This window comes from Bubalus kerabau, chromosome 5 (assembly GCF_029407905.1).
Source record: "Bubalus kerabau isolate K-KA32 ecotype Philippines breed swamp buffalo chromosome 5, PCC_UOA_SB_1v2, whole genome shotgun sequence".
In the NCBI taxonomy this organism is placed as follows: domain Eukaryota; kingdom Metazoa; phylum Chordata; class Mammalia; order Artiodactyla; family Bovidae; genus Bubalus; species Bubalus kerabau.
In genome coordinates this window covers 54,217,730-54,506,087 of record NC_073628.1, presented here as the reverse complement: position 1 = coordinate 54,506,087, position 288,358 = coordinate 54,217,730, and the positions used below count along the sequence as shown (strand labels likewise).

Below are 288,358 nucleotides of genomic sequence, written 5' to 3'. Positions count from 1 at the left end.
CTTGTGCTTATTCACATGGCAGTTTTTCTAAGAGATTATGCAAATTCCAAGAGATTTTGAGAAAGCCACAGGGCCATCAGATGCTTGAAGATGGCACAATATCTCTTCAGCTACCTTTTATATCAGTCAAAGCTAGTCACAAAGTAGTCTACATTCAGAACATGGAGAGATTGATTCCACCGTTAATCAGAAGAGCAGAAAGGGGCGTGGATACCTGGATAACTGAAGAACTGGGATCATGTTGAAAACTACCATATTGGATAGCAAATCACCTTAAAAGATATAACTTCCAAAATTTTAGTCTTCAGCAAAATTAGAAGGCAATCTAACTTTAATGTATTACTTTCAAAAATTTGAGGAAAGATCATTGTGAGAAATTGGCTGAAATATTTATGTCATTCCTATTCCAGCACAAATTCTGACAGAGTCTATTTCCATTTCCATTTAATACTCTCATATATTACGAGTGTTTAGATCTTTTGACAGGTAGACATTGCAGAATTTATCTAGACATATTGAATAGAGACAACAGTGTACAAATTATTCAAGCAAAAGTGAGCTATTAATGTTAGGTGAAGTAAAAGTTGCTCAGTTGTGTCCAACTCTTTGCGACCCCATGGAATTCTCCAGACCAGAACACTGGAAGACTGGTATTTCTGTTTTTCAATATTTATTCATTTGACTACACCAGACCTTAGTTGCAGCACATAGTCTTTCAGTTGAAGCACGAGGAATCCAGTTCCCTGACCAGAGATCAAAGCCAGGATCCCTGAATTGGGAGTGTAGATTCTTAGCCCCTGGACCACCAGAAAAGGCCCAAGATCTTGTATTTCTAATTTGCCAGATTGAATAGGTCTCAAGTACTGTTTTTTAAAAGCTAGGAGTTTAGTTGAGAGGGTTTCCCTGGTGGCTCAACTGGTAAAAAAATCCGCATGCAATGTGGGATATCTGGGTTCGATCCCTGGGTTGGGAAGATTCCCTGGAGACAGGAAAGGCTACCCACTCCAGTATTCTGGCCTGGAGAATTCTATGGACTAGTCCATGGGGTCACAAAGAATTGGACACGACTGAGCAACTTTCACTTTCTTTAGTTGAGAAGGATACAGACATTTTATTCAGGAAAGAAAAAAAAAACCTGATAATGTTTTTGATGTCTTCATAGGCAGAATAATAGCTTGAAATGCATGTTAGGCAGGTACTCACCATGTTTCCTTTTTGTATGTAAAATTTTCTGAGATCTAGTCTACCATTTTTAAGTCTCTGGTGGACTCTATCACTGGAGAAGGAAATGGCAACCCACTCCAGTATTCTTTTTTTTTTTTTTTTTTTAATTTTATTTTATTTTTAAACTTTACATAACTGTATTAGATTTGCCAAATATCAAAATGAATCCGCCACAGGTTTACATGTGTTCCCCATCCTGAACCCTCCTCCCTCCTCCCTCTCCATTCCATCCCTCTGGGTCGTCCCAGTGCACCAGCCCCAAGCATCCAGTATCGTGCATCGAACCTGGACTGACAACTCATTTCATACATGATATTTTACATGTTTCAATGCCATTCTCCCAAATCTTCCCACCCTCTCCCTCTCCCACAGAGTCCATAAGACTGTTCTATACATCAGTGTCTCTTTTGCTGTCTCGTACACAGGGTTATTGTTACCATCTTTCTAAATTCCATATATATGCGTTAGTATACTGTATTGGTGTTTTTCTTTCTGGCTTACTTCACTCTGTATAATAGGCTCCAGTTTCATCCACCTCATTAGAACTGATTCAAATGTATTCTTTTTAATGGCTGAATAATACTCCATTGTGTATATGTACCACAGCTTTCTTATCCATTCATCTGCTGATGGACATCTAGGTTGCTTCCATGTCCTGGCTATTATAAACAGTGCTGCGATGAACATTGGGGTACTCGTGTCTCTTTCCCTTCTGGTTTTCTCAGTGTGTATGCCCAGCAGTGGGATTGCTGGATCATAAGGCATGTCTATTTCCAGTTTTTTAAGGAATCTCCACACTGTTCTCCATAGTGGCTGTACTAGTTTGCATTCCCACCAACAGTGTAAGAGGGTTCCCTTTTCTCCACACCCTCTCCAGCATTTATTACTTGTAGACTTTTGGATTGCAGCCATTCTGACTGGCGTGAAATGGTACCTCATAGTGGTTTTGATTTGCATTTCTCTGATAATGAGTGATGCTGAGCATCTTTTCATGTGTTTGTTAGCCATCTGTATGTCTTCTTTGGAGAAATGTCTATTTAGTTCTTTGGCCCATTTTTTGATTGGGTCATTTATTTTTCTGGAGTTGAGCTGTAGGAGTTGCTTGTATATTCTGGAGATTAGTTGTTTGTCAGTTGCTTCATTTGCTATTATCTTCTCCCATTCTGAAGGCTGTCTTTTCACCTTGCTAATAGTTTCCTTTGATGTGCAGAAGCTTTTAAGGTTAATTAGGTCCCATTTGTTTATTTTTGCTTTTATTTCCAATATTCTGGGAGGTGGGTCATAGAGGATCCTGCTGTGATGTATGTCAGAGAGTGTTTTGCCTATGTTCTCCTCTAGGAGTTTTATAGTTTCTGGTCTTACGTTTAGATCTTTAATCCATTTTGAGTTTATTTTTGTGTATGGTGTTAGAAAGTGTTCTAGTTTCATTCTTTTACAAGTGGTTGACCAGAGTTCCCAGCACCACTTGTTAAAGAGATTGTCTTTAATCCATTGTATATTTTTGCCTCCTTTGTCGAAGATAAGGTGTCCATATGTGCGTGGATTTATCTCTGGGCTTTCTATTTTGTTCCATTGATCTATATTTCTGTCTTTGTGCCAGTACCATACTGTCTTGATAACTGTGGCTTTGTAGTAGAGCCTGAAGTTAGGTAGGTTGATTCCTCCAGTTCCATTCTTCTTTCTCAAGATCGCTTTGGCTATTCGAGGTTTTTTGTTTTTCCATACAAATTGTGAAATTATTTGTTCTAGCTCTGTGAAGAATGCTGTTGGTAGCTTGATAGGGATTGCATTGAATCTATAGATTGCTTTGGGAAGTATACTCATTTTCACTATATTGATTCTTCCAATCCATGAACATGGTATATTTCTCCATCTGTTAGTGTCCTCTTTGATTTCTTTCACCAGTGTTTTATAGTTTTCTATATATAGGTCTTTAGTTTCTTTAGGTAGATATATTCCTAAGTATTTTATTCTTTCCGTTGCAATGGTGAATGGAATTGTTTCCTTAATTTCTCTTTCTGTTTTCTCATTATTAGTGTATAGGAATGCAAGGGATTTCTGTGTGTTGATTTTATATCCTGCAACTTTACTATAGTCATTGATTAGTTCTAGTAATTTTCTGGTGGAGTCTTTAGGGTTTTCTATGTAGAGGATCATGTCATCTGCAAACAGTGAGAGCTTTACTTCTTCTTTTCCAATTTGGATTCCTTTTATTTTTTTTTCTGCTCTGATTGCTGTGGCCAAAACTTCCAAAACTATGTTGAATAGTAATGGTGAAAGTGGGCACCCTTGTCTTGTTCCTGACTTTAGAGGAAATGCTTTCAATTTTTCACCATTGAGGATAATGTTTGCTGTGGGTTTGTCATATATAGCTTTGATTATGTTGAGGTATGTTCCTTCTATTCCTGCTTTCTGGCCACTCCAGTATTCTTGCCTGGCAAATCCCATGGATAGAGGATCCTGGTAGACTAGAGTTCATGGGGTTGCAAAAGAATTGGACACAACTGAGTGACTGAACAACAATCATAGCTGGTTATGTTGCCACACTGGAGCTCTTTTGAAAACACATTCGGAATATAGACCATGTCTTATCAAATTTCATTCATGCCAAGTAACCTGCATATACAATATGCAAAAATATCCAAATATGCAAACACAGTATTTATTCAATTAAAAAATTATTGTTGTATCATTGACTCAGTATTGCACTCTGACCTCCTTGTTTCTCAGGCTTTAGTCTCCTGGATAAGACTCCAATGTTGGAATATGTCTCCTAGAACTCTGTCTCTTCTGTTTTCCAAACCAGGGTACATAATATCTATTTTATAAAAGTATCTCTCTTAAGGAACTTAAGATTCCTCTGAAACCTTCTATTATACTTATTGTTTTCTATCTTATACAATTTCTACTTTGTAGAGTGCCCTACTATCATCACTGAATTTTCATCCCTTGAAGGATGAACACTATGTCTTAACTGCTATTTGTACTTTTTGTAAGAGGAAACCATGTTATTATTGAGAGCCTAGTCTACCATAGGTATTAAAAAAGGAGGATGAAATTAACAATTATTAAGGTTACACAAGTATGCCACATGATATTTATGTCCTTTAATCTTTGTAATCAGATTATTTTGTCTAAAATTTTACATGAAAAAGACTTGAAAGATTGCTAACTTTTTTTCCAGTAAGTAAGAGAGAAAGTCAAGTTTAGTATGGTTAAGCAAAACACATGTACTTTCTATTTTATGTATTAACACTTCATTAATAATAAATTTCTTTTTATCAACCAACCTTTGCAGACACAGTTTATTTACATATCAAGGGCAAAATCTTCCAGAATAATGTTTAGTATGAAAATATTTTAGAGTCCATGATGTTGGAGACTGTCTTTGACACCCTTATTTCTCAGACTGTAGATCGGGGGATTCAACATGGGGATGACCACTGTGTAAACACAGATGCCACTTTGATTGTGTGCCTGGAGAGTGTGGAGCTGGGCACAGAGTAGAGGAAGAGGATGGTGCCGGGGAAGATGCTGATGGCGGTCAGGTGGGAGGCGCAGGTGGAGAAGGCTTTGCGGCCACCACAGGCTGAAGGCATCTTGAGGATGGTGACGACAATAAACACATAAGACAGGAGAATGATGAGAATGTGCTGACCTCATTAAAGGTGGAGAAAATGAAAAGCAGCAACTGGTTGAGATAAGTATCAGATAAAGAGAGGGAAAGCAGGTAAGAGAACTCACAGAAGAAGTGAGTTGATTGTGTCAAAACCTCAAAATGATAATTTGATAACAGTACAGGTGAGTATCAAGGAGCAAGCTACTCCCCAAGCATAAGATTCAACCACTAACATGGCACAGAGTCTCGGGAACATGGCCACCATGTAGAGCAGAGGGTTGCAGATGGCCACGAAGTGGTCTTAGGCCATCACAGCTAATAAAAAGGACTCAGTCACCACAATGGTACAAACAAAAAAGAATTGTATTACACAACCTACAACTGAAATGGTTCTGTCTTCTACCATGAGGTTCACCATGGTCTTGGGAGCAACAAAGGAGGAATAAGAAAAGTCCATGAAGGGGAGGTGGCTGAGGAAAAAGTACATAGGGGTGTGCAGTTTGGGGTTAATTTTGATGGTTGGAATCATACCAAGATTCCCTGCCATAGTGACACTGTAGATGGTAAAGAATGTCAAGAAGAGGGGGACTTGCAACTCTGGGTAATCGGAGAAGCCCAGGAGAGTGAACACGGCCCCACTTTTATTTCTCTCTGATAGAAACATGGCTTCTGTTTGTCAGAATCTGAATCAGTCCTAGAAAGAAAAATATTAAGGGAAATAAGGATGTAAGACACTTGGTTAACTATTCCTTTCCAAAGCTGGAAGAGGAAGCAAAGTGTCTCTTTTAGAACCTCTCTCTGTGTTTCTTACTCACGATTGCTAAATCTCTAAAATTTAAAAAAGATAACCATTTAAACTTTTCTTTAAATAGCACAGTACCATTATTGAACTTTTTAGTTTGAATTATAATTTCAACATTTAGAGATAATATGAAATCAAAAGATTTGGGAGTTATTTTAAGTGAAATCCTTCTATAACACTTTTAGGTCCTCTTGAACATTATAAATTCATAAAAGATTAACCTAGCCTAGTACCATAACAGATTATTTCAGTCCTAAAACTAGCAGCAGAAATGAGAAAATTTTAAATTACACTTTGCATCACATGTTCACAATGTGACACTAAGAATGACCCCTCTAACAGTTTACATCTGTACCTTTATTGTTAATTCCACATGATACTTTAACATTTACTTTTGTTTCTGACTCAGTAAATCTATTGTCAAAATAAACCTTAGTTAATTTTTTTCAGATAGTGTTCTTCTCAACCCAGGGAGCCCTAATTATCCCACCTCATTGCTTGTGGAATAATAACACTGAACAAATAATAAGGATAATACAGTCTATGTCTTTATCAAAGACACGACAAAGCAGAAGACAGAGATCCTTGACTTTCCCTCTAAGAGGCAAATAAGGATCAATCTACATGTCTGTGACTGGAATCTTGATCCGGACTCCCGGAAATTTTCCATTTGTCTAAACGAAAATCTATGTTCAATGTCTTAGTACTAAGATACTCCATTTACTCATAATCATGTTCCAATTTGTGACAAACTAGTGATCTTAAACCTATGGGAAATTGTCCAATGAAAATGTACATATCAGAGAGCTATACTAGAAGGCAGCAGCAGGTGAGATGACAAAGGAAGTTGAGAAAAATGTAACTAACTCTACTAAAGATTCTAACTTAGAAATGCCCATAAATAAAGACATTTATTCTGTCCCTATATTACCTGTAAAAGAGAAAGATCAAACATTTAAGGTAGTACTTCAGTGTGATATTTCATGAGAAAATGCTAATAGAAAAGAATTGTATTTCTCTAATTGGTGACCAATGACTTCTCAAGGGATAGTGATAAAGAATCCACCTGCCAATGTAGGAGATGCAAGAGATGCAGGTTCAATCCCTGGGTTGGGAAGATCCTCTGGTGGAGGAAATGGCAACCCACTCCAGTATCCTTGAGTGGAAAATTATGTGGACAGAGTCGGGTTGGCTATATAGTCCATGAAGTCACAAAGAATAGGACACAACTGAGTGACTCAGCACACATGCATGCATAATTGGTGACCTACACCTCTTAGACCCTACCATACCAGGACTTTTCTCTATCATTTCCGATAAGGTTGTCTCTAGTCCCATAACTCAAGAAATAGATTTTATATGGCTCAGCAGTGATGTCATATCATAGGCAAAACTGAGACACTCAAGATCCCTATATCTTCCTATACTCATAAATTTGAGTATAAATTTTAAAAAGACAATCTATCACAAAGCTAGACATTCTAAATATAGCTGATTTGTCTAAGCCCCTTGAAAATTAATATTAAACTAATGTTTTATTTCATCCAATGGATTTTGTGACCCAAATGTTATTTTTAAATTGCTGGTGAGTTTCTTTGGATTTAGGAAATATGACAGCTAATATCTTTCCTATATCTTTCTTCTCTATTTTGTTTAATTTTTGCTCTCAAGGCTGGTTTACATACCTAATTAAAAATAGTGCCTTTTACTTTTCTTTCACTAGCATTTGTTTAATCTCTGCTTATTTTTTTATTAAATATTTGTCTTTATTTCAATTTGACTACTCCTTCAAAAGTTTGTAGACACCAGATAATGCACCTCTCACAGATTCTCAGAGCTCTTCTTACCCTCCATTCCAGGCACTTGTTTGTGTTCAGTCACTCCATTGCTTCAGACTCTTGTGAACCCATGGACTGCATGTAGCTCACCAGACTCCTTTGCCCGTGGAATTTTTTCCAGGCAAGAATACTGAAGTGGGTTACCATTTCCTACTCCAGGGATGTTCCTAAACCAGGGATTAAACCTGAGTCTCTTGCATCTCTTGCACTGGCAGCAGATTCTTTACCACTGTTCCACCGGGGAAGCCTTGTTGTTTTAAGGGCTCAGCTGAGCCAGTTCTCACACAAAGCTCTGTAGGCTGAGTCCACTTCCTCTTCCTTTACAGTTCAGATTGGTAACTTTCACAATGACTCAGTATTACTCAAGGACTCTCTATGTCTAAATGGTAAATTTTCCCTCACACTGTTTTTCTAATACCCTACTTAGAAAATAATATTAATTTTTGTTTAGAATCTTATTTTTGAATTTAATTTTGGTTGGAAGGGATATATACAGATATACCTGCTCCCTTCTGAGCCTCCCCCTCCCTCCCATGCCTTCTCCTAGGTCATCACAGAGTGCCAGGCTGAGCTCTTGTGTTTCACAGCAGCTTCCCATGATACCTGCTGATGGGTGAAAGTAGAATCTCTCCTGGTTGGGAGTGATGGATATAGCCTTATATCTAAAGTCACAACCTATGGGGCAGAAACCCTAGAGACTGTCTGTTTCCTCATTCTCTTAAAGCCTTGAAATGATTAAAATTAATCACAATTCTCTGATGTAATTCTTTTTTGTGTTCTATAAAACCTGGAGCAGCATTAGGGACATTTCACATGAACATTTGTAGGTTAAAATCACTTCTCTCAGACCCTTCCTCACACTGATACTTTTTTACAGTTATAAATTATGTAATTATAGATGAAATCATTATTAAATATTAATTTAAGGACTATAACATGCCAGGCATAACCTTGTTCCTCCATAATTTTACTCTAACATATGGAAGAAGTATGAAGGTCCAGCATTTAGATCATCATAATTCATTGAGAGTTAAAGCAGAGATATTTACTAAGTTAAATATTTAGTTTGGACAATGAACTGATCCCTTTAAAATAACTGTTCTGTTCGATTGCACCACCACATCCATTCCATTAATTACTTCTGTTTATTGAATTATTGAAATAACACATATTCATTGTAGAAACCAAGGACTATAGAATTTAAATAAGGAAAATTAACACAGTAGAAATAATTCAAGTCCATTTCAAATCTCACAGTCAAGTTTAGTAAATATGACCAACATTACCTGAAGTAAAAGATAAAGGTGAGCATCTCCAGTGGTGCAGTGTGGGCATCATTTATCCCCTGAAATGATGTGATGAGAAACTTCATCTCTGTGACATTCTTTCCACAGAATCTATTATCTCATCTTACTATAAGAAAATTATTAAGCAAACCCATATCTGCAAGCATTCTACAGGATACCTCATCCATACTCCTTAAAATTATTGAAGCCAAAGGGGAAAAAAAAAAAAAAAAGGAAAGAGTCAAAATTTGTCACGATCAGACATTAGGGAGACATGGTGACAGTACAGTGTGGTACCTGGATTGGGTCCAAGAAAACAAAGGGAATTAAAGGGAAAAGCTGATGGAATCCAAGTAAAATTTAGATTTTAGTGATCATATTGTACTAATATTTATTTTTATTTTATTGTGGTAAGAACATTTCACATAGGACCTACCAAATTAAGATATTTTAAATGTACAATACAGTATTGTTGACTACCAATATGATTTTTGTACAGTATATCTCTAGAACCCATTTAACTTGCTTAATTGATATTTTATGTCCATTGATTTGTAACTTCCTATTTCCTCTCCTCTTGCCTCTGACATCTATCACTCCACTTTTTGACTCCATGAACATATAAGTGGAGTTATACAGTATTTGTCTTTCTGTGACTGACATATTTCACTAAGCATACTGTCATCCATGTGGTAATTTACTGCATAATTTCTTTTTTTTTTAATGCCATTTTTATGTACATGCCACATTTTCTTGATCCACTTTTTGGTCCATAGACATTTAGGTTATTTCTAATCTTTGTTATTGTGAATAGCTCTGCAATGAACAAGGGAATGCTAATCTCTTTTAAATCATCATTTTAATTCTTTTGAATTAAATAAATATTTGAATTAAATAAATAAATATTCAGAAGCAGAGTTACTGGATTATCAGAGCATATATTTAATTTTTATACTATGAAAGGTCATCATACTATTTTCACAAGTATATTTAAGTAACAATCAGAAGGCATTTTTTCCATGCCAGTTCTCACTATCATAATTCTTTATCAGTGATTTTTTTTCAGAGATTTTCAATTCTGACTCTATTGATATTTTGGACTGGATTATTCTTTTTATGGGACCTATCCTGTGCAGCTTCTCTGGCCTCTGTCCACTAGATGATAGTACCTTCACCCCTGGCCCCTGCATTATGACACCAAAAATGCCTCCAGATATTGTCTATTGTCCCCCTGGGAGGTGAGGGGGAGTGAATAAACCACTGACCATCTTTTACTCGATTCTGGTAGATTTTCATGTCCTTCTAGTTAACTTATATGCAATTAAATATCTATTTCCTTATCTCCCAAATACTATTATATAAGCCACGTGTATTATCGTCAATCCTGGGAAGCGTGGTATCTAAAATGTTTATCCTTACAATTTCTTCCCATTGTTTTTGCTTGTGGTCTTGCGAGTCAGCACTTGTTTTTCCATGCCAGGCCAATTGGTGTAAAGAACAGTGCAGGAATGGTGAAGAGGAGCTACCCCACGTCCGAGGTCAGGGGCGGCAGCCGAGAGGAGCTACCCCACGCCTGAGGCCAGGGGCTGCGGCAGGGAGGAGCACCCCCACCTCCAAGGAGCGGTGGCTGCGCTGGTGCAGGAGGGCCTAGCTATTCCATGTTCAAGGTCAGAAGGGGCGGTGGTGAGAAGATACCCCGCGTCCAAGGTAAGGAGCAGCGGCTGGGCTTTGCTGGAGCAGACGTGAAGATATATCCCACGTCCAAGGTAAGAGAAACCCAAGTAAGACAGTAGGTGTTGCAAGAGGGCATCAGAGGGCAGACACACTGAAACCATATTCACAGAAAACTACTCAATCTAATCACACTAGGACCACAGCCTTGTCTAACTCAATGAAACTAAGCCATGCCCGTGGGGCCACCCAAGACGGGCGGGTCATTGTGGAGAGGTCTGACAGAATGTGGTCCACTGGAGAAGGGAATGGCAAACCACTTCAGTATTCTTGCCTTGAGAACCCCATGAACAGTATGAAAAGGGAAAATGATAGGATGCTGAAAGGGGAACTCCCCAGGTCAGTAGGTGCCCAATATGCTACTGGAGATCAGTGGAGAAATAACTCCAGAAAGAATGAAGGGATGGAGCCAAAGCAAAAACAATACCCAGTTGTGGATGTGACTGGTGATAGAAGCAAGGTCCGATGCTGTAAAGAGCAATATTGCATAGGAACCTGGAATGTCAGGTCCATGAATCAAGGCAAATTGGAAGTGGTCAAACAAGAGATGGCAGGAGTGAATGTTGACATTCTAGGAATCAGAGAACTAAAATGGACTGGAATAGGTGAATTTAACTCAGATGATCATTATATCTACTACTGCGGGTAGGAATCCCTCAGAAGAAATGAAGTAGCCATTATGGTCAACAAGAGTTCGAAATGCAGCACTTGGATGCTATCTCAAAAACGACAGAATGATCTCTGTTCGTTTCCAAGGCAAACCATTCAATATCACAGTAATCCAAGTCTATGCCCCAACCAGTAATGCTGAAGAAGCTGAAGTTGAACGGTTCTAGGAAGACCTACAAGACTTTTTAGAACTAACACCCCAAAAAGATATCCTTTTCATTATAGGAGACTTGAATGTAAAAGTAGGAAGTCAAGAAACACCTGGAGTAACAGGCAAATTTGGCCTTGGAATACGGAATGAAGCAGGGCAAAGACTAATAGAGTTTTGCCAAGAAAACGCACTGGTCATAGCAAACACCCTCTTCCAACAACACAAGGGAAGACTCTACACATGGACATCACCAGATGGTCAACACCAAAATCAGATTGATGATATTCTTTGCAGCCAAAGATGGAGAAGCTCTATACAGTCAACAAAAACAAGACTGGGAGTTGACTGTGGCTCAGATCATGAACTCCTTATTGCCAAATTCAGACTGAAATTGAATTGAAAGTAGGGAAAATCACTAGACCATTCAGGTATGACCTAAATCAAATCCCTTATGATTATATAGTGGAAGTGAAAAGTGGATTTAAGGGACTAGATCTGATAGATAGAGTGCCTGATGAACTATGGACTGAGGTTTGTGACATTGTACAGGAGACAGGGATCAAGACCATCCCCATGGAAAAGAAATGCAAACAAGCAAAATGGCTGTCTGGGGAGGCCTTACAAATAGCTGTGAAAAGAAGAGAAGTAAAAAGCAAAGGAGAAAATGAAAGATATAAGCATCTGAATGTAGAGTTCCAAAGAATAGCAAGAAGAGATAAGAAAGCCTTCCTCAGTGATCAATGCAAAGAAATAGACAAAAACAACAGAATGGGAAAGACTAGAGATCTCTTCAAGAAAATTAGAGGTACCAAGGGAACATTTCATGCAAAGATGGGCTTGATAAAAGACAGAAATGGTATGGGCCTAACAGAAGCAGAAGATATTAAGGAGAGGTGGCAAGAATACACAGAAGAACTGTACAAAAAAGATCTTCACGACCCAGATAATCACGATGGTGTGATCACTGACCTAGAGCCAGATATCCTGGAATGTGAAGTCAAGTGGGCCTTAGAAAGCATCACTATGAACAAAGCTAGTGGAGGTGATGGAATTCCAGTTGAGCTATTCCGAATCCTGAAAGATGATGCTGTGAAAGTGCTGAAATGAATATGCCAGAAAATTTGGAAAACTCAGCAGTGGCCACAGGACTGGAAAAGATCAGTTTTCATTCCAATCCCAAAGAAAGGCAATGCCAAAGAATGCTCAAACTACCGCACAATTGCACTCATCTCATATGCTAGTAAAGTAATGCTCAAAATTCTCCAAGCCAGGCTTCAGCAATATGTGAACCGTGAACTTCCAGATGTTCAAGCTGGTTTTAGAAAAGGCAGAGGAACCAGAGATCAAATTGCCAACATCTGCTGGATCATCAAAAAAGCAAGAGAGTTTCAGAAAAACATCTATTTCTGCTTTATTGACTATGCCAAAGCCTTTGATTGTGTGGATCACAACAAACTGTGGAAAATTCTGAAAGAGATGGGAATACCAGACCAGCTGACCTGCGTCTTGAGAAATCTGTATGCAGGTCAGGAAGCAACAGTTAGAACCGGACATGGAACAACAGACTGGTTCCAAATAGGAAAAGGAGTTTGTCAAGGCTGTATATTGTCACCCTGCTATTTAACTTCTATGCAGAGTACATCATGAGAAATGCTGGGCTGGAAGAAGCACAAGCTGGAATCAAGATTGCTGGGAGAAATATCAATAACCTCAGATATACAGATGACACCACCCTTATGGCAGAAAGTGAAGAGGAACTAAAAAGCCTCTTGATGAAAGTAAAACAGGAGAGTGAGACAGTTGGCTTAAAACTCAACATTCAGAAAACTAAGATCATGGCATCTGGTCCCATCACTTCATGGGAAGTAGATGGGGGAACAGTGGAAACAGTGTCAGACTTTATTTTTTGGGGCTCCAAAATCACTGCAGATTGTGACTGCAGCCATGAAATTAAAAGATGCTTACTCCTTGGAAGAATAGTTATGACCAACCTAGATAGCATATTCAAAAGCAGAGACATTACTTTGCCAACAAATGTCCATCTAGTCAAGGCTATGGTTTTTCCAGTGGTCATGTATGGATGTGAGAGTTGGACTGTGAAGAAAGCTGAGAGCTGAAGAATTGATGCTTTTGAACTGTGGTGTTGGAGAAGACTCTTGAGAATCCCTTGGACTGCAAGGAGATCCAACCAGTCCATTCTGAAGGAGATCATCCCTGGGATTTCTTTGGAGGGAATGATGCTAAAGCTGAAACTCCAGTACTTTGGCCACCTCATGCCAAGAGTTGACTCATTGGAAAAGACTCTGATGCTGGAAGGGATTGGGGGCAGGAGGAGAAGGGGATGACAGAGGATGAGATGGCTGGATGGCATCACTGACTCGATGGATGTGAGTCTGAGTGAACTCCGGGAGTTGGTGATGGACAGGGAGGCCTGGCATGCTGTGATTCATGGGGTCGCAAAGAGTCGGACACGACTGAGAGACTGAACTGAACTGAACTGAAGTGAAAATCTTATTTAGAGAAACCTTGTTGATTCTATTTCTCCAGAAGTTTCCTTTTAATTCTTTTAAATTCAATTTTGGTTAAATACCTGCCTATTCTACCTTGCACAGTTCTACCCCGAATTGGCAGAAGCAGAGAGACATGCACCAAAGAGTCTCAGGGCCCCTCTGTCCTCACTCCCAGGAAACACTTGTTCAGGACACTGCTATGAAGGAGTTCAGCTAAGCCAGGCCCTTCTAAATATCTTTCAGGAAAATATGCACTTCTTGTTCCTGATATGTAATGTTTGCGGTGACTCAAAATTTCCCCAAGTGATTTCCCTCATGAAGAAATAACTGAAGCTAAGGTATCTATTAGATACCCTACATGGGACTGTGGAAAAGGCAGCCCCACCCCCCTGCCCTCCAGAGGACTTGTTGATTTACCTGGAAGGCCGAGTCCCATATGTCTCCTCCACTCTCTGTGGCACAAGGCCCTAGAGAGAATCCCTTTCCTTCCTCTTCAGAGGCTCAAAACAAGCAATTAAAGCTAATTATTGTTTTCTGATGCAATTTATATTTCTTGAAAACATGAGGAAAAATCAATAGCAGACTTAGAAACATTGTATATGAAAGTAAATCAAAAGTTTAACTGTCACCTTCTCACTAAGCCCCATTATCATTCCCAGAGACTCCAAAACTGTTGCATAATGACATCACAGCAAAAGTACGGAGAAGGCAATGGCACCCCACTCCAGTACTCTTGCCTGGAAAATCCCATGGACGTTGTTTTTGTCTATTTCTTTCCATTGTTCACTGAGGAAGGCTTTCTTATCTCTCCTTGCTATTCTTTGGAACTCTGCATTCAGATGGGTATATCTTTGCTTTTCTCCTTTGCCTTTAGCTTAACTTCTTTTTCAGCTATTTGTAAGGCCTCCTTAGACAGCCATTTTGCCTTTTTGCATTTCTTTTTTTGGGGATGGTCTTGATCACTGCCTTCTATACAATGTCAGGAACCTATGTCCATAGTTCTTCAGGCACTCTCTCTATCAGATCTACTCCCTTGAATCTGTTTGTCACTTCTACTGTATAATCATTAGGGATTTGATTTAGGTCATACCTGAATGGTCTCCAACTGTTTGAGACCCCATGGATGGTCATCTGCCAGGATCCTCTGTCCATGGTATTCTCCAGGCAAGAATACTGCAGTGGGTTGCCATTCCCCTCTCCAGGGCATTTTCCTGACCCAGGAATTTAACCCAGGTCTCCTGATTTGTAGGCAGATTCAGTGGTTTTCCCTACTTTCTTCAATTTAAGTCTGAATTTTGCAATAAGGAATTCATGATCTGAGCCACAGTCAGCTCCTGGTCTTGTTTTTGCTGTCTGTATAGAGCTTCTCCATCTTTGACTGCAAATAATATAACCAATCTGATTCAATATTGAGCATCTGGTGATGTCCATGTATACAGACATCCCTTGTGTTGTTGGAAGAAGGTGTTTGCTATGACCAGTGCATTCTCCTGGCAAAACTCTGTTAGCCTTTGCCCTGGTTCATTTTGTACTCCAAGGCCTATTACTATTCTGTTTTCCATCTCTTTAATTTTGTCATTTTGAAAGTGTTATATAAATGGAATCATATAGTATGTAACCCATAGCCTTTTGATACTGGCTTATTTTCACTCAGTATAATTCTTTTGCAATACCACCAAGTGTTGAGTGTATTGAAAGCTCAATTCTTTCCATTGCTGAATAGTATTCCATGGAGTGAATGCTCCATGTCTAAGGGCAAATAAGAAGCCCCAAGAAGATGATAGGAGGGGCAAAATCATGTTTAGAATCAAACCCCATACCCACCAGAGATGCTCAGATGGCTGAAACAAAGCCTTGTGCACACCAGGACCCAGAGACCCCACAGAAACTGAGCCAGACCTGCCAGAGTGTTTGAGTATCTCCTGCAGAGGCATGGGTCAGCAGTGGCCAGCTACGGGGACATGGGCTCTGGCTGCAGTAGACCTGGGTCATGCAGGGTGTGGCATAAGCCCTCTTGGAGGATATCACTATTTGTGCCACTATAGAGCCGCCAAGCAGGTGACCCACAAACCACACAGAACAATAATACCAAAGAAAGTCTTGCACTGTTAAAAAAGTTCTAGGACCCACAATATATTTCCCAACCTGGGGATCTGGCAAAGGGACTGAGAACTCCCAAGATATTCTCTTTGGAGGCCAGTGAGATTTGATTACAGAACTTCCACAGGACTGGGGAAACAGATTTGGAGTACATGTTTGTTTGTACAAAGTACAAAACTTTGTGCACACAAGGAGCCAAGAGATAGGAGCAGTGTCCCCACAAGAGACTGAGCTGTACTTACCTGTGAGTGTCCAGGAGTCTCTGGTGGAGGCATGGGTCAACTGTGGCCTGCTGCAGAGTCCAGGCACTGAATACAACAGTGTGTGCACAAGTCCTTGTGAAGGTCAGCATTACCACAATTACCCCCACCACAGTTTGCCTAGGCCAAACAACAGGGAGAGAACACAGCCCTGCCCATCAACAGAGAGTTGGATTAAAGATTTACTGAGCATGGCTCTGCCCATCAGAATAAGACCTAGTTTCCCACAGTCAGTCTCTCCCATCAGGAAGCTTCCAAAAGCCTCTTATCCTTATCCATCAGAGGGCAGACAGAATGAAAAACACAATCACAGAGAACTAACCAAACTGATTACATGGATCACAGCCTTGTCTAACCAGTCTTGTCTGATTATTTGTGACCCCGTGGACTGTAGCCTACCAGGCTTCTCCGTCCATGGGATTCTCCAGGCAAGAATACTGGAGTGGGTTACCTTTTCCTTCTCCAGGGGATCTTCCCAATCCAGGGATAGAACCCAGGTTTCCTGCATTGGAGGCAGATTCTTTAACCTCTGAGTCACCAGGGAAGCCCTCAGTGAAACTATGAGTCATGCCATATAGGGCCACCCAAGACGGACGGGTCATGGAGGGTTCTGACAAAACGTAGTCCACTGGAGAAGGGAATGGCCAACCACTTCAGTATTCTTGCACTGAGAACCCCATAAACAGTATGAGAAAACTTATATCAGCACAGAAATTATGTGTATACCTATGGCTGATTCATATTGAGGTTTGACAAAAAACAGAAAAATTCTGTAAAGCAATTATTCTTCATTACAAAACAACAACAACAACTTAATGTATGTAAATAGTCACAGACCAAACTATGGTAGGGGTAATTGTGGTAATGGCAACCTCCTTCAAAAGGACTTGTGCACGCATTGTTGTATTCAGGGCCTCTGACCCCGCAGCAGGCCACTGTTGACCCATGCCTCCACCAGAGACTCCTGGACACTCACAGGTAAGTACAGCTCAGTCTCTTGTGGGGACACTGCTCCTATTTCCTGGCTTCTGATGCTCAAAAGGTTTTGTTTGTGCCCTTTAAGAGTCTGTTAGAGGAAGTCCTGTGGAAGTTCCATAATCAAATTACAGAATTGGGCAGTAAATAGTCCAAACCTGAAAGCAACCCAAATGTCCCTCAATGTATAAAGCAAATGTTAGAGCATTCACACCATGGAATATTATTCAGCAGTGGAAAGAAATGAGCTTTAGATACACTCAACACTTGACTAGATCACAATAGAATTAATACTGAGTGAAAATAGCCAGTATCAAAAGGCTATGGGTTACATACTATATGATTCCATTTATATAACACTTTCAAAATGACAAAATTAAGAGACGGAAAACAGAATAGTAACTGTCAGGGATTAGTAATGGGGAAAGGGATCTTTGTAGAGGTGGAACAATTGTGTATCTTTTTTTTTTTTTTTCCGGTTGGATTCATGACTTGCAGCATCTGTCTCTATCAGGGATTGAACCTGTGCCCTGGAAGTGAAAGCTCTGAGTCCTAACCACTGGACCACCAGGGAATTTCCAACTATTCTGTCTCTTGATTGTAGTGAGAGTTACACAAATCAGCACATGTGATAACACTGTATAGAACCACGCACACAAATATGCATGCACATCCACTCATTCACATACACACACAAGTGCATGTGAAACCGGCAAAACTGAAAAAAGGCCTCTAAAAAATGCCAATGCCAGTTTTCAGGTTTTAACATTGTACTATACTTCTGTAAGATGTTATCATTGGGGAAAACTGGGGAAAGGCTACACGGAACCTTTGTGTACTATGTATGATGTTTCTTGTGAATCTATAATTATTTCAAAATAAAAACTTAAAAGAAAAAAACAAATCAACAGGGCCCATTGGTCATCTGTTCCTTAATTTCCCCAAACAGGTACCTCCTTTGAATACCCAACATCGGCATATGGCCATCTGGTCCAGACACCCAGGAAAGAAGCTGACTTCAGTCTCTCCCCTCCCGCATCCAGTTAGGTACCACTTCCTAGCTCAGTCAGCCCTGATAAAAATCTCAGGAGCAGATTTCCCCCTCTCTTATCACTGCCACTCCAGAGCCATATGACCACATCCATCCCTGTCAGTCTCAGCCACACCCAAATCCAATTTCAACCCTCCTGTGGGTCAACTTCACCAACACAGAATTCCTCACCCCAAATATTGTAATGTTTTCCACATCTGTGCCTTTCAGCAAACTTTCTCTCACCTGCTGAGAAAGTCCTCATATCCTCTCTCAAGCTTATAAGAACTTTTACAAATGGCTTCAAATCTTGCCTCATGATGAAGATTACTCCAGGTCCCCCAAGACCAAGTAATTGTCACCTCTTTAGCAACTGCCCTGTTCTTCCCACAGAATTCTGTCCTAGTGCTTGTCACCTTAACCTGTAAATATTTAGTTGTATGTTTGAAACCCACCTCCTAATTTTGCAATCATCTATCTGGTGGTTAGTTTCTCTCATCTTATTTGAATAAAAAATATGCATGTTGGACTTCCTGATGGTCTAGGGGTTAAGAATCCATCTGCCAATGCAGAAGACACAGGTTGGATCCCTGGTCTGGGAAGACTGCATATGCCATGGGGCAACTAAATGCACGAGCCACAACTACTGAAGCCCACGCACCCTGGAGCCTGTACTCTGCAACAAGAGAAGCTACTGCAATGGAGCCTGAGCACTGAAACTGGAGAGTAGCCCCTGCCTGCTGCAATTAGAAAAAGTCCATGCAAAGCAATGAAGACTCAGCACAGCCAAAGATTTAAAAATAATTAAAAAATTGAAACTATGCATGTTAGGTACATTATGAATGGAACAGCATTTTCTGTGTTGGACTGAGGAATTCTCAGCAATTTCAAGAAAAAAATCTTTCTGTATTATTAAATGACTACTTAAATAGACCTTTAATACATCATACATTCCAGAGTTTATGGGTAGTCTCTATAGTACTTGTTGGCCTGTATTTCCTCTAAACTTGAAAACTAGCTTTTCAAGAGGTATATTCTTCATAGTCCACAGACTAAGATACCACAGTCCCACAAATCTTTCCTCCCCAGGTAAAATGAACAACTGGAATGTTGTTAAATGTCAAGGGCTAAGGGGAATTTGCAAAATGGTAGTCATGTACACACAGCAATGGTGAAAACAGACACACAGCAACGGAGACACAGACAATAGCTATGGTGAACATATACACACAGCAATAGCGGACAGGCCCATAGTGATGGTGGACACTGACATGCAGCAATCTCAAACTGAATGGCTATTCAGGGCCCCTGAAAATATCACAATCACGTATTGGCAAATCATTGTATATTGGTGAGTAAACAAAAAGTTCAGAACCAAATACAGATCTAGAAGCATTCAATTTCCTAAATAAGTTATCGACTGGGAAAAAAAAAAAAAAAAGCACAACCTAAAAGTTGAGAATTATGTTTCATTTGGGGACCTTACTGAGAACTATAGCCTGGGAGACAGCGTCTCAGAGAGCTATGAGGGAGAGAGCTCAAAGAGGTAAGGGATGAGCCAGGATGTATAGAAGTTTTTGCTGAAAAAACAAAACAAAAACATGTAGTCAAAGATTAAGATTACTGATAATCACAGATAAGCTGACATCTCAAGTTAATGATTATAGTTGCCTTTCTGTGTATGGGCAGATGCAAGAGTCTGGGCTCACTTGAAATCATTCCATTGATGTGCATATTAAAGGGGTCCTGTCTGGGGCCCTCATCCTGCTTCTCTCCACCCCAATCCCTTCAGGTACACCATCTGGGGCAGCTGCAGTGGCCAAGAGCCTAATGGCAAGCAACATTCTTTGTTTACTAAAATGGCAGGCAATATTTTTTGTCCAACATTCAGTGAAGGAAAAAATAGGAATTTTATATCCTTATAAAATTGACTATTCCTTTAATTGGCTAATTGCCCAGCTAAAAATTAGTTGTTGCAATCATGGGAGACAAGGAGGGGAGGGGTGGATGATGCATCCCTCAAGAAGAATGTTAAAACCATCAAATGCTATTCCTGTTCATGAATAATTACCTGTCAGGACTTTTCTTTGGTAGTAGCTAAAGCCCTTAGCAGGTACCTGCAACCATCAATACTTGATACCACTGAAATACCTCTGCCTTATTCACAAGAAAAAGCAGATGGTCTTCCACATAAACTATTACTTTCCTGTATCATCAGCAGAATGGTGGTGGTGGTGGTGTAGCCACTAAGTCATGTCTGACTCTTGCAACCCCATGAACTATAGCCCACCACGTTCCTCTGTCCATGGAACTTCTCAGGCAAGAATACTGGAGTGGGTTGCCATTTTCTTCTCCAGGGAATATTCCTAATCCAAGATTTAACCCGAGTCTCCTGTATTGCAGGTAGATTCCTTACAAACTGAGCCACCAGGAAAGCTTTAAAGGGATTTAAAGCAGGTACAGTGAACATTTGTGGCACAAGGTTGGAAGCATCCATCTCACCTGCTAGCACCATTCCTCTAATGTCTGCCTGCCACCATAGACAATTACTGGGGAAGGTTCAATACATGTATGTCAGGAGAGACTGTTTGCCCAGGAGAGCTGAATATAGTTATTACATAGGGGAAGGACAAAAAGTATTTCCTGTACTCTACCATTTGTTAATGCTCCCAAAGAGAGAATCTAGAGGTAGATCACAGAACAGAATTTATATAAAAACAGTCACTGGTAGAAACAGACAAGTATTCTAAACAAGTCAATACTACATATGAGGATGTGCAATTTGTGTTCTTCCAAGGTGAGACTTCCAGATGGACAGAAAGAAACTGCAAGAAAAGCAGAAGCAAACAAGTGCTCCCATCATCAAATACAGTTTAGGTTTAAAACTAAAACGTGAGAAAAAAGAACAGTGGGGATCAAAGCCAGTGTGAAACCAACATAAAAATCATTCCCAATTTTTTAAAAATTTATTAAGGATTCATTCTCCATGGACTTTTAAAAATTTATGATTATAGTGCTCATTTTATTTATTCTCTATTTTGAGAAAAGTAATTATAATATTCCCAAATCTTCCTTTATTGTAATTGAAGTATAGTTGACTTATAATGTTGTGTTAGTTTCAGGTGTACAGCAAAGTGATTTAGTTACACACATGTATATATACCTATTCTTTTTCAGATTCTTTTCCCATATAAGTTATTACAGAATATTGACAATAGTTCCCTGTGCTATACAGTAGTTCCTTGAAGATAATCTATTTTATATATAGTAGTGAAAAGAAACTGAAGTCGCTCAGTTGTGTCTGGCTCTTTGCGACCCCGTGGACTGTAACCTACCAGGTTCCTCTGTCCATGGGATTTTCCCATATATAGTACTGTGTACATGTTAATCCCAAACTCCTAATTTGCCTCTCCCCCTTTCCCCTTTGATAACCATAAGTTTGTAAGTCTATTTGTTTTGTAAATAAGTTAATTTGTATCACTTTTTAGATTCCACATATAAGTGAAGAATTTGAGGACAGCAGTATTAGCAGATCTTTTTTCTTCTCCCTTTTGAGAAACCTTAGGTATTTTGTTCCAGGTGAGTACATATTAAAACACAGCCCTGTGATTTATAAACAGGTCTGTGGCTGGAGCAGCATTTCTCAGGAAGTGTGAACACTGAAAAGGCACAACACAGCAACCCTCCCTCCATTCCAGCCTTTCAAGCAATGTCTGTGCTCCCAGCTCTATATGGGTGCCACACATCCCCTCCACAAACAGACTGCCTTCACCATCTACTCCTTGTTTTAAGGGGATGGGACTTAGAGTGCACTATGATACATTTTTTGTTAAATTATTATCTCATTGAATGCTATCTCATTAGAATGCTTTCATGATTATTAAAAATTTATACATATTTTAACCCCCTCCCCCCAAAGTATATCCTCTTTGCTGGGGCTGGAAGGCAGAAACAGGCATCCAGCATATTTCCTAGAAGCATTCTATAGACAAAGCATAAATTGGAAAAGAAAACATGTAAGCATAAATTATTTTTCAAAGCATTAATATTGTTGTTGTTCAGTCACCAAGTCATGTCCAACTCTTTGGGAGACCACGGACTGCAGCATGTCAGGCTTCCCTTTTCTTCACTATCTCTGAGTTTGCTCAAACTCACATCCATTGAGTTGGTGATGCCACCTGACCATCTCATCCTCTGCCACTCCCTTCTCTTCCTGCCCTCAATTTCTTCCAGCATCAGGGTCTTTTCCAATGAGTCGAGTGTTCACATCCAATGGTCAAAGTGTTGGAGCTTCAGCAACAGTCCTTCCAATGAATATTTAGGTTTGACTTCCTTTAGGATCAACTAGTTTGATCTCCTTGCTCTCCAAGGGACTCTCAAGAGTCTTCTCTAGCACCATAATTCAAAAGCATCAATGTTTCAGTGCTCAGCCTTCTTTATGGCCCTACTCTCACATCTGTACATGACTACTGGAAAAACCATAGCTTTGACTAGACAGAGCATTGTCAGCAAGTCATGTCTCTGCTTTTTAATATGCTGTCTAGGATTGTCATAGTATATACTTACTATTTCCATATATATTATTTTAAACATTTAATTAAATATCCAATACTATATTTTAACATGCACAATATACACAGCTTTCCAGAAATGGAATTACCAGTTACATCTAAGGAAAATCTTACTTGAACTTCACCAAGTGTTCACCATTTTAGAAAATTCTATTAGTGGTGATAAAGGTAATTTTTGTTGCTGTATTCAAAGGGGTTATAAATAAAAGGACAAATATTGATTACCTTCACCATACTTTCTGGTTCAATAATTTACATGCATTGATGAAATTAAATGCACCAGGTTACTGAGTTGTTTCTACTTTAGAGTATAGACATCAGAGCTTTAAAGTTATAAATGTAGGTTTTTGTCTATTAATTTCTTCTCAGAATGGTAAAGGAAAGGTGGACAAAGAATGCTGATGCCATTTCAGTAAACCAAGGATGTTGCTGCCTTCAGCCACTACAGCCGCCTCCTCTGTGAGCCCTGAGAGGATATGGGAGGGAGTAAAACAGGACACTGGCCCTAAGTAGTTAGGGTGCACATCAAAGGGATGCTTCAGTGAACCCAGACTGTTGCATCTTCCTATACACAGAGAAGCACTGAGGTCAACTTGAGATATCTATTTTTGTGATTAGCAGTCATCTTTTGATGTTCAACTACATGTTTTTCCCTTTTGTATATCCTTACCTCCTTGGGACAGTCACTCAGAGCTCTCTGAGAGGCTGTATCCCAGGCTTATATCCTCAGAATGTCTGCCAAATAAAACATAGTTCTCAACTTACAGGCTATAATATTTTTCAGTAGACAATAACATATGTGTTAGGAAAAGGAGGCACTGAATGGATAGGATTGAGAATTAGCAGTCTTGTCTAAGGATTATCCATCTGGGATGACCAATTCTTCTGCAGGAAGCTCACTCAATAAAGAGGCTCTAAAAGGAAAGGAAAATGGTAACACTGGAGCTTCAAAGACAAATGTTGCAACATGGAATGATGCAGTCAACGTCCAGGGATTAATTCCTGAGGGTGCCTGGTCATTTGAAATGAGAGAGGGCAGGAGAGGAAAAGGAGAAGGTCTGGAGCAGAAGGAAGCTCCATAGAGCCATAAGTACAGTCTCTATTCAGGGCCCTTGGGGATGAACAAGGAAGCCAGTGACTGTGATGCACTGGAGAAACACAGGACGTCAACCCAGGCAGCTCTCAGCTGTGCTTTATGTGGGAAACATAGTGCCAGAGACCTGACTTCCTGCCACAACTATGAGAAAGTGAGAGTCTTTATTTCATATGTCAAAGTAAAAACTGACCCTCAGATTACCTTTGTGGAACATCTGATCACAGTTCCTCTTTCTCCTTAAAATATATGTCATCACTTAAGTAACGATCAAAAGCGTGATGTTTTAAAAAATACTCTATTTAAGAGAACGTGTCAAAGCTAGTGTTATGTTTACTATAAATAAATGGATTTATCTGGTAAATATTTCTTTGGGATGCTTACTGGATTCCCAGTGGGAATATGCTACTAAGGAAAAGAAGCAGACATGGAACTTACATGGTTTTGGAGGAGATGACAGTAAATGCTGGGGCTGTGTCTGGAACATCCAGGCTAAGTGCTCTAAGGGTGAGGTTGCTCTGAGTTTATAATAGGAGGGTCTTTGACCTGGAAGAATGAATGAGGAGGAAGGAGGGGATGAGAAATGCTTCCTAGGAGGAGATGGTGAGCAGAAGCTTCCATCTGAGAGCAGCTTGTCAATGGAGTTCTAGGGGTGGACAAGAAGGTTCTGAGAAGCAGACACCAAGTGGCTGGAGGGTAGACAGATGGGAGAGCTGTTCTCCAACGTGCCTACCCTTGGATTTCACCAATCAAATTAGAATGTCAAGTTAAAATGAGGTAAAAATGCATGTGAATATTCCCATGTCATTCATTTCCAGTGAAGCCGAGTTATCATTCTAATTTTCATTTTCCAGGAATTCCCTGGAAGCCATTTATCTAAAAGGAGCATAGTTATCAAAACCTCAGTTGCCACCTTCATTGCGTGGCAGGCGATGTCATGTCTCAGATGGAGTAGAAAGAAACGTAATGTCTGGATTTTACTAAGTCCACAGCATCGATATGTTAAGTGATCCGAGATCAACAGGCTTTCTTTTTAAATTCTGACATCACCTTAATCACATTCATACTTGAAAATGAGGAACACAGATTCCAGGAACCAACCCAAAAAGCAAAGAAATGCAAGGGTAGTTTTCAAACAGCTATGTGGGGAACTTAATTTCCTTGGGCTCCAATATCACTGCAGGTGGTGACTGCAGTCATGAAATTAAAAAACGTTTGCTCCTTGGAAGGAAGGCTATGATGGACCTAGATGGCGTATAGGAAGCAGAGACTACTTTGTCAACAAAGATCTGTCTAGGCAAAGCTGTGGTTTCGTATGGATGTGAGAGTTGGACCATAAAGAGGCTGAGCACTGAAGAATTGAAACTTTTGAACTGTGGTGTTAGAGAAGACTCTTGAGAGTCCCTTGGACTGCAAGGAGATCAAACCAGTCAATCTTAAAGGAAATCAACCCTGAATATTCATTGGAAAGACTGATGCTGAAGCTCCAATACTTTGGCCACTTGATGCGAAGAGTTGACTCCTTAGATAAGACCCTGATGCTTGGAAAGATTGAAGGCAGGAGTAGAAGGGGATGACAGAGGATGGATGGCATCACCGACTAAATGCACATGAATTTGAGCAAGCTCTGGGAGATGGTGAAGGATAGGGAAGCCTGGTATGCTGTAGTTCATGGGGTCACAAAGAGTTGGATAGGACTGAGCGATTTAACAACAACTATGGAGAACATCCTCTGGAGAAGGAAATGGCAATCCACTCCAGTACTCTTGCCTGGAAAATCCCATGGACATAGGAGCCTGGTAGGCTATAGTCTATGGGGTTGCAAAGAGTCAGACACGACTGAGCGACTTCACTCACTTCACTCATGGAGAACATCAGTAATCCTATTACACTTATTTGAAGAAACTAGTGATTAAATGTTTCATAAAACACAAATCCAGTAAAGACCTCTAGAAAGTGATGGGAACAGATGGTCAATCTAGTTCATTTTTACTAAGGTACCGCAGTGCACACCTTTGAGGATGCTCTGTCCGCTGCTGTGTGCTGGATCCGTTTCCATACTGAGGTTTACAATCTGGCAACCAGGACACTAAGTAAAGATCACTCCAACTATGAAGCCTGCCTGTGAAATCCAATCTTGAAAAGTGTAAATTTAAACCTCTAATTCTTTCTACCTTGCCTGCTTTTTTCCCTCCTTCTAATTGGATTAGTTGTTTAATTACAAAGGGATGTGGATTTTTTCCCTTTTCTTTTTAATATCTTTTCTTGGACTAAAATTCTAATAGGACTTACTTCCAAGGTTTGCTTTTGTCTTACTATTTAAGATTATTTCTGTTTCTTGAATCTGAAATAAAGAAAACTGAACCAGTCTCTGAAAAAAAAAAAAAATACAAGGACATTTTTACAGGCACATTTCTGACTTTATGTTAAATGTTTGATTCAGTAAAAACAAACAAACAAACAAAAAAAGGATTCTACCTCAACTTCTCTTCCATCCTCCCAACCTCTGTCCACCACTTCTCACTGGACCATATGAAGAGTATGTATTAAGAATTGGAATCAATAGATATATTGAGCCATCCATAAATACTGCATAGTTTATGAAGAGATATTACTCTCAGAACTCAATGGCAGTCAATAACCCAAAGTTAACTGTAAAGATTTTTGCTTTTAAAAAAGTCAATAGGATATACTGTATTTAGAATCTCTGGATTTGCTAGGATTTAATTCCTCAGGAAATAGGTATTGGGCCCTCAAGGCTGTGGCTTTTGAAATTATATCATGTTTTTAGATCTGGAGAGAAAGCTCCTTGCCAAACATATGCCATCAGGGGAAAATAAAGATTACACTATCAACAAGGCTGCATAACAAGAGCATCTGTCTGTTCCACAGAGGTCACACACAGCTGCTTCAAAACATGCCAATGATCTGGAAGCATCTGCTGCTGCTGCTAAGTCACTTCAGTCGTGTCCGACTCTGTGCGACCCCATAGATGGCAGCCCACCAGGCTCCCCCATCCCTGGGATTCTCCAGGCAAGAACACTGGAGTGGGTTTCCATTTCCTTCTCCAATGCATGAAAGTGAAAAGTGAAAGTGAAGTCACTCAGTCGTGTCCAACTCCTTGAGACCCCATGGACTGCAGCCTACCAGGCTCCTCCATCCATGGGATTTTCCAGGCAAGAGTACTGGAGTGGGGTGCCATTGCCTTCTCCACTAGAAGCATCTGGCAAAATGCAAACATGGATTTACAGCAAAGGATTCAGACTGGCTATGGGTGCTACTCTCAAGGACAAGTAGTGGAAAGACAAGTAGGTGTTCCTTGTACCCCTGAAACAAATATAACAATGTATGTCAATTATATTTCAATAAAAAATGAAATGGAAAAAATAAATCACTAATTAAAAGATCATTTATCATATATTTACTAGGAAAAATTGAGTTTAAACATTAGTCTATTTTCTACTAGATAAAACTTAAATAGCACTTCAAAGTACTATTATCACCTAAGGGGAAGAACATGATCGTGAAGGAGGAGGTGGACGTGGAATACATGTCTCTGCATGGATACATCAGGAATACACCTTAAGACACAGAAGTGTACGCAGAACACTAGCTGAGAGAGGACAGGAATACATGACCGGTGGTAAAGAATATATAGAACCATGCAAAACTCAAGATCAAGCCCGAGGCTCTGCAGTGGGAACACTGAATCTAAGATCCTAGACTACCAGAGAACTAACCCTAGGGAGTATCAAATAGCAAGAACTTCCACAAAGGAAACTACTTGAATACAAGACCAACCAACACCCAACCACCAGTAGAACCCTGTGCACAATCCTTCATCCAAACAACAAACAAAACAAAAATACAAACCCAATCATCAGCAGAGAAGATTACCACCTCACTCAGCTTTGCCCATCAGAGGAAAAAAATAACTCAGCATTAATCTCACCCTATACAAAGCTTACACAAACCCCTGAATCAAACTTAGGAGGGCAGAAACCAAAAGGAAAAAATAATTCAACCTTGAAGTCTGGGAAAAGGAGACCTCAAACACAATAAGTTTAAAAAAAAAAGAAGACGAGAAATACTGCACAAATGAAGGAACAAACTAGAAACACAAGTGCAAATAAATGAAGAGGAAATAGGAAAACTACCTGAAAAAGAATTCAGAATAATGATAGTAAAGATGATCAAAAACCTTGAAAACAAAATGGAGAAAATGCAAGACTCAGTTAACAGAGACCTAGAAGAATTAAAGAATAAACCTACAGAGACAAACAACACAATTACTGAAATTAAAAATACTCTGCTGCTGCTGCTGCTGCTGTTGCTAAGTTGCTTCAGTCGTGTCCGACTCTGTGCAACCCCATGGACTGCAGCCTACCAGGCTTCTCCGTCCATGGGTCCAGGCAAGAACACTGGAGTGGGTTGCCATTTCCTTCTCCAAAATAGTCTAGAAAGAATCAGTAGCAGAATATCTGAAGCAGAAGAACAAATCAGTGAGCTGGAAGATAAAATGGTGGAAATAACTTCAGAAGAGCAGAATAAAGTAAACAGAATGAAAAGAACTGGGGATAGTCTCAGAGACCTCTGGGAAAATATCAAATGCACCAGAATTCGAATTATAGGGGTCTCCGAAGAATAGAAAAAGAAAGGGCATGAGAGATTTTTTTTGAAGAGAATATAGCTGAAAATTTCCCCAGCATGGAAAAGGAAATAGTCAATCCAGTCCAAGAGGTACAGAATACCATACAGGATAAACCCAAGGAGAAACATGCCAAGACACATACTAATCAAACTAACAAAGACTAAATACAAAGAAAGAATATTAAAAGCAGCAAGGGAGAAGCAACATGTAACATACAAGGGAAATCCCATACATTTAACAGCTAATCTTTCAGCAGAAACTGCAGGCCAGAAGGGAATGGCAGGATATATTTAAAGGGAAAAATCTACAACCAAGATTACTGTACCTGGAAAGTATCTCAATCAAAATTGATGGAGAAATCAAAAGCTTTTCAGACAAGCAAAAGTTAAGAGAATTCAGTACCACCAAACCAGCTTTACGACAAATGTTAAACAGACTTATATAGTCAAGAAATACAAGAGAAGAAACAGATATACTAAATCAAACCACAAACAATTAAGAAAATGGCAATAGGAACAAATATATCAATAATTACTTGAAATGTAAATGGATTAAATGCTCCAACCAAAAGTCACAGACTGGCTAAATGGACACAAAAACAAGACCCATATATATTCTGTCTACAAGAAACCCACTTCAGGCCTAAAGACACATATACATTGAAAGTGAGAGGATGAAAAAATATATTCCATGCAAATGGAAAGCAAAAGAAAGCTGGAATAGCAATCCTTATATCAGACAAAATAGACCCGAAAATAAAGAATATTACAAGAGATAAAGGACACTGCATAATGATCAAGGGATCAATCCATGAGGAAGACATGACAATTGTAAATATCTATGCACCCCACATAGGAGCACCTCAATACATAAGACAAACACTAACAGACATAAAAGGAGAAATTGACAGTAACACACTAATAGTAGGACACTTCAACACCCCACTCACACCAATGGACAGATCAACAAAACAGAAAATTAATAAGGAAACACAAGTCTTAAATGATACATTAGATGAGATGGATCTCATTGATATCTTTAGGACATTGCATCCAAATGCAGAAGAATACACTTTCTTCTCAAGTGCATACAATACATTCTCCAGGATAGACCACATCTTAGGTCACAAATCAAACTTCGGTAAATTTAAGAATATTGAAATTGTATAAAGCATCTTTTCTGACCACAACGCTATGAGACTAGATATCAATTACAAGAAAAATAACTGTAAAAAACAAAAACATGTGGAGATTAAACAACATGTTTCTATATAACCAACAGGTTACTGAAGAAATCAAAAGGGAAATCAAAACATTTATCAAAACAAATGATGATGAAAGCATGATAACTCAAAACCTATGGGATGCAGCAAAAGCAGTTCTAAGAGGGAAGTTTATAGCAATACAATCCTACCTCAAGAAACAAGAAAAGCATCGAATAGACAACCTAACTTTACACCTGAAACAACTGGAAAAGAAAAACAAAAATCCCAAAAATTAGCATCAGGAAAGAAATCATAAAGATCCAAGCAGAAATAAATGAAAAAGAAATGAAAGAAAAATAGTAAAGGTTAATAAAACTAAAAGCTGTTTTTTTTTTTTTTTGAGAAGATAAACAAAATTGACAAATCTTTAACCAGACTCATCCAGAAAAAAAGACTGAAAATCAAATCAACAAAATCAGAAATGATAAACGAGAGGCTACTACAGACAATGCAGAGATACAAAGGAATATAAGGGACTATTACAAACAACAGATGGTGATGGACAGGGAGGCCTGGCGTGCTGCGATTCATGGGGTCGCAAAGAGTCGGACACAACTGAGCGACTGAACTGAACTGAACTGAATTGATATGGCAATAAAATGGATAACCTGCAAGAAATGAATAGATGCTTAGAAAAGTTCAATCTTCCAAGACTGAACCAGGAAGAAATAGAAATTATGAACAACCCAATTACAATCACTGAAATTGAAGCTGTGATAAAAAATCTCCCAAAAGAACAAAAGCCCAGGACCAGATGGCTTCACAGGATAATTCTATCAAACATTTAGAGAAGAGCTAATGCCTATCTTTCTAAACTCTTTCAAAAAATTGCAGAGGAAGGAAAACTTCCAAACTCATTCTACGAGGCCACCATCACCCTGATACCAAAACCAGACAAAGGCAACACACAAAGAAGAAAACTACAGGCCAATATCACTGATGAATGTAGATACAAAAATCCTCAACAAAATTTTAGCAAACAGAATTCAGCAACACATCAAAAATTTCATACACCATGATCAAGTTGGGTTTATACCAGGGATGCAAGAATTCTTCAATAAATATGCAAATCAGTCAATGTGATACACCATGTCAACAAATTGAAAGATAAAAACCATATGATCATTTCAATAGATGCAGAAAAAGCCTTTGACAAAATTCAGCACCCATTTATGATTGAAATTCTTAAAAAATGTGCATAAGAAGGAACATACCTCAACCTAGCAAATGTCATATATGATAAGCCCACAGCAAACATTATTCTCAATTGTGAAAAACTGAAAGGATTCCCCTACAATCAGGAACAAGACAAGGGTGTCCACTTTTACTGCTATTATTCAACATAGTTCTGGAAGTCCTAGCTACAGCAATCAGAGAAGAAAATGAAATAAAAGGAATCCAGATTGGAAAAGAAGTTCTCACTCTTTTCAGGTGACATGATACTGTACATAGAAAACCCTAAAGATCCTATCAGAAAATTACGAGAGCTAATAAGTGAATTTAGCATTCGTAGGATAAACTATCAATACACAGAAATAACTTACATTTCTATATAGTAACAATGAAGAATCAGAAAGAGAGATTAAGGAATCAATCCCATTCACCGCTGCAACAAAAATAATTAAATATCTAGGAACAAACATATCTAAGGAGACAAAAGAACTACGCACAGAAAATTATAAGAAACTGATGAAAGAAATCAAAGATGACATAAACAGATGGATAGATAGTCCATGTTTCTGGGTAGAAGAATCAATATTGTAAAAATGATTATACTACCAAACACAGTCTACAGATTCAATGTGATCCCTATCAAATTACTAATGGCATTTTTCACAGAACTAGAACAAAAAATTTCACAATTCATATGGAAACACAAAAGACCCCAAATGCCCCAAGCAGTCTTGAGAAGGAAGAATGGAGCTGGAGGAATCAACCTTCCTGACTTCAGATTATACTACAGAGCTACAGTCATCAAGACAGTATGGTAGTGGCACAAAAACAGAAATATAGACCAATGGAACAAGATACAAAGGAGGCAAGAATATACAATGGGGCAAAGATAGCCTCTTTCATAAATGGTGCTGGGAAAACTGGATAGCTACATGTAAAAGAATGAAATTAGAACACTTCCTAACACCATACAGAAAGATAAACTCAAAATGGATTAAAGACCTAAATGTAAGGCCAGAAACTATGAAACTCTCAGAGGAAAACAGAGACAGAACACTCAATGACATAAATCAAAGTAAGATCCTCTATGACCCACCTCTTAGAGTAATGGAAATTCAAAATAAAAGTAAACAAGTGCGACCTGATTAAGCTTAGAAGCTTTTGCACAGCAAAGGAAACTATAAGCAAGTTGACATGACAACTCTCAGAATGGGAGAAAATAATAGCAAATGAAACAACTGACAAAGAATTAATTTCAAAAATATACAAGCAGCTCATACAACTCAATACCAGAAAAACAAACAACCCAATCAAAAAGTGGGGAAAAGACCTAAACAGATGTTTCTCCAAAGAAGACATACAGATGGCTAACAAACATATGAAAAGATGCTCAACATCGCTTATTATTAGAGAAATGCAAATCAAAACTACAATGAGATATCATTTCATACCAGTCAGAATGGCCATCATCAAAAAGTTTACAAACAATAAACGCTGGAGAGGGTGTGGAGAGAAGGGAACACTCTTACACTGTTGGTGGGAATGTAAATTGATACAGCCACTATGGGAGATGGTATGGAGATTTCTTAAAAAAAACTAGGATTAAAACCATGATATGACCCAGCAATCCCACTCCGAGGCATATATTCTGAGGAAACCAAAATTGAAAAAGACATGTGTGCCCCATTCATTGAAGCACTATTTACAATAACTAGAACATGGAAGCAACCTAAATGTACATTAACAGATGAATGGATAAAGAAGCTGTGATACATATACACAATGGAATATTACTCGGCCATAAAAAGGAACATATTTGAGTCAGTTCTAATGAAGTTGATGAGCCTAGAGACTATTATACAGAGTGAAGTAAGTCAGAAAGAGAAAGATAAATATCATATACTAATGCATATATACAGAATCTAGAAAAAATGGTACTAAATAATTTATTTGTAGGGTGGCAAAGGAGAAACAGACATAGAGAATAGACTTATGGACAGGGGGAGAGGGGAGGAGAGGGTGAGATGTATGGAGAGAATAACTTACATTACCATATGTAAAATGGATAGCCAGTGGGAAATTGCTGTATGGCTCAGGAAACTCAAACAGGGGCTCTGTATCAACCTAGAGGGGTGGGATGGGGAGGGAGTTGGGATGGAAGTTCAAAAGGGAGGGGATATATGTATACCTATGGCTGATTCATGTTGAGGTTTGACAGGAAACCACAAAATTCTGTAAAGCAATCATCCTTGAGTTAAAAAATAAATAAAATCTTTTAAAATACCATTATTAAACATTATGGCAAATTTAAGGCTCTATTCAGATATATTTCCAATACTGTTTCAGACCTGAAATGAATATTTACAGTTATATTGCACAATAAAGTTTGAAAGATTTCCAAGGAGACCCCAAGCCAGATTCAAGTGCACAAATAAATTTTTCCTTCCAGAGGCACCTTCATATGAGCAAGACTTGAGTCTTACAGAGTCACAAGTGACATGGGACTTATATGCAAAATAAGAACAAACCTCCCAAGCCTCAACCCTCCCTATTGTCCATGCCAATTATTGACTCTCAGCCCTCAGTTTACCCCACTGACCCCATTCTTCACATAGTGGACAGGCCTTTCAACATCTTGCCTTTTGGCCTGTGAACACAATGTTAAGCTCCGCCAGTACAGGGCACTGGAGGGACACAGCCAGTGGAAAAGTGCTCTTCCTGATTCTGGCACACAGGGGTTGATCTCTTCTTTCCCCGCTGCTCAAGTGATTCGCTCAGGGGAGCCATCTGCACAGGTGATCCAAAATGTGGTTGTGTGAGAAAATAGGGGTCCTCTGGCCTCAGCTGTAGCCACAAACCAGAGCACACAGAGTCCTTTCAAACTTTGCAGGCCTGACTGGTGTCCAGTGACCTCTTCAGCCCCATGTGGACACCAGGCACTTGGCACCTGTGCCAACCAGGGCTCACCTAATACTCCCTGGCATCTGCCTTGGCATCCTGTCTCATGACAATGGCCCCCAATGCTTCAGCATCTTCGAGGAGCTGGTACTTCACCCACATCTCTGATCACCTCCAGCTATATTCCCCTCCCTCACAGTTTCCTTTGAGCCTCCCTACTGGTCCTTGAAGAAGGCTGAGTGCTGAAGAATTGATGCTTTTCAACTGTGGTGTTGGAGAAGACTCTTGAGAGTCCCTTGGACTGCAAGGAGATCCAACCAGTCCATTCTGAAGGAGACCAGCCCTGGGATTTCTTTGGAAGGAATGATGCTAAAGCTGAAACTCCAGTACTTTGGCCACCTTGTGCAAAGAGTTGACTCATTGGAAAAGACTCTGATGCTGGGAGGGATTGGGGGCAGGAGGAGAAGGGGACGACAGAGGATGAGATGGCAGGATGGCATCACTGACTTGATAGAGTCTGAGTGAACTCCGGGAGTTGGTAATGGACAGGGAGGTCTGGCATGCTGCGATTCATGGGGTCGCAAAGAGTTGGACATGATTGAGTGACTGAACTGAACTGAACTGAACTGGTCCTTGAACCTTGAATCAGGCTTGCTGATACCTCAGGCAGGAAATCATCCCTGAAATATCCACGTGGCTTCTCTTTTCCCTCCCCTGAAATTCCTACCCAAAATGCCATCTTTCATATGGTATTTACAATTGTACACATTACCCTGGGCAATCTTCATTCTCCTGAAGTACAACTTTGCTGGAAAGAGTATTTCTGGCTGACATTTTTTATCATTCAGTATTTTAAGAATGTCATTCTGCTCTTGCCTGGCCTGCAGTTTCTGCTGAGAAATCTGATGATGGCCCAATGGGAGTTCCTTTGTAGGGTTCTTTTTTTTTTTGTTTGTTTTCTTGCTGCCTTTAAAATTCTTTGTCATTGACTTCTGACAGTTTTAACATAATGTGTATTGGAGAAGGTCTTTTTGTGTTGAGATAACTAGGAGTTCTCTTAGCCTCATGGACTTGCATATCCACTTCCTTCCCCTGTCTGGGAAGTTCTCAGCTGTTATTTCTTTAGATAATCGCTCTACTCCCTTCTCCCTCTCTTCTCTTTCTGGGTACCCATCACTCTGTTGCCCCTTATAAAAGAATCAGAGAATTCTTGTAGGATTTCCTTACTTTTTAAAGATCTTAATTCTCTATTATCTTCTATCTGAATCATTTCTAGATTTATATCTTCGAGTTCACTATTTCTTCCACACAGTCTGCTCTATTTCCAGTACTTGCTAATGAATTTTTCATCTTGTTAATTGAGTTCTTCAGCTCCAGAATTTTTGTTTGTTGGCTTTTTAGAGCTTCAGTCTCTTTGGTACAGAATTCCTTCTGTACAATAATATTATTACTGATCTCATGGTAATGCCTTTCTGAGTTTTCCTGTGCTTCTTCACAATGGCCATTTTGAATTGTCTTTCACTTGGATAATACTCCTTCCCCCCCCCCCCCCCCCCCCCGGAGGACTGTTGTTTCCTTTCTGAAACACAATGTTACCTTGGTTTTTCATGGTGCTGGATGAGCTGTTCTTCTGCAAGCACATGTGAAGTAGGCAACACCTTTCTTCTTTAGGTAAAGCTTTTTTTTTTAAACTTGATTCTAACATTTAAGGGAAGGGAAAGTTGCTCAGTCGTGTCTGATTCTTTGTGACCCCATGGGCTATACAGTCCATGGAATTCTCCAGGCCAGAATACTGGAATGGGTAGCCTTCCCCTTCTCCTGGGGATCTTCCCAACCCAGGGATTGAACCCAGGTCTGTCACATTGTGGGCGGTTTCTTTACCAGCTGAGCCACCAGGGAAGTCCAAGAATACTGGAGTGGATAGCCTATCCCTTCCTCAGGGGATCTTCCTGACCCAGGAATTGAACCGGGGTCTCCTGCATCACAGGCAGATTCTTCACCAGCTGAGCTACTAGGAGCTAACATTTTAAAAGGTCAGTAAAACTAATACAATTATGTAAAGTTTAAAAATAAAATAAAATTAAAAAAAATACAAAAAAAAAATTAAAAGGTCAGTGATTAGAGCGCTTTCTTCTATTTCCAGTAGGTGGAGCTGTGGCATACATTTGTGTGTCTCCACCTGCATGGCCTCTGCAAGTGTTGCAGGTGACCTGGGTACTGATGCTGGTGTTACTGGGACGTGGGTCACTTCCACTACGTTCCAGGGCCTCCTGCATGTTCAGGGTGTAGGGGTCCACAGGCACAGTCTTTGGAGGTGAGGAGGCAGGTGGCTGCAGTCCCTGATGCCCAGCTCCCATGGCCCAGGCGTTTCAGTGGTCAGGAAGCTGGAGTCCTATACAAGCTGCCTGACCAGTGCTGCCAGGCTCCCTGGGGACATGGGCTGAGCTCGCAGCCAGACTAGGATCACAGGTATCACCTTCACTGTCTCAGGCCCTGCTTTCTCTACGTGTCCTGCCCACCCGCCTTCAGATGCACAGATCCGAGGAACTCTCCAGAGACCTGATGTGCTGAGTAGAGGCATCTTTGTTGAGTTATGGATGTTTTATGATTATATATTGAAGGGGAAAGAAACAGATCATCTCATTCCACTCTGATGCTGGACATCGTTAAGATGCCATTTTCACATAATAATTCTTGGTAAAAAGAAACATAACTGGAAAAAGACACTTTAAAAGCTATATGTTCAATTATTTTGTAACAGGTAAAGACCAACAATATCAATTTATAATTATATAATAGACACTTTCCTTGACATTTTATAACAGATAAATTTCTGAAAGCCTGGGTTTATTTCAACTGTACCACAGTAGTATTTTCAAAAGTATATAATTTGTGTACTATCTGTTCTTTTTTATGGCTGACCCACTCCAGTGTTCTTGCCTGGAGAATCCCAGGGATGGGAGAGCCTGGTGGACTGCCATCTATGGTGTCGCACAGAGTCGGACACGACTGAAGTGACTTAGCAGCAGCAGCAACATAGGATTTTTTAGATAAAGAGGAAGTAGCGGTGATGCAGCTGCAATGGGCTGGGCATGCTCCAGGAAAGCCGGGGGTGGGGGGGCACACTGCAAAGGGCCAGGACGTGTCACTGAGCTGGCCTCGCTTAGCCTGTCCACTCGCTCTCCCCACACCTTCAATAGCGCAGAGGAGACATGCAATGTCCGCTGCAGTCCACTGGCTTGGGGTGCTGCCCCTTATAATACATGATGAATGAGAAGTGCAGCTGGAGCCCCATCCCCTGGGGACTGGCACACATACTGATTTCACGTGGCTGGAACCACACCCTCTGTTGTGCCTTTGTGTAAGGGCAGGAGAAGAGGGTTGGTTCAGGAAAGTAACCTCATCTCAGGAAGAAGCACAACTTCAGCCTATTTAATGCAGCTCTGCTCCAGCTGTAAAAGCTGGAGGGGGAGGGACACAGGAAGGGCCCCAGAGGTCCACACAGACACATGGTCATGTGGCTGCCACCTCATTTCTGTGAGTCATAGGTAAACACAGAGGCTTTAACAACTGAAAAACGGGGAGAACTGTGTTCTGCATTGCACACAAAATAAATAAACTACAACTGGGTCCAAGTCTTGGGTTCATCTTGGGATCAATGAACTGGGACGAGAAAGTTCGCATATCCAGTCAATCCACTGGGCATCCAAAGGTCAAGACAACCTGAGAAAAGGGAAAACTTCCTCTAGCAGCTTCAACAGCTTTTGAGGCAAAAGCCTCTGAAACTGCATTAACAAGAAGGAAACGAACATACTGACGCTGCCTAAGACAAAACGTCACTTACTAAATTTAAAACACTGTTTGAAAAAAGCACACAAAAATCTGATAAACTACTTCTGGGATAGTAATGATTAACTTCTATTCAGGTAGTTATCAGTTCTGAATATTTGAATACATATTTCTGAAATTATATTTAAGAAGGCAACATTACTTTTTACACTGATCTTTCAAAAAAGTACAGTATTTGAAATAGTGACATTCACCATTTTCATCTCTTTCATTGATAAAACCATACCAAGAGCAAAAAACAGTACAACTCTCAGATCGTTCTTTAATTAACTAGTAATTATTATATTATACATAAACCATTGTGCTAAGCATGGAATATGAAAATCCTATTAGTAAGGAATTTATGGGGAAACAGTGGAAACAGTGGCTGACTTAATTTTGGGGGGGCTCCAAAATCACTGCAGATGGTGACTGTAGCCATGAAATTAAAAGATGCTTGCTCCTTGGAAGGAAAGTTATGACCAACATATTAAAATATGTCATTTTAATTATTAAAATAATTAAAAAGCAGAGACATTACTTTGCCAACAAAGGTCCATCTAGTAAAGGCTATGGTTTTTCCAGTAGTCCGTATGGATGTGAGAGCTGGACTATAAAGAAAGCTGAGAGCCGAAGAACTGATGCTTTTGAACTATGGTGTTGGAGAAGACCCGAGAGTCCCTTGGACTGTAAGGAGATCCAACCAGTCCGTCCTAAAGGAGATCCGTCCTGAGTGTTCATTGGAAGGACTGATGTTGAAGCTGAAACTCCAATACTTTGGCAACCTGATGTGAAGAGCTGACTCATTGGAAAAGACCCTGGTGCTGGGAAAGATTGAAGGCAGAAGGGGAGGACAGAGGATGACATGGTTGGATAGCATCACCGACTTGATGGACATGAGTTTCAGCAAGCTCCAGGAATTGGTGATGGACAAGGAAGCCTACTGTGCTGCAGTCCATGGGGTTGCAGAGTCAGACATGACTGAGCAACTGAGCTGACTGACTGATCCATTTAACATTTACTGAATAGTTCCTATGTGCCCAGTACTACCTGAATCTAAGTGCTCGGGATGTTGCTGTGGATAAAAGAAATAGTTCTGCCATCTTTGGCCTTGTATATTAATGGACATGACTCAGGAATTAGTATGAGTTCTGTTTGTATACAAGGCATATTTTATTACACAAGGCATCTCTTATTTATAAGGGATGCTTTAAGTTCCTCTACTGAAGATAGTGATCAAAACAATCCAGAATATTCCCACCTAAACCAGTATCACTGTGAACCACTCCACAAAATGATTGTTTTCCTGACACAGTAAAAGTCTGAACCATCAGATTTAATGACATCAACAATATAAAGAAAACCACAAATGTAACCAGTTTCAGTTGGTGCTGGTTCTCCTTTCATGGAGTACGATGGTAAGAAATTCTGGGTAGCTATCTGGTTTTTCCACAGTCAGAAATTTCTATTTTGTGAAGTTACTTTACTTTAAAGGCAAAAATCTCCCAAAGAAAATATTCTAAATCACTGCAAAATAAACTCTCCTTATAAATACAGTTGTCCCCAATGTTCTGTTTTTTTTTTTTTCTGTATATGTTTCTGCACATGGATATACCAGCTTAAAATAAAACATTCATGCCTTCATATAATGTACAGACATATACCCTATGTATCTGCAGAAAGACATGTACATAAGTACATGGAATATGTGTATGAGATACAGTTACACATACATCAGTGAAATCTGACACGGTTACAACCTGTTGAAGACATTGTTCTCCCTGGTGTTTCCTTGTTTCTTCCACATGGTTCTTGGTTGAGAGCGGGTTGGCAGGAAGGATGAGGGAAATGAAAGCTCTGAACACCTCTAAACAGTTCCATTTTTTCCAAGTTTTCCATCATGTAGTGACCACCAGGTAACAAAACACTCATGCTTTCCTCTCCAGTTCATTAATGAGTCACACGCCTGTGCCCACAATGGGCACCAGATACCAGCACTGCGTTCACCACAGCTGTGTATTTCACCTGTGGACTGGGTGATGCTTCATGAGAAATACCTGCCCATGAAGGTCCTGGCCTCACAGAGACATCATGTGGGCATGTGCTTTAAAAGTACCGAATCTAAGAACAGACATACAGGTGGAACACCCTGTTCTCAAGGGAGAGGTTGAGGAAGAGGGTCAGAAAAGCCCAGGAGCAACCAAATCAGGTCCCATTTAAACACAGAGTCTTAAATACCAGGCAGACCACAGACAAGAACAGAAACCAAGGAAGAAAATGGCCACACTGAGACTTTCCTAGATTCAATCAAGCACATTGAAGAGAGAATCGCTTTCTTACTACATGAATCAATGTTACTTAATGCCAAGCCCCAGCAAAAGTCATTTCACACAGCCCCCCCAGACTGCACTTCCCCAGAGCACATGCCCTGGTCGGTTCTCCTCATGCCAGTTTCCTGCCACTTTTTTAAGAGAAAGTGGTACTAGGAAAAAGATACCATGTCCTGACGCTCAGTGAAGGAAACTGTGGCAGACAGAGAAACAGAGACAGAATGAAATCACATCCCACTTCACCACAACACAGCATGTGTGACTTGGGCAGGTGGTGTGGACTCTCTCTGCCAAGTTTCCTCATCTATAAAATAGAGCAATAATAGCAGCTACTGAGGGTTTTCACATCAAGAGTAAATGCATCAGCACATCACACAATGTTCCTCTCAAATTACCTTCTGCCTAAGCATTGATTATATTTCAAAAGAAGGAATCTGAAAGACGGCACATACAACATGTTTTGAATCACAATTTTTAAAACTATGAGACCATGCATTTATTCAATACATTTCTACAAAGTATAAATTTTAACAAATCCAGACTTATGTAAATTCAGTGCCCCTGTATCAAACTTCCTCAGAGGACATGGAGGCAATGAGCCGAGAAGTGGACATTGACAAGAACTGTGCGTGTGTCAGATTTTCACACAGAAAACCTCCTGTTACTCACATTCTTATACAGATCTTGAAAGGTCTTCAGGTCAACCACAGAATTGTCCAAGTTCACCACAGCTGTGTGAAAAAGACAAAAAGAAAGTATAAACTGCCATAAAACAGCTGTGAAAACTGTCTGACCACCTCAAACAATAGTGACCATCCACAGAGCAGATTTCATGTCCTGCAGGCAGCAGGGGCTCTCTGCCTTCACCGCAGCTGCTCCCCATCGACAGAGACTGAGCTGAGCTGGGAACGTCAATGCGGCAGGTGCCAGGTGTCACAGCTTTCACACTCCACAAACACAAATCCCAAGAACAGGCCCCCATGGCCAGAGAGAAACCCACAGTCTGTCTCTTTCATGACTCACCTGAATAAATTTGAAAAATCTGCTTAATACCAGAAAAATAGACAACTCACTCATGTTACTGCCACATCCTAGTTCTATGCCAATAAGTGCACATATCTGCCAATTTATCTAAAGACATTTGGCAAAGGCTATATCTAATCACTAAATTGATAGGCTTAATATGGAAACAGGTGCATTTCCTGTTACAACCCTTTAAATTGTAATAATCAAAGGATAATTCTCCACTTGAAATCAAAACTCCACCTGAAGCTTTCTGCACACTCATGCCAGTCTTCTGTTTCACAGTTTGCATGGATTGCCAGTGATCAAGGATGTTAAGAGCTCTGACAATAAAAAGTTCTTTAATTAAAAAAATCTTACAAGCCATGAGAAGAGTGAGTGTATCTTGATCGATTAACTCAGTTAGAGGAGTGTTGCAGTTTCAGAAGTGGTGAAAGCACCAGGTACTTAAAGTATTAAAGGCAGAGGGGACTGGGAGAAGCAGAGGCCATAGTCTCTTCCGCCAGAGTCGAGCTGTGAGCTTAGTCCTGCTGGGCCAAGAGGATGTGACTCCAGCAGGGCTTTCCCTCCCCCATACAGCCGGCTATGAGTAGTTAAAGCTCAGAAACAACAGGGAATGGATTAGAACAGAGGCAGTGCCATCTTATATTTGAAAAGCTTGTATCTTTTTTAGAAGCAACTTTTTATGCATTAAAGTCACATTAGAGAGACTTCCCTGTTGGTCCAGTGGTAAAGAATCCAGCTGCCAATGCAGGGGACATGGGTTTGATCCCTGATCCAGGAACTAAAGCCTCACATGCCACAGGGCAACTAAGCTGCAGCTACTGAGTCCATGCACCACAACTAGAGGGTCTGTGAGCTGCAATAAGAGATCCTGAATGATGCAGAGAAGATTCTGTGTGTCACACCTGAGACCTGAGGCAGTCAACTTAATTAGTTAAAAGAAATCACGTCAGAGAAATACTAATGTCCCCCATGATTATCGGTTATTTTATTCCTCTGGACAATGAGCCATCAAACTAACCCTTACATATGAATATATATATCAACAGAGAAAACAGAAAATCTTCATAACTGAACAAATGACCAAGCATGACTTAATACACACCTAAACCAGCCCACCACATTTTATACATATTAACAAGATGTTGAGTAGACCACAAAATTATTCCAAGTGGATCATGATAAATATGTGTGCTCTTTAGATTTTTGTACATTTAAATATTTTGGAAAAAGTTTTTGTGAGACCCAAGTTTTTAGTCAAAACCATCTGTAATACAATGAAAGGAACATGCCAAGTTTCAGTGTGTAAACTCTGATTTTCTCTGTCATAGGTTATAAGTCCACAACTGTTTTTTTTTTTTTAAATCCATTAATAGTTTAATGCATGAGATGAGGAAATAAGTTTGTGTTATGACATTGTTTGACATTTTTGTTGTGACTTAATAGTCATAAATAGTTCATGTACCTTGAGAAGACAGGATATAACTATACATTATACATTCTGTTCTGTTTATATATTCTAAATCCTTATTTGTATTTTTCTTCTTGATCTCTTTTGACCAAAGTAGTTTAAAGTTACTCTTATCAATGTGCTTGTCTCTCCTTGTAAGTATTATGTAGTTTCTTTCTTACATAGTTGCATCTGTATTTTGAGGGGCAAAATTCAAATCTATTATAATTTCATTGTGAATGGTGGCTGTTAGTATTAAGAATATGTTTTCATTGTTTTGTTGTTGTCCACATAATGTTCCTGGCCTGAATTTTAAGTTGTCACATGTCAAGATCATAACCCTTGCTTTTTTGATTTGCATGTGTTGGGCCTAATTTCACTTCTCTTCATACTTTAGCCTTTCTGAAATATTTTGTTATAGCTAAGTTTTATTTAGAAGCAGAAGATATTAAGAAGAGGTGGCAAGAATACACAGAAGAACTATACAAAAAAGATCTTCACGACCCAGATAATCATGATGGTATGATCACTCACCTAGAGCCAGACATCCTGGAATGAAAAAGTCAAGTGGGCCTTAGTAAGCACCAGTATGAACAAAGCTAGTGCCAGGTGATGGAACTGCAGTTGAACTAGTTCAAATCCTAAAAGATGATGCTGTGAAAGTGTTGCACTCAATAGGCCAGCAAATTTGGAAAACTTAGCAGTGGCCAAAGGACTGGAAAAGGTCAGTTTTCATTCCAATCCCAAAGAAAGGCAATGCCAAAGAATGCTCAAACTACTGCACAATTGCAGTTGTCTCACACCCTAGCAAAGTAATGCTCAAAATTCTGCAAGCCAGACTTCAACAGTACATGAACCATGAACTTCCAGATGTTCAAGCTGGATTTAGAAAAGACAGAGGAACCAGAGATCAAATTGCCAACATCTACTTGATAATCAAAAAAAACAAGAGAGTTCCAGAAAAGCATCTACTTCTGTATTACTGACTATGCCAAAGCCTTTGACTGTGTGGATCACAATACACTGTGGAAAATTCTTCAAGAGATGGGAACACCTGACCACCTGACCTGCCTTTTGAGAAATCTGTATGCAGGTCAGGAAGCAACAGTTAGAACTGGACATGGAACAACAGACTGATTCCAAAAAGGGAAATGAGTACATCAAGGATGTATACTGTCACCCTACTTATTTAACTTATACACAGAGTACATCATGAGAAATGCTCGGCTGGATGAAGCACAAGCTGGAATCAAGATTGTTGGAAGAAATAACAATAACCTCAGATATGCAGATGACACCACCCTTATGGCAGACAGTGAAGAAGAACTAAAGAGCCTCTTGATGAAAGTGAAAAAGGAGAGTGAAAAAGTTGGCTTAAAGCTCAACATTCAGAAAACTAAGATCATGGTATCAGGTTCCATCACTTCATGTCAAATAGATGGGGAAACAGTGGAAAGAGTGACAGACTATTTTGGGGGCTCCAAAGTTACTGCAGATGGTGACTGCAGCCAGGAAATTATATGATGATTGCTCCTTGGAAGAAAAGTTATGACCAACCTAGACAGCATATTAAAAAGCAGAGACATTACTTTGCCAACAAAGGCCCATCTAGTCAAAGCTATGGTTTCCAGTGGTCATGTATGGATGTGAGAGTTGGACGATACAGAAAGCTGAGCACTGAAGAATTGATGCTTTTGAACTGTGGTGTTGAGAGTTTCTTGGACTGAAAGGAGATCAAACCAGTTAATCTTAAAGGAAATCAGTTCTGAATATTCACTGGAAAGACTGATGCTGAAGCTGAAGCTCCAATACTGTGGCCACCTGATACAAAAAAACTGACTCATTGGAAAAGACCCCGATGGTAGGAGGAAAAGGGGAAGACAGAGGATGAGATGGTTGGATGGCAACACCAAATCAATGGACGTGAGTTTGAGTAAGTCAGGGGAGAAGTCCGCCTGGCTCTCCTGATCAGCAGGCAGGTCAGACCAAAATGGAGACGCAGTGCAGGGCTTTCAGGGCACCTGGCAGCAGCTGCCTCTGTCCACAACCATACCACTCTGAACAGGCCCGATCTCGTCTGATCTCGGAAGCTAAGCAGGGTCTGGCCTGGTTAGTACTTGGGTGTGAGACCGCTTGGGAATACTGGGTGCTGTCATCTTTTTGCCTCCCCTCTCCTTTTGCCCCCAGGCCCCAGGCACGTTTAGCGCCGCAAAACCCACCTGCCCCTGACCCCTGGCACCCCACCACGCTCAGAGCCGTCACCTGCCTTTAGGTTGGCCAGCCGGCCGGTCAGTCAGCCAGCCAGCCGGCAGGCCTGGAAGGCACCAGAGTCCCTACTGTTGGGTCCCTGAAGCCCCAGCCCCTCCCTGGGTGGGTGGCAGGGGCTTCGACTCCTGCAGGACACCTGGGTTGCCCTTGCGCGGCCCGGGAGCCCCTCCACATTCAGCTCCCAGGAACCCAGATGACCATCTGGTCTCTGTCTGAGGCTCCCTGGGCAAGCAGGGCAAAGACTAATAGAGTTTTGCCAAGAAGATGCACTGGTCATAACAAACACCCTTTTCCAACAACACAAGAGAAGACTCTACACATGGACATCACCAGATGGTCGACACCGAAATCAGATTGATTATATTCTTTGCAGCCGAAGATGGAGAAGCTCTATACAGTCAGCAAAAACAAGACCAGGAGCTGACTGTGGCTCAGATCATGAACTCCTTATTGCCAAATTCAGACTGAAATTGAAGAAAGTAGGGAAAACCACTAGACCATTCAGGTATGACCTAAATCAAATCCCTTATGATTATACAGTGGAAGTGAGAAATAGATTTAAGGACCTAGATCTGATAGATAGACTTCCTGATGAACTATGGAATGAGGTATGTGACATTGTACAGGAGACAGGGATCAAGACCATCCCCATGGAAAAGAAATGCAAAAAAGCAAAATGGCTGTCTGGGGAGGCCTTACAAATAGCTGTGAAAAGAAGAGAAGCGAAAAGCAAAGGAGAAAAGGAGAGATATAAGCATCTGAATGCAGAGTTCCAAAGAATAGCAAGAAGAGATAAGAAAGCCTTCTTCAGCGATCAATGCAAAGAAATAGAGGAAAACAACAGAATGGGAACGACTAGAGATCTCTTCAAGAAAATTAGAGAAACCAAGGGAACATGTCATGCAAAGATAGGCTTGATAAAGGACAGAAGTGGTATGGACCTAGCAGAAGCAGAAGATATTAAGAAGAGGTGACAAGAATACACAGAAGAACTGTACAAAAAAGATCCCCATGACCCAGATAATCACGATGATGTGATCACTGACCTAGAGCCAGACATCCTGGAATGTGAAGTCAAGTGGGCCTTAGAAAGCATCACTACGAACAAAGCTAGTGGAGGTGATAGAATTCCAATTGAGCTATTACAAATCCTGAAAGATGATGCTGTGAAAGTGTTGCACTCAATATGCCAGCAAATTTGGAAAACTCAGCAGTGGCCACAGGACTGGAAAAGATCAGTTTTCATTCCAATCCCAAAGAAAGGCAATGCCTAAGAATGCTCAAACTACCACATAACTGCACTCATCTCACACGCTAGTAAAGTAATGCTCAAAATTCTGCAAGCCAGACTTCAGCAATATGTGAACCATGAACTTCCTGATGTTCAAGCTGGTTTTAGAAAAGGCAGAGGAACCAGAAATCAAATTGCCAACATCCACTAGATCATGGAAAAAGCAAGAGAGTTCCAGAAAAACATCTATTTCTGCTTTATTGACTATGCCAAAGCCTTTGACTGTGTGGATCACAATAAACTGTGGAAAATTCTGAAAGAGATGCGAATACCAGACCACCTGATCTGCCTGTTGAGAAATCTGTATGCAGGTCAGGAAGCAACAGTTAGAACTGGACATGGAACAACAGACTGGTTCCAAATAGGAAAAGGAATTCGTCAAGGCTGTATATTGTCACCCTGCTTATTTAACTTCTATGCAGAGTACATCATGAGAAATGCTGGACTGGAAGAAGCACAAACTGGAATCAAGATTGCTGGGAGAAATATCGATAATCTCAGATATGCAGATGACACCACTCTTATGGCAGAAAATGAAGAGGAACTAAAAAACCTCTTGATGAAAGTGAAAGTGAAGAGTGGAAAAAGTTGGCTTAAAGCTCAACATTCAGGAAACACAGATCATGGCATCTGGTCCCATCACTTCATGGGAAATAGATGGGGAAACAGCAGAAACAGTGTCAGACTTTATTTTTTGGGGCTCCAAAATCACTGCAGATGGTGACTGCAGACATGAAATTAAGAGACGCTTACTCCTTGGAAGGAAAGTTATGACCAACCTAGATAGCATATTCAAAAGCAGATACATTACTTTGCCAAAAAAGGTTCGTCTAGTCAAGACTATGGTTTTTGCTGTGGTCATGTATGGATGTGAGAGTTGGACTGTGAAGAAGGCTGAGTGCCGAAGAATTGATGCTTTTGAACTGTGGTGTTGGAGAAGACTCTTGAGAGTTCCTTGGACTGCAAGGATATCCAACCAGTCCATTCTGAAGGAGATCATCCCTGGGATTTCTTTGGAGGGAATGATGCTGAAGCTGAAACTCCAGTACTTTGGCCACATCATGTGAAGTGTTGACTCGTTGGAAAAGACTCTGATGCTGGGAGGGATTGGGGGCAGGAGGAGAAGGGGATGACAAAGGATGAGATGGCTGGATGGCATCACTGACTCGATGGATGTGAGTCTGGGTGAACTCCGGGAGTTGGTGATGGTCAGGGAGGCCTGGCGTGCTGAGATTCATGGGGTCGCAGAGTCGAACACTACCGAGCGACTGAACTGAACTGAACTGGGCAAGCCTCAGTCAATCCTGGAGGCTGCCCCACCACCGGCCCCACCATCAACCCCAGCCCCATCCTCACAGGTGACCGCACGTGCTGCACGCATGCAAGCACACACCCACAGAGACACACAGACACAAATACACAAAGACACACCCAGCCTCTGAGATGGGTCAAGAGCCGGAAATCCCAGGTATCAGAGACAGAGAAAGAGAGAGAGAGAGGCATCAAGAGGACCACACAGCCTTCCCATCCCCTGACCTCCACACACTCCACCCTCCATTCTGAGTATCCACCCGGCCCCCCGTTGACCCGACTACACCCTCGCCCACCGACACACTCACACACACACTCTCACTCACTCACCCTCTGACCTGGGGACGGGGTCTGGGTCTTGCCTAAGGTAGCCAATCCGAAGGGGACCTTTGAGATCTCAGCTGCGAAGAAGAAGTCTTGGAGACCCTACTGGTGACTGCCAGCCCCAGGGCACCGTGTCCGGCCTGGGCTCGGCCCAAGGCTGACGCCCCTCCCTTGGGGAAGCTGCTACTTCCTCACAGTCTCTCTGAGGTATGTCATGGTGGGTGCCAGTGTGTCTGTCTCGGATCGGATGCCATTCTCTTTCCCGTGTCTGTCTCGCGTTTTCCGTCTGTCAGTGGCTCTGTGTCTCCCTCTCTCCTTCTGTGCCTCCGTGTGTGTGTGTCTGTGTGCGTTGTGTGTGCTCGCACACGTGTCTGTCTCCCCCTCGCCATCTTTGAGTCTGTCTCTGAACCTTTGTCTCTTTCTGACTCTGTGTTTGCTGATACCGGGCCTTCCATCCCTTCCTCCGCCCCCGGCTTCTCCCAGGTGCTATGACTTTGGCTCTTGCTGGCGAACTTGCGTCTGTCGTCTGTCTCACTTGGCCTGGCTGCGTGTGAGTGTCTGTGTGTCTGTCCGTGTGCTTGCCTGTCGCTCAACTGCTCTCTCAGGAAGGTCCTGAGCTTGGGGCGTGGCGTGGAGCAAGGGGGAGTCTCGGTAGGGCAAAGGGGCAGGGCTGACGCTCTCCAGTCGACCACGCTGGTGGCTCCCCGTGCGTTTGGGCACTGGGCAGGTGCGGGGCACGATGGGCGCTCCGGGCCCCGGCTGGACTGCACCTAGGCCCAAAGGAGGCTCAGAGGACCACGAGCCGCTGGCAGCTGCGGGCCGCCAAGCCAGACACCTCTGGGGCCACGTGGCCCTATGCAGCGAATGGGATGGGGCGGGCCTGGAGAGGCCCAGGGTGGGAGAGCGCTGAGACCTCCTAGCCCCTCACCCAATCTCCCAGCCCCCACACACACTCCCAGCCGCCTGCTCTGGGTCCCAGAAGCCTTCCGGACGCGGGTGCTGGCCAAGGGTGGCAGTGTGTGGGGGCCGGGTAGCTTTGGCCGGCCGCCTGGCTGCCCGCCTTGGCTGCCTGGAGTCTGGTGGCGGGTCCTGCGGCGCATGTACAGCACATGTCAGGGGAGAAGTGCGCCTGGCTCTCCCGACCAGCAGGCAGGTCAGAGCGAAATTGAGATGCAGCGCAGGGCTTTCAGGGCGCCAGGCAGCAGCCGCCTCTATCTACAAGCCTGAATAGGCCTGATCTCATCTGATCTCGGAAGCTAAGCAGGGTCGGGCCTGGTTAGTACTCGATGTGAGACCACTTGGGAATACCGGGTGCTGTCGTCTTTTTGCCTCCCCTCTCCTTTCGCCCCCCGGCTCCAGGTGCGGTTGGCGCTGCAAAACCCACCTGCCCCTGATGTTCCCATTTCTTTGCCCAGAAAATGAAACTAACTACAATATACCTGCAACCACAATAAGCACCCACACACCCAGGCTATTTTCCAGCTATACTTACATGCTATGAGGACATGATCCCTTTTCGGTACATGTAAAACACAAAATGACACGCTCATGTCATTAGGTATTTTTAAAATTAGATTAGCACTTTGCCCTTCTTTACACATCAGTCATGATTACTTATCTCAATAGCTAGTTTCTATTTTATGTCAGGAAGTATCTACTAAGACAGTCGCTGTTCATATTATTCTCTTAAGTCTGTACAGTGATGGAAGCCAACTCCCTAGCCTGGAAGGACGGGGTCCTGGGCACCGTATCTGACTTTTGACAGTTGACTTGCACTTTCAACAAGAGATAATGTGCCCTCGCTAAGAGGCACTGAGTGATTGTCATCTGAGACAGAATCTATGGGACTGCAGCTTCTTCACGCGGGGCGGATGCATGTTGATGTATGGCAAAACCAATACAATATTGTAAAGTAAAAATAATAATAATAATAATAATAATAAAGAAAACCTAAGGGATAGCCAAGGCTACATTTCCTTCTGTTTTTTAAGCTAGGGGATGCTTTCTGTGAAGCTTACATGGGAGTTACAAAAATAAAGACATAAAAGAGCCTCCAGGAACTACCAGCGATCGTAGATTGGAGTCAGAGAATGATTTCTCCTACCCATCCTTGCATCGCGGTGAGGAACTGAGGCCCAGACACAGCTGGTAGGGAGACAAAGACGAGTCTGTCTCCCCACTGTCCCACTTCTCCCCATCCCAGACTGGCACACAGACCAGATGCCTGACAACACGTAGCAGTTACTCTGGGGGATACCTCAGACTTTTCTAATTTAGCAGCATTTTAGTTCACATATGTGACAGTGCACAGAAAAAGTAAAAGGCATTCATGGTTTAAATCATACAACGTATTGTTAACCTTCATTGAAAATTCATTTCACCTGGATTAAAGCATGGTCTCCACCTGGGCCCCACAAGCCTCCTTTGGGCTTCTCCTCTCCCGCTGCCCCACCCGCTAAGCACACTCTGGTCACACTAGCCTTCCTGCTGCCCTGTGCACACAGTCCTGCTCCCTCCAGGGGATCTGGGTGTGTGGGGATCTCTGAACACATACCCTCTTTCTCCCTGCTCCATGGATCACCCCATTCCCTGTTGCTCTCTCCACAAAGTCGATCCTCAAACAAAATGCTATAGAATTCACTTGTTTGCTGACTTATTTCTCTATCTTACTTGACTAAATCAAACTCTATGAAGTCAGATACTTTGTAGATTCTTTTCCTTACTGACTCCCCAGCACCTAGAACAGTGCCTGACACACAGTAGATGTGTGAAATATTTGCTGAGTGTTGTGGGAGGGGATGAAAGGTGAGAGCAAAGAATGATGAAACCACGGAAACAAAGCGGGAGCCCCAGGAGAGTGGGTGCTGAGGCGGGCACAGGTCACCATGCCATTGCTAGGGCTGCACCTAAGTTCAGGGCACATCTTTCAGAACAAAATCACTGAGAACAGTATGGCATAATCACTCACCAACAGGTATCACTGTGGCAACAATACTAACAAGCAGCTTTAATACACAAGTGTTTTCCCAAATACTATATTTCACTAAGTTAATCAAAAGATGTTTCTCTTATACTGACAGATCTCTATTTTCAACTCAACACAAGAGCTGGCCATTTTTGAAGAAAGATCTTTAACATCAAAGTGAGGACAGTTAATATTAAAGCAAATCCAGGCTCTAGAACACTTCTGTTTTCTGCTGGTTTTAATCATCTTCAAATCCTCCAAAACAACAGACTTGAGACGAGACCCTGGGGCTTTGTAGAAACGAGGACATTTTCTCTTCGTTGTCTGTCTATGCAGGCGATGCAGGCAGAGCCCACAGGGTCTCCAGGGGGGTCACAAATAGCCTTTCCCTTAGAGACACATACAGTGTTTCCTGTCTTTTTTTTTTTTTTTTTAATAGTCCTAGGTCATGCAACCTGCTCCAAAAAGCAAACATCTGGATTCTGATGGTAAAAAGAATGTCATCACCTCACCAAAACAAAGAACTAGAGAGTGTTATCAATATTCCACTGTTTTGAACACCTACATCTAAACTTTGATCTGAATTGAGTTCATCCTCTCACCCTCACCTCTTTCACTACTTCCTTGAATCAGTGTGTTATGCCTATGAGAAATTTATACATCAAAATATTCTTTTCAAGATCATAAGCTGGAGCACAGGAGTTCTAGAGGGTTCAGATTTTAAGGTGAAAGAAATGTACAGAAAAACTACAAAGTAAGGGGGGAAAATGAGAATAATCAAGAGAAGAAAGAAAAACGTCGAGGAGAAGGGAAACAAGAAGAATAAGAAGGAAAAAGAAGGAAGGGGAAGCAAAAGAGTAAAGGGAAGCATGAAAACTCACAAAGGGCTGCCCACTGAGGGATACACAGGCTGGCCTCTGCCCAGTGCAGGGCCTCTGAGTACTGGGCCAGTCAGGAGCCGGTGGGAAGGTAGGGGAGAAACCCACTGTGTTCCAGTGTCCTCAGAGTGTGGACCCCTCATGCAAACTACCAGGGCACTGGCCTCCCACCCCTCCTCCCAGAACTGGGGAGCTTTTCAGAACTGCCTTCTGTCAGCCCTGCATCCGCAGACAGTCCCTCTTCATCATCAGGACAGGTGTTTTCAGAGTGACCCAGGGAGAGCTCTCAAGAGCACATCTCACACTGCCAACTCCTCCACCCACCCTTCCTAAGGATTAAGAAAGTCAGTTCAGTTCAGTTCAGCAACTCAGTCAGGTCTGACTCTTTGCCACCCCACAGACTGCAGCACACCAGGCTTCCCTGTCCACCACTAACTCTTGGAACTTACTCAAACTCACATCCTTCGAGTCGGTGAAGCCATCCAACTAGAAGTCCAAGAAACTAGACTGGTTTAAAAAAAAAAAATTATTGTCTGAAGTAGAGTGGGAGAAAGAACATTCCTGACAAAAATTTAAATGCTCCATTAAAAATAAAAAAAACAAAAACCTCACAAAAATTTCTGGGTGCTCCACAATTCCAAATATGCTTCAAAAATGATCTCTTTATCATCACAAATAAGCCAGTGACTTACAAAACAAAACACACCTGGATGAGGTTTACATCTGTAGAGAGGACAGGAAGAAAAAAGATAGGATATGCAACTCAATGGACATGGGCTTGGGTGGACTCCAGGAGTTGGTGATGGACAGGGAGGCTTGGTGTGCTGTGGTTCATGGGGTCACAAAGAGTCGGACACAAGTGAGTGACTGAACTGAACTGAACACGGGCTGATTTAACAAAAACTGAACATGGAAAATCATCTCCAGGAGACATGGTTGATCTGCTTGAGAGCATTTTATTCCTGTGTCAGGTGGCAGGTTGAGAGATAACACCCCCTGGCCCCTTACAGAATCTCTGCTTTTCCTCAAGTGAACATGGAGTCAAGCATCAGGACAAACCTGGAAATCAGTTGAGAATGTACTTCACACTATATTTCATCCCACAGAAGCTCCTTTATTTAGAAGCCATAGAAACACTTCTTTTGGATACTAGAGGACAGAAGAGTTGTCCTTCTGAGACTATTTCTTTTCATCTCACAGCCATGGGGCATGATCCAGCTGTGTTCCCACTTCCCTTTCTACCTTAAACCTGAGGGATAAATGTCAACCACCTTTAAAAACTGCAAGTCCTTCTGAAATTCATTTCAGCATTTTGGTTCACCTCAGTACTATACTCAATTTCTTTCAATTTGATCTATTTCCCTCTCTCATCTTTTTGTATACCTCACATATTCATAAGCTGCTCATATATTTTTTTGGAACCAAGGTGGATTACCATTCTTTTAGCCAGTGAGAAAACACAGGTCTTAGGATTCCTATACAAAAAGTTTGTCATGTTTCTACCAGCTATCCTTCTGTATTTTCCTCCAGGATTTTCTGTGCCCAAATTGCTTTTCTAAAATCAGTCGTCTGTTCAATGTCTTGACCATTCACATTTTTAAAGAAAGATAATGGACTTGGACTTCCCTGTTGGTTCAGTGGTTAAGAATCTACTTGCTAATACTGGGGACAGGAGTTTGATCCCTGATTCAGAAAGATCCCACATTCCAAGGGACAAGTAAGTCCACGAGTTGCAACGACTGAAGCTGGAGTGCCTAGAGCCCATGCTCCACAACAAGAGAAGCCACTGCAATGAGAAGCCCCAGCACCACAACCAGAGAAAGTCTGCAAATAGTGACAAAGACCCAGCCCAGCCAGAAATAAATAAATAAAATTAAAATTTTCGGAAAGCATTTATTCAAACAAAGAAAAAAGGGACTTTCCGCAGTCCAGTGGTTAAGACTCCATGTTCCCACTGCAGGGGGCCCAGGTTTGATCCCTGGTTGAGGAACTAAAAGTCCCACATGTAGCAATGAAGATCCTATGTGCTGCAACTAAGACCAGGAACAGCCAAATAAACATATATACTTTTAATTTTTTTTTTTTTTACAAAAAAGGAAGATAACGGCCTTGATTTTCCAAAGATGCACCAAGAATGATCAAGTCACTCTCACACCTTGACCCTGTTCTCCACGAATTCAAAACTAAAATTAAGTCTCTCTGCATAAATCTATCAAGTAACCTTTGGAGCTTGGTGATGAGCCCTTAAAATGGTCCTCAGTCTCTTTCAGCACACGCAGAATTCCATCAAATATAATACTTGCATTCATGTGCTAAGTAGATATTTTATTAATATTTGTATCTTTTTCAACAAAATATCTTCATTTATTCACTCAATATTTAAGTATATACTGTATCCAAAGGTCTTGAAATGTTAGTAGTCTACACAGAAGACAGATAGTAGATACAGATCAGATCTAAACCTAAGTAATGATAGAGATATGAATAAAATGCCAGGAGGCTCCAGAAAAACCACCGTGGTGGGGGTGGGTTGCATCAAATAAGTAAAGGGAAATGAAGAGAGAGAAGATAAGGAGAAAAGATAACTGGAAAGGATCCCTTCTTATTAACGTTTCTGCTACAAACTTCTGGAGCAAGCACATTACTCTCTAACTTCCTTTCCAGCCTGTCCTTCTAGGAGATTTCACTCTACGGACTTCAGATGGTCAGCCTCAGCACCTCAGGCTTCTCTGTGGAGGAAACACAAAGACACTGTAGGAACCGAAGATCCCCAAGAACCCATAACCCCTGAGGCCTCACTGCAGCCTCTGCACCTAGATTCACATAGAGGAAGGTCAGTTTCTTCACCAGTAGATGAAGGTGGAGAAAACCAGTTTCACAAAATGGATTGTGGAAAAACAGAAGTGCAGTCCCCGAGAAAGGCAGAAAAGGCAGCACCATAAATCTGAATTAGCCTGCCATGTGGATTAGTGGGGCTTCCCAGGTGGCACTAGGGGTAAAGAATCCACCTGCCAATGCAGGATACAAGGGGACCCCAGTTTAATCCTTGGGTTGGGAAGATGGCAATGGAAACCCACTCCAGTATTCTTGCCTGGAGAATCCCTTGGACAAGGAGACTGGGGGATACAGTCCATAAGTTTGCAAAGAGTCAGACACGACTGAAATGACTTAGCATGCACACATGGGGATTAGTAAAGAGTGTAAAGAGGAGCCAAAAGGCCAAAGAAAAGTCAAAGAAAACCAAGTTGTCAATTTTCTAAGATAGAACCACAAGTCTTTCTTCTTCAGAAAGAAAAATAATCAGTGAGTTGTTTTACTTTAAAACAAAGCTGCTGGGCATACACACTGAGGAAACCAGAAGGGAAAGAGACACGTGTACCCCAATGTTCATCGCAGCACTGTTTATAATAGCCAGGACATGGAAGCAACCTAGATGTCCATCAGCAGATGAATGGATAAGAAAGCTGTGGTACATATACACAATGGAGTATTACTCAGCCATTAAAAAGAATACATTTGAATCAGTTCTAATGAGGTGGATGAAACTGGAGCCTATTATACAGAGTGAAGTAAGCCAGAAAGAAAAACACCAATACAGTATACTAACGCATATATATGGAATTTAGAAAGATGGTAACAATAACCCTGTGTACGAGACAGCAAAAGAGACACTGATGTATAGAATAGTCTTCTGGACTCTGTGGGAGAGGGAGAGGGTGGGAAGATTTGGGAGAATGGCATTGAAACATGTATAATATCATGTATGAAACGAGTTGCCAGTCCAGGTTCGATGCACGATACTGGATGCTTGGGGCTGGTGCACTGGGACAACCCAGAGGGATGGAATGGGGAGGGAGGAGGGAGGAGGGTTCAGGATGGGGAACACATGTATACCTGTGGCAGATTCATTTTGATATTTGGCAAAACTAATACAATTATGTAAAGTTTAAAAATAAAATAAAATTAAAAAAAATAAAATCAGTTCAATAAAAAGGATTTTAAAATGTAAAAAACAAACAACAAACAAACAAACAAACAAAAAAACAAAGCTGAAAGGGACCACATGCTGCAAACAGTAATTTTAGCTGTGAAGTCACTACACACAGATCACAGTCAAGTGCACTGGAAATAGTTTATCACTATTAATAATCATATTATCAGTATTTGCAATTAATATGTATTTTTCAAAAAACGTAGGGTCTATGCATGGTTTTCAGTGTTACTGACATTGTCACTTGCCTGCTTATGACAGGGAGGGTGAATGGTCCCAGAATGAGAATGCCCTGCAGAATCCCACAGAATCACAATAGGAAAAGTTTAGCAAGGGCCATTAGACCATTTTGGACAAAACAGTTACTGGGCTCTTGGGTTTATTAACAGATCAGCTGGAGAAAAAATAAGTCACTACATTAAACTATTTTCTACTTATCTCCACCATCCTCTTTAAGAATACACATTTTAAAAGGAGACAAATTGTTATATTAAAAATTGCTACTCTGGCATTTTGCAAGTTATATCGAATAACAAAGAAAAAATTAGTTTGCAAATGTCTCAGCCTCAATTCCAACTATCATCTCTTACCAAATTAAAATTCATATTATCACTAAGTAACTTTCTGTCTAGCATTCCTCCAGTTTACAAAAAAAATCAGTAACATAAAATGTTTCATAACTTTTTTAAACTGCCCTAAAATTTTAGAGGATAATATAAATGTTTCAGTTAAAGTTGAGAAGTTCACCCTAGCAATGAAAACAATGAAAACATCACCCTAATCATTGGTGTAAAACACAAGATATGAACAACTGTTAAAATATCTCTCTATGAAATTGATTGATTCTACTGTAGCTACACCCAGCTATTTCCTAACCAGGAAGTAACTTCTAGAAAAACATCTACTTCTGCTTTATTGACTACTCCAAAGCCTTTGACTGTGTAGATCACAACAAACTGTAGAAAATTCTTAAAGAAATGGAATACCAGACTACCTTACTGCCTCCTGAGAAATTTGTATGCAGTTCAAGAAGCAACAGCTAGAACTGGACATGGAACAACAGACTGGTTTCAAATTGGGAAAGTAGTATGTCAAGGCTGTATATTGTCACCCTGCTTATTTAACTTAGATGTAGAGTACATCATGTGAAATGCCAGGCTGGATGAAGCACAAGCTGAAATCAAGATTGCTGGGAAAAATATGAGTAACCTCAGATATGCAGATGACACCATCCTTATGGAGGAACCCTGAGTTTCCCGCCTCAAGTCAAGATGAGGCCCTAGTCGCCTGCACCAACTCGAGAGGAATCCCAAGAGGCCCCTCACAACTCGAAAGGATTCTTGACTTCCCATAGACAACATGAGAGGCTCCCTCAGGTCCCCGTGGTAACTCGAGGGAACCCACACTTCCTGCCGCAACTCGAGAAACACCTTGAGATTCCCGCTTCAATGCGAATTGAGGCCTGATTCCCCAGCCGTGACTCCAGAGCACTCCTGCACTCGCCCTTGCAACTTGAATGGAGACTTGACTTCCCTGAGGCAACACAAGAGGCTCCCTGAGTTCCTCGTGGTACCTGGAGAGGAATCCCAAGCCTCCCGCCGCAACTCGAGACAAACCAAGAGATTCCCCCATCAATGCGAGATGAGGCCCTTTTCTCCTGCAGCACCTCTAGAGCAATCCCAAGTTCCCTCTCAAAACTCGAGAGAAGGTTTGACTCCCTTCATGCAACTCAAGGGGGCCCAGAGATCCCCGTCACAACTCGAGGTGAAAGACGAGTTTCCCGCCACTACTCAAAAAGAGCCCTGTGTGTCCCACCTCATCTGGAGATGAGGGCCCATTCCCTGCTTCAGCTCAAGAAGAATCCCAACTTCCCCTCGCACCACAAGAGGAGGCCTGTGTCACCAACTGAATCTTGAGTGGAACCCCGCAGATCCTGCTGCAAGGAAAAAGGATGCCAGATAAGTCCTGATTCCCCTGCACCGGCTGCAATGGAACAGAGAGTATCCCCTCACAACAGGACGGGAGGCCTATCGCCCAAGCCTATCCTCTTGAAAAAGCCCAAATTCCCCACCTGAACTCCACCAGAGGCCTGATATCTCTTTGAAAACTCGATAGGAATGCAGAGTTCCATGCCTCAACACCAGACGAAGCCTGACTCCCTAGTTGAACCTTGATATGAAGCCCGAGATCCCTGTTGCCGCCAGAGAGGAAAACTGAGTTTCCCGACTGAACTTTAGACACGGCCCTATTCACCGGCAGTGACTCTAGAGGAATTCCAACGTGTCCTTCACAACTCGAAAAGAAACCTTACCACTCTGAGGCAACACGAGTTGGTCCCTGAGGTCCCTGTGGCAACTCGAGAGGAACCCCAGGCTTCCCGCCACAACTCAAGAAAAACCACGAGATTCTCCCCTCAACGTGAGATGAGGCCCTTTCCCAGAGCAGTGTCTCCAGAGAAATCCCACATTCCCTCTTGAAACATGAAAGGGTACTTGACACCCTTGATGCAACTCAGGAAGGTCCCCGAAATACCCGTCCCCACTTGAGAGGAACACCGAGTTTCACGCCACAACTCAAGAAGAGCCCCGTTTTCCCCCTCCTCAACTCGAGATGAGGGTCGATTCCCCTGCTTCGTTGGGAAAGGAATCCGGACATTGCTGTCGCCCCTCAAGAGGAGGCCGGTCTCACCTTGAAACTCGAGCACATCCCAGGGAGTTGTGCCTCAGTTCGAAAAGACCCTGATTTCCCCATCCACTCCAGATAAGCCTGATTCCCTTGCACGGACTTGACTGGAACCCCGAGAACTGACACAAAACACGAAGGGAGGTGTGACAGCCCTGTGGCACCTTGAGAAAAAGCCCCAGACCCCTATGTCTATTCGAAAGGAAGACTGACACCCCTTTTACACCTTGAGAGGGAAGCGGACTTCCATGTCTCCACACGAGATGAGGCCTGACTCCCCTGTTTAAACTCCACAGGAACCCCGAGATCCATGTCAGAACTGGAGAGGAACCCTGAGGTTCCAGCCTCAACTCAAGATGAGGCCCTATGCCCCTGCACTGACTGGAGAGGAATCCTGAGAGGCCCCTCGCAACTCGAACGATGACTTGACTTTCCTGAGGCAACACAAGCGGGTCCATGAGGTCCACATTGCAACTCGAGAAGAACCCCCAAATTCCCTCCAAGCCTCGAGGAAAACCACGGGATTCTCCCCTCAACGCAAGATGAGGCCCTTTCCCACTGCAGCGTCTTGAGAGAAATCCCACGTTCCCTCCTGAAACTCGAAACGGTACTCGACACCCTTCATGAAACTCCAAAAGTTCCCCGACTTACCCGTCCTCACTCGAGAGGAACACTGAGTTTCCCGGCACACCTCAATCTGAGCCCATTTGCCCCTCCTCATCTCGAGATGAGGGTCGATTCCCCTGCTTTGCCTGGAAAGGAATCCCGACGTTCCTGTGGCACCTCAAGAAATGGCCAGTCTCACATTGAAACTTGACAGGAACCTTCGTGGGTTGTGCCACAATCCCAAAGACACTGATTTCCCCATTCACTCGAGATAAGGCCTGATGCCCCTGCACCGATTCGAATGGAACCCCAAGAATCAAGTCACAACACAAAGGGGCACTGACACCCCAGGTGCATCCTCCATAAAAAGCCGCACTTTCCAAATCCAACTCGAGAAGAGGCCTGACACCCCATTCACAACTCGAGAGGCAAGCCGAGTTCCATGTCTCAACACAAGATGAGGCCTGACTCCCCTGTTCAAACTCCACAGAAACCCCAAGATTGATGTCAGAAATGGAGAGGAACTCTGAGGTTCCTGCCTCAACTCGAGATGAGGCCCTACTCATCCCTGCAGTGAAGTGAGAAGAATCCCAAGGTTCCCCTCGTAACTCAAAAGCAGATCTGACTTCCTGAGGAAACACAAGCGGGTCTCCTAGGCCCCCACACAACTCGAGAGGAACCCTAAGCTTCCTGCCACAACTCCACAAAAACCATGAAATTCTTCCCTCCACACGAGATGAGGTCCTTTTACGCTGCAGTGTTTCCCAAGAAATCCCACGTTCCCTCTTGGATCTCGAAAGGGAACTTGACACCCTTTATGAAACCCCAGAAGCTTCCTAAGATACCCGTCCCCACTTGAGAGGAATGCTGAATTTCCCGCCACAACTCAAGAAGAGCCCCGTTTTCCCCTCCTCAACTCGAGATGAGGGTCGATTCCCCTGCTTCATCTGGAAAGGAATGCCGGGGTCCCCGTCACCTCTCAAGAGGAAGCTGGTCTCAAATTGAAACTGGAGAGGAACCTGGGGGTCTTGCCACAATTCAAAAGACACAGATTTCCCCATCCAATCGAGATAAGGCCTGATTCCCTTGCACTGATTCGAATGGAACCCCGAGAATCAACTCACAACACGAAGGGAGGACTGATACCCTGGTTGCAAATTCGAGAAAAGCCCCAGGTCCCCAATTCAACTCGACTGGAGGCCTGAAACCTCTTTTACAGCTTGAGAGGAAAGCAGAGTTCCATGCCTCAACACAAATCGAGACCTGACTCCCTGTTTGAAACTGCAGATACACCCCGAGATCCACATAAGAACAGGAGAGGAACCCTGAGGTTCCTGCCTCAACTGGAGATGAGGCCCTCTTACATTACACTGACCTCAGAGGAATTGCTAGAGGCCCCTCACAACTCGAAAGGATTCCTGACTTCCCATAGGCACCATGAGAAGCTCCCTGAGGTCACCATCGGAACTCGAGGGAACCCAAAGTTTCCTGCCACAACTCGAGAAAAACCTCGAGATTCCCCCTTCAATGCGAATTGAGGCCCGATTCCCCTGCCATGACTCGAGAGCAATCCCACGCTCCCCCTCGCAACTCGACTGCAGACTGGACTTCCCTGGGACAACACGAGAGGCTCCCTGAGTTCCCCATCATAACTCGAGAGATACGCCAAACTTCCGGCCGCAACTCGAGAAAACCACGGGATTCCCCCGTCATTGTCATCGTGAGATGAGGCCCTTCTTTTCCTGCAGAGCCTAGAGAGCAATCCCGAGTTCCCTCTCAAAACTCCATAGGAGGCTTGACTCCCTTTAGGCCACTAAAAGGGCTCCAGGAGCTACCCGTCGCAACTCCAGAGGAGAGCAGAGTTCTTTGCTTCAACTCGAGATGAGGCCTGACTCCCCAGGTGAACCTTGAACGCAACCCCGAGATCCCTGTCACCACTGGAGAGGAACACGGAGTTTCTGGACACAAGCCTAGATGAGGCCTATTTCCCCTGAAGTGACTTGCGAGGAATACCGAGGTGCCCGTCACGACTCGAAATGAGACTTGACTTCCCTGAGGCAATAAGAGACGTCGCAACTCAAGAGAAACTCCAAATTTCCTGCCAAGCCTCAAGGAAAACCATGGGATTCTCCCCTCAATGCGAGATGAGGCCCTTTCCCACTGCAGCGTCTTGAGAGAAATCCCATGTTCTGTCTTGAAACTCGAAACGGTACTCCACACCCTTTATGAAACTCCAGAAGTTCCCCGACATACCCGTCCCCACTCAAAAGGAACACCGATTTTCCCAGCACACCTCAATCTGAGCCCCTTTGCCCCTCCTCATCTCGAGATGAAGGTCGATTCCCCTGCTTTGTCTGGAAAGGAATCCCGACGTTACCGTTGCCCCTCAAGAGGAGGCCAGTCTCACATTGAAACTCAACAGGAACCCTCGTGGATCGTGCCACAATCCCAAAGGCACTGATTTCCCCATCCACTCGAGATAAGGCCTGATGCCCCTGCACCAATTCGAATGGAACCCCGAGTATCATGAAAAAACATTAAAACCATCTTTAGTGAAAAATATCCATATAGAAAAGGCCATGCCAATCCCATATTCACCATGTCTGCTTTAAATCCATCAAGTTTGTCCAAATCACTGAAAATCTCAGTAACACTCTTTTTTAAAAAAAAATTATTTTATTTTTTAACTTTACAATATTGTATTGGTTTTGCCATATATCAACATGAATCTGCCACAGGTATACATGTATCGCCCCCCCCCCCCAAAAAAAAAGGATGAGAAGAAAAGATATATTCATACAATTGAACAATTGCTGAAAGGGAAGTGGGGCTGTGGATTACATTATACTGTAGAAACCATATGATTTCCTGATTTTGGAGATTATGTGCAGGTTTTTTCAGGAGAACACACCCATTTTGGATAAAATATATAGAGTATTTTAGATGATGTGGCAAATGCGAGCCCTTTTCCCATTGCTAGGAGTTTTCTGTACATTTTAAATTCCCAGAAAGTAAATTATGTTTCAAAACAAACAAGTCAATACCATAAAAGTAAATCAGATTAGACAGGCATGAAACTTTCCTATAGAGGTCAAGACTTACCCAGACAAAGTTCAAGGGATGCTGTGATGCTCACTGCCCTTGAAGGAGTCCACATGGAATGAAGAAGTACTGTGGGAAGTCTATTAGTAACCACCATGCCTTGGGTCCTCTGGATGACCTATTGCAGGAGAAACAGATTTTACAAATAAAATTTTCCCAATAACTTTGAGAGAGTCATTTCTTAGGCAGGTTGATAAGTCTAGGGGTCCCCAAGGAGAGAGGGGTCTGGAATTCTCAAGGAGGAAGAAAGGACAAACTTTTTTTTTTCCTTCTCTACATTTCTTAGGATTATATAATAATAATGTATCTTGCCTGAGGACAGTCTCTGAATTAAACCTTCTGGCTAATTCTGTTATCTTAAAATGTAAATTATGGGAGTAGGTCTGGTGAGGTCTTTACAACCTCCTGACATTCTTTGGATTCATTGGAGAGTATGTAACTTCATTGCTAACACTAGCAAGGGGGTACTCTTTCTGCCCCCTTCTGATGCCTATGTCAGAAGCTTTCTCTATCTCCTTTATACTTTAATAAAACTTTATTACACAAAAGCTCTGAGCGATCAAGCCTCATCTCTGGCCCCAGATTGAATTCTTCTCCTCCGGGGGCCAAGAATCCCGGTGTCTTCATGTGATTCAACAACAACATTTCAACTTCACAAAAAGTTGTTAGACTACATTCAGTAAAGTTGAATAATTTCCAATCAATTTACAATCATATAAAATACAGCTTACAATCTCAATAAATATATAAAAATCATTTGCGTTTCTATACACTAATAACAATCAGAAACAAAAATTAAGAAAGTCCCACTTATAATTGCATCAAAAAGAATAAAACATCTAGCAACAAACTTAATCAAGGACATAAAAGACCAGAAGTCAGAAAACTAGAAAGCACTGATAAAGAAACCAAAGAAAACACAAATAAACAGAAAACTATTCCACGCTCACACACTGGAACAATGAGGAATTAAAATGTCCATTCCAACCAAAGCCATCAACAAATACACTGGCTGCAATCACAAAATAATATTCAGTGGCCTTTTTCACAGAAATAGAAGTATTCCTAATATTAGGCTGCTAATATTGAACAGGACCTTAAATGGCCAAGAAGACTCTGAGAAAGAAGAACACCGCTGGAGGCATCTTCCTCTCCGACTTCAAACTACATCACGGACCTGTAGTAACCACCACAGTGAGGAACTGGCAGGAACACAGACACATGGAATCCAGGAAAGAATATAGAGCCCAGGAATGAACCCACATGTACATGGTCAGTTCATGAAAATCAAACCAGGAACGAGTGAAGAGGAAAGGACAGTCTTCTTAAGAAACAGTGAGAGGAAAACTGGCCATCTACTCGGAAGAACATCAGTGAAGGTCATCCTCTGGAACGTCTAACAGAAATTGAACTGAAAACCCGCCATTTTGCACATGGAGCTCTTTCCCCCTCTGAGTCCTCTGAGATGGACCTCCGGTCAGCACTCAGCTGGACACAGGAAACGTCTACTTCATCCTCATTTTACCCTCTTGCAGTGCCTCCCTGCTGGTGGGCACTGAGGCAACCCTGCTCCTCTCAGCTGGGACGCAGCCCCGTTACCCAGGAGCCCGAGCCCTGAGGGCCCTGAGGAGACAAAGCTCCCGCCAGCTGGTCACCGAGCCCAGTCTGAAGGCAAAGCGTCCTGCGCCCGTGGGTCAGAAGGGGTTTTGGCGCCCCCTGCGGGCCGCCAGAGAAGAGCGGGCAGCCCTGCGCTCACAAACCTCAGAAGGCTCACCCAGAAGCAGCTCTGCTGTGAGCACTCAGACTGGAAGCCCAAACTGAAATGGAGCAGAATAGCTCCATGACTCTCCTCAAAACATGGCTAAGAAACAATCAGAGCCTGTATGGAATGCAGCCATAAAAAGGAACACAGTTGAGTCAGTTCTAATGGAGGGGATGAACCTAGAGTGTATTAAACAGGGAAGTCAGTCAGAAAGAGAAAAACATGGAATCGAGAAGGATGGGTCTGATTAATCTGTTCACATAGCAGCAACGGAGATGCAGACATAGAGAACAGACTTACGGGCAAGGGTGGGGAACAAGAGGGAGAGGGTGAGATGAATGGAGAGAGCAGCATGGATGCATGTACACCAACATTTGTAAATAGACAACCAGTGGGAATTTGCTGTTATGACTCAGGGAACTCAAACTGGGGCTCTGTAATAACCTAGAGAGGTGGGGATGGATGGGATGTGGGAGGGAGATTCAAGAGTGAGGGGACACACGTACACCTATGGTTAATTCATGTGGATGTATGACAAATCAAACCAATATTGTAAATCAATGATCAATCAACTAAAAATAAATAACTTAAAAAAAAAAAGATGAAATGAACAGAAACACAAACTTTGCAACTAACACCGTAATTCAATTTAAAAAACTATAAAATTTTAGAAAACAACAAAAGATTTACATGACCTTTGGTCTGGTGATGAGTTATAACACACAACAAAAAAGCCAACTTACCAAATTTGGAATATAAATTATTTAAAACATTGACTTTTACAATTTTATACATTTACTCTGTGAAGGACCTTATTCGAGAGAACCAAAAGACACACTATTAAATGAACCACTGACCACCCACCCTTGCCAGGCAACAGAGAAGAGAAAGCACTTGCAGGAGTCATCTTACAATGGGAGGTCCTGGTAAGGAACAAGGGACTAACAAGCTACCACCAACCAGGATTCTGGAGAGGTCAAAAAGAGATAGGAGACTGCAGTCCAGAGGTCCTAGCAACTTCCCAGGATCCTCCTCTCTGGAATCCATCTCGGCTGAGTGATGCGTGTGCCCCCAGGAAGGATCCCAATTCAGAATGACTGGCAAGAGACAAACCAGAAACTAACACAATGACCATAAACCCTGAGACGGTGAGCCACGTGGCAGAGCAGTTCTCTCCGTTTCCCTCATCCTCCTGCCCTCCGCCCCGGCAGCCCTTCCCAATGCAGTCTCTCGCTTTGACGGCACTCCTCACCACGGACAATTCATTCCCAAGTGTCAGACAAGAATCCATTCTCAAGCCCTGAAAGGGATCCTCCTTCCTTCATCAAAACCACAATCCAGGAGAAAATATCTTCCAAATGCTACCTTGTAGAGAAGGCAGTGGCACCCTTTCCAGTATTTTGACTTCAGAAATCCCAGGGACAGAGGAGCTTGGTGGGCTACAGTCCAACAGCAGGGCACTTCTGAGGGGAGGAAACAGTCCCAGGGAAGCTGAAGCACTCGCCGAAGGCCCCAGAGCTTTGGATGGCACAGCCAGAACTGTGGCTGAGGACTCCCAGTGGCCAGGCCTCTTGATCCTGGCCTCTCTCACTAGGTACATGTGTGGAAAACTAGAATTAAAAATATGCCTGAGGGCTTCCCTGGTGACTCCGTGGTAAAGAATCCACTTGCCAGTGCTGGAGATGCAGATGTGATCCCTGCTATGGGAAGATCCCACATGCTATGGCGCCCATGTGCCACAACTGCTGAGCCTGTGCTCTAGATCCTGGAAGACACAATGCCGAGCTCACATACTGCAACCACTGAAGCCCGTGAGCCTGTGCCCCACAAGAGGAGCCACTGCAGTGAGAAGCCCGCACACCACTAGTTATACACGATTGCTGAAAAAATATCCTGAATACATGTACAGATATCCCATAGCGATGCAAAGACTTAAGATGGCAATACCATGGAATGCATCTTCAATATGAAATGAAGATCAAATATGACTTGATCACTCAGAGCTTTTGTGTCATAAAGTTTTATTAAAGTATAAAAGAGATAGAGAAAGCTGCTGACATAGACTTCAGATGGGCACAGTAAGAGTACCCCCTGCTGGTCTTTAGCCAGATGTTATACAGCCACTAGCAGTCTGCTAAGGAAAGAAAGGCAATGTCTCAGAGAATGAATGGCACCAGGCCTGTCACCCACAACATGCATTGAGATAACATTGGCAGCAGGTGAGTCATCCTGGACCATAAAATGATTGACATGAATCTTGAAGAAAGGCAGATTTCCAGGCAAATATATCGTTTCATTAACATAGATTAGGAGAACAAGGTATGAGTAAGACATACTGGTTTGTCAAGTCAGTTCTGAGCCTTTAGGGGAAAACAACCTGAAGACAGAGTCTAGCGGAAATACATAGTATATTAACATAGCTTAAGACAAGCATTTCCTTAGGAAAAAATGCATTGCTTAGCTCAAGGTTTGAGAAAAGTTAAGTTCAGGTGGAGCCAGAAGTCATCATTGCAACACAGAATTTTCAGAGAAACCTCCTTTTAAATTTGTATCGAGAAGGGAAAAAATGTAACACTACTTTGTTTCCTCCGGCTGCTTGAGAGAGAGAGAAATAAACATCTGACACTTGCAGCCTATTCCCTCTGTCTGGAGACCCTCGGCCTTCCTGCCTGTTACCCTCTCAGGGCCTTTAGGAAGCAATACACAAGCTGACCCTAACACACACGTGGAATGACAAGGGACTCCAAAGAGCCAGAACAATCACGTGAGTCTGCAGTTTTAAGGTCCTCTGGTATGCTGTGCTAAGTCGCTTCAGTCACGTCTGACTGTCAGAGCCCGCCAGGCTCCCCTGTCCATGAGAATTTTCCAGGCAAGAATACTGGAGTAGGTTGCCCTGCCCTCCTCCAGGGAATCTTCCCAACCCAGGGATCAGATTCCTGCATTGGCAGGGAGGTTCTTTACCACTAGCACCACCGGGGGCAAAAGTGCCTAAACGGAGATCAGGGAAACCCAGTTAGGAGAAGGGACTCAGAGGAAAGGAAGTGAGGCAAGGAGACTCTTAGTCACACTCAGAGAAGCCCGGCAGGTAGTTCTGCAGGTGGAAGAGGGGAGGAAGCAGGCTGGAGCTGTGTAAAAGATGAAAGAGGGAACTAAAGCAGGGGCCCCCAACCTCTAGGATCTAACGCCTGATGATCTGAGGTGGAGCTGATGAAATCATACTAGAAATAAGTGTTTGTTCACTCAGCTGTGTCCAACCCTTTGTAGCCCACCAGGCTCCTCAGTCCATTGAATTCTTCAGGCAAGAATACTGGAGTGGGCTGTCATTTCCTTCTCCAGGAGATCTTCCCCACCCACTGATTGAACCCGGGTCTCCCACACTGCAGGCAGACTCTTTACCAACGGAGCCACCAGGGGAAAAAAAAAAAAGAAATAGAGTGCACAATAAATGGACTGCACTTGAAACATCCCAAAAGCTTCCCCCACCCCTGTCTGTCAAAAAATTGTCTTCCAAAAAAACTCCCGAGGTCAAGGAAGGAACTTCAAGTGTACTCGACTGTCCCAGGTTGCTGGCTTAGGGAGATGCTGAAGCAGGGGTGTCCTAAGAGGTAGAACCTCCCTTGCGTGGGGTCCTCAACAGACCTCCAATAGCCTTGGTGATGAAGGGAGAGATTTGTTTCATTTTTTAAAATATCCTTGTGGGATAAACTGAAAACTTAGCAATTCTTTTACAGTCTTCCTAATAAAATGTTTTCTTTCTTTACTGATCTGTGAAGTACCAACTGTGACAATCACTGTTCTAATATACCTCACAGTGTTGCCGACATTATGGATATAATTATGTGAAATTGAACTTATTCAATAAAAATGATGAAGCATCTACCCTGTGCCCAGCACTTTCCAAGGGTTGGGGAGTACAGTGAAAATACTCCATAAGATGCACAGCTGGTAGGAACATTCTTTAAAAAAGCCTTTTACATTTCCACCAATAGTTTATTCTCAATGTCAACACTTGCCAATTAATGACCATGCTGGGTGGGAAGCTCATTAAAAACCCAGGAGCCAGAGTTCCTGGAAGGATATCCCATTCTCCCTTGGACACTCCTCCATCCGCTCTGGCTCTCAGTTTCCTCATCTGCAAAATCATGGACAACTGACTATAATTCATCCCTGGAACCCAAGTCTATTGAGGGGGAGGGGAAATATTACTCCAAGGCCTGGATGAGAGACCAGATTGAAAGAAAAATATGTCATTGCTGGTTTTCAGTCAAACAGACAGATACAATGAAGGAAGGAGCCCCTGGCCCTGCAGGATCTGCCTAGGGCTCTAGTCTGGGAAATTCTTACACATCAGGAGATGGCTCCGAGCTGGATTTCCACCAAGAACATCCATGCAAAGGACAAGACTGCAGAGCTCTGTGCCCATTAGCCACAGGAAGAGACTGCCTCCCAACAGCCAGCAGCATTTACAAGTGACCTTCTAAGGCCTTCACCAAACTACAGGGGCAACTCTGGGTTTTCTGTTTCCCTCACTTTTCTGACTCTTTTCTTAAAAAAAAAACCCCACACATTTCTTCATAGAACGCCACTGTGGAAGGAAAATAGGCCTTCAAATTTTTAGACCTCAATTTGCAAAAAACTTGGAGCTTGATTTTTTTTTTTTTAAATTAAAGCACCACATAATTTAAATTTTTTACACGTTTTAATTATTCAGTTCCAAAATACCAAACTTATTGCACAGGGTTCCCATGGAAAGGACCCCTCTCAGCAGGACAGCCACAGATTCCACCATGAAAGGGCAGCAAGTTGCCCTCCTCCCTTCTTTTCTGCCTGGGTGGCCACCAGGTGTTTAAATCCATGCACCCTACTAAATATCTAGGGTGAAACTGGTGGACCCTTCCCTTTCCCATCCCAGCAGGTGGTCAAGGGCCCACTGGGCTGCAAAGTGGCAGAAGCAGGGCTGGGCCAGCTGGCCAGAGTAAGGGTTATGAAGTCCCCACAGGTGAAAACACCAGGCAGGATAAATCCCTTGGACTTCCAGCAGGCACTAGGCTGCTTGGGAAAACCCGCACAGGTCTGAGCTTTATGCGACAGGTTAAAGAGGTAAAGGCCTTGACCCCAAAGGCGAGGCCTTTCCGTGACTGCCAGGTTAGGGGGCTCTGAGACTGTGCCAACAGAGAGGGCAGAATACGTGGTTCCCTGCTCCACCGAGTCTCAGTTCCCTTACCTGTGGTTCACACCCCTCCACTCCACTCACTGGATGCCAATCGCTGGGAACCCAGGAGCTCAAGAAATGGGCATTCCCAGACACAGTGGAGACCCCTGAGAGCACAACTGGGACCCCCTGCCCTGGACGCGCTCCTGGTGTGCCACGCCCCCATGCCCACTTCCAGGAGAGGCCCGTGGGCCTCACTACTGCCTCAGATGAAACACAAGGACAAGCAAATCCACCCCACAGAGACAAGCCAAGCTTTTTATCAGCTGATCTGTCTATAATTCAGGGATAAAACTATGACTACAGAAAGGAAAGATGACCTGTCCTAGGACGGCCATGATATTCTACAGAACCAGACAAAATTGGTTACAAGGAAACTTCTTTTTTTCTTGGAAACTGTAAAGCTGGTTCTTTTGCATATGCAATTAAAAACAATTAGCTTGTTACAAAGGCCTGCCTAGGGCAAGGCTTGAAGTTAATCCTTGCCACAGAATTCAACAACTTCCCTAGTGTCTGCCTACAATGTGGGAGACCTGGGTCCAATCCCTGGGTTGGGAAGATCTCCTGGAGAAGGGAATGGCAACCCAATCCAGTATTCATGCCACCACCCCCCTTCCCCCACCGCCAACCCCCCCCCCCCCAAAAAAAAAAGCGGTTCAAATAAATATTTTAAATCTCAGGTGGAAAACTAGAAGATCCCTTGTTCGTCTGTCTGGATTTATGTATGTCTCAGTGTGAGTCTTCTGTTTTTTGATAATATTGCTCAAGTTCTGAGTTCTTATTTAAATGGTCTGAAGAAAAGGAAGCCCTTGCAAACCAAATAGTTGTAAATACAAGAAAACATTGACCTAAATGAATTTCAGATTCACGTGAACTGGGAAATAGTCAATATTAAATATCTAGTATTTTTTTTTTTTTTTGCTACTCTACTATAGACATGTCTAAGAGTCACTAACATTAAGCACAAAATTTTCATAGTGCCTAGGTTTATTATAAGTTAAAAATTGCTATATTGTTATATCTGTCACAAGCTTGTCAACAAGAAAGTACCTCTAAACAATAACAAAAAAAACTAAAAAATGTAACTATGATATGAGCTTTTAGATAAACTATTAACAATAATTATACTCTAAAATTTATATTTTTATAAATATATTATTATTATATTCTAAATTTTTTCTCAACATTGAAACTCTGTTATCTAACACAAAAGCTGCCTCATGGCAGTCACTCAACAGTCACTTGCTAAAGACTGGACTCAACAATTCCACAAAATGAGGTGTGTACTGATATAATGTCATACATGTCCACATCCCATGTAATATCCATGGACTGGAAACAGTGTAAATACCTATCAACAGGGAACTTGATTAAATACACAGTAAGGCATTAATACAATGGAATACGACACAGCTGTTTAAACCAACGTACATGTCTAGATATAGCAACTTACATGTCTACTTACACGTACCCACTTGTGAACAAAGCAGGGCACAACCACGTGTGCACATTGCAGTGCCACTGGTACCAAAAGTGTGTGTTAGTCACACAGTCATGTCCGACTCTGCTGGGGTCCAGCCCCAGTAGGATCCAGGGAATCCCTCAGGATGACAGCATTGGCGATAAGGAAAGTAAAAGGGGAGAGAAAGAGGCTTGATCTTCCTTGGTTTACACAGAAAGCCAATAAAGCTCCTGACATGGAACTTGCTCTGTTCACGGAGGCTGCAGATGCCCTCTCGGTGGGTTGAGGACGCAGGACACCGCCTCCCCGGTGAAGATGCAGGGCACCTTCCCAATCGGGTCTTAGAAGCCCAGGCAAAAAAGTGAAGTCAGAGAGCCCCTGTGCCCCCAAGGAGTCATCCTGAAAGAAGAACAGAGAGAGAAAGAAAGAAAAGGAAAGAAAGAATGACATGGGGAGACCAAGCTTCGGTGAAGGAGGCCCATAACTTTATTTTCAAAAGGAATTTTTATACCTTGACTTGTACATAGAGAGATATGAAAGATGCAAAGTCATATAGCGTCAGCCCAAACATTACATCTGTTTTGTCTTTATCGAAACCAGGATTTTTCTCTGCATACCTTTCCCATAAACAATGTTGTGTACGTTATCTTCTGGCCTTGAAGGCCTGTGGAGATTTTATGACCCTTTTTCGATAAAGGCTACTCAACCAGAAAACTTAATTTCCCTTGAAGTGTTTTTTCTTTATATTTCTAATCTATGTCAGCCTCAGAAAGTGCTAAACAGAATTACATTCTCACGGAGCAAAGGTGCAGTGAGTTACAACAAAGAAAGAACCAATTAGCTCAAAGGTCTGATGTAGTTAATTCTAAGGCTACTACTTGTTTTTCTTACATTCCAACTATGTTAACTGATGCACTCCCAGGTGCACAATGGATAAGGGATATGGGCACTTGGCAGCAAGCATTGGCTCAACAATGAAACCTTATACCAGCACTACTCTAATAGTTTTTAACTCTTTGAAAGGCTCTATATTTTTATAATGTTTTAGGCTTCCCGTGTCTCTCACGGTTGGGAGGCTGTGAACAATAACGTGCGTAGCTGCAAGAGTCTGGATAAACCTGTCAGGTAAGCTAGAAAGCCATCAGAGGGGTTTGAATTGAAACACTCCTATCATGCCCAGGAGACTTATTAACTAAAGCCCTAAGTTGACCTTTTCCAGAGAAAGGTGGTCAGGGATAGCCCCCTGTTAATGTCAGAAGAGTTGGTGAAAGGCACAAAATAGTAAGACAGACAGATTCTGGTTTTGGGGTAGATGCTCAAGCAGATCCAGGGGGTCCCTTGAGTCCTGATCCACCTTGCTCATCAGATCTCTTCCACATAAACTTGTCATGGGTGGGATCACCCATGCTGGCTCCCCGCACGACTCTTTGTGACTTCATGGACTCAAGGCAGTCAGGCTCCTCTGTCCATGGGATTCTCCAGGCAGGAATATAGGAGTGGGCTGCCACGCCCTTAAAGAAGACAGTGAATCTTGACTGAATTGTTTGTTGGGGGAGAGTACTCATTGGAAGCTTACAAGAAACTATTAACAGTGGTTATTCGTTTGGAGGGTAGGTGGGAACTGGGTGGATGGGTGTCAGAGGTGGGAGAAAAAAACTCTACTGACTACCATTTTATACTTTCAGATTTGGGAACCCACATGAACATGGTTTATAACTCAGTACATGAATTTTTAAGTGCTCAAGGACAAGAACCCAGTAAATTCTGTTGAATGAATTACAACACACATGAGAGCTTCCCCATCATCTGTTCCCCTCTCCACCACCTACCCTGTCACCATTGCTCCCACTGCCACTGCCCTGGGAAGACACAGGATGCTTTTTAAAAGTTCCATCATCTTAAACTTTTAAAGCCATACTTTCTAACTATCCATTTATAGTCATAAACCCCTCCATCACTCTTTACAACTGACAAAGTGCTTTCAAACCTATGATCTAATTGGGTCCTTAGGACAACCTGAGACAGTTTATGTTTTGAAAGTGAAAGTCACTCAGTGGTGTCCGACTCTTTGTGACATCATGGACTACAGAGTTCATGGAATTCTCCAGGCCAGGATACTGGAGAGGATAGCTTTTCTCTTCTCCAGGGGATTTGCCAACCCAAAGATAGAACCCAGGTCTACTGCACTGCAGGGGGATTCTTTACTAGTTGAGCCACAAGGGAAGCCCAAGAATACTGGAGTGGGTAGCCTATCCCTACTCCAGCAGATCTTCCTGACCCAGGAATCAAACTGGGGTCTCCTGCATTGCAGGCAGCTTTTTTTTTTTTTTTTTTTTTTTTTACCAACTGAGCTATCAGGGAAGGAGAAAATTGAAGTTTTGGGAAATTAAGGGTTCTGTCTGAGATCACGCCTCTGAAAATGACACAGCCAATCCTGATTGCCTGATGAGGATGGCACCTCCGTCAACATCCTTCCCAACTCTAAAAAGGCATAAAAGAAAGATGACAGGAAGTCTTTCACAGATTTTGTGTCAGTCCCATGACACTCTAGGTCAGATTGATGTATGTGTGGGTCAGTCTAGGTTGCGGTCCTGGGGGACAGGACTTGCTGAGAGAGGAAAACAGCCAACTTTTGTTTTGATTGTTACACTCACCCAACAGGGAAGAAAAAAGGAAAGGAAAATGTTCTTGGCTGGCGTGGAGAGAACGCTGCCAGAAAATGGGATGGATGCTCTAACTTGCTGAAGACATCCCCGGAGGCCCCATTAACACCATGATACTGAACCAGAGAGATGCTGAACAGTTAGGAGTGCTGCTGATTCCCTGGCAACTTTTGAAAGCAAACATATGTTTCCACTGACTGAAGCAAGGGACGGGTGGGTGGGGGGAGGGGGAGTGGTGGGATGTCTAAAGATGGAATTAGAGAATGGGAGGATTTGACTGCTGAGGACGGAGTTGCAGGTTGTCCTTGGTATGTATAACAACAAGTTTCCCTACATCAGATTTTCCTCTGGTTCCATTTCTTAACCTCTGGACTGACCCTAGAGTCCCAGATTCGTGTGATGCTGCAAAAGAATGAGAAGGAGGAGATGCACCCTTCACGACCACGATCTAAACACACTGCTCGAGCTGACTGGGGACTTAAGAGAAGAGCAGCAGCAACAGTGGAAATGATGAGATTTCATTAGTGTGCCCCCTGAATTCATCGTCATCTAAGACACAGCATGTGATATAGGGAAATTGTGTAATGTGCACCGTCCAGGGCCATTCATAATGGTCTCAGAACAAATGAAGGATTCACATGTTCCCATTAGCAAGAGTCTAACTGGAATAAAAAGGTGACCCAAACAAGCTCCTCTGACCCTGTCTAAGATGGAAGACCCATCACCTTAGGAAAAACAGACTGTTTGTGTCATAACATGATTTATTTACCCTGCATAGGAGAGAAAGCAGGATACTCACCTTCACAAAGAAAAAGCAGAGAGGACTTCCCTGGTGGCACAGGGGATATGAATCTATCTGCCAGAGCAGGGACATTTGTTCGATCCCTGGCCCAGGAAGATTCCACAAGCTGCAGATCAACTAGGCCCATGTGCCGAAACTAGTGAGCCCACAACCTACAACTACTGAAGCCCGTGTGCTCAGAGCCTGTGCTCTGCGACGAGGGAAGCTACTGCAATAAGAAGCCTGTGCGCTGCAACGAAGAGTAGCCCTCGCTTGCCATGACTAGAGAAAAGCCCTCACGGCAACAAAGATCCAGTGCAACTGAATATAAGTTTTTGATTTTTTTTTTTTTAAGGCAGATAATTTTTAGTTTTAGTTTTGTTTTTTCAAGGAAGGAATAAGTAACTGTCCATAACTCTTCATCTAATTCTGACACCTTCAATTCACACCTATTTTAATCACTGCAGAGAAAGTAAAATTTTCTCAAGGAATATCATAAAATATAAATGCTAGCACCTTAGTTTTATTTTAAACCTAAATTCTCAAATGAACTAGCTAATTTAACTCAGCTCTGATGTGGTACCTTTCAAAGTGGGCAGAAGGAGCCAAGATGTGATACATACAAAGTCCATCAACACCTCAATTTGGCTCTGCCAGCAGCTCAGCAACCTGGAACAATTAATTCTCTTTCCCCAAAAGCTTCTGACTCAGTGCAAACATACATACCCACCCTCTGTTATCTAAGAGATCAGGATGATGAAAGGGAAAAGGAATTCTCCCCAAGATCAATATTTGACCACCCAAAATAGGACTGCCTTCACATTAAAACAATTCTCCACAGTCCCATTGTTCTGTTTGTCTTGAATGATGGAAAATCTAATTGCAGTAAAATGTTAATAGCTTCATTGTGTGACCACAGGGCTAATCAGTTATATATCTAAAGAGTTTGGGGCTCAGCTGTGAGGTATTTTTGGATCAATATCAAATCTCTTGACCTCAATGTACTATTACCAAGGATTTAGTACATGAAGCAAAAATCCCACAAAATGGAGAACCACAGGACCAAGACTAAAAAGATTTAATATGAACATGCTATGGTCTGATCTAGGCTGGGGATACTCAGGCTTATACTTGGTGAGTCCAGTTCAATGTGGAGTGGGTGCTGGCACAGATTAAGAGTCAGGTAGGAAAGAAAAAAAAAAAAGAGTGGGGCAGGGGGAAAGAAAGGTGCTTAGATCCATGTGGGGAGTGAAATATATGACAAGCACTCAGAAAATTTTGGCAAATCTTGAAGAGGGGTCAGGGAGTTGAGAACTGTCAGTAGGGCAGGCCTAAGGAAGGAACCCTGGGTAATGTATGGAAAGGAAGAATCAACACTTTTCCTCAGTCAGATGTACTTGCCCACTATGAGAACAGTTTCTGTGCAAAGAACATGAAGAAAGCCTCCAGGTGCCATGGAGCCCTGGGCAGGAGGTTTGGAAGAACAAGGCCACTCCCCTAGGCCCAGCCACCAGACAAGAGAAAGACAGCGCCCCCACCCAGGGCACCACAAATGGGGAAAGAAGGAAACCACCTAATACATGCACATTGCTTCATTAACCCACATCAGAACTGTCTCCTGTGGTCTGTCACATGGTCCTATAAACACCTTGGTGGGGGACTGGGAGCGATGGGCCACGGCCTCCCTGCTCCCCTGGCTCAGTTGCAACAATGCCACTGCACAGAGAAAGCAATAGTCCTTGAAATATCCCCACAACTCAGGCATCTGCCTCGGACTGAAAGATGCCTTTTCTATCTTCATGCCCAGAGTGATTTGGATCCTTCTGTTCCATGGGAACTAGATCCTGCCACTAAGGGTTTGCATGCTGCAACTGAAGATCCTGCATGCTGCAAGGAAGACTGAAGATCCCACATGCCACAACCAAGACCCAGCAGGGCCAAGTGAAAACATACATAAGTATTTGAAATCAACAACAGAAGTAGTCATAACAGCTCAGTGTATTGAGTGCTTACTCTCAAACACCTCACTAAAGGCTTTTCCTATTGACATTCCCTACATAGTTAAATCAGGTCACATCCGCCCTAAGATACAGATGTTACAATGGCTTCCAATTTACAGAAGAGGAAACTGAGGCACAGCATGCCAACCTTCAGATCATCTTGTCCCCTCACTTTGTGAGGAACCTCATGTCACACAGTACAGCCTGAGGACTCCCAGAGTTTATGAGCAGTGCTTGTTAACTTCTGGGAGGGCTGTGGAGAGGGTGAAAAATACTTCTTGATCTGGACTTTGGAGGAGGACTCTTGACTCCCTTGCTCACAACATTCATATGAGTCTGCAGCACAGGGTATAGCCAATTCTTACCCTAGTGTCTTCTTGAACCTCCCAGTCATGAGAAAGTTGCCAGCTGCTGCCCTTGTGAACAGTTTGAAAACTGGAAAAGGCTAGAAAACATCCTTCTGTTCTCTTGAGTGTCTGGAAAGATGGCATCTTGGAAATTGACTCCATGAGGCAAGAGATTATAGTTCTCATCCATCCTAATGGAAAAAAAAGGAGGCAAGAGCTGTAGACTGGACACCCATGGGGTGTACCATCTTGAATCGAGAGTCAACAGAAGACTGTGACAAGTGTTGCCAGTTATATAACGTCTTTTTTAAAGTAGAGTTTAATTACAATGTTGTGCTAATTTCTGCTGTAAAGTGACTCAGTTATACATATACATACATTTTTAAATATCTTTTCCATTATGGTTTATCCCAGGAGATTGGATATGGTTCCCTGTGCTAAGGTAGGACCTTGTTGTTTATTCCAAATGTAACAGTTTGCATCTGCTAACCCCAAACACCCAGTCCGTCCGTCTCCCTCCCTCCATTCCCCTTGGCAACCACAAGTTTATTCTCTGTATCCATGAGTCTGTTTCTGTTTTGTAAATAGGTTCATTCATGCCATATTTTACATTCCACATATAAGTGATATAGTATTTATTCTTCTCTTTGTGACTTACTCTGCTTAGTATAATTATCCCTAGTTCCATCCATGTTGCTGCAAATGGCATTCTTTCTTTCTTGTTATGGCTGAGTAATATTCATATATACGTACCACATTTTCTTTAATCATTCAACTATCAAGGGACATTTAGGCTGTTTCCATATCTTGGCTGTTGGGAATAGTGCTGCTATGAACATGGGGGTGCATGTATGTTCCTGAATTAGAGTTTTGTCTGGGGATATGCCCACGAGGGGGACTGCTGGATCATATGGTGGTCCTATGAATTTTCTGAGCATCCCCCATACTGTTAGCCATAGTGGCTACCCCAACTTACATTCCCAACAACAGTGTAGGAGGGTTCCCTTTTCTCCACACTCTCTCCAACATTTGCTATTTGTTCTGTTTTTGATGGTTGCCATTCTGCCTGATAGGGGATGGTACCTGGTTGCAGCTTTGATTTGCATTTCTCTAAGATTTAGTGATGCTGAGTATATTTTTATGTGTCTACTGGCCACCTGCATGTCCCATCAGCATGTCTTCTTTGGAGAAATGTCTATTAACGTTTTCTGCCCATTTTTTGATTGGGTTTTTTTTGTTTTTGTTGTTGTTGTTGTTGAATTGTACGGTCTGTATATTTGAAATTAAGCCCTGGTCTATTGCATCATTTGCATATATTTTCTCCCATTCTTTAGGTTGTCTCTCTTTTTTTTTTTTTTTTTTTTTACAGTTTTCTTTGCTGTGCAGAAGCTTGTAAGTTTGATCAGGTCCCCTTTGTTCATATTTAGTTTTATTTCTACTATCTTGGGAGACTGACCTAAGAAAATAAAGGTCCAATTTATGTCAGAGAACATTTTCCCCATGCTCTCTTCTAGGAGTTTTATGGCGTCATGTCTTATGTTTAAGTCTTTAAACCATTGTGAGATATTTTTCTGCAGTGTGAGGGCATATTCTAACTTCACTGATTTACATGCAGCTTCCAATTACACATCTACATGGCTCACATTAGAGGAGTCACTCTCTCTGATTGTTTCTCTACCTCACACTGCACGTGTCTCTCCTTCAGTTTTTCAAAGCACGTGAATTGGGGGATGGGTGTGGGTGAACATTTGTGTATCTCCCATGCCGCCTTCTTTCTCCTAGTGGAGTGCTCCTTGTTTCCTGGGCAAAGGAAAGCCAATTGCAATGACCCAGGATTCAAGTCCTATGACTGCTACTTATCTCCTGTTTGACACACAACGAATTTCTTAAATTCTCTAAGCTTAAATGTACAATCTATAAAACAAGGAGTTCTTTGTTTAATGGTGGTGTAAGGAGTGTATTTTTAAAAAAAAATATGTAAAGTATTTAGCACAGAGTAAGCACAGTATAAAACTTAACATTTTTACAGAACCCTGCATAAAGTACCTGTTGGCAAGATAGAGAAGTCAAGAGAAGGAAAAGGAGAGATGGAAGCGGCACTCCAGCCCAAAGTAGGCATTTGGGGGCTCACCAGGGAGTCTCCACTGCCACTTTCTCCTGTGACACTGACCAGAATCTGTTCTTCTCTCCGAGGGGCCCAGAATAACAGAGGAATGATTTGTATGTGGTTGTTAACACACATCAGGGCAACACAGCCCTGTGAAATAGAAATCTTGTCAGACTACCATTTGACTCTGTATCTCTGCTCTAACGTTTTATAAATATGTCAGAGAAAAAGAGAAAAGAGCTGGCTGACCACCAGAGAGCCAGTGGACAAAACTGTATTTCATTATAAAATTGGAAAAGAAAATAATATCTTCTTAAGTACTGTGGCTCTTTTTACTTTGGAAAATAAAGTTTTATTGTTGAATAGTTTTAGAGCTGGTTTCCCTATATAAAGACATGTAAAAATCTAAGTTTCTCCATATCAAGAAGGTACTATCTCATTCCTTGCCAGTTTTATTTAGAAACTGTACTTCTCCAGCATTTTTTTTTAATTCAACTTAATCTGGCTAAACCACTCAAGCCAACACAAAGCACACCATGTATTCTAAACTTAGATATTCTGGCTTTAATATGGAAAACGTGTTACCGTGAGCTTACGGACACCCCTCTGTGGAACCTTCTGTCTTCTTTCTCAGTGATGTAAAATCTCAAGAGCTAAAAGTTAGTCTGCAGACCAAGGTCATGGGCATTCCAAATATCCTTAATGCTATGACACATACTGGGAAGATGGGACTTATTGTCCAATCACTATCTGTTAGATTCCATTTTGAGGTGCCTCCCAGTTCCTCTGTATCAGCCTCTTCCTCCAACTGGAGAGAACCAATGCATTAGGGTTCCACCTGCTGTTTTCTATTGCAAACTTCAGTTGAGCCCATAACCTGAACCCTTATCTACATGCATTTCGTCATGACCACACGACAAACTTTCATGGAACTTCACAAGATTCCAGGAGTCTCCCAACAGACAAGGCCTGGTCTAATTCACTTCTCTGTTCTTCAAAGCCCTGTGAGCACCTTCCCAATCCCTTAATGCCCCCGACCCCAGGCCCTTCCTCTATAAACTTTTGCTATTTGGAAGAGCCTGGCATTGAGGTCCGCTGGCAGCTGATATGAGCGAATCTGAGTGAAACAAGAGGACAGCTGGGCTGCATTCCACACCAGTCCCATCTTGGCATTTAAGCAGGTGTGCAGGATTGAGTAACTACACATTTCTCATCTAACCTGCACCAGGTGTTCTGCATCAGTTACTAGGATTTAATCTCAACCAACCTTGTTTGGCACATTATGAAGGTGAGGCTCTTGAGGTTCTCGACAAGGTCAGTAACTTGCTCAAAATGACAGGAAGAATGGAGCCAGAATTCCAACAACCATCTGATTCCAAAGGTGTTTGGATTGGTTTTGACCACTGTCCATCCCAAACAACTTCCACGGCATCCACTGTAAAATATAGCTTTCCTCCTCTATAAGGATTCTACCTCAATTAGGGTTCCACTTTCTTATTTCAAACTCCAGGAGACACCATCCTCTGAACTCTTATCCACAGGCATCTAATCTGCACCACAGACCAACTTGCATGGAACTCAACCAGAGAGGGCTCCTGTCCGATTGCCCTTCATACTCCTCAGAGCACTGTGACCAGGGCCTTCTTCCCCCATTACCCCCCGCATAAACCTCTGCTATTGGGAATAGGCTGTTTGTTGCTGGAAACCACCTTGAGCTTTGGCCTGAAACACTCTTCCCTGGTCAAGCACGGGAGCCATCCCTGTTTTTCCAACAGTGTTAGCCAGTGACACCCAAAATCTCTGTAGACTCAACATGAGGGGCACCAAAGAGCAGAAAATGGGAAGGAGACCAGGGGAAACATCACTTAACATCACCCAGACAGGATTCTGGAGGAGTTCCAGAGCCTGCTGGGGATAAAGGTACCTCTGCTGGCCAGGCCAAGTGGCCAAAGGGATGGTATGGGCGAGAGTTGGCAGGCTCACCTGAGGAAGACGAAATAGGGGTAATTCTGGACCACGGTGTGGGAGTGATAGGAGAAGTAGCCCAGGCCGGTGAGGTTGAGCCTGGAGCCCCCGGGCACCTCGAGCATGCTGCCCCATGCCTGGTCGCACAGCATCTGGATCTCAGCGGAGTAGAAGAGCCCCGCGTCGCTGGCCTCATACTGCCAGGGCAGGTAGCCGTGCATCTCCTCGTGCAGAGCCAGCACCTTGGCGTACACGATGATCTCGGCCAGCTCCGCTCGGCAGCCCTCGCTCAGGGGTCTCCACTCGGAGGGCAGCTGGCAGCCGCAGGCGACCTCTAGCCCGCCAGCCAGGCAGAGCGCTGCGAGCAGCAGCGGGTGCAGCATACCGGCGGCGAGGGCGAGCGGCGGGCGCTACCCGGGGCGCATGGCCGGGGGAAGCGGGGAGCCCCAAGGCAGCAGGGAGAGCGTCTGGGAACCCGAAGTGCCGGGCCCCACCAGTGGGAGGGGCAACCCGGGGCGCTCGGCTCCGCGCACTGCTGCGGAAGCTCAGCGTGCTGCTCCCTCCTCCGCCGGGATCCCCCTGCGGGGCCTCGCTTGGGAGGCTTTTAAAAGGGCACGGGTAGGGCCGGCCACCGCCGCCTCCTGCCCCCCGTGGCTGGGGCGTGGGCTGCAGCGGGAGGGGCGGAGGCGGGAAGCCGTGCAAGATCGCGAGGTGCTGGGGAGATAGCGCAGTCGGCGCTGGACCGGGAGTTCAGGGCCGAATTCGGTGTTTGCGCCAGCGCGGAAGTCCGCGGCCGAAAAGTCAGTGTGGGGAGAGGTGGCCCAGCCCTCTTCCGGATCCCTGCGCACCGACCAGGTGGAAGCTTTGCAGGCACAAAGCGCGCTCCAGTCATGACCTTCTTAGAATGATTGCCATCAATTGCCATGAGTACTCAGCCTACGTTTTTGCATTTTCTGAGTAGTTCATTTACACTCAATGGCACAGAAATCGAGCTTTACTGTCGCAGAGTTTACCTTGGAAATTCTGTGTGATCTAATAAACTTTTCTGCTCTCCCTTTCCATCTCTTATGTTTTAACGATGCTCTTAGGAAAGCCTTCAACATCGGAAAAGCCAAAGCCACATTGCTTGGATTTTCCTACAGCTACATGGTCTCATGATTAACCTCATTCCTACTTTCAGATTCTGAACACCCTACACCTGAGAAATAGATTCAGAAGTTCCAAAGAGCTTTTCACAAGTCAATGAGTGACTCTGAAGAGACCTAAACTCCACAGTTAAATCTTTATTTCTAAATTAGGCAGTTCCTTTTATCTCCCAATTGCCTTAATTATTCTTCATGTAGTAAGAAAAAAAAGATTATTTATAAGTATAAATATTTTGTATAGTCAAAACATCATATATATGTAATAGCATGGATATAATACACATATCATCGTACATATGTCATACATATTATATTTACAATAAGTTGATAAGCAAAACTGCTGTAAAATGGAAGGCTCTTTGTTCTGCAAGCATCTTATTAACCAGGCTTTCTGCAAGTTTAAGTCTTAGAACTCAGCCAAAGTCTTCTCTGACTGAAAGGAAGAGTTCTTAGGGAATTCAGAAAGGAAAGGTAAGGAGAAAAGTGGGGAGAGGGGAAGAGAGAAAATTCCAAGGCCTCACATCCCGTGACAACAAAATCTTCCTGTGATCCCCAAGTCTTCAGTTAGGACAATTAAATTCATGCATGCTTCTTGTGGCAGGGTAGAAATCCAGCTGGCGTGAGGCAGGGACTCAGGAGGAAGAGGCCATGAGCAGCATGGTCTCAGGGAACCAGAAGACCCTGGGAAGGCTTTGGGCGTGCCTTGAAGTGAAATGGCCAGGACTTCAGCCAGTGTGGCGGCCCAGCTTCTGAGGGAATGAAGGCTAAAGATCCATAAGGTCTTAAAGATCCATAAGACACCAATACAGAATCCAACTGGTGACTCAGTGGACAGATGTGTGCTTAATCGCTCAGTCATGTCCTACTCTTTGCAATGCCAGGGACTGTAGCCTCCCAGGCACCTCTGTTCATGGGTTTCTCTGGGCAAGAGTACTGGAGTGGGTTGCCATGCCCTCCTCCAGGGGATCTTCCCAACCCAGAGATCAAACCCAGATCTCCCACATTGCAGGCAGATTCTTTACCGTCTGAGCCACCAGGGAAGCAGTGACTCAATGGACCAGATTCTTAGTCCTACAAGATCATCTGTGTTGGAAGAGGAAAGAAGTAAGAGTAAGAGCTCCTCACGGACAATAACTAACCTCTACATAGCTGGAAGTCAGACTGGAGCCTCAATTAATTCTGTAGAAAACAGTTATATTGAGGGAAGCAATGGACAGTAGTCCCAATGGTATATGACTCCTCCTGACTACCCCACCACCACCATGGGAGATGGTAGAGTTAAGCTTTTCCCACAGCAGAAATGGCATTTGAGGATGGCATCAGACATCCTACATTAGGACTGCCCATTTGTCTCTCCTTCAATATACGAGTTAAAACATTTCATAACGTCTTAGTCTGTTCAGGGTGCCATGGCAAAATACCACAGCCTGAGGGGCTTAAACAACAGACATTTATTTCCCACAGTGCTGGGGGCTGGAAGACCAAGATCAGGGTGTCAATGGGATTGGTTCCAGGCTAGTAAACGGCCACCTTTCCTCTGTGTCCCCACATGGCCCGTCTTCTTTGTACATGTAGAGAGACAGAAATGTCTGGCCCTTCTAAGGACACCAGGCCTCTCAGATTAGACCACACTCTTGTGACCTCATTTAACCTTAATCACTTCCATAAAGGTGCTATCTCCAAATACAGTCTCACTGGGGGTTAAAACTTGAACAGAAAAATTCAGGGCAGAGAGGAGGGGATGTGAACAAGGGACAGAATTCAATCCATAACAGTCATTTAGCAGGTGTTCTGCAGGTTTGTAGAGAAAGAGGGGATATAAAATGGTTTATATTTCTGGCACGCTAACTTAGAGCAAGCATTGCCAAATTATAATATTAACAATAACAACTGCTAACATTTATTCACTGCTTACTATGTGCCAAGCACTATTGTAACATATCGCCTATGTTATCGTAATGAATGCTCCAAACACTCAAAATGGGCACTGCTATCATCCTCAGGTTAGAGACAGGGGACTTAGGTACGGAAAGGTTAATTGACTTACCCAGGATCACATAGCCAGAAAGGAACTGAGCCAGGATTCAAACACCAGCATCAGATTTCAGAGTTCATGTTCTTAACTACAGCATTAAAATATGGATAAAACAAGCAATGTTTTAAAGGCACAGGTGGGCCCTTTATCAAGAAACAAGTAGAGGGGACTTCCCTGGTGGTCTGTGGATAAGACTTCATGCTCCAAATTCAGGGAACCCAGGTTCAATCCCTGATCCAGGAACTAGATCCCACATGTTACAACTAAAACTCGGTGCAGCCAAATAAATAAATGAATATTTAAAAAGAAGCTGAGTTTATAAATAGTAATAACCTTTGCAGAATCACCAGTGATGGCTAAATGGGGGAGTAACCGGACTAACATTAATTTTGTTTTCACCAGCAGCCCTGCTCAATTTAAATTAAGTTTATTTTAAGTTAGTGCTGTAACTTATGCAGACAAGAGAATAAGGATTTTTTTTTAAATTGTATCTAGTGCTTCAGAGGGCTGGAAAAAGTTTTTCTCTTTCTACAGACCTGAAGACCCTGATTATTCTTTCCATTTAGATGAACAAAGAAGTGAAAATCAGTATGTACAGCTGATGTCTCTCTTGTTGTATAAACTGGACAGAATCAAAACTCTTCCAGTACTACCCAGAATGCATTTTCCAGATGCAGGGGCCTATGAGGGTTGTCCTTCTCCTGGATTCTTCACAGACACATCAGTCATGTTTTTGCTTCTCTAGAAGGTCTGGCAAAGTGCCTCCCTGATTGGGATTGTTCACCTGGAGCCCTGGACATATGTGAGCATCCCCTGGTGAGCAGCTCCCATTTGGGGACCAAGATCTCTAAAGAAGCAGAGCTCAAGGAAGCCAGGATGGGAAGCAAAAATTCTACAGCTGGGTTGTAGGTTCAGTAGTGAAACAAGTGGCTTCCACCCCTTGATTACAAGACCCATATGTTCTGGCTGTTGGGGGAAGATAGCACCATTATGCTTCAAATATACACTATATCCTTCACAGCATGTACAACACCCTTTAACATTGCACCCCATCCTTTCAGGATGTTGATTCCCATCTGACACACTTGAGTCTTCATTAGCTATCACACTGTCTCAGTAAGCTTTCAAAATTTGCCCAGTTATTTCTAGGTGATGCCGTCCTCGGTAAAACCAGTTAATTCCACGGCCAAGGGCACATTGCTGTATTCCCTTTGCCATCAAAGAAGAGATGCTATGAAAACCACTGATCAGAAGCAATGCTACAGGAAGTACCACGATGCTCAAAAATGGGTTCTGTGGACAGAGTTCCTGGAAGAAGCACTGTGGGGCAGGAAAAGCAGATCGACACCTAGAATGTATCTACTCCAGTGAGGACAAGTCTCCGCTCCCTGCAAGATGGAAGAGGTTCAGTGTAGTCACTTCAGTCATTTCAGTCACTCGGTTGTGACTGACTCTTTGCAACCTCATGGACTGCAGCACGCCAGGCTTCCCTGTTCATCACCAACTCCCAGAGCTTGCTCAAACTCATGTCCATTGAGTCAGTGATGCCATCCAAACATCTCATCCTCTGTCATCCCCTTTTCCTCCTGCCTTCAATCCTTCGCAGCATCAGGGTCTTTTCAAATGAGTCAGTTCTTCACATCAGGTGGCCAGAGTATTGGAGCTTCAGGATCATTTCTTCCAATGAATATTCAGGACTGATTTCCTTTAGGATTGACTGGTTTGATCTCTTTGCAATCCAAGGGACTCTCAAGGGTATTTTGCAACACCACAGTTCAGAAGCATCAATTCTTTGGTTGTTAGCCTTCTTTATGGTCCAACTCTCACATCCATACATGACTACTGGAAAAACCAAAGCTGTGACTAGACGGGCCTTTGTCAGCCAAGTAATGTATCTGCTTTTTAATATGCTGTCTAGGTTGGTTATAGCTTTTCTTCCAAGGAGGAAGCATCTTTTAATTTCATGGCTGCAGTCACCATCTGCAGTGATTTTGGAGCCCCCAAAAATAAAGTCTCTCACTGTTTCTATTGTTTCCACTTCTATTTGCCATAGAAATGATGGGACCGAATGCCATGATCTTCATTTTTTGAATGTTGAGTTTTAAGCCTTTTCAGCTTTTTTTGCTCTCCTCTTTCACTTTCATCAAGAGTCTATTTAGTTCCTCTTCTCCTTCTACCTTAAGGGTGGTGTCATCTGCATATCTGAGGTTATTGATATTTCCCCTGGCAATCTTGATTCCAGCTTGTGCTTCATCCGGTCCATCATTTCGCATGATGTGCTCTGCATATAAGCTCAATAAGCAGGGTGACAGTATATAGCCTTGACATACTCCATTCCCAATTGGGAACCAGTCAGTTGTTCCATGTCCGGTTCCAACTATTGCATCTTGTCTGCATACAGATTTCTCAGGAGACAGGTTAGGTGGTCCGCTATTCCCATCTCTTTAAGATTTTTCCACAGTTTGTTGTGATCCACAAAGTCAAAGGCTTTAGTGGAGTCAGTGACGGGTGCAGCCCCTGCCCAGCACCCCAGCACTCACTCATTCTCATCCACCGTCTCTTCCATGTCCAACATGGCCACCTCTTCCCTCTACAGAGATAGAGAGACAGTCCAGGTGGGCAGAGGGCCAGCCACCCATTTCTGTGGGAAGCGCTGAGCCTGCCATTCCCCAGCCCTGGACCAGCTGCACCAGGCCTGTGCCCCTGTCATGCAGAGATGCCGTCCCAGCAGGGCCAGGCTGCAGGCTCTGGAGTCTCCTGCAGCCAGGCCTCTGCCCAGGGAGTGGCTCAGCGATAGGGAGGAACCCGAAGGGTCAGCCGACGCCTGGGGCCAAACTCAGGACCCATGGTCACGGGGAGGGGCTGCTGCATGTGGTTCTGTCTGTAAAGCTCTCAGGGCCACCACGGGGCAAACACAGAGGATGGAGCAGGGCTTCAGGGCCTATGGAGGCCGGAGGGAAACGCAGGGGACACGCAGCTCCAGAGCCACCCAGGGCCACTGTGTTGGTGGCTGCACAGACACACACAGGTAAACAGCTGGGGGTTCACCCTCACATACGGTCACACACACATAGCACACACCAGACACACACCAACACACACCAGATACCAGATCCACAAAGGCTAAACGGAAGGGAGCTCACCCTCACACATGGCACACACACACAGCAGACACACACCAGACACACCACACATGGGGAGTGCAAGCTGAGCAGGGAATCCATGGAGAATCACAGATGAGGGAATGCCCACATCCCAGCCTGTGTGGTGGTTCCCTGGGGACCCTGGGTGGGTGTGGGGTCTGTTCATCTCTCACAGCCACCGTCTCTATGAAAAGCCCAGCTCCATGGAGCTTCTCCAGGGTGTCCCCCATGCGGCACTGGGAACAGAAGCTGGGGCTGAAGCCCCCCCTCCCAAGGCCTGTGTGGAGGCAGCCCAGGGTCCCGCATGGGGAAGCGTCTTACTGTCCTGTCACTGTGAGCACAGGGACAGGCCAGAGGGGTGGCTGGGAGGCGGGCATGGCTCAGGACACGGGCTCCAGGCCCCATGTGTGTGACCGTGGGAAGGTCATTGGCCCCCTGTGCCTCAGTTTCCTCTTCTCCAAGGGGAGGAAGGCTGGGGTGAAGGGAGGCTGCACCCAGTGCTGTGGCCACCAACCTGTGACTCAGGCCGCGGTGACAGCACCCTGGATGGGGTGCTGATGCCCACTCACCTGTCCCCCAGACCCTGCCCTCATGACTGAGACACACCCAGGCACCTGTCTGCAGACGTGCCATGAGCGTCAGCTCTGGCAGGTGGCATGGTGCCCACCACAAGGCAGCCCCTTTGTGGCTAAGAGGTGCTGAAGGAGCCCTGCCCGCAGCCCCCAGGGGAGACTGCCTCAGGCGGCAGCCTCAGGCTGGTGACTCTTCTGAGCCTGCTCCCAGTCATCCAGCCCTGCTGGGTCAGAGCAAACAGACCTACAGTGGGGCAGGCAGGGTGGGGCTGGCAACAGGGTGCTTTGGACTGAAGCTGGCTCCCCTGGGTGGGGGTACTCATCCCAAAGAGTCTCCAAATGGGGCCTGGGGGAAGAGCTGCAGGGGGACAGCCGAGGGTGGGTGAGGACTGGGAGGTCAGCACTGCTCGGAGCCCCAAGGGAGCAGTCAGGCCAGGGGCCTGAGCCCCGGGAGGAGTCTGTCACCCTGGGGTGCAGGGAGGCCTCTAGGGAGGGGTTTGGCCAGCCTGGCGTGCGGCTATCACGCTCTCTCCTCTGTGGCCTGCCCTCCTGCCGGCTCTGAGCCACCACATGGCCCTGCGAGCCCCTCTACTCCTGCAAGCACAGCTCCTAAAAATAGAGCTGCTCAAGAGGCAGGTTGGGGTAAGGGAGGGATTCTAGCCCATAGCATGCATCTGAGATCGTGTCTAGGCACTGTTGCCAGGAAGGCGGGGGCCAGGGGGACCTCCAGTTAGGAGAGGGGCCAGAAGGCCCATGCCAAGCCCCCACCCATCCTTTCTAGCAGGTCGCTATCACAGCCAAAAGGCCAGGGTCACCTTTCTTGGGGAATAAAGCAGAAACCATAGAAGGCAGAAAGAACACTGGCCATGCTGTCAAAGGCCCAGGTTTAATACCCAGCTTTGTTGTATGACCTTAGCTGAGTCACTTAACCTCTCTGTGCCTTCGTTAACCTATCCATGAAACAGAAAGGCGGAGGCCCCACTCTCAGCCCTGTGCCCGGCAGGCAGCTGGACCTGACCGCAGCTGTTGACCCACCCTCAGAGCTGGACCAGGGCAACGTGATCCTCCCAGATTCCTCTCCTGCCTGAAGTCCCAGGGTAAAGAGGAGGAATTCGGGAGGTCAGGCCTCCCAGCTGCACCAGGACAAGAATGAGCCTCAAACGCCCATCTCCAGGTGCCCGCCCCCCCTGTGTTCCTTTAGGAGGGAGTGGTTCTCCCTGCAGAGCTCCAGCAGGCACTCTCCCCAGGAGAGTGGGACGGGGGCACTGGACTCCGGGTTAACACCCTCACCCAGGGAGTCGGAATCCCCTCCCCAGGAAGCGGGTCTCTCCACGCCACTCATCCCGCGCCCTGTCCAGGGTGGGACCCATCCCTGCATCTGCCTGGAAGGGCCTCTGGGGTCCCTGGTCCCCTGGCTGCCTTTGGTGGGCGGCCTTTCTCAGAAGTTCTGACAGCTTCTGAACCCCAGGGAGGAGAATGTGGCCACGAGGACTGTTCTGACTAGTGTGGGCACCCATGGCCTGGCTCTGCTCCCCAGGGAGGAGGTGCCAGGATGGGGGCAGGGGCTCCCCGCCTGGAGGGAGGAGGTGCCAGGATGGGGGTCCCCGAGGGTCGGAACATCATTTCATTTAAAGGCCTGGTAATTATCTCTCCATCTTACAAACGAGGAAACAGACCCAGGGAGGGACAGGTATTCACTCAAGACCTTCCACCCACCCCAGGCCTTCAGTGGGAGGTCTGTGATCAGACCCAAGTCCTCAGGCTGAGGATCAGTTAAACTAGGCTCAGTGATTTATCTCTGAGATAAAGCTCCGGAGGGAAGGGGGCCTCTCCCAGCTCCGACACCCAGTCAGAGTGGACACTGAGACTTGGGACAGAGGGCCCAGACTACAGGGCACCCCTCTGCTCTTAAAGCCTGCCCCAGTCTTACCCAGAACAGGAGCTGCCAACGGACCCGTTGTGCTGTCTGCTCTGCCTCATGGGGTCTGGGAGAGGGCAGGGGCTGGACAGGCTTTAAGCAGGCCCACGGCCCGGGGGTGGGAGAAATGTGTGCAGGAATCACGCTGGAGGTGGCGGGGGCAGAGGGAGAGGGAGTGTTGGCTGCTAGTTTGGCAGGTGCCAGGGACAGGGCTAAGGGAACATGTACTCCAGGCCATATAAGCACAGAGTCGGACACGACTGAAGCGACCTAGCAGCAGCAGCAAACCCACTTACAATGTCCAAGTGGCCAGCAACAGGGGCCTTGCATTTGCTTGCACGCCTGTGTCTGCGGCCTCCAGCACAGTGCCTGGGTCATGGAAGGGCCCGGGACAGGACAAAGAAGAAGAAGCAAACCTGGGGGAGGCCTGCTCTCTGAATTCTCAGGGCCCCCGTCCTGCCCAACTCCTCCTGGGCCCTGAGCCCTGGCCCTGCCAAGGGCAGCCTGTGGGTGATGCACACTCCTCTCCATGGGCAAGGATAACCTCTCCCTGCTTCCCCCCTCGCCTGACCCATGTCCCGCCCGCCCCTCAACATCACTGCCTGGGGAGCCCCAGGCCCTGTCTGTCACACACTCCTCACCTGCTCTGCTATCGATCTGGCCCCGTTTCAGCTGAGGCTGTCATTCCACGGTCCCCGGGGGCCTCTGAGCCCAGTGGCCTGAGTTGCCTTCTCCAGGCTCAGTGGCCCTTCCCACACCAGTAGATCTGGGGTGGGACCGGCTGAAGCCAGGAGCCAGCAGCCGGCACCGGGGGAGAGTGAGCAGCCAGGCCGCCACCCCCTCTCCTGGTCTGGCTCCCGGGGGCCCAGCTGGGCTTTTGTCCTGGCCCAAAATCTCCTGCAATTTAGGAACCACTTTTCCTACACCTTCCCTTAACTCGACCTACTTCAGTGGGTACCTTGTAAGCTCAAAAGTCCTTCAAATGGGACAGAATTTGCTTCCGTGGATGCCTGGGAAAGGGCTCTGGCACCCAAGGCCCCACAGGAAAAGCCTGGCTGTTTCTAGGCATCCATGGCGTGACTGTGTGTGTGGCCTCCAGGGACCGTCCTAAGGCAGGATGGACTGACTCAGAGCACGGGCGGCCGTCCCGGCAGCCGCCACAGCTGGCCTGCCCTGGATGCCCTGCCCTTGCACACGAGGTGAAGTCACCTCCCTGAGCTTACATCAGAGGAGGGACGAGAACAGAGATGGTGCCCACAGCCCTGAGGACCCACAGGAGACCTGGCATGGGAGGCAGGTGCAGTCAGGTGGGCGCCCAGGCTGTGTGCTGTCCTCACACGTCACCCTGAGGTCGCCCTGGGTGTGTGACCCCCGCCCCCAGAAGGGTGAGTGCAGGGCCTTCGTGTGTAGATGAGTGAGTTCAAGAGGGTGGGTGATGTGGTGCTGCCCTCTGCACCCTGCCCAGGCAGCCCCGATGGGCACTGAGGGCTCCCCCCGGGGGCAGCAGCACCAGACGCCCAGACCCCAGGGCCAGGTGGGCCAAACCCCTCGGCCACTCTCAGACCCCCATGCTGGAGGGATGGCTCTGCTGTGCTGGGCAAACCCACCCACCAGGACCTTCCTGAGTGTAGCAAGCAAGCGCTCAGCACCTCTCGTCCGCTTGCTGACAGTTTCTGGTGGGGCAGCACAGAGCGTGGCCTGCCTCTCTGGGGGTGCCCAGCCCAGCCCTCCTGGCTCCTCCCGGGAACTCCGAGGTTACACAGGTGGTGGTGGGTGGGGATGGTTGGCTAGGGCCTCCGGGTCCCGCTGCCCCCAGCTCCGGGCCGGCATGGGGCCGGCCATGCAAGACCCCCTGCTGGAGGCAGGTGAGTCTGGGCTCACAGGTGGGGCCCCAAGGCCCTTCCATCCCTGGCTGCTGTACGTGGGACAGGAGCCTCCCGCAGGACCAGGCCCACAGCAGGGCTGGGGCAAAGGAGGTATGGGGTGTCACTGACTCCAGAGAAACCCAAGCAGGCACCTGAGAGCAGGGTTCTAACATAAGTCTAGTGATGAGAAAACGTGTGGACCACACACACAATTGTGTGCACACACACGTACGCCCCCGCCCCCCCCACACACACCCCTCAGCCACACACAGCATGCAGGGCTGATGGCACCAGGCTGGCTCTGGCTCCTTGGTCTACACACAGCTTAGCGTCCCCTCTGGTCCAGGAGGGCAGGGGAGCAGAGAACTGCATTTGGGGGCAAGTGTGTTGGGCTGTGGCCACAGAGGATGCTGGCAGACAAATGCTTGCCCCCCTAGGGCCCCCACAGCCAAAACATCATCCCCACGCTGTTTAGTCTCCACTGAAAAGCAAAGCTTCCGAAAAGAGTGATTTTAAAGCTATTATTGGTCACACCTGAGAGTGAATGAGTTTATCTGCTCTTTCTTGAGTGTGGGGAGGGGGCACAGGATGGCTTGGCCAGGGCAGCAGGTGGGGCGTGAAGGGGAGCAAGGCAGGGCCCGGGAGGGGTCAGCATGGCTCCTCCAACCTGGCAGGTGGCACAAGGATGGTGGGGGCCAGCCTGGGAGAGGTACACAGAGACACTGGTGCCACTGGATGGAGGAGGAGGAGGAAGAGCAGGAATCCGCGTGGACAGGGTGGTGAGGCTCTGTGCAGATGTGCAGTGCCCGCATCTGAACAAGGCACAGGGCATGCCTGCCCCAACAGGGGTGTGGGAAAGATGCCAGCCAAGCCACGGGGCATGCCTGCCCCAGAGGGGTGGGGAGGATGCTGGCCAGCGTCCTCCCATATCCAGTGTGGAAAGCGAGTGGGAGAGGCGACCAGCATGGCTGCTGGCCTGGGACTGGCTCCTCACACCTGTGGGACAAAGGGCGGTTAGGACAAGGGGGTTCCCGGGGCAGGGCAGGGATGCCCCCATTTCCCCAGTACCCCCATGCTGGGCAGAGCCCAGGCCTGCAGGGAGGACTGGGCACTGGCTGGCCCGATTCTCCAGGGACAGCGGCCCCAGCCCCTGGGCCCCCTCTCACCTCGGGACCCAGCAGGGGCTCTGGCTTCTTCCTCCACTGGGGCCTCCTGCCAGCTGCCGACTCCCTCTGCATCTCCTGGTTCTGGGCATCGGGACAGAGACCGGGCTCAGGCTGCTGTAGAGCCCCCTGGCCCACCCCTTCCTGGGGAAGGACCCCAGGCCTTCCTCCTTCTGCCCTCTGACCCACAGGATTCCCCATGGCCATCCCACGTGCAGAGCATCTCCACTGTGCTTGGGGCTGTCCCTTCCCTGATGGGTCATCCTATGAAGAGAGGCCTGCAAGGAGACCAGGGCCAGAGGGGCACGCACGGTACCTGTGGGCCCTGCTGTGTTGACTCCTGGGTCCTGCTGATCCACAGGTTGAGCCGCGACTTCACCACCCCTGAGAGCTGCAAGTTCTCCTGAGAAGAGAGCTCCCACCATGGGGCTGGGCTGGCATCTCCAGAGGGGCCCCCTCACCACATTTACATGGCCCAGGCCACCGGACCCTCCCCAAGAGCTGTGTGCACAGCTGGGCTGGGGGCTCAGAGACAGGCATGTCCGGGCCCTCCAGTCTGCCAGATGGACGCAGAAAAGCATGGAGCTGTCCTGCAGTGCCCAGGCTCCAGCTCTGCACACCCTAGCCTCAGCGGCCTGCAGACGCCTGGCAAGCCAGAGCCACTCACCTTGCAGCTGGCAGCTGGACCCTCTCGGCTCTGGCCCACCAGCTCCTTCTCGAAGAGGTGGTGCATGCTGGTGACATCCACAGGAGCCCGGAGGAAGTCAGTGCGGAATGGGTTTGCACACTTGACAGACTCTGATCTCTGGGAGCAGAGAGCACAGGCTGCTGAACCTGGAGGGTGAGGCCCCTGGCAGGCCCAGAACACTCCAGGGACTGGCCTGCTCACCTGTATGGCCAAGAGGTATTGCTCCAGCTTTGGGCCTAATTTGACCGAGCTGGCTGGGAGCCTCCTGCTGGTGCTGCAGGGCAGGAAGACAGGGCAAGGCAAAGCAGGTGAGGCCCTGCCCACCCACGGGACACTGGGCCTGCCCCTGTGTCCCACCTCACTCTGGCAAAGAGAATGCGGCCTCTGTATACAGACGATGGGGGCTCCCTGTCTTCCTGAGACATGGTCCATTTGGCAGAACTCCCCAGGCCAGGATCAGCTGCTGTCCGTGCCCGTGGAGTCAGTCCCGCCTCAGACACTGCTCCCCTCCCTCCACCTTCCACCCCCGGCCCCCAGGCTCCCTAGTCCAGATCAACCCCATCCTGCCCTCAGGCACAGGCAGCATGAAAGGCTCGTGACTTGGGTCTGATGCCTCCTGAACCTGGTGCCCCCACCCTGGTCCCCATGCTGCCACGCTTGGTGGCTGGCCTCCATGTGGACTCCGCTCCAAACCCCTCTGCTCGCCGACCCTCTGTCCAGAGCTGCCTGCAGAGCTCTCCCCACCTCACGTCCCCTGATGCCCTCCTCCCCCTGCCGTCGCCCTGCTGTCTCACAGAACTCTCCCCACCTCATACCCCCTGACGCTAGCCATCTTTTGCCTTCACCCCACTCTCACAGGCTGAGCTCCCCTGACTGCAAGGGGCTCCAGCCCTCGGCTCCCATCCTGAACCCCTGGATCCTCCATGCCCTGTGGTTCCTGCACGTCTCACTCTGAAGTGAGGGCAGCAACTCCCTCATCCACTGTGTACCCCACGTCCCCCAGCCTCGCCCACGACCGCTGACCTCAGGGACAGTCTCAGGGCAGACGGTGCAGCCTGCGTGCATGAATCCCAGTGCTTGACTCAAAGGACCCCAGCGCACCCACTCGCCCCCCCGGCACCCCGTGGCTCAGGACTGCCCTTCCCACCCCCCCCGCCCCCCCCAGGCAGCTGGACCCTCCCCTTGCTGCACCTCAGGCCTCAGCCCCACATCAGATGAGCCCTGGGGCCCCCAGGCCCTGACCTGTGAGTTAAGGCCACCTCTGAGCTGTCTTTAGGGGGGCTCATCTGGAAAGAGAAGGAAGGTGCCAGTGAGCGGGGTCCATGGCAGCCATGGCCTTCACAAGGGAGGACTTGGCTCTCAGAACACAGCCCACCCTAGGTTCTCCCCAGCACTCCCCTCTACACAGACCCCAGCCACACCCCCATGAAAGGCCCACCTCAGGCCTGGGGCACGGCCCCTCCCATCAAGCCAGGTCAACAGTCCCCCTTGACACCCCCAGATCTTCCCAGGGTGCCTCCTGCCTGCCTCTCCACTGCCCCGAGCCCTGCAGGGAGGGGCCCACAACAGCCAGGCTCACCCTGGGGATGGTGCGGGGGCTGGAGCATTGCAGGGTGCTGCTGAAGGTGGGCAAGGCCCGTGTCGGCGAGGGGGCCTTGGCCTCAGCCTCCGTGCTGCGAGTCCTCACCTGGACCGAGCAGGGGGCAAGTTATGCAGGAGGACGGGCAGCCTGGAGCCCCGCAGGCCTGGCTCACCCTAGCAGCTGCGGGGCAGTGGCAGCAGGCCAGTCCTCTGCCCCTGCCTGCTGCCTCGGCTGTGGGGGTGCAGCCACAGGCCTAGGGCCAGGCCAGTGGATAGGGCTTCCAGGGGCGGGGAGGGGAGGGCCTTCCAGAAGCATCTGAGGTGTTCCTGGAGTCTGGGCCTGGGATGAGAGTGTGGTGTGGGTACCAGGTGAGATCCCAGCCCAGTCCCCCGTCCTGCGGGCAGCAGAGCAGGCAGGGAGGGGAGACACAGCTGGGGCTGGCCTGGAAGGGGGAGGACAGGAACAAGGCAGGCAGCCAGAGATGCCAGGAGGACAGCAGATGCGAGGACAGGAGACAGGGAGGCCACCAGAGATGCCAGGAGGATGGGGAGGCCACCAGAAATGCTGGGAAGACAGGGAGGCGTGGGGCACTGCGCACCTGCAGAGTGACAGGCGGGAGGCCGCCATCCCGGGGCAGAGGCCCCGCCGAAGACTCAGGCTCCTTCTCAGGCCCAGTGCCCCGCTGCTCCCTGGGGCTGGATGGGCACTCTGCTGAGGCTGAATGCTCCCAGTCCTGGGGCCTCAATGGGGCCATGGCCCTGCCTGGGGCTGGCAGTATCTCGGGGACTGGGGTCTTCTCGAAGACGGTGGCTTTCTCAGACACCAGTCTCTTCTCCGAGTCGCTGGCTTTGTCTGGAACTTCCCTCTTTCCTGAGACAGCTCTCTCCTCCAGCACAGAGATCTTCTGGGACATGGAGCATTTACTGGGGCTGGGGGTCTCAGGGTCCAGGCTTGCTTCTGGCTCAAGTGTCTTCCCCGCAGCAGTCGGCTTCTAGGAGCCCGCATGTGCCCTGCCCGCCAGGCCCCCTCTGCCAGGCCTGCAGTGGAGGAGTGGGTGCCTGCCAGCCCACGTTCTCCAGGGACAGCTGCCCTGACCCCTGGGCCCCCGCTCACCTCGGCACCCAGTGGGGCCTCTGGCTTCTTCCTCCACTGGGGCTTTCTGCCAGCTGCCAATTCCCTATGTGTCTCCTGGTTCTGGGTATCAGGACAGAGACCAGGCTCAGGCTGCTGCAGAGCCCCCGGCCCACCCCTTCCCGGGGGAGGACCCCAGGCCCTCCTCCTTCCACTCTCTGACCCTCAGGCTTCCACACGGCCATCCCACGTGCAGAGCATCTCCACTGCACTCAGGGCTGTCCCTCCCCTGACGGGTCATCCCACTATGAGAGGCCTGCAGGGAGACTGGGGCCAGAGGGGTACACAAGGTACCTGTGGGCCCTGCTGTGTTGACTCCTGGATCCTGCTGATCCACAGGTTGAGCCGCGACTTCACCACCCCTGAGAGCTGCAAGTTCTCCTGAGAAGAGAGCTCCCACCTTGGGGCCGGGCTGGCATCTCCAGAGGGCCTCCCTCACCACATCTACACGACCAGGCCACGGGACCCTTCCCCAGAGCTGTGTGCACAGCTGAGCTGGGGGCCCAGCGACAGGTATGGCTGGGCCCTCTTGTCTGCCAGATGCACGCAGGAAAGCACGGAGCTGTCCTGCAGTGCCCAGGCTCCAGCTTTGCAGACCCCAGCCTCAGCGGCCTGTAGACTCCTGGCGGGCCAGAGCCACTCACCTTGCAGCTGGCAGCTGGACCCTCTCGGTTCTGGCCCACCAGCTCTTTCTCAAAGAGGTGGCGCTTGCTGGCAACATCCACGGGAGCCTCAAGGAACTCAGTGTGGGATGGGTTTGCACCCTTGACGGACTCTGATCTCTGGGAGCAGGGAGCACAGGCCGCTGACCCTGGAGGGTGAGTCCCCTGGCACGTCTAGCACACTCCAGGGACCGGCCCGCTCACCTGTATGGCTGAGAGATATTGCTCCAGCTTTGGGCCTAATTTGACTGAGCTGGCTGGGAGCCTTACGCTGGTGCTGCAGGGCAGGAAGACAGGGTGAGAGAAAGCAGGTGAGGCCCTGCCCACCCACGGGATACTGCGCCTGCCCCTGTGCTCCACCTCTCTTGCAAAGAGAATGTGGCCTCCGTATACAGACTGTGGGGGCTCCCTATCCTCCCGAGACACAGTTCATTTGGCAGGACCCCCCAGTCCAGAATCAGTTGCTGTCCCTGCCTCATGGAGTCAGTCCCACCTCAGACACTGCTCCCCTCTCTCCACCTTCCACCCCCCGGCCCCCAGGACCCCCATCGCAGGTCAACCCCATCCTGCCCTCAGGCACAGACAGCATGAAAGGTTCATGACCTGGGTCTGATGCCCTCCTGAACCTGTCGGCCCCACCCTGGTCCCCTGCTGCTGTGCTGGCTAGCTGGCCTCCATGTGGACTCCGCTCCAAGCCCCTCCACTTGCGACCCTCCGTCCAGACCAGCCTGCATAGCTCTCCCCACCTCATGCCTGTAAGGTGCAACCACTCCATGTTCAACAAACACCTCTCCTGTGTCAGGCCCTGCCACTTACAGATGAGGAGCAAAGACAGGCAGGGAGCTGGCCCAAGTCACACGGCAATGGGCAGGGGAGCTGGGAGTGGTGCCCAGGCCTTCATGCCTTTGTGGCCACGTGGGTGCGGTGCAGGCTGAATGCCCCATGGACCCCTCTCCAGGAGCTGGGGAGCTGCACACAAGGCTGCCCCAAATGGCCTGCAGCAGAGGGGCCCCTCCTGTGCCTCCACCCTCCCGCCCGTGGCTCCGGTGAGTTCACTTGCTGGCTGAGTCTCCTGCCAGATCTGCGAACTGGGCTTGTTTGGAGGTGAGAGGAGATGCATCCCCCGAGTGGACCCCATCCTCGTGGATAGGCATGTAGGGGTGCTCAGCCTCGGGGCTGGTGGTCAGACCAGCAGCACCTCCTTCCCATCAGAGACCACAGGGGTCCACTAGCAGAAGGGGGCTGGGCTGAAGGGGCATGGTAAGCCCAGGGCCTGACGACCCCCAGGCATTGCCCCTGGTGCACGAGCCATGCACCCACCCGAGAGGTGGGTTGGCACCCTCTCAGGAGCATGGAAGGATGAACTATGCTTATAAAATGCCCAGGAAGAGTGGCCCAGCTCACCCACGCTGGTCCTGACTGCTGTCCTGACCAGGGTGGGGACCGCAGAAGGTCATCCCACTCCCCAGGCAGGGGCAGCTAGTCCATCCTCACTGGGGTCCCGCCTCCCACCCACACCTCTTGGGGTCCGGTGGGTCCTTGTCGTCTGTGGTGAAGCTCAGGTTCTGGTGTTGCCACTGGTGTTCTCGCTCCTGTTCCTCCTCATCCTCCAGGGTCGACTGCTGGGTGAGGCTGGGGGGTACAGAGGGTCAGCGGAGCCTCAGGGTGACGTCCAGAGCGTCCCCATGGCCGACATCAGGGGGAGGGGAGCGGCAGGCTGGACTTCACCCTGCACCCACACTGGAATGGGGGTCTACTTGCCTGGGTGTCCTGCAACCCCACTGCAATGGGAGTCCACCTGCCTGGGCACCCCCGCACCCCCACTGGAATGGGGATCCACCTACCCGGGTGCCCCCACACCCGCACTGGAATGGGGGTCCACCCTGCCTGGGCAACCCTGAACTCCCACTGGAATGGGGGTCCACCCTGCCTGGGCACCCAGGGACGTGGCAGGATGGTCACTGCTCGGCCTGAAGGCGGCAGGTGAACCTGGCAGAGCCCGGCTTTGATCTGAAGCTCTAAGATGAACAGTTACTGAGAAACATCCCAGCTCCCCAGCTCCCCCAGGATGTCCCAGCCCCCAGACAGAGATCCCAGATGAACCAGCCATCCCCAAAGGGGAACCCAGCATTGCTTCGCTCACTGCCTAGGCACTCCGTCAGCCTCCTTCACCTCTGAAAACCAGCCTTCCCATGGGTTGGAGTGAGGGGCACAGCCTGCCTCTGGCCCCTGGTCACTCTCCCAGGCATAGTCACTCACAGTCATTCATAGTCACTCTCAGAACCATAGTCACTCTCATACCAGTCCCCCTCATAGCCACCCCCTGGACCCCACCTTCCACCATCCCGCCTCCAGCCCCATGTCCCTACAGCCTGCCCCAGCCTCCCACAAGTCATCCTCACCCACCTGCCCGCGCACCTACCTCCCCCCAGTGGCCCACCCCCATTCTAGCCAAAGAACAAAGAATGTCTGAGGAACCGAGCTGGGCCAGCCTCCCACTGGGAACTGTGGGGTCACAGATCCACCGGCAAAATACTGAGAAAGGGAAGTGAGCCCTGCTCTGCACCGGGGGGGAAAGGGCTGGACTTCAGAGGGAGGACAGGACAGCCTGGAGGCCAGAGGCTGGGCCCACGGGGAGGGAGGCTGAGTTTCCCCAGAGGCTGCAGGGGAAGCTCCAGGCCATGTGGGTCAGAGGTACCATCCAGCACTGTCTGGCCCCGATCAGAAGGGTCCGGGGAAGGCAGTCCTCTCGCCTCCCAGCATCACTGCAGGGTAGTAAGGCTCCCACCTGGTGAGCACCCAAACCTGTTCCCCAGCCTCTCCACTGCCCTGTTCCTACCATGGCCTCCCCTGCCTCTACAGAGCTTCACATGCAACCACGGAAGAAGTATCACGGGAGGAGCAGACACATTACCTGGGGGAAACCCACAAATTTTATCAACTGAATGACATATAAACCTAAGAAGCTTCCTAAAGGAAAGAGCCCCCGGACCCTGGGGAGACTTCTGCAGGGCCAGGTCAGACAGCCTGCTTGATCCTCCCACCTAAGAGGGGTCACTTCTCTGTACCTCCCCAGACCTCCTCCCTAAAAGGGGCAGGAGCCACACCATCACCCTGACCTCTTTGTTCAGGCCCAGCATCATGTTCGCTGACCTGGTGTTTAGTAAACTCATGTTTTTTGAGCAGGGTCTGCACACAAGTGGGTTCCAGGGCTCCCCGCTCACGAACAAATGGACAGGAAGGACCAAAGACAAGGGGCGGCAGTGCTGGAAGGGACAGAGCTTCGAGGAGCCGGGTGTGCTGGCAGAGCTGGGATGTGCGGCAGTGGGCAGGGGGATGCTGAACTTAGCAGAAGGGGCCCCAGAGCGGGTGCTTGGAGACCAAGGGAGACGTGGGTTCACTCTGTGTGTGGGGAGTCACTAGGAGACTTAAGTGATGGATTCGGGACACAATTTGAAGGCCGAGTCCACTGGGTTTGCTGGGGGGCTGGATGGGGATGGGGGGCCAGTGAGGCAATGATAAAAATGATGGCAAGTGGGCTTGAGCAGCTCCTGGTGGTGCTTTTAGAAGGCTGGGGGCCATCAGGGAGGGAGGGGTTCAGTGAGATGTCTGCAGCAGTGGTGGGGGGGGACGTGAAGGGTGAGGAGACACTCGCTTGATGGAGGAGGGGGGAGCCAGCCTGGTGGACCGCAGGAAGGGGATGTGCTGGGACTGCAGGAAGGGGCCCACCAGGGCAGTGCTGGACAAAGAGGCTCCCAGACCCTTAGAAAGAGCCCGACTGGACAAGAGACAACTAGGGGTCTCCAGTAGGAGGAGCTGGTGATGCCCAGCATCTGAGAAGGGTTAACAAGAAGCAGTATCAGAAATTTGCAAACAAAGTGTGGAGAGCTTGTCCCATGGGGAGAGAAAAGGCCATGGGACAGAGCACATCCACCATGGTGCCCAGAACATGTGTGCCACCAAACGTGGCACCAGGTACGGGGGGCAGGGCGCTTCTCCTCGTGGGGTCACCAGATCTCTGCCTGACATGTGGGAGCACAAAGGGTCGGCAAACCCTAGGCCCCACACTGGCATCTGCCCACACCTGGCTGTCAGGCTCGCTGATGGTGCAGACCTCAGTGCCCCTGCCTGTCAGGGCTCGACTCCCCCCAAGTGGGTGGGAAGGGCTCAAGCCCAGGCACCACAGCCTTGATCATGGGGTGGAAATTGGACCACTCCAGGCCTCTGCCGTCACTCACTCCACAGGAACCCACGGCCCCTCCAACCAGGCCCTGATGCCCTCATCCAGGTGAGAAAGACCCCCTGCACGTGGCTTCCCCTGGGTCCAGATGGTCAGCCTTCCCCCTGTGGACCCTCCCTCAAGTCCACTGTTTGGGGTCAGCCATGTGCTGCAGAGATGAGAGACCACCCCCCGCAGGGAGACTGGCCCACAGACCCGGGACTCCCCTGCACACCTGCGGCCAGGTAGGGATGGAACACCCAGGATTCCTTGGGCCTGAGCAAGCCTGTTCCCATGCAGGCCACTCAGCCTTCAGGGGAGCTGCTGGTTTGTCGGTGCAACCTGGGTCAGACAGCGTGTGATCTGTTGGAGCCTAGTCTCGGGGAAGTGACTCACCCCAGGCAGCTTTTTGCCCAGAGGGTGTCAGCCCAGGCATTCTGGAGTGACCCCTAGCTGTACACCAAGACCCCACTGCTCACCTCGGTGATGTGCTAACCCCCAACCACACCCCCCAGCCCAACAGAAACGTTATCTCCACCAAACAAAGAGCTACCCCTCTTAAGAGAAGGAAAGGAGAGAAGGACAAGAGGGGTGGAGGTCAGGCTCCCAGGGGGGCGGGTGAAGCCCCAGGAATATGGTACCCAAAGGCCCAGGGCAGTGCCAAAGAATGTTCAAGCTTCTGGACAATTGCATTCATTCCACATGCTGCTAAGGTTATGCTCAAAATCCTTCAAGTTAGGCTTCAACAGGATGTGAACTGTGAACTTCCAGATTGCAAAACTGGGTTTAGAAAAGTCGGAGGAATGAGAGATCAAATTGCCAACATCTGCTGGATCATAGAGAAAGAAAGGGAATTCCAGAAAAACATCTACTTCTGCTTCATTGACTATGCTAAAGCCTTTGACTGTGTGGATCACAACAAACTGTGGAAAATTCTTTAAGAGATGGGAATACCAGACCACGTTACCTGCCTCCTGAGAAATCTGGATGCAGGTCAGGAAGCAACAGTTAGAACTGGACATTGAACAATGGACTGGTTCAAAATTGGGAAAGGAGTACAACAAGGCTGTATATCATCACCCTTATAACTTATATGCAGACTATAATAACTTATATGCAGACTACATCATGCAAAATTCAGCTGGATGAATCCCAAGCTGGAATCAAGATTGCCAGGAGAAATATCAACAACCTCAGATATGCAGATGATACCATCCTTATGGCAGAAAGTGAAGAGGAACTAAAGAGCCTCTTGATGAGGATGAAAGAGGAGAGTGAAAAACTGGCTTAAAACTCAACATTCAAAAAACTAAAATCACGGCATACAGTCCCATCACTTCATGGCAAATAGATGGGGAAAAGGTGGAAGGAGTGACAGATTTTATTTTCTTGGGCTCCAAAATTACTGTGGATGGTGACTGCAGCCAAGAAATTAAAAGATGCTTGCTCCTTAGAAGGAAAGCTATAACAAACCTAGATAGTGCATTGAAAAACAAAGACACTACTTTGCTAATGAAGGTCCATATAGTCAAAGTTATGACTTTTCCAGTAGTCATGTATGGATGTGAGAGTTGGACCATAAAGAAGGCTGAGCATCAAAAAACTGCTGTCTTTGAAATATGGTGCTGGAGAAGACTCTTGAGAGTCTCTTGGACAGCAAGGAAATCAAACCAGTCCATCCTGAAGGGAATCAACCCTGAATATTCATTGGAAGGGGCAATGTTGAAGCTGAAGCTCTAATACTTTGTCCACCTGATGGGAAGAGCCAATTTAATGAAAAATATCCTGAGGCTGGGAAAGATTGAAGGCAGGAGGAGAAGGGAATGACAGAGGATGAGATGGTTGGATGGCATTACTGACTCAATGGACATGAGATTGAGTAAGCTCCGGGAGTTGGTGATGGACAGGGAAGCTTGGCCTGCTGTGGTCCATGGGGTCTCAAAGACATGACTGAGGGACTGAACAACAAAGGGCCCAGAGCAGTGCTCAGCACTCAGAAGCACATGTGTTTGGTAAATACAGTGACCAGTAAACCAATAAACAAAGGAATCAGTGAGTGCTCTGACATGTGCCTAGACAGCACCGGATGCTCACAAGTGCCACTGACAAGAGGCCCCCACAACCTTGAGGAATGCGGGGGTGGGGGCACCTCCATTCTGCAGATGAGGCTTCCAAGGCTCACAGGATCAACAAGGTACATAAGGCAGGATGGCCAGTAAAAGAAGGAGCTGAAGTTCCCAGCCAGGGCAGCCTGTAAACCACAAGCCCCAGTGCCAGGAAGGACACCCAGGGAGGCTCCACCTTCTCAGAAGCCCAGGAGCTGAGCGTTCAGAGGGAGTGGGGTGCCTGGGACTCCCCAGGCTGGCTTGAGCTCCAGTGAAGACTGGGGAAGCAGGTTTGGGGAGACCCAGCGGCCAACAGCTTGTCCTTTAGAGCACCAGGGTCACTGCATGCCAACACCCGGGGGTTCCCAGCCATGGCCACCAGCTGAAGCCCCAGCAGCCGCCCCTGCTGCCCTCACTACCTAGCCAGAACTTGGACATGCAGCCCTCTTTGCTCCAGGCAGGCCTTCCAGCACCCATGCTCCATCCTTAGAGAAAGGGATCTCCTGTTCTCTTCTATGGTTCAGGAAACTCCCTGCCCACTGTGCAGGGGAGAGCCAGTTTAGCTCCCTCCCCCAGGCCCTTCTTTCTGAGTCTGCCCTGCCCATGGTCAGCAGCTGAGGGCAGGGGTATCCCTGTGGGCAGGTTGACCAGCAGAACCCTTCCTTCCTAAGGGAATTGCACACAGAAATCTGCTGTGTGTCAGGTCAGGGCTCAGCTGCCTGGGAAGGGTTAGCAGGGGAGGGCAGAGGCTGCCCCAGGGCATTCTGTGGAGGCCCAGGCTCAAAGGGCAGGACGTGCAGACCTTGGGAGGGGAAGAGCGGGTGCAGGCCTGACACCAGGCCCTGTGACCCAGGGCCAGTGTGTTGCCCGAGGGGAGCTGGCCTCCCCATGTGAGGGGCCACTGTCAGTGGTCAGTGAGGTCCCCTCCAGCCCTGACAGTCTAGGGAGAGGTGCCAGGGAGAACCAGGAGGCTTGGGAGGTGGCAGGGCTGCAGGAGGCCAGGCAGGGAAATGACTAACCCCTCACCGCTCTGTCCTGGGCACCCGACCCACCATCCAGGGCTGGGCATTTTAAACTGGCGCCAAGGATGGGCGGCCCACTGGCTCTCTGCTGCCCACCTGGGCCCTGCCTGGAGCCACACTCCTTACACCCTCCTCAATGCCTCCAACCCTCTCCTGGGAAGCTCGGTTGACAGTGACTCACAGCCCTTCCCTCTGCCAGCTGGGGCTTGTTCCCGGGAGGTGGAGGGTCCTGGCTCCAGCTGCCTCCTGGGCGAGCATTGGCAACAGCTGCGGCAGCTCAGGACCCTGGGGAGGCAGGGCAGCTTCCCCAGAGCACTCAAGCCCACCCCTGCACCCACAGGAGCCCAGGGCCTCTGAGCAGAGGGCCAGCGAAGACCAGACCCTGCACCGTCATCCTCAGTGGACATCTGAGCAGACGCAAACACCAAAGGCAATGTCAGAACCTCCCACCCCCCCAGACTTCTCTGCACTACACAAGGCCCACACGTGCGTGTGCACATACACCCAAACACAGACAGGGCCCGCCTGGAAACACAGACACTCCCACATCAGAGTCCAAGACCTTGACAGCCAGCCCCACCCTCTGCACAGACCCTCCCTGGGTGCGACTGGCCTCTGAGATGCTGGGCCCCCCGTCCAGAGCACCAAGCACCTCCTTTCTTGGGGCGTATCCTCCCCTCTCCAGACCTCACAGGCCTCTGCTGCAGAGAAGTGAGGACAGAGTCTAGGGGGACCCCAGCCCTGGTGGGGGAGGTACTGCCATGGGGGGGGTCCCTGGAGCTTGGGATCCTTGGATGGTGGGGGGGGAGGGTAGGGTCAAAGTCCAGATGGGAGGGTCTGCCCACACCTGCAGAGGCAGCCTGGCCTCACCACACAAACGCCCACCTGGGGCCAATTTCTACCAGCTAGAGCCTTCAGGTCAAGGAGTAGGGACCCACCCAGCACCTGCCCATCCACTACATGGGCCTCAGTCTTCTGAGGGTGGCATGAGGGGGGTCAGGAGATGCTCTTGGGAGCATCTGAACTCCAAGAGGAGTTCAGGTGTCACCAATCACATGAGGGTGCTGCCTCCTGGACGCCCCCCCCCCTCCCCCACCACCCAGGCTTCTCTGACCCTGCCTAGATGTCTAGCAGACAAAGACTAGACACCCAGTCCCTGGACCCCTTGAAGGCCCTATTCGTGAGTGAAGACTGAAGCACAGAGAGGGAGAGTGCCAAGAGAGGTTTCTCAGCCCTGACAGCACACCAAAACGCTGCGCCCAGAGCCTGAGCCTTATCCCTGGGAGGTCACTTACCCGCTCGGCCTACTCACTGACCCTGCGAGGCAGTGTGGCAGCCTCCTCCCGGGAGGGGCCTCTCAGACTCTTCAGAGAAAGACAAGCAGTCAGGGGCGGCTCAGAAGCTGAGACTTGGCCGTTTACCTCCTGAACGTCTCCTCAGCCCCCAGAGCGGCCTCTCCGGCCTGGACAGCCCTCCGCAGACAGCCTGCTCGGGCCTGCGTCCGCAAAGAGTAAGGAGGGCCAGAACCCCGGCGGCTGCACGGTGTGGCCCCGACCCTGTGGCCCCCGGAGCAGTCAGGACTCAGGCTCACCTGGACAGAGCGGCCCAGCTCTTCCTGCTAACTGACATGCCGCCAGACCTCCGCGCGTCCCGTCCGCTCCGCGCCGCCCCGCGCCCCTCCTGCGGCGCGGGTAGGCTCACCTGGCCGCTTATCTTGGGCTGCGCGCTCACAGCTGCGCCGCCTGCAGCCTCAGATTGGCCTGCGGGTGGGGTCGTCGCGGACAGAGCCTCCCCGGTCCCGACCCTGGCCTCCCGGGTTGCCGCACCAGGGGACAGACAGACGGATGGACGGGCGGACAGGCGCCCAGGCCGCGCGCGGTGAGGCGTCCGCCCAGGGTGGGGACCAAGACTTCCTGCTTGGATCCTGTCTAATCAGCCCGCCGGGCCGCCCCCTCCCGCGGGTGCCCGACAGGGAGTGGGGTGCACCACCGGGAGTGGGGTGCCCCGGGTCAAGCCCGCTCTCCGCCCGCCGACCGGTTCGACCTTGGGAAACCCAGCTGGGAAGCGGGCGGGCAGGCGCGCATCTTGGGTCCGGAGCCAGAGCTCTCCCCAGTAGCTCGCGGGGAACTGCGGGCACGCCCCGTGCAAAGCCCGCCCCTCCAGAAAGAAGAGCCGGGATCCCTTCTGCACACTCAGCGCTCAGGGCTCCGAAGAAGCCAAGGCTTCGGAGGCGCGCTCGGACTTTGGGCTGGTGGGGCAGGGGGTTGAACCCGGCTGGCTTCCTCCCGGGGAACAGCGAACAGGGGAGTAGCGCTCGAGTTCTGGAGCGACTGAGGTACCACCTGGCTCCCTTTAGGTGCACGTCTGGCTGCGCGTGCCTCCCATCCAGCAGGACTTCAGGGGACCAGGGAGGGTCAGTGCCTAGCAGAGGAATCTTGTCTTCCCTGCGCATCAGAACTGTTGCGGCTCCCAGAGGAAGGAGGTGTAACCCTCGACACCAGTAGGAGAAGACAGGTGTAGGAGGGCTGGAAATGACGCGGCCTCTTGGGTCTCACTGGCCAGCCTGGCCCCCTTGAGGCGCTGATCCGGGGCTAGTGGTCTGTACAGTGCCTCCCAGCTCTGAGATACCCAGTGAAGGGCTAGCCTGCTGCTGAACAAAAGGCCTGGGCACACAAGGCAGCCCCTTCCCCAAACACCCCCTCCTCCAGGGAGTCCTCCTTCTTGGCTAGAGGAGCTGAACGACTTTCAAGGAATAAGAGCTGGAGACCAGGCTTTGGGCGCTGGCATGGATGGGCCATGTGACCTGGGGCCAGTCACCTGTTTCCTCTTCTGGGTAGTAGAAATGACACTATCCAGCTTCCTTCCAGGTTGTGGGGTCAAATGAGTCTGCCGCTGAATGCGGGAGAACCTGGGGTGAGCACTGAGAGCTACCCAAGGCCATGCCAGGCCACTGGCTCCTCCAGGGAGAGAGGAAATGGGGGTGGCAACAACCTGGCCCCTGCATGCTGGGACTCAGGGCCACCCCTTCTGGGGTGCCTGCTGTCCCCAGGGACCCAGAAAATGTCCTTCCCTTGGTTTGTCAACTGAAAAAGAAAAGTAACCCTTGTCATTGGAAGCCCAGCCCTTCCAGGGGCACTCCATGAAGCCAACAGTTGGGAGTGTCTCTAGACGTTCAAACTCCAACACCAGCACTATGGACACAAAACCGAAAGACACAGAAGGCTGGTGTGCAGACCCCTCCAGAGGTGCAGGAAACTGAGCTTTGTGCATGTGTGTACAGGTCTATTCCAAATTCCCTAACTATTCCTTCTCCTGACACATCCCCTGTGATAACCTTACGTTCATTCTCTAAGTCTGTGAGTCTGTTTCTATTTCGTGAATAAGTTAATTTGTTTCATTTCTTTTTAACTTTAGCATATAAGTGATATTTCCCTTTCTCTCTCTGACTTATTTCACACAGAATGACAATCTCTAGCTCGATCTATATTGCTGCAAATGGGATTAGTATCTTAATGTGAGGACTCAGGCAGAAGGCACCAACCAATACCCAGGAAGAAGAGGGCTCTCAACAGATAAGGAGCCCATGCTGGCACCTTGATCTTGGACTTTTAGTCTCCAGAACTGAAAAAAAGTCTGCATTTCTAAGACATATTTTGTAAGAACACTAAGATAACTACTGATTTCCTCTTCTAATTTATTAATTTTTTATTGAGATATAATTGACATATAATATTATATACATTTAAAGTGTACAACATAGTGGTGTACAGTTTTTAAAGGTTATATTCCATTTATAGTTATTATAAAGTATTGGCTATATGCCTTGTGTTGAACATTATATCCTTTTAGCTTACTTATTTTATGCATGGATCCTCTTCATTTAGGTCAGGGTCTTGATATATAACTAGGACTTCCATTTGTTTTTTCAGCTTCTCCTTTTTCTCTTACCCCACCCCTAATTGGTAGAAAGCCTCTATTCTCAACTGACTTGAACAGACTTAAGTAAAACATAGAAACAAATTATTAGATCTTAGTGGTTGAAGTGGCTGCTAATCAGACTGTCCTAGATTTAAGCCCTGAATTTTCCAGTTAACTATGTAGACTTTACTGTGTAAATGGCTTACTTTCTCACAGTTTGTTCCTTCTGTAAAATGAAGAGTAATATAGTATTCTGAGTAAGAAGAAAGCATGAAAACAAAATATTTTGCACAATATGTAAATATTTGATATATGCCATTGTTGTATATGGGGTCCCCAATGAGGCATGCACAGTAAGGGGAGCAAGAGGGAGAGTTGACTGAGTCTCCTTGTAGCTTAGGAGATAGTACTCGGGGCAGGACCTGAGGGTCCCCAAGGAGTTGATCGCAGGGACTGGCTGTAAAAGGAGAAGTGTGCAGATGCTCTGCATGGAGTTTCAGGTTGACCATGCATCCAGAACAGGTGGTTCTGGACTGTAGCTGGGGCGGGGGACTGATGGGTAGAAAGGAGTCCAGATGTGTAAACAAGGACATTTGTATCATCCTGGTGATGCTTTTAAATAATTTTGAGTAGTTAAGTCATAAACAGATTGGCATTTATTAAAAAAAATATTCTGATGGCAGAATGGAGAATAGATTGAAGAAATTTAAAATCAGTGCCTGTCCAGGTTCGATGCATGATACAGGATGCTTGGGGCTGGTGCATTGGGATGACCCAGAGGGATGGTACAGGGAGGGATGTGGGAGGGGGGTTCAGGATGGGGAACATGTGTACACCCATGGCAGATTCATTTTGATGTATGGCAAAACCAATACAATATTGTAAAGTAAAGAAAATAAATCCTAAAAATAAATAAATAATTCAAAAAATAAATAAATAAAATCATTGCCTGGGTGGTGAGTAACAGTCCTGAACTGAAAGAGGGGCAGTGGGGAAGAAAGAGATAGATGTGGGGAATTTTCAGGGTTCACAGTTCTCAGAACTTGAAGTTTGGTTGGATGATTTCCTTGGCTTCTGACTCACATCTGTGAGTGGGTGGTGATTCTCTATGAAGTGTCAGAATAAGAAAGCAAGAACAGGTTTCCCGCAGGATGACTTTTTTTTTTTTGACACCTGATATTTGTGATTCTTTGGGACATGGTAGAATTGGGCAGTTCCTGGAGGACAGAGGAACTGGGGTTACTAGCTTAGGCAATGGGTTATATGCTGAAAAGGTGGGCATATCCATCTCAATCCCAAAGGAAATCAACCCTGAATATTCACTGGAAGGACTGATGCTGAAGCTGAAGCTCCAATACTTTGGTCACCTGATGTGAAGAGCTGACTCTTCAGAAAAGACCCTGATGCTGAGAAAGATTGAGGGCAGGAGGAGAAGTAGGGGGACAGGGGATGAGATGGTTGGATAGGCTCAATGGACATGAGTTTGAGCAAACTCCAGAGGATAGTAAAGGACAGGGAAGCCTGGCATGCAGCAGTCCATGGGATTAAAAATTGTCAGACACAACTGAGCAACTGAACAACAACAATCCATCTCATAAGACAAAGTGGAGAGTATAGTGAGGAGCAGGTGTAGAGGGAGTTGAGGGAATGGTTCCTTGGAGGCTTGGCTGGAGGATATTGTTTAAGATCTGAGGGGTAGAGCTGGCCTCTTGATTCTGAAGTCCAGTCCATGCAGTGATTAGAATTGAGGGTCTCAGGTGTCAGCTGAGATTGAATGCCCCTAGGATGGAGAAGTACATACAGAGAAGCAGACACAGGGCTGGGGGGCTGAGAACAGAAGTATCTGCTGAGGAAGTCAGCAGGGGTCCACAAGGAGGTGGGTCCATGATGACACTGGCGGGTGATACAGGCTTCAGAGGTAGAGAGGAGTTTGCACAAGGTGCGCTTGGAGCATTCTCTGTGTAACTGGGTGCCTAGGTTGTGCAGCCACATTACATGAGAGGAATCAGGAAAAATCACCTTTCAGCTCAGCTGTCACTCGCTTACTTATCAAATCCACCTTGTTGATTTGTCTTGGGTCCTCAGTCCTGGCTCCCCACTGCAGTCCTGTGGTTCTCCATTCAGTGTATGATTGACAGTATCTGAGGACATTTGGTCACCACAGTGTGGGGAGGGGTGCATCTGGCATCTAGTGAGTGGAGACAGTCAAGCACTTCACAGGGCTCCTCCCCCAACAGAGTATCCAGTACCAGTGCCAGCAGTTGAGAGACCTGTGATGTGCATTTGACTGTATCATTTTCCTACATAAAACTTCTCAGTTATTTTTCTGTCAGAATAAAAACCAGATTCCTTGGACCTCCATGACCTGCCTCCTGTTTCAACACGCTCATGCTTCTCCAGCTTGTGACCTTCTCCCTTTCTGTTCCTCCATATCTCATTCTTCACATGCAGAAGTGCTTCTCCATTTCTCTGATGGTCCCTGGGGCTGAGTGAGTGCTCCTGCTTCTGCTCCTGAACTGTTACTTCCTAGTTCATTTTACTTTTTTCAGAGTAAGATGTGTCATTCCTCACCATCAGTGTCTTCCTTTACCATCAGTGTCTGCATTTTCTCTCAGAGGACCTAACCTGTGTCATAATAGGCTGCTCACTTTGCATGCCCCTAATGCACATTACAGAGAAGGCAATGGCACCCCACTCCAGTACTCTTGCCTGGAAAATCCCATGGGCGGAGGAACCTGGTGGGCTGCGGTCCATGGGGTCGCGGGGAGTCAGACACGACTGAGCGACTTCACTTTCACGCATTGGAGAAGGAAATGGCAACCCACTCCAGTGTTCTTGCCTGGAGAATCCCAGGGATGGAGGAGCCTGGTGGGCTGCCATCTATGGGGTCACACAGAGTCAGACACGACTGAAGTGACTTAGCAGCAGCAGCAGCAGCAGCAATGCACATTAAATCTTCCATGGATGTGCCCTCCTGATGTTGCAGTGCTGTGTGCCTGTGTTTATGATGAATGTAGGAATCCTGTCTCCGTGAGTGGTCAGAGCAGACTCTAGTCCTAGACTGTGGATTCCAGTCCATCTCCTCCACTAACTGAAAAGGTTGGGACTGTTACCCAGGCTCACAGGTTAAGATTTCTCATGTAGGATAATAGTATCTATCTTTGATGGTTATGGGCATTGGCTCATGAAGGTGAGTCCATCATGCCCACTTGCTGTTGGGTTCACGGCCACTTCATAGCGACCACATACGTCCCTAGGAAAGTATGCAGATATTGGCACATCACTTACTTATTTGTAGTATCAACCTAATAAAGGAAGTAAACTGAGGCAAGCTCAAATGACCAGAAATTGAATTTATTGGGGAATAGCAGAATACTTGCAATTCAGGAAGTCAGTTGAGGATTTGGGGAGGTTCTGTTTATGGACAGAGAGTAAGAAGAAGGGGTACGTAGTCAGCTTCCAGGCAGTGAGTTCATTGACTATCCTGTAAAGCAGGCATTTAGGGAAGCCAGCCTCTTGGCACCTCAGTTTACTTCCTGGGGGCACATGTGCAACAGTCTCCATTCCCTCCCCCAGTTCCATTTCAGGTTGAAACTTCTGTGGTCACTTTCCCATGCTCTGTTGTGTTTGTGTTCAGCTCACTTTGTAGGTAATATGGCCTGAATGAATGAAAGTGCTGCTATCTATTAGGACCTCTGCTTTACTCAGAATTCCTGAGGCAGAGGAACCCAAGGGCTGGAGTCTGTTTTTACTCTTCTCTTTCAAGGGCAGCACCACGTGGATATGCCTAGTTTTCCTGGCTGGATAATTCTTATAGGGTAAAATTTTTGAAGGGAACAGTCAATAAATATTAACATAAAGAAATATGCTTACTATTCTTAGTTTTCTTCAAGGGCCTTTTTGGGGGTCCAATTTCAGTTTTAGTTAAAAAATAGGTATTTCCTAAAAGATGTAATAAGTGGAAATGTGTCAAGAGGTTTTAACTTAGTTTCTTTCCTTGCTGGCTGTACTCTTGCATATTTTCTTTATTTTATACTCCTTTTTTATTTTTTTTAATTGTGAAAATATAATACATTTACAGGAGGCTTGGAAAATACAGAACAAAGTTATCTATAGTTCCACTGTGTATTACAGTTATTCTTTTTAAGGGGACTTCCCTGTAGCTCAGATGGTAAGGAATCTGCCTGCAATGCAGGCAGACCCGGCTTTGATCCTGGGTCCAGAAGACCCTCTGGAAAAGGAATTTCTTTTAAAGTAGATCAATTAAGATTTTTAGTTGAGTTTCAATATCATGCTCTCAGAAATTAATAGAATGAGTATATAGACAAGTAGAAAGATACAGTAGACCTGAAAAGCACTGTGAACCAATTCAACATAATTAACTTAAGATTTATACAATTTTAAAACAACAGTAGGATACAAATTCTATTCAAGTCCCCATAAACTATAAAGTAGGAGACACTGGAATATGTCCAGGGAGATAGGACTAGGTCCAGAAACTTCCTGGTCTAAAGGTACTGAAATCACACTGAGTCTTTGCTCTTATCATTGTGGAATTATGTTAGGGATCAATATCAAAAGATATTTGAAAATAACACACATTATTTTCAAGTGCACTGTGACATTTACCAAGAAAGACCTTTGACTTAGCCATTGAAAGCCTCGATAAAGTTAGAAAACTGAAAAAGCACAGAGGGTGATTGCAGAGAAGAGAGCATTTAAATGAGAAATTAATATAAATGAAAGATTAGTATCAAAGATGCTTTAAAAATCCCATGTATTTGGAAATTAAATGTGCACTTTTAAATGATAGGTGTATCTAAGAAGCCATAACAAGGAAATAGAAAATATTTGTAATAGAATAAAAGTGAGGAGTTTATCAGAATTTCTTACATGCACCTGAAACTTCTTTATGCAATTAAATACTATGTAGAGGCAAATAAGTTATTAAAAAATATTGAACATAGCATAACACTTTGTAAATTTGAACAAAATCTGCACCTTAATTAATAATATTGTATCACATGTTAATACTTTTTTTTTTTTTTTACAGTATGGTATTTCTTTATATTCTCAGAATTGGATTAGAAGTTTCAAACCTCATTCAATTTTTTTAATCACTAAGATAATAAACTTTCTAGATTTTAGCCATAATACTAGATGGCAACATACATGGAAATATATCAAAGTTTTGACTGAATATAAATTAGAAATCTAGCATCCTATTCATACTAAGTCAAAGAAGTGGAATCAAAACATCATAATGTTTTTAGCTAGGCAAAAATTTATATATCTTATAAAATATATATATATATTATACATTCTATATATAAATGTATACAAAAGCTTTTCTGCTATGCCTGATAGTCTTAAGAAAGAACAACAACAAGAGAGATGGAGAAATTGGAAAACATAAACTAAATGAAATGAGAGAACTGAATATGAAATAGAAAAAGTGAAACTAACTAGGTAAAGGTAAAAGATCATCATATAGTCTAGTTGTTTTTAAACATGGCTGCTCATTAGAAACATATCCGGAGCTTTGGAGAAAAAAAGCAATTCCTGGGCATTTGTGTTTTTCAAAAAATTCCAAGATAATTGTGATATGCATCTGGATATTAAGAAGTGATTACAAATTTTCCTATTAAATGGTAGTTTTCAGTTCAGTTCAGTTCAGTTACTCAGTCGTGTCTGACTCTTTGTGACCCCATGGACTACAGCACACCAGGCCTCCCTGTCCATCACCAACTCTGGGAGTTTACTCAAACGCATGGCCATTGAGTCAATGATGCCATCCAACCATCTCATCCTCTGTCTTCCCCTTCTCCTCCTGCCTTCAAATCTTTCCCAGCATCAGGGTCTTTACAAATGAGTTCTTTACATAAAGTGGCCAAAGTATTGGAGTTTCAGCTTCAACATCAGTCCTTCCAATGAACACCCAGGACTGATCTCCTTTAGGATGGACAGGTTGGATCTCCTTGCAGTCCAATGGACTCTCAAGAGTCTTCTCCAACACCACAGTTCAAAAGCATCAATTCTTCAGTGCTCAGTTTTCTTTATAGTCCAACTCTCACATCCATACATGACTACTGGAAAAACCATAGCCTTGACTAGACGGACCTTTGTTGGTAAAGTAATGTCTCTGCCTCTTAATATGCTGTCTAGGTTTGTCATAGCTTTTCTTCCAAGGAGCAAGCATCTTTTAATTCATGGATACAGTCACCATCTGCAGTGATTTTGGAGCCCAAAAATATAAAGTCTGTCACTGTTTCTACTGTTTCCCCATCTATTTCCCATGAAGTGATGGGACCAGATGCCATGATCTTAGTTTTCTGAATGTTGAGTTTAAGCCAACTTTTTCACTCTCCTCTTTCACTGTCATCAAGAGGCTCTTCAGTTCTTTTTCACTTTCTGCCATCAGGGTGGTGTCATTTGCACATCTGAGGTTATTGATATTTCTCCTGGCAATCTTGATTCTAGCTTGTGCTTCATCCAGCCCAGCGTTTCTCATGCTGTACTCTGCATATAAGTTAAATAAGCAGGGTGAAAATACACAGGCTTGATGTACTCCTTTTCCTATTTGGAACCAGTCTGTGGTTCCATGTCCAGCTCTAACTGTTATTTCCTGACCTGCATACAGATTTCTCAAGAGGTAGGTAAGCTGGTTTGGTATTTCCATATCTTTAAGAATTTTCCAGAGTTTGTTGTGTTCTACTCAGACAGAGGCTTTGGCATAGTCAATAAAACAGAAGTAGATGTTTTTCTGGAACTCTCTTGCTTTTTCGATAATCCAGTGGATCATCCATTGGAACATCTGTTGGATCGTCGAAATGGTAGTTTTAGTGATACAGAATTCGTTTATTTTTTGTTGACCAATCATGATACAATGGTATTAAGCAAATAGTAGCTACATAATCACAATAGTAAAAGATGTTTATCAGTTTTCACCATCAACAGCCAGACCCCCCCCCCCAAAAGATAATTACAATTGCAAGTCATGATGGAAACATGATTAATCTAACAATATAAAATAATTACATACAGTTTAGGTGGTTAAGTAGAGTGATGTGTTAAGTTGAAGTACATACAGGCACATGTTTCCATCTGCCCAGCCAGTCTATGTCTTTTGGTTAATCCATTTACATTTGAGGTAATTATCAATATGTATGACCTTATTCCCATTTTGTTAATTGTTTTGGGCTTATTTTGTGTAGGTCTTTTCCTTCTCTTTGTTTCCTGACTGGAGAAGTTATTTTAGCATTTGTTGTAAAACTGGTTTGGTGGTGCCACATTCTCTTAACTTTTGCTTGTCTCAAAAGCTTTTGATTTGTCTGTCAAATCTGAATGAGAGTCGTACTGGGTAGAGTATTCTTGGTTGTAGGTTCCTCCCTTTTATCACTTTGAATTTATCATGCCATTCCCTTCTGCCTTGCAGAGTTTATTGATATATCAGCTGATAACCTTATGGGAGTTCCTTGTATGTTATTGTTTTTCCATTGTTGCTTTTAAGATTTTATCTTTGTCTTTAATTTTTGTCAGTTTGATTACTATGTGTCTCTGTGTGTTCCTCCTTAGGTTTATCCTGCCTGGGATTCTTTGCACTTCCTGAACTTGACTATTTCCTTTCCCATGCTGGGGAAGTTTTCAACTATCATCTCTTCAAATAATTTTCTTAGGTCCTTTCTCTCCCTCTTTTCCTTTTAGGATCCCTAGAATGCGAATGTTGGTGTGTTTAACGTTGTCCTAGAGGTCTGTCAGGCTGTCTTCATTTTTTTCTATATTCTGTTCTGAGGCAGTGATTTCCACCATTCTGTTCTCCAGGTCACTTATCCATTCTTCTGCCTCAGTTATTCTGCTATTGATTCCTTCTAATGTATTGTTCATCTGTTTGTTTGTTCTTTAATTATTCTAGGTCTTTGGTAAACATTTCTTGCTTCTCCTCCATTCATCTTCCCAGATCTTGGGTCATCTTTACTATCATTATTCTGAATTCTTTTTCTGGAAATTTACCTATCTCCACTTCATTTAGTTATTTTTCTGGGGTTTTGTCTTGTCCCTTCATCTGAAACATAACTTTCTGCTTTTTCGTCCTGACTAATTTTCTAGAATGTGATTTTCATTCTAGGTGCTGTGTGATTGTGTTTCTTCTTACTTCTTCTATCTGCCCTCTGGTAGATGAGGCTAGAGGCTCAGGTGTAGGTTTCCTGTTGGGAAGGACTGGCTGTGGGGAAAACTGGGTCTTTCTCTGATGGGCAGGGCTGTGCTCAGTAAAGCTTTAATCCAGTTGCCTGCTAATGGGAGGGGTTTCCCTCCAACCTGTTGGCCTGAGGTGATGCAGCCATGGAGTCTACTGGCTCTATGGTAGGGATAAAGGTGACCTCCAAGAGGACTTACACCAAAGGACACCTTCCAGGACTCCTGCCGCCAGTGCCTTCATCCCTGTGGCAACCACTGCTGACCCACACCTCCACAGGAGACCCTCCAACATTAGCAGGTTGGTCTGAGAAAAGCAGAAGATATTAAGAAGAGGTGGCAAGAATACACAGAAGAACTGTACAAAAAAGATCTTCATGACCCAGATAATCACGATGGTGTGATCACTGATCTAGAGCCAGACATCCTGGAATGTGAAGTAAAGTGGGCCTTAGAAAGCATCACTATGAACAAAGCTAGTGGAGGTGATGGAATTCCAGTTGAGCTATATCAAATCCTGAAAGATGATGCTGTGAAAGTGCTGCACTCAATTTGCCAGCAATTTGGAAACTCAGCAGTGGCCACAGGACTGGAAAAGGTCAGTTTTCATTCCAATCCCAAAGAAAGGCAAAGCCTAAGAATGCTCAAACTACCACACAATCGCACTCATCTCACACGCTAGTAAAGTAATGCTCAAAATTCTCCAAGCCAGGCTTCAGCAATACATGAACCATGAACTTCCAGATGTTCAAGCTGGTTTTAGAAAAGGCAGAGGAACTAGAGACCAAATTGCCAACATCCACTGGATCATGGAAAAAGCAAGAGAGTTCCAGAAAAACATATATTTCTGCTTTATTGACTATGCCAAAGCCCTTGACTGTGTGGATCACAATAAACTGTGGAAAATTCTGAAAGAGATGGGAATACCAGCTGACCTGCCTCTTGAGAAATTTGTATGCGGGTCAGGAAGCAACAGTTAGAACTGGACATGGAACAACAGACTGATTCCAAATAGGAAAAGGAGTACATCAAGGCTGTATATTGTCACCCTACTTATTTAACTTATATGCAGAGTATATCATGAGAAATGTTGGGCTGGAAGAAGCACAAGCTGGAATCAAGATTGCCGGGAGAAATATCAATAACCTCAGATATGCAGATGACACAACCCTTATGGCAGAAAGTGAAGAGGAACTAAAGAGCCTCTTGATAAAGGTGAAAGTGGAGAGTGAAAAAGTTGGCTTAAAACTCAACATTCAGAAAACTAAGATCATGGCATCTGGTCCCATCACTTCATGGGAAATCAATGGAGAAACAATGGAAACAGTGTCAGACTTTATTTTTTTGGGCTCCAAAATCACTGCAGATGGTGACTGCAGCCATGAAATTAAAAGACGGTTACTCCTTGGAAGAAAAGTTATGACCAACCTAGATAGCATATTGAAAAGCAGAGACATTACTTTGCCAACAAAGTTCCGTCTAGTCAAGGCTATGGTTTTTCCAGTGGTCGTGTATGGATGTGAAAGTTGGACTGTGAAGAAGGCTGAGCGCCGAAGAATTGATGCTTTTGAACTGTGGTGTTGGAGAAGACTCTTGAGATTCCCTTGGACTGCAAGGAGATCCAACCAGTCCATTCTGAAGGAGATCAGCCCTGGGATTTCTTTGGAAGGAATGATGCTAAAGCTGAAACTCCAGTACTTTGGCCACCTCATGCGAAGAGTTGACTCATTGGACAAGACTCTGATGCTGGGAGGGATTGGGGTCAGGAGGAGAAGGGTATGACAAAGGATGAGATGGCTGGATGACATCACTGACTCGATGGATATGAGTCTGAGTGAACTCCTGGAGTTAGTGATGGACAGGGAGGCCTGGCGTGCTGTGATTCATGGGGTCGCCAAGAGTCAGACACGACTGAGTAACTGAACTGAACTGACTGGTTCAGTCTGCAGTGGGGGCACTGCTCCTTTCTGCTGAGTCTTGGTGCACACAAGTTTTGTTTGTGCCTTGGAGAGTGGAGTCTCTGTTTCCCTCAGTCTTGTGGAAGTCCTGTCATCAAATCCTGCTGGCCTTCAGGGTCAGGTTTCCTGGGGATTCCCAGTACTTTTCCTGGATCCTCAGGCTGGGAAGCCTGATGTGGGGCTCAGAATCTTCACAGCAGTGGGAGAACTTCGTTGGTATCATTGTTCTCCAGTTTGTGAGTCACCCACACCCATGGGTATGGAATTTGATTTTATCATGATTGCACCTCTACAATGATTGCCATATCATTGCAGTTTCTTTTTCTTTGGATGTGTTGTATCTTTTCTTGGTGAGTTCCAGTGTCCTTCTGTTGATGGTTGTTCAACAGCTAATTATGATTTTGGTGCTCTTGCAGGTGGAGATGAGCACACATCCTTCTATTCTGCTATATTGAATCAGAAGCCCACAAAGTTTTTATTTTTATTTTATTTTTAAAATTATTTTTGCTACTTGCTTTTTTATTTGCTTAAAAATTGTTTCAAGTTAGTAACAATTTTATTACTTGCCCAGATTTTTATTTTTTAAATTTATTTTTAAAATTAACTTATTAATTTTAATTGGAGGCTAATTACTTTACAATATTGTAGTGGTTTTTGCCATACACTGACATGAATCAGCCATGGGTGTACATGTGGCCCCCATCCTGAACCCCTCTGCCACCTCCCTCCCTATCCCATCCCTCAGGGTTGTCCCAGTGCACTGGCTTTGAGTGCCATGTTTTGCCGGGAGCCGGCATATTGCATATTGAGTGCATATTGCATATTGAGTGCAGCACTTTCCACAGCATCATCTTTCAGGATCTGGAATAGCTCAACTGGAAGTCTATCACTGCCAGGAGCCAGCGTGAGGAGCTCCGCCCATGGCAAAGGTCATGAGGAAGGAGGCTCGGCATACGCAAAGGTGGGATCGAGCCTCAGGAGTCCCCCTGGAAATTCTCAAGCATCTACCCCCAAAACCAGAGTCTGCCTACTTTCTGCTTTGTGCTTTCACCTACACCTCTGACTTTATGGGGGGCTGTCCCCCACTACCTCTCTCTGAAAAAAGAGTTAGCTTACAGCTCCAGTTAATAATTCCTGGGTGTGACAGTGTTTCAACCTACAAACTCCTTTGGAAATCCTCTAGCCTGAATAGGTTTTTCCGGCCAAATGTGATTGTTCAGAGCCTCCCAACCTTGAGAGGCAGGAGATGTTCTAAACTGTCTAAACACAGATTCCTTTGAGTAGTTAAAGGATTGATTAGAAATTGTATTGGTGAAGGGTTTTTCACTTATTGGGCCAATGTTTGCTGCTAAGTCTCCATACTCTTTACCTACTGTGTCCTTGGCAGTGTATTGGTTGATATAATGGGTGTATAGAAATGTAAGTAGTAGCCTCAATGTTTGTAACCTTGGACCCTTGAGTTAATTCTTTTCTTGATTGAGCCCACCTCACCTTTGCCCTATAGGAATGCAGCTTTGTCCAATGCTTTTTTGTGGGCTAGTGCCTGACTTTGGAATAATCACCTTTAGAGAAAATAAGTTTCTTAAAATGTTAACAGGCCTCCTGGCCCGAAGATGATGTAAATCACCTCAACTTTTGCATATGATAAGTTTGAAAGCCTGGCTTTGATTAGGACCAGGAACTGCTGTCCTTGCATGACTCCACCCCTTCTCCCATTATCCTCTATGCACAACTTAAGGTATAAAAACTACTTTGAAAAATAAAGTGCAGGCCTTGTTCACCGAAACTTGGTCTCCCCATGTTGCTCTCTCTCTCAAATTCTGGCTGAGTCTCCATCTGGAGCGCGGAACCCGCCATGCTTGCTAATTATGCCTGGGCTTCTAAGATCCAACCGGGGAGGCCTCAGTGTCTTCTCTCCTTCAGGAGAACGGAAGGACGCCTGCGGCCTACATAAGTGGTGCAAACTTCTTGTCTTGAAGTTTTATTGATCTCCCGCGTAAACCAAGCTACTCAGCCTCTTTTCTCCACTGAATTTTCCTACTGAGCTATCCTCATTCTATTACTCTTTACATCTCTAATTAATATCTAATTGAAGCTATTGTATCCTGATCCTCGCTGATGCCATCCCTGCTTCGAATACCCTGGATCAGCCGGGGCTGGACCCCGACAATGTTTCATGCATCAAACTTGGATTGGTCATCTATTTCATGTATTATGGTATTATACATGTTTCAATGCTATTCTTTCAAACCATCCCACCCTTACCTTCTCCCACATAGTCCAAAAGTCTGTCCTTTACATCTGTGTCTCTTTTGCTGTCTCTCATATAGGGTATGATTACCATCTTTCTAAATTCCATATATATGCATTAATATACTGTATTGGTGTTTTTCTTTCTGACTTACTTCACTCTGTATAATGGGCTTGAGTTTCATCCACCTCATTAGAACTGATTCAAATGTGTTCTTTTTAATAGCTGAGTAATATATCATCGTGTATAGGTACCATAACTTTCTTATCCATTTGTCTGCTGATGGACATCTAGGTTGTTTCCATGCCCTTGTTATTGTAAACAGTACTGGGATGCACATTAGGGTACACATGTCTCTTTCAATTCTGGTTTCCTCAGTGTGTATCCCCAGCAGTGGGATTGCTGGGTCATATGGCAGATCCATTTTCAGTTTTTTAAGGAATCTCCACACTGTTCTCCATAGTGGCTGTACTAGTTTGCATTCCCACCAACAGTGTAAGAGTGATCCCTTTTCTCCACACCCTCTCCAGCATTTATTGTTTGTAGACTTTTGGATAGCAGCCATTCTGATTGGCATGAGATGGTACCTCATTGTGGTTTTGATTTGCATTTATCTGATAATGAGTGATGTTGAGCATATTTTCATGTGTTTGTTAGCTATCTGTATGTCTTATTTGGAGAAATGTCTTTCTAGTTCTTTGGCCCATTTTTTTATTTGGTCATTTAATTTCTGGTATTGACTTGCATGAACTGCTTGTATATTTTTGAGACTAATTCTTTGTCAGTTGCTTCATTTGCTATTATTGTCTCCCATTCTGAAGGCTGTCTTTTCACCTTGCTTATACTTTCCTTTGTTGTGCAAAAACTTTTAAGTTTAATTAGGTCCAATTTGTTTATTTTTGCTTTTATTTCCATTACTCTTGGAGGTGGGTCATAGAGGATCCTGGTATGATTTTTATCAGAGAGTGTTTTGTCTATGTTTTCCTCAGGAGTTTTATAGTTTCTGGTCTTACATTTAGATCTTTAATCATTTTGAGTGTATTTTTGGGTATGGTGTTAGAAAGTGTTCTAGTTTCATTCTTTTACAGTTGGTTGACAAGTTTTCCCAGCATCACTTGTTAAATAGATTGTCTTTTCTCCATTGTATAGTCTTGCCTTCTTTGTCAAAGATAAGGTGTCCATAGGTGCGTGGATTTATCTCGGCTTTCTATTTTGTTCCATTGATCTATATTTCTGTCTTTGTTCTGGTACCATGCTGTCTTGATGACTGTAGCTTTGTAGTATAGTCTGAAGTCAGGCAGGTCGATTCCTCCAGTTCCATTCTTCTTTCTCAAGATTGCTTTGGCTATTTAAGGTTTTTTGTATTTCCATACAAATTGTGAAATTATTTTTTCTAGTTCTGTGAAAAATACCATTGATAGCTTGATAGGTATTGCATTGCATCTATAGATTGCTTTGGGCAGTAGGCTCATCTTAAGTATATTGATTCTTCTGATTCATAAACATGGTGTATTTCTCCATCTATTAGTGTCCTCTTTGATTTCTTTCATCAGTGTTTTATAGTTTTCTATATATAGGTCTTTTGTTTCTTCAGGTGGATTTATTCCTAAGTATTTTATTCTTTTCATCACAATGGTGAATGGAATTGTTTCCTTAATTTCTCTTTCTGTTTTCTCATTGTTAGTGTATAGGAATGCAAGGGATTTCTCTGTGTTAAATCATGCAACTTTACTATATTCATTGATTAGCTCTAGTAATTTTCTGGTAGTGTCTTTAGGGTTTTTAATGCAGAGGATCATGTCATCTGCAGTGAGAGTTTTACTTCTTTTCCAATCTGGATTCCTCTTATTTCTCTTCTCTGATTGCTGTGGCTAAAATTTGAAAACTATGTTGAATAGTAGTGGTGAGAGTGGGCACCCTTATTTTGTTCCTGAATTTAGGGGAAATGGTTTCAATTTTTTGCCATTGAGGATAATGTTTGCTGTGGGTTTATCATATATGACTTTTATTATGTTGAGGTATGTTCCTTCTACGCCTGCTTTCTGAAGGTTTTTTTTTTTTTTTCATAAATGAATGTTGAATTTTGTCAAAGGTTTTCTCTGCATCTATTGAGATAATCATATGGTTTTTATCTTTCAATTGGTTAATGTGGTATGTCACATTGTTTGATTTGTGGATATGCAAGAATCCTTGCATTCCTGGGATAAAGCCCACTTGGTCATGATGCATGATCTTTTTAATATGTTGTTGGATTCTGTTCCCAGAATTTTGCTGAGGATTTTTATATGTATGTTCATTAGTGATAATGGCCTGTAGTTTTCTTTTTCTGTGGCATCTTTGTCTGGTTTTGGTATTAGGGTAATTATGGCCTCATAGAATGAGTTTGGCAGTTTACCTTCCTCTGCAATTTTCTGGAAGAGTTTGGGTATGATAGGTGTTAGCTCTTCTCTAAAATTTTGGTAAAATTCACCCGTGAAGCCATCTTGTCCTGGGCTTTTGTTTGTTGGAAGATTTTTGGTTACAGTTTTGATTTCTAAGCTTTTAACGGGTCTGTGAAGATTTTCTATTTCTTCCTGGTTCAGTTTTGGAAGGTTATACTCTCCTAAGAATTTGTTCCTTTCTTCCAAGTTGTCTATTTTATTGGCATATAGTTGCTGATAGTAGTCTCTTATGATCCTTTGTATTTCTGTGTTGTCTGTTGTGATTTCTCCATTTTCATTTCTCATTTTGTTGATTTGATTCTTCTCCTTTTTTTCTTGATGAGTCTGGCTAATGGTTTGTCTATTTTATTTATCTTCTCAAAGAACCAGCTGTTAGTTTTGTTGATTTTTGCTATAGCCTCCTTTGCTTCTTTTTCATTTATTTCTGCCCTAATTTTTATGATTTATTTCCTTCTACTAACCCTAGGGTTCTTCATTTCTTCTTTTTTCTAGTTGCTTTAGATTTCAAGTTAGGTTATTTATTTATTTTTTCTCTTGTTTCTTGAGGTAAGCTTATATTGCCATGAACCTTTCCCTTAGCAATGCTTTTACTGAATCCCATAAGTTTTGGGTTGTCGTGTTTTCATTTTCATTTGTTTCTATGCATATTTTGATTTCTTTTTTTATTTCTTCTGTGATTTGTTGGTTATTCAGAAGCATGTTGTTTAGCCTCCGCATGTTTGCATTTTTAATTTTTTTTCCAGTACTGACATCTAATCTTACTGCATTGTGATCAGAAAAGATGCTTGAAATGATTTCAATTTTTTTTTTTTAATGTACCAAGGCTAGATTTATGGCCCAGGATGTGATCTGTCCTGGAGAATGTTCCATGTGCACTTGAGAAAAAGGTGAAATTCATTGTTTTGGGGTGAAATGTCCTATAGATATCAATTAGGTCTAACTGGCCCATTGTATCATTTAAAGTTTGTGTTTCCTTGCTGATTTTCTGTTTGGTTTATCTATCCATAGGTGTGAGTGGGGTATTAAAGTCTCCCACTATTATCGTGTTACTGTTAATTTCCCCTTTCATACTTGTTAGCATTGGCCTTACATATTGCAGTGCTCCTATGTTGGGTGCATATATATTTATAATTGTTATATCTTCTTGGATTGATCCTTTTATCATTATATAGTGTTCTTCTTTGTCAGTTTTCACAGCCTTTATTTCAAAGTCTATTTTATCTGCTATGAGTATTGCTAGTCCTGCTTTCTTTTGGTCTCCATTTGTATAACATATCTTTTTCCAGCCTTTCACTTTCAGTCTGAATATGTCCCTTGGCTTGAGATGGTCTCTTGTAGACAGCATATACAGGGGTCTTGTTTTTGTATTCATTCAGCCAGTCATTGTCTTTTGGTTGGGGTATTCAACCCATTTACTTTTAAGGTAATTATTGATAAGTGTGATCCCATTGCCATTTACTTTGTTGTTTTGGGTTCGAGTTTATAAACCTTTCCTGTGTTTCCTGTCTAGAGAAGATCCTTTAGCATTTGTTGAGCTGGTTTGGTGCTGCTGAATTCTCTCATCTTTTGCTTGTCTGTGAAGCTTTTGATTTCTCCTTCATATTTGAATGAGATCCTTGCTGGGTACAATAATCTGGGTTGTAAGTTTTTCTCTTTCATCACTTTATGTATGTCCTGCCATTCCCTTCTGGCTTGAAGAGTCTCTATTGAACGATCAGCTGTTATCCTTATGGGGATTCCCTTGTGAGTTATTTGTTGCTTTTCTCTTGCTGGTTTTAACATTTGTTCTTTGTGTTTGGTCTTCATTAATTTGATTAATGTATGTCTTAGGATGTTTTCATCTTGGGTTTATCCTGTTTGGGAATATCTGGGTTTCTTGGGCTTTGGTGGCTATTTCCTTCCCCATTTTAGAGAAAATTTCAACTATTATCTTCTCAGGTATTTTCTCATGCCCTTTCTTTTTGTCATCTTCTGCTGAGACTCCTATGATTCAAATGTTGGGGCATTTAACATTGTTGCAGAGGTCTCTGAGGTTGTCCTCATTTGTTTTAATTCTTTCTTCTTTTTCCCTCTCTGCTTAATTTATTTCCATCTTTCTTTCACCTCACTTATCCTGTCTTCTGCCTCAGCTATTCTACTGTTGTTTCCCTCCAGAGTGCTTTTGATCTCAGTTATTGCATTATTCATTATTGATCGAATCTTCTGTATTTCTTCTAGGTCCTTGTTAAACCCTTCTTGCATCTTCTCAGTCCTTGTCTCTAGACTATTTATCTGTGACTCCATTTTGTTTTCAAGATTTTGGATCATCTATATTATCATTATTCTGAATTCTTTTCCAGATAGATTCCCTATCTCTTCCTCTTTTGATTGGCTTGGTGGTCATTTATCATGTTCCTTTACCTGATGAATATTTCTCTGCCTTTGCATTTTGTTTAGATTGCTGTATTTGGGGTTACCTTAATGTAGGCTGGAAATCTGTGGTTCTTTTTTATTGTGAAGTTTGCTCCCTGCGGGTGGGGTTGTACTAGTGGCTTGTCAAGCTTTCCTAGATAGGGAAACTTGCATCTGTGTTCTGGTCGGTGGAACTGGATCTCTTCTCTTTGGAGTGCAATGAAGTGTCCAGGAGTGAGTTTTGGGGCGTCTATGGGTTTGACATGACTTTGGGCAGCCTGTATTTTAATGTTCAGGGCTATGTTCCTATGTTGTTGGAGAATTAGCATGGTATGTCTTGATCTGGAACTTGTTGGCTCTTGGATGGAGCTTGGTTTCCGTGTAGGTATGGAGGCTTTTGGATGAGCTCTTGTCGATTAATGTTCCTGGAGTCAGGAGTTTCCTGGTGTTCTCAAGTTTTGGATTTAATCCTCCTGTCTCTAACTTTCAGTCTTATTCTACAGTAGCCTTAAGACTTCTCCATCCATACAGCACAGATGATAAAACATCTAGGTTAATGGTGAAACAATTCTCCACAGTAAGGGAGACCCAGAGAGGTTCACAGAGTTACATGGAGAAGAGAAGAAGGATGAAGGAGATAGAGGTGACCAGGAGGAGAAGAGGAGCAGTCAAAAGGGTAGACAGCAGTCTAGCCAGTAATCACTTCCCTATGTGCTCACCACAGTCTGGAACACCCAGAGAGGTTCACAGCGTTACTACACAGAGAAGAGAAGAGGGAGGAGGGAGATAGAGGTGACCAGGAGGAGAAGAAGGGCAGTCAAAAGCGGAGAGACTGATCTAGCCAGTAATCAGTTCCCTAAGTGTTCTCCACAGCCCAGAACACCTAGAGATTCACAGAGTGAAGTAGAGAAGAGAAGGGGGAGGGAGGAGAAAGAGCTGACGTGGGAGAGAAAAGGGAGAGTCAAAAGGGGAGAGAGCAATAAAGCCAGTAATCACACCCCTAAGAGAAAATGGATACTGCAGATTAGATTCTTAAAGGTACAAAATTGATAACAAATATCAAAAAGCAAAGATTAAAAATCTAGAGTAGAGGTTACACTCTCAAAAATACAATATTAAAAATACAAAATAAAATCAATCATAAAAATTATGAAAAATATATATATATATGAAATTTGCTTTAAAAATAGGGTCTTTTTTGCAAGGTAATAGTAGGTTATAAAAATGAAAATTAAAGGGCCAATAAATAACTTAAAATGAAAACATTAAAAAGTGATAATAGTAAAAATATATCTAGGAATTTCTCTGGAGCTGTTGTGGGCAGTGTGGGGTCAGTTCAGTTTCAGATAGTTCCTTGTTCCACCTTGAGAAGACACAAGGTCTATAGGCCCCTTCCAATACTTAGTCCATTTTAACTACAGGGTTTTAATCTGTTGCATCTGTCACTTCCAGAGTGGTTTCCTCTTCTTTGTTTATTTTGGCTTCCTCTCTTTCCAAGTCTCTTCAGTGTCTAATTTCCGCCCTGAAACAAGGGGGCAAAGACGGTCAATTAGTTAGGTTAGGTCACTTAGTTAGAACTTGCCTGGTGGCTCAGACAGTAAAGCGTCTGTCTACAGTGTGGGAGACCCGGGTTCAAGCCCTAGGTTGGGAAGACCCCCTGGAGAAGGAAATGGCAATCTACTCCAGTACTATTGCCTGGAAAATCCCATGGACAGAGGAGCCTGGTAGGCTACAGTCTATGCGGTGGCAAAGAGTTAGACACAACTGAGCGACTTCACTTTCACTTTCACTTAGTTAGGTTTACTAGTTCAGTTGTGTTGTGGGGAGGGAGGAACACAGCAAAAAAAAAAAAAAAATATCGCTGGCATGTGTGGGGTATACTTGCAGAGCATGGACCACACTGGGTCTGCCCCAGCTCATGGCTGCATGTGCTTTCTTGATCTACACTGCTCAGGTTTCAGGTTGCTCAGCAGGGTCACTGTCCAAAGTGGACGCTGTATTTTGTGCACTTCCCAGGTCTGAGCTGCTCAGGTTCAGGTTCTCGGGTATTCCACAGGAGCACAGACTTGGTTGTGTATGTGTTTGTGCCCTTCCCAGGCCCGAGCAGCTCAGGCAACCAGCTGCTTGGTGAGCACACTGTCCCAGGTGGGCCATGCATCTTAATCACCTTCCCGGTCCCAGGCACTTGGTTTCCCGGGTGCATTGTGAGAGCACTGTCTCAGGTGTGCCATGTGTTTCCTCTGGGGAGCTGATCTCAGGCTGTGACCCTCCTGGCAGATGTCAACCATTCAGGATCCCAGGAAGACTTGGTTAGCAACTGGGAGCCTGCTCACAGTTTGGTAGAGGATGCTGGTCTCTGGGGCTGAGAATGGAGTAGCCCATTGCCTTCCAGCTCTGGCTGTCACCTGCCTGCCTCTCTGCCTCCTGCGGTGGGAGAGGGGCCTGTATGCATCCGGCTAGCTCTCCTTTGGTATTCTCTCAATCCTTTGTTCTGTGAGAAGGCCAGGCTGTGCCTTAGGTTAGAGCCTTTTGCGGGAAAGTTCTTTTTTTCTTTTTCTTTTTCTTTTTCTTCTCTTCCTGGCTATCCCACAGTTTGGGTTGCTATCTCAGGTTAGCTCCCTCAGATTGTCCTCAAGTCATTCAGGCCTGGTCCTAACCCTAAGTGTGCAACCCGCGCCTCCCTGTCCAGCCCCCGCTCACTGGTGGCCAACACGAGCATCTGGGCTACTTCTCTGCTGGGAGTTGCAGTTCAGTGCCTATTCTGTGTGTGTGTGTGTGTGTGTGTGTGTGTGTGTGTGTTTCCCTGCTGGTTATGTTGCCCTCTGAGATTCCAAAGCTCCCCACAGACCTGCCAGTGAGAGGGTTTCCTGCTGTTTTGTCTCTCTTTTTTGTCTTTTATATTTTGTCCTACCACCTTTCAAAGTGAATGGGCTGCCTTTCTGGGTGCCTGGTGTCCTCCACCAGTGTTCAGAAGTTGTTTTGTGGAAGTTGCTCAGCATTCAAATGATCTTTTGATGAATTTGTAGGGGAGAAAGTGGTCTCCTAGTCCTATTCCTCTAATGTCTTGGTTTTTAAACATTTGTATTTACCACAGGATTGACTGTGTGGTGGTTTATGTTATAACCTCCATGTTTGTAGTCATATGGTTCAGTATGAAGGAGAAGGGTTTTAATACATGTTTTGTTAAATACATTTTTTTGAAAATTATTTCTCTGGACTCCATCATTTTAAAGAACACTCTGTCACTTTTATTTTCATTCTTACTTTTCTTTCTTTATTGTAATTTGTTCCTGGTTACTTTAGTGAGTGGTTGAACTATGACTAGCTCTTATAGGAATCAGTATCTTAACTTCCATACATCTGAACTGAAGCACATATGTTTTGAGGTTATTTTATTTTGTCAACCTGGTGTTCAGTAAATTTCTAATATGTGCTACTTTTCATGTATTCTATTTTAGAAGGCAAAACAGCTGATTCCCCCACCCCCTCAACCCTCCAACTATGCTTAATTCGAGAGTGTTGTGAAAGTAGCAATGACACCATGTTACTACCCCATCACAGCATTCTGAGTTTAGAAGAGATGCTGCCAGGACGTCTATAGATTTCACAATAATCCCCAGACATGAAGCTCATTGAGGTTTAGAAAAATCAACTTTTCAAAGCTCATTTGTGCCACTCACACTTTTGAAGTCAATGACATACTTTCTTCTCTGGAGTTTGTTTTTGCTCATTTAAGGATCTTGCTGTATCAGGGCCTGTTTTACTTTGACAACTAGTTCTTCTTCTAACCCCTTTGGCAAACAGTGTGGGTGATGCAGAATTGGTTGGGAATGTTTGTGATGGACTTTAATTAAAATGGGTGACTTAGCAGAGCCTTTTTGTTATGGTTTTCTTCTCTTTCTTGTGGATTTGCCCTGAGTAGTAATCAGTTCTGTGGACATGACTTGCATTTCTGTGGCCTCCCTTTTGAATCTTGAGAGCCAGGAGGAGTGTAGAACCTGAGGATCCAGAGGACAACAGCCAACCAGGGCCTGAGAGGGATTTTCCTCCAGATCTGTAGTGCACAAAGTTGTTTCATTCTGACTCTTTGTGACCCCATGGACTGTAGCCCACCAGGCTCCTCTGTCCTTGGGATTTTCCAGGCAAGAATACTGGAGTGGGTTGCCATGTACACCTCCAGGGGATCTTCCTGACCCAGGGATTGAACCAATGCTTTTTATGTCCACCTGCATTGACAGGAGGGTTCTTTACCACTAGCACCTCCTGGGAAACCCCCAGATTTTTACTAGCCTTTGGAAATCTGAAAGGTGATTTATTTCCTTTATATTATCTTTATTGTCTAGCTGAGGGGTTGGCCAGATAGAAGGCCTTAGTAAGTGCTTTACAGCCTCTGTCACTGAACCCAGCTATGCTGTTGTCATGTGAGTACCGCAGACAATATGCACGGAATAGATTTGGCTGTTATTTCTTAACAAGACTTCATTTACAAACACTGGCTGCAGTTAGCTGGCCCCAGGTCTATACTTAGGTAATACATAACAGGCAAATTTATTGTGTCAGTTTGACTTTTCTTTCCATCTCTAACCGTGTGTGGTCATCAGCCAGTCATATAATAAAGTACTGTTTATAATAAAAACTGAATTACTTTCATGAAAAATACAGATCCTCTCCCTCTGCTGTGTTGCTCACTGTCCAAGGGGCTTCCAGGTGGGTGGGTACAGAGGCACAGTGTTTTACGGGGGACAGAGAATTGAGTGGCCAGTGTGACTGGAGCATAGTGTCCAATGTGAGGGGCAGGGATGGGACAGGCATCTGTAGAGTGTGGTTGGTACCCTAGAGCAGTTGATGGAGTCTACTGGTAGATGGATTTAGGAATTGGAACTCCATCCCAAGAGCAGTGGGAAACCGCTGGAGCATTTTAGGCAGAGGAGAGAGCATTCCAGGTGCTTGTGGAGTCTTCACCTAGGGTTGTTCTGTGGGTCTGACTTGGAGACTGGAAGATTCCGAGGCAGATGGTGTGGGAATCCAAGAGTGTGGAGGTGCTGTCCTTAGCTATGGGAGCAGTGCTGGGGATGATGAAGGGGCAGATGATACTGGTAGACTGCTGCTGCTGCTGCTGTTAAGTCGCTTTAGTCGTGTCCGACTCTGTGTGACCCCATAGATGGCAGCCCACCAAGCTCTGCCATCCCTGGGATTCTCCAAGAAAGAATACTGGAGTGGGTTGCCATTTCCTTCTCCAATGCATGAAAGTGAAAACTGAAAGTGAAGTCGCTCAGTTGTGTCCGACTCTTCGCAATCCCCTGGACTGCAGCCTATCAGGCTCCTCCGTCCATGGGATTTTCCAGGCAAGAGTACTGGAGTGGGGTGCCATTGCCTTCTCCGACTGGTAGACTAGTGGTGCTCAAATGTGAGCAGGCATTAGAATCACCTGGAGGACTTGTGAGCATAATTGTTGTTCAGTTTAGGTCTTATGGAATTTGAGGATAATGTACTGAAAGATACACAAAAATAATCGATTATTTGTGCCTAGAGGTCAGGAGACAGAGCCTAGGGGGAGAGAGATGGAGTCTTTGATTGCACAGATGATCCCTGAAGCTGTTAGGCATTGAAGAGTGCCCACAGGATGAGAATCAAGCAGGGCCTGACATGCAGATGAATGTTTATGCAATGAGCAGGGGAAAGCTGCGTGGGACAGGTGAAGAGCAGTTAGAGAGGTGGGGCAGAGAGAGAGATAAAAGACAGATGGAGGAGTAAGTGATACCAAACAATGCTAAGAGGTCAAGGAAGAGTGAGATTGAAAAGTAGTCATTGAATTTGCCAAAGTTATTGTTAGTAACCTTGTAGAGAGCAGTCTGAGTTGGATGTATGTGTGTTTTTTGATGGGGACACTGGCCAGGTCTCTGCATGCTGAAGCTGGATGAAGGGTCAGGGCGAGCTGGGGAGACAGGAAGGGGTCAGCACAGGAGTGTGATGAGCATCAGAGGCCTTGTGTCAGGGTTGTTATGAGAGGAGAAGGAGAAATACCTTTTTAAATAAAAGCTTGGGCATGTTTAGAGCATATGTAGATGCTGACAGGAGGGACCCTATAGAGAAGGAGAATTGATGGATAGTGTGTGGTCCTGAGAGTGTCAGAGGAATAGGATGTGTAGCTCAGCTCAGGGTTGACCTGGGACACGAGTAGCAACACCTTTGTGTGAAAAGAGACTGGGAAGGGGGGATGCAGTGCAGGTGGGCTTTCTTTATTGGTGGCTCATGGAAAGGTGACAGAGTGCTGGCACCATCTGTGTTTGCTGTGTGTTAGGAGACTTTGACCTCTGCACTGAGTGAGTAGGGGTGTGTAAGGGCAAATGTTTGAAAATAGTGTGGAAATGTTTCATGTGGATGCAGAGAACCGTCACTGAGGACTGGCGGGAGGAAAAGGGGTGCTTCTGGGGGCTGGTGGAGGTACAGGGTGGGGATAATGTTGACTCTGCCCCAGCACTGGGTGCAGCAAAGGCGAAGCAGTGCACACCTTTCTGGCTGGTGATTTACTGGATGGGTGATACATCTGAAGGTCAGTGATGATGGGAGTTGGGAGTGGAGTTGACAGGTGAGGTTACTCGAGCTCAGAAAGGAGGAGTGACGTACCTGCGGCTGAAGTACTTTGGACAGCCAGAAATCTGTCTCCTGACAGTCAGGTCAGTTGCTTTTCTCCACACCACCCTGCCTTTGTGAGAACAAGAACTTCTGACTGAAACAGATTCTCAATTTCCCTGTATTCTTGGTGGTTAATAGTCCCAGCACATTCATTAATGAGGTTGAGTATGAGTGTTTTCTTTAACAAAGTAATCCTGTGACTTCTGTGAATGTTCTGTAAAGAATCTTGGACATTTTTAAAGCTGTTTGAGAAAGATGTTGGGGTTCTTTGTAGTAAATACTAGGGATTCAAAGATCGAAGACAGCCTAGGAAGAGTGGAGCAAGTATTAGTAGCCTAGAAATCTGTGTGAACAATAAGGACCCCAAGATGTACTTTAAATACTGCCCTCAGAGGAGGACTTTAAAAATGAGAATTTTTCCATGATGTTTCATATAAAATTGTTGGTGTCACCAGTTCACTTGGAACAATCGTCTCGAAGAAGGTCAGTTTTGATCAGAGACTGAAGAGATGGGCTAAGGGTGCTGCTCAGAAATGTGTTGGCATGTCCGGATATCCATGAGTTTAGAGAGACCACACTTGAGCCTGCAGGTAGGAGTAAGGTGCTTGGTTGTCATTGTTTTCAAAGGCCAAACTTCTTGATGCACCAGATGGTCTGTATTGAAAGTTTTACTGATCCTGTAAGGGGCATGAGAATAGGCTAGCCTTGAAAGCAAAGTCAAAATATAACTGAAATTAGGGATTGGCATGAATGAAATCTGAAAATCGTCTCATTTTGTAGTAAATATTGGTTGTATGTTGTCTGTATATCTATTGAAGGTGGATGGGGAAGAGGACAGTTAGAAACATGGGTCACAGGACACAGTGCAGAAAACCTTTCTTTCTAGTTTTCTATTACAAATGCAGCCAATATTTACTAAAATGGGAGGGGAGCTTCAGATTCCAAATAGATGGCAGTGGAAGCAAAGGCAAGATCCGAGGAGAAATCCTGCATGACTTAACTTAGATGCCAATCTTGAGTTGCTGCTGCTGCTGCTGCATTGCTTCAGTCGTGTCCGACTCTGTGCAACCCCATAGACGGCAGCCAACCAGGCTTCCCCTCCCTGGGATTCTCCAGGCAAGAACACTGGAGTGGGTTGCCATTTCCTTCTCCAGTGCATGAAAGTGAAAAGTGAAAGTGAAGTCACTCAGTCGTATCCGACTCTAGCGACCCCATGAACTGCAGCCTACCAGGCTCCTCCGTCCATGGGATTTTCTAGGCAAAACTACTGGAGTGGGGTGCCATTGCCTTCTCCGAATCTTGAGTTAATGCTTTGCAAACAGGAGCTGTTCAGGAGACAGGCTCTGTGATTCCTGCACCTAGTGGCAGAGGGTCTTTGAGGGGCCCTGTTGGTGCATCCACCACCCTTCTGCCCAGGTGTCAGTTACAAAACTGAAATACAGTGGTCTTCGTATGCTGACTGATTTCACAGTATTTGGGAAAAGTATGTGCTGAAGTTTGTTATCTAATAAGACAAAAGTTACACTCACAGAGGATATATTGACTTGATTTAAAAATCTGCCAATTTATTGGGTGCTCATTTGATAGTGTAATTTCAGTTGACAACTGCAATGGGCACATCCTTTAAAGCAGTATCATGGGACTTCCCTGGTGGTCCAGTGGCTAGGACTCTGTGCTTCCACTGCAGGGGGCCTGGTTTTGATCCCTCATTAGGGAACTAAGATCCACATGCAGTGCAGCATGGCCAAAGAAAGAATTGTATCCTGACAAAGCAGAAGTTTGAGACTCGCTGTGGGTATCAGCAGTGAGGGCCCACAGGTGGGTGATACTTTCCTCAGTGTGAGCAGGAAAGCATGGGAGGGATGATTAGGTCCACAGCAAATGCAGGTTGAGTGAGTTCACATGGTCTCGTTGGTTGCCCCTGTCCAGGTGTTAGGATTGAGGAGATTCAGGGAACTGGGACTTATTTCTTGTTCTTGATGCCATGAGACACCTCCTGTAGATGATCTGTAGCTTTGAGGCTTGTGGTAACAAAACTAAGTTGTTTCCATACTTGAGCACTTCTGTGTTTTGCAGAATAAGTAAATAAGTACGCCAGTAGCAGTTAAGGGGGAAACTGAAAGTGGTCTCAGGTCCCCTATCTTTGTCATCAGGGAGCTTTTTTTCCATTTTTTTAAAAAGTGTTTATTTTCACAGTGCCTCCCCCAAAGTAGACCTTGCCCAAAAAGGGAAAGTGGAAGCATTAGTCACTCAGTCGTGCTGATTCTTTGTGACCCATGGACTGTAGCCTGCCAGAGTCCTCTGTCCATGGTATTCTCCAGGCAAAAATACTGGAGTGGGTTGTTACTTCCTTCTCCAGGGTATCTTCCCCAGGGATCAAACCCGTGTTTCCTGGGTTGCAGGCAGGTTTTTTAGGATCTGAGCCACCAAGTAGGCCTCAATGAATTACGTTTTTACAGCAACATCATTAACAGCAAAAACCTATGAAAAGCAGCCAGCATGTTGAAGGGCCAAGCACTCTACTCAGTGTTTAACAGGGATCTCTTCAGTTCAGTCGGAGAAGGCAATGGCACCCCACTCCAGTACTCTTGCCTGGAAAACCGCATGGACCGAGGAGCCTGGTGGGCTGCAGTCCATGGGGGCGCTAAGTCAGACACGACTGAGCAACTTCACTTTCACTTTTCACTTTCATGCACTGGAGAAGGAAATGGCAACCCACTTCAGTGTTCTTGCCTGGAGAATCCCAGGGACGGGGGAGCCTGGGGGGCTGCAGTCCATGGGGTTGCACAGAGTCGGACATGACTGAAGCGACTTAGCAGCAGCAGCAGCTTCAGTTCAGTTCAGTTCAGTTGCTAAGTCATGTCCGACTCTTTGCAACCACATGAATCACAGCACGCCAGGCCTCCCTGTCCATCATCAACTCCCGGAGTTCACTCAGACTCACGTCCATCGAGTCAGTGATGCCATCCGGCCATCTCATCCTCTGTCGTCCCCTTCTCCTCCTGCCCCCAATCCATCTCAGCATCAGAGTCTTTTCCAGTGAGTCAACTCTTTGCATGAGGTGGCCAAAGTACTGGAGTTTCAGCTGTAGCATCATTCCTTCAAAGAAATCCTAGGGCTGATCTTCAGAATGGACTGGTTGGATCTCCTTGCAGTCCAAGGGACTCTCAAGAGTCTTCTCCAACACCACACTTCAAAAGCATCAATTCTTCAGTGCTCAGTTTTCTTCACAGTCCAACTCTCACATCCATACATGACTACTGGAAAAACCATAGCCTTGTCTAGATGGACCTTTGTTGGCAAAGTAATGTCTCTGCTTTTGAATATGCTGTCTAGGTTGGTCATAACATTCCTTCCAAGGAGTAAGCGTTTTTAATTTCATGGCTGCAGTCACCATCTGCAGTGATTTTGGAGCCCCAAAAATAAAGTCTGACACTGTTTCCACTCTTTCCCATCTATTTCCCATGAAGTGATGGGACCGGATGCCATGATCTTCATTTTCTGAATGTTGAGCTTTAAGCCAACTTTTTCACTCTCCACTTTCACTTTCATCAAGAGGCTTTTTAATTCCTCTTCACTTTCTGCCATAAGGGTGGTGTCATCTGCATATCTGAGGTTATTGATATTTCTCCCTGCAATCTTGATTCCAGCTTGTGCTTCTTCCAGCCCATCGTTTCTCATGATGTACTCTGCATAGAAGTTAAATAAACAGGGTGACAATATATAGCCTTGACGTACTCCTTTTCCTATTTGGAACCAGTCTGTTGTTCCATGTCCAGTTCTAACTGTTGCTATCTGACCTGCATATAGGTTTCTCAAGAGGCAGGTCATGTGGTCTTAAATTGATTAATTTAAATTTAAACCATTTGTTTATTTAATCCTACTTCCATTTTATGATGTGAAAACTGAAACTTAGTGCCACTTGGCAAGTCACATAGTTTTATGAGCAGCAGGTGGAATCCAAACCCAGGAAAGCTGACTCCACATCTTGTGCCTCGTCTTCACCTCCTACAGCTGACCTGTTGCCAAAGCTGTTGATTCAGAGACACTGCTGCCCCTCACACAGGTGGGGGCAAAGGCCTCCAACCACTACCCCTCCTTAGTAGAGCATCCTCCTGTAAGTTATGGGTATCCATCAGCCTGAAGCCATGGTTCTATGTGGAGCATGTTGTTCTGCAGTGTTTACTACTGAACAAAATCCATGTGTAAGTGGACCTGCACCATTCTGACCTGAGTTGTTCAAGGGTCAGCTTTCTCTTTAGAAACTTGGTCCTCATTTCTCTTTCTTGTCATCACTCTGGTGCAGCTCATTTAAGCCTCTTACTTGGCTTCCATGGTCCCCTTCTGCCCCTCAGCTCCTTCCCCACAGATGAGCGATCCTGTCACACCTGCTGAAGCTGCTCACCCTCACCTGGGGTGACACCAGAGCCCTTACTCACACCTGCACGGTCCCTTCAGTGACTTCCTGGTTGGGGCTGTAGTCTCATCTGTTACTCCTCTATGACACATTATTATGTTGCCTAGAGAGCTTCCTAAGATTCTAACCTGGCCCCTGCTCTTGGAAAGTTCAATTGGCTGGGCCTGAGGTTGACTTGTGGAAATAGGGGTTTTGATCAGCCAGCTTTGGGAAGGCTTGCTCTACAAAATCTGTTCTGTGAAAATTAGTTGCTGCTTCTCTATAGAAGGTGCTTTGCTTTTTTTTCTTAACTCCAAGGAGTTCCTACCTTTGAATTCTCATGAGGTTGAGCTCAGCTGATGAGGGCTGCTGCTGCTGCTGCTGCTAAGTCGCTTCAGTCTTGTCTGACTCTGTGCAACCCCATAGATGGCAGCCCACTAGGCTTCCCCATCCCTGGGATTCTCCAGGCAAGAACACTGGAGTGGGTTGCCATTTCCTTCTCCAATGCATGCAAGTGAAAAGTGAAAGTGAAGTCGCTCAGTCGTGTCCGACTCTTCACGACTCCATGGGCCGCAGCCCACCAGGCTCATCCATCTATGGGATTTTCCAGGCAAGAGTACTGGAGTGGGCTGCCATCGCCTTCTCCAATGAGGGCTGCTGGGCTAACACAAACTTAATGACCCAGGCTCTTTCCCAGATGGCTCATTAAGGCTTTGGTTCACTTTCTGTGACATTGAGAAACTGCTTATCTGAGAGAGATGAAGCTGGTCTCCAGGTGGTTGATGGAATCTTCAGTGTAGCTAATGCCATCTCTTAATTCCTTACAGGAACTTTCTCTGTTCAATTCTTTCATTGCTCTTATTTGAAAAAAGTTGAGAAGTAAAATGCAGATATTCAGACCTGGAAGTATAACTCTGAATAAATCCCTATCTTAAAAAAAAAAATAATTAAATTTAATCTAATTTAGTATTTATTGCAGTCCATGGGGTCACTAGAAGTCAGACACGACTGAGTGACTTCACTTTCACTTTTCACCTTCATGCATTGGAGAAGGAAATGGCAACCCACTCCAGTGTTCTTGCCTGGAGAATCTCAGGGATGGTGGAGCCTGGTGGGCTGCCGTCTCTGGGGTCGCACAACGTTGGACATGATTGAAGTGACTTAGCAGCAGCAGCAAAGCCTAATTCTGATTTTCCTTCCTTTATATATTTATATGCATGTTCTTTTGAATTTTACTTTGAAGTATAAGGGATCGTGGAACATTGAAGTTACAGAATATGAAGATTGAGAATAAAATAATTATTTGTGAGTTTGTCAAAATTTCAAACAATCTTAGAGAGAAAAATTTTAAACCTTTTCAGTAATCTTGTCTACAGGGTATGTATTCTAGATTAAGAAGTTATGTAATTCATGCACAGATATAAAGTTGTTTTTTACAGATTAATTTTTATAGATGTTTTTATCTACTATTATCACATACTCAGTATTTCTGGGGGCTTCCCAGGTAGCACAATGGTACACAATCCACCTGCCAGTGTAGGAAATGCGAGAGATGTGGGTTTAATCCCTGGGTCAGGAAGATCCCCTGGAGTAGGAAATGGCAACCTGCTCCAGTATTCTTGCCTGGAAAATTCCATGGATGGAGGAGCCTTGTGGGCTACAGTTCATGGGGTTGCAAAGAGACACGACTGAGTGACTGAGCATGCGTGTACACACACACAAAATATTGCTGGTTTGATTTATAAGCGATTTAATTGTTCCACATAAATATGTATGCATAGAATTCAGCAAGGTATAAGGTATTATAAATGTTAGAGTCTTCCATATCTTTGTTCTGTTAAGGCCAAGCATTTTACCGCATTTATTCTATTGTGGTGATGATTTTTATTCTCCTATTTGTGTGGAAGAGAAACAAGGTTGCAGGTCTTCTTGGCAAGTCTCTATGCTGGGTAAATATAGCAACTGAGGTGCTAAATTCCAGTCAAAAATAGAACACAGCTTCATTTTGAAAGTGCCTTCCCATTCATGCCCAGCCATCCTAGTGTCACATGTATAGCTTTGCCCTCTTCTGGTGATTTTAAACTATGGAAGGAAATTGCCAGAACAGAATTGCAGTAGGAAATGGCAGCTCACTCCAGCACTCTTGCTTGGAAAATCCCATGGACGGAGGAGCCTGGTAGGCTACAATCCATGGGGTCACAGAGAGTTGGACATGACTGAGAGACTTCACTTTCACTTTCATTTCAAAAACATAAGGGTGAGGGCTACCCTATGAGCAGTTAACAAGCTGCCTATAATTTATAGTGAACTCAGTGTCTGCAGTTCAACCAGCTGGTCAAGCTGCAGTACTGACTGTTGAGAAAAATCCCTGTGTAAGTGCACCCCTGCAGTTCAAACTCTTGTTGTTTCAAGGGTCAGCAGTGGCTACACATTTTAAAATTTTGGCACCGCAAAATACATTGACTAAAAAATTAATTGTAGTCATTTTAATTTTTTTAATTTAAAATAAAAGAGAGAAAATAATTTAAATTAGAAAGAAATGAAAGCTGCTTTCTACATTGCTCAAAAAAAGTGTCATTGTAGTTTTCTTTCTCCAAGTACTGATGAAAACAAATACAGAATAGTTCAAGTTGCAGTCATATTAGGGAAAATAATCCAGTATTTTGAATGATGATATTGATGAAGATAAAGGATTTTTTTGTACTCTTCTGACTGAGCACTTTCTCGGTTCAAGCTCAGGACCACTCCCTTCAGTTGAATTTTCAGTTAAAAGACACCTTCCTTTTTAGAGACAACAGTTTTTATTACATTGAATTTGCTGAGCAGTATATCTCCTTTAGCTAAAGGATTAACTTGTGTTAAAATATTCTTTCACTTTTAAGGATTTGTACAAAATTTTGTGAAGGAGCTTGTATTAAGATATGAAGATCATGGATGCTTACAGATATGGTGGGCTACAAATCAGATGTAGTGAACACAGAGGGTTGGTGGGCACTGGTTAACTGCTTCTGTACTTAGCAGTAAATGACCGGTGATCAGACAAGACATCAGGCCATCCCATGTTCTCCTCAGATATGAGCAAAAAGCGATGTCTGAGCATGAGGAGAGTTTCACAAGATTAAGACCAAACAAATACCATTAAGACACCTCCTGCTCAGAATCTTGTTGGATCATAACTTTAACTGACATCACACTGACATTTAATAATAATTTGAGATTGAAATCCAGCTAAAGAGCACTGAGCTAGGGGGTGAAAACTGACTTTGTTTCTAAACTCTGTTTCTAGTTGTTTTACCTCACTAGTACAATGAAGTCCTGCAAATAACAGTAACTTTTGTGGCATCCTTACTTTGCCAAGGATTTTACATGCCATTTGATTTTATAACACCTTCTAACTCCCTGGGAGCTATTACTATTGTCTATTTTAGAGAGAAGGGAGCCTGGTCATTGCAATTAGCAGGATATGGTCCCCATCTAAGTCTGTTGAACTCTGAAATGCCTCCTCTTGACTACTGTGTCTGTTGTGCAGAGGCCATTGAGTGTTTTAGAATCTTCACGGTCTATGGACACAAATATGTTAGTGTCTCACAAGTATGAAGTTGAAGTGAAAGTCGCCCAGTTGTGTCCAATTCTTTGTGACCCCATGGACTATACAGTCCACGGAATTCTCCAGGCCAGGAGTGGGTAGCTTTTCCCTTCTCCAGGGGATCTTCCCAACCCAGGGATCGAACCCAGGTCCCCTGCTGTCAGAAAGCATTTAACAGGAGGCTTCCAGTGTGCTGTTTTGGATCTGTCAGGAATCCTCTGTTCCTTATTAATTCCTGAATATTCAGGAATTAAGAGGAGAGGCAAGCCTCTCCGGGGCTGAGGGATCCAGGCCTTGCCTTCATTAGTTTTTCAATATGGTGATAAGTACCCTCTTCCTTCTTGTGAACCATACCATAAAAGTGATTGTTTACAACTCTCTCTCTCTTTAATATGGATCACCTATGTTTTGTAAGTCTGGAATTTTAATCTTTATCTTTGCTGAGAATAACTACAGTATATATGCCCACACCAGGTTGATTAAAACACCTTTGCTCCATCAGAGCTTGGGTCCCTGTGTCTTTCTCTCTCTCTCTCTCTCTCTCTCTCTCTATTTCTGGCTGATTTCCTGGAATGCGAAAGCCAGCTACATAACACAGGAAATATTAGCCTTTTTCCTTCTTTCACTTTCTCATCATGGACTCCGGACCACCAGGTTCTGGTCCATTAAAGGACCTCAACATCCTGCATTACGGGTGGATTCTTTACCAGCTGAGCCACAAGGAAAGCCCAAGAATACTGGAGTGCGATACTATCCCTTCCCCAGTGGATCTTCCTGACCCAGGAATTGAACCAGGGTTTCCTGCATTGCAGACAGATTCTTTACCAGCTGAGCTATGAGGGAAGCCCATACATCTCACAAGTGTCAGATCAGATCAGATCAGTTGCTCAGTCATGTCCGACTCTTTGCGACCCCATGAATCGCAGCACGCCAGGCCTCCCTGTCCATCACCAACTCCCGGAGTTCACTCAGACTCATGTCCATTGAGTCGGTGATGCCATCCAGACATCTCATCCTCTGTCGTCCCCTTCTCCTCCTGCCCCCAATCCCTCCCAGCATCAGAGTCTTTTCCAATGAGTCAACACTTCACATGAGGTGGCCAAAGTACTGGAGTTTCAGCTTCAGCATCATTCCCTCCAAAGAAATCCCAGGGCTGATCTCCTTCAGAATGCACTGGTTGGATCTCCTTGCAGTCCAAAGGACTCTCAAGAGTCTTCTCCAACACCACAGTTCAAAAGCATCAATTCTTTGGCTCAGCCTTCTTCACAGTCCAACTCTCACATCCATACATGACCACAGCAAAAACCATAGCCTTGACTAGTCGAACCTTTGTTGGCAAAGTAGTCTTTGCTTTTGAATATGCTATCTAGGTTGGTCATAACTTTCCTTCCAAGGAGTAAGCGTCTTTTAATTTCATGGCTTCAGTCACCATCTGCAGTGATTCTGGAGCCCAGACAAATAAAGTCTGACACTGTTTCCACTGTTTCCCATCTATTTCCCATGAAGTGATGGGACCAGACGCCATGATCTTCGTTTTCTGAATGTTGAGCTTTAAGCCAACTTTTTCACTCTCTACTTTTACTTTCATCAAGAGGCTTTTTAGTTCCTCTTCACTTTCTGCCATAAGGGTGGTGTTATCTGCATATCTGAGGTTATTGATATTTCTCCCGGGTGGTCTAAAGCATATGCACAGCTTCTAACAGGACCCTTCCTATGTTAACAACTTGGTGTTTATTTTTATTATTTTTTAAATGTTATTCATTTATTTTTGTTTGTGCTGGGTCTTTGCTTTGAGAGGGATTTTTTTTCTAGTTGTGGCAAGTGGGGGCTTCTCTCTAGTTGTGGTGTGTGAGCTTCTCATTGTATTGGCTTCTTTTATTGCAGAGCAAGGGCTTTTGAACTTGCAGGCTTCAGCAGAGCTTGGGCTCAGTAGTTGTGGCACATGGGCTTAGTTACCCCACAGCATGTGGAACCTTCTTGGACCAGGGATTGAACCCATGTCCCCTGTTGGCAGATTCTTAACCACCAGGGAAGTCCAAATCCTTGGTCTTTAGAAGTGGCTGCTTAGGGCCTCTGTTTTGTGTAACTGTGTTTGCACTCTGGAGAGTAGCTTGTCTCAGAAATGATGCTTATAGCTGTGGTCATAGTGGCAGCTCTGACCACTAATCATCCCATCAGTCTCCCTGGAAGCACCATCCAGGCACCTTGTCTGTAAGAAGTAGAGCTTGTCATGGATTTTTACCTGGCTTCCCAATGGCCGCAGGTGGTTGGTAACGCATTTTAAGGCTGAGTCTTTATATTAGCTTCTGTTTCTGTGAAAGAGACTCATCAGCAGCTGTAACAAATGTGTGATTGATACTTCTCTTTGGTCTGTATTTTCCTGGAGCAAATTGTCAAAACTCACCTTCTGCGAATACCTTCGAGAAAGCATAGGCTCCAATATGGGAAGCCTGGATTTCGAGGGAGGGGCATCCTGTCCAGAAAACTCAGGAATGCAGTTTTCCATAGTACTTCCGTCTAGTAAAGAACGTTGCATTTGGATGTTCTCACCTTAGCTTGGCATTGTGTGGGTTGGTCATTCAGTCGTGCCCTACTCTTCTTGACCGCAGGGACTGTAGCCCTCCAGGCTCCTCTGTCCATGGAATTCTCTAGGCAAGAATACTGGAGTGGGTTGCCATTCCCTTCTCCAGGGGATCTTCCCGACCCAGGGATCAAACCCAGGTCTCCTGCATTGCAGGCAGATTCTTTACTGTCTGAGCCATGAGGGAGGCCCCTGGCTTGGTGTTGGTCAGTATCTAATTATGAGACTGGATTGCTAATGAGCAGTGCTCTGCCCCTCCCTAAGCAGGACTCTGTGGTCCCAGCAGAGGGACCAAGGATGCTGTTTCCAGGGAGCCCTGGCTCTCAGCCCTCTTTGCTTGTTCCTTCTCCTGGGTGGCTACCTCCAAGGGCCCTGACATTGATAGCATATACATCACACTCCCTTCCATCTAATTCAGTCTTGGTCTCTCCCCCAGGCTCTGATTAAACCAGTGTGTCCTTCTCTGGGCCCTTTTATTACTCTGAGCTATTATTCCTCCCACCCCACTGATTTTTTTTTACTTCTACCTTTAACTTAAAGTTGGTTTCTTTTTATCAGTTCATAGTTGTTTGAAATCCCACCAAAAAAAGATACACCATGTCCACGGGCAAAGGAGAACCCCCAACAAGATGGCAGGAGGGGTGAAATCATGTTTAGAATCAAACCCCATAACTGCCAGAGATGCTTGGAGGGCTCAGACAAAACCTTTTGTGTACCAGGATCCAGAGACCCCACAAGAGACTGGGGTCCCTGGCTTTGAGTGTCTGAGTGTCTCCTGCAGAAGCACGGGTCAGCAGTGGCCTGCTTCAGGGACAGGGGCTCTGACTGCAGCAGACCTGGGAGGTGTGGTGTGTGAGCCCCACCACAGAGCCACTGAGTAGACAACCCACAAACTGGAGAACAATTGTCCCAAAGAAGTTCTCACACTGTTGTGAAAGTTCTAGGGCCTGCAACAGATTTCCTAACCTTGAGATCCAGAAAAGGGACTGAGAACCCCGGAGAATTTGATTTTGAAGGCCAGTGGGATTTGATTACAGAACTTACAGGGGACTGGGGAAACAGACTCTTAGAAAGCACAAACAGAACCTTGTGTGCACTGGGACCCAGGAGAAAGGAGCAGTGACTCTACAAGAGACTGAGCCACACTTGCCTGTGAGTGTCCAGGAGTCTCGGGCAGAGGTCAACACTGACCTGCCATGGGGTCAGGGGCATTGAATACAACAGTGCCTGCATAAGTCCTTTTGAAGGAGGTTGCTGCCATAACCCCTACCATAGTTTGACCTCAGGCTAAACTACAGGGAGGAAACACAGCCCCACCCATCAACAGAACATTGGATTAAAGATTTATTGAGCATAGCCCTGCCCATCAGACCAAGACCCAGATTCCCCCACATCCAGTCCCTCCCATCAGGAAGCTTTTACAAGCCTCTTATCTTTATCCATCAGAGGGCAGGCAGAATGGAAACCGCAATTACAGAAAACTAACCAAACTGATCACTTGGCTCACAGCCTTGTCTAACCCAGTGAAACTATGAGCCATGTCATGTAGGGTCACCAAGATGGACAAGTCAAGGTGGTGAGTTCTGACAAAAAACATGGTCCACTGGAGAAGGGAATGGCAAACTACTTCAGTATTCTTACCTTGAGAACCCCATGAACAGTGTGAAAAGGTTAAAAGATATGACACTGAAAGATGAACACCCCAAGTCGGTAGGTGCCCAATATGCTACTAGAGAAGAGGGGAGAAATAGCTCCAAAAAGAATGAAGAGGCTGAGCTAAAGTGGAAACAATGTCCAGTTGTAGATGTGACTGGTGATGGAAGTAAAGTCCAGTTCTTTAAATAACACTATTGCATAGGAACCTGGAAGGTTAGGTTCATGAATCAAGCTAAATTGTGAGTTGTCAAACAGGAGACGGCAAGAGTGAGCATCAACATTTTAGGAATCAAACTAAAATGCACTGGAATGGGCTAATTTGAGGTAGGAAGGGAGGTTCAGGATTGGGAACATGTGTACACCTGTGGCGGATACATGTGAATGTCTGGCAAAACCAATACAATATTGTAAAGTAAAAAAAAAAAAAAATCAGATGACCATTATATCAACTACAGCAGGAAAGAATCCCTTGGAAGAAATGGAGTAGCCCTCATAGTCAACACAAAGTGCAGTACTTGGGTGCAATCTCAAAAACGACAGAAAGGTCTCTGTTCATTTCCAAGGCAAATCTTTGAATATCACATTAATCCAAGTCTATGCCCCCAAACACTAATGCTGAAGAAGCTGAACAGTTCTGTGATAACCTACAAGACCTTCTAGAACTCACACTAAAAAAAAAAAAAAAAAAAAAAAAAGAGGTCTTTTTCATCATAGGAGACTGGAATGCAAAAATAGGAAGTCAAGAGATACCTGGAGTAACAGGCAACTTTCGTCTTGGAGTACAAAATGAAGAGGGCAAAGGCTAACAGTTTTGCCAAGAGAACACACTGATCATAGAAAACACCCTCTTTCAACAACCAAGAGATGACTCTACACATGAACATTACTAGATGGTCAATACTGAAATCAGATTGATTACATTCTTTACAGCTGAAGATGGAGAAGTTCTATACAGTCAGCAAACAAAAAAAAAAAAAAAAAAAGGAAAAGAATAGAAAAAAAGACTGTGGCTAAGATCATGAACTCCTTATTGCCAAATTCAGACTTAAAATAAAAAAAGTAGGGAAATCCACTAGACCATTCAGGTATGACCTACATCAAATCCCTTACGATTATACAGTGGAAGTGACAAACAGATTCAATGGATTAAATCTGATCGACAGAATGCCTGAAGAACTATAGACGGAGGTTCATGACTGTACAGGAGACAGTGATCAAGACCATCCCCAAGAAAAAGAAATGCAAAAAGGAAAAATGGTTGTCTGATCAGGCCTTACAAATAGCTGAGAAAAGAAGAGTAGTGAAAGGCAAAAGAGAAAAAGATATATCCATCTGAATGCAGAGTTCCAAAGAATAGCAAGGAGAGATAAGAAAGCCTTCCTAGGGATCAATGCAAAGAAATAGAGGAAAACAATAGAATGCGAAAGACAAGAGATCTTCAAGAAAATTAGAGATACCAAGGGAACGTTTTGTGCAAGTCCAGTTCAGTCACTCAGTTGTGTCGACTCTTTGCGAACCCATGGACTGCACCATGCCAGGCCTCCCTGTCCATCACCAACTCCAGCCATCTCATCCTCTGTTGTCCCTTTCTCCTCCCGCCTTCAATCTTTCCCAGCATCAGGGTCTTTTCCAGTAAGTCAGTTCTACACATTAGGTGATCAAAGTTTTGGAGTTTCAGCTTCATTATCAGTCCTTCCAATAACATTCAGGACTGATTTCCTTTAGGATGGACTGGTTGGATCTCCTTGCAGTCCAAGGGACTCTCAAGAGTCCTCTCCAACACCCCAGTTCAAAAGCACCAATTCTTCGTCACTCAGCTTTCTTCATAGTGCAAATCTCACATCCATATATGACTACTGGAAAAACCATGGCTTTGACTAGATGGAGTTTTGTTGGCCAAGTAATGTCTCTGCTTTCTAATATGTTGTCTAGGTTGATCATAGCTTTCCTTCCAAGGAGCAAGCATTTTTTAATTTCATGGCTGCAGTCTGCCACTGTTTTTTTTTTTTTTTTTCCTACTGTTTCCCCATCTATTTGCCATGAAGTGATGGGACTGGATGCCATGATCTTAGTTTTCTGAATGTTGAGTTTTAAGCCAACTTTTTCTCTCTCCTCTTTCACTTTCATCAAGAGGCTCATTAGTTCTTCACTTTCTGCCATAAGGGTGATGTTATCTGCATATCTGAGGTTATTGAAATTTCTTCCAGCAATCTTGATTCCAGCTTATGCGTCATCTAACCCAGAATTTCTCATGATGTACTCTGCATATAAGGTAAATAAGCACAGTGACAATATAGAGCTTTGGCGTACTTCTTTTCCTATTTGGAACCAGTCTGTTGTTCCATGTCCAGTTCTAACTGTTGCTTCTTGACCTGCATACAGGTTTCCCAAGAGGCAGGTCAGGTGGTCTGGTAGTCCCATCTCTTGAAGAATTTTCCACAGTTTGTTGTGATCCACACAATCAAAGGTTTTGGCATAGTCAATAAAGCAGAAATAGATGTTTTTCTGGAACTCTCTTGCTTTTTTCCATGATCCAGCGGATGTTGGCAATTTGATCTCTGGTTCCTCTGCCTTTTCTAAAACCAGTTTGAACATCTTAAAGTTCACGGTTGACATATTGCTGAAGCCTGGCTTGGATAATTTTGAGCATTACTTTACTAGCATGTGAGATGAGTGCAATTGTGCGGTAGTTTGAGCATTCTTTGGCATTGCTTTTCTTTGGGATTGAAATGAAAACTGACCTTTTCCAGTCCTGTGGCCACTGCTGAGTTTTCCAAATTTGCTGGCATATTGAGTGCAGCACTTTCACAGCATCATCTTTGAGGATTTGAAATAGCTCAACTGGAATTCCATCACCTCCACTAGCTTTGTTGATAGTAATGCTTAAAGGTGGATACAATAAAGGACAGAAACGGTATGGACCTAACAGAAGCAGAAGTTATGAAGAAGAAGTGGCAAGAATACACAGAAGAACTATACAAAAATGATGTTAATGACCCAGATAATGACGATGGTGTAATCACTTGCCTAGAGCCAGACATTATGGAGTGAGAAGTCAAGTGATCCTTAGGAAGCATCACTACAAACACAACTAGTGGAGGTGATGGTATTCCAGCTGAGCTATTTCAAATCCTAAAAGATGATGCTGTGAAAGTGCTGCACTCAGTATGCCAGCAAATTTGGAAAACTCAGCAGTGGCCATAGGACTGGAAAAGGTCAGTTTTCATTCCAATCCCAAAGCATGTTCAAACTACCACACAATTGCACTCATCTCACATGCTGGCAAAATATGCTCAAACTTCTCCAAACGAGGCTTCAGTAGTATGTGAAATGAGAACTTCTAGATGTTCAAGCTGGATTTAGAAAAGGCAGAGGAACCAGAGACCAAATTGCCAATATCTGTTGGGTCATTGAAAAAGCAAGAGATTTCCAGAAAAAAATCTATTTCTTCTTCTTTGACTATGCTAAAGTCTTTGACTGTGTGGATCACAACAAACTGGAAAATTCCTAAAGAGATGAGAATACCAAACCAGCCTACCTGACTACTGAGAAACCTGTATGCAGGTCAAGAAGCAACAGTTAGAACTGGACATGGAACAGTGGACTGTTTCCAAATTGGGAAAGAAGTATGTCAACGTTGTATATTGTCATCCTGCGTATTTAACTTGTATGTAGAATACATCATGTGAAATGCCAGGCCAGATGAAGCATAAGCTAGAATCAAGATTTCAGGGAGAAATATTAATAACCTCAGATATGCAGGTAAGACCACCATTATTTCAGATTGTGAAGAAAAATTAAAGAGCCTCTTGATGAAAGTGAAAGAGGAGAGTGAAAAATCTGGTTTAAAACAACATTCAAAAAACAAAGTTAATCACCTCTGGTCCCATTACTTCATGGTAAATAGATGGGGAAACAATGGAAACAGTGACAGAATTTATATTCTTGGCTCTTAAATCACTGCAGATGGTGACTGCATCCATGAAATTAAAGGATACTTGCTTCTTGGAAGAAAAACTATGACCATCCTAGAAAGAATATTAAAAAGCAGAGACTTTAGTTGACCAACAAAGGTCTGTCTAGTCAAAGTTATGGTTTTTCCAGTAGTCATGTATGGATGTGAGAGTTGGATTATAAAGAAAGTTGAGCACCAAAGAATTGATGCTCTTTAACTTTGGTGTTGGAGAAGAATCTTGAGAGTCCCTTGGACTGCAGGGGATTCAAACCAGTCAATCCTAAAGGAAATCTGTCTTGAATGTTCACTGGAAGGACTGATGTTGACGCTGAAACTCCAGCACTTTGGCCACCTGATGCGAAGAACTGACTCACTAGAAAAGACTCTGATACTGGGAAAGATTGAAGGCAGGAGGAGAAGGGGACAGCAGAGGATGAGATGGTTGGATTGCATCACTGACTTGATGGACATGCGTTTGAGCAAGCTCTGGGTGTTGGTGATGAACAGGGAAGCCTGGCATGCTGCAGTCCATGGGGTCACAAATTGTTCGACATGACTGAACGACTGAACTGAACTTAAAATTTGTTCCTTTTTATCAGATGATACTTGTTGAAAATCTCTGTTTGTTGGCTTTGTCTTTGTTTCCCTTCATTTCATGGTGTGTGTGTGTGTGCATCAATAGTGTTATACAGCAGCTTCCTACCAGGGTATCCCCTCCTTCTACCTGCTCTCATATCACTGGGAACCTCAGCATGATGGCCTATTAGCTTGTCTTCATTTCCACTGTGAGCTGGAGGCCCAGGCTCGGATCCTGTCCATAGAAACAAAGTCGTGCTACATACCAATTAGGAAATTGTGTTTCTGGAACCCTTGCTGCTCTACTAAGCAGGTCTGTGCAGAGATGAGCTTGCATTTCTCAGTGTTTGACCTCCTGGATTTTCCCCCTTACTGCTCATTGTTTCTGACTCTCCTCCTCAGAGCTGTCAGCAGTTTTTGTAGGAAGTCCACAGAACTTTCACAAGGCCTTTTCTGAGCTGCTTCCTTACTCTTGACTGCTCAGCACATGTTCCTTCCCTGTTTCAAATGTCTTTCCTTCTTAACAACCATCCAAACCACTTATTCTGCGCTGGGACTCCTCATTTTAGTGGTGAGTCTATAGTTTTATGTGATCTTCCTTGAGTTCATCTTATATGGACTAATTTTTTTCTTTTTACAAATGTCTGGAAAACTTGCTTCTACTTTTCTACCAGTATTTTGTCCTTTATTTTCCAATTTACAAGCCCATCAACACATTTCAGATATTTCTGAAATGATGATTATTCCCTTAAATTTGAGAATTCATTTTCCTTACTTCTAGTTGGATCTCAGTCCATTTTAAACAATGCTTCCTGGAAACTCGCTTTCACTTCACTTGCTATAAAACAGGATTTTTTTCTCCTTTCTTCTTCCTGCTGCTAAAATGTATTGATAGAAAGTAGAGTCCTTACAATTCTTCCCCCACCCCATTTTCTTTACACACACATGTGTGCATATGCACTGGCTTGCATGCAAGTTCCCACCTCCCATCACATCTGCAGGCTCTGATTGTGCATGTCTGCCTGCTGAAAGCCTTGACCTCTATGTTCCATTGACATCTCAGATTCAGCTTATCTGAAATCAGACTTCTTTGCAAAATGTCAAGTGATCTTTCTTGAAGGCATGACTATGGCTTCCTTCCACCTGCCTCTGCCCTGGGGCCCTGTGGCCCCCACCTGTGCCCCTCAGCTCTCGGGAAGCCTGCCTCTGAGCCAAGGACTGCCACCACCTGCTTTGGGCAAGAGCCTGGATCAGTCTTCACGCTTCCCACCTCCTTATTGTCATGGTTCATTCTCACCAGGACTGGGTCTGCTCTGCTTTGCTGAGGGCCCCTGTTGCTGCTCATGTGGTATACACCCCTTCCTTTTCTTCTCTCCATTGTGACTGTCCCTGGTTCCCCAAGTGCCCCACAAGTCTCTGCCAACTTCAACCTTGTCCTGAGTGCTCTCGAGCCAATAGTAATTTTCATTTCTTTAGTGTCCAGTTTTGTTTTTAAATACTTTTAAAATACTTCCAGGAAGTTTTCCTGATCATCTTAACCAAGGGGAACCTGGCTTCATATTGAATCACCGCCACAGAGGTACTTTCCCTGAGATCCCTGTCAGTCTTCCATTTTACAGTATATTTGCACCTTTTATAAAATGCCCATGGGATTTTGACTGAAGTGTTTTGAGTTTAGCCACACTTGAGTTTGAGTCCTAGCTTGTTTACCTTGTAATTACATGATTTGGGGCAAAGTATTTATTTGAGGCTCAGTTTTTTCATCCACAAAGTGAGGAAAGTCAACGGGATTTTGGTAAGGATTAAATGACATATCAGGTACTTAGGTAAGTGAAGTGATGTTTGGAGTGTATAGTTAGATCCACAGGGAGTTTGGGTCTTGGCACTTGCCTCATGGCTTTGGTCAGCTCCCATGGCCTCTATGGGCCTCTGTTACCACTTGGTAAAAACGGACGGTTGATGACCACATGCCCAACACAGAGTGGGTGTCAGAGCCATCTTATCATTGTTCTTGTTGATACTTGCATACCTGATGTCTCCAGTCAGTGTTCACATATTTCATTCTTCCTTAGTTCTTCCTTCTGCCTCCTCATAAGCTGGTTGTTTACAGACGAGGGAGCACAAGGCTCCACAGCTAAGCTTCTAGAAGATGATGGTGCTGGGATTTATGATTTAAATTGAGAAGTTGCCTGGCTTGAAATTCATGTACTTTGTGTGAGATAATGATGAAGCTAATACACAGTAGGGGATTCTGCCAGTGTTAGTATCCATACCCACCTAGGAATAGCACACCTTCACATCTCAGGGGAGCTCCTGCTTAACTGGGGGTGGGGAGCACACAGGCCACATGTGAAAGAGGAATTGCAGATGCTAAATGTGCTGTGGGAACACAGACAATGCCATGCTTAACTTCCTGGGGTAGGACATGTGGAGGAGCCCTCCACCACACCCAGAGAGGGGCCACTCATAGTGGTAATTGAAGGATAAGTAGGAGTTTGCCAGGTGGAAAGCCATGGGGTCTTTGAAAGAAATCATCTGCCCCAGAAGCATGAGGCTCTGATGGATCCTGGCACATCCAGAAAACAGGGAGTCATCTGGGGTGTCAGGAGCAAAGGGGCCCTTGAGAAGTATGGGAGGAGATATGGTGGGCAGATGGCCATGGGTCAGGGCACATGCATGGGCCAGACCAAGACACAGAATTCCATCTCAGAATCATTGGAGATCTGTAAGGTGTGGATGTCACCTTACAGGAGATGGGTGTGCTTGTCTTTGCTTTAGCTGAGGTCTCCCTGGACAGTGGGAGGTGGCTGCATGAGTCTGGCAACCAAGGAAGATATTACTGAAATCTTTTAAACAAGGTTTGAAAACTGGAGCAATTGAGGTGAATGACAGTCTCATTTTAGAGATGGGTCTGAATTGGAGATAGTTGGTTTCAGCTAGTGACTAGACTTAGAATGTGCAGGGTTGTCAAAAGTCAACAGGTCTCTAGATTGGGAGATTGGATGGAAGATGTAATTTTTGAGTAATTTTAAATAATTCATACTCAAAATTTTTGAACAAGTCTCAGTTTGTCAATGAAAGGACTCCTTAGTTACATCATTTAACAGCAAACAGCAAACCTAATTATATGCCTTTTAAAAATGGTGTCTGGGACTTGGGAAGGCCCTTGCAAAGAGAAGCTTTCAGCTTGGTTTGAGGCAGATCAAAACCATTCATTTAAATTCCATTCCAGTCTGCTTATGAAAATTTATTTTAGGGTATCTTAGATTTATTGATTACTTTCTGAAAAGACTGAAGTCTCTGCATGGGAGCTTCTATTTAATTCATCTGTGTTGCTCATGCTGTGGTTTCAAAGGCATGCTGGGGATGTCTTGCTCCATCAGGAAGCTGACTCCCTCAGTGGCAAGGGGGGCGGTGCTGGCAGGCTTGCATCTCTGTAACAGAGGCCATGAATTTGCCTCAAAGGAAGGGCTTTTATTAAAAAAAGAAAAACAAAGACACTTCTAATATCTGAATTAGAGCAGGACAGGATCACCAGGCACTTTGAGCCTGGGATGGTAAGAGAAATCCAATTTTGTGGTGAAAAGCTTCATGCAACATAGAAAAGGTGTGTTGGGCCCTGTCTTCCAAAAAGATAAAGCAAAATGTTCTGACCAGGAAGATGGAATTTGAGTGTCTGCAGGTGAGTAAAGGTTGAACAGACATAGCTGTTAATCATCTGAGCAATAATTTATGCTAAAGACAAAAAAGGAAAACTAAGGCTTAGAAACAAAATATATATTTTGCTACTTGAGAAGCCCTTTGAAATCTTTAGAAACAGTGAAAGAACAGATTTTATAATTTGGGTTCATTTTCTCTTCTTTTCTAGTGACTTAATTTTTTAAATTTAATTGGAGGGTAATTGCTTTACAATGTTATGTTGGTTTCTGCCATACAACAACATGAATTAGTTATAACTGTATACATATCTCCTCCCTCTTGAACCTCCCTTCCATGCTCCCCTGCATGTGACCCCGTATGTCATCTAGTGTTTTCATTCCTTCCATGAAGATAGGTTTATCAGTACCATTTTTCTAGATTCCATATATATATATATATATATATATATATATTCATTAATATATATTTGTTTTTCTCTTTCTGACTTCCTTCACTCTGTATATCAGGCTCTAGGTTCATCCATCTCACTACAACTGACACAAATTTGGTCCTTTTTATGGCTGAGTAATATTCCATTGTATATATGTACCACAACATCTTTATCCATTCATCTCTCAGTGGACATGTGCGTTGTTTCCATGTATTTGCTGTTGTAAATAGTGCTGCAGTGAACGTTGCAGTACATGTGTATTTCATAATTGTGGTTTTCTCAGTTTATTTGTCTAGTAAGGGGGTTGCTGGATCATATGGTCGTTTTATTCCTAGTTTTTAAGGAATCTCCATCGTGTTCTCTGTAATGGCTGTATCAGGTTATGTTCCCACCAACAGGGCAACAGCGTCCTTTTCTCCACATATTCTCCAAACATTTATTTTTTGATGGTGGTCATTCTGACTTTTGTACTTGTGTTAGTCACTCAGTCATGTCCGACTCTCTGTGACCCCATGGACTGTAGCCACCAGGCTCCTCTCTCCATGGAATTCTACAGGCAAGAATATTAGAATGGGTTGCCATTCTCTTCTTCAGGGAAACTTCCCAACCCAGAGATCATACCCAGGTCTCCTGCACTGCAGGTGGATTCTTTACCATCTGAGTAGTACCTGGGAAGTAGTACCAGCTGGGAAGTACCTGGTGTGAGGTGATACTTCATAGCAGTTTTGATTTGCATTTTTCTAGTAATGAGTGATGTTTAGCATCTTTTCATGTGTTTATTGGCCATCTGTATGTTATCTTTGGAGAAATGTCTGTTTAGGCTCTCTGCCTATTTTGATTAGGTTGTTTGTTTTTCTGATTTTGAACTGCATATATGTTTCAGAGATTAATCCTTTGTCAGTTGCTTCATTTGCAATTGTTCTCTCCAATTCTGAGGGTTGTCTTTTCATCTTGTTTACAGTTTCCTTTGTTATGAAAAAACTTTTAAGTTTAATTAGGCCCCATGTGTTGACTTTTGTTTTTATTAACATTATTCTAGGAGGTGGGTCAGAGAGGATCTTACTGTGATTTATGTCAAAGAGTGTTCTGCCTATGTTTTCTTCTAAGAGTTTTATAGTTTCTGAATTTACATTTAAGTCTTTAATCCATTTTGAGTTTATTTTTGTATATGGTGTTAGGAAGTGTTCCAGTTTCATTCTTTTATAATACATGTAGCTGTCTAGTTTTGCCTGCACCACTTGTTGAAAGAGAAGTCGCTCAGTTGTGTCCAACTCTTTGTGGCCCCATGGACTGTAGTCTACCAGGCTCCTCCGTCCATGGGATTTTTCCAGGCAAGAATACTGGAGTGGTTTGCCATTTCCTTCTCTAGGAGATCTTCCAGACCCAGGGATTGAACACCTGGGTCTCCCGCATTGTAGGCAGATGCTTTACTGTTGGAGCCACTTACTGAAGACCCTGCTTTTTCTTCATTGTATATTCTTGCCTCCTTCGTCAAAGATAAGGTGCCCATAGATGTATGGGCTTATTTATGGGCTTTCTATCTTATTCAATTTGTCTGTATTTCTGTTTTTATGCCAGTACAATACTGTCTTGATGACTGTAGCTTTATAGTATAGTCTGAAGTCAGGAAGGTGGATTCCTCTGGCTTCGTTTTTCTTTCTCAAGAATGATTTGGCTATTAAGGGTCTTTTGTGTTTCCATACAAATTGTAAAATATTTTGTTCTAGTTTTGTGAAAAATGTCTTTTGTCATTTGATAGGGATTGCATTGAATCTGTAGATTGCTTTGGGTAGTATAGTCATTTTCACAATATTGTTTCTTCCAATCCAAGAACATGGTTTGTCTGTCCATATGTTTGTGTCATTTTTTATTTCTTTCATCAGTGTCTAGCAATTTTATGCCTACAGCTCTTTTGTCACTTTAGGTAGTTTTATTCCTAGGTATTTCATTCGTTTCAGTGATAAATGTCATTGTTTCCTAAATTTCTCTTTCTGATTATTCATCATTAGGGGTTTCTATGTATAGTATCACATCATCTGCAAATAGTGAGAGTTTTACATCTTTTCCAATCTGCTGCTGCAGCTGCTGCTGCTAAGTCACTTCAGTCGTGTCCAACTCTGTGCGCCCCCATAGACAGCAGCCCACCAGGCTCCTCTGTCCACAGGATTCTCTTGGAGAGAATACTGCAGTGGGTTGCCATTTCCTTCACCACTTTTCCAATCTCCATTCCATTTCTTTTCTTATTGATTGCCATGTCTAGGTCTTCTGAAACTATATTGAATAACAGTAGTGAGAATGGGTACCCTTGTTTTGTTCCTGATCTTAGAGGAGATGCTTTCAGTTTCTCACCATTGAGAATAATGTTTGCTGGTTTGTCATATATGACCTTTATCATGTTGAGGTAGGTGGCTCAGTGGTAAAGAATATGCCTACCAGTTCAGGAGATGTGGATTCATTACCTGGGTCAGGAAGATACCCTGGAGAAGGAAATGACAACCCACTCCAGTATTCTTGTCTGGGAAATCCCATGGATAGAGAAGGCTGGCAGGCTACAGTCCGTGTGGTCACAAAAGAGTTGGACACAACATAATGACTAAACAACAAAAGTTTCCTTCTGTGCCGATTTTCTGGATAGTTTTTTAAATCATAAATGGATACTTAATTTTGTGGAAAACTTTCTTTACATCTATTGCGATGATCATATGATTTTAATTTGTTAATATTTTGTATCACATTGATTGATTTACATATGTTGAAGAATCCTTACATCCCTGGGATAAACTCCACTTGATCATGTTTTTCTTATTTCTTGAGGTAGAATTGTATTGCTCTAAACTTCCCTCATAGAACTGCTTTTGCTGTATTCCATAGGTTTTGGGTTGTCATGTTTTCATTGTCACTTGTTTATAGGTATTTTTTGACATCCTCTTTGATTTCTTAGTGATCTCTTGGTTATTTAAAACTGTATTGTTTAGCCTCTATGTGTTTGTGGGTTTTTTTTTTCTTTTTTTTTTTTTTCAGTTTTTTTCTGGTTCAGTTCAGTTCAGTTCAGTCGTTCAGTTGTGTCCGACTCTTTGCGACCCCATGAATCGCAGCACACCAGGCCTCCCTGTCCATCACCAACTCCTGGAGTTCACTCAGACTCACGTCCATCGAGTCAGTGATGCCATCCAGCCATCTCATCCTCTGTCATCCCCTTCTCCTCCTGACCCCAATCCCTCCCAGCATCAGAGTCTTTTCCAATGAGTTAACTCTTCACATGAGGTGGCCAAAGTACTGGAGTTTCAGCTTTAGCATCATTCCTTCCAAAGAAATCCCAGGGCTGATCTCCTTCAGAATGGACTGGTTGGATCTCCTTGCAGTCCAAGGGAATCTCAAGAGTCTTCTCCAACACCACAGTTCAAAAGCGTCTATTCTTCAGCGCTCAGCTTTCTTCACAGTCCAACTCTCACATCTATACATGACCACTGGAAAAACCATAGCCTTGACTAGACGGACTGCTGTTGGCAAAGTAATGTCTCTGCTTTTGAATATGCTATCTAGGTTGGTCATAACTTTTCTTCAAAGGAGTAAGTGTACTTCAATTTCATGGCTGCAGTCACCATCTGCAGTGATTTTGGAGCCCCCCAAAAATAAAGTCTGGCACTGTTTCCACTGTTTCCTCATTGATTTCCCATGAAGTGATGGGACCAGATGCCATGATTTTAGTTTTCTGAATGTTGAGTTTTAAGCCAACTTTTTCACTCTCCTCTTTCACCTTCATCAAGAGACTTTTTAGTTTCTCTTCACTTTCTGCCATAACGGTTTTCTGGTAATTGATATCTAATCTTATAGCATTTTGGTCGGAAAAAATTACTCATACAATTGTAATTTTCTTAAATTAACCAGGGGTTGACTTTGTGACCCATGCTGTGATCTTTCCTGGAGAATGTCCCATGTGCACCTCAGAAAAAAAGTATATTTTACTGCTTTTGGATGGAATATCCTGTAGATATAAGTTAGGTCCATATGGGCTAATATATCATTTAAAGATTGTGCTTCATTATTAATTTTCTTTTGGATGATCTATCTTTTGGTCTGAGTGGTAGTGTTAAAAACTCCTGCTATTATTGTTACTGTTGATTTCCCCTTTTGTAGTTGTTAGCATTTGCCTTATGTATTGTGGTGTTCCTATGTTGATTGATTATATATTTATAACTGTTATATCTCCTTCTTGGATTGATCTGTTGATTATTATGTAGTATCATTTCTTGTCTGCTATAATATCCTTTGTTTTAAAGTCTGTGATATGAGTACTGCTACTCCAGTCTTCTTTTGATTTACATTCGTATAAAATCTCTTTTCCCAGCACCTTACTTTTAGTCTGTACATGTCCCTTGGCCTGAGGTATGTCTATTGTAAACAGGATATATATGGATATTGTTTTTTTAATCTATTCAGCCAGTGTGTATCTTTTGGTTGGAGCATTTAATCCATTTCCATTTAGGGTAGTTTTTGATATATATGATTCTGTTACCATTTATTTTATTGTTTTGGGTTTGCTTTTGTAGGTCTTTTCTTTCCTTGTGTTTCTTGTCTAGAGAAGTTCTTTTAGCATTTGTTGTAAAGGTGGTTCTGTGTTGCTGAATTCTCTTAACTTTTGCTTATCTGTAAAGCTGTCAATTTCTCCATCCAGTCTGAATGAGATCTTTGCTGGGTAGGGTAATCTTGGTTGTAGTTTTTTTCCCTTTCATCACTTTCAGTATATCCTGCCACTCCCTCTGGCCTGCAGTGTTTCTGCTGAAAGATCAGCTGTTAACCTTATGGGGATTCCTGTTATGTTATTTGTTGCTTTTCCCTTGCTGCTTTTAATACTTCTTCTTTGTGTTTAATTTTTGTTAGTTTGATTAATATGTGTCTTGGTGTGTTTCTCTTTGGGCTTCTCCTGTATGGCACTCCCTGGGCTTCCTGGGTTTGGTCAGTTATTTCCTTTCCCATGTTAGGGAAGTTTTAAACTGTAATCTCCTTCAATATTTTCTAATACCCTTTCATTTCCTTCCTCTAGGACCAAATGTCAGTGTGCTTAATGTTGTCATGGAGGTCTCTGATACGGTCCTTTTTTTCTTTTCATTCTTTCTTTATTCTTCTCTGCTTCCATTATTTCCACCATTCTATGTTCCAGCTCACTTATCCAGTCTTCTGCCTCAATGACTCTGCTGTTGTTTTACTCAAGTGTATTTTTTATTTCAATTACTGTGTTGTCATTAAACACTTTTTGTATATTCTGAACCCACACCTCAATCCTATTTATCTATGCCTCCATTTTATTTCTAAGATTTTGGATCATCTTTACTATCATTACTCTGAATTCTTTTTCAAGTAGACTGCCTATGTCCTCTCCGTTTGTTTGGTCTTGTTGGTTTTTTACCATGCTCCTTCATCTACTCTATGTTTCTCTGTCTTTTCATTTTGTTTAATCAATGTGTTTGGGGTCTCCTTTCCACCCCTTGGAAGGTTGCAGGTTCCTTTTACTTGTGAGGTTTGTTCCCCTGGGTGGGGTTGGACCAGTGTCTTGTGAAGGCTTCCTGGTAGAGGAGAGACTGGTGCCTGTGTTCTGGTGAGTGGATCTAGGTCTTGTCTTGCTGAAGGGCAATGCCGTATCCAGTGGTGTGTTTGGAGTGTCTGTGAGCTTGGTATGGCTTTTGGCAGCTCTGGCACTGGAGCTTGCTGGCCTTGGGTGGGTCTTGGTGTTAGTAGTAAGATGGAGGCCTTTGAGAGAGCTCTCACTGATTAATATGCCATGAGGTTGGGAGTTCTCTGGTTGCCCAGCATCCTGGACTCAGGTCTCCTACCTTGGAGGTTTCAGGCCTGACCCTTGGCTGGAGCACTAAGATACTACACAGCACAGAGAAGAAAGAGAAAGAAAGAAATAGAAAAAAAAAATGAAAAAAGCAAACAAACATACAAACAAAGAATGGACAGACAAAGCCCTGAAACAAATGGTAAAGTTAAACAGACAAAAACACAAATAAACTCACGTACTCACACTCACAAAAAGAAAAGACAAGAAAAAAAAGGAAGAATGAAAAGAGGAACTAAGAAGAGAGTAATCAGACCAATAAACAAACCCATAAATGAAAACAAACACTGAAAACTAGTAAAATACAAAAACCAAAACATGGAAAAAATACAATATAGCAAAAAAGTACTGTAGACATAGGAAAAAAATGAAATTTAAAAATAAAAGCATAAAAAGGAAAAGGTAATTAGAAAATAAAAATTAAAGGGATAACAACAACAACAAAAAAGCAATAGAACTTAGCAAAAAAAAAAAAAAAAGACAAAAATATAGAGATAGTAAGAAAAACATTTTCCCCTGGACTTAGTTGTGAGTGTCCTCTCCCCCACAGTGAGGTCCAGCCAGTCTGCCCACTCAGGAAGTCCTCTGATACTACCAGGAAGTTCTCTGGACCTGCCTTGAGCACTGTGAGGTCAGCTCAGACTTGGATCTGGCCTTACTCTAGCTTGTACTTGCTTCTAGAGTCCACCATTGCCCCTAAAGTCCACAGTTTCAAACAACTGGGGGAATTTCATCCCAACTAGGGGAATTTGCTGTGGTTGCACAAGCAAATTTCCTTCCTCTTTAGCCACACAACCCCTGGTGTGCTCCATTTTGGTTTTGGCCCTGCCTGTGTTTGTAGGCCGCCCTCTGGCATGTTTCCCACCCAGACAAGGGGAGGGAGATAGAAGCGGCTGTTTTGGGCTCACTTGCTCAGTGTGGCCAGGGAGAGGGAGGGATGCGGCAGTCACAGTTGTGATGTGTGGGGACTCCCTGCAGCAGCAGAGGCCTGTGGGAAGTTGCTACAGACAGAGGTCGGTCGTGCACTCTCCTAGGGGAATTGACCCTGGGTAAGGGGGTCCCTCATTAGTGCTAGGGTGCACAGGCTCCCAGAAAGGTGTCTGCAGTGACCTTCACCTGCTCACAGCTTGGTGGGAGTCCACAGGCTCACCTCCGGGGTCACAGACTACAGCCTTGTCTCCCCACCGCCCCCCATCCACCACTAACCTCTGGCATACAAGCTGGCCTTGGCAGCAGCTGGCCAGCATTCCCACCTCTGTGGTCACAGACAGAAGCCGTGGCTCATCCCACCTGTGGCACTTCAAAGGCTGCATCTTGCTGTCTGTGAGTTGTGGAGTTAGAACTTCCCTGCAATAATGATCTCTTGCCTCCCTAGGAGGCCCAGGTTTTTTTGTGGACTCCCTCAGCTGTATCATATAGCCCCCTCAGGTTGTCTCATGGCAGTCACTCCCAGTTCTCTCCCTGGGATCAGACCTCCAAAGCCTGAGCCTTAGCTCCCAGCCCCTACCTGCCCTGGAAGACAGACAGACAAGTGTCTCAGGCTGGGCAGTAGTAATTAGCTTCCATCCCTGTGTAGAATTCTCTCAGTATTGCCCTCCACACACCTGTTGCTGCACTCTCCTCTGAGGTTCCAAGGTTCCCCCTGCCCCCACCCATGAGAGGTTTTCCAGGTGTGTGGAGACTTTCCCTCCTTCACAGCTCCCTCCCTGAGGTGTGGGTTCCAAGCCAAATCCTTTGTATCTCTCTTTTTTTCTTATTTATTTTGCCCTACCCCCTTATGCAGAGATTAGCTTGCCTTTTTGGAAGGTCTTCTGCCACTGTTAAATAGGTGTTCTGTAGGAGTTATTCCATGTGCAGATGTATTTTGATGTGTTTGTGGGGAGGGAGGTGATCTCTATATCTTCCTCCTCCTCAATCTTGAAGGACTCCCTTATTTCCTCTCATTTCCTTTTAATTGTATTTCTGAAATCCAGAATGAAAATTAAAGCTTTTTTTTTTTTTTTTTTTTTTAGTCACAGAAAGTGTGTAGCTATTGACTTACTTAACAGTTTGCATTGTTTACTCTGACAGATGATTTTGTCCCCAGCAGTGCTGTGCTATTAGTAATACTTTATGGTGAGACCATCTGCTGTGGAAATGGAGGAAACTTTATAGCATTTTCCAGTGCATCAGGAGTGAAGTCATTGGTTTCAGTTAATTATTCCTGAGAGTTGCAGTGTGTGTGTAGCAGTGTGAAATCTGTGGGCGTGTGTGCCTTCGCTGAAATGGTGTTTTTTTAAGCCATTGTTCTACTAGTTTAGTGCTTTCCTGGAAATGTCAGTCATTGAGAGAAGTAATAGCTGTGTCATCTGGGTCATCTGAAGATGAGAGTAGTAAATGATTATGATATTAACTATTATTATTAACTGCTGCTGCTGCTACTGCTAAGTCGCTTCAGTCATGTCCGACTCTGTGTGACCCCATGGACTGCAACCTACCAGGTTCCTCCGTCCATGGGATTTTCCAGGCAAGAGTACTGGAGTGGGTTGCCATTGCCTTCTCCTATTAACTGCATTTGGTGCTATTTATTGAACATTTACTAGAGCATGAAGCACTGTGATTGCAAAAATTATCTCAAGCTATAGGTAGCTCAATGGTAAAGAATCTGCCTGACAATGAGGGAGATGCAAGAGACCCAGGTTCAGTTTCTGAGTCAGGAAGATGCCCTGGAGTAGGAAATGGCAATCTATATTAGTATTTCTTGCCTGGAAAATTCCATGGACAGAAGAACCTGGCGGGCTATAGTCCATGGGGTCTCAAAAGTCAGACATGACTGAGCACACACACATGCACACATACATCCTCATTTTACCCAGGGAAGAGTGAGGTTCAGGGAAATTAAGTAACTTCAAAATTAAAATAAGGAACCAAGGTGCTGATCGCCACAACATCCTACCTCTTGCATTAAAAAAAAAAATCTTTCAGCTAGATAGTACTAGAAGCAATGTTACATATTTAAACTAGGCAAAATGTCAAGTTATATTCAGCTTGGAAATTTTTTTTTTTTAAACCATCAATTTTCAGGGCCTCAGAGTATAGGCTCTGTGTATTGCAGGAAATCTTGTATGCTTAGTTGGATGTAGGAAACCTTACTTTTTGGGAGAGGATTTACAATGACCTTGAGTAAGTCAGCTGACCTCCCTTAATGATGTTCACAGCATTACTGCTGTTACGTAATAAATATATTCTAATCTGTGCCATGAGTAAGGTCTATGAGACATGTTTCCTCCCTAATGTATGATTAGGAATGAGACATTTACACTTCAGTGAAATTTTTGTTCCTTCATAGTCAACTGACAATTCAGATGTTAAGTTGAATAAAAATGAACTTTTAAGTTAAATACTTCTTAAAAATCACAGAAGTCCATCTACTCTCCTTTGCCTGAGTTTGATTCACCTGATGGGATCTTCCAAGGTTGTGCCTAACCACCTCATCCCTCTTGCCAGTACACCACTGACTAACTCACCTGTCTAGGAACTGTGTCTGCTTAATTGTTAAGCAACTTCCTTCTGAACCCTGAATGCAGCCCCTGTTGTATCCAGATTCTCTTAAGGCATCTCGTTGAGAAAATGATGGGTTGAATATTGATCATTTAAGTGTTTGAATTCAGATGTTATTTTTTATTTTATTTTTTAACTTTACAATATTGTATTGGTTTTGCCATATATCAAAATGAATCTGCCACAGATATACATGTGTTCCCCATCCTGAACCATCCTCCCTCCTCCCTCCCCATACCATCCCTCTGGGTCATCTCATTGCACCAGCCCCAAGCATCCAGTATCATGCATCAAACCTGGACTGGCGACTCGTTTCATATATGATATTATACATGTTTCAATGTCATTCTCCCAAATCATCCCACTCTCTCCCTCTCCCACCGAGTCCAAAAGACTGTTCTATACATCAGTGTCTCTTTTGCTGTCTCAGATACAGGGTTATTGTTACCATCTTTCTAAATTCCATATATATGCGTTAGTATACTGTATTGTTGTTTTTCTTTCTGGCTTACTTCACTCTGTATAATAGGCTCCAGTTTCATCCACCTCATTAGAACTGATTCAAATGTATTCTTTTTAATGACTGAGTAATACTCCATTGTGTATATGTGCCATAGCTTTCTTATCCATTCATCTGCTGATGGACATCTAGGTTGCTTCCATGTCCTGGCTATTATAAACAGTGCTGCGATGAACATTGTGGTACATGTGTCTCTTTCAATTCTGGTTTCCTCAGTGTGTATGCCCATCAGTGGGATTGCTGGGTCATAAGGCAGTTCTATTTCCAGTTTTTTAAGGAATCTCCACACTGTTCTCCATAGTGGCTGTACTAGTTTGCATTCCCACCAACAGTGTAAGAGGGTTCCCTTTTCTCCACACCCTCTCCAGCATATATTGCTTGTAGACTTTTGGATCGCAGCCTGAATTCAGATGTAATGTCTTGGAAGAATTGAGCTAATTAGTACCATGTTTGTGTGTTCAATAACATATTTGTTATTTGTTTTTTTGAATCATAATTCTTACTCTTGTCCTCATGTGAATATCTTCTACTTCCCAACTATACACTGTGCTAGTGATGCCACCAAGGAGACAACATATGATGTTTTCTCTTCAACTGATTTCTTAAATATTTGGACAAATAGAGCTTGACCCACCACATCCTCTATAAAATTAATCAGAAACAGGACTTACACTATTTCCAGTTCCCTATCTTTACTTGTGGGATTAACTCAAGTGCTACAAAATATTATACACACTATTTTATCTGGAGCCAACAAAAAGGTTTAAGGAAAGTCATTGTAAAAGCTGTTTCCCCAACTTGATAGCTTTGTTTCCTTTAATTCTGAGAATGTATGTTATTTGTATTATGTTACTATTGGTAGGATATTCTTGCGGTAAAATAAAGGCAAGGACTCACAATAAATTTTGAGAAGTTGGGCTATATGTTCAGCAAATACCAAATTGTTAAGAGTACTTTTTCTTATGGTTTTCTAAATATACCCTATGAAATGTCTCTTTATATCCATTTTCCATATGATAACTGGAGCTTAGAGTGAGTTGGTGTGGCCTCATTAGGAATATATTAATATCAGAATCTTCTAAATGACCTCTGGTCATTGGAAAGATTCTCCATTGTCCCAGGCTCAACATGAATTCCCCCTGCCCTTATATCTAACTTCTTTGTCTTTTCTATTGAACAGTAACAGCTTTACTCCTGACAAACCTGAACCATCACATCCCTTTTCCTGGTCATGAAGTTCAAAATGGTATTCCTTACTTTGCTCTGACTATGAGAAATGGAAGACTAGTGAAACCAGCTAGTAGAATCTTCACAGTGAAACATGCTTAGTTCTAAACTTGTCACCAAGTCAGGAACCCCATCAAACCTACTGGCTCAGAACTAGGTGTGAGGAGATTCCCTTCCATGTATTGAAAACTCTGACTGTTATATGTTTTTGTTGTTGTTGTTGCAAATAATATATATTCACTGAGAGGAAATTAATAAAAGCCCAAGGTCATTGCAGTTTGGACATATTTACTTTCTTTTGAGCTCTTACAAATTTTTCAAACCATCTTAGTGAATAAGAATTATTTTCATCCAGGTATGTATCCACATACACAATTCTTTTAACGTTGCTTTAAGGTTTTACTCCATGTTCTTTTTTAAACTTATTTTTTGTCATTAATAAAACAAGCTTGTTAGCAAAACAAAGAAAATCCTGGGTTGAGGTGACTTCAGTGGTGAATTTCACTTTTTAAAGAAGAAATAATACCAGTCATACATAACCTCTTTCAAAAAATATAGGAGAAGTGAACACATTCTACTTATTATGAGACTAAAATTTCCCTAGTACCAGTACCAGACAGATTCATTAAGAAATTGTAGCTGTTTCCTTGATAAAAAATAAATAGGACACTCCTTAACAAAATATTTGCAAATTTAATCTCATAATACATAAAGAGGAATGCAAGGTTGGTTTTGAACATTTGAAACGTAAAGCATAAGGGAGAAAAGAAGTATATGATCATCTTAACAGATGCAGAGAAAGCCTTTGACAAAATTTAATGCTGCTTCATAGTAAAAAGTATTGGCAAACTAGGAAGAGAATAGCCTCACACTGGTAGGTGATATCTATGAAGAACCTACAGATGACATCAAATTTAATAGTGAAAGACCGAATGTCTAGAACACAAGAATGCAAACAGGCAGGGTTGCTTACATTAGCTGCTGTGGGAGTAGCTTGCATGCTGCGTTGTTTTTATACATACTCTCCTAGTCAGCATTACCCTGGAGGTTATAGCCATTGGACAAAGACAAGAAGAAGAAATAAAAGACATAAAGATTAGAGAGAAGTAAAACTTTCTCTGTGCAAATGACATGATTGTTTATGTCAAAAATTCCAATAATGGTACTAAATAGCGATTCCCACTAAACCATGAATTTATTTATTTATTTTGGTTTCTTTTCTTTTAATTTATTTATTTTAATTGGAGGCTAATTACTTTACAATATTGTAGTGGTTTTTGCCATACATTGACATGAATCAGCCACTGGTGTACATGTGTTCCCCATCCTGAACCCCCCTCCCAACTTCCCTCTGCATCCCATCCCTCAGGGTCATCCAAGTGCACCAGCCGTGAACACCCTGTCTCATGCATCAATCTGGACTGGTGATCTGTTTCACATAGATAATATATGTGTTTCAATGGTATTCTCTCAAATCATTCCACCCTCACCTTCTCCCAAAGAATCCAAAAGACTGTTCTATACATCTGTGTCTCTTTTGCTGTCTTGCATATAGGGTCATCATTACCATCTTTCTAAATTCCATATATATGCATTAGCATACTGTATTGCTGTTTTTATTTCTGTCTTGCTTCACTCTGTATAATAGGCTCCAGTTTCATCCACCTCATTAGAACTGATTCAAATGTATTCTTTTGAATAATATTCCATTTCCTCTATTTGCATTGATTGCTGAGGAAGGCCTTCTTATCTCTCCTTGCTATTGCAAAGAAGTAGAAGAAAAAAATAGAATGGGAGAGACTGGAGATCTCTTCAAGGAAATTAGAGATACCAAGGGAACATTTCATGGAAAGATGGGCTCAATAAAGGACAGAAATGGTATGGACCTAACAGAAGCAGAAGATATTAAGAACAGGTGGCAAGAATACACAGAAGAACTGTACAAAAAAGATCTTCACGACCCAGATAATCACGATGGTGTTATCACTGACCTAGAGCCAGACATCCTGGAATGTGAAGTCAAATGGCCTTAGGAAGCATCACTATGAACAAAGCTAGTGGAGGTGATGGAATTCCAGTTGAGCTATTTTGAATCCTAAAAGATGATGCTGTGAAAGTGCTGCACTCAATATGCCAGCAAATTTGGAAAACTCAGCAGTGACCAAAGGACTGAAAATGTCAGTTTTCATTCCAATCCCAAAGAAAAGCAATGCCAAAGAATGCACCAACCACCGAGTTGCACTCAACTCACACACTAGTAAAGTGATGCTCAATATTCTCCAAGCCAGGCTTCAGCAATATGTGAACTGTGAACTTTCAGATGTACAAGCTGGCTTTAGAAAAGGCAGAGGAACCAGAGATCAAATTGTCAACATCCGTGGGATCATGGAAATATCAAGAGAGCTTCAGAAAAACATCTATTTCTGCTTTATTGACTATGCCAAAGCCTTTGACTGTGTGGATCACAATAAACTGTGGAAAATTCTGAAAGAGTTTGGAATACCAGACCACCTGCCCTGCACCTTGATAAGCCTGTATGCAGGTCAGGAAGCAGCAGATAGAACTGGACATGGAACAACAGACTGGTTCCAAATAGGAAAAGGAGTGCGTCACCCTGTATATTGTCACCCTGCTTATATAACTTCTATGCAGAGTACATCATGAGAAACGCTGGGTTGGAAGAAACACAAGCTGGAATCAAGATTGCTGGGAGAAATATCAATAACCTCAGATATGCAGATGACACCACCCTTATGGCAGAAAGTGAAGAAGAACTGAAGAGCCTCTTGATGAAAGTGAAAGAGGAGAGTGAAAAAGTTGGCTTAAACTCAACATTCAGAAAACTAAGATCATGGCATCTGGTCCCATCACTTCATGAGAAATAGATGGGGAAACAGTAGAAACAGTGTCAGACTTTATTTTGGTGGGGTGGGGGTGGTGGTGGTCCAGAATCACTGCAGATGGTGATTGCAGCCATGGAATTAAAAGACGCTTACTCCTTGGAAGAAAAGTTATAACCAACCTAGACAGCATATTAAAAAGCAGAGACATTACTTTGTCAACAAAGGTCCATCTAGTCAAGGCTATGGTTTTTCCAGTAGTCATGCATGGATGTGAGAGTTGGACTATGAAGAAAGTTGAGCATCAAAGAATTGAGGCTTTTGAACTGTGGTGTTAGAGAATATTCCAAGGAGATCCAACCTGTTCATCCTAAAGGAGATCAGTCCTGGTTGTTCATTGGAAGGACTGATGTTGAAGCTGAAGCTCCAATATTTGACCACCTGATATGAAGAACTGACTCATTGGAAAAGACCCTGATGCTGAGAGAGACAGAAGGTGGGAGCAGAAGAGGACGACAGAGGATGAGATGGCTGGATGGCATCACCAACTCGATGGACATGAGTTTGAGCAAGCTCCAGGAGATGGTGATGGACAGGGAAGTCTGGTGTGCTACAGTCCATGAGGAAGCCAAGAGTCAGACACAACTGAGAGACTGAACTGAACTGATGAATTTAAATGGCTCATGAAGCAAAGGTGAACTTATGAAAATCAATTGTATTTCCATGTACTAGTGACAAACAGTGGAAAATAAAGAGAGGAAAACAATGCTGTTTAAAATATCATGATAAACATAAAATATGTAGAGAGAAACGACAGAATATATAAGAGATCTGTATGTTGAAAGCTACACAACATAGCTGAACTTACATAAAAAACTAAGTAGGTGGGACCCTGTCATGTGAATTGGGAGACACAACAATAAGATCCCAAGAATGCAACACAATCCCAATAAAAATCCCAGCAGGCATTTTGTAGTCATTGACAGCTGATTCTAAAATATATTGAAGTCCAAAGGAACTGGAATAGATAAAACAGTCCTGGAAAAGACCCACACACAAAATGTGCAGACTTACAAACACTGCCTGATTTTAAGACTGATGGTAAAGCAAAACAGTGTGCTACAGCCATCAGAACAGACATGTAGATGGAGACCAGTGGAGCAGAACAGAGTGTCTAGAAAGAAACCAACATATATTTGGTCAGTTTACTTTTTAACATATATGCCAAGGTTATCCAATGCTTTTTTTTAAGCCTTCATAATAAGAAATAGTTTATATATAGAAAACTACAAATGTATGCCTTGATGATTTATCACAGATTGATCACCTGTGTAATTATGGCCAAGGTCAAGAAGTAAGACATTTTGTTAGGCCAGTATATTGTATTTAGGTGATATTAAAAATGGTAACCTAGTTAATTTAAGTTGAAATTGAGGTTTATGTTAAAACCAACATTTTGCAAATGTGCTTTTAAGGCATAACCAAGGTCAGTAATCTAGGGCAGTGAAAACAGTTTCTTGACACTCTAATGCAAGTGATAGACACTCCAGAAATGTGAATGTTACTGCAATATAGGGAAATTACATTTAAATTTGAGGGCATTTTATATAAAGCACAGCTAAAAACCTAGTAATTTTGGTATATTCAGTTCAATTCAGTTCAGTCGCTCAGTCGTGCCCAACTCTGCGACACCATGAATCGCAGCATGCCAGGCCTCCCTGTCCATCACCAACTCCCGTAGTTCACCCAGACTCACGTCCATCGAGTCAGTAATGCCATCCAGCCATCTCATCCTCTGTCGTCCCCTTCTCCTTCTGCCCCCAATCCCTCCCAGCATCAGAGTCTTTTCCAATGAGTCAACTCTTCGCATGAGGTGGCCAAATTACTGGAGTTTCAACTTTAGCATCATTCCTTCCAAAGAAATCCCAGGGCTGATCTCCTTCAGAATGGACTGGTTGGATCTCCTTGCAGTCCAAGGGACTCTCAAGAGTCTTCTCCAACACCACAGTTCAAAAGCATCAATTCTTCAGTGCTCAGCCTTCTTCACAGTCCAACTCTCATATCCATACATGACCACTGGAAAAACCATAGCCTTGACTAGACGGACCTTTGTCAGCAAAGTAATGTCTCTGCTTTTGAATATGCTATCTAGGTTGGTCATAACTTTCCTTCCAAGGAGTAAGCGTCTTTTAATTTCATGGCTGCAGTCACCATCTGCAGTGATTTTGGAGCCCCAAAAATAAAGTCTGACACTGTTTCCACTCTTTCCCATCTATTTCCCATGAAGTGATGGGACCGGATGCCATGATCTTCATTTTCTGAATGTTGAGCTTTAAGCCAACTTTTTCACTCTCCACTTTCACTTTCATCAAGAGGCTTTTTAGTTCCTCTTCACTTTCTGCCATAAGGGTGGTGTCATCTGTGTATCTGAGGTTATTGATATTTCTCCCAGTGGTCTTGATTCCAGCTTGTGTTTCTTCCAACCCAGCGTTTCTCATGATGTACTCTGCATAGAAGTTAAATAAACAGGGTGACAATATACAGCCTTGACGTACTCCTTTTCCTATTTGGAACCAGTCTGTTGTTCCGTGTCCAGTTCTAAGTGTTGATTCCTGACCTGCATATAGATTTCTCAAGAGGCAGGTCAGGTGGTCTGGTATTCCCATCTCTTTCAGAATTTTCCACAGTTTACCGTGGTCCACACAGTCAAAGGCTTTGGCATAGTCAATAAAGCAGAAATAGATGTTTTTCTGGAAGTCACTTGCTTTTTCCATGATCCAGAGGATGTTGACAATTTGATCTCTGGTTCCTCTGCCTTTTCTAAAACCAGCTTGAACATCAGGAAGTTCACGGTTCACATATTGCTGAAGCCTGGCTTGGAGAATTTTGAGCATTACTTTATTAGCGTGTGAGATGAGTGCAATTGTGCAGTAGTTTGAGCATTCTTTGGCATTGCCTTTCTTTGAGATTGTAATGAAAACTGACCTTTTCCAGTCCTGTGGCCACTGCTGAGTTTTCCAATTTTGCTGGCATATTGAGTGCAGCACTTTCACAGCATCATCTTTGAGAATTTGAAATAGCTCAACTGGAATTCCATCACCTCCACTAGCTTTGTTCATAGTGATGCTTTCTAAGGCCCACTTTACTTCACATTCCAGCATGTCTGGCTCTAGGTCAGTGATCACACCATCGTGATTATCTGGGTCGTGGGGATCTTTTTTGTACAGTTCTTCTGTGTATTCTTGCCACCTGTTCTTAATATCTTCTGCTTCTGCTAGGTCCATACCATTTCTGTCCTTTATCGAGCCCATCTTTGCATGAAATGTTCCCTTGGTATCTCTAATTTTCTTGAAGAGATCTCTAGTCTTTCCCATTCTGTTGTTTTCCTCTCTTTCTTTGCACTGATTGCTGAGGAAGGCTTTCTTATCTCTTCTTGCTATTCTTTGGAACTCTGCATTCAGATGCTTATATCTTTCCTTTTCTCCTTTGCTTTTCACTTCTCTTCTTTTCACAGCTATTTGTAAGGCCTCTTCAGACAGCCATTTTGCTTTTTTGCATTTCTTTTCCATGGGGATGGTCTTGATCCCTGTCTCCTGTACAATGTCACGAACCTCATTCCATAGTTCATCAGGCACTCTATCTATCAGATCTAGGCCCTTAAATCTATTTCTCACTTCCACTGTAAAATCATAAGGGATTTGATTTAGGTCATACCTGAATGGTCTAGTGGTTTTCCGTACTTTCTTTAATATCTTTTCTAGAAAACAGGGGATGTTTACATCCCACAGTGAAATTTTTTATATGGTGAAATTGGCTTTTATTCTATTAGTAACTCAAATTGCTGTTAACATCACTCCAAAAACTTGCTAATTTCACACTCCAGAAATGTTTACTGAGGACCATTTTTTATAAAACTGTCATTGCTTCTAATTTAGACTTTTTCTTAAAAGGGTCAAAATTATATTGCCCCTACTGTGCCAAAAGAAAATATTAAAATAAGCAGGCAGAGATGGGAATATCAGACCACCTGACCCTCCTCTTGAGAAACCTATATGCAGGTCCGGAAGCAACAGTTAGAAATGGACGTGGTACGATTGACTGTTTCCAAATAGGAAAAGGAGTACATCAAGGCTGTATATTGTCACTCTGCTTATTTAACTTATATGCATAGTACATCATGAGAAACGCTGGGCTGGAGGAAGCACAGGCTGGAATCAAGATTGCTGGGAGAAATATCAATAACCTCAGATATGCAGATGACACAACCCTTATGGCAGAAAGTGAAGAGGAACTAAAAAGCCTCTTGATGAAGGTGAAAGAGGAGAGTGAAAAAGTTGACTTAAAGCTCAACATTCAGAAAACTAAGATCATGGCATCCGGTCCCATCACTTCATGGGAAATCGATGGGGAAACAGTGTCAGACTTTATTTTTGGGAGCTCCAAAAGCACTACAGATGATGATTGCAGGCATGAAATTAAAAGACGCTTACTCCTTAGAAGGAAAGTTATGACCAACCTAGATAGCATATTCAAAAGCAGAGACATTACTTTGCCAACAAAGGTCCGTCTAGTCAAGGCTATGGTTTTTCCAGTGGTCATGTATGGATGTGAGAGTTGGACTGTGAAGAAAGCTGAGCGCTGAAGAATTGATGCTTTTGAACTGTGGTGTTGGAGAAGACTCTTGACAGTCCCCAGGACTGCAAGGAGATCCAACCATTCTATTCTAAAAGAGATCAGCCCTGGGATTCCTTTGGAAGGAATGATGCTAAAGCTGAAACTCCAGTACTTTTGCCACCTCATGAGAAGACTTGACTCATTGGAAGAGACTCTGATGCTGGGAAGCACTGGATGCAGGAGGAGAAGGGCACGACAGAGGATGAAATTGCTGGATGTCATCACTGACTCGATGGACATGAATTTGAGTGAACTCCGGGAGTTGGTGATGGACAGGGAGGCCTGGTGTGCTGCGATTCATGGGGTTGCAAAGAATCGGACATGACTGAGCGACTGAACTGAACTGAACTGAGGCATCTTTTATAATTATGATGTTACCAAGGTCAGGATTTTCTATTAAGTTAGTGAAACCAAGGCAATAGATAGTGTTAGGGGTTATTTTGTTCAGTGTGTAACCTGGGTCTGCCCAGGATGCATTTGTGCTAAGTCGCCTCAGTTGCTTTCTACTCTTTGCAACCCCATGGACTGTAGCCCACTAGGCTCCTCTGTCCATGGGATTCTCCAGGAAAGAATACTGGAATGAATTACCATACCTTCCTCCAGGGGCATCTTCCTGACTCAGAGATCAGAACTCGCATCTCTTATATCTCCTGCATTGGGAAGTGGGTTCATATGGTGCATGTTGGTATGCATATGTCCAGCTTTATAAGATATGGTGAAATACTTTCCATAAGTAGTCCTATCAGTTGATACTAGTGCTACCTTGGAAGTCCAAGTATGCCTGTTCCCAGTTTTGACATCAAGTTATGGGTAAATATGCCCTGGAAAATAAACCTAAGTACCACAGTGTATCTTATATACTTGTAAACAATGTTTTATGGATAAAGTTTTCACTTTCTCAAAAAAGATGATATATTTCAATAGTTTGAATACATCAGTGTTAGTTTTGAGGGGGTAGATGTAACCCAACCAAGCATCATTCTGCTTTGATACAGAAGGATCTACCATTTCCTAAAGTTACTGCAATGCAAAATAAATAAATCAACTTTGACAGCATCACAGAGAACTCCCCATTCCTTGCTGTCACAAGTAGCTAATGCTGGCTTGTATGGGAACCACAATCAACTTTCCCTAAATGATCTTATTACCCTAGTTTCAGGCTTCCCAGGTGGTGCTGGTAGTAAAGAATATGCCTGCCAAAGCAGGAGATATTAGAGACCTGAGTTTGATCCCTGTCAGGAAGATTTCCCCTGGAGAAAGAAATGGCAACCCACTCCAGCATTGTTACCTGGAGAATCCCATGGTCAGAGGAGCCTGGTGGGCTGCAGTCCATGGGGTCACAAAGAGTTGGACAGGGCTGAAGTGACTTTATCACATAGCATCCTAGTATCAGTCCTGAAACATTTTGGTGTAGTTTTATCTCTTTCTGAAACTTTGATGAAAATGTCCTACAGTATACACTATTCTGTATCTGCTACTTTGCTCATGTTAAGTGAAGTGAAGTTACTCAGTCATGTTCAACTCTTTGTGACCCCATGGACTGTAGCCTACCAGGCTCCTCCATCCGTGGGATTTTCCAGACAAGAGTACTGGAATGAAACGTCATTTCCTTCTCCAGGGGATTTTCCTGACCAAGGGATCAAACCCGGGTGTCCTGCATTGAAGGCAGATGCTTTATCGTCTGAACCACCAGGAAAACTTGCATTTATTTTCATTTTTGGAGGGTTTCCCCCAAATGTGAGGTTTTCATATTTTATCTAGCTACTCTGCTGTTTATGAACATAGCTGTTTTTCATTTGAGTGATTTTAAAATGCTCTTATGACATTCTTGTACATTTCTGTTGGATATATGCCTGGGAGTAGGTATGCATATGTCCAGCTTTATAAGATATGGCAAAATACTTTTCATAAATAATTCTACCAGTTGACAGCTCAGTCAATAGTAGATGAGAATTCCCATTATTTTACATTCTAGGCAACTTTGGTACTATTACTGTCTATTTTTTGTATGACTGACCGTTCTGATGGTTGTGTAATATTATATCACTGTGGTTCAGTTTACATTTCTCTGATTATTAATGTGGTCAGTAACTTTGTATTATGTTTAGTTTCTCCTTTGAGGCTTCTCTCTCATTTTTCTATTGGTTGATTGTATTTTTCTTAGTGGCTGTAGCAGCTCTTTGTTATGGATTCAGATCCTTGGTCAGTTAAACTTTTACTTTCTTCATGGTTTTTTTTTTTTTTTTTTTTAATTATTGTCTGTTTTTATTTTCATTTGTTGTTTTTAAATATTTACAATGTTGTGTTGGTTTCTCCTGTATAATAATAAAAATCAGCCATAATTATACATACATCATGTTCCTCCCAAGCGTCCCCCATCCCGTCCCCCCAGGTAACCACAGAGCACAAGACTGGACTCCCTGTGCTAAGCAGCAACTTCTCACCGGCTATCCATCTTACACCTGATAGAATATGTATGTTGACGCTACTTTCTCCATATGTCCAACTCTCTCCCTCCCCAACTGTGTCTTTAATTTCATTCTCTACATCTGTGTCTCCATTCCTTCCCTGCAAATAGGCTCATTGATATCATGGTGTCTTTTGATGATTACATTTAATGTAGTCTAAATTATCTGTTGCTTGCTCCTTAGTTTGTGTATTGGGTGCTCTGTTTCAAAGTCTTTGCCTACTCTGCAAGCAACCAGATATCTTCCTCTATTATCTTCAGGAGCTTTGTTGTTTAGATTATATCTATAATTATCCTCGAAAGAATGTTTGTGAGGCACAGTTCGTATTGTATTATCTATCTGTATAGGTGAGAGTCTGCTGTGTGAATCTCTATTCTACTGTGTGTTTGTGTATCCTTGTAAAAATGCTAGCATGCTTAATTATTATTGCATTGTAAAATGTCTTGATGTCTGGAATAGTCTTTCTGCTTTGATATTTTAGAAAATTAATTAATGTTTGGTTATGCTCGGTCTTTGTTGATGCACATGGGCTTTCTCTAGTTGCAGTGAGCAGGGGCAACTCTCTGTGGTCGTGTGTGGCCTTCTCACTGTGTTGGCTTCTCTTGTTGTGAAGCACAGGCTCTAGGCATATGGGCTTTAGTAGTTGCAGCACAGAGGCTCATTACTTGTGGCTCACGGACTCTAGAACATACAGGCATCAGTAGTTGTGGCTTTAGTTGCCTACAGCATGTGGCATCTTCCTGGACCAGGAATTGAACTATGTCTCCTTCATTGGCAGATGAATTCTTTATCCACTGTATCACCAGGGAAGTCCCTTTGATTTTTTTTAAAGATTACCTTGGTCATTTTAGACTCTTACATTTTAAAATCAGTTTATCATATCCCACTAAAAGGCACTGGAGCACTTGGGACATCAATTAGAATTTTATCAGATTTAACTGTCAGTTTGGAAAGGAGTGAGTAACTGAGATTCCAAATCCACAATCATGATAAATTTGTTTATATACACCTACATCATTTTTATTTTCTCACTGAAGTGTTTTTTTAATTGAGTTGTTATTGATATATATTAGTTGTTTGCCTTGTATACTGTGGAAAAAAAAAAAAAAGATGGTTGAATGGCATCACTGATTCAATGGACATGAACTTGGGAGAACTCTGGGAAATGGTGACAGGCAGGAAGGCCTAGCATGTTGCAGTCCGTGGGATCACAAAGGGTCAGACACAACGATAACATATTAGTTTTAGGTGTATAACATAATGTGATATTTATATAAATTATTAAATGATCACCACAAGTCTAGCTAACATTCATTAACATACATAGTTAAAAAATTCCTTTTTTTCTTGTGATGAGACCTTTTAAGATCTGTTAAGTACAGTTACTTATATTTTGTAACTGTAAGTTTGTACCTTTTCACCATCTTCACCCATTTCACCTACCTTTCACCCCCCACCTCTGGTAACTATCGATATATTTTCTGTGAGCTTCTTGAAAAAAAAAAAATTCAAGATATAAATGAGATGATATGGTATTTGTCTTTCTCTGTCTGACTTATTTCAGATAACATAATGCCATTTGTCTCAAATGGCAAAATTTTATTATTTTTTTAATGGCTGAATGTTTCCCTGTATATGTAGACCACATTTTCTTTATCCATTCATCTGTTAATGGACAGTTAGGATGTTTCCATATCTTGGCCATTGTAAAAATGCTGTTAATGAACATAAGAGTACAGATATCCTTTTGAATCTTGCTGTTAAAGTGCTTCCCTCAATATGTCAGCATATTTGGGAGACTCAACAGTGGCCACAGGACTAGAAAAGGTCAGTTTTCATTTCAATCCCAAGGAAGGGCAATGCCAAAGAATATTCAAACTACCATACAGTTGTACTCATTTCATATGTTAGCAAGGTTTTACTGAAAATCCTTCAAGCTAAACTTCAACAGTTTGTGAAACAAGAACTTCCAGGCATATAATTTGGGTTTCAAAGAGGCAGAGGAACTACAGATCAAATTACCAATATTCATTGGATCAAGGAGAAAGCAAGAGCATTACAGATCAACATCTGCTTTTATTTCATTGACTACATGAAAGCCTTTGACTCACTCTGTGGATCACAACAAACTGTGGAAAATTATGAAACAGATGGGTGTACCCAGACCACTTACCTGTTTCCTGAGAAACCTGTGTAGGTGTCAAGAAGCAACGGTTAAAATTGGACATGCAATACCTAAATGGTTCCAAAGTAGGAAAGGAGTAGGACAAGGCTGTGTATTGTCACCCTGCTTATTTAACCTACCAGGCTGGATGAATCACAACCTGGAATCAAGATTGCTGAGAGAAATATCAGCAATCTTAGACATGCAAATGATTCCACTCTAATGGCAGAAAGTGAAGAGGAACTAAAGAGCCTCTTTATGAGGGTGAAAGAGGAAAGTAAAAATGCTGGTTTGAAACTCAAAAACATAAAGAAACTAAGATCATGGTACCTGGTTCCATCACTTCATGGCAAATAGTTGGGAAAAAAGTGGAAACAGTGGCATATTTTCTTTTCTTGGGCTCCAAAATCACTGTGGATGGGGGCTGCAACCAAAAAATTTTAAAATGCCTGCGCCTGGGAAGAAGAGCTATTATAAACCTAGACAGCATACTAAAAAGCAGAGATATAAGTTTGACAACAAAGGTCCATATGGTCAAAGCTATGGTTTTTCCAGTAGTCATGTATGAATGTGAGTGTTGGACCATAAAGAAGGCTGAGAGCCGAAGAATTGATACTTTCAAATAGTGGTGTTGGAGAAGACTCTTTAGAGTCCTTTGGACAGCAAGGAGATCAAATCAAAGGAAATCAACCCTATATTCATTGGAAGGAATGATGCTGAAGCTGAAACTCCAATATTTTGGCCACCTGATGCGAAGAACTGACTCATTGGAAAAGACCCTGATGCTGAGAAAGATTGAGTGCAGGAGGAGAAGGGGGCAACAGAGCATTAGATGGTTGGATGCCATCACCAACTCAATGGACAAGAGTTTAAGCAAACTCCAGGAGATTGCAAAGGACAGGGAAGCCTGGCGTGCTGCAGTCCTTGGGGTTGCAAAGAGTCGGACATGACTTAGCAACTGAACAGCAACAACAATTCATTTTCTTCTAATATTCAGAAGTGGAATTGCTGGATCATATGGTAGCTCTATTTTTAAATTTTTTGAGGAGTCTCCATACTGTTCTCCATAGTGGTGAAAAGTTGTTGTTGAATCACGCGAAGACACTGGGATTCTTGGGCCCTGGAAGAGAAGAATTCAATCCGGGGCCAGAGACGAGACTTGGTCGCTCAGAGCTTTTGTGTAATAAAGTTTTATTAAAGTATAAAGGAGATAGAGAAAGCTTCTGACACAGGCATCAGAAGGGGGCAGAAAGAGTACCTGCTTGCTAGTGTTAACAGTGAAGTTATATAATCCAAAGAATGTCTGGAGGTTGTAAAGACCTCATCAGACCTACTCCCATAATTTACATTTTAAGATAACACTGTCCTCAGGCAAGATACATCCTTGAAAAGACCAGGTCTACTCCCATAATTTACATTTTAAGATAACAGAAGGTTTAATCCATAGACTGTCCTTAGGCAGGATACATTATTGTTATATAATCCTAAGGAATGCAGAGAAAGAAAAAAAGTTTGTCATTTCTTCCTCCTTGAGAATTCCAGACCCCTCTCTCCTTGGGGACCCCTAGACTCCCTATCAACCTGCCTAGGAACTGACTGTCTCATTCCCCTCTTTTCTTTTAGGAGAATTATGTTGCCTAGGGAAAAGGGGCGTCATTCTCATTCCATAACTACTTCCGAGCTGACAAGGGGCGTTGTCCCTAAATTGGTGAGGCAACATATTCTCCTAATCCTCATATTGAGGATATCTGATCCAGGGGCCCCAAATAGTAGTTGGAGGAAGCTACAGCGGTAGCAGGAGTTTGAGCAACCATTTGTAACTTAAAAGCTTTCATGCAGCTGGAAACAAATCCAGTTATACAGTTACAGACGCAGGGAGCAAACAGCAAAAACACAACATTCAGAATCAAAATTAAAAGTCACATGATGTCCATAAAGTGCAAAGTGTTGCATCAGTCCATTTTAGCATTGATAGATGTCATCAGATGAATAAGAGGCATCACATGTGATTGTTGTCGAAGGTATTTAGACTTGGAGAAAACCTTTTCCTTGAAGTGGAGATGTCCACCATGGGAAGCCTTCCACTGACGAAGAGGGGAGTGCTCCACAGACCCAGCAGTTAGACCGATTGTGGAATGCAGCATAGAAGTGAGCCCAGGACAGGAAGGCATTGTCTTGAGGATCCAACGGCAGACTTAGGATATTTGGAGTCAGCAGAAATAGACTTATATCGATTATCAGGCCCATCCGCTGCCCTTTGCTTAACTCTAGAGCTTGGGTCAGGGCCACAAGCTCTGCTAACTGAGCACTGGTTCCCTGGGGGAGAGATTTTGCTTCCAGAACCTGTTCAGCAGTCACCACGGTGTAACCTGCTTTATGCTTTCCATCCTGAACACAAGAACTGCCATCTTTAAATATTTCCATGTCAGGATTGTCTAATGGGGTATCCTTTAGATCCTCCCGAGCTGCATAGTTTAAAGTTAGGAATTGAGAACAATCGTGATCAGGTGTTTCATTTTCCTTCTCAGGAAGGAAAGTGGCAGGATTTAAATTTCCACAAACTTTAAGCTTAGTTACTGGTCCTTCTAACAACAATGACTGATACTTAAGAAGCCTACTGTCCGTCATCCAAATATTAACCTTAGAATTTAATATTCCACTCACATCATGAGAAGTCAGTACAGTAAGGTTTCGTTCATTAATTATTTTTAAAGCTTCAGGTGCTAATAAAGCCGCTGCCCCAATTACTCTTAGGCAGTGGGGCCACCCACGTGAAACTACATCTAATTCTCTGATTAGATATGTAATAGGTTGCTGGTGAGGCCCTCGGAGTTGTGTCCCAATACCACACCTTTTCTTTCAGTGAGAAACAAATTAAATTCTGACCCTGTGGGCAAGCTCAGAGCTGGAGCTTGAAGGAGAGCAGTCTGAAGAACCTTAAAAGCCTTTTGAGTTTCTGGCGACCAAACCAGTTTTTCGGTTTGGGCCTGCTGAGTTTCAGCTATAAGTTTATATAAAGGCCGGGCAAGTTCCCCGTAACCCGGAATCCAAATGTGACAGTAACCTGTGATTCCCCAAAATCCTCTCAATTGTCTTAAAGTCATAGGTAGGGGATGATTTAGTATAAGTTTAATTCTCTCAGGGCCTATGGCCCTAGTCCCTTCTGATATGATTAGGCCCAGATATCTAACCGATTGTTGACAAAGCTGAGCCTTTTCTTTTGATGCCTTGTAACCACAGCCTGCCAGAAAGTTTAAGAAATCTTCTGAGGCTCGTGAACAAGCTTCCTCTGTCTCAGCACAGAGCAAAATATCATCTACATATTGTAACACCACCGCTTCAGAGCTATTAAAGTTTTGTAGATCCAGTGACAAACTTTGTCCAAATAAGTGAGGACTGTCACGAAATCCCTGGGGCAAAACTGTCCAGGTTAACTGAGAAGCTGGCTGTATAGGGTATTCAAAGACAAATACAAATTGACTTTCTTCCACCAAAGGCACTGAATAGAAGGCATCCTTTAAATCAATTACTGAGAAATATTTGGCCCGCTCAGGAATTTCAGACAATAGAGTATAAGGATTAGGCACCATGGGGTGTAAAGGAACTACAGCCTCATTTATTATTTGTAAATCTTGAACTAGTCTCTATTTACCATTCGATTTCTTTATACCCAAAATAGGAGTGTTGCAAGGACTGTTTCAGGGAATTAATAGTCCCTGCTCCTTTAAATTTTTGATGATGGGTTTTAACCCTTCCTTAACTTCAGGTTTCAGTGGATACTACTTCTTATGTGGAAATACGTATGGGTCTTTGAGCTTAACAACTACAGGAATAGCATTTTTTGCTCGACCACAGATTTTCCATCAGCCCATACTCTAGGATTTACATTTTGTTCAACTAAAGGGAGAGAAAGGAAGGGCTCCATATTCATGAAAACAGAGGCATGGACCTTGCTCAGTATAACCCTTCCCAAAAGGGGTGAGGGAGATTCTGGCACGATCAGAAACTCGTGTGAAAACAGCACAGAATCCCAGTTGCAAGATAAAGAATAACTGAAATAATACCTTTTGGCTCGTCCAGACAGTCCCATTACGGAAGTGGATTGGGAAGAAAGTGGGCCGGGGCTTCAGTAAGCACAGAATAAGTTGCCCCAGTATCTAAAAGGAAATTGACAGATTGGCTCCCCACAATTATTAATACCCGGGGTTCCTCAGGTGTAATTAGGACGGGAGCTTGTGTGGGGACCCCCAGGCACCTTCAGTCCTGATTGTCTTGAGAGTCCGACCCCTGAGACCTACGCCTCTGGGGGCAGTCTCTCTTCCAGTGTGGTCTTTTGCAGACCGGACATGGAGCCAGGGGTGGCTTAGATGCCTGAGGGCAATCCCACTTGAGGTGCCCCTCCTTTCCACAGTAATAGCAAGCCCATCCCTTTTCACCTGGGCCCCTCTGGGCATTTTTCTCAGGCTGTTTAATAACATTTTTCATAGCCATGGCGAAGGCTTCTGCCTTTTCCTTTGTCTTTTTTTGCCTTTCTTTCTTTTCCTCATATTCCCTACCATAATAGACTGTCTGAGCTAGTTGTAACAGAGTATCTAAAGACTGATTTGGTCCATACGCCCATTTTAGTAGCTTATGGTGGATATCTGGAGCCAACTGAGTGAAGAATCTGTCCTTTAAGATCACGTTTCCCTCTTCACTTTCAGGATCAATCTCAGTGAATCTGCGAAGGCCTTCTTTCAGTCTATCTAGGAATTTACCAGGAGCTTCCTTCTCCTCCTGTTCTGTGTCTGCCAATTTGCCATAGTTTAAAGGCTTATAATGCGCCTGCCTAAGTCCTTCAAGAATACATCTAACAAAATGACTCTGATCCCGTTTTCCTTTAGCTGTGTTGTAGTCCCAGTCTCGGAGAAGGCAATGGTACCCCACTCCAGTACTCTTGCCTGGAAAATCCCATGGATGGAGGATCCTGGAAGGCGGCAGTCCATGGGGTCGCTGAGGGTCAGACACGACTGAGCGACTTCACTTTCACCTTTTACTTTCCTGCATTGGAGAAGGAAATGGCGACTCACTCCAGTGTTCTTGCCTGGAGAATCCCAGGGATGTGGGAGCCTGGTGGGCTCCCATCTACAGGGTTGCACAGAGTCGGACACGATTGAAGTGACTTAGCAGTAGCAGCAGTCCCAGTCTGGTTCTATAGTTGGGACCGCCTGATTCCCAGTGGGGAGGGCCACTATCTCGTTCTCCCTCTTCCCTATTGATTCATTACCAAGCCATTCATCTCCATAAGCAACCGCTTTTCCCAAAACTCGAGTCTTTGACTCGGGAGTCAGCGTTTGTCCCAAGATATACATCACATCCTTCCAAGTGAGGTCATAAAGCAGAGTAACACCTTTAAAAGCTCTATTATATTTTTCTGGGTCATCTAAATAGTCTCCCAGATCCTCCTTGATTCTTTGTATTTCTTGATAAGAAAAAGGCTTATTAACTCTCACAGACTGACTATTTCTCCCTGTGGGTGTTTCATAAAGAGGCAACAGCTCGTGTGGCTGTTCCTCAGTCTCTCTGGCTGTTCTGCACATATGATCCCAGGGATAGATTGGAGAAACCTGTTTTTCTTTTTCTCTTTGTCTCCTGTCCTCCATCTCATCTCTTACTTTGATGGTCTGAGTTTCTACTGAAACCAGAGTAGTCTGAGGTCGTACTGAGACAGGAGTTGTTTGGACCTCCATGTGGGCAGTTTGAATCCCAGTTTGGAGTCCCAGGTACGGGGGCAAAGTAAGAGGACAGGAGGGAGCTGAAGGTTTCATGCCCAAATCTATACCCTTTAGGACATAAGTCTGGCATATTTCACAGAGAGAAAAGGGGAAACACATATGCTACTTCTACCCATTTCCCTTGTTCCTTACAGAACCTAATAGTAGAACAGTATTATACTTAAGAGACCCTCCAACTGGCCACCGTTCGCCATCCTCCAATGGATACCGTGGCCATGCAGTATCACATAGGGAGACCAGGTGTGTCTTCTTTAAGCCCTGGGGATCAAATCTATCCCAGTTTTTCAGGATACAATTCAAAGGAGTGAGGCTGGAATTGTTAGCTCCCATCTGTAAGAGAGAAAAAAAGCAACCAGTGCCATTTTTTCTACCGGAGGCGTCCCTCCCTGCTCTAGATGGGGGTGTAGACAGACGTTACTCTAAAAGCTTTTCCTTCCTGGTCGGACTTAGTCTGTCCCTTACCAACGCAGGTGCAGTCCGCATCCCTCCCGGTTCTACCACCGAGATGGGGTGAAGATGTACCAGAGGTAGACTTGATAGCATCCCTACTTGACGTCCAGCTCTTCACCTTTAACCTTGTTTGCCTCTGATGTCACCCGGGGTGAATCAGAGTAACCTTCTGGAATGCCTCCCAAGCTAAGACCGCTGTGGGAAGCATTCGTCACCTGAGTGCCTGTGCACGACCCTGAGTATTTCCTGACCACAATAAGATCAACAAGAACATAAAACTGAGATGTTCTTTCTAAGCATCACCACACCAGTATAACAGCCTCCTCTGATCCAATAAGAGCTGGCATTACCAAAGAAAAAACCCATTGCAGTCCCAATCTGAGTAACCTTTAACCTCAGAGATGTTCTTGGAGCTAGAGCTCCATCTAGCTTCCAAACTTTCGATTCCTAGCGAGGCTAGGTGCTTTATTGACTACCAATCCAAGTTTGGGACCTAAGCCACAGTACACAATAACAGTATAGATCACAAGTCCCTTGAAAGTCTATGATCTGATAGATTAGGTTAGTACTTCTAATTCCCAAGGAGTTATGAAATGGTCAAAGAGACTGAAAAGCTTGACCGAGAAAGGAGAGTTCGGTCCACATGCTTTGCCCATTTCTGGTCGGTTCCCGAAGGAGACATTGGGTGCCTCTTGGCATTGGCAGGTCGGTATAATGCCCTGACAGGTTTCTGCCATAAGCCTTATGAGATCACCATGGAACCGCAGAGCAGGGCTCCTTACTTACTTCATGCAGGGCATGCCATTCATTCACACAAGCACACGGTAGAGTTAGTAAAGCACAGCAGAAAACGTGTTCGCTAAGAGAACAAAGAACTAAAGCTCCAAGCATCCTTACCTTGTCCTGAAGGATCCTGGATGAGCCCCCAAGATGAAAGGTTGTTGTTGAATCACGCGAAGACACTGGGATTCTTGGGCCCCAGAAGAGAATTCAATCCAGGGCCAGAGACGAGACTTGGTCGCTCAGAGCTTTTGTGTAATAAAGTTTTATTAAAGTATAAAGGAGATAGAGAAAGCTTCTGACATAGGCATCAGAAGAGGGCAGAAAGAGTACCCGCTTGCTAGTGTTAACAATGAAGTTATATAATCCAAAGAATGTCTGGAGGTTGTAAAGACCTCATCAGACCTACTCCCATAATTTACATTTTAAGATAACACTGTCCTCAGGCAAGATACATCCTTGAAAAGACCAGGTCTACTCCCATAATTTACATTTTAAGATAACAGAAGGTTTAATCCATAGACTGTCCTTAGGCAGGATACATTATTGTTATATAATCCTAAGGAATGCAGAGAAAGAAAAAAAGTTTGTCATTTCTTCCTCCTTGAGAATTCCAGACCCCTCTCTCCTTGGGGACCCCTAGACTCCCTATCAACCTGCCTAGGAAATGACTCTCTCAGTGGCTGCACCAATTTACATTCCCACCAGCAGTGTAGGAGGTTCCCTTTTCTCTACAACCTCTCTATCACTTATCTCTTGTAGGTCTTGATGATCACCATTTTTAGAGGCTTTGTGTGATATCCCATTGTGTTTTTTATTTGAATTTCTCTGATGATTAGTAATGCTTAGCCCCTTCTTTTATACCTTTGGCCACAGATGTTTTCTTTGGAGAAATGTGTATTTAGTTCTTGTGCCCATTTAAAAAAAATGGTTATTAAGTTGTATGAGTTCTTTATTAATTTTGGACATAAACCCTTTATCTGATACATGGTTTGCAATTTATTTTTCCTGTAGGTTGCCTTTGTGATTTTTGCTGTGCAATAGCTGTTAAGTTTAATGTAGTCTCACTTATTGATTCTGCCCCCCGCTTTTTTGGTGCTTTTTATTTCACGTCTATAAAATCATTGCCAAGGCAAGTGATGAGGAGCTTCTTCCTTATGTTTTCTTCTAGGAGTTCTGTGGTTTCAGGTCTTATATCTAAGTCTTTGACCCATTTTGAGTTAATGTTTCTGAGCGGCATAAGATAGGGATCTGGCTTTATCTTCTAAAAGTATTTATTCAGTTTTCCCAATACCATTTGTTGAGGGCACTATCCTTTCCCCACTGCCTGTTCCTAGCTTCCTCATGAAAATGTTAATTAACTCCATATGTGAAAGTTTATTCTGGATTCTCTATTTGGTTCTGTTGGTCTGTGTGTTTATTTCTATGCCACTAAAAGGAAAAGGAGTTCGTCAAGGCTGTATATTGTCACCCTGTTTATTTAACTTATATGCAGAGTACATCATGAGAAATGCTGGACTGGAAGAAACACAATCTGGAATCAAGATTGTGGGAGAAATATCAATAACCTCAGATATGCAGATGACACCACCCTTATGGCAGAAAGTGAAGAGGAACTAAAAAGCCTCTTGATGAAAGTGAAAAAGTTGGCTTAAAGCTCAACATTCAGAAAACGAAGATCATGGCATCCGGTCCCACCACTTCATGGGAAATAGATGGGGAAACAGTGGAAACAGTGTCAGACTTTATTTTTCTGGGCTCCGAAATCACTACAGATGGTGATTGCAGCCATGAAATTAAACGACACTTACTCCTTGGAAGGAAAGTTATGACCAACCTAGATAGCATATTCAAAAGCAGAGACAATTTGCCAACAAAGGTCCATCTAGTCAAGGCTATGGTTTTTCCTGTGGTCATGTATAGATGTGAGGGTTGGACTGTGAAGAAGGCTGAGCACCAGAGAATTGATGCTTTTGAACTGTGGTGTTGGAGAAGACTCTTGAGCGTCCCTTGGACTGCAAGGAGATCCAACCAGTCCATTCTGAAGGAGATCAGCCCTGGGATTTCTTTGGAAGGAATGATGCTAAAGCTGAAACTCCAGTACTTTGGCCACCTCCTGTGAAGAGTTGACTCATTGGAAAATACTCTGATGCTGGGAGAGATTGGGGGCAGGAGGAGAAGGGGACGACAGAGGATGAGATGGCTGGATGGCATCACTGACTCGATGGACATGAGTCTGGGTGAACTCTGGGAGTTGGTGATGGACAAGGAGGCCTGGTGTGCTGTGATTCATGGGGTTGCAAAGAGTCGGACATGACTGAGCGACTGATCTGATCTGATCTGATCATGAAAGTATTTTTTTTCCTGATTTTATTTTTTAAAATATAAATTTATTGATGTTAATTGGAGGCTAATTACTTTACAATAATGTATTGGTTTTGCCATACATCAACATGAATCTGCCACGGGTGTACACTTGTTCCCAATCCTGAACACCCCCCCACCTCCCTCCCCATACCATACCTCTGGTTCACCCCAGTGCATCATCCCCAAGCATCCTGTATCATGCATCGAACCTGGACTGGTGGTTCACTTCATATTTGAAATTATACATGTTGCAATGTCATTCTCTCAAGTCATCCCACCCTATCCCTCTCCCATAGAGTCCAAAATACTATTCTATACATCTGTGTCTCTTTTGCTGTCTTGCATACAGTGTTATCGTTACCATCTTTCTAAATTCCATATATATGCGTTCAGTTCAGTTCAGTCGCTAAGTCGTGTCCGACTCTTTGTGACCCCATGAATTGCAGCACGCTAGGCCTCCCTGTCCATCACCAACTCCCGGAGTTCACCCAGACTCACGTCCATTGAATCAGTGATGCCATCCAGCCATCTCATCCTCTGCCGTCCCCTTCTCCTTCTGCCCCCAATCCCTCCCAGCATCAGAGTCTTTTCCAATGAGTCAACTCTTCGCATGAGGTGGCCAAAGTACTGGAGTTTCAGCTTTAGCATCATTCCTTCCAAAGAAATCCCAGGGCTGATCTCCTTCAGAATGGACTGGTTGGATCTCCTTGCAGTCCAAGGGACTCTCAAGAGTCTTCTCCAACACCACAGTTCTAAAGCATCAATTCTTCAGTGCTCAGCCTTCTTCACAGTCCAACTCTCACATCCATACATGAGCACAGGAAAAACCATAGCCTTGACTAGACGGACCTTTGTTGGCAAAGTAATGTCTCTGCTTTTGAATATGCTATCTAGGTTGGTCATAACTTTCCTTCCAAGGAGTAAGCATCGTTTAATTTTATGGCTGAAGTCACCCTCTGCAGTGATTTTGGAGCCCCCCAAAATAAAGTCTGACACTGTTTCCACTGTTTCCCCATCTATTTCCCATGAAGTGATGGGACCGGATGCCATGATCTTCGTTTTCCGAATGTTGAGCTTTAAGCCAACTTTTTCAGTCTCCATTTTCACTTTCATCAAGAGGCTTTTTAGTTCCTCTTCACTTTCTGCCATAAGGGTGGTGTCATCTGCATATCTGAGGTTATTGATATTTCTCCCGGCAATTTTGATTCCAGCTTGTGTTTCTTCCAGTCCAGCGTTTCTCATGATGTAACCTGGATAATAAGTTAAATAAGCAGGGTGACAATATACAGCCTTGACGTACTCCTTTTCCTATTTGGAACCAGTCTGTTGTTCCATGTCCAGTTCTAACTGTTGCTTCCTGACCTGCATACAGATTTCTCAAGAGGCAGATCAGGTGGTCTGGTATTCCCATCTCTTTCAGAATTTTCCAGTTTCTTGTGATCCACACAGTCAAAGGCTTTGGCATAGTCAATATATATGCGTTAGTATACTGTATTGGTGTTTTTCTTTCTGGCTTACTTCAGTCTGTATAATAGGCTCCAGTTTCATCCACTTCAGTAAAACTGATTCAAATGTATTCTTTTTAATGGCTGAGTAATTCTCCATTGTGTATATGTACCATGGCTTTCTTATCCATTCATCTGCTGATGAACACCTAGGTTGCTTCCATGTCCTGGCTACTATAAACAGTGCTGTGATGAATATTGTGGTACATATGTCTCTTTCAATTCTGGTTTCCTCGGTGTGTATGCCCAGTAGTGGGATTGCTGGGTCATAAGACAGTTCTATTTCCATTTTTAAGGAATCTTCACACTGTTTTCCATAGTGGCTGTATTAACTTGCATTCCCACCAACAGTGTAAGAGGGTTCAGTTTTCTCCATACCCTCTCCAGCATTTATGACTTGTAGACTTTTGGATAGCAGCCATTCTGACTGGCGTGAAATGGTACCTCACTGTGGTTTTGATTTGTATTTCTCTGATAATGAGTGAAATTGAGCATCTTTTCATGTGTTTGTTAGCCATCTGTATGTCTTCTTTGGAGAAATGTCTGTTTGGTTCTTTGGCCCATTTTTTGATTGGGTCGTTTATTTTTCTGGAATTGACCTGCAGGACGTGCTTGTATGTTTTTGAAATTAGTTCTTTGTCAGTTGCTTCATTTGCTATTATTTTCTCCCATTCTGAAGGCTGTCTTTTCACCTTGCTTATAGTTTCCTTTTTTTGTGCAGAAGCTTTCAATTTTAATTAGGTCCCATTTCTTTATTTTTGCTTTTATTTCCAATATTCTTGGAGGTGGGTCATAGAGAATTCTGCTGTGATTTATGTCAGAGTGTGTTTTGCCTATGTTCTCCTCTAGGAGTTTTATAGTTTCTGGTCTTATGTTTAGATCTTTAATTCATATGATTATCTCAATAGATGCAGAGAAAGCCTTTGACAAAATTCAACATCCATTTATGATAAAAACTCTCCGGAAAGCAAGAATAGAAGGAACATACCTCAACATAATAAAAGCTACATATGACAAACCCACAACAAACATTATCCTCAATGGAAAAAAATTGAAAGCATTTCCCCTAAAGTCAGGAACAAGACAAGGGTGCCCACTTTCACCACTACTGTTCAACTGTTTTGGAAGTTTTGGCCATGGCAATCAGAGCAGAAAAATAAATAAAAGGGATCCAAATTGGAAAAGAAGGAGTAAAACTCTCACTGTTTGCAGATGACATGATCCTCTACATAGAAAACCCTAAAGACTCCACCAGAAAATTACTAGAGCTAATCAGTGAATATAGTAAAGTTGCAGGATTTCAAATTAACACACAGAAATCCCTTGCATACCTATACACTAATAATGAGAAAATAGAAAGAGAAATTAAGGAAACAATTCCATTCACCATTGCAATGAAAAGAAAAAAAAATACTTAGGAATATATCTACCTAAATAAACTAAAGACCTATATATAGAAAACTTTAAAATACTGGTGAAAGAAATCAAAGAGGACACTAATAGATGGAGAAATATACCATGTTCATGGATTGGAAGAATCAACATAGTGAAAATGAATATACTACACAAAGCAATCTATAGATTCAATGCAATCCCTATCAAGCTACCAACGATATTTTTCACAGAGCTAGAACAAATAATTTCACAAGTTGTATGGAAATACAAAAAACCTCAAATAGCCAAAGCAATATTGAGAAAGAAGAATGGAATTGGAGGAATCAACCTGCCTGACTTCAGGCTCTACTACAAAGCCACAGTCATCAAGACAGTATGGTACTGGCACAAAGACAGACATATAGATAAATGGAACAAAATAGAAAGCCCAGAGATAAACCCTCGCACCTATGGACAACTTATCTTCGACAAAGGAGGCAAGAATATACAATGGAGAAAAGACAAACTCTTTAACAAGTAGTGCTGGGAAAACTGGTCAACCACTTGTAAAAGAATGAAACTAGAATACTTTCTAACACCATACACAAAAATATACTCAAAATGATAGTATTTTTAAAAGCATCTTTAGAGGTTTATTCTGTGTGGTTGGAGAAAACAATTTATTTTCATATGTTGATTTTGTATTCAGAATTTATTATTTCTAATTGCTTTTCTGCCTTCTTTGAAATGTTTATGCATACAATCATGTCATCATGAATACATCATGGTACAATCATGAATACATCATGATACAATCATGTCATCATGAATAACAGCAGTTTTATTTCTTCTCCAATCTCTTGTTTGTGTTGTTTGTTCAACAACTTCTAGACTGAATAGGAATACTTGTTAAATGGGTGGATTGGTGATAATGACATTGTTCCCTCATTTCCAAACTAACAAGGACAAACATTTCACCCTTTTATCAGATTAAGCAAGTTCCCGTGTATAGTCATCCCTCCAAATCCATGGGTTTTGCATCCACAGTTGGTTGAGTCTGTGGATCAAAAATACTTGGGAGACAGATGAATGGATAAAGAAGTTGTTGCACATATACACAATGAAATATTACTCAGCCATAAAAAGGAACACATTTGAGTCAGTTCTAATGAGGTGAATGAACCTAGAGCCTATTATACAGAGTGAAGTAAGTCAGAAAGAGAAAAGTATAGTGTTCTAATGCCTGTATACAGAATCTAGGAAAATGGTACTGAATAATTTATTTACTGGGCAGCAATGGAGAAACAGACATAGAGAATAGACCTATGGACATGGGGAGAGGGAAGGAGAGTCTGAGATGTATGGAAAGAGTAACATGGAAGCTTACATTACCATATGTAAAATAGATAGCCAACGAGAATTTGCTGTATGGCTCAGAAAACTCAAACAGGGGCTTTGCATCAACCTAGAGGGTGGGAGGGGGAGTGAGATGGGAGGGAGGTTCAAAAGGGAGGGGATATATGTATATCTATGTCTGTTTCATGTTGAGGTTTGACAGAAAACAACAAAATTCTGTAAAGCAATTATCCTTCAATAATAATAATAATAATAATAATAATAATAATAAAAGCATACTTGGGAAAGAAAATTCCAGAAGTTTCCAAGAAGGAAATTTTGAATTTATTGAATGCTAGTAAAGATTTACATAACATTTCAATTGTATTTACAACTATTTACATGGCATTCACACTGTATTAAGCATTTTAAGTAATCTAGGGATGATTTATTGTATATGGGAGGATGTGCATAGGTTGTAACCTGCACCATTTTATAAAAGGGTTGTGAGCATCCATGTATTTTCGTATCTGTGTGGGTCTTGGAACACAGGACAACTGTATTCCTAGTTTCCTGAGAGTTTCTGTCATAAATGAGTGATATCTTTTATCAAATGCTTCTCTTATTATCTCTACCAAGAAAACTTTTTTCTCCTTTATTTTATTAATATGAAATATTACATAGCTTTAATTTTAAATGTTAAGCCTACCTTATCTTCCTTAGAATCAACTCAGATTGTGATATATCATTCTTTTAACGTTTCACAGAATTCAGTGTGCTATTATTACATTGTATATTTTGTTCATCCATGTTCAGGCAGATTCTTGGCCTGTATTTTTCCTTTCTCATAATGTCCTTTTTAGATTTTGCTACCTGGGTTGTGTTGGTCTAAAAAAATATTGATAAGTTGAGGAATGTTCTCTCTTATTCCTGTTCTCCTTTGGAAGAGTTGGTATAAGATTAATGCTGTTTGTTCCTCTAATATTTAGGCAGAATTTGTCCATCTAGCCACCTGAGACAGAAATGTTCTTTTATGAGGCAGTTTAAAATTTTTAGTTTAATGTCAGTTATGGAACTATTCACGTTCTTCTGTTTTATTCTTCAATTTTTGTAAGTTTCACTTTTAAAAATAATTTATTTCATCTAATATTTTTAAATGTTTGGGATAAAGTTCTTTTAACATTTGATTGTCAGTTTTTAATGGCTGTTTCATTTCTAACATTCGTTAATTGTGTTTTTCCCTGATAATTCTTGTCAGAGGCTTTTGATGCTATTAGTTTTCTTTTTTAGAGCACTTCTTTTGAGGTCATTTTATTAGTACTTTTATCTATTTCCTTCCTTTTCTCTTTGAACTATCTTGCTGGGGAATTTTCCCCTCCAAATTCTTGAAAAATTTTTAACCTGGATGTTTAACTTTTTAATTTTTCAAACTTTAAGCACTTTAATATATGCATTGAAACCTAAAAATTGTTAATTCAGTTAGCATTCTTATTACTAATGCTTCATCAGATTTTTTATTATTTCATTTTTCACCTGGTGGTTTAAAAATGGTATACTCTTACCATTATCTTTGTGATGATTTTAAAAATAAATCACATGCTTTAGCTTTATTTTGGTACTTTTACTTGATTACAGGCAAATTCAGTGAATAGAAATAAGCAGTTTACTAGATAAAATAGTCAAAGCATTGGCAATGAAAATTTTAACTGAATTAGGGGAAAAAATAGATGAATACAGTGAAAATTTTAACAAGGAGCTAGAAAATATAAAAAAGACCTAATCAAAAGTAAATAATTCAGCAAGTGAAATTGAAAACAAACAAACAAAGTAGAAGAAATGGAACAGCAGACTAGATGATACAGAAGAATGCATCAATTATCTGGAAAGTAAAATAATGAAAATCAATCAGAATAGTAATGAGAAAAGGAAATTCTAAAAACAGAAAACAGTTTATGAGATTTCTAGGATAACATTAAAAATACTAATATTCACATTGTATGGGTTACAGAGGAGGAGAGAGAGAAAAGGAGATAAAAATGTATTTGAGGAATTATGCTGAAAACCTCCTGAATCTGAACAAGGAAACATATCCAGGTACAGGAAGAGCAGAATGTCCCAGACACAATGAATCCAAGCAGACCAACAATAAGACATATCATAATTAAAGTAGGAAAAGTTAAAGAGAGAATTCTAACAGCAACAAAAATAAAACAAGGAAGCACATATAAGGGAACCCCTGTAAGACTATCAGCTGATTTGTCTGCAGAAACATTGCAGGACAGAAGAAAATGATATGATGTATTCAAAGTGCTAAAAGGGAAAAACCTAGACCCTAGGATACTCTACCCAGAAAGATTGTCATGAAGCAGAGATAAAGAATTACTCTGTCAGGCAAAAACTAAATAATTCATTAATATTAAACCTACCATAAAAAGAAATAGAGGAAAACAACAGAATGGGAAAGACTAGAGATCTCTTCAAGAAAATTAGAGATACCAACGGAACATTTCATGCAAAGATGGGCTCGATAAAGGACAGAAATGATATGGACCTAACAGAAGCAGAAGATATTAAGAACAGGTGGCAAGAATACACAGAAGAACTGTACAAAAAAGATCTTCACGACCCAGATAATCACGATGGTGTTACACTGACCTAGAGCCAGACATCCTGGAATGTGAACTCAAGTGGGCCTTAGAAAGCATCACTACAAACAAAGCTAGTGGAGCTGATGGAATTCCAGTTGAGCTATTTCAAATCCTCAAAGATGATGCTGTGAAAGTGCTGCACTCAATATGCCAGCCAATTTGGAAAACTCAGCAGTGGCCACAGGACTGGAAAAGGTCAGTTTTCATTCCAATCCCAAAGAAAGGCAATGCTAAAGAATGATCAAACTACTGCACATTTGTACGCATCTCACATGCGTAAAGTAATGCCCAAAATTCTCCAAGCCAGGCTTCAGCAATATGTGAACCGTGAACTTCCTGATGTTCAAGCTGGTTTTAGAAAAGGCAGAGGAACCAGAGATCAAATTGCCAACATCTGCTGGATCATGGAAAAAGCAAGAGAGTTCCAGAAAAACATCTATTTCTGCTTTATTGACTATGCCAAAGCCTTTGACTGTGTGGATCACAAGAAACTGTGGAAAATTCTGAAAGAGATGGGAATACCAGACCACCTGATCTGCCTCTTGAGAAATTTGTATTCAGGTCAAGAAGCAACAGTTAGAACTGGACATGGAACAACAGGCTGGTTCCAAATAGGAAAAGGAGTACGTCAAGGCTGTATATTGTCACCCTGCTTATTTAACTTATATGCAGAGTACATCATGAGAAATGCTGGGTTGGAATAAGCACAAGCTGGAATCAAGATTGCGGGAGAAATATCAATAACCTCAGATATGCAGATGACACCACCCTTATGGCAGAAAGTGAAGAGGAACTAAAAAGCCTCTTGATGAAAGTGAAAGTGGAGAGTGAAAAAGTTGGCTTAAGGCTCAACATTCAGAAAATGCAGATCATGGCATCTGGTCCCATCACTTCATGGGAAATAGACGGGGAAACAGTGGAAACAGTGTCAGACTTTATTATTTTTTTGGGCTCCAAAATCACCGCAGATGATGACTGCAGCCATGAAATTAAAAGAAGACGCTTACTCCTTGGAAGGAAAGTTATGACCAACCTAGATAGCATATTCAAAAGCAGAGACATTACTTTGCCAACAAAGGTCCGTCTAGTCAAGGCTATGATTTTTCCTGTGGTCATGTATGGATGTGAGAGTTGGACTGTGAAGAAGGCTAACCACCAAAGAATTGATGCTTTTGAACTGTGGTGTTGGAGAAGACTCTTGAGTCCCTTGGACTGCAAGGAGATCCAACCAGTCCATTCTGAAGGAGATCAGCCCTGGGATTTCTTTGGAAGGAATGATGCTAAAGCTGAAACTCCAGTACTTTGGCCACCTCATGAGAAGAGTTGACTCATTGGAAAAGACTCTGATGCTAGGAGGGATTGAGAGCAGGAGAAGAAGGGGACGACAGAGGATGAGATGGCTTGATGACATCACTGACTCGATGGACGTGAGTCTGAGTGAACTCCGGCAGTTGGTGATGGACAGGGAGGCCTGGTGTGCTGCAATTCATGGAGTTGTGAAGAGTCGGACACGACTGAGTGACTGAACTGAACTGAACCATAAAAAGAATCTTCTCTAAGTGTAAAAGAAGTAAGAATTTATAGGAAAGGGAAAATCCAACTAGGAAAGGCCAATATATAGTAAGAACTGAGGGTCAAGTGCTTAAACCAAGTATGAAAATAAAAACAAAAGAGTGCTAAAATCAACTGTAACTACAATAAATAGTGATGAGATAAATGTGAAGATCACCAAGATGACATCTAAAACACAAACAATAGGGGAGGGGAACAAAAAATGTAGATCTTTCAGAATGTGTTTTAACTTACATGACTATCAGTTTAAAACAAATTGTTACAGTTACAGGAAAATACATATGAACCCATGAAAGCCACAAATCAAAAGCATATAATAGATACACTAAAAAAAGAAAGAAATACAAGCATGCTACTGAAGAAAACCATCAAACAACAGCCACAGGTGAACTGTAGGTGTAAAGAAATGGATGTGTGCCATACTTTGTGACACCTTTTTACATTTTTTGCCCTCAGTCAAACTTTTGATGTTTGGCAGGAGAATGAACTTGCTGGAATGTCTAGATACACTCAAATACAGACCTTTTGGCCTTGACAGACACTTGAGCTGGGGCAGTGCTGAGAACGGAGAGGGAAGTGCCCAGACTAAAATGATTGCCACATGTAGGGCAGCACATATCCACTCACTTATGGTCCTCGGTGCATCAGTGGGAAGGCAACCATGCCTCCCAGGGAGTAATTGAGACTCTGCTTTAACTACAGGATGAAGGGGATGAGGTTTTCCTGTACAACAGCACTGCCACAGAACCCAGCTCTCCTCTTTAAGTAGAAAAATTTCAGCGAAGCACTCTTAGACTGCCTTGCTCCAGTTACTATCATTTTGTAGTGTGTGCTCTAAACTATCAGTTACAACTCTGAGTTATTTGGGGGTTATTATGGTTAGGTAGTTAGAATAGGGAAACGGGGTTCAAGATGGTGGTCAGAAGGAGCAGTGACTAGAAGGAAAAAAAGAAAAGCCCATGAAAAGGGGAAGCCATGGACTTAAGTGGGAACCTCTGGCAGAAAAGGCACTCAACAGGCTCCCTTCCCTGAAAATATACCCTCTTCCCTGATTGGTTTTGGGTGTATGTATGTACTTTCCCCTATTTGCATAGAGTGTAACCAGTCAGGCCCCAGGAACCTGCTCAGGGGAGGGTACATGGGAAGAGAGAAGCCGAAATGACAGGGCCACTCCTGGGGGTGCTGTTCTACTCTCAGGCCTACAGTGTGTATTGCTTGTTGCTTGCCCAATACATCCTTCCTGCTTGAGATATAACTGGTGTGTTGTTTCAACTCTTTGCCACAAGGAGACAAGAACTGAAGAAGAAGAACCAACCTGATATTATTTATAATCCAGTAAAAAGTTAGAGAAAATCTGCTAAAAGAAACTTTCTTTTTTTTTTTTTTTGATAAAAATGGGTTTATGGCCCATTTATGTTGCTTTTACACTGTGGTTTTTAATCTTCTGATCTTCCTAGGGTAGGAAGCTTCTGTTTGTTTTCTTTAATAGGAAGAAATGATCCAGTTCAACAAAAGCCAAAGCAGACTTTAAGAATTTAAGAAGTGGAATAGTGTCAGGGAAGCATGTTCCTATTTTTACTCAGATATATAACTATGGTTTGAGTCATTAAAAGATAATTTTTATTCAGCCTGACTCTTGAAATTCCTTAATACTCACTGCGTGTCTGTTACGTATACAAATATGAGGGGAAAAACAAGGGGTGATGGGGTATGGTTGGTGACTAGGGGCAAGGAACTTACATATACTACTTGGGAAGATAACATACATTTCTGAAATGTTTAACAGAAACAAAATAGAGAAAATGACAAACATGGCTGGTTGAGAAATCCCACAGGGCAGTTTTAATTGAATTGACAGTTGGCACAAATACTCAGGGAACTTTGCTGATTACAGTTTGCTCAACTAGCTTCTTTTAGTAAGGCAAAGATTTTGTGTTCATTCTGTGGTAGTGTTGTGTACATATATAACAATTTTTTCTTCCTCTAAACAGGATTTTTTAAAATACAAGAAATGTGTGGTTATTCTAATCAAACACAGATTAAAAAGTTAAGTGCTAAAAGGCAAAATTTTCCAAAAATAAACTCAAAATGGATTAAAGATCTAAACATGAGACCAGAAACTATAAAACTCCTAGAGGAGAACATAGGCAAAACACTCTCCGACACACATCACAGCAGGATCCTCTATGACCCACCTCCCAGAATATTGGAAATAAAAGCAAAAATAAACAAATGGGACCTAATTAAACTTAAAAGCTTCTGCATAACAAAGGAAACTATAAGCAAGGTGAAAAGACAGCCTTCAGAATGGGAGAAAATAATAGCAAATGAAACAACTGACAAACAACTAATCTCAAAAATATACAAGCAACTCCTACAGCTCAATTCCAGAAAAATAAATAAACCAATCAAAAAATGGGCCAAAGAACTAAACGGACATTTCTCCAAAGAAGACATACAGATGGCTAACAAATACATGAAAAGATGCTCAATATCACTCATTATCAGAGAAATGAAAATCAAAACCACAATGAGGTACCATTTCACGCCAGTCAGAATGGCTGTTATCCAAAAGTCTATAAGCAATAAATGCTGGAGAGGGTGTGGAGAAAAGGGAACCCTCTTACATTGTTAGTGGGAATGGAAACTAGTACAGCCACTATGGAGAACAGTGTGGAGATTCCTTAAAAAACTGGAACTAGAACTGCCTTATGACCCAGAAATCCCACTGATGGGCATACATACTGAGGAAACCAGAATTGAAAGAGACACATGTACCCCAATGTTCATTTTTTTTTTAAAAGAACTATTCTAAATAAATTCTATTTCAGCACAATGAAATTGTTGAAGACTGTCACATCACAAAAGAAAAAAAAATAATGTTTAGGGTTTTTTTTTATTTATTGTTTTAACGGTTAGTATTTGGGAATGAAATTATTGTTACCCTTATAGCTATTTTTTAAGTCTAACTTATTTTATTCTTCTGTGAAATTTATACTCTTTCATGTAGTTGAATACTATTTTTCAAATGATATTGTCATATTTTTTAAGGCAAGGACTGAATGCATTTATTCCTCACAGAACAATTTACAATTCTGAAACTCAAGAATGTTCTTGAAGATGTCTGGTTATTCATGTGTTTCCAGACAGCAATGGCTGCCACCTGCCTAAACTTTTTAATTGTTTTAATTTTTTAATTGAAGGATAATTGCTTTACAGAATTTTGTGGTTTTCTGTCATACATCAATAAGAATCAGCCATAGGTATGCCCATGTCCCCTCCCTCCTGGACCTCCCTCCCATCTCCCTCCCCATCTCACCTTTCAGCCTGTCACAGAGCCCCTGTTTCAGTTCCCTGAGTCATACAGGAAATTTCCATTGGCTATCTATTTTACATATGGTATTGTAAATTTCTATGTTATTCTCTCCATACATCTCCCCTTCTCCCTCCTCTCCTCCCCCCATGACCATAGCTCTGTTCTCTGTCTGATTTTCCATCCATCACTGTGCTGAAAATAAATTCATCAGTGCCATCTCTTAAGATTCCATATGTATGTGTCAGTATACAATATTTATATTTCTCTTGATGACTTACTTCACTCTGTGTAATAGGCTTTAAGTTCATCCACCTCAGTAGAATGGATTCAAATGCATTCCTCTTTATGGCTGAGTAGTATTCCACTGTATATATGTACTACAGATTCTTTATCCAATCATCTATCGATGGACATCTAGGTTGCTTCCATTTTCTAGCTATTGTAAATAATGCTCTAATGAACCTTGGGATCATGTGTCTTTTTCAATTTTGGTTTTCTCAGGGTATATGCCTAGGAGTGGGGTTGCTGGGTCATATGGTGGTTTTATTCCTAGCTTTTCAAGAAATCTCCATACAATCTTCCATAGTGGCTGTATCAGTTTACATTCCCACCAGCAATGCAAGAGCCTTCCATTTTTTTTTCACACCCTCTCCAGCATTTCTTGTTTGCAGAGTTTTTGATGATGGCCATTTTGACTGGTGTAATGTGGTATCTCATTGTAGTTTTGATTTTCATTTCTCCAATAATGAGTGATGTTCAGCATCTTTTCCTGTGCTTGTTAGCCATCTGTATGTCTTCTTTGAAGAGATGTCTCTTCAGGTCCCTTTCCCACTTTTTGATTGGGTTATTTGCTTTTCTGGTATTGAGTTCTATGAGCTGTTTATATATTTTGGAAATTAATTCTTTGTCAGTTGTTTCCTTTGCTATTATTTTCTCCCATTCTGAGGGTTCTCTTTTCAACTTGTTTGTAGTTTCCTTTGCTGTTCAAAAGATTTTAAGTTTAATTAAGTCCTACTTGTTTATTTTTGTTTTTATTTCCATTACTCTAGGAGGTGGGTCATAGAAGATCTTGCTTTGATTTATGTCATCAAGTGTTCTGCTTATGCTTTCCTCTTAGAGTTTGATAGTTTCTGGTCTTACATTTAGGTCTTTAGTCCATATTGAGTTTATCTTTGTATGGCATTAGGTAGTGATCTAATTTAATTGTTTTGCAGGTAGCTGTCCAGTTTTACCAGCACCACTTATTGAAGAGGCTGTCTTTGCCCAATTGTATATTCTGCAGCATGCCAGGCCTCCCTGGCATGCTATCACCAACTCCCAGAGTTTACTCAAACTCATGTCCATTGAGTCGGTGATGCCATCCAACCATCTCATACTGTGTTGTCCACTTCTCCTCCTGCCCTCAATCTTTCCCAGAATTAAGGTCTTTTCCAATGAGTCAGCTCTTCACATCAGGTGGCCAAAGTATTGGAGTTTCAGTTTCGGCATCAGTCCCTCCAATGGATATTCAGGAGTGATCTCCTTAATGATGGGTAGATCTCCTTGCAGTCCAAGGGACTCTCAAGAGTCTTCTCCAACACCACAGTTCAAAAGCATCAATGCTTCGGTGCTCAGCTTTCTTTATGGCCCAACTCTCACATCCATACATGACTACTGGAAAAACCATAGCTTTGATTAGACAGACCTTTGTTGGTAAAGTAATGTCTCTGCTCTTTAATATGCTGTCTAGGTTGGTCACAACTCTTCTTCCAAGGAGCAAGTGTCTTTTAATTCATGGCTGCAGTCCCCATCTGCAGTGATTTTGGGGCCCCCCAAAATAAAGTATATTACTGTTTCCACTGTTTCCCCATCTATTTCCCATGAAGTGATGGGACCAGATGCCATGCTCTTCGTTTTCTGAATGTTGAGTTTTAAGCCAACTTTTTCACTCTCTTCTTTCAATTTCATCAAGAGGCTGTTTAGTTCTTCTTTACTTTCTGCCATAGGGTGGTATCATCTGCATATCTGAGGTTATTGATATTTCTCCTGGCAACCCTGATTCCAGCTTGCGCATCATCCAGCCCAGCGTTTCTCATGACATAATCTGCATATAAATTAAATAATCATGGTGATAATATACAGCCTTGACATACTCCTCTCCCAATTTGGAACCAGTTCATTTTTCCATGTCCAGTTCTAACTGTTGCTTCCTGACCTGCATACAGATTTCTCAGGAGGCAGGACAGGTGGTCTGGTATTCCCATCTCTTGAAGAATTTATTCAGTAACCTCTTTGTTACTTAATAACATATTGTTTAATCTCCCTGAGTTTGTGTTTTTGCAGTCCCCCCCCCTCCCCCCGGTAGTTGATATCTAGTCTCATAGTGTTGCAGTCAGAGGAAACACTTGATGCAATTTCAATTTTCTTAAATTTACTGAAGCTTGAGTTGTGGCCCAAGATATGGTATATCCTGGAGAATGTTCAATATGCAATGAGAAGAAAGTGTATTCTGCATTTGGAGTAAAAGTCCTGAAGACATCAATTAGATCCATTTGTTCTAATGTTTTATTTAAGGTTTGAGTTTCCTTATTGATTCTGTGTTTTGATGATCTGTGCTTTGGTGTAAGTGGAGTGTTAAAGTCCCCTACTGTTATTATGTTGTTGTAGATTTTCTGTCTTATGCCTGTTAGTGTTTGCCTTATTTATTTAGATGCTCCTATGTTAGGTGTATAAATATTTACAATTGTTATGTCTTCTTCTTAGATTGATCCCTTGATCATTATGCAATGTCCTTCTTTGTCTCTTATAATATTCTTTATTTTAAAGTCTATTTGTTTTTCTGAAATAAGGATTGCCCTCTGGCTTTCTTTTGGTTTCCATTCACATGGAATATCTTTTCCCATCCTTTTACTTTCAGTCTGTATGTGTCTCTAGGTCTGAAGTGGGTCTCCTGGAGGAAGCATACAAATAGATCTTGTTTTTGTATGCATTTAGTCAGTGTGTACCTTTTGGTTAGTGCATTTAATCCATTTACATTTAAGGTAATTATTGATACATATGTTCTTATTGACATTTTCCTGATTATTTTGAGTTTGTTTTTGTAGGTCTTTCTTTTCTCTTGTATTTACTGGCTATGTAAAGTCCCTTTATTATTTGTTTCAAGGCTAGCTTGGTGGTGCTGAATTCTCTTAACTTCTTGTCTGTGAAGCTTTTGACTTTATCAATTTTGTATAAGATCTTTGCCAGGTATAGTAATCTTGGTTGTAGATTTTTCTCTTTCAGTACTTTAAATATATCCTGCCATTCCCTTCTGGTCTACAGAGTTTCGGCTGAAAGATCCACTGTTAATTGTATGAGTTTTCTCTTGTATGTTACTTGTTGCTTTTCCCTTGCTGCACATAATATTCTTTCTTTGTTCTTAATCTCTGTTAGCTTGATTAATATGTGTGTCAGTGTGTTTCTCCTTGGGTTTATCCTCTATGGGATTCTCTGTGCTTCTTGGACTTGATTGACTATTTCCTTTCCCATGTGGGGGATTCAGCTATAATTTCTTCAAAAATTTTCTCAGTGCCTTTTTTTTTCCTTCCTCTGGTACCCCTATAACTCGAATGTTGATTTGTTTAATATTGTCCCAAAGGTCTCTGAGGCTATCCTCAATCTTTTAATTCCTTTCCCTTTATTCTGTCCTTCAGCAGTTATTTCCACCACTCTATCCTGCAGCTCACTTAGCTGTTCCTTTGTCAGTTATTTTGCTATTGGTTCCTTCTAGAGTATTTTTAATTTCAGTAATTTTGTTGTTCATTTGTGTTTGCTTATTCTTTATTTCTTCTATGTCCTTGGAGATTGTATTAACTGAGTTAAATGCTTCTTGTACTTTCTCCATTCTATTTTCAAGTCTACAGAGCATCTTTCATTATTCTGAATTCTCTTTCAGGGAGATTGGTTATTTCCTCTTCATTTATTTGGTCTTGTGAGTTTCTGATTGCTCTTTCATTTGCACTATACTTCTCTTTCTTTTCGTCACTTTTTTTCTGACTTGCTCCACTTGAGGTCTCTGTTTCTCAGGATTTAGGGTTGTGTTACTTCTTCCTTTTGGTTTTTGCCCGTGGAGGGAAATGCTGGTTGGGTTGTTTGTGTTGATTTCTTGTTAGGGGTGACTTGTGCCTGTGTTTTGAAGAGCCAAGCTTCAAGCTGGGCAGGCCTGCCTCTGGCTTGGAATCCAGATATCAAATCTTGTTTTACCCAAGTTGAATTTTTTCAATTTTATCACAATGCCTGCCTTGGAGGGTCTCCTGGAGAGGCAAGGAGGTGACTCTAGCTCTCTCTGGAGTCATAAAAGCTGATGGCAGACACAGTAGGGGCCTATGTGAACTCTGGCTGGAGTCAGAGGCAGATACTTTGGACCCCTGATATGGAGACCTGGCTCCACTCAACAGCCTGTAAGTTTCAGTGCTGGGACACCTCAGGCCAAACAACCAACTCGTTGGGAACACAGCCCTACCATCAGCAGACATGGTGCCTAAAATGACTTTCTAAGTCCATAGCCATCTCTGGACACGTCCCTTAATTCAGCCCTGCCCACCCCCTTATAACTATTTTGATAAATGTAAGAAGTTAGTGTTATTATACTAAACATGGCAAAAAAAATTAAAACAAACTTTAAGTATGAAATTCTAATGGAAGGAAATGAGTTTAGACATTGTATCGCTGTGTTTCAGTCATCAGAAATCTTAGAGAAATTTCCAGCTGTCTTTGAAAGTTCATGTGCTGAGTGCTATCTCCAATGAGGCCATTCTGAATTGAGAATGGTAAAGCATAAACATGAGACACACAACACAAAACATTCAGCTGCCTACCCATGAGACCTGTTCTCAAGTGAACCCCTTACTTGAATTTTGGAATATTTGCTAGGAGTGTTTTCCCTCTTATGAAGTTTCTCTCCAGAAGCAACCACAGTCAGTGAGCCTAAAGAGCATTTGGCATTTCCTCAGAAGATGTCCTCATCAGCTAGAAACAGATCAGACTGACTCTTTCAAATACGTAATCATTTTCCTGAAATCGTGGGCTTAGTTTCCAAATGCTGTGGCAACCAGGTAGTTGTGGCGCCAGCCAATTTGCTCCGTGTAATTTGTCATATTTTAAAGTTTGTACTCGCATTTTGTATCTCCAAGAATGGAGAAAGTGGCATATACAGACTGAAGTAGAATACACCATGAAGACAAAACACTAATATTTTTGTTGTTGTTGTTTTTAAGCAGAACGCTCAATTTTCTACCTTACTTTCTAGTTTTTATATTATAATATTGAAAATTGGAAAGGATATAAATGCTAAAAACTTCTAATTGCTAAAGAGCACTGAGAAAATGGGAGCTAGCACCTAGAATAATAAATACATATATATGATTGGGTATTTTAAAAAACCAACATCATTTATAATCCTCCAAAATTACATGAGTCAGCTTGTTAGCAGTTAGTAGGTTCAGTATTTTAATTCACTACTTAGAACTCTAGGTCCTTTATCAAAGGAAGGTCACATAGTTAGTTAAACTGCACACTACATGTGGAGGAGCATAGTGGGTAGTAACTTTGCCTGATGTTATACAGCTATAATGCATTCCTGTTTGAGCGCAAACTGATGGAGATTTGCATCTGTCCATTCACTCCATTGTTTCTAGTGAGCATTTGCTAAGTGGGAACTGGGTTGCACCCTCCTCACATCCCTGTCCCTGTCACTCTTCCTGCCTCTGTGGTGGCTTATTTGATGCCTTGTTTGTTTTACACACTGGTAACTGATGGCATTACATGTTGAAGAGTCTTAAACATTGTAAGGGAAACTATGACCCTGCTTAGCTTGACCACCTGTCCCAGTGGATGGGCCTGTGGCACCTGAGTGGGTTGGCTGTCCTTTCAAAAGTGCAGATGACTCCCAGAAAGTGAGGCAAGTGACATTTACAGCCAAGGGTTCTGAAGAGGCTCAATTAAGTAATTGAGTCTCAAGGTTCTGAATCAAACTGAATATCTTTAATCAACATGTGCAAACTACATATTGTGCTGGTTGAAGTCAAAGGTCAGTGTTACTACACTGCTACTGGAGGGAGTGGAGCTCCAGCCAATCCATCCCAGTGTTGTAAGTAGCCCCTCACCTGTGCAAAGTTCTTAGATGCACAAACACAGGCACTGGTACTGAAACTAAAGGCCTCATGTTCTCAAGAATCTTCACAGCTTCTTGGATGCATTTTCTTTTTAGGAATGAAGGAAAATTCTCCAATTTTTGAGCCATTCTTTTATGTCAGTTCTACAAAGTTGTATGTAACTTCTGGAACCTATTATGCAGAGCGAATTAAGCCAAAGAAAAACACCAATACAGTATATTAATGCATATATATGGAATTTAGGAAGATGGTAACAATGACCCTATATGCGAGACAGCAAGAGAGACACAGATGTAAAGAACAGACTTTTGGACTCCATGGGAAAAAGTGCAGGTCGGATAATTTGAGAGAATAGCATTGAAACATGTATATTATCATATGTGAAATAGATCGCCAGTCCAGGTTGATGCATAAGACAGGGTGCTCACAGCTGGTGTGCTGGGATGACCCTGAGGGACGGGATGGGAAGGGACGGTCAGGATGGGGAACATATGTACACCCATGGCTGATTCATGTCAATGTATGGCAAAACCACTACAATATTGTAAAGTAATTAGCCTCCAATTAAAATTAAAAAAATATATATATATATTTTTCTTTTAAATATAGTGAAAGTTGCTCAGTTGTGTCTGACTCTTTGCGACTGCATGGACTATACAGTCCATGGAATTCTCCAGGCCAAAATACTGGAGTGGGTAGCCATTCTCTTCTCCAGGGGATCTTCCCAATCCAGGGATCAAATCCAGGTCTCCCACATTGCAGGCAAATTTTTTACCGTCTGAGCTACTAGGGAAGCCCTTTAAAAGATACAGTTTTGTAAATATTTAATATTATGCTAATTTGATTTTGAATTGTAAATATCAAGTATTGTTTAGGGAGTTTTATTATACTTTGTTAAAAAGGCAAAATCATTCATTTTTAGAATTATTATGAGTAAATTTAATGTACCAAAAATAAAAAAGAAATCAAAGCAAGTAGCTGTTGTGGTAGTTATGTTTGAGTTACACTATGTGGTTTACACAGCTCTTTTCATGTAGCATTTGCCCTGCTCACTCCAGTCCTGTAGAAAGACAAGAACAGGTATTGTTTCTGAGTTACTGGTGAGGACGTGAAGGTATTCTAAAGTTAGGAGATGTGTCTGGGATGCAGTTCTGGTTCTATCCTAGGAGTTTTGTCTGCCCCATTTTTTTTTTTTTTTAACATGGTACAGTTGTGAATAGGTTTAGATATAATGGATTGCTTGACACCTTTGTTTTCCGTTTAGTGCACACAAAGTACCCCTATGGTACTTTTGTTAATAAGTAGATGAAAAAAATGAGATCACAACTCCAGCTGCTCTCATGTTGATAAACCATCTCTCTTGCTTTTTCTTTTTATCTGATAAGTGTGTTAATTCAGTAGATATTAAGTGGCTTTTATGGAGTGCTTGGGAATTTTACAGGACTTGTGTACACACTTCATGTGCTGAAGTAGTTCAGGCGGTTAAGGGATGGTGAAGTGTACTCAGAAACGTGTTCAGTCACTGACCTGGATTGCATGCTGTTAACTGTCAACAAGAGGCAAGACTAACATTCTGTGATTTGGGAGTCAGGCGGAGACCCCAGTGGGACTTAATCTTTGGTTAGATGCTGTGCATGGGGAAGGCTAGGTTGGGGCATTCCAGTGGAGTGGAGCTTGATTTAGGACATGTGGGGAGATGAATTTGGGAGGATGAATAGGAGGGTTATAGAAAAAGGACAGGTGGAAGAGTTGACATTTGATTCTTGAAGAACTACAACAGAACTTAGTGCTTGCTTATTCCCTGCTTGTGGATCCGTACAATGAAAGAGAGGTTTTGTCACCTTACAGGTCTGTATGTGTTCCAGTCCTGGGGTGGAGCTGAAAGACTGCAGGACTGGCCAGGTTGTTTGTGGTTTATGTAGGCTTTTATGGAGCACTTTTAGCAAACTTCATATTTGCTGAATGATGAAATCCTGAGTGAAACCACTTGTCCCCATGGCTGCTGGCACTGACTCTTTTCTGTGGAGCAAATGAAGTCTGAGACTGAGTGGGTTTATTATTAGGATGATGAAGCTCTATAAGTCAGAGTCCCCTTTTTGGGAAACATACAGCTCACTCCCCTGCCAGGTGCTTGGCTGCTCCTTACATGAGAGGTTCACATTTTGTGGATGTGAAGGGAACATTGAGCCTTGATATTGCCTCTTGCCCACATTCCACCTTATTCTTGCCAGAATGAGAATATTCTCTGATGTCTAATCCCTGGACAGGGATTGGCTGGTCCATGTCCATTGAATTCCTTTACTTTTATCAATGAGAGTTCATTTGTAATATCATGTTAATTAAACCCCTCATTTTTCCATTAAAAAGTTATTTCTGTTATTTAGTAGACCTGGTGTCAATCAAGATGTAGGTAAGTGAAAGATGTGACTGGCTGAAGGGTCTACAGTGGGACCCTTCCTGAATGAGACCTGAGAATCTGAGTTCTTGGATAGGGGCAGTGAATGTCCCTAAAGGTGAAGCTTAAACTGATATATACATTGTATTTTACTGTTGACACTGAAGAATATTTTAGGAAATTCTTCAATTAATTTGTGAAGCAACTCTTTGGAAATAGCAATGCCTCTCCATTGGTTGACTCAAGTTCAGTCTCAGCATGGTGTTTACATTATGTTTTTGGTTTTGTTTCTACCACTCAATTACTCTCTGTGCTTTATTTGCTGTGTTGATCAAAAGGTTTAGGAAAATATAACTGTGAGTAAGGAGGATGTCATGAAGAGAACTCAGGGCTTGTGTACATTGGTGCCTGCATCCTGAAGCACCTGTTACCCTGAAATCTTAGCGGGCAGTTTCTGAGGTTGTCTACAGCCTCAGAGTGGCCTCCTTTCTAAGGTTCCCACTTGGCTTCCTGGCACGAGGTGTAGCTATGAGCCTGCTTCTCACTCTGTCCAGATTCTGTTGGTCTCCATCTGGGAAGAGCTTTCTTTGCCAGATTCCTGTCCAGTTCTTTTTTTCTTGGCAAGTTCACATTTCTTTATAGGTCCTCTCCCAAACTGTTCCCGACCTGGATTGAAGATATTTAGTTTCCTGGGCTTTCTGTTGTTGAAGGTGAGGAAGCTGTTTATTGTTCTTGAGTGCCCAGTACTGCCTGTTCTCTGATTTTGCGACAAGTGTTTACACAGATTTCAAAGGGAAATCATATTCCAGTGCATTGAAAATGTTTTGTCAGTGGACTCTGTGACTGAGTGGATTTTTTGACCTGCAGAGACACACATGGCCTTGTACCTCCAAAGAAAGAGACTTAAATTTTACCATAGAAGTTGAAACACATATGGTTATGAAAACAAAATGTGTGAAAGAAAGTTTATGTGATGAATCTACATTGAATAGTATAAAATGCTGTTTCCTGTTTTATGTATGTTTGCATCTACATATATGCCTACCACACATATATTTATGATAGACATGGTGTTAAAAGTATCAGTTAAGAAGACTCCATTTTTCATGATTTAATTAAAGTAGCTTAATTTTTTTTTAATATAGCTAGATCAACTTTACACCTGGGCTGCAGTTAGTCAACCCCCACACACTCACTAGATTATATCGAAGGGCAGTTTCCCAGGACAGTCCCAGCTGCTTGGCCACCATCTAAACCTCCTGATGAGGAACACAGGCCTACGGATGCTGACACAGGTAGGCCCATGGAAAGAGTGTATGTTCTGAGTTCAGTTCAGTTCAGTCACTCAGTCATGTCCGACTCTTTGTGACCCATGAATGCAGCATGCTAGTCCTCCCTGTCCATCACCAACTCCCGGAGTTCACTCAGACTCACATCCATTGAGTCAGTGATGTCATCCAGCCATCTCATCCTCTGTTGTCCCCTTCTCCTCCTGCCCCTAATCCCTCCCAGCATCAGAGTCTTTTCCAATGAGTCAACTCTTTGCATGTGGTGGCCAAAGTAATGGAGTTTCAGCTTTAGCATCATTCCCTCCAAAGAAATTCCAGGGATTGTCTCCTTCAGAATGGACTGGTTGGATCTCCTTGCAGTCCAAGGGACTCTCAAGAGTCTTCTCCAACACAACAGTTCAAAAGCATTAATTCTTCAGTGCTCAGCTTTCTCCACAGTCCAACTCTCATATCCATACATGACTACTGGAAAAACCATACCCTTGTCTAGATGGACCTTTGTTGGCAATGTAATGTCTCTGCTTTTGAATATGCTATCTAGGTTGGTCATAACTTTTCTTCCAAGGAGTAAGCGTGTTTTAATTTTATGGCTGCAATTACCATCTGCAGTGATTCTGGACCCCCCAAAAAATAAAGTCCGAGACTGTTTCCACTGTTTCCCCATCTATTTCCCATGAAGTGATGGGACCAGATGCCATGATCTTCGTTTTCTGAATGTTGAGCTTTAAGCCAACTTTTTCATTCTCCACTTTCACTTTCATCAAGAGGCTTTTTAGTTCCTCTTCACTTTCTGCCAGAGGGTGGCATCATCTGCATATCTGAGGTTATTGATATTTCTCCCGGCAATCTTGATTCCAGCTTGTGCTTTTTCCAGTCCAGCGTTTCTCATGATGTACTCTGCATAAAAGTTAAATAAGCAGGATGACAATATACAGCTTTTATGTACTACTTTTCCTATTTGGAACCAGTCTGTTGTTCCAAGTCCAATTCTAACTGTTGCTATCTGACCTGCATATAGGTTTCTCAAGAGGCAGGTCAGGTGCTCTGATATTCCCATCTCTTTCAGAATTTTCCACAGTTTATTGTGATCCACACAGTCAAAGGCTTTGGCATAGTCAATAAAGCAGAAATAAATGTTTTTCTGGAACTCTGGCTTTTTCGATGATCCAGCGAATGTTGACAATTTGATCTCTGGTTACTCTACCTTTTCTAAAACCAGCTTGAACATCTGGAACTTCACAGTTCAGGTATTGCTGAAGCCTGGCTTGGAGAATTTTGGGCATTACTTTACTAACATGTGAGATGAGTGCAATTGTGCGGTAGTTTGAGCATTCTTTGGCATTGCCTTTCTTTGAAATTGGAATGAAAACTGACCTTTTCCAGTCCTGTGGCCACTGCTGAGTTTTCCAAATTGGCTGGCATATTGAGTGCAGGACTTTCACAGCATCATCTTTGAGGATTTGAAATAGCTCAACTGGAATTCCATCAGCTCCACTAGCTTTGTTTGTAGTGATGCTTTCTAAGGCCCACTTGAGTTCACATTCCAGGATGTCTGGCTCTAGGTCAGTGATAACACCATCGTGATTATCTGGGTCGTGAAGATCTTTTTTGTACAGTTCTTCTGTGTATTCTTACCACCTCTTCTTAATATCTTCTGCTTCTGTTAGGTCCATACCATTTCTGTCCTTTATCGAGCCCATCTTTGCATGAAATATTCCCTTGGTATCTCTAATTTTCTTGAAGAGATCTCTAGTCTTTCCCATTCTGTTGTTTTCCTCTATTTTCTTTTCTTTTCTTTTTTTTTTTTTGCATTGATCTCTGAGGAAGGCTTTCTTATCTCTCCTTGCTATTCTTTGGAACTCTGCATTCAGCTGCTTATATCTTTCCTTTTCTCCTTTGCTTTTCACTTCTCTTCTTTTCACAGCTATTTGTAAAGCCTCTTCAGACAGCCATTTTGCTTTTTTGCATTTCTTTTCCATGGGGATGGTATTGATCCCTGTCTACTGTACAATGTCATGAACCTCCGTCCATAGTTCATCAGGCACTCTATCTATCAGATCTAGGCCCTTAAATCTATTTCTCATTTCCACTGTATAATCATAAGGGATTTGATTTAGGTCATACCTGAATATTCTAGTGGTTTCCCCTACTTTCTTCAATTTCAGTCTGAATTTGGCAATAAGGTGTTCATGATCTGAGCCACAGTCAGCTCCTGGTCTTGTTTTTGTTGACTGTATAGAGCTTCTCCATCTTTGGCTGCAAAGAATATCATCAATCTGATTTTGGTGTTGACCATCTGGTGATGTCCATGTGTAGAGTCTTCTCTTGTGTTGTTGGAAGAGGGTGTTTGCTATGACCAGTGAATTTTCTTGGCAAAACTCTATTAGTCTTTGCCTTGCTTCATTCCATATTCCAAGGCCAAATTTGCCTGTTACTCTAGGTGTTTCTTGACTTCCTACTTTTGCATTCCAGTCCCCTATAATGAAAAGGACATCTTTTTTGGGTGTTAGTTCTAAAAGGTCTTGTAGGTCTTCATAGAACCATTCAACTTCAGCTTCTTCAGCGTTACTGGTTGGAGCATAGACTTGGATTACTGTGATATTGAATGGTTTGCCTTGGAAATGAAAAGAAATCATTGTGTCGTTTTTGAGATTGCATCCAAGTACTGAATTTTGGACTCTTTTTTTGACCTTGATGGCTACTCCATTTCTTCTAAGGGATTCCTGCCCACAGAAGTAGATATAATGGTCATCTGAGTTAAATTCACCCATTCCAGTCCATTTTAGTTTGCTGATTCCTAAAATGTCGACGTTCACTCTTGCCATCTCCTGTTTGACCACTTCCAATTTGCCTTGCTTCATGGACCTGACATTCCAGATTCCTATGCAATATTGCTCTTTACAGCATTGGACCTTGCTTCTATCACCAGTCACATCCACAACTGGGTATTGTTTTTGCTTTGGCTCCATCCCTTCATTCTTTCTGGAGTTATTTCTCCACTGATCTCCAGTAGCATATTGGGCACCTACTGACCTGGGGAGTTCCTATTTCAGTATCCTATCATTTTGCCTTTTCATACTGTTCATGGGGTTCTCAAGGCAAGAATACTGAAGTGGTTTGCCATTCCCTTCTCCAGTGGCCCACATTGTGTCCGACCTCTCCACCATGCCCGCCCGTCTTGGGTTGGCCCCACAGGGCATGGCATAGTTTCATTGAGTAAGACAAGGCTGTGGTCCTAGTGTGATTAGGTTGACTAGTTTTCTGTGATTATAGTTTCAGTGTGCCTGCCCTCTGATGCCCTCTTGCAACACCTACCATCTTACTTTGGTTTGTCTTATCTTGGACATGGGGTATCTCTTCACAGCTGCTCCAGCAAAGCGCAGCCGCTGGTCCTTACCTTGGATTAGGGGTATCTCCTCACCACTGCCCCGCCCAACCTTGAACATGGAATAGCCCCTCTAGGCCCTCTGGCATCCGTGCAGCCACCACTCCTTGGACGTGGAGTTGCTCCTCCCGACTCTTTGCGACCTCATGGAATGTAGCCTATCAAGTTCCTCCATCCATGGGATTTTCCAGGCAAGAGTGCTGGAATGGATTGCCATTTACTTCTCCAGGGGATCTTTCCAACCCAGGAATCGAACCTGGGTCTCCTGCATTGCAGGCAGACGCTTTACCATCTGAGCCACCACAGAAACTGTATGTTCTGAAAGTAACATCAAATATCTGTGAAGCACCTGCTGAGTAGTGAGTCTGGATTTCTCTTCCAACTATTTCTTAGATTATAATCTTCATATAAATCAAGCTAAATCACTGGGAAGCTTGTTAAATTGAAAATTCTTACACCCTATCTTCATAGTTACAGGCACTGGGAAGCTAGAGCTATCCAGTTAGTACTGTGTATACAGAGTTGAGAACCACTGCTTTGGGGTCCAGATGAGGCCCCCACCTGGAAGGAAGCCACCCATTGTATGGGCTGAAAGCTCAGAAGGGAACTTTCTGTCTGTTGGCTTCAGAGGTGGCAGCCACCTCCCCTCCTTTCCTGGCTCTTCCCTTACTACTTTTTTTGAGCCTTTATTAGTTTTTTTCTTTGCCTTCAGAGATAATTGACAGAGGCAAGATGAAGTTATGCATTCTACTAAATCTAAATTTTAAGTAATTTAAAAAGTGTGCACTGTTCAAATATAACATTTTTCTAAAAAATATTTCATTTTGATTGTTTTTTTTTTTCTTTTTGTCCCTTGTGCTGTCCTAAAGTGTTTTGTGTTGTTTTTGATGTATTTGAAGGTAGCATGACATTAACATCAGCTTTTTATGGAGCCCAAAGCTAGAAAAGCACTTCATTGTATTGAATTAAAAATCACACTTGTATAACAATGTTTTTTTGGTTGTCTTATTCCCTGCTTCCTTTTTCATTTTGGCTTAATAAATCGCAGCTTCTTCTTGGTGGACTGATCAGGAATATTGGCATCTGATCCATCAGAGAGGAGTAAATAGAAGGGCATTATTACAATTCAGAAATCTCTCCCTCATCAAATTTTCCTAAATGGTATCATAGCATGGTGTTAGAGTTAAGAATTTGGCATTTTATTCCCATTGGCTTATTGAGAGAAAGATGTTGGGTGGACGCCTAGCTGGGACCTCTGTGAAGAAGGGTGACAAGGGATTAGGCTCTTCTGTGTATCAGCCTGTAACCTTGGGCAAGTTTGCTAACTTCTGTTCTTGGTTTCTGCATCTGTTAAATGGTAGTAAGGATAACACCTACTGCATAGGGATACTTTGAGAATTATCTAAGTGTGATAGCATAGATTAGCATCCAGAATGCAGTCATATTCCTCATGAGTCCCTTTAAAGCCAACAATGGCCCATACCCTCAGTGACTTTATTTCAGACTACTGTCCAAAGATCTGCAGAGGGGACCTACTGCTCACAGCCTCTGTTTTTTTTTTCCTCATCCTGAAGTGATGCATTTACTTCTTCTTTCTTTGCACTGAGGCACTGTTTGGGGGCCCACAACCAACCCTGTGTACCCTCTTTTAAAGGCCAATGCTTTTGAAACATAGTGTTTACTTGATGGACTATACTCTCTGAAGTGAAACACAAACAAGAGGTGTGATATAAGAAACATGTTCTATGTAGGACTTTGACTTTCTTGTGGTACAGAGAACAGTTGATCAAGGGCCGAGGTAGATCTTCAGAGATGAGAGGTTGCTTACATAACACACAACCCCCCCACCTCCCCCCCCCAAAAAAACAAGCATGTAAAACAATTTAGTTTTAAAGGGAAAATTATATAACTTAAAGTATTTATCCTATTAAATGCATTTTTATTTGTTTATGTTAAAAGTTACTTCAGTTCAGTTCAGTTGCTCAGTCGTGTCCAACTCTTTGTGAACCCATGGACTGCAGCACACCAGGCTTTCCTGTCCATCACCAACTCCCAGAGCTTTTTCAAACTCATGTCCATTGAGTCAGTGATGCCATCCGACCATCTCATCCTCTGTAATCCCCTTCTCCTCCTGCCTTCAATCTTTCCCAGCAACAGGATCTTTTCCAGTAAGTCAGTTCTTTGCATCAGGTGGCCAAAGTATTGGAGTTTCAGCTTCAGCATCAGTCCTTCTGATGAACATTCAGGACTGATTTCCTTCAGGATAGACTTGTTGGGTCTCCTTGCAGTCCAAGGGACACTCAAGAGTCTTCAACACAACAGTTCAAAAGCATCAATTCTTTGGTGCTCAGCTTTCTTTATAGTCCAACGCTCATGTCCATATATGACTCCTGGAGAAACCGTAATTCTGACTAGATAGACCTTTATCAGCAAAGTAATGTCTCTGCTTTTTAATATGCTGTCTAATTTCGTCATAGCTTTTCTTCCAAGGAGCAAGTGTCTTTTAATTTCACGGCTGCATTCCCCATCTGCAGTGATTTTAGAGCCCAAGAAAATAAAGTCTCTCACTGTTTCCACTGTTTCCTCATCTATTTACGATGAAGTGATGAGACCACATGTCATGATCTTAGTTTTCTGAATGTTGAGTTTTAAGTCAACTTTTTCACTCTTCTCTTTCACTTTCATCAAGAGGCTCTTTAGTTCTTCTTTTCTTTCTGCCATAAGGATGGTGTCATCTGCATATCTGAGGTTACTGATATTTTCCCCAGCAATCTTGATTCCAGCTTGTGCTTCATCCAGCCTGGCATTTCACATGATGTACTCTACATATAAGTTAAATAAGCAGGGTGGCAATATACAGCCTTGACATACTCCTTTCCCAGTTTGGAACCAGTCTGTTGTTCCATGTCCAGTTCTAACTGTTGCTTCTTGAACTGCATACAGATTTCTCAGGAGGCAGTAAGGTAGTCTGGTATTCGATTTCTTTAAGAATTTTCTACAGTTTGTTGTGATCTACACAGTCAAAGGCTTTGGTGTAGTCAATAAAGCAGAAGTGGATGTTTTTCTGGAAGTTACTTACTGGTTAGGAAATAGCTAGGTGAAGCTACAGTAGAATCAATCAATTTCATAGAGAGATATTTTAATAGTTGTTCATATCTTGTGTTTTACACCAATGATTAGGGTGATGTTTTCATTGTTTTCATCGCTAGGGTGAACTTCTCAACTTTAACTGAAACATATATATTATCCTCTAAAATTTTAGGGCGGTTTAAAAAAGTTATGAAACATTTTATGTTACTGATTTTTTTGTAAACTGGAGGAACGCTAGACAGAAAATTAATTAGTAATAATATGAATTTTAGTTTGGTAAGAGATGATAGTTGGAATTGAGGCTGAGACATTTGCAAACTAATTTTTTTTTCTTTGTTATTCGAGATAACTTGCAAAATGCCAGAGTAGCAGTTTTTAATATAGCAACTTTTATATTATCTCCTTTTTATATTGTCCCCTTTTAAAATGTGTATTCTTAAAGAGGATGGTGGAGATAAGTAGAAAATAGTTAAATGTAGTGACTTATTTTTCTCCAGCTGATCTGTTAATAAACCCGAGCCCAGTAACTGTTTTGTCCAAAATGGTCTAATGGCCCTTGCTAAAACTTTTCCCACTGTGATTCTGTGGGATTTTGCAGGGCATTCTCATTCTGGGACCATTCACGCTCCCTGTCATAAGCAGGCAAGTGAGGATGTCAGTAACACAGTGAAAACCATGCATAGACCCTACGTTTTTTGAAAAATAAAAAAAAAAAAATTAATTGCAAATACTGATAATGTGATTATTAGTAGTGATAAAATATTTCCAGTGCACTTGACTGTGATCTGTGTGTAGTGACTTCACAGCTAAAATTGCTGTTTGTAGCATGTGGTCCCTTTCAGCTTTGTTTTAAAGTAAAAGAACTCACTGATTATTTTTCTTTCTGAAGAAGAAAGATGTGGTTCTATCTTAGAAAATTGACAGCTTGGTTTTCTTTGACTTTTCTTTGGCCTTTTGGCTCCTCTTTACACTGGTTACTAATCCCCATGTGTGCATGCTGAGTCATTTCAGTCGTGTCTGACTCTTTGCAAACTTATGGACTGTATCCCCCAGTCTCCTAGTCCAAGGGATTCTCCAGGCAAGAATACTGGAGTGGGTTTCCATTGCCATCTTCCCAACCCAAGGATTAAACTGGGGTCCCCTTGTATCCTGCATTGGCAGGTGGATTCTTTACCCCTAGTGCCACCTGGGAAGCCCCACTAATCCACATGGCAGGCTAATTCAGATTCGTGGTGCTGACTATTCTCCCTTTCTTGGGGACTGCACTTCTGTTTTTCCACAATCCATTTTGTGAAACTGACTTTCTCCACCTTCATCTACTGGTGAAGAAACAAACCTTCTTCTATGTGAATCTAGGTGCAGAGGCTGCAGTGAGGTCTCCGGGGTTGTGGGTTCTTGGGGATCTTCGGTTCCTACAGTGTCTTTGTGTTTCCTCCACAGAGAAGCCTGAGGTGCTGAGGCTGACCATCTGAAGTCCGTAGAGTGAAATCTCCTAGAAGGACAGGCTGGAAAGGAAGTTAGAGAGTAATGTGCTTGCTCCAGAAGTTTGTAGCAGAAATGTTAATAAGAAGGGATCCTTTCCAGTTATCTTTTCTCCTTATCTTCTCTCTCTTCATTTCCCTTTACTTATTTGATGCAACCCACCCCCACCACAGTGGTTTTTCTGGAGCCTCTATTCATATCTCTATCATGTGAATTACTTAGGTTTAGATCTGATCTGTATCTACTATCTGTCTTCTGTGTAGACTACTAACATTTCAAGACCTTTGGATACATTATATACTTAAATATTGAGTGAATAAATGAAGATCTTTTGTTGAAAAAGATATAAATATTAATAAAATATCTACTTAGCACATGAATGCAAGTATTATATTTGATGGAATTCTGTGTGTGCTGAAAGAGCCTGAGGACCATTTTAAGGGCTCATCACCAACCTTCAAATGTTACTTTATAGATTTACGCAAAGAGAGACTTAATTTTAGTTTTGAATTCGTGGAGAACAGGGTCAAGGTGTGAGAGTGACTTGATCATTCTTGGTGCATCTTTGGAAAATCAAGGCCGTCATCTTCCTTTAAAAAAAAAAATTAAAAGTATATATGTTTATTTGGCTGTTCCTGGTCTTAGTTGCAGCACATAGGATCTTCATTGCTACATGTGGGATTTTTAGTTCCCCAACCAGGGATCAAACCTGGGCCCCGTGCAGTGGGAACACAGTCTTAGCCAGTGGACCACCGGGAAAGTCCCTTTCTTTCTTTGTTTCAATAAATGCTTTCCAAAATTTTAATTTTAATTATTTATTTCTGGCTGGGCTGGGTCTTTGTGACTATGTGCAGACTTCCTCTAGTTGTGGTGCTGGGGATTCTCATTGCAGTGGCTTCTATTGTTGTGGAGCATGGGCTCTAGACACTCCAGCATCAGTCTTTGCAACTCATGGACTTACTTGCCCCTTGGAATGTGGGATCTTTCTGAACCAGGGATCAAAATCCTGTCCCCAGCATTAGCAAGTGGAGTCTTAACCACTGAACCACCAGGGAATTCCAAGTCCATTATCTTTCTTTAAAAATGTGAATGGTCAAGATATTGAACAGAGGACTGATTTTATTTATTTATTTATTTATCTATTTTTTTCTGGATGAACTGCTGGAAAATTTTTCTTTTTCTTTTTTTTAAATTTTATTTTATTTTTAAACTTTACAAAATTGTATTAGTTTGTCAGAGGACTGATTTTAGAAAAACAATTTGGGCACAGAGAATCCTGGAGGTAAATATAGAAGGATAGCTGGTGGAAACATGAAAACTTTTTGTATAGGAATCCTAAGACCTGTGTTTACTCATTGGCTGAAAGAATGGTAATCCACCTTGGTTCCAAAAAATATATATAAGCAGCTTATGAATATGTGAGGTATATAAAAAGATGATAGAGGGAAATAGATTAAATTCAAAGGAATTGAATATAACACTGAGGTGAACCAGCATGCTGAAATGAATTTCAGAAGAACTTGCAGTTTTTAAAGGTGGTTGACATTTATCCCTCAGGTTTAAGGTAGAAAGGGAAGTGTGAACACAGCTGAATCATGCCCCGTGGCTGTGAGATGAAAAGCAATAGTCTCAGAAGGACAACTCTTCTGTCCTCTAGTAGCCAAAAGAAGTGTTTCTATGGCTTCTAAATAAAGGAGCTTCTGTGGGATGAAATATCAGATCAGATCAGTCACTCAGTCGTGTCTGACTCTTTGCGACCCCATGAATCACAGCACGCCAGGCCTGCCTGTCCATCACCAACTCCCGGAGTTCACTCAGACTCACATCCATCGAGTCAGTGATGCCATCCAGCCATCTCATCCTCTGTCGTCCCCTTCTCTTCCTGCCCCCAGTCCCTCCCAGCATCAGAGTCTTTTCCAATGAGTCAACTCTTCGCATGAGGTGGCCAAAGTACTGGAGTTTCATCTTTAGCATCATTCCTTCCAAAGAAATCCCAGGGCTGATCTCCTTCAGAATGGACTGGTTGGATCTCCTTGCAGTCCCAGGGACTCTCAAGAGTCTTCTCCAACACCACAGTTCAAAGGCATCAATTCTTTGGTGCTCAGCCTTCTTCACAGTCCAACTCTCACATCCATACATGACCACAGGAAAAACTAGTCTTGACTAGATGAACCTTTGTTGGCAAAGTAATGTCTCTGCTTTTGAATATGCTATCTAGGTTGGTCATAACTTTCCTTCCAAGGAGTAAGCGTCTTTTAATTTCATGCAGTCACCATCTGCAGTGATTTTGGAGCCCAGAAAAATAAAGTCTGGCACTGTTTCCACTGTTTCCTCATCTATTTCCCACGAAGTGATGGGACCAGATGCCATGATCTTCATTTTCTGAATGTTGAGCTTTAAGCCAACTTTTTCACTCTCCACTTTCACTTTCATCAAGAGGGTGAAGTAAATTCTTAACTGATTTCCAGGTTTGTCCTGATGCTTGAATCCATGTTCACTTGAGGAAAAGCAGGGATTCTATAAGGGGCCAGGGGTTGTTATCTTTCAACCTGCCACCTGACTCAGGAATAAAATGCTCTCAAGCAGATCAATCATGTCTCCTGGAGATAATTTTCCATGTTCAGTTTTTGTTAAATCAGCCCACATTCAGTTCAGTTCAATTCACTCACTCAGTTGTGTTCGACTCTTTGCAACCCCATGAACTGCAGCACACCAGGCCTCCCTGTCCATCACTAACTTCCAAAGTCCACCCAAACCCATGTCCATTGAGTTGGTGATGCCATCCAACCATCTCATCCACTGTCGTCCCCTTTTCCTCCTGCCCTCAATCTTTTCCAGCATGAGGGTCTTTTCCAATGAGTCAGCTCTTTGCATCACGTGGCCAAAGTACTGGAGTTTCAACTTCAACATCAGTCCTTCCAGTGAACTCCCAGGACTGATCTCCCTTAGGATGGGCGGGTTGGATCTCCTTGCAGTCCCAGGGACTCTCAAGAGTCTTCTCCAACACCACAGTTCAAACCATCAATGCCTTGGCACTCAGCTTTCTTTATAGTCCAACTCTCACATCCATACATGACCACTGGAAAAACCATTGCCTTAATTAGACAGACTTTTGTTGACAAAGTAATGTCTCTGCTTTTGAATATGCTGTCTTCTAACTTCTTCTAAGTCACTTCAGTCGTGTCTGACTCTGTGCGACCCCATAGACGGTAGCCCACCAGGCTTCCCTGTCCCTGGGATTCTCCAGGCAAGAACACTGGAGTGGGTTGCCATTTCCTTCTCCAAATATGCTGTCTAGGTGGGTCATAATTTTCCTTCCAAGGAGTAAGCGTCTTTTAATTTCATGGCTGCAGTCACCATCTGCAGTGATTCTGGAGCCCAGAAAAAATAAAATCAGCCACTGTTTCCCCATCTATTTGCCATGAAGTGATGGGACCAGATGCCCTGATCTTAGTATACTGAATGTGGAGCTTTAAGCCAGCTTTTTCACTTTCCTCTTTCACTTTCATCAATAGGCTCTTTAGTTCTTCACTTTCTGCCGTAAGGGTGGTGTCACATGTGTATCTGAAGTTATTGATATTTCTCCTGGCAATCTTGATTCCACCTTGATTCCGCACACAGGCATGGCTGAGAGGAGCCACCCTACGCCCAAGGGGAGGCAAAAAGACGACAGCACCCGGTATTCCCAAGCAGTCTCCTATCCAAGTACTAACCAGGCCTGAACCTGCTTAGCTTCCGAGATCAGATGACATCGGGCCTGTTCAGGGTTGTATGGTTGTAGATAGAGGCGGCTGCCACCAGGCACCCTGAAAGCCTTGTGCTGCGTCTCCATTTCACTCTGACCTGCCTGCTGGTGAGGGGAGCCAGGCACACTTCTCCCCTGACCGTGATCTGTACATGCACCACAGGACCTGCCACCAGACTCCAGCCAGCCAGGGCCGACAGCCCGGTGGCTGGCCGAAGCCACCCTGCCCCTGCACACTGCCACCCCTGGCAGGCACCTGGGCCTGGAAGGCTTCTGGGACCCACAGCAGGTGGCTGGGCATGCATGCGGTGGCTGGGGGGTTGGATGAGGGGCCCAGAGGTCTCTGCACTCTCCCAGCCTGGGCCTCTCCAGGCACATCCACGCTAGGTGGCTCCAACACCCCCATCCCATTCACTGCTCAGGGCCCCGTGGCCCCAGAGGTGTCTTGCTTGGTGGCCTGCAGCTCCCTGCAGCCTGCGGTCCTATGAGCCTCCTGCGGGTGGAGACGCAGCCCAGCCAGGCCCGGAGTGCCCATCCTGCCCGGCACCTGCCCAGTGCCCAAATGCTCCAGGAGCCACCAGCATGGTCGACTGGAGAGTGTCATCTCCGCCCCTTCACCCTACCGAGGTCCCCCTTACCCCGAGCCCCCTCCAAGCACAGGGTCTTCCTGAGAGAGCAGATGAACGACATGCAGGCACATGGACAGTCACTCGCACACACCAACGCCAAGTGAGACAGCCGGCCGGCGCAAGTTTGTCAGCGAGAGCCAGAATCATAGCACCTGTGAGAGGCCAGGGCCAGAGGAAGGGATGGGAGGCCCGGTTTCAGGAGACACAGAGCCAGGAAGAGACGAAGGTTCAGAGACAGACTTGAAGATGGCGAGAGGGAGACACACAGAAACACACACACACACACACACAGGGAGGCATAGACAGAGAGAGGGAGACAGAGCCACTGACTGAAGGAAAATGGGAGACAGACACAGGAGAGAGGATGGCATCTGATCCAAGACAGACACGCTGGTACAGAATGTGACATACCTCAGAGAGAAGCCATGCGGATGAAGCAACTTCTCCAAGGGAGGGGGTGTCAGCTTTGGGCCGGGCCCTGGCTGAATGGGGTGCCCTGTGGCTGGCAGTCAACTGTGGGGTCCCCAAGACCTCTTGGCAGCTGAGGTGTCAAAGGTCCCCTTCAGCTTGGCTACCTAAGGCAAGACCCAGCCCATGCCCCCAGGCCAGAGGGTGAGTGTGTGTGTGAGTGTGTCCGAGGGCGAGGGTGTGGTCAGGCTGACTGGGGACCTGGTGGATATGCAGAATGGAGGAGGAAGGGTGTGGAGGCTGGGAGTTGGGAAGCTTGTGTGGCCCTCTTGCTGTCTCTCTCTCCCTCTTTCTCCGTCTCCCTTGCCTGGGGTTTCCAGCTCTTGACCTGTCTTGGCAGTGGGTGGTGTGTATGTGTGTGTGTTTCTCTGGGTGGGAGTGCGTGCAAGCCAGAGTATGCAGTCCTATGTGAGGATTGGGCTTGGGTTGGGAGTGGGGCCTGGGGGGTGCTGGGGGTAGTGTAGCCCCCTGGATTGCCTCAGGCATTCCAAGGGAGCCCCAGAAGGAGACACGAAGGTCATCTGGTTTCCTGTAAGCCAAATGCAGAGTGGCTTGCGAGCCACATGGTGGGAGGAGTCGGGGCCCCAGCCACCCACCTGGGGAGGGGCTGCAGCTGCGGGGACCCAAGAGTTGGGATGCCGGTGCCTGCAAGGGCCGTCTGCTGGAAGGCAGGCGAAGGCTCTGAGCACAGTGGGGTGTGAAGGGTCGGGGGCAGGTGGGGCTTTCAGCGCCAGCTGCACAGGGAGGCCAGGGGCTGAAGGAGAGGGGAGGCAAAAAGCCTACAGCACTCGGTATTCCCAGGCAGTCTCCCATCCAAGTACTAACCAGTACCAACCCTGCTTCATTTCCAAGATCAGGCGAGATCGGGAGCATTAAGGGTGGTATGGCCGAAGACGGAGGTGGCTGCCACTCTAAGAGCCCTGCACTGTGCCTTCCTTTTGCTCCAACTTGCCTGCCGACTGGGCCAGCCGGCCGCACCTCTCATGTGGTCATGTGCTGTACTTGAGCCGCACAACCCGTGACTGGAATCTGGCCAGCCAGGGTCTGCAGCCTGGCAGCCAGCTGATGCTGCCCCACCCCACAACACCACCACCCTTGGACAGCAGCCGCCTGGCCCAGCCCGTGGGCCCGGAGGGCTTCAAGGACCCCAAGTGGGTGGCTGGGTGTGCGTGCCTGCAGGGGCTGGGGCATGGGGTGAAGGGCACGGAGGTCTTGGCCCTTTCACACACTGGGCCTCTCCAGGCCCACCCCCAAAAGGCAGCTCCACCACCCCCATCCCATTAGCTGCTCAGGGCTACAAGGCCCCAGAGGTGTCTGGCCTGGCGGCCCACAGCTGCCTGTGGCCCATGGTCCTCCTAGCCTTCTGCTGGCCTAGGCACAGCCCAGCTGGGGCCTGGAGAGCCCATCCTGCCCGGCACCTGCCCAGTGTGAAAACACATGGTGAGCCACCAGTGTGGTCGACCAGAGGGTGTCAGCCCCGCCCCTTTGCCCTACCGTAGCCCCCCTTGCCCCACGCCACCTGCCAAGCACAGGACCTTCCTGAGAGAGCAGATGAGCGACAGGCAAGCACATGGACAGACCCACAGACATTTGCACACACCCATGCCAAGTGAGACAGCTGGCCAGCACAAGTTCATCAGCAAGAGCTAGAGTCATAGCACCTGTGAGAGGCTGGGGCCAGAGGAAGGGATGGGAGGCCCTGTGTCAGGAGACACAGGGCCAGAAAGAGACGAAGGTTCAGAGACAGACTCAAAGATGGAGAGTGGGAGACAGACACTCTTGCACACATACACAGACCCACACACACACAGGGAGGCATAGACAGAGAGAGGGAGACACAGAGCCACTGACAGACGGAAAACATGAGACAGACATGGGAGAGAGGATGGCATCTGATCCGAGACAGACACACTGACCACCGTGACACACCTCAGAGAGAGGCCATGCGGAAGTAGCAGCTTCCTCAAGGAAGGAAGCGTCAGCCTTGGGCCGAGCCCCAGCTGGATGCGCTGCCCTGGGCCTGGCAGTCACCCATAGAGTCCCCAAGACTTCTTCACAGCCAAGGTCTCAAAGGTCCCCTTCGGCTTGGCTACCTTAGGTAAGACCCAGACCCCGTCCCCAGGCCAGAGGGTGAGTGAGTGAGAGTGTGTGTGTGAGTGTGTTGGTGGGTGTGGGTGTGGTCAGGTCGATGGGGGGCCGGGTGGATACCCAGAATGGGGGGGGTGTGGAGGTCGGGGGATGGGAAGCCTGTGTGATCCTCTTGATGCCTCTCTCTCTCTCTCTCTCTTTCTCTGTCTCTGATACCTGGGGTTTCTGGCTCTTAAGAGCCATCTCGGAGGCGGGGTGTGTTTGTGTGTATTTGTGTCTGTGTGTCTCTGTGGGTGTGTGCCTGTGCATGCACCCACAAGCATGCACGCTCTTGTGTGAGGATGGGGCTGGGGTTGAGGGTGTGGCTGGTGATGGGGCAGCCTCTGGGATTGCCTGAGGCTTGCCAAGGGAGCCTCAGACAGAGACCAGATGGTCATCTGGGTTCCTGGGAGATGAGTGTGGAGGGGCTCGCAGGTCACACAGGGGCAACCCAGGTGTGCCGTGGGTGTCAGAGCCCTTGCCACCTACCCAGGGAGGCTTCAGAGACCCAAAAGTAGGGACGCCGGTGCCTTCCTGGCTGGCTGGCCTGGCTGGCTGGCTGGCCGGCTGGCCAATCTAAAGGCTGGCTATAGCTTTGAGCATGGTGGGGTGCTAGGGGTCAGGGGCAGGTGGGATTTGCTGTGCCAAAAGTGCCTGGGGCCAGGGGCAAAAGGAGAGGGGAAGCAAAAAGACAACAGCACCTGGTATTCCCAAGCAGTCTCACGTCCAAGTGTTAACCAGGCCCGATCCTGCTTAGCTTCTGAGATCAGATGAGATTGGGCCTGTTCAGGGTGGTATGGTTGTAGGGGGAGGCGGCTGCCGCCAGGCGCCCTAAAATTCCTGCAATACGTCTCCATTTCGCTCTGACCTGCCTGCTGGTCAGGAGAGCCGGGTGCACTTCTCCCCTGACTGTATGCTCTACATGCACCGCAGGACCTGCCACCAGACCCCGACACCAGGCCCGGGTGCCCAGCGGCCAGCCAAAGGTGCCCTGCCCCCGCATATCACCAACCCTGTACAGCACTGGGGCCCAGAAGGCTTCTAAGACCCAGGGCACGTGGCCAGGTGTGCGTGAGGGAGCTCGGGGTTTGGGTGAGGGGCCCAGAGTTCTCCACACTCTTCCAGACTGGGCTTCTCCAGGCCCGCCCCTGCTAGGCAGCTCTGCCCCCCACCCATGCATTCTCTTCCCAGGGCCACTGTGGCCCCTCTCTCTTGGCCGCCCATAGCTGCCTGCGGCCAGTGGTCCTCTGAACCTCCTGTGGGCAGAGGTACAGCCCAGCTGGGGTCTGGAGCGTCCGTCCTGCCCAGCATCTGCCCGGTGCCCAACACACGGGGAGCCACCAGCATGGTTGACTGGTGAGCGTCAGCCCCGCCCCATTGCCCTACTGAGGCCCACCTTGCCCCACGCTGCCTTCCAAGTGCATGGCCTTCCTGAGAGAGCAGATGAGCAACATGCAGGCACATGGACAGTCACTCACACGCACCCATGCCAAATGAGACAGCCAGCCAGCGCAAGTTCATCAGCCAGAGTCAGAATCAGCACCAGTGAGAGTCCAAGGCCAGAGGAAGGGAAGGGAGGCCCGGTTTCAAGAGACACAGAGCCTGAAATACACGAAGGTTCAGAGACAGACTTGAAGATGGTGAGAGGGAGACAGACACTTGTGTGCATACACACACACACACACACACACACACACACACACAGGGAGGCATAGACAGAGAGAAGGAGACACGACCCATGGAGTTCCACTCCAGTTTCAAGGTGAGACTGGCCTCCTCTTGAGGTGCGATGGGACTGTCGGGATTCCTTTGCCAATGAAGCAGGGGAATGGACACTCATCTCGAGATGAGGAGGGGAAAGCGGGGCTCTTCTTGAGCTTTGGCAGGAAACTCAGTGTTCCTCTCCAGTGCAGACGGGTATGTCGGGGAACTTCTTGAGCTGCATAAAGGGTGTCAAGTACCCTTTTGAGGCTCAAGAGGGAAGGTGGGATTTCTCTCCAGGTGCTGTAGCGGACAAGGGCCTCATTAAGCCCTCAAGGGCGTGTTGAGGGGAGAATCTCCTGGTTTTTCTCGAGTTGCAGCAGGAAACTCGGGGTTCCTTTCAAGTTCCGAAGGGGACCTTAGGGACCCACTCGTGTTGCCTCAGGAAAGTCAAGACTCCATTCGAGTTGTGAGGGGGCTCTTCGTATTCCTCTCCAGTTGGTGCAGGGGCATAGGTCCTCATCTCGATATGAGGCAGGAACCTTAGGATTCCTCCCCAGTTCGGGCATGGATCTTAGGGTTCCTATGGAGTTTCAACAGGGTAGTCAGGCCTCATCTCGTGTTGAGACATGGAACTCCGTTTCTCTCTCGAGGTGGAAAAGGGGTGTCAGGCCTCCTGTTGAGTTGAGGTAGGGATCTAGGGCTATTTCCAGAGGCGCCACAGGGCTCTCAGTCCTCCTTCATGTTGTGAGTTGATACTCGGGGTTACATTCAAGTCATTGCAGGGGAATCAGGCCTTATGTCAAGTGGATGGGGACATCAAGGTCTTTTCAAATTGTGGCACGACCTGTGGAGTTCCTCTCAAGTTTCAAGGTGAGACCGGCCTCCTCTTGAGGTGCGACGGGAACGTTGGGATTCCTTTGCAGATAAAGCAGGGGAATGGACCCTCATCTCGAGAAGAGGAGGGGAAAACGGGGCTCTTCTTGAGCTGTGGTGGGAAAATCAGCGTTCCTCTGGAGTGCAAACAGCTATGTCGCAGAACTTCTTGAGTTGTGTACAGGGTGTCAAGTACCCTTTTGAGGCTCAAGAGGCAAGGTGGGATTTCTCTCGAGATGCTGTAGTGGGCAAGGGTCTCATCTCGCATTGAGGGGAGAATCTCCTGGTTTTTCTCAAGGTGCAGCAGGAAACTCGGGGTTCCCCTCAAGTTGCGACAGGGACCTCAGGGACCCGCTCGTATTGCCTCAGGAAAGTCAAGTCTCCATTCGAGTTGTGAAGGGCCTCTCAGGATTCCTCTTCAGTCGGTACAGGGGCATAGAGCCTCATCTTGAGTTGAGGCTGGAACCTCAGGGTCGCTCTCTAGTTCGGAGATGGCTCTCAGGGTTCCTATGGAGTTTCAACAGGGGAGTCAGTGTTGAGACATGGAAGTCTGCTTTCCTCTCGAGGTGTAAAAGTGGCGTCAGGATTCCTGTCTAGTTGTCATAGGGATCTGGGACTTTTTCTCCCAGTGCCACAGGGCTGTCAAACCTCCCTTCATGTTTTGAGGCGATCCTCAGGGTTCCAGTGGAGTCAGTGCAGGAGAATCAGGCTTATCTGGAGTGGATGGGGAAATTGGGGTCTTTTTGAATTGAGGCATGACTCCAAGGGATACGCTCAAGTTTCAAGGTGAGACCAGCCTACCCTTGAGGTACGACATGAAGGTCGGGATTCCTTTCCTGACGACACAGGGGAATCGACACTCATCTAGAGTTCAGAAAGGGGAAAATGGGGCTTTTCTTGAGTTGGGGCATGAAACTTGGTGTTCCTCTCGAGTGGGGCCGTTATCTCGGGGACCATCCTGAATTGCATAATGGGTGTCGAGTACCCTTTGGTGTTTCAAGAAGGAATGTGGGATTTCTCTTGAGACACTGCTCTGGAAAAGGGCCTCATCTCACATTGAGGGGAGAATTGCGTGGTTTTTCTCAAGTTGGGGCAGGAAGCTTGGGGTTCTTCTTGAGTTGTGACGGGGACCTCAGGTACCTGCTTGTGTTGCCTCCGAGAAATCTGGTCTCTTTTCGAGTTGCGAGGGGCTCGTCGGGATTCCTCTCGAGTGGCTGCTGGCGAAAAGGGCCATGTTTAAAGGTCAGTCAGTAAACTCAGTATTCCTCTCCAGTGGTGACAGGGATCTCAGGCTTCCTGTCAAGGCTCAACTAGGGAGTCAGGCCTCGTCTGGTGTTGAGGCCTGGAGCTCTGCTTTCCTCTGGAGCTGTATAAGGGGTGTCAGGCCTCCTGTCGAGTTCAGGCGGGGAATTTGGGCTTTTTCAAGATGATCAGCAGGGGTGTCAGGGGACACCATCATGTTGTGAGGGGATACTCGGTGTTCCATTGGAGCCGATGCAGGGGAATCAGGAATTATTTCGAGCTGAGGGGGAACTCGTGTCCTTTTTCCTTGCAGCAGGATCCTTGGGCTTCCACTCGAGATTCAAGAGGTCAGACATGCCTCCTCTTGTGGTGCTAGGGGAAGTTGGGATTCCTCTAGAGTTGAAGCAGGAAATGGGCCCTCATGTCCACATGAGGTGGGAAACCTGGGGCTCTTCTTGAGTTGTGGCGGGAAACTCGGGTTTCATCTCGAGTTGTGACGGGGACCTCTGGGCCCCCTTGAGTTGCATGAAGGGAGTCAAGCCTCTCAAGTTCTGAGAGGGAACTCGGGATTGCTCTCTAGGCTGCAGAAAAAAAGGTCCTCATCTCACATTGATGGGGGAATCTGGTGCTTTTGTTCGAGTTGTGGCAGGAGGCTTGGGATTCCTCTCCAGTTACCACGGGTTACTCAGGGAGCCTCTCGTGTTGCCTTAGGGAAGTCAAGTCTCCTTTTGAGTTGCGAGGGGGAGCACGGGATTGCTCTGGAGTCACGGCAGGGGAATCAGGCCTCAATTCACATGGAAGGAGGGATCTCAAAGTGTTTCTCAAGTTGTGGCAGGAAGTGTGGGTTTCCTCGAGTTGCGAAGGGGACCTGTGGGAGCCTCTCATGTTGTCTCTGGGAAATCAGGAATCCTTTCGAGTTGTGAGGAGCCTCTCAGGATTCCTTTCGAGTTGGTGCAGGGGACTAGGGCCTCATCTTGAGTAGAGGCGGGAAACTCAGGTTTCCTCTCCAGTTCTGACATGGATATCGGGGTTCCTATGAGATTCCACTGGGGAATCCAACGTTGTCTCGTGTTGAGGCATGGAACTCTGCTTCCCTCTCGAGGTGTAAAAGGGGTGTCAGGCCTCCTGTTGAGTTGAGGTAGGGATCTGGGGCTATTTCTAGAGGTACCATGGGGCTCTCAGTCCTCCCTTCGTGTTACGAGTTGATACTTGAGGTTGCATTTGAGTCGTTGCAGGGGAATAAGGCCTTATGTCGAGTGGATGGGGACATTGTGTCTTTTCAAATTGTGGAACGACCTCTGGAGTTCTTCTGGAGTTTCAGGGCGAGACCGGCCTCCTCGTGAGGTGTGATGGGAACGTCAGGATTCCTTTGCAGATGAAGTCAGGCCTTGTCTCGAGTTGGAGCAAAGAACTCTGCTCACCTCTCGAGTTGCGACGTGTATCTCTTGGAGCCCTTTGAGTGGCCTAAAGGGAGTCAAGCCTCCTGTGGAGTTTTGAGAGGGAACTCGGGATTGCTTTCTAGGCCCTGCAGGAAAAGAATGGCCTCAACTTGCGATAACGGGGGATTCTCGTGGTTTTTCTCGAGTTGTGGCGGGAAGTTTGGGGTTTCACTTGAGTTACGACGGGGAACTCAGGGAGCCTCTCGTGTTGCCCCAGGAAAGTCCAGTCTCCATTTGAGTTGCGAGGTAGGGCGGGGAATTGATCTCGATTCACGGCAGGGGAATCGGGCCTCAATTTGCGTTGAAGGGGAAATCTCGAGGTCTTTCTCGAGTTGCGGCAGGAAACTTTGTGTTCCCGCGATTTGCGACGGTGACCTCAGGGAGCTCCTCATCTGTCCTATGGGAAGTCAGGAATCCGTTCGAGTTGTGAGGGGCCCCTCGGGATTCTTCTGGGGTCGGTGCAATGGAAGAGGGCCTTATCTTGAGATGAAGCTGGGACCTCAGGGTTGTTCTCCTGTTCTGACGTGGATCTCAGGGAGTGTATGCAGTTTCAGACAGGGAGTCAGATCTCGACTTGTGTAGAGGCATGGAACTCTGCTTTCCTCTCAAGTTGTAAAAGAGGTTTCAGGCCTCCAGTCAAGTTGAATTGGGGACCTGGGGCTTTTCTCGAATTTGCAACTGGGGTATCAGTCCTCCCTTCGTGTTGTGAGTTGACTCTTGGGGTTCCATTTGAATCGGTGCCAGGGAATCAGGCCTTGTCTCGAGTGGATGGGGGAAATCCATGTCTTTTGAATTGTGGCAAGACCCCCGGGTTCCTCTCCAGTTTCAAGTTGGGACCGGCCTCCTCTTGAGGTGAGATGGGGACGCCAGCATTCCTTTCCAGATGAAGCAGGGGAATCGACCCTCATCTCGAGTTGAGGAGGGGAAAACGGCACTCTTCTTGAGCTTGGCAGGAAAGTCAGCGTTCCTCTCGAGTGGGGACATGTATCCTAGGAATCTTCTGGGGTTTCATAAAGGGTGTCAAGTACCCTTTCAAGTTCCAAGAGGGAACGTGGGATTTCTTGGGAAACGCTGCAGCGTAAAAGGGCCTCCTCTCGCATGGAGCAGAGAATTTCATGGTTTTTGTTGGGTTGTGTTGGGAAGCTTAGGGTTCCTGTCGAGTTGCATGGGGACCTAAGGGACCCACTCGTGTTTCCTCAGGGAAGTCAGATCTCCTTTAGAGTTGCGAGGGGCACCTTGGGATTCGTCTCGCGTCACTGCAGGGATGAATAGGGCCTCATCTCAAGTTCCAGAGGGAGCCTCAGGGTTCCTCTCCATTTCTGACATCAATCTCGGGGTTTCTGTGCAGTCTGAACAGGGGAGGCAGGCCTTGTCTTGTGTTGAGGCATGGAACTCGGCTTGCCTCTCTAGTTGTGAATGGGGTGTGAGGCCTCTTGTCGAGTTGTATTTGGAACCTGTGGCTTCTTCTAGAGAATGCAACCAGAGTGCCAGTGCCCCTTGGTGTTGTGACTTGATCCTCGGGGTTCCATTTGAATCGGTGCAGGGGCATCAGGCCTTATCTCAAGTGATGTGGAAATCGGTGTCTTTGGTATTGTGGCATGAGCCACGAGGTTTCCTCTGGAGTTTAAATATGAGAACAGCCTCCTCTTGAGGTGCGACGGGAACGTCGGGATTCTTTTACCAACGAAGCAGGGGAATCGACCCTCATGTCAAGTGAAGGAGGGGGAAAGCAGGGCTCTTCTTGAGTTGTGGCATAAACATCGGTGTTCCTCTCAAGTGGGGATGGGTATCTCAGGGATCTTCCGGAGCTGCATAAAGGTGTCCAGTACCCTTTCACGTTTCAAGAGGCAATGTGGGATTCCTCTCGAGAAACTGCTCTGGAAAAGGGCCTCATCTCGCATTGAGGGGAGAATCTTGTGGATTTTCTCGAGTTGCGGAGGGAAGCTTGGGGTTCCTCTCAAGTTGTGACGGGGCCCTCAGGGACCCATTCATGTTGCCTCAGAGAAGTCAGGTCTCTTTTTGAGTTGCGAACAGCACGCCGAGCTTCCTCTTGATTCACTGCCTTCGAATAGGCCCTGTGTAGAGTTCAGTCGGTGGACTCAGTGTTCCTCATCAGCATCTCAGGGATCTCAGGATTCCTATCAAGCTTCACCTAGGGAGTCAGGCCTCGTCTGGGGTCGAGGCATGGAACTCTGCTTTCCTTTTGAGTTGTCAAAGGGGTATCAGGCCTCCTGTCGAGTTCAGGCAGGAAATTTGGGCTTCCTCAAGAGGATCAGCATGGGAGTCAGGCCTCCCATCATGTTGTGAGGGGATCCTCGGTGTTCCACTGGAGCAGGTCCAGGGGAATCAGGACTTATCTGGAGCTGAGGGGGAACTTGGTGTCCTTTTTCCTTGCAGCAGAATCCGTGGGGTTCCACTTGAGATTCAATAGGTGAGACAGGCCTCCTCTTGTGGTGTGAGGGGAAGTTGGGATTCCTCTTGAGCTGAAGCAGGGAATCAGCCCTCATCTTAAGAGGAGGTGGGAAACACGGGGCTCTTTTCGACTTGTGGTGTGAAACTCAGGTTTCATCTCGAGTTGTGACTGGGTCTCTGGGCCCCCTTGAATTGCATGAAGGGAGTCACGCCTCCTCTCGAGTCTGGAGAGGGAACTCGGAATTGCTCTCTGGCCGCTGTATGAGAAAACGGCCTCATCTCACGTGACAGGGGAATCTCCTGGGTTTTTTCGAGTTGTGGCGGGAGGCTTGGGATTCCTCTCCAGGTACCACGGGGAACTCAGGGAGCCTCTCGTGTTGCCTCGGGGAAGTCAAGTCTCTATTCGAGTTGCGAGGGGGAGCGCAGGATTGCTCTGGAGTCACGGTAGGGGAATGAGACCTCAATTCTCATGGAAGGGGGAATCTCAAGGTGTTTCTCGAGGTGCAGCAGGAAGTTTGGGTTCCCTCGAGTTGCCACGGGGACCTGAGGGAGCCTCTAATCTTGTTTCTGGGGAGTCAGGACTCCTTTGGAGTTTTGAGGGGCCTCTCGGGATTCCACTCGAGTTGGTGCAGGGAACTAGAGCCTCATATCGAGGTGAAGCCAGAAACTCAGGGTTCCTCTCCAGTTCTGACATGGATCTCAGGGTCCCTATGGAGATTCCACTGGGGAGTCAGACGTCGTCTCGTATTGAGGCATGGGACTGCCCTTCCCTCTCGAGGAGTAAAATGGGTGTCAGGCTTCCTGTTGAGCTGATGTCAGGATCTGGTCCTATTTGTAGAGGTGCCACGGGGCTCTCAGTCCTCCCTTCGTGTTGGGAGTTGATACTAGGGTTTGCATTCGAGTCGTTGCAGGGGAATAAGGCCTTATCTTGAGTGGATGGGGAAATTGGTGTCTTTTTGAATTGTGGGATGACCTCTGGAGTTCCTCTGGAGTTTCAGGGTGAGACCGGCCTCCTCTTGAGGTGTGATGGGAATGTCGGGATTCCTTTGCAGACGATGCAGGGGAATGGACCCTCATATCGAGATGAGGAGGGGAAAATGGGGCTCTTCTTGAGTTGTGGCAGCAAACTCGGTTTTCCTCTCGAGTGCAGATGGTTATGTTGGGGAATTTATTGAATTCAATAAGGGTGTCAAGCACCCTTTTGAGGCTCAAGAGGGAAGCTGGGATTTCTCTAGAGATGCTGCAGCAGAAAAGGGCCTCATCTTGCTTTGAGGGGAGAATCTCCTGGTTTTTCTTGAGTTGCAGCAAGAAACTTGGGGTTGCTCTTGGGTTCCGATGGGGACCTCAGGGACCCGCTCATCTTGCCTGCAAAAGTCAAGACTCATTCGAGTTGCGAGGGGCTTCTCGGGTTTCCTCTTCAGTCGGTGCAAGGGCATAGGGCCTCCTTGAGTTGAGGCCGGAGCCTCAGGGCTCCTCTCCAGGTCTGACATGGCTCTCAGGGTTCCTATGGAGTTTCAACAGGGGAGTCAGGCCTCATCTCGTGTGGAGACATGGAACTCCGCTTTCCTCTCAAGGTGTAAAATGGGTGTCAGGCTTCCTGTCGAGTTGACATAGGGATCTGGGGCTTTTGCTTGAGGTGCCACAGGGCTGTCACACATCCCTTCAGTTTAGATTAGATCCTCGGGGTTACAATCGAGTCAGTGAGGCAATCAGGCTTATCTGAAGTGGATGGGGGTAGTGGGTCTTTCCGAATGGAGGCATGACTCCCGCGGAGGCACTTGAGTTTCAAGGTGAGCCCGGCCTCCTCTTGAGGTGCGACGGGAATGTTGGGATTCCTTTACCGACGAAGCAGGGGAATCACCATCTCGAGTGGAGGAGGGGAAAACGGGGCTGTCCTTGAGTTGTGTCATGAAACACGGTATTCCTCTCCAGTGGGGACGGGTATCTCAGGGATCTTCCTGAGTTGCATAAAGGGTGTCCAGTACCCTTTCGCGTTTCAAGATGCAACGTGGGATTCCTCTTGAGATGCTGCTCTGGAAAAGGGCCTCACCTCGCATTGAGGGGAGAATATAGTGGTTTTTCTCGAGTTGCGGCGGGAGGCTTCAGGTTCCTCTCGAGTTGAGACGGGGCCCTCCGGGACCGCTCTTATTGCCTCAGAGAAGTCAGGTCTCTTTTTGTGTTGCGAGGGCCATGTCGGGATTCCTCTCGAGTCGCTGCCTGCAAATAGGGCCCTGTCAGAGTTCAGTCGGTGGACTCAGTGTTCCTCACCAGCGTCGAAAGGGATCTTGGGCTTCCTATTAAGCTGCAACTAGCGAGTCAGGCCTCGTCTGGGGTCGAGGCATGGAACTCTGCTTTCCTCTCGAGTTGTCAAAGGGGTTTCAGGCCTCCTGATGAGTTCAGGCAGGAAATTTGGGCTTCTTCAAGATAATCAGCAGGGGAGTCAGGCCTCCCATCATGTTGTGAGGGGGTCCTCAGTGTTCCATTGGAGCTGGTGCAGGGGAATCAGGACTTATCTGGAGCTGAGGGGGAACTCAGTGACCTTTTTCCTTGCAGCAGAATCCGTGAGATTCCACTCGAGATTCAATAGGTGAGACAGGCCTCCTCTTGTGGTGCGAGGGGAAGTTGGAATTCTTCTTGAGTTACATCAGGGAATGGGCCCTCATCTCCAGAGGAGGTGGGAAACACAGGGCTCTTCTTGACTTGTGGCGGGACACTTGGGTTTCATCTCGAGTTGTGACAGGGTATCTGGGCCCCCTTGAGTTGCATGAAGGAAGTCACGCCTCCTCTCGAGTCTGGAGAGGGAACTTGGGATTGCTCTCTGGCCGCTGTAGGAGAAAATGGCCTCATCTCATGTTGACGGGGGCATCTCCTGGGTTTTCTCGAGTTGCGGCAGGAGGCTTGGGATTCCTCACCAGGTACTATGGGGAACTCAGGGAGCCCTTCGTGTTGCCTCAGGGAAGTCAAGTCTCTATTCGAGTTTCGAGGGGGAGTGTGGGATTGCTCTGGAGTCATGGTAGGGGAATGAGGTCTCAATTCGCATGGAAGGGGGAATCTCAAGGTGTTTCTCAAGGTGCAGCAGGAAGTTTGGGCTCCCTCAAGTTGCCATGGGGACCTGAGGAAGCCTCTAATCTTGGTTCTGGGAAGTCAGGACTCCTTTGGAGTTGTGAGGGGCCTCTCGGGATTCCTTTTGAGACACTGCTCTGGAAAGGGCATCATCTCGATTGAGGGGAGAATCACGTGGTATTTTTTGAGTTGCGGTGGGAAGCTTGGGGTTCCTCTCGAGTTGAGACGGGTCCTCAGGGACTGCTCTTGTTGCCTCAGAGAAGTCAGGTCTCTTTTTGAGTTGCGAGGGGCAGGTCGGGATTCCTCTCGAGTTGGTGCAGGGGCTAGGGCCTCATGTCAAGTTGAGGCGGGAAACTCAGGGTTCCTCTCCAGTTCTGACATGGATCTCGGAGTTACTATGGAGATTCCACTGGGGAGTCAGACATCGCTCATACTGAGGCATGGAACTGCGCTTCCCTCTCAAGGTGTAAAAGGGGTGTCAGGCCTCCTGTTGAGCTGAGGTCCGGATCTCGTCCTATTTCTATAGGTGCCAAGGGGCTCTCAATCCTTCCTTTGTGATGTCAGTTGATACTCTGGGTTGCATTCGAGTCGTTGCAGGGGAATCAGGCCTTATCTTGAGCAGATGGGGACATCGGGGTATTTTCAACTTGTGGCACGACCTCTCGAGTTCCTCTGGAGTTTCAGGGTGAGACTGACCTCCACTTGAGGTGAGACGGGAACGTCGGGATTCCTTTGCAGAGGAAGCAGGAAAATGGACACTCATCTTGAGATGAGGAGGCAAAAATGGGGCTCTTCTTGAGTTGTGGCGGGAAACTCGTTGTTCCTCTTGAGTGCAGACGGGTATATTGGGGAAATTTTTGTGTTGCATAAAGGATGTCAAGTACCCTTTTGAGGCTCAAGAGGGAAGGTGGGATTTCTCTTGAGACGCTGCAGCAGAAAAGGGCCTCATCTGGCATTGAGGGGAGAATCTCCTGGTTTTTCTCGAGTTGTGGCAGGAAACTTGGGGTTCCTCTCAAGTTCCGACGGGGACCTCAGGGACCCGCTTGTCTTGCCTGTGACAAGTCAAGCCTCCATTAGAGTTGCGAGGGGCTTCTCATGATTCCTCTTCAGTCGGTGCAGAGGCATAGGGCCTCCTTGAGTTGAGGCCGGAACCTCAGGGCTCCTCTCCAGGTCTGACATGGCTCTCGAGGTTCCTATGGAGTTTCAACAGGGGAGTCAGGCCTCATCTCGTGTGGAGACATGGAACTCCGCTTTCCTCTTAAGGTGTAAAACGGGTGTCAGGCTTCCTGTTGAGTTGACATAGGGATCTGGGGCTTTTGCTTGAGGTGCCACAGGGCTGTCACACATCCCTTCATGTTTAGAGTAGATCATTGGGGTTACAGTCGAGTCAGTGAGGCAATCAGGCTTATCTGGAGTGGATGGCGGCATTGGGATCTTTCAGAATGGAGGCACGACTCCTGCGGAGGCGCTCGAGTTTCAAGGTGAGCCTGGCCTCTTCTTGTGCAATGGGAACGTTGGGATTCCTTTACCAACAAAGCAGTGGAATCGACCATCTCAAGTGGAGGAGGGGGACAACGGGGCTCTTCTTGAGTTGTGTCATGAAACACGGTGTTCCTCTCCAGTGGGGACGGGTATTTTGGGGATCTTCCTGAGTTGCATAAAGGGTGTCCAGTACCTTTTTGCATTGTAAGAGGCAACGTGGAGTTCCTCTCGAGACACTTCTCTGGAATAAGGCCTCATCTCACGTTGAGGGGAAATCTCGTGGCTTTTCTCGAGTTGCAGCGGGAAGCTTGGTGTTCCTCTCGAGTTGAGACGGGGCCCTCAGTGACCGCTCTTGTTGCCTCAGAGAAGTCAGGTTTCTTTTCGAGTTGTGAAGGGCACATGGAGATTCCTATTAAGTCACTGCCTGTGAATAGGGCCCTGTCTAGAGTTCAGTCGGTGGACTCAGTGTTCCCCATTGGCATCGACAGGGATCTCGGGCTTCCTATTAAGCTGCAACTAGCGAGTCAGGCCTTGTCTGGGGTCGAGGCATGGAACTCTGCTTTCCTCTCGAGTTGTCAAAGGGGTGTCAGGCCTCCTGTCGAGTTCAGGCGGGAAATTTGGGTTTGTTCAAGAGGATCAGCATGGGAGTCAGGCCTCCCATCATGTTGTGAGGGGATCCTCAGTGTTCCATTGGAGCTGGTGCAGGGGAATCAGGACTTATCTGGAGCTGAGGGGGAACTCGGTGTCCTTTTTCCTTTCAGCAGAATCCGTGGGGTTCCACTCGAGATTCAATAGGTGAGTTAGGCTTCCTCTTGTGCAAGGGAAGTTGGGATTCCTCTTGAGCTGAAGCTGAAGGGAATGGGCTCTCATCTGAAGAGAAGGTGGGAAACACGGGACACTTCTCGACTGGTGGCGGGACACTCGGGTTTCATCTCTAGTCGTGACAGGGTCTCTGGGCCCCCTTGAGTTGCATGAATGGAGTCACGCCTCCTCTCAAATCTGGAGAGGGAACTCGGGATTGCTCTCTGGCCACTGTAGGAGAAAATGGCCTCATTTCACATTGACGGGGGCATCTCCTGGGTTTTCTCGAGTTGTGGCGGGAGGCTTGGGATTCCTCTCCAGGTACCATGGGGAACTCAGGGAGCCTCTTATGTTGCCTCAGGGAAGTCAAGCCTCTATTCGAGTATTGAGGTGGAGCACAGGATTGCTCTGGAGTCACGACAGGGGAATGAGGTCTCAATTTGCATGGAAGAGTGAATCTCAAGGTGTTTCTCGAGGTGCAGCAGGAAGTTTGGGTTCCCTCGAGTTGCCACGGGGACCTGAGGGAGCCTCTCATCTAGTTTCTGAGAAGTTAGAACTCTTTTGGAGTTGTGAGGGGCCTCTTGGGATTCCTCTCGAGTTGGTGCAGAGGCTAGGGCCTCATGTCGTGGTGAGGTGGGAAACTCAGGGTTCCTCTCCAGTTCTGACATCGATGTTGGGGTTCTTATGGAGATTCCACTTGGGAGTCAGATGTCATCTCGTATTGAGGCATGGGACTGCACTTCCCTCTCGAGGTGTAAATGGGGTGTCAGACCTCCTGTCAAGCTGAGGTCCAGATCAGGTCCTATTTGTAGAGGTGCCACGGGGCTCTCAGTCCTCCCTTTGTGACATGAGTTAATACTGGGGGTTGCATTTGAGTTGTTGCAGGGGAATCAGGCCTTATCTTGAGTGGATGGGGACATCAGGGTCTTTTCGAATTGTGCCACGACCTCTGGAGTTCCTCTGGAGTTCCAGGGTAAGACCGGCCTCCTCTTGAGGTGTGACAGGAAGTTCGGGATCCCTTTGCAGACGAAGCAGGGAAATGGACCCTCATCTTGAGATGAGGAGGGAAAAACGGGGCTCTTCTTGAGTTGTCGCGGGAACCTCGATGCTCCTCTCGAGTGCAGACGGGTATGTCGGGGAAATTCTTGAGTTGCATAAAGGGTGTCAAGTACCCTTTGAGGCTGAAGAGGGAATGTGGGATTTCTCTTGAGATGCTGTAGTGGAAAAGGGCCTCATTTGGCGTTGAGGGAAGAATCTCCTGGTTTTCTCGAGTTGTGGCAGGAAACTTGGGGTTCCTCTCGAGTTCCAACGGGAATCTCAGGGACCCGCTCGTCTTGCCTGCAAAAAGTCAAGCCTCCATTTGAGTTGCGAGGGGCTTCTCGGGATTCATCTCCAGTAACTGCAGGGGCATAGGGCCTCCTTGATTTGAGGCCGGAACCTCAGGGCTCCTCTCCAGGTCTGACATGGCTCTCGGGATTCCTACGGAGTTTCAACAGGGGAGTCAGGCCTCATCTCGTGTGGAGACATGGAACTCCACTTTCCTCTCAAGGTATAAAATGGGTGTCAGACTTCCTGTCGAGTTGTATAGGGATATGGGGCTTTTGCTTGAGGTAAACAGGGCTGTCACACCTCCCTTCATTTTTTGAGTAGATCCTTGGGGTTACAGTCGAGTCAGTGAGGCAATCAGGCTTATCTGGAGTGGATGCTGGCATTGGGGTCTTTCTGAATGGATGCACGACTCCTGTGGAGGCACTCGAGTTTCAAGGTGAGCCCGGACTCCTCTTGTGCGATGGGAACGTTGGGATTCCTTTACTGATGAAGCAGTAGAATCGACCGTCTCGAGTGGAGGAGGGGGACAACGGGGCTTTTCTTGAGTTGTGTTGTGAAACACGGTGTTCCTCTCTAGTGGGGATGGGTATCTCCGCGATCTTTGTGAGTTGCATAAAGGGTGTCCAGTACCTTTTGGCGTTTTAAGAGGCAACGTGGGATACCTCTTGAGACACTTCTCTGGAAAAGGGCCTCATCTCACATTGAGGGGAAATCTCGTGGTTTTTCACGAGTTGCGGCAGGATGCTTGGGGTTCCTCTGGAGTTGAGAAGGGGCACTCAGTGACCGCTCTTGTTGCCTCAGAGAAGACAGGTCTCTTTTTGAGTTGCGAGGGGCACATCTGGATTCCTCTCGATTCGCTGCCTGCACATAGGGCCCTGTCTAGAGTTCAGTTGGTGGACTCAGGGTTCCTCACTGGCATCGACAGGGATCTTGGGCTTCCTATTAAGCTGCAACTAGCGAGTCAGGTCTCGTCTGGGGACGAGACATGGAACTCTGCTTTCCTCTCGAGTTGTCAAAGGGGTGTCAGGCCTCCTGCCGAGTTCAGGCAGGAAATTTGGGCTTCCTCAAGTGGATCAGCATGGGAGTCAGGCCTCCCATCATGTTATGAGGGGATCCTTGGTGTTCCATTGGAGCAGGCGCAGGGGAATCAGGACTTATCTGGAGCTTAGGGGGAACTCGGTGTTCTTTTTCATTGCAGCAGAATCCGTGGGGTTCCACTCGAGATTCAATAGGTGAGACAGGCCTCCTCTTGTAGTGCGAGGGGAAGTTGGGATTCGTCTTGAGCTGAAGCAGGGAATGGGCCCTCATCTGAATAGGAGTTGGGAAACACAGGGCTCTTCAGACTTGTGGTGGGAAACTCGGGTTTCATTTTGAGTTGTGACTGGGTCTCTGGGCCCCCTTGAGTTGCATGAAGTTGCATGAGTTGCACGCCTCCTCTCGTGTCTGGAGAGGGAACTCGGGATTGCTCTCTGGGCGCTGTAGGAGAAATGCCCCTCACCTCACATTGACAGGGTAATTTCCTGGGTTTTCTCGAGTTGCGGAGGAAGGTTTGGAATTCCTCTGCAAGTACCAAAGGAACTCAGGAGCCTCTTATGTTGCCTCAGGGAAGTCAAATCTATTTGAGGTGCAAAGGGGAGCGCGGGATTCCTCTGGAGCCACAACAGGTGAATGAGGTCTCAATTTGCATGTAAGGGCGAATGTCAAGTTGTTTCTCAAGGTGTGGCAGGAAGTTTGGGTTCCCTCGAGTTGCCAAGGGGACCTGAGGCAGCCTCTCATCTTGTTTCTGAGAAGTCAGGACTCTTTTGAAGTTGTGAGGGATCTCTCCGGATTCCTCTCGAGTTGGTGCAGGCGCTAGTGTTTCATGTTGATGTGAGGCGGGAAACTCAGAGTTCCTCTCCAGTTCTGACATGGATCTCGGGGTTCCTATGGAGATTCCACTGGGAAGTCAGACGTCATCTCGTATTTAGGCATGGGACTGCGCTTCCCTCTCGAGGTGTAAAAGGGGAGTTAGGCCTCCTGTCGAGCTGAGGTCCAGATCTGGTCCTATTTCTAGAGGTGCCAAGGGGCTCTCAGTCCTCCCTTCTGACATGAGTTGATACTGGGGGTTGCATTCGAGTCGTTGCAGGGGAATCAGGCCTTATCTTGAGTGGATGGGGACATCAGGGTCTTTTCGAATTGTGCCACGACCTCTGGAGTTCCTCTGGAGTTTCAGGGTGAGACCGGCCTCCTCTTGAGGTGCGATGGGAATGTCGGGATTCCTTTGCAGACGAAGCAGGGAAATGGACCCTCATCTTGAGATGAGGAGGGAAAAGTGGGGCTCTTCTTGAGTTGTGGCGGGAAACTTGTTGTTCCTCTCGAGTGCAGATGGTATGTGGGGGAACTTGTTGAGTTGCGTAAAGGGTGTCACATACTCTTTCAAGGCTCAAGAGGAAGGTGGGATTTCTCTCAAGATGCTGCAGCGGAAAAGGGCCTCATCTGGTGTTGAGGGGAGAATGTCCTGGTTTTTCTCAAGTTGCGGCAGGATACTTGAAGTTTCTCTCGAGTTCCGACGGGGACCTCAGGGACCCGCTCGTCTTCCCTTCAAAAAGTCAAGCCTCCATTCGAGTAGCGATTGGCTTCTCTGGATTCCTCTCAAGTTGGTGCAGGGGTATACGGCCTCCTTGGGTTGAGGCTGGAACCTCAGGGCTGCTCTCCAGGTCTGACATGGCTCTCGGGGTTCCTATGGGGTTTCAACAGGGGAGTCAGGCCTCGTCTTGTGTGGAGACATGGAAGTCCGCTCTCCTCTCAAGGTGTAAAACAGGTGTCAGGCTTCCTGTCGAGTTGACATAGGGTTCTGGGGATTTTGCTTGAGGTGCCACAGGGCTGTAACACCTCCCTTTGTGTTTAGAGTAGATCCTTGGGTTTACAGTCGAGTCCGTGAAGCAATCAGGCTTATCTGGAGTGGATGGGAGCATTGGGGTCTTTCCAAATTGGAGGGAGAACTCCTGGGAGGCACTTGAGTTTCAAGGTGAGACCGGCCTCCTCTTGACATGCGATGGGAACGTTGGGATTCCTGTACTGACGAAGCAGGGGAATCACCATCTCGAGAGGAGAAGGGGGACAACGGGGCTCTTCTTGAATTGTGTCGTGAAACACAGTGTTCCTCTCCAGTGGGGATTGGTAACTCAGGGATCTTTCTGAGTTGCCTAAAGGGTGTCCAGTACCTTTCTGTGTTTTAAGAGGCAACGTGGGATTCCTCTCGAGATACTTCTCATGAAAAGGGCCTCATCTCGAGTTGAGGGGAAATCTCATGGTTTTTCTCGTGTTGCAGCGGGAAGCTTGGGGTTCCTCTCGAGTTGAGACGGGCCCTCAGGGACCGCTCTTGTTGCCTCAGAGAAGTCAGGTCTCTTTTCGAGCTATGAAGGGCACGTCGGGATTCCTCTTGTGTCACTGACTGTGAATAGGGCCCTGTCTAGAGTTCAGTTGGTGGACTCAGTGTTCCGCACCAGCATCAACAGGGATCTCGGGCTTCCTATTAAGCTGCAACTAGTGAGTCGGGCCTCGTCTGGGGGCGAGGCACAGAGCTCCGCTTTCTTCTCGAGTTGTCAAAGGGTATCAGGCCTCCTGTCGAGTTCAGGCGGGGAATTTGGGCTTCTTCAAGAGGATCAGCATGGGAGTCAGGCCTCCCATCATGTTGTGAGGGGATCCTCGGTGTTCCATTGGAGTCCGTGCAGGGGATTCAGGACTTATCTGGAGCTGAGGGGGAACTCGGTGTCCTTTTTCTTTGCAGCAGAATCTGTGGGGTTCCACTTGAGGTCAATAGATCAGATAGGCTTCCTCTTGTGGTGCGAGGGGAAGTTGGGATTCTTCTTGAGCTGAAGCAGGAAATGGGCCCTCATCTGAAAAGGAGGTGGGAAACACGGGGCGCTTCTTGACTTCTGGCGGGAAACTCGGATTTCATCTCGAGTTGTGACTGGGTCTCTGGGCCCCCTTGAGTTGCATGAAGGGAGTCACGCCTCCTCTTGAGTCTGGAGAGGGAACTCGGGATTGCTATCTGGGCGCTGTCAGAGAAAACGGCCTCATCTCGCCTTGACAGGGGAATCGCCTGGGTTTTTTCGAGTTGCTGTGGGAGGCTTAAGATTCCTCTCCAGGTAGCACGGGGAAGTCAGGGAGCCTCTCGTGTTGCCTCAGGGAAGTCAAGTCTCTATTCGAGTTTCAAGGGGGAGCGTGGGATTGCTCTGGAGTCACAACAGGGGAATGAGGTCTCAATTTGCATGGAAGCGGGAATCTCAAGGTGTTTCTCGAGGTGCGGCCTGTAATTAGGTTCCTCTCGAGTTGCCACGGGGACCTGAAGGAGCCTCTCATCTTGTTTCTGGGAAGTCAGGACACCTTTGGAGTTGTGAGGGTCCTCTCGGGATTCCTCTAAAGTTGGTGCAGGGCCTAGGGCCTCATGTCGAGGTTTGGTGGGGAACTCGTTGTTCCTCTCCAGTTCTGACATGGATCTCGGGGTTCCTATGGAGATTCCACTGGGGAGTCAGATGTCATCGCGTATTGAGGCTTTGAACTGCACCTCCCTCTCGAGGTGTAAAAGGGGTGTCAGACCTCCTGTCGAGCTGAGGTCCGGATCTGGTCGTATTTCTAGAGATGCCACGGTGCTCTCAGTCCTTCCTTGGTGTTGTGAGTTGATACTTGGGGTCGCATATGAGTCGTTGCATGGGAAGAAGGCCTTATCTTGAGTGGACGTGGACATCGGGGTCTTTTCAAATTGTGGATCGACCCCTGGAGTTCCTCTGGCGTTTCAGGGTGAGACTGGCTTCCTCTTGAGGTGCAACGGGAACATCGGGATTGCTTTGCAGATGAAGCAGGGAAATGAACCCTCATCTCGAGATGAGGAGGGAAAAACGTGTCTGTTCTTGAGTTTTGTTGGGAATCTCAGTGTTCCTCTGGAGTGCAGACGGGTATATCAGGGAACTTCTTGAGTTGCATAACGGGTGTCAAGTACCCTTTCGAGGCTCAAGAGGGAAGGTGGGATTTTTCTCAAGATGCTGCAGCGGAAAGGGCCTCATCTGGCATTGAGGAGAGAATCTCCTGGTTTTTCTCGAGTTGTGGCAGGATGCTTGAAGTTTCTCTTGAGTTCTGTTGGGGACCTCAGGGACCACTTATCTTGCCTGTGAAAAGTCAAACCTCCATTCGAGTTACAAGGGGCTTCTTGAGATTCCTCTCCATTTGGTGCAGGGGCATAGGGCCTCCTTGAGTTGAGGCTGGAACCTCAGGGCTGCTCTCCAGGTCTGACATGGCTCTCGGGGTTCCTATGGAGTTTCAACAGGGGAGTCAGGCCTCATCTCGTGTGGAGACATGGAACTCCACTTTCCTCTCAAGGTGTAAAATGGGTGTCAGGCTTCCTGTCGAGTTGACATAGCGATCTGGGGCTTTTGCTTGAGGCGCCACAGGGCTGTCACACCTCTCTTCGTGTTTAGAGTAGATCCTCGGGATTACAATCGAGTCAGTGCAGGCAATTCAACTTAATACGAGAGAGTGAGTTTGTAAAAGAACAATGCTCATACTCTTTTGAATGTCATATAGAAGGTTTTTATGAAGAACTAAAAAAAATGTTTTCCTTATTTTTTTCCTGTTTCTTTTTGAGTGTTTTGGTGGTTCTTGTTTTTTCGTTGAATTAAAGTATAGTCTGTTAAATTACCTTGTAAGTTTCAGGTGTATAGCATGTGATTTGTTATTTCTTGTGTGTGTGTGTGTATATATATATATATATATATATATATGTGTGTGTGTGTGTGTGTGTGCGTGTGTGTGTGTATACATATATATGTGTGTGTGTGTGTATATATATATTATATAGTTCCCTCTGGAAGTTCATTTTAATTTGAAGTGATTTCTCTTTTTTAAAAAACATTCTCACTTTGAAATTAATGAAGTGATGTCTTCTATTTAAGCTAGCAAAACTTTCATTTAGAGATAATTCAAGATGAGCCCTGTTTTAGGCCTTCGGAGATGTATTATGAATTAAGAATTTCTGGCCCTTCTGTTTCTTGTGGTTTCTAACTTCAGTTCAGTCTCTCAGTCCTGTCTGATGCTAAATACTTAATGTACGTATTTAATTTTTCATACTGTTTGCTATAACCTTGGTGGGTGTTTTAGATCTTTCTGAAAATAAAGAGGAAATACATAAGCATTTTATCTATTCTTTTTACTAAAATTTTAATTTATAATTTTATAAATGATATTCTTAATCTCTCTTCATTAGATGAGAAAATTTTCACTGCAACTATCTGAAAGAAGAAATGTAGAAATATATTTTTTCCTCTGGAAAGAGTCTGATTTCTTTTTTCTGAATGTCAGCAAATAATGGGTAATTACATACATTAAATGAATGAAATCACTATTTATGCTTTTTTCTTATATAGACTACTTGTTAGTATTAAATCATAAGTAAAGAAAAATTACCATCAGTGTTTATAAAATTATCTGTGGAAGATATTTTTTCTTTTAAAAATATCTCTAACAACATGTACATTCCATGCTATTTTTATTTATTTATTTTTTATTTTAACTGGAGGCTAGTTTCTTTACAATATTTTAGTGGTTTTGCCATACACTGACATGAATCAGCCATGGATGTACATGTGTTCCCCATCCTGAACTCCCCTCCCACGTCCCTCCCCATCCCATCCCTCTGGGTCATCCCAGTGCACCAGCCCTGAGCACCCTGTCTCATGCATCAAACCTGGACTGGCGATCTGTTTCACATATGATAATATACATGTTTCAATGCTATTCTCTCAAGTAATCCCACCATTGTCTTCTCCCATAGAGTCCAAAAGACTGTTCTTTACATCTGTGTCTCTTCTGCTGTCTCGCATATAGGGTTATTGTTACCATCTTTCTAAATTCCATGTATATGCATTAGTATACTGTATTGGTGGTTTTCTTTCTGGCTTACTTCACTCTGTATAATAGGCTCTAGTTTCATCCACCTCATTAGAACTGATTTAAAAGTATTCTTTTTAATGGCTGAGTAATATTCCATTGTGTATATGTACCACAGCTTTCTTATCCATTTGTCTGCCGATGGACATATTGGTTGCTTCCATGTCCTGGCTATTATAAACAGTGCTGCGATGAACATTGGGGTACACGTGTGTCTTTCACTTCTGGTTTCCTCAGTGTGTATGCCCAGCAGTGGGTTTGCTGGGTCATATGGCAGTTCTATTTCAAGTTTTTTAAGGAATCTCCACACTGTTCTCCATAGTGGCTGTACTAGTTTGCATTCCCACCAACAATATAAGAGGGTTCCCTTTTCTCCACACTCTCTCCAGCATTTATTGTTTGTAGACTGTTGGATAGCAGCCATTTTGACCGGTATGAGATGGTACCGCATGGTGGTTTTGATTTGCATTTTCCTGATAATGAGTGACATTGAGCATCTTTTCATGTGTTTGTTAGCCATCTGTATGTCTTCTTTGTAGAAATGTCTGTTTAGTTCTTTGGCCCATTTTTTGATTGGGTCGTTTATTTTTCTGGAATGAGGTGCAGGAGCTGCTTGTATATTCTTGAGATTAGTTGTTTGTCAGTTGCTTCATTTGCTATTATTTTCTTCCATTCTGAAGGCTCTCTCTTCACCATCCTTATAGTTTCCTTCGTTGTGCAAAAGTCTTTGAGTTTAATTAGGTTCCATTTGTTTATTTTTGCTTTTATTTACATTACTCTGGGAGGTGGGTCATAGAGGAGTGTTTTGCCTATGTTCTCCTCTAGGAGTTTTATAGTTTCTGGTCTTATGTTTAGATCTTTAATCCATTTTGAGTTTATTTTTGTGTATGGTGTTAGAAAGTGTTCTTGTTTCATTCTTTTTCAAGTGGTTGACCGGTTTTCCCAGCACCATGTTAAAGAGATTGTCTTTTGTCCATTGTATATTCTTGCCTCCTTTGTCATTGATAAGGTGTCCATAGGTGCATGGATTTATCTCTGGGCTTTCTAATTTGTTCCATTGATCTATATTTCTGTCTTTGTGCCAGTACCGTACTGTCTTGATGACTGTAGCTTTGTAGTATAGCCTGAAGTCAGGCAGGTTGATTCCTCCAGTTCCATTCTTCTTTCACAAGATAGCTTTGGATATTCGAAGTTTTTGTATTTCCATACAAATTGTGATATTATTTGTTCTAGTTCTGTGAAAAGTACCGTCAGTAGCTTGATAGCGATTGCATTGAATTTATAGATTGCTTTGGGTAGTATACTCATTTTCACTATATTGATTCTTCCAATCCATGAACATGGTATATTTCTCCATCTATTTATGTCCTCTTTGATTTCTTTCAACAGTGTTTTATAATGTTCTATATATACATCTTTTTTTTCTTTAGGTAGGTATATTCTAAGTATTTTATTCTTTTCGTTGCAATGGTGAATGGAATTGTTTCCTTAATTTCTTTTTCTGTTTTCTCATTGTTCATGTATAGGAATGCAAGGGATTTCTGTGTGTTAATTTTATATCCTGAAACTTTACTATATTCATTGATTAGCTCTAGTAATTTTCTGGTGGAGTCTTTAGGGTTTTCTATGTAGAAGATCATGTCATTTGCAAACACTGAAAGTTTTACTTCTTTTCTAATCTGGATTCCTTTTATTTCTTTTTCTGCTCTGATTGCTGTGGCCAAGACTTCCAAAACTATGTTGAATAGTAGTGGTGAGAGTGGGCACCCTTGTCTTGTTCCTGAATATAGGGGAAATGCTTTCAATTTTTCAGCACTGAGGATAATGTTTGCTGTGAGTTTGTCGTATATAGCTTTTATTAAGTTGAGGTATGTTCCTTCTGTTCCTGCTTTCTGGAAAGTTTTTATCATAAATGGATATTGCATTTTGTCAAAGGCTTTCTCTGCATCTATTGAGATAATCATATGGTTTTTATCTTTCAATTTGTTAATGTGGTGTATTACATTGATTGATTTGTGGATATTGATAAATCCTTGCATCCCTGGGATAAAGCCCACTTGGTAATGATGTATGATCTTTTTAATATGTTGTTGCATTCTGTTTGCTAGAATTTTGTTAAGGATCTTTGTATCTATGATCATCAGTGATATTGGCCTGTAGTTTTCTTTTATGTGGCATCTTTGTCTCGTTTTGGTACTAGGGTGATGGTGGCCTCCTAGAATTAGTTTGGAAGTTTACTTTCCGCTGCAATTTTCTGGAAGGGTTTCAGTAGGATCGGTGTTGGCTCTTCTCTTAATTTTTGGTAGAATTCAGCTGTGAAGCTGTCTGGTCCTGGGCTTTTGTATGCTGGAAGTTTTCTGATTACAGTTTCGATTTCCATGCTTGTGATGGGTCTGTTTAGATTTTCTATTTCTTCCTGGTTCAGTTTTGGAAAGTTATACTTTTCTAAGAATTTGTCCATTTCTTCCTCGTTGTCCATTTTATTGTCATATAGTTGCTGATAGTAGTCTCTTATGATCCTTTGTATTTCTGTGTTGTCTGTTGTGATTTTTCATTTTTCATTTCTAATTTTGTTGACTTGATTTTTCTCGCTTTGTTTCTTGATGAGTCTGGCTAATGGTTTGTCAATTTTATTTATCTTCTCAAATAAACAGCTTTTAGCTTTGTTTATTATGGTCTCTTTTGTTTCTTTTGCATTTCTTTCTGCCCTAATTTTTAAGATTTCTTTCCTTCTACTAACCCTGGGGTTCTTCATTTCTTCCTTTTCTAGTTGCTTTAGATGTAGAGTTAGGTTATTTATTTGACTTTTTTCTTGTTTCTTGAGGTAAGCCTGTATTGCTATAAATCTTCACTTAGCACTGCTTTTACAGTGTCCCATAGGTTTTGGGTTGTTTTGTTTTTCATTTTCCTTCATTTATATGCATATTTTGATTTCTTTTTTGATTTCTTCTGTGATTTTTTGGTTATTCAGAACCGTGTTATTCAGCCTCCATATGTTGGAATTTTTAATAGTTTTTCTCCTGTAATTGACGACTAATCTTACTGTATTGAGGTCAGAAAAGATGTTTGGAATGATTTCAATATTTTTTTTGAATTTACCAAGGCTAGATTTATGACCCAGGATGTGATCTATCCTGGAGAAGTTTCCATGTGCACTTGAGAAAATGGTGAAATTCATTGTTTTTGGGTGAAATGTCCTATAGATATAATTTAGGTCTAACTGGTCCATTGTATCATTTAAAGTTTGTGTTTCCTTGTTAATTTTCTGTTTAGTTGATCTATCCATAGGTGTTAATGGGGTGTTAAAGACTCCGACTATTATTGTGTTATTGTTAATTTGCACTTTAATACTTGTTAGCATTTGCCTTACATATTGTGGTGCTCCTATGTTGGTGCATACATATTTATAATTGTTATATCTTCTTCTTGGATTGATCCATTGGTCATTATGTAGTTTCCTTCTTTGTCTCTTTTCAAAGCCTTTATTTTAAAGTCTATTTTATCTGATATGAGTATTGCTACTCCTGCTTTCTTTTGGTCTCTATTTTCATCAAGTAACTTTTTCCAGCCCTTCACTTTCAGTCTGTATGTGTCCCTGCTGGGAGCCAGTGTGAGGAACTCCGCCCATGGCAAAGGTCATGAGGAAGGAGGCTCGGCATACACAAAGGTGGGATCGAGCCTCAGAAGTCCCCCTGGAAATTCTTGAGCATCTATCCCCCAAACCGGAGTCTGCCTAGTTTACTGCCTTGTGCTCTCACCTACACCTCTGACTTTACAGGGGTCTATCCCCCACCACCTCTTTTGGAGAGGGAGTTAACTCGGAGCTCCAGTTAATAATAATTCCTGGGCGTGACAGGAGTGTTTCAACCTACAAACTCTTCTGAAAGTTCTCTAGACTGCCTGTCAAATTTGTCTGGCCACATGTGATTGTTCACAGCCTCCCAACCGTGAGAGGCACGAGATGCTTTAAACCTTCTAAAAACAGATTCTTTTGAGAAGTTAGGAAATTATTAGTGTAGTATAGTGGGCTGATTAAAAATTGTATTGGTGAAGGGTTTTTCACTTGTTGGGCTAATGTTTGCTGCTAAGTGTCCACATCCCCTGCACTTATACACATTAATGAATATATAGAAGAAATAAGTATTAACCTTTGATATTAATCATGTTAGACCTTAGGCTAGGCAAATTCTTTCCTTAATTAAAACCCACGACACCCTCACCCTATAGGAATGTAACTTTATCTGGTGCCTTTGGAAGGTGGCATCTGTTTTAGGAATAAATCATCCCTGGAGAAATAAGTGTTCTGGTTGACTGACCTCTATCACAAGGCGAGGGTCATGAATTGTTAACAGGCCCCTTGGCCAGAAGATGATGTAACACCCCTAAGACCTTTGTATACATTTGTATGAAGCAACTGATTTTGATAAAGTCAGGACTGCTGACCCCGCATGACCCTCGTGTTTCATCTCTGTGTATAAAAGCAGACACGAAAAATAAAGAAACGGATCAGTTCCTAGAAAGACTGATCTCCTCATGTCGTTCTTCCTCTCACCTTCTGGCTGAATTCCCATCTCGAGCATGGAGGCTCGCCAAGCCTACTAATTTTACCTGGGCTTCTAAGATCTGACCAGGGAGGCCTTAGTGTCTCCTCTCTTTCGGGAGAATGGGAGGATGCCTGCGGCCTACATAGGTGATGTAAATTCCTTGTCTTGGAATTTTATTGGCTTTCCATGTAAACCTAGTTATTTAGCCTCGTTTCTCCACTGAATTTTCTCATTGAGCTATCCTTACTTAACCACTCTTTATATTTCTAGTTAATATTTAATTAAGCTATTGTTTCCTGATCAATTCTGATGCTGTCCCGCCTTCGAGTTCCCTGGATCCACTGGGGCTGGACCCCGGCATGTCCCCTGTTTTGAAGTGGGTCTTTTGTAGACAACATATATAGGGTTATAGTTTTTGTATCCATTCAGCCAGTCTTTATCTTTTTGTTGGGGCATTCAACCCACTTAAATTTAAGTTAATTATTGATGAGTATGATCCCGTTGCCATTTACTTTGTTGTTTTGGGTTCGAGTTTATACACCCTTTCTGTGTTTCCTGTCTAGAGAAGATCCTTTAGCATTTGTTGAAGAGCTGGTTTGGTGGTGCTGAATTCTCTCAGCTTTTGCTTGCCTGTAAAGCTTTTGATTTCTCCTTCACAGTTGAATGAGCTCCTTGCTGGGTACAGTAATCAGGGTTGTAGGTTTTTCTCTTTCATCACTTTAAGTATGTCCTGCCGTTCCCTTCTGGCCTGAAGAGTTTCTATTGAAAGATCAGCTGTTATCCTTATGGGAATCCTCTTGTGTGTTATTTGTTGTTTTTTCCCTTGGTGCCTTTAATATTTGTTCTTTGTGTTTGATCTTTGTTAATTTGATTAATATGTGTCTTGGGGTGTTTCACCTTGGGTTTATCCTGTTTGGGACTCTCTGGGTTTCTAGGACTTCAATGACTATTTCCTTCCTCATTTTAGGGAAGTTTTCAACTATTATCACCTCAAGTATTTTCTCATGGCCTTTCCTTTTGTCTTCTTCTTCTGGGACTCCTCTGATTAGAATGTTGGGTCGTTTAGCATTGCCCCAGAGGTCTCTGAGGTTTTCCTCATTTCTTTTCATTCTTTTTTCTTTTTTCCTCTCTGCTTCATTTATTTCTACCATTCTATCTTCTACCTCACTTATCCTATCTTCTGCCTCCACTATTCGACTATTGGTCCCCTCCAGAGTGTTTTTGATCTCATTTATTGCATTATTCATTATTGATTGACTCTTTTTTATTTCTTCTAAGTCCTTGTTAAACATGTTTTGCATTTTCTCAATCCTTGGCTCCAGGCTATTTATCTGTAACTCCATTTTGTTTTCAAGATTTTGGATCATTTTTACTATCATTATTCTGAATTATTTTTCAGGTAGACTCCCTATCTCCTCCTTTTTTTTTTTTTTTTGGTTTGGTGGGCATTTATCATGTTCTTTTACCTGCTGAGTATTTCTCTGCTTTTTCATCTTGTTTAGATTGCTGTGTTTGGGGTGGCCTTTCACTATTCTGGCAGTTTGTGGTTCCTCTTTATTGTGGAGGTTCCTCTCTGTGGGTGGGGTTGGATGGCTGGCTTGTCAAGGTTTCCTGGTTAGGGAATCTTGTGTCGGTGTTCTGGTGTGTGGAGCTGGATTTTTTCTGTCTGGAGTGCAATGAAGTGTCCAGCAGTGAGTTTTCGGATGTCTATGAGTTTGGTGTGACTTTGGGCAGCCTATATATTGAAGTTCAGGGCCATATTCCTGCGTTGCTGGAGAATTTGCGTGGCTTGTCTTGCTCTGGAACTTGTTGGCTCTTGGGTGGTGCTTGGTTTCAGTGTAGGTATGGAGGCTTTTGGATGAGCTCTTATCAATTAACGTTCCAAGGAGTCAGGAGTTCTCTGGTGTTCTCAGGTTTTGGACTTAAGGCTCCTGCCTCTGGTTTTCAGTCTTATTCTTACAATAAGACTGAAGACTTCTCCATCTATACAGCACCAATGATAAAACATCTAGGTTAATGATGAAAAGCTCCTCCACAGTGAGGAACACCTGGAGAAGTTCACAGAATTACATGGAGAAGAGAAGAGGGAGAAGGGAGATAGAGGTGACCAGGAGTAGGAGAGGGGGAATCAAAAGGGGAGAGAGCAAGCTAGCCAGTAATCAATTCCCTATGTGCTCTCCACAGTCTGGACCCCTTGGAGAGGTTCACGGAGTTGCAAAGAGAAGAGAAGAGGGAGGGAGGAAGGGGACAGAGGTGACCAGGAGGAGAAAAGGGTGAATGAAAAGGAGAGAGACAGATCCAGGCACTAATCAGGTCCCTAAGTATTCTCCACAGTTCGGAATACACAAAGAGATTCACAGAGTTGGGTAGAGAAAAGAAGGGAGAGGGAGGAGATAGAGGCGACCTGGTGGAGACAAAGCAGAGTCAGAAAGGGAAGACAGCAATCAAGCCAGTAGTCACACTCCCAAGTAAAAATGGGTACTGAAGATTGGGTTCTTAAAGGCACAAAATTGATAGCAAATACAGAAAAGCAAAGATTAAAAATCTAGAGTAGAGCTTAGACTCTGAAAAATACAATATTAGAAAAACAAAACAAAGTCACAAAAATTATGAAATATATATATGAAGTTTGCTTTAAAAATAGGGTCTTTTTTTTTTGCAAGGTAATAGTAGGTTATAAAAATGAAAATTAAAGGAGTAATGTCAGGGGACATTCAGCTTTTAGGAATCCAATATGTTATTCTTTTCTTTTGTGTGCCATTTCTCAAGGATTCTCTATTCCTCATCAGTTGCTGCAGGAACAAGCAGAGCTTCACACCGTTCCCGGGACTAAGATCCTGAGAAAGGGCACCTGCTTGGTCTCTTCATTGACTCCCTCCATTGACCTCACTCAAAAGTGATCTGCTCAGTTATGCCCCTCTCACTCAGGGCATGCAATGCTTTCTGGCCCTTTGAAGATTGTTATTCGCTTGGCTTTGTTTTTGCCCCTCCCCCCCCTTTTTTTTTACTGCCTAAAGCTGCCTTGTATGAAGATATATAAACATGCTTTTCTGCAAACAAAGCACCATTGTTTCACTCGAGACTTGGGTCCCCTGCGTCCCTCTTCTTATTGACTCCAGTCTCCATGTCCCAGTATACAAAGACCATGACAGAGTAATAGATAACTTAAAAAATTAAATATTTAAATAATGATAATAGTAAAAATATATCTAGGAATTTCTCTGGAGCTGTTGTGGGCAATGTGGGGTCAGTTCAGTTTCAGATAGTTCCTTGATCCAGCTTATACTTCTCAAGATCTATAGGCCCCTTCCAATGTAGTCGCTGCTAACTACAGGGTTTTAATCTGTTGCACCTGTCACTTCCAAAGCAGTTCCCTCTGTTTATTTTAGCTTCTTCCATTTGCTGTTCTCTTCAGTGTCTAATTTCTGTCCTGACACAATGGGGTGAAGGTGGTCACTTATTTGGGCTCAGTTGTTCAGTACTGCTGTGGGGACAGAGGAAGACTGCAAATATCACTGACGTGTGTGGGGAGTGCTTGTAGTGTCTTGGCCACATGTGCATGCACTTTCCCACTCTACACTTCTCAGGCTCTAGGATGCTCTGCCAGGGAACTATCTGAGGCGGGCCCTGGGTTGGGTGCACTTCCAAGGTCTAAGCCGCTCAGGTTCAGGTTCTCAGGTAGTCCACAAAGGGGCAGACTCTGTTGGGCCTGCGTTTTGTGCCCTTCCCAGGTCCAAGCAGCTCAGGCAACCAGGTGCTTGGTGAGTGCTGTCTCCCCAGGTGGGGAGTGCATCTTATCCCCTCCCTGGTCCCAGCCGCTCGGTTTCCTGGGTGGCAGCAGGTGCGCCCATCTCCAGTGTGCCATATGTCTCTTCTGGGGAGCTGATCTCTGGCTGCGACCCTCCTGGCAGAAGTCAACCATCCAGAATCCCAAGGGGGTTTGATTAGCGACTGGGTGCCTGCTTGCAGCTTGGTAGAGGATGCCTCTCTGGGGCCGAGTTTGCCTCTTTCCAGCTCTGGCTGCCCACCTCCTGCCTCCCTGTCTCCAGTGGGGGATGGGCTGACCTGCCGCCATCTAGCTCTCCTCATATTCACTCAGTCCTTTGTTTTTGAGTGGGCCTGGCAGTGCCTTAGGTTAGTTAGGGCTTTTTGCAGGATACTTCTCTCTCTCTCTCTCTCTCTCTCTCTCTCTCTCTCTTCCCCACCTCTCTGGCTATCCCTCAGTTTGGGTTGCTATCTCATGTTAGTTCCCTAAGATTGCCCCCCTCAGGTCATTCGGGCCCAGTCCTTACCCTAAGCAGTGCAGCCTGCACCTCCCTGTCCCGCTTGCTGATGGTGGATGCAAGCGCAGGGAGTTCCAGTTAGGCACATGATCTGTGGGTTTTATTTATTTATGTATTTATTTTTCCTCCTGGTTATGTTGTCCTCTGAGATTCCAAAACTCCCCACAGACCCAGCGGTGAGAGTGTTTCCTGGTGTTTGGAAACTTCTCCCCTTTTAAGACTCCTGTCTATTCTGCCTGTCCCATTCCTCTACCATCTTAGGACCACACCCCCCACCCCCATATTATTTTAAAGAAACTTTATTAATTTCAATGTTTATAGATGTTAAATTACCATGTCAATTCTTTGTTATACATGTGAAACTAACATGTAAATTCTTCCATATAGAAAAGTTAGTCATTGTGGTTACCTGATTTTTTTAGTTGTTTTTTTTTTTTTTTTCCCCCGATGTGAATATTGAGTCCTTGTTGATCATCATAAATGTATTTGAAAACTTTTAAACCTTCAACTTGGATAATCATAGTTTTACTCCTTTTTTAATATCTAGGTCATTCCTTTAATCTTTACCTGCCATTCCAGAAGACATAGATAAGAAGTTAGAGTCGTTAGTGTGCTGTTTACAGGAAAAGAGGCAGTAAACCATGTGAATGTTCAAATAGGGTTGTAAAAAATTCATTTATTCTTGAAGGATAATTGCTTTCCAGAATTTTGTTGTCTTCTGTCAGACATCAACAAGAATCAGTCTTAGGTACACCCATATGCCCTCCCCCCCAAACCCCTCTCCAATCTCCTTCTCCATCCCACCCTTCTAAATTGTTGAAGAGCCCCTCTTTGAGTTCCCTGAGTGATAGGGCAAATTCCCATTGGCTATCTATTTTACATATGGAATTGTTAGTTTCCATGTTACTCTTTCCATCCATCTCACCCTCTCCCCTCTGTCCCTTCACCCATGTCTCTAAGTCTTTTCTGTCTGTTTCTGCATTGCTGCCCTGCAAATAAATCCGCCAGTACCATCTTTCTAGACTCCATACATATGCGTTCAGATCAGATCAGATCACATCAGTCGCTCAGTCGTGTCCAACTCTTTGCAACCCCATGAATCGAAGTGCGCCAGGCCTCCCTGTCTATCACCAACTCCCGGAGTTCACTCAGACTCATGTCCATCGAGTCAGTGATGCCATCCAGCCATCTCATCCTCTGTCGTCCCCTTCTCCTCCTGCCCCCAATCCCTCCCAGCATCAGAGTCTTTTCCAATGAGTCAACTCTTCACATGAGGTGGCCAAAGTACTGGAGTTTCAGCTTTAGCATCATTCCTTCCAAAGAAATCCCAGGGCTGATCTCCTTCAGAATGGACTGGTTGGATCTCCTTGCAGTCCAAGGGACTCTCAAGAGTCTTCTCCAACACCACAGTTCCAAAGCATCAATTCTTTGTCGCTCAGCCTTCTTCACAGTCCAACTCTCACATGCATACATGACCACTGGAAAAACCATAGCCTTGACTAGATGGACCTTTGTTGGCAAAGTAATGTCTCTGCTTTTGAATATGCTGTCTAGGTTGGTCATAACTTTCCTTCCAAGGAGTAAGTGTCTTTTAATTTCATGGCTGTAGTCACCATCTGCAATGATTTTGCTGCCCCCCAAAAATAAAGTCTGACACTGTTTCCACTGTTTTCTCATCTATTTCCCATGAAGTGATGGGACCGGATGCCATGATCTTAGTTTTCTGAATGTTGAGCTTTAAGCCAACTTTTTCAGTCTCCATTTTCACTTTCATCAAGAGGCTTTTGAGTTCCTCTTCACTTTCTGCCATAAGGGTGGTGTCATCTGCATATCTGAGGTTATTGATGTTTCTCCCGGCAATCTTGATTCCAGCTTGTGTTTCTTCCAACCCAGCGTTTCTCATGATGTACTCTGCATACAAATTAAATAAGCAGGGTGACAATATACAGCCTTGACGAACTCCTTTTCCTATTTGGAACCAGTCTGTTATTCCACGTCCAGTTCTAACTGTTGCTTCCTGACCTGCATACAGATTTCTCAAGAGGCATAGTAATACAATAAATAACAAAGAGAGTTAAGAAAAAGTAAGTTCCTTTAAGCTAGAATTTAGCATACACCTGAGAATGGGTAGCAGGATTATGTTTAGAACTCTGGGCCTAGTTGGGAGACTAGGTAGCCATCTAGAGACTGCCTTCTCAAAATGGGACTTCATAACAATATTTTTATATGGCTGTCAATTCATAAGTATTAGTTATGATTATATTCAGTATAACTGCAAAATCAACTCTGATACCAAATACTAAAATATTTCTTGTGTTTTCTGTGACTTCGTATTTTTTAGAATTGGCTTTCCCAGAGGGAATGGGAGTCATGGGACATTTGCTACATACTGCCTCCTTCTCAGCTGTGTCCACATAGTATATCACCTTGTTTTAGTATTTGTAATGAATTAAGAGTTCACACGGGAGGTTGCTATAAAGGAGTGATGTATCACTTAAAAGCAGTATATAGAAAGTCAATTCTGATTCTACTAGGATGCCCAGTCTATTGAGTAACCACGTCTAATAATGTGTTGTCCGTAAATACCAATTAATTTAGCACCCTTAATCAGTCATATGGTCAGGACTATGGTAAGAAATCATCCACTGTTTCTTTTTTCACTCCTGTACTTTTTTCTTTTCTATCCTCCCCTTGCATTTACAGAATATTTTCAGTTATCTCCTAGAATAGTGACTACAGGCTCTAAACTCAACGTGTTTTGTCTTTTTTTCTTTTAATCTATACAACTGAGTCATTTGCTCTTGTCTTTCCATGAGCTTGGTAGATCCAGGATAAACAAATTCAAATAAAATGCCTACACGAGTCCCTTCAACACTGGACGATGTGAGATAGGAAAACTAAAAAATAGAATCCACTTCAGTCAGTTCATGTTGATCATTTTCTTCTCAGTCAATACATTTTATAAAATAATGAGCAGTTATTTTATCCTTCAGGGTCCCTGGATTTGTACATGTATTGGTTTCTTAAAGATTTATTCTATACTGTACCCTGAAAGTTTTATATCCTAAATTTTCTGTAAACACTCCCTCACTTCAGGCCTGCATCACCTTATTATTCCCAGTATTAATGCCTTCAGATTCACCTTCCTCCGGTTATTCGTATGCCCTTCAGATTCCTCCCTCCCGTGGTGTTTAGAATCATCAATCTCAAAAGCACACGTGACCATGAGGCACTCTGAGTCACATTAATGTCTAGACTTCTTAAAGTGCCACTGATGCTCTCATAATCTGACTTATGCCTGACCCTCTATCTCTAGACTTTTCAGTCCTTTGCAGTAGAATTCTGAACTGCTGCTGGTGCCCTCACCACTTGTCCCTGTTGCTGTTGTTCAGTCACTCAGTCATGTCTGATTCTATGCGGCCCCAGGGACCACAGCACACCAGGCTTCCCTGTCCTTCACCATCTCCTGGTGCTTGCTCAACTCACGTTCATGGAGTCAGTGATGCTATCCAACCATCTCATCATCTGTCATTCCCTTCTCCTCACGACTTCAACCTTTCACAGCATCAGGGTCTTTTCTAATGAGTCGGCTCTTCGAATCCAGTGGCCAAAGTACTGGGGCTTCAGCACAAGCCTCAGTCTTTCCAATGAATGTTCAGAACTGATTTTGTTTAGGATTGACTGCTTGGATCCCCTTGCAGCCCAAGGAACTGTCATGAGTCTTTTCGAACACCACAGTTGAAAAGCATCAGTTCTTCGGTGCTCAATCTTCTTTTTTGTCCAATTCTCATATCCATACATGACTACTGGTAAAACCTTTGCTTTGACTAGACAGACGGACCTTTGTCAGCAGAGTAACGTCTCTGCCTTTTAAAATTAACGTCTCTGCCTTTTAAAATGCTAAGTTTGTCATATCTTTTCTTCCAAGGAGCAGGCGTCCTTTAATTCCATGACTGCAGTCACCATCTGCATTGATTTTGGAGCCCAAGAAAGTAAAGTCTATTTCTGTTCTCATTGTTTCCCCATTTCTTTGCCATGAAGTGATGGGACTGGATGCCATGACCTTCGTCAGTCCCATTCCTTCACTTTAGACAAATATCTACCCTGTGGTGTGTGTGCTTCTCTCCCCATCTTGCTACAGCCTGAAATGCTCTCCCTCTCCTGCCCTTTGTTCTCTTGAATTTTGTAAGTCTGCACTCAGGCATTATCTCTAGAAAAGCCATCCCTGACACCTTTCTCTACATTTTTCGTTAAACTCCAGTGCCTAGTACTGAGCGGAAACCCGAGAAATAATTATTGAATAAGAGACACTGGGCTCTGTATCAACCTAGAGGGGTGGGATGGGGAGGGAGAAGAGAAGGAGGTTCAAAAGGGGCGATATATGTGTACCTAAGATCATGGCATCTGGTCCCATCATTTCATGGGAAGTAGATGGGGAAACAGTGAAAACAGTGTCAGACTATTTTTGGGGGCTCCAAAATCACTGCAGATGGTGACTGTAGCCATGAAATTAAAAGACGCTTACTCTTTGGAAGGAAAGTTATGACCAACCTAGATAGCATATTCAAAAGCAGAGACATTACTTTGCCAACAAAGGTCTGTCTAGTCAAGGTTATGGTTTTTCCTGTGGTCATGTATGGATGTGAGAGTTGGACTGTGAAGAAGGCTGAGGGCTGAAGAATTGATGCTTTTGAACTGTGGTGTTGGAGAAGACTCTTGAGAGTCCCTTGGACTGCAAGGAGATCCAACCAGTCCATTCTGAAGGAGATCAGCCCTGGGATTTCTTTGGAAGGAATGATGCTAAAGCTGAAACTCCAGTACTTTGGCCACCTCATGTGAAGAGCTGACTCATTGGAAAAGACTCTGATGCTGGGAGGGATTGGGGGCAGGAGGAGACGGGGACGATAGAGGATGAGATGGCTGGATGGCATCACTGACTCGATGGACATGAGTCTGAATGAACACTGGGAGTTGGTGATGGACAGGGAGGCCTGGCGTGCTGCAATTCATGGGGTCGCAAAGAGTCGGACATGACTGAGCGACTGAACTGAACTGAACTGATGGATAATTCATGTTGAGCTTTGACATAAAACAACAAAATTCTGTAAAACAGTTATCCTTCAATAAAAAAATTAAAACAAACAAACAAACAAAAAACACAAAAAATGCTATATATACTGAGGTGACTTTTAAGAGCTTGTCCTCTGCAGTCTAGGAGCCAAGAGGATAGACATATAAAGAAATAATTTACAGTTCAGATCTATATCTATCACTAGGAAAATCTAGAAAGATACACTAGAAAAATCTTTAAAGTACTAAGGGAGCTACAAGGAAAGGTGTACCTCTATCAGGGGAAAGATGGCAGTAATCAAAAACAACTTCACAAAGCAGGTTGAGCCTTAAAAATGAAAAGTAATTTGTCAGAAAAGTAGAGGGAAGCATTTCAGATGAAGTTAAAAAGCTGATAAAAGCTAAAAAGGAAGAGGAATTTTGTAAACCATGAATAATGTTGCAGCTGATGCTTGGCATGTTGTTAAAAAGTCCTGTTATGAAGTAGAGAAGAGAATGTATGGTGACTTTATGTGTCTGTCCTGTATTTTGTTTGGTTTCTGATTGTTTTGTTCACTGCTGTTTGGATCAATCTGTGACTGAATCTTTGAGCTGTTTGTGTGCCTGTAACCTGGTGACATCTGGTATTTCCCAAATGGTTTGTTGACGTTTTTAGGTCATTGGAAGTAGTTCTTAAATAAGTAAATATTCAGCTGAAGATTAAGATCGATTTAATCTGTCACTTCATACAATGTTTTAGATCTATGTTTTAAATGAGGTGTATGTCTTTTATCTAAACATTCTAAGTAATTTTAACTAAACATGCAGATCTGTCAAGAGAACTAGACTTGGAAATGATAACAGAGGAAGAACAAGGAAAACTTGATGAAGATGAGAATAACCATGCACAGGTATGTAAAACTGTAAATTTCAATATCTGGTGTAGTACTGTATGAGAAAATGTATATGAAACAAGGCAAATTAGAATGGAAAGATAAGTTAAAACCCATCACAAATGAGTTAAAGCAGAAGTTCAGTGAAATTTTGTGAGGAATACCAAATTACCATTTGTCCTGAGGAAGATCCACTACTTGACAACCCTAAGGAAGGAGCAAACCAAAAGGAAATATCTCCTAATCTCACAAATAATATACCTGATTGTGAGGAAAAAGATGCATTTGGAGTATCTGTCTCTCTAATATTCCAAGCATTTCCTGGACAAAAAGAACCCTGTCTCAAAAATGTTCGTCCGTGGTCTGTAAACTCTGGGTCCCTTGGATAGACTTGTGGGTCATCTTCAAAGTTTTTTTTTTTTCCCCTAAAAATAAAGTAGACTTTGAAAATTATCAACTAGACTTTGAACATGTGTTTATGAAAATTGAGGAGAGTTTTTATAATGATACAGAAAATTAAAAAAGTATGGGAGCTGGTAGCTATATTCAAAGTGAAAGACCAAGAGACTGATATGCAAATGTCACAAAATATGAGGCAAGATCCCACTAATAGGAAATTAGACATGGGACAGGCATGCCATTCTAGTCTGTGATTTGTCTACCCTGGTAAGATGAAACATAGAATTTAAATAAAAATTCACGTTCCCCTTGCTGTTGTTAAAATACTGATCTGAAAAATAAAGCAATACAGGACTGATTCCAGAAGCCACTGCATGCAGATAATTGCAGCACTAGTGACAATAAAAGCATGGAACCCGAATTGCAAAATGAGAATTCTTCTCCACCTAATAGTCAAGGCGCATCTGAAGTGTATGTAATGAAGAATTAGAGAAGGATATGCAGAGGTTTAAGAATGAAATAGACATGTTTCAAGTAGAGTTTCTTGCTCTGGAAAAAGAGAAAATTTAACTTCCAAAAGGGTTTCTAATTTTCTCTTGCTTTCGTTTTTCTCTTTCTTGATGATGTGGTCCATTTTGATTTTCCATTTATGAATAAAGTAGGGTCATCCAAAGAGGTAATTGTGTAGAAATTGATTACTATCTCAATAACAGGAATTCAATAAACTATTTTCATGGCTTTTGTCCTTCAATCAATTCTAATATCTAATTCTTCTCCGTTAGTCTTCATATGGACTGGAAAACTCATTTAGCTGTGTACCATGTGGTCTTCTGAGCCAGAATAAACACCAAGGAAATTGCTTAAGAAGAATAATCAGCTAGGGTTTTGCATCTTTTTTCCCCCCCTTTAACTCTCTTGGGTTAAATATAAGTTATATTTCCATAGAATGGGAATAAAGCACTGACTGAGAGATGGGACATGAACTTGTGTTCCCTCTAATCTCTTCATTGTGCTTGAATATGTGTGATCTTCTCTGCTTTCTGCAATCGCTGGACACTTAGATTTCCAGCATGGCTGCTTCAGGATCTTTTTAATAACAAATATGTGTGCTCCCACATATGCTTTAATCAGCACTCTCAGATGTTTCTTTTGAGACAGATCTTTCCATTATGTTGTTTACTAAAATGTAGAAAGTTTTGACATGTGTGATTTTGTTACACAGATAGTGTGTGTGTGTGTGTGAAAGTTGCTCAGTCGTGTCCAACTCTTTGCGAACCCTTGGACTGTAGCCTTCCAGGCTCCTCTGCCCATGGAATTCCCCAGGCCAGAAAGAATACCAGAGTGGCTAGCTGTTCCCTTCTCCAGAGGATCTTTCTAACCCAGGGATCAAACCCAGGTCTCCCACACTGAAGGTGGATTCTTTAATATTTGAGCCACCAGGGAAGCCCATAGGTAGTATAAACCCTGAGCAAAAAAGAAAAAAAAAAGTGTTTATCTACAAAGGAGAAGACTGAGTTCTGAGATGCTGTGAGATTTTTCTTTCTTCAGTAATAGTTTTTTAAAATTGTTTGCTCTTTTGTGTAAGAGGTGCTTTGACTAAGTTTGAACAGCAGCCAAAAAGGCAAAAAAAAAAAAAAAAAGAAAGAAAGAAAAGAAAAGAAAAAAACCTCTATGTAGTCTCCTGTTTAAAAAAAAAAAAAAAAAGGAGATGAGCCCTACCCTCAACTAAGGCATTGAGTTACTGTGCCAGAGTCACACTTTTAACTTATCTGATTAATCTGATGAGTTCATTTGGTAACATATAACATTCAATGTTCCAGAATTGTATCATCTCTTTTGGTGCCATAAAATGCTAGGGAGTGCCAGTTTAGGGGCCTTAAACAAAACCTTGAACCTTTTTTTTTTATTATTTTATTGCTGTTTTTGGTAAATAGTGGGGCAATACTAGGTAGTTATTTCTATACCCTCTATCTGTAAGGTTTGATGGTTATTGAATGTGGAATTGGGAAGCATTACTTATATTCCAGAATTCCACACTAACTAACAACTCCTCAGCTTCATTCTGCTCCTTGTGTTTTGGTAAACTCTGGTTCATTTAATTTAGTGAACACTGTCACTATTTTGCTATCTCCCGAATCCAAGTGAAAAAAGAATTGTAAAAGGCAGAGGGGAAAGAATAGCTTTAGTGCAGAGAGAAGAATGTTTCCTTTCTGAGGCACAAAGGTGTCACATCCTCTACATCCAGCTGTTTAATGGAAAATCCAGGTGGTAAAGACCAAAGAGGACAGATTTTGTGTCTTTGTCTATGCCAGTCAGATGGGGAAGACTGAATACGAATAATTGCATTTTATTAAGAAAGCCATTTTTGAAATGTTGGGAATTTTGTTTCTTTTCCTCAAACAGAAAGGAGCAGATTTTACAGAAATTTAAGTGACTTGTAAGTGATAAAATTAAAATAAACACAAAAATATTTTTATCACTTAAATTCAGGGCAAGCACTGAGTCAAACAAGAAAATTGAAAACAAAGATCTTTATAATCAATGCATAGCAATTATTCTTAGTGTCAATCTTCCATTAAAGGTTGAAGAAGAAAAGAAGCACAAAAGTAGTGAAGTGGAAGTATCAGAGAACATATGTGATGCTGCTGATGAGAATGGATTGTTTCAGCAGAGAAAGAGTGGAGGAAAGAGCAACCAAGAGTTTCCTGCTATGCAGAATGAGGGTTCTGATAGGTAATCCTATATCAATATTTAACAGCATGTCCCTTGCTATTTTCCTATAAAATAATTTCTAACTTGAGCTAATGTTTATGATATACAGATTTTATATTTTACAAGAGAAATAGTTATTTTTAATACTCTTGTCCTTTAGCCTTATTACTAGAGTTCCTTTGTTAACATACCACCATGTTACATATTAGAGTATTCTGGATTTGACTGCATATTTGCCTTAATCAGTGTGTTGTATATTTAAATTTGTTTTTGCCACTGATGAACATCCTTTCATTTCAGTTTGAGGACTTCTTTCAGCATTTCTCATGAGGTGGGACTAGTGGTGATGAACTCCATCAGGTTTCCTTTGTCTGGAACAGTTTTTATTTCTCTTTCATTTCTGAAAGACAACTTTTCTAGAAAGAGTACTCTTGGCTGGCAGGTTTTTCCCTCCTAGCACTTTGAGTATGTCCATGGATGAAGGCCAAATTGCTGTTGGTGGCGGGAGAACCGGGGAGGCATCTGTCTTTCAGACATGATGCTGCTGTTGCCGCATCATGTGGGTGGTTTAAAAGTGAGCCCTCCTCCCCGGCCAAATATTTCCTTGGTTTCTTCTTTTATGGTATATGTGCCTCATGTCTTTTAAAATACCACCTAAATTAAGTGTGGCTTTTTTCTGTGAATTATCTTTTTCATTTATTTTTGGCTGTGCTGGGTCTTTGCCGCCGCAGTGCTTGGGCTTCTCAGTGTGGTGGCTTCTCTTGATGCTGAGCGTGGGCTCTAGGGTGCTGGTGTCATTAGCTGTGGAGCACGGTTTAGTTGCACCATGGCATGCGGTATATTCCTCGACCAGGAATGGAACGCCTTCCCCCTTTATTGGTAGGTGGAGTCCTAAGCACTGGACCACCAGGGAAGTCCCTAAATTCACCATTATTATATTTAGAAGCAAAACAATATAGTGTAAATCTACTTAAGACTCCCATGTCTAAGAGTCAAGGTGCTTAGCCAGTGGACTCCAGGTTTTCAGTGTAGCCCTTGAGGTTCTTCTCAGTGTCTTTCCAGATGCATCTCTCTACTTTCTTCCATGTATTTTGTGCTCTTCCTTCCAGGTTCCTTGGAAACAACCCAGATGCCCTGTGCCTGATGTTTGTGCTCACATTCGAATCTCCAAGTAGAATGATTTTCTCCCTTTTCTGTTTCTCATGACCTCCTTTCTTCACTTCTTCTGCAAATCCTTCCTTATTTCATTTATCACTTTCATATGTCAACTTTTATATATCATATTGTATAATAATCATATCTGGGTTTGAAGGAAGAATTTGTTTTCTTGCATATGGTTGGTACTCTATAACTGTTTTGTGAATTAATCAATGCTTTAAGATGGGTAAGAGTTGGAATTTTATAAGAATTGTTTTTTTTTTTTAATTGTTTATCAGTTGAATTATTAAGAAACATTGGCTCTTTTGTGGACTTTTTAAAGTAGCGATCCTGGTGTGCACAGGAAGGAAGTAAAGAAAAAGAACAATGACAAATGGACACCAGAAGAACGTGTGATTGCATCAATATTTGAAAAGACCGATTCACTGACTGGTGGTCTGCTGCACGTGAATGATGACAGCATTTTAAGGGAAGTGGATCAGGGTGATGACAGGTACATTCTCCAGATTCCTTGTTTGTAGGGGAAGAAATATTAGCACTGAATACTTCTTCTGGAAATAGAGCAGCATTACACAGTGCTCAGGCCAAGACAAGAGATTGCTCAACTCTAGAGGACGAACACTGCTGAAAGGTTAAGGTAAGGACGAGTGCCTTTGGCCGGAAGTCATTTCAGTAAATAGTCCCCTTGGAAGCTGGACTGTAATGAATACACATTCAGTAGGGAATGTGTAAACATTCAGTAGGGAATGTTATTAGGGCAGGCAATGAAGAACTGGATGGTAATTGAAGAGGAATGTGGAGTTCACAGGTATCACTTGTTTTATGTTAAGAAGGGAGCTTTTAGAGTATGTATGCTATTGGAGGGAGAAGGCAATGGCAACCCACTCCAGTACTCTTGTCTGGAAAATCCCATGGGCGGAGGAGCCTCATAGGCTACCGTCCACGGGGTCGCTAGGCATCAGACACGCCTGAGCAACTTCACTTTCACTCTTCACTTTCATGCATTGGAGAAGGAAATGGCAACCCACTCCAGTGTTCTTGCCTGGAGAATCCCAGGGACGGGGGAGCCTGGTGGGTTGCCGTCTATGAAGTTACACAGAGTCGGACACGACTGAAGTGACTTAGCAGTAGCAGCAGCATGCTATTGGAAATGAGCCAGCAGAGGGCGTGTTTATTTAGTTTAGTCTTGTTTGCATTTCCAATACTAGAAAGCTTATTGATTGTATGACATTATCTTTAAACTATTACAGTAAAATAAATGATGTTAAAGCTGGTTTTAGAAAAGGCAGAGGAACCAGGGATCAAATTGCGAACATCCGCTGGATCATGGAAAAAGCAAGAGAGTTCCAGAAAAACATCTATTTCTGCTTTATTGACTATGCCAAAGCCTTTGACTTTGTGGATCACAATAAACAGTGGAAAATTCTGAAAGAGATGGGAATACCAGACCACCTGAACTGCCTCTTGAGAAATCTGTATGCAGGTCAGGAAGCAACAGTTAGAACTGGACATGGAACAACAGACTGGTTCCAAATAGGAAAAGGAATACGTCAAGGCTGTATATTGTCACCCTGCTTATTTAACTTCTATGCAGAGTACATCATAAGAAATGCTGGCCTGGAAGAAACACAAGCTGGAATCAAGATTGCCGGGAAAAATATCAATAACCTCAGATATGCAGATAACACCACCTTTATGGCAGAAAGTGAAGAGGAACTAAAAAGCTTCTTGATGAAAGTGAAAGTGGAGAGTGAAAAAGTTGGCTTAAAATTCAACATTCAGAAAATGAAGATCATGGCATCCGGTCCCATCACTTCATGGGAAATAGATGGGGAAACAGTGAAAACAGTGTCAGACTTTATTTTTTTGGGCTCCAAAATCACTGCAGATGGTGACTGCAGCCATGAAATTAAAAGACGCTTACTCCTTGGAAGGAAAGTTATGACCAACCTAGATAGCATATTCAAAAGCAGAGACATTACTTTGCCAACAAAGGCCCGTCTAGTCAAGGCTATGATTTTTCATGTGGTCATGTATGGATGTGAGAGTTGGACTGTGAAGAAGGCTGAGCGCCGAAGAATTGATGCTTTTGAACTGTGGTGTTGGAGAAGACTCTTGAGAGTCCCTTGGACTGCAAGGAGATCCAACCATTCCATTCTGAAGGAGATCAGCCCTGGGATTTCTTTGGAAGGAATGATGCTAAAGCTGAAACTCCAGTACTTTGGCCACCTCATGTGAAGAGTTGACTCATTGGAAAAGACTCTGATGCTGGGAGAGATTGGGGGCAGGAAGAAAAGGGGATGACAGAGGATGAGATTGCTGGATGGCATCACTGACTCAATGGACGTGGGTCTGAGTGAACTCCGGGAGTTGGTGATGGACAGGGAGGCCTGGCGTGCTGCGATTCATGGGGTCACAAAGTCAGACACGACTGAGCGACTGAACTGAACTGAACTGTACATAATACTTCTGTTCATATATAGTTTTATGGTAAGGGCTTGTTCATTGGTTCTGAAGTGTAATATTTCTATGTAATGGAATATGCAGATGATTGCTTAAGTTAATTATATCATATATAGACTTTCAAAAATTACATAATTGTGAATTTACAAACACTTAGGCTATACTGAATAGGATATGGTCATTTCTTGATGATTCTAGTTGATAGTAAATTGGTGAGTAGCTATGATTTTGTAAGGTGCTCTGAAACATCACATCATATTAACTTCATAGTTGTTTATAGATTCCAGGGAAAATGGGAAGATTTTGCTTATATTCAATAGGAAAACATTATTAGCAGTCTTTCACAAATTATTCCTTTTACATGATTAAGATCTAAATGACAAAATCTGTGCTTCCTTTACTAAGCGTGTCATTAACACATATTGTGTGCTCAATACATGTATGTCAGATGCACGAAGAAACAGTAGAATGGGTGAACGAATTCATCAATAGGCATTGATGAATTTCTTTACAGAAAGCAAAACATTGTTGACAGTAGATTTGCAGGCTTGCCTACTTCTGAAGTCTTTAATTTTTTAGAAATATATTTGAAGATTCAGAAATCATTATTTATAGCTATTGGTAGGCCTGAAATAATAGTATAGATACATTTGCTATCATATTACTTAAAAAAACTTTTCAGTATTACTTTCTCAGCATATTTTGGAAGAGCAGTGTTGAAGCCAGACTTCCTGGGTCTGTTGGTGACATGCTGAGTGGGCTTGGGCAAGTTCCTCAGCCTTTGTGTGCTCCATTTCTTCCTATACCTGTCTCCCAGAATGACTGGGAGGATTAAAATGCCTTTATGACATGTCAAGTGTTTCTAATGATGCATGGCCGATGCATAGAACGTCCTCAAAAAGCTAATATCTTGGTTATTCAAATGGATTTCTTTCTTAGAAGGACTGAAGGAATACCTCCCAGAAAGGTCATATTGCCATAAAAGTTAGTTCCTATGGAAAAGGACAGGTGCAAAAAACACTGGTATACTGTTTCCTATCACACAACGCAAGTAACTTTATGTTTTTCCTTTTCCTTGGATCTAACTTTAATACTTGGTTAATATTACTGATATATTTTCTGTGTCCTTTAATGCTGCTCTTATTTATTTCTGCATCCTTTATAGACAATTACTTGCCAATGCAAAGGGCTTATATACAAAAGAAAAGTTGAGGTATTGTTTGTATTTTTGAATATTTAATATTAACCTGAAAAGAATCATTTGTTCTTTTAGGCCTGCAAGGAAAACACCGTATGAAAAGAAGAAGGTATAGTAAAAAAAAAAAAAAAAAAAAAAAAAGAACTTTCAAAAATATCCTTGTGGAAAATACTTTGTCAAAGGAATAGTGGTAAAATAGAAAATCTTCCTTTGTTGTAGAGAAGTTTACTTTGAATACATCATTTAGAAACACTGTTGATAAAGTTATCCTTTTGTTAAAAATCTCTTCTTTTAAGAAATGTCTGATTTTGTTTTGATACGGAGATTTATTACCTCTGTACACTTGGTGTGTTTATACATATTTTAAGGACATTGTGAAACAGTACTGTTTACGTGTAGGTCAAAGAACAAATTAATTACATGAACGAACTGGATGACTTAACTCAGTCATCCGAGACTGTTTCTGAGGACGGTGATGTGCTTTACTCTATGAATTCCACATTGCAAGTAGAACCTCTCAACGTGGGGTGTAAAGGTAGGACTGCAGTGTAAATGTTAACGGAAAGCCTGTCTGTGTATAGAGTAGAGATATATGCACACCTTGTCAGTACTGCTCTAGAGCCAGGGATATGTTACAGTGCTGTGCATCTCAGAAGTTTGATTTGCATTAAAAGGACATGAAAGTGAGTGTATACTCTGAGCCACAGGCCTATGATACTCTCACTCACTGTACCTTCTGTTGACTCTTCTTCTTTCCTATGCCTTCACCCATGGTCAGGTCAGCATCATTTTCCTCCTAGAGTAACTGAAATAATCTCAGGACTTCTTTCCCTGCCACTCCACCTGGCACAATCTCGGTCTGCACAGCAACTGTAATTATTGCCTATTTTTAAACATTCAGGTCTCATCATGCTACCCCCTTGCTTCAAGCCCAACTGTTGCCTCGCTTTGCTGTGTGGTTAAAGGTCACAATTGTGTGGTTCCATCTGGTTTTAGTTTTCACACTTATTTCTACATGAATTCTAGAATCAGCTTGTCAGTTCCCTAAAATGTCTGCTGGTCTTAACGTTTTCATTTTACTTCAGTTCAAAATACTTTGTACTTTCTCTTTTCATTACCTCTTTGATCCAAGGGTTATTTAGATCAGTGTGATTTAGTTTCCAAATATTGAGAGTTTTCCAGAAATCCTTCTGTGCTCTTGCTTCTCATTATTCGTTAGGTGCATCCAGAGGGACCCTGGGGTTAGGGCTGATTATTTTCTGCCTTGGAGGCAAGACCTTGCTGACTACCCTGTTCATTCTGCTGGTACCTAGGAGTTTTTCCAGCCTGGTTCATGAGAATAGATAGAATTCCTGGGACTGAGTGAGCAGCAATCACCGGTTTCTATAGTCTTTTCAGATGGTTTCTCCCTGGTCTCAGGTGGTTTCTCCCAGATGGGCTCTGTTCGTTCCTCTGCTGAATACCCGAGGGGCTCCTCCTTAGATCTCCAGGGTCCTTTTGCTCTCTCTTCCACTCTCTCCTCTCTGTGGTTCTGATCTGTGGTCTCTGCCCACTTTGGTTTCACCAGACTGTCAGCTTCATCTCCTCTGTCAGGGAGTCTGGCTAACTCAGCTTCCATTCCTTCTCCCTGTGTTGGGGCCTGGAAATTCTCTCAAGGCAGTGAGCTGGGGCATCCCTTAGGCTAACCTCATGTGTTTCCAGGATCATTGTCTTCCATTCTCTGAAGTCCTTTGTCATGAAAATCATTGTTTAATGTATTTTGTTGGCATTGTTTTTGCTCGCTGCACTCAGGAAGGTAAATCAGTAGCTGTTCACTCTGTCTTGGTTAAAAACATAATGGGAGCTGGAGACTGTCCACAGGGTTGTTCTTCCTACTCTACTTACTACTTCCTGTTCATCCTTCATTTCTCAGTGTGACATCTCTTCCCCAGGGAAATCTTTCCTGGACCCAGTCTATGTCAAGTTCTGTAATGTGATCATAGAACTCTCTTTTCTTAGAGTATATATCTGAGTTCATAATTATTTTATTTGTCTTTGTCTTCTACTAGACTTAAAGCTAAACAAGAGCCAGGGGCACCTGTTTTATTTGCAGAGCTTAGAATAATGTCTTCCACATTATAGACCCTTAATACTTGTTCAGTGCGTAGATGAGTGAACCTGAAAGGCACAGTCCTTTACACTCAAAAATTACTCACATAATTTTTTTTGTTTCTATCTTTGTTTTCTTCATCATGCAGATTCTGTTAGCTTGTTGAAAATTCAGGATACAATTCTTTTGCATGAAAGATTATTAGATTTTCAAAGAAGCCAAAGAAGCCACTGTGAACTACTTAGAGGATAATTTTACAGAATGAAAAGTAAGGTTCATGGGCTAAAAAAGAGCTGTCAGAAACCAAAGAAGTGAAATCACAGTTATAGCATCAGAAAGTGGAATGGGAAAGAGAGCTCAGCAGCTTGAGGGACTGTACACCTTGCTTTTAAAGAAACATTTGAACTATTGTTTCCTTTAATACTGCAGAAACGTAGATGTGTTATAAATTCACTTTCAGTTGCTTTTCACTTTTCTGTATTCTATTTAATACTGCAAGGAGCACCTTTTCTATAAATTCATTTCTACCTTTCTAATTATTTTAAATACATTTTCTTTAATAATATCGTATAATTTGGTCAAAGTATGAGAACTTAAAAATGGCCTGTGATCTATATTTCTAAACTATTCTTAGGAAAGTTTATATTACTTTACATTCCCACCTGCAGATTTATGAAGTAGCCATTTGTCTCAAGAGAAAATGAAAACAAAATTTTATGCAGTTTTATTCTTAACCCTCTGTCTGAAAACAGTGACCATTTTAAAGTGTTTTTCATTGTATTCCCCCCACGTTTACTATTTTAAACGTGAAGAGGGAATGAAAGTTATTGCAGCACTGAATAATCTCATGATTTTCTAAGAAGAGCTTTAAATTTTGCAGATTCACCTTAAATCAAGAAGAAAAGAATAGAAGAAATGCCGAGATGTTATATGAAAAAATGAGGGAGCATTTAAGAAAAGAAGACCAATATAGTAAAGAAGTTGAAGTGAAACAGCACCTAGAAGTCACTTTCCAAGCAGTAGAAGTGATAGTGAAGACTGAGAGAAATAATCTGAATCAGGTAGAGTAATCTTTGGTGAAAATTTCAAATTTCTAACATGATTTTATCAATATTATTTATAATATCCCCCTTTAAAAAATACCATTTATTTAGTGTCATTTTGTTTAGTGTTATAGGAAATTTTAGGTTAATTGTTAAAAACAAAAGAAAGGAATATTCAAAGTTCCCAAAATAACAAGGCTGGAAATAAGAATTGTATGATCCTGACATGCTGGGTGCACTTTTTCGAGTAGAGGGAGGAAGAGGTCATGTCAGTAGCTCACACAATAGATCCTGAGAAACCACAGGGTTGAGAATGGTGTAGAAACTGGAGGTTAAGCTCTCAGCCCACCTCAGGCAACCGATTCTTCAGCCTTGACGGACCATTCATGAGTGAATAGGTCTAGAAGAGAAGGGGCGCTGAGAGGGACACATCGTGCCTAATTTTACATCAACTTGCCTTTGGCCTTCAATCTGGCAGGTGGCTGAGGGTCGTGGATCCCCCTCCCTCTGTGCCCGTCAGCCCTCCAGTCCAACAGCTCAGAGCTGGCTCCAGCTTTCCCAGCTGCGTTCTCCCTCACAGCAGAGTCCTTAAGGACAGGTGATAACTGGCGTCCTCAAGAGGTGCAGGGATTTTTTTTTTTCCAGCAGCTGGTAGAAATCAGACACTCTTGAAGTTGGTTGTCCTTCCTTCTGCAGAGTTCTCTAGTGGCATCTCACAGCAGAGGAATTTGCTTCCACACCCAATGTCCCTCTCAAACATGGACTGCGTCCCATCCCTGAGGTCCTAGCAGCAGATCTCCCACAACAAAAAGCTCTTGGGAAGAGTTCGGGAAAGTAGTATTTGTAATTCAAATCCATTTGTCTAGAGCAATCAGGTAGTGACATACGATGGCCTCATCCAAGGAGAGGCCTTTAATACTTTCCATAGGAATCGATCTCAAATCTTTTGTGACTATCTCGGAGGAGCCGGCACCCTGATTGTGGTTTAGGCAAGGAAGACCATGTGTGTTCCACCATCGACTGTGCTACCCGACCAAGTCCCTCTGCTTTGGAGTGAATGTGTCAGTCACTCCATGCTTGTCATCACCTTCAGTGTCTGAATCAGAGTCCATTCTTGGCTCCACTGCCATTTCTTTAATCAATACCCTGTCAACGACCTTTTCACATCATTTACTGTTTTTCATTTTGTAAAAACTGTGACATCAGTTCTGAAAACACTTTTGAACACTTTAAAAACTTGTTTCTTTAGAATAAATTTATAAAAGTGCCTCCCCCGCACCAAGCCGGGGAAGGGGGGAAACTCTTGCTACCAATTAAAGATATTCTGGGTTTTGGTAATGATTTCCTTCCTCGATTGATCATTAGGTTATTTATCACTTCCCCTAATGGTAATGAGGAAACTATAGGCAGTTCAGAGACCACATTTTGGATGGGATTCTTCTACTTGTGAGAAAATGAGCCCTCTGCTCTGTGAGTGTCCTATTTCAGTACAAGGAACTTTTGAAAATAGTGATAGATATGGCATAATATATACTTAGTGATAGTTATTAAGTGTTTTTCATTGTCTTTTTCCCATCTTACTATTTTAAACATGGAGAGATAATGAAAGCTATTGCAGCAGCAAATAATCTCATAGTTTTCTAAGAGCTTTCTAAATTTTAGCTTATTTACCATTAGTGTATGTGCCATGAATGAAATAGGAAGCTTATTTTGTATTGATATGTTTGTAGTAGAGACATGTGGTTTGATGTAAGAAGACTGCTGCTGCTGCTGCTAAGTTGCTTCAGTCGTGTCCGAATCTGTGCGACCCCATAGATGGCAGCCCACCAGGCTCCCCCGTCCCTGGGATTCTCCAGGCAAAAGTACTGGAGTGGGGTGCCATTGCCTTCTCTGTAAGACTAGTAGAGTCCAAAGACCTGGTGAAAAGCCTGCAGCTTACTCATATTTTTAACTTTTTCCTTTCCAGAATCATTACAGCTCATGAGTTAATTAATGTTTGTAGAAGTGCCTAGTACAGTTGTCAATAGGTGTAATTCTTGTAATTGCCTATTAAAATGTTAGAAGGTAGCATATTCTCAAGGAAAAACCTTTTGTACAAAATTTAGTCTATTTATACAGAGTTAAGGCTCTTGCTGTGAAGTAGATGTATAGGAGGTATCAAATGCTGCGTTTATAAACCTAGCAAGTGGTGTGGTTTATTGAATTATAGTTGATTAACAATATTCTGTTAGTTTCAGGTATACAGCACAGTGATTCAGATATATTTGTATATGTGTGTATATATCATATAAATGGGGCTTCCCTGCTGTTTCAGACTGTAAAGAATCTGCCTGCAATGCAGGAGACCTGGGTTCAGTCCTTGGGTTGGGAATATCCCCTGGAGAATGTGGAGAAGGCAATGGCACCCCATTCCCGTACTCTTGCCTGGAAAATTGCATGGGCAGAGGAGCCTGGTAGGCTGCAGTCTGTGGGGTCACTAAGAGTCAGACACGACTGAGCGACTTCACGTTTACTTTTGACTTTCATGCATTGGAGAAGGAAATGGCAACACACTCCAGTGTCCTTTCCTGGAGAATCCCAGGGACAGGGTAGCCTGGTGGGCTGTAGTCTATGGGGTTGCACAGAGTCAGACACGACTGAAGTGACTTAGCAGCAATAGAAGCAGCAGCCTGGAGAAGGAAATGGCTACCCATTCCAGTATTCTTGCCTGAGAAATTCCATGGACAGAGGATCCTGGCAGGCTATATATAGTCTATGGGGTCCCAAAGAGTTGGACATGACTGAGTCACTAATACACATACACACTCACTCACACATATGCTCATATGTACACACATATTCCATTTCAAATTCTTATTGCAGAATATTAAGTGTAGTTCCTTATGTTGTACAGTAGATCTCTGTTGGTTATTTTATATCTACTAGTGTGTATATGTTAATCCCAATATCCTAATTTATCCCTTCCCATACCCTGCTTTCCCCTGTGGTCACCATAAGTTTGTTTTCTGTGTCTATGAGTCTCTTTCTGTTGTGTGAATAAATTCATTTTAGATTCTACATATAAGCAGTATGATATAATATTTGTCTCTGATTTATATCACTTAGGGTGATAATGTCTAGGTCTGTCCCTGTTGCTGCAAATAGCATTATTCCATTCTTTTTTCTGGCTTACTAGTTTTCCATTATATAAACATTCCACATCAGATGCAATTTTTAAGTGTAGTCAGATCTATAAGTCTTTTATTTTAATCCTTGTGGGTTTGTTGTAGTTCAGAGAGAAGCCTTTCCAGTTCTGAGCTTCTTGAAAAGTCTCTTGGAATTTCTTTTTGACTTTCGTGGATTCATTGTCTTCCATCAAATTTTTGAAACTTTGCGAATTTCTGCTTGTATAAAGTCTGAGGATTGATTTGAACCTTATTTTTTTCCTGTTGGAGATGCACTTGGTGCAGTATTTTCATTGTATAAACATACAAGTTAGTCTTTCATTTCAGAAGAAATCATGGAATGTCACTTTACTGAATACTAGCTAAAAATCTCCTTTGTTTCACTTAGGTTTATGATAGTTGTGAAGAAACAGAAGACCTGTTGCACAAAAAGCTCATGCTGCAGGAGGAAATTGCCATGCTAAGACTGGAGATAGATGCACTGAAAAATCAGCATCAGGAAAAGGAAGAGAACTATTTTGAGGATATTGAAATTCTCAAAGTAAAGAATGATGATCTTTAAAAGGCAATAAAACTGAAAGAGGAAACGTTAACAAAAACTATATCCCTCTATACAGACTAGCTTAATGGTCCGACAGCTGAGAATACAATGCTAAACTCTAAGCTGGAGAACGAAAAAGAAAGTAAACAAAGACTGGAAACGGAAGTGAAATCCTACCGTTCTAGACTGGCTGCTGCCTTACATGATCATGATCAAGGTCAGACATCAAAAAGAGATCTGGAACTTGCCTTCCAGAGAGCAAGAGACGAGTGGTTATGCTTGCGGGACAAAATGAAGTATGATGTGGCTAATCTAAAAGATAACAATGAGACGCTTTCCCAGCAACTATCTACAGTGGAAAGTATTTTTAATAAGCTGAAAATCAAGCTGCATCACACGAGAGATGATCTTAGAGAAAAGACTTTGATGTTAGAACGTGTCCAGAGAGATCTAAGGCAATCAGAGTGTCAAAAGCAGGAAACTGAACACATGTATCAGGATGAACAAGGCAAAGTGAATACATACCTTGGAAAGCAGGAATCCTAGAGGAGAGATTATCTCAACTCCAGAGTGAAAACATGTTGCTCTGACAGCAACTGGGAGCCGACAGTAAAGAGAAGACGGTCATTAGCATCCAAGACCAGTTTCAGCAGATTGTGAGAAAACTTCAGGCCGAATATGAGAAACAAGGTCTGATGCTGGAGAAAAGAAACAAGGAGTTAATCAAGGAATGGACTCATTTAAAAGAGAGAATGTATTGGTACGAAAATGAGAAAGCAGAAGGAGAAGTGAGCATCCAGAAGGAGAAATAATTCTCAGACTTCGTGAAAGAAAGTTCAAAGTGATTCTTGATTCTGGCTAAATGTTGAATCTAGTTGAATATAAAAAATACACAGGCTGTGAATCTGTGCTCTCTAAACCAGCCTAAAAGCATACCTTGTATCCAGCAAATAAAAATTAGACCAAAGAAATCCTTTACTTTGCGTAGGGACATTGTGTCATTTATGAAATGTTAAGAAATTTAGTTCTAAATTGTTAACATAGACAGGTACTAGTTACTTACTCTTTATTAAGGTAATAATTTTAATTTTTATGTTACCACATTTCAGTATCATGATGAAGCAGATAAATGAAATGCTCAAACCTGAAATAAATATTTTGAAATGAAGCTTCAGTTACCTGGATTATCTTGATAGTCAATTCCAGGTTTCCCAGAGGCTGTATTTTATATATCGTACTTTGGCTTCAGTAGCTTGTCATAGCTTTTTGTTATATTTGTTGGTACAATTTTATTTTTATTCATGTGAATTTGAGTTAATATGGGAAACATTTTAGCCTTGAATCATTTATTCTTAAAGCCTCTCAACTCTTCAAATGCATCTACTTATCATTAAATCATAATTTGGGACTCAGGTGGTGAGTTTTAGCAAAACTATTCTTGATTTAATCTTCCTACTGCTATTTATGATTTACTTTAACATTTTTACAAACAATTTGCTCATAATGATCATTTTAAGTATCAATAACTATCATTTGAATACAAGCTTGTCCTCTAAAAATGAAGGATGGCAGGATTCGTGAGCAGCAGGAATGGAGTGAGTCAGGGAGAGGGTTGTAGGAGCTGCAGTCTGGAGGCAGGTAGAGGCCAGGTTATGGAGGCTCCTTGAAGGCCATGGGAGCAAGCTCATTTTTAAATTTCATTTTTCTTTTATATTGGAATATGGTTGATTTACAATTTTGTGTTAGTTTCAGATGTACAGCAAGTTGATTCAGTTATCCGTACACTATATCCATTATTTTTCAGTTCCTTTTTCCAGGTAGGTGACTACAGAATATTGAATAGAGTGGTTATCTAAGGGCAAAGGTGGGGAGGAGGGATAAATTAGGAGTTTGGGATTAATATAGACACACTACTAGATAAGCCACAAGGAAATGGCCTCATTTTTCTGCTGAGGTAGGAATCTATTGGAAAGATCTGAGCACTGGTTGGAATATGTGAAGATCTCTGAGTTAATCAAAGCTTATAATAAAAAAGGAAAGGAAAATGTTTCCACACTGTTTCCACAGTGTGGAATTTTCCATCACTTTTCCCACCTACACGCTCATTTCTTTCTGGACGTGAGGTGGCAAATCTCTGCAGATTTATTGGGAGGGGCAGGGCATGGACAGTGGGACCGCATCCTTTGTCTGAGTAACTTAATATCAGGAAGGCTGTAGGGTGGCCCCTTCTTTGTCTATAACCAGAGTCAATGAGGAGGAAAAAAGAAGGTGAGTTGCTGTCTGTGGTGATAGTTTTCAAAGTCCATATGTTGGAGTTATCTATTATTAACATAACATAATAGTAAAGTGATTTGATTAACTAGTGACAGAGCATCTTATTAGGGAGTTGTGAGACAACTTCAACAGGAACTGGATGACGCTGTAAAAAAGCAGTCTATGTCGGAGGCTTCACTGAAAGTCATGTCATGTTATTGTGCTAAGTTAGAAGCAGAGGCACAGGATTTGAAAAATAATTGTAAACTACTACAACTACGTCAACTCACAAGTCAGGTATGTATGAAATTGAACTTGTTAACAGTTAATATGTAGGATAAAGTGTTTTGCTGCTGCTGCTGCTGCTAAGTTGCTTCAGTCGTGTCCGACTCTGTGCTACCTCATGGACGGCATCCCACGAGGCCCCCCCAACCCCCCCACCCCCATCCCCCCACACCCTGCCTCCACACCCCGCGTCCCTGGGATTCTCCAGGCAAGAACACTGGAGTGGGTTGCCATTTCCTTCTTCAATGCATAAAAGTGAGAAGTGAAAGTGAAGTCGCTGTCGTGTCTGACTCTAGAGACCCCATGGACTGCAGCCTATCAGGCTCCTCCGTCCATGGGATTTTCCAGGCAAGAGTACTGGAGTGGGGTGCCATCACCTTCTCTGATAAAGTGTTTTAGGACACTCATTTTCATGGACACTCATTTTCATGGTCAGCTTTCTTCTGTATTTTTGTTCCAAGTAACTTACTACAATTTTCTTATCTTTATAATGCACTCGTTCCTTAAACTCTGACTTTCATCCTACCATTTGCATTATATTACTTTTTTCTTATATTATTTACCCTTAGGAAAGTTGAGAATTGTGCCTCATTATTCACACAACTTGAGAGCCTTTTTTTTCCTTGGAAACAATACTTTTTAAGTGATAGCTGTATTACCATGATGAGCCAAGCCAGATTAAAATCAGAGGATAATATTAGTTTAATGGAATGTTCAGAAAATTATCATTTCTCATCTTTCCTTTTGTGAATGGCTGTAGAGTTCTGTAGATATTTATTTCATGGATTTCAGAATAACTTGTGCAGAAAGGGTATTATACAAACCAGTTAAAGTTTAGGCATTGCTTTCTTTCCTTTTCATTTTAAGGATATTGTAAAAGCATGGAGGTACTCAGATGGTGTAGAATACATACATCCAAAGTAGAGAATTAAGAAGATTATCTGGATCCTGCCATTGGATTTTTTTTTAAAGCTATTGAGATATAATTGACATACCATAGAATTAACCCACTCAACATGTGTAGTTCAGTAACTCTTAGTCTAGAGAGGTGTAACTGGTGACTACAGTCAATTGTAGAGCATTTCCATCACCCCCTAAAAGAAACCCTGCATCCCTTAGCCACCACCCGTGGCCTCCCATCTCCCTCAGCCCCAGGCAACCTCCAGTCTAATATCTGTCTCTGTAGACATGCCTGTCCTCGGTATTTTATATAAATGGAATCATGCAGTATGCTCCTTTGGGATTAGCTTTGCTCATTTGAAGTCATGTTTTCGCAGTTCATCCATGTGATACCAAGTATCAGTTCTTCCATTTCTGTTGGTTGTCAACAGTAAGCTAAGCCATGTATCCATCATCACTTGATGGAGCTTTGGGTTGTTTCCACTTTGGGACTATTAATAATGCTGTTGTGAACACTGATTTCCATGATTCTGTGTGCACGTGTTTTTATTTCCCTGTGGTTGGATCTTATCCTCAAAGTTAGCTGGCTGATTTCACCTTTTCTTGGCCCTTGCTCAGACTGTCCTTTCTGTCTTTACAGTTTCTTTTCCTCTTGGGTAGTCCTTCATTATTTCAGGCCTGGTGCCCAGTCTCTCCTCCTTCATGGAGCTTTCGTGACTGTCCAGCTCTTTGAGCCTTTTCACATCAGTGCTTGTTACCTAGTCTCTGAGGAACAGTTTAGCCCCTAATTTTACACTGTTGACATTTCTTCCATGAGGGGGAATCTTGGCTAAGTATACATTGTTGTAACAGGGAGTATTTATTGATATGCACAGCACTTGTCTTGCATAAATGGACAGTAACAAAGATTACAAGAATGAGGCATTTTTTGTTGCTGTTCAGAAAAATGTGTGGATCATCTCTGTAAAATGTTAGGAAATGGGATTTCTTTAACTTTGCAAATAATTCTCTTTGGAATGCAATTCAAATTAGCAAAAAGTCTTTGTACTTCAGAAAAAGGCTTATGGGATTAGAATCCATATTTACAAGATTTATTAATTAGAGTCTTATTCTCAGTCTTCCTTTGGGAGGGACTTATTAACTTAGCCATAGATAACTCAATACAGTATCCCTCAAACTTCTTTAAAATCCTGGGACATTAAGATGGGAGGAGAAGTAAGAGACATTCTATTAAGAGATGACTTATAGTCATTTTATGAAGAAAGATAGAAAAAACATTATTGTAGAACAATAAAAGAGTATAAAATCAAGTGCAATTGTTGTGTGACAAAGATGACAGTGAAGAACATACTTTGTGACTCTTGGTGGTTTGAACTTCTTTCTTGATTTTCTGAGTAATCTCTGGTCCTACAGTCTACAATACAAATACCATTGTATTTATTTGATCCTGGGTTTGAGTTAGGCTGTGCTCAGTCCACTTTCTTCACTAGCAAACAGTATCTTTTTATTCTTGAAGACTGATGATTTTCCAGCAGACCTGGAAACTGCATCTTCAAAATGTCTGCATCTGGATGCAAAAAAAATCAAGTTTTTCGACAGGTGTTTTTATCTATGAAACTAATGCAAAAGAAATGTAAAAAAAAAACTAGAGAGGAAAAAGAAGTTGGAGCAATAAGTAGTGTACCTCAGAAGTCATATAGAAATGAATATGATAGGACACAGTTAAGTAGAGCAATATCAACAGGAGATTGAAGAAAGAGCAAGACAGGATCTCATACAGAAATGAAAAAAAGTCAACCTATTTTTGCAGGTTAATTTGTTGATCTCTCATATGCTTGAATTCACTTTCACTGTACATTACATTTTGGATCTATACAGCTTACGTGTTTCCTCTACCTCCCTTAGAGCAGTTAGTTTTGTAGATTTCTGGAAGAAAGGGAGGCACTTGTTTTCCCTTTAAATATTTCAGTTTCCATCACAGTTGTCACTAAATTGATCTTTCAGAATGATTCTCACTAGAGAATCCTTTTACTTATAAGACCAATTGGTAAAAAACAAGATCATTAGGAAGAAAAGAAAATATTGTGATTTAAAACTGGTACCATCCTCTTAAATTATTAAGTCGTCTTGTTCAGTTTTTAAAATTTTAAGTTGATCCTCTTATTCTTTGAATTATCAGATTATATAAGTACTACTATAACAGTGATTCCACTTTAATTTTATAATTCAGATTTAATTCACTTCACATTAATGATAACTGTTTTAAACTTTCACTCTTTTTTTTTTTTCACCTTTGAAATAGCTCTCTGAATCACTGACTCAAAAGTAAAGGGAACAATTATAATTTTCCAGGTTAATGATTATTTTAAAAATGTTACCTTTTTCAATTTGCCTAGACACAAGCTGAATTTCAACAGATGGAATTCAGAATTAAAGACTTGGAATCTGATCTCTCCAAAATGAAAAGTTTTCAAGAAGATTCTAATAAAGCAAAGTTGGAAAAATAAAAGCAACTCAACCTAGTAGAATGTGAAGTTAGAAAGTCATTGGAAGATAAACTAGACAAGTCAAAACACAGAATCACAGAAACTAAATTTAGTTCATTAATTTGTCTCTAAAGCCTAATTTTTATAGAGCGGGGTACATGAGATTAATAGGAAGTGAAAGCTAACTAGATGTTCACTGCTAAGGGGGTGCTTAAGACAAACTATTAGTACTGTATCAAGTTTTTCCACACTATGTAAAGGCATACTTATGAAATAGGGGAAAATTAACACATGGGTTAAAGGCAGGATAAATCACAAAGTGGCTAAAAGTAATATAGTGACCTGACTGAAGGGTCTGGAGAATGGAAAGAGCAGATCCCACCTGCAGTGCCCAGTTCAGGTTTCCCCACTATCTGAAAGCAGAGCACTCCTAGGAAGCCTTTCATAAGCCAAAGCAGCATAAAGCAAAGAAGCAGGTACCCGAGGACACATTCTGCAAGTCGATACATAAAATAAATATGCACAAGTGAAGCACAGGTGCTCCCAGACAGGGTTTAGGGCTGTGGCGACTTGATGCTGAGATGTGGGGTGTGGCTTCCGGGAAAGGAGCTCAGTGGGGCCAGTCTCCCTGCTGGGAGTGAGATGCCTCTCAATGTAAAACCATACACTGAACACTGTTTAGAGTTTTGGATTTTTAAATGAGACCAGAAATTGTCTTCAGATTTTTTTTTTCCCTCTATCATCAAAAACAGGTTCTGACATAGGCCCTTTGTAGAAGTTAAGTAACATAAAGTGAACTTTGGAAAAGCAGGGGATACTTATAATTGATCCTGGGTCTGTTTTAGCTCTTTTCAGCCTCACTCTTTGACTTTCTCATCCTCTCTTGAGATTGTGGCTCTAAGTGATACCTCAGAGCCAAAAGTTTAATTTCTCCAAGGTCATGAGTAAAACATGTATACAAGGGTGGTGAAAACAAATGCTTGAAAGTGGCTTTGTGGGGTGGGGTGTTTCTTCATCCCTGAACTGCTTCCTGGAGGCAGGTGTGTCCCAGAGGGCAGCAGGTGTCAGTGTGAGGCCACCTCCCTTTCTCTCTGATGCCCTTTCTCTCCTCTCCCAACTGTGACTTGTTATTTGAGGAGCCCTAGACACATTTGTACTTAGAACAAGGTTACAACTATCATTGTTTACAGGAGGTCTGCTCTGTGTTTTCAGTGTTCAAACAGTTTATTGGGAATTCCATTTACTATATGGCAACTTTAAAAATCCTGATAATTCAGGGAAACATGAGTAAAGTTGGTGTTTTCCATCTTCCCCAGGACACATGAGAGGCTGGCAGTGATCCGCAACAAACTTGAGGTGAAGAAAGAGCAGAACAGATCTTTACTCAGCCTTCTTAGCACAAGGCCAGTACTGGAGCCCCCTTGTGTTGGAAATTTCAATAATCCTTTAGTGCTCAACAGAAATCTTACTCCAAGAACAAATGTAGGGTTTTCTACTTCAATTCCACGCCCTTCAAATAACAGCATGGAGACTTACTTGACCGAGTTTAGGTCTGTTATCTTTTGTTCATTGGGTTTCAGATTTCTGATATGAATGATCCTTGTTTTTAATTTGGTGAACTTCTGAGTTGTTTATTTGACTTATGCACACTAAGTAAAAGCTGTCATTATCTGTGCTAATCAAGGAGACATTTAATGATTTTCTTTTTTTTTGGTCCTAGATCTCCTGTTTTTAAGAAATACTTTTTAAATTTCTTGAAAAGCTGCATTGAAATTCTACTTTAGAAATGAAATCTTATTGCCTAGTAACTGAAAGTATACTTTAAGATGTTTGACTTACTTTCTAATGGATTTCACTTTGGCAGTGGTTCATAATCATTTCCAAGCTTTGCTGCACCCACCACAGTTTATCTACCCTTAAGCATAAGTGACAATGGCAACCCAATCCAATACTCTTGCCAGGAAAATCCCATGGACAGAGGGGCCTGGTAGGCTGCAGTCCATGGGGTCGCGAAGAGTCGGACATGACTGAGTGACTTCACTTTCACTTTTCACTTTCATGCATTGGAGAAGAAAATGGCAACCCACTCCAGTGTTCTTGCCTGGAAAATCCCAGGGATGGGGGACCCTGTTGGGCTGCCGTCTATGGAGTTGCACAGAGTCGGACACAACTGAAGCGACTTAGCTTCATTCACGAAGCAAGCATAAGTGAATCACTGGCATCTAAACACTAACCACATATGGATGTGTTTTTATTTGAAATAATCCTAGATAAATCCTTTTTATGAATTAAACAAACTTGTAATACTAAATCAGAAGATTAATTTCTGGTTTTAGGTTAACATTTTTTGTTATTTTCTTGTACAAGAGTATGTCTTTAATTGCTATTTTACTTATAGAATTTTGATTTAAATTTCTAAAAACTATCTTAATGAGCAGTTGTAGAATGTTTGTAAATTTGTAGTTAATGCAAACATTTAAAAATTATAAATGAAGCTCACTTTATCTCTATCTTGACATCATCTGGATGAATGGTATGGGAGGCTTGAAACTGCAACCAGTTTTCATTGTGTAATCATTGTGGTTAAAATAGCCATTTCAATCTGTGCACACGGGTTTATCATTTTGATAGTGTTTGTGTGATGTTGGTGATGCAGAGACAAGTAGCCCTTGTTAAATGCCGTCTCAACCTGACATGTTGCCGTCATAGAAGAGCAACCTAAAGTTTCTTCGACAGCACTGCAGCTATGTTGGGTCTTAGTACTTGAGAGCCGTGAAACTGGAGGACGTGCTTTAGGTGTGCAGTCAAAGCGGGCCTCTGAAAACTTCATCCCAAGTCAGACACTTCCCCATGCAGGCCTAAGGGGAGGAAGCAAATGCTTGACCCCCATCCCAGACACAGGATGCCTACTGCAGACCCAAGTTCATGGTGCTGTGGGCACATAACATCTTTTCAAAGAAGAGATTTGGAACCAAGCAGGCACTTCTTAGTTCCTTGTCCCAAACTCACCTGTTAGATAAACCTCTCTTCTCATACGGCAGGTAGGAATACAAGTCCTCCCCTTGAAACTTCAGGCTGAGGAAATGAAGTTCAACTGTAATTTCTGAGCAGATTTAGATTACAATTGAGATTACACTCATACTTTTTGTATAAACTAACTAATGATGAGAGCTTGGATAGCAGTATGCTAGACAGTAAACAGAGATCTGTTGCATGTTTTAAATTTTGCTCTAAATAACCCAAAATGTGGATAATTCAATGTTGACTGATTTTAGTTAATCAGGTTTTATCTGGAGGAAATGAACATCCTTTTAAGGATGAATCTCTTCAGTTTTGGCCTGCTTGATTCAAATAAGGATTTTCTCCTTCAAGTTCCCTGTCTTGTTTTTAAAAAAATATTTATCCTTTCTAAATTAACTATATCAACTGTTACAAATAGGAGTTTGCTGTTGATTTATTCTTATTTATGCATTTAAAGCACATAATTTAGTTAGAAAGTCATGTCATGCCACAAGCATTGTTTAATTATATAAGAAGGATTTATATATTCATTTTGTCCATGTTATAGTTAAAAATCTATGTTTTTTCTTAACCTGTGGAAGTAGCTGGCACAGGACTCAGTAAGAGTGCCATTGGCTTTGTTACTTCTTTTGCAGAATTAGAAACTTTGAGTAAATCAATGTGTCTCATACCTTACAAAAGTTTTTTTCTTCATAGAAAACAACCTTTCTTCTAAAAAAAAAAAATTCTGCGTGGAGCCATGTTATATAAAATGGAGAGAAGTATAGAACAGTTTAGCTAAAGAGTGGCCAGAGCCCCTGCAGCTGTGACTTCTCTGTTCCTCAACCCTGCAGTGACCCCTGTGGGATCTTCCCCTTCTGTGGGACGTAGTTCAGAAACTAAAACTTATGAGAGAATCCTTCTCGCTAAACATCTTCAGAATTAAATCATGCTGGCACATTGTTGTATAGTATACAACATATATATATATATATATATATATATATATATATACACATACACATATGTATATACATTATATACATTTTCTTGTATATAATTTTCTCACCTTTCTGTGTTTTCGTTAAATGGAAAAGTTTAAAGAAAATCACAGATGCGTTTTCCTTATTAACATTCGACTCAAACTACTTCCGCCATTTGAACAGGATCCTCACCTAGAAATCAAATAGTCTCAGAAGTACATATTTAGGCCAGGAGCTTTTAGGGGAGAAGATAGTAATCTTATGGATCATTCTGAAGATTATGGGCCATTCCCTAATTCTCTGAAATTATGTGTACTTGATAGACTGATATTTATTGTACTTTTTATCAGATTAATCTAAATAGCATTCCATAGGTATGTTCTCTGTTATCTATAAGCAGAATAAGTAGGAATTCATTTTTTTTATGTGATTTTTTTTCTACTGAGGTAATCTTAAGGTTAGATCTAGTCTCTAAAAGTATTATTTAGCTGTGAAGCCGTCTGGACCTGGGCTTTTGTTTGCTGGAAGATTTTTGATTACAGTTTCAATTCCATGCTTGTGATGGGTCTGTTAAGATTTTCTATTTCTTCCCGGTCGAGTTTTGGAAAGTTGTACTTTTCTAAGAATTTGTCCATTTCTTCCTCGTTGTCCATTTTATTGGCATATAATTGTTGATAGTAGTCTCTTATGATCCTTTGTATTTCTGTGTTGTCTGTTGTGATCTCTCCATTTTCATTTCTAATTTTATTGATTTGATTTTTCTCCCTTTGTTTCTTGATGAGTCTGGCTAATGGTTTGTCAATTTTATTTATCCTTTCAAAGAACCAGCTTTTGGCTTTGTTGATTTTTGCTATGGTCTCTTTTGTTTCTTTTGCATTTATTTCTGCTCTAATTTTTAAGATTTCTTTCCTTCTACTAACCCTGGGGTTCTTCATTTCTTCCTTTTCTAGTTGCTTTAGGTGTAGAGTTAGGTTATTTATTTGACTTTTTTCTTGTTTCTTGAGGTGTGCCTGTATTGCTATGAACTTTCCCCTTAGGACTGCTTTTACAGTGTCCCACTCATTCTATGAGGCCACCATCACCCTAATACCAAAACCTGACAAAGATCCCACAAAAAAAGAAAATTACAGGCCAATATCACTGATGAACATAGATGCAAAAATCCTTAACAAAATTCTAGCAATCAGAATCCAACAACACATTAAAAAGATCATACACCATGACCAAGTGGGCTTTATCCCAGTGATGCAAGGATTCTTCAATATCTGCAAATCAATCAATGTAATACACCACATTAACAAATTGAAAAATAAAAACCATATGATTATCTCAATAGATGCAGAGAAAGCCTTTGACAAAATTCAACATCCATTTATGATCAAAACTCTCCAGAAAGCAGGAATAGAAGGAACATACCTCAACACAATCAAAGCTATATATGACAAACCCACAGCAAACATTATCCTCAATGGTGAAAAATTGAAAGCATTTCCTCTAAAGTCAGGAACAAGACAAGGGTGCCCACTTTCACCATTACTATTCAACATAGTTTTGGAAGTTTTGGCCACAGCAATCAGAACAGAAAAAGAAATAAAAGGAATCCAAATTGGAAAAGAAGAAGTAAAGCTCTCACTGTTTGCAGATGACATGATCCTCTACATAGAAAACCCTAAAGACTCCACCAGAAAATTACTAGAACTAATCAATGACTATAGTAAAGTTGCAGGATATAAAATCAACACACAGAAATCCCTTGCATTCCTATACACTAATAATGAGAAAACAGAAAGAGAAATTAAGGAAACAATTCCATTCACCATTGCAATGGAAAGAATAAAATACTTAGGAATATATCTACCTAAAGAAACTAAAGACCTATATATAGAAAACTATAAAACACTGGTGAAAGAAATCAAAGAGGACACTAACAGATGGAGAAATATACCATGTTCATGGATTGGAAGAATCAATATAGTGAAAATGAGTATACTACCCAAAGCAATCTATAGATTCAATGCAATCCCTATCAAGCTACCAACAGCATTCTTCACAGAGCTAGAACAAATAACTTCACAATTTGTATGGAAATACAAAAAACCTTGAATAGCCAAAGCGATCTTGAGAAAGAAGAATGGAACTGGAGGAATCAACCTACCTGACTTCAGGCTGTACTACAAAGCCACAGTTATCAAGACAGTATGGTACTGGCACAAAGACAGAAATATAGATCAATGGAACAAAATAGAAAGCCCAAGGATAAATCCACGCACATATGGACACCTTATCTTTGACAAAGGAGGCAAGAATTTACAATGGATTAAAGACAATCTCTTTAACAAGTGGTGCTGGGAAATCTGGTCAACCACTTGTAAAAGAATGAAACTAGAACACTTTCTAACACCATACACAAAAATAAACTCAAAATGGATTAAAGATCTCAACGTAAGACCAGAAACTATAAAACTCCTAGAGGAGAACATAGGCAAAACACTCTCTGACATACATCACAGCAGGATCCTCTATGACCCACCTCCCAGAATATTGGAAATAAAAGCAAAAATAAACAAATGGGACCTAATTAACCTTAAAAGCTTCTGCACATCAAAGGAAACTATTAGCAAGGTGAAAAGACAGCCTTCAGAATGGGAGAAGATAATAGCAAATGAAGCAACTGACAAACAACTAATCTCGAGAATATACAAGCAACTCCTACAGCTCAACTCCAGAAAAATAAATGACCCAATCAAAAAATGGGCCAAAGAACTAAATAGACATTTCTCCAAAGAAGACATACAGATGGCTAACAAACACCTGAAAAGATGCTCAACATCACTCATTATCAGAGAAATGCAAATCAAAATCACTATGAGGCACCATTTCACACCAGTCAGAATGGCTGCGATCCAAAAGTCTACAAGTAATAAATGCTGGAGAGGGTGTGGGGAAAAGGGAACCTTCTTACACTGTTGGTGGGAATGCAAACTAGTACAGCCACTATGGAGAACAGTGTGGAGATTCCTTAAAAAACTGGAAATAGACCTGCCTTATGATCCAGCAATCCCACTGCTGGGCATACACACTGAGGAAACCAGAAGGGAAAGACACACATGTACCCCAATGTTCATCGCAGCACTGTTTATAATAGCCAGGACATGGAAGCAACCTAGATGTCCATCAGCAGATGAATGGATAAGAAAGCTGTGGTACATATACACAATGGAGTATTACTCAGCCATTAAAAAGAATACATTTGAATCAGTTCTAATGAGGTGGATGAAACTGGAGCCTATTATACAGAGTGAAGTAAGCCAGAAAGAAAAACACCAATACAGTATACTAACGCATATATATGGAATTTAGAAAGATGGTAACTATAACCCTGTGTACGAGACAGCAAAAGAGACACTGATGTATAGAACAGTCTTATGGACTCTGTGAGAGAGGGAGAGGGTGGGAAGATTTGGGAGAATGGCATTGAAACATGTAAAATATCATGTATGAAACGAGTTGCCAGTCCAGGTTTGATGCATGATACTGGATGCTTGGGGCTGGTGCACTGGGACGACCCAGAGGGATGGAGTGGGGAGGGAGGAGGGAGGAGGGTTCAGGATGGGGAACACATGTATACCTGTGGCGGATTCATTTTGATATTTGGCAAAACTAATACAGTTATGTAAAGTTTAAAAATAAAATAAAATAAAAAAAATAAAATAAAAGTATTATTTAAAAGTCACATTTAATAAGTTATAAACATATAACTTGTTTATCTTAAAGATAAATATTTGACTCATTTCAGACTCAGCAGGAGTTGGACAGGAGTATAGCTAGAGAACTAAGAGAAGGTATGTTGCCAAAATGTATGAATTAAATTTAGACATTGATTTCTGAAATACACTGTAAACAATAAATGGCATCTCTTTCCATTGTTTGGATAACAGATGCTATGTTAAATATTTTTTTATACATAGCTAATGAAAAATGTGAAAACATGAGCAGTCATAGTGAAAAATATCCTTCTTCATTTATCCATCATGTACCATAGCTTGAAAAACAGTCTCTGAAAGTCTGTGCATTTCTTTTTATTTCTAGCTGTATCCTTCTACTTCCTCCATCCTTGTGGAGCTATCTTCCTACACCCTGACACTATTCTCAGAAAACGTGCCACTCATCAACTTCTCAAGTGTCTGGAAGAGGTTAAGGTTAGGAAAGCCAGACTCAAGCAGTCACGTTTGTGTAGCTGTCACTTGGTAGGTGACTTTAACATTTCTCTGTCACTAGATACGTCACCAGTTTATATTTTACCCTCAGGAAATGCTCCAAACACCCACATCAATTTGGGTCCTGCCAAAGTAGTTTGCCTTATCTCTTTACCATCTTACTCTGCCTCTTAGCTCTGCATCTAACCAGCCAGACTATGTAGGATCCCACAGATTCGCTTGCTCACCTCTGGTCTTTGTACATGCTTCTCCCCTCTATCTCTTTTACTTTTCCCTGTCCTTTAGGTAGCTACATACATATCCCCTCCACCAAAAAGCTGGCAGTATTGACACAAAGCTGGCTTCCCCTCCTGAGTGTTCCTTGTGCCGTCTTTTATATCTTAGTATTTGTGACTCTGTATGGAAATTGCCTGTTTGTTTTTCTAGTTTAGGGCATATCATTTTTCAGGGTGGACTGGGTCACCTTCATCTTGTAATTCCAGTGCTTGTCACAGAACCTTTGCATGAATGCATGAGTATTCATCAATTCACTCAATTGCAGAGTACATGAATGAAGAATGAGAAAACCAGGAGCTCTGATACTCAGCCCCACATGAGACCATAAGCAGATTATAAAATCATAATCTTGATTAGTATTTTATCTTGTGTCATCTATAGATATATTTCATTTTTCAGAATACTAGGAAAGGTCTCAGGTTTTGTTTGTTTGTTCTTTTTTGTTTGTTTGTTTTGTTTTGTTTTACTAATCTTAGTTAACCCAAGTATTTTAGGTAAAAAATAGAATTCTTTTCTTTTCTTTCAGTTGATGCTCAGTTTGCATCTGATGCCTTTAGTGTGTCTTCTTGAGGATCTACAGATGGGTCAAATGTGTGTGATGATCTACTTTTGTAAACAGAAGAACAAGATATACAGATTTGGAAGGAAAAATACATTATTTAGAAAAATAAATAGGAAAAGTTTCTCTACTGGAACGTTTCCATGATATTTCGTTGTTTCCCATTAAACATGATGAGAAAATCTTTATTAAAGGAAAATGTTTTTGTATTATGTGTGTATGATGAAAATTTATATAGCATTTTAAGTGATGTTCTCTGCATCTAAGTTACTTTTTAGTAGATTTAAACATCAGCACTGTTGAATTTTCCATATTCTAAGTGATAGTGTTAGTCACTCAATTGTTTCTGACTCTGTGTGACCCCATGGACTGTAGCCCACCAGGTTCCTCTGTCCATGGAATTCTCCAGGCAAGAATACTGGAATGGGGAGCCATTCCCTTCTCCAGGGGATCTTCCAGATCCTGGGATCAAACTGAGGTCACCTGAATGGTGATTCTTTACCATTTTAGCCACCAGGGATGCCCTTTACAAACTCAGACTGAGCTCTAATACCAGCTATTTAAACAGCACCCAAGCAAGTAGACTTGCCATTAATATTTAATTAATTTAATATTTAATAATTAAATAAATATTTAATTAATAGTTAGAGCTCAGACTGAGCTCTAATATCAGCTATTTAAACAGCATCCAAACAAGCAGACTTGTCATTAATATTTAGTGGTGTTGATTGATAGCATTTTTGTATTGCCAGTTTTTATTACTACCTAAAAATTTAGATACTGCTGTTATGGCTTCCCTCAATGTTTTGATGTGCTACAATTGCTAATAGTGGCATAAAACTTCCTATATGTAACTTTAAACATAGATTCATAGGCCTTTCCTCATGGAGAAATAAGATTTGCCCGAGTTTTTGCCTTTTAAATGAATTAACTTTTTATAATTTTTATTCTTAATTAGAGAATAATTACTTTACAATAATGTTTCTGCCAAACATTGACTTGAATTGGCCATAGGTATGCGTATGGCCCCTCCCTCTTGAACCTCCCTCCCCATTCCACCCCTCTAGGTTGTCACAAAACACCAACTTTAGGTTCACTGCATCATACAGCAAATTCCAAAAAGACACATGTACCCCAGTGTTCATTGCAGCACTACTTACAGTAGCTAGGACATGGAAGTAACCTAGATGTCCATCAACAGATGAATGGAATAAGAAGCTGTGTATTATTCAAGTATAGAAAGGAATGTATTTGAGTCAGTTTTAATTGACTTTTGATTTACTTTTGGAGGCAGTGTTAAAATTAGAGAAAGTTCCTCTGGATAAATAAGATTTGCCTATGACTTTTCACCTTATCTTTACCTATCTACCAATCTATCTATTTTTT

At 43.5% G+C, this 288,358-nt stretch overlaps 2 protein-coding genes, 2 long non-coding RNA genes and 5 pseudogenes across 6 annotated transcripts; 3 read left to right on the top strand and 6 right to left on the bottom strand.

Moving 5' to 3' along the window:
* Nucleotides 1-4,568: 4,568 nt before the first annotated feature.
* On the bottom strand, nucleotides 4,569-5,507 carry LOC129652739 (olfactory receptor 5D18-like; annotated as a pseudogene).
* Nucleotides 5,508-38,348: 32,841 nt separating this feature from the next.
* Nucleotides 38,349-81,486, bottom strand: LOC129652740 (coiled-coil domain-containing protein 3-like; annotated as a pseudogene).
* Nucleotides 44,519-44,637, top strand: LOC129654350 (uncharacterized; annotated as a pseudogene).
* Nucleotides 81,487-91,423: 9,937 nt separating the features above from the next.
* On the bottom strand, nucleotides 91,424-105,192 carry LOC129653865 (ladinin-1-like). Of its 3 annotated transcripts, none has more exons than XM_055583525.1 (14): nucleotides 105,038-105,192; nucleotides 97,619-97,732; nucleotides 96,305-96,377; nucleotides 96,083-96,220; nucleotides 95,733-95,819; nucleotides 95,421-95,501; nucleotides 94,906-95,211; nucleotides 94,305-94,412; nucleotides 93,968-94,011; nucleotides 92,927-92,999; nucleotides 92,705-92,842; nucleotides 92,354-92,440; nucleotides 92,041-92,121; nucleotides 91,424-91,870 (listed from the first exon to the last, which is right to left on the bottom strand). In XM_055583525.1, the coding sequence occupies exons 1-14, from the start codon at nucleotides 105,073-105,075 to the stop codon at nucleotides 91,865-91,867; spliced, it is 1,374 nt and encodes a 457-aa protein (XP_055439500.1). In that variant the 5' UTR covers nucleotides 105,076-105,192; the 3' UTR covers nucleotides 91,424-91,864. The 3 variants fall into 3 exon arrangements, with proteins under 3 accessions (XP_055439500.1, XP_055439501.1, XP_055439502.1); XM_055583526.1 differs by having other exon boundaries at nucleotides 94,906-95,208; XM_055583527.1 differs by lacking the exon at nucleotides 96,083-96,220.
* A 25,894-nt stretch (nucleotides 105,193-131,086) lies between these two features.
* On the top strand, nucleotides 131,087-273,077 carry LOC129652735 (ankyrin repeat domain-containing protein 30A). The gene is made up of 5 exons (XM_055581665.1): nucleotides 131,087-131,275; nucleotides 257,182-257,264; nucleotides 260,227-260,378; nucleotides 268,146-268,326; nucleotides 271,861-273,077. Exons 2-5 carry the CDS (start codon nucleotides 257,208-257,210, stop codon nucleotides 272,032-272,034), a joined length of 564 nt encoding a protein of 187 aa, XP_055437640.1. The 5' UTR covers nucleotides 131,087-131,275; nucleotides 257,182-257,207; the 3' UTR covers nucleotides 272,035-273,077.
* Nucleotides 179,513-183,022, bottom strand: LOC129652737 (uncharacterized). Its single transcript, XR_008714721.1, has 3 exons — nucleotides 182,468-183,022; nucleotides 181,329-181,450; nucleotides 179,513-180,386 (listed from the first exon to the last, which is right to left on the bottom strand). It is a non-coding gene; the product is annotated as an uncharacterized LOC129652737 (long non-coding RNA).
* Nucleotides 217,904-218,022, bottom strand: LOC129654429 (uncharacterized; annotated as a pseudogene).
* LOC129654415 (uncharacterized) lies at nucleotides 219,858-219,976 on the bottom strand (annotated as a pseudogene).
* A 1,278-nt stretch (nucleotides 273,078-274,355) lies between the features above and the next one.
* LOC129652736 (uncharacterized) lies at nucleotides 274,356-287,141 on the top strand. The gene is made up of 3 exons (XR_008714720.1): nucleotides 274,356-274,563; nucleotides 285,717-285,762; nucleotides 286,940-287,141. It is a non-coding gene; the product is annotated as an uncharacterized LOC129652736 (long non-coding RNA).
* Nucleotides 287,142-288,358: the final 1,217 nt, after the last annotated feature.

Coding starts and splice junctions, on each gene's coding strand:
- LOC129653865 (XM_055583525.1), bottom strand. CDS start 105,075: ATGTCAGTTAGCAGGAAGAGCTGGGCCGCTCTGTCCAG. Junction 92,441..92,704: donor GTCCAGCTGCCAGCTGCAAG/GTGAGTGGCTCT, acceptor CTCTCTTCTCAG/GAGAACTTGCAGCTCTCAGG. Junction 92,122..92,353: donor CAACACAGCAGGGCCCACAG/GTACCGTGCGTG, acceptor CCCGATGCCCAG/AACCAGGAGATGCAGAGGGA.
- LOC129652735 (XM_055581665.1), top strand. CDS start 257,208: ATGATAACAGAGGAAGAACAAGGAAAACTTGATGAAGATGAGAATAAC. Junction 257,265..260,226: donor ATGAGAATAACCATGCACAG/GTATGTAAAACT, acceptor CTTCCATTAAAG/GTTGAAGAAGAAAAGAAGCA. Junction 268,327..271,860: donor AGAGAAATAATCTGAATCAG/GTAGAGTAATCT, acceptor TGTTTCACTTAG/GTTTATGATAGTTGTGAAGA.